The following is a 288358-nucleotide window of genomic DNA, read 5'->3' on the forward strand; positions in this document are numbered from 1 at the left end:
GCAGGAGGGCTCCCTTTTCTCCACATCCTCACCAACATTTGCTGTTTGTTGATTTATTGATGGTAGGATTTTTCTTAACAGACCACTTATTGCTCAGTAAAACATTGTGCTAAGTGTTTTACATATGTTTTCATTTAATCCTCATGACAACCCTATGTTATAGGCTTATCCCCATACTACAGTCGAGGAAAATAAGGCATGAGAGGTTAATTGAAGTCTTCAATATCCCATTTAGAATGTGGGAAATGTGATTCAAACCCAAGTTTACCTGGCTTCAGAGTCCATTTATTTAATGACAATACTACGTGGAGTCATATCATATTCAAAGGTTAACTTCTAGTCAGTATATAACACAAAAATTGCATATAATTGAAATTTTCACTAAAAATCCCTTTAATTACAGATCAGCCACCATACATGGGCTATTCCATACCACACTGGAGACCAGTAAGTTCAAGACCAGAAATTTTTCCTGCAGAATTGGAACAGATTGCTGTTTATTTAATTTAGCACAGATGAACTAGTTTATGGTTAGAGGCCATGTGTTGGAAAACTAAGTGTCTTTAACTTAAGAATCATGCCCAGCTCAGTAAAGTGTTCATATTATAAGACGTAAATGGAAACTGAAGCTGACTGGCGGAATAGCAAGGGAATGTGTCCCATTTCATGCTCTCTCCAGGGCATGGAGCTGATGAATGAAATGGCTCACCTCTACTACTAAATTTTCGCTTTTTAAAATTTCCTTTTGAGCACATTTCATGTGTTTCTACTACATGCTGTGAGGCCACATCCACGGTCAGGGAGAAATAGGGTAATTATTATTGATTTATGAAGGTTGTAAGAGTGGCAGTTGGGGCTAGTACTGCAGTAAGCACTTAAGTACTAACTGAATCTGAAACTCACTCTTCTTCACATATCCACACAGTTTATATTTCCTTTTTATAAAACATAATACACTTTCCTTATTTTCCCATATGCCCCCAAGCACAGGAACAATGATGGTGCCACTGTTCACTTGACCACTGAGTCCATCAGAATAGCTGTAACACAATAGCCCAACCAAAAAAAAAAAAAAATGTTGTTAAATAATGAATGAATAAGCAGATAAATGATTATGTTCTCTTTAAGGGTATGGCCTTGCTGCAATGTCAAAAGAACCCATATTATTTTATGGAGTTAATCTTCACTCAGTTAGACTCTCTTATCCAGAAGACATGAAGAGCACAATCTACTCGATTTCCTCGATCTCTACCTATCAAATATACTTAGTACTTAATTACAGGAAAAATGTTCAGTAAAGGTCAGAGAATGGATTCAGTAGTCAGATTGTCCAAATTTATATGTTGTAGCATTTACCAAACCTCTCTAAGCCTCAGTTTCCTCTTTGTAAAGTGGTAAAAACAATAATTATAACTAACACTTCTTAAGCATAAATTATATGACAATCGCTATTCTAAATGCTTTCTACAATCAAGTTCATTTAACATTCCCAGGTGCCCTGAGAGATTGCATCTGTGAGTTTAAGAATTCTGTTCTGGGCTGCACAGCCAAACTGGCATTTTACTCAAGCATTTTGACTCCAAAGCCTGTGTTTCTAACCAATGCTTTATATTTTGCCTCACAGTGTGGTCACACCTAAAGTGACCAGCCTCATAAAGCCTCAGGTACTGTGTCCAATGCATAGAGAGGTCTCCATAACTGTTAGCTCTAATCATTAGTAATAATAGCACTTTGTATAATACAGGAGAACAATTTTTAACATAATTCCTGTTGAGTTTGATTTTTCAGCTGTTTTAAATTTAAATAGGCATGCTTATTTCAAAACTGAAGTTAGTTTTCTTCTATCACATCAATTTTTTTCTGTACAGCTTATCTTAATGCAACCACTATAGGCTGGATTGAGCCTGCGTTGAGGGAAGCACTAGTGCTCTCCTATTGGCTGAGAGCACACCTCCCTCTAGTGAGAACTGGGGGATGACCTTGGAGATGAGTGACAAGTTCATACTTGTCTAGGCTGTTCAGTTACACATGAGACAGTGTGGTGAGACGTTGTGTGCCGCTCTATATAGTGAATCTTATTCCAAAGTGTAGTCTGAGTTCTTGTCTGTATACAAGGAGTTAGCAGAACTTATTTTTTTATTTACATATGTACTTATTTCCTTTCCTTCAGATCATGTCTGCCTCTGCTATTTCTCATTGTAAGTGCCTAAACAACCCTGATTTGTTTTGTTTTATCTATGGCAGTTTCACCATTCCCAAAGGACAAACATCAGCACACTTGTCAGGCAAGCCTATTTTGCATATTTTAAAGTAAAACTTGGTAATCAAGATAAGTCTTGGGCCCTTCACAAGATGTGCAAGCAGTATGTCATGACTTTATGAATGTGGATGAAGGGAACACGTGATAAATTGCCATTTGGTATACCTATGGTTTGGCGAGAGCCCAGAGATCATTCAAGTGACTGTTACTTTTGTATAGTGAATATGTCAGGATATAACAAGAAAAATAAATGTAAAATAGAGTATCCTAGTCTACCATCAGCTATACACCCAGTGCCTCAGTCAGCTGAAATCCCAGTGCCAGTTTTCATTGAACTACCCTCTTTTGACAAACAGGAGTATGGTGAAGAACTAAGTGACAGCAACGATGAAGATTTTGAAATTGAAGATGACTCAGTTCATAAAGGATTTGATTAGCATGAGCTGAATAATTTGGCACAAGATTTGGGACTATCCAAAAAGACTTCAGAACTCCTAGCATCAAGACTGCATGAGAAAAACTTGCTTGAAAAAGGAGCAAAGTTATCCTACTTTCAATCAAGAGAAAGTGCATTTCTGCAGTACTTTAGAAGTGACGATGGCTTTGTATATTGCCATAACATACATGGTTTAGTGGAGGAATTGGCAATTCCAGTCTATAATGCAACTGAATGGTGACTGTTCATCAATAGCTCAAAGCAGAGCTTGAAGTGTGTCTTCCTCCACAATGGCAATTTATTTGGTGCAGTCCCAATTAGCCATTTGGTTTGTTTTCCTGAAGAATATGAAAACATAAAGAGAGTCATTGATCTGTTGCAATATCATAAGCACAATTGGATTATCTGTGTTGACCTTCAAATGGTCTGCTTCCTTCTTGGTCAGCAACACGCATACACCAAATATCCCTGTTTTCTGTGTATGTGGGACAGCAGAGCTTGTGAGAAGCATTGGGTGGAGTCAAATTGGTCTCCAAGATTGATCTTAACCTGGTGATCCAAACATTCTACATGAACCACTTGTTGACAGAAAGAACATTATATCCCCACCTCTGCACATAAAACTGGGTTTCATGAAGCAATTTGTTAAAGTTTTGCCAACTGAAGGAGACTGTTTCAAGTATCTCATTTTGGCATTTCCTAGCCTGTCATTTGAAAAGAGAAAATAACTTAATATCTATGTTTGGTAGCAGAACTTTACTACTTGTACACAATTTGACTTACAGTAACAATATATAGCCTTTATATGAATAAAATAACTCTAAATAAACAATATATTCAGGTAAGTTTTTCTTTATTTTCCTTTGTATGTACATTTTGAATGATTTTTGGGACAAAGGGAGGTTATCCTGCACCTTAAAAAGTTAATGTGATAGAGAAAAACTGGGGTCTATTTTGGATTCAGATGCCAAACGTTAGTCAAAAACAAGTGTCAGATCTAACTCAACAAAAACTGTGTTCTCCAGTGTAATAATTGCATGCCCTGCATCCAACAAGGCATGGTAACCACGGGGAATGCTGCAGTCAAGCCCCACTAATCCCCCTTCAGAACAGAGACCACATTATCCCAACTACCAGGAGTGCTAATGGTAGATAACTCACAACAAAACTACTTCTTGCAAAGTGCCCTCTGATGAAGGGAGCAGCCTTTGCCAAGATTCACAGCCTCTGGAGGCAGCCCTCTTCCAATGTCTGGTTGATGAGGAAAGGTTAGGGGAGATAGAGCAAAAGCTCTGTCCCCTTGCTGCCATGTGGGACAGCTCTGAAAGGCCAGCCCTACCCAGAGTTCCCTATGGGATCTGTCAAGGACTCTGTTACAGTTGCAGCACCTTCTCCCTCTGCTCAATCCCTCATACCATCCCACAGGTACTGTTCACCCTGTAAATTTCCTACATTAAAATCTTCATGTCAGAGTCTAGTTTTGGAGAACCTGGCCTAAGACACTAAGACACCAAGAGAAGACTCTACGGTGCTTCACGGCTTCCTAAAGCCACAAGGTGCTCCACCAGTGCTTGGTTTCTCACAGAGAATTGTCACCCAGCCCTCCTACAGACCATGAAGTGTAGGTAGGACTATCCCCTGGTGGGCCTATGCTGTTTCTGGTATTATCTTTCCTTGACTGCTACATTCTTACCCACACACCTTACACACTATATAAAATTACTTAACAAATATGGAGCCAGTTCATCTACTATAATGAAAATAAATTAAAACATGCCAAAATTTTAGAGTTTCCAAGGAAATCTAATATTGCATCCAATTTAAAATGTCTTACATTTGTTTCTTAATTTTGCTGCCTAAATTGGAACGTCATCCTCAAAGTAATCTTAAATTGACTTATGCACAAGCATCAGCTCTCATGTTTTTAAATTAAAAACTCAAGTTACTAACAGAAAGTTGGTAGTAATCTTGATGGAGCCCAAGTGAGGCTGCAATTTTACAGACTCCGGGTTGGCTGAGTTGAGCTTCTCTGACCAGAGCTTCTCTATGCAAAGACTTATAGTATGTAGGTTAATGGGATTAACCAGAAAAAAAAATGTTCATAATTCTTCAATGACTGAATATAAAAACATAATAATCCACTCTTAATTCTAGCAGAAGAATTAGGTGAGTCACTTGCCATGCCCTTAGCTATGGATATAGCCTCACTTGGCAAATGATTGAGTCCAGTTGGAATATTAATATTTGAGTAAACTTGTATTGACATTATTTTGAAAATAAAAGGACTGTATTTTTATCTATATTCAACACTTACACATATGACAATAATGTAATTTCTCACTAATTGGCTAATTGAACATGTGGTGTTCTAAACTGATACACAACAAAGCACAAACACAAGAGAAAGAAAACAGCAAACATAAGCTGTCATCCCAAGATTGCAATCCTTGGAGGGAATGCACCAGACATTTGCCCAGGAAGTCATGCCCATGGTCTTCATTTAGATGGTAGCCCTCAGCCTATTTCTGCTACTGGTATAAATTTAAATTGGGGGATGCAAGGAACATTTTGCAGAGAGTTTTCTGTGGTCTGAATGTTTGTGTCCCTTGCCCCCAGATTCATATGTTGACATTTTAACCCCTAAAGTTGATGGTATTAGTAGAAGGGGTTTTGGGGAGGTGATTGAGCCAAGAGGGTGGGGTCCTCATTAGTGGGATTAACACCCTTATTTAAAGAGAGCCCACAGAGTACCCTCACCTCTTTTATCAAACGAAGATACAAGGAGAAGTCTACAACCCAGAATAGAGCCCTCACCAGACCTTGCTTGAACTTCCAGCCTCCAGAACTCTGAGCAATAAACTTCTGCTGTTTGCAACCAGCAGTCTGTGGTATTTCTTATAGTAGCTCAGGTGGACTAAGACATGGTTCTGCCATTGAAAGATGTCTTCTCTAAGCATCCACAGAAGCTCTCCATCACAGATGGAGTACTTTAAGTCTACTCAAAATAAACAAGCGAAGATTTTTCTCCCTTTCTTTCTCAGGGAAAGGAACTGTCATGACCATGTACACCTGAATCAACATGTCTTAGAAGGACGTGTTTCCACAGACAATGCCTCCGAAGAGGCTCATGGAGTCAGGAAAGTGGATGATTCAAAGGGCAGGATTTTACCACAGCCACTACGAGGAGCCTCTTCCCTCAATACAGTCCAGCAACCGCAGCTGTGATGACTGCCCGTTCTTACACAGAACCAACTGTAACTAGCAGTTTTATTTTCACTGGCAGCTACTTTTACGATTCAGATGTCCCTAGTTCCTCAGTGAGGCTTTCCAAAGCTGCCAAACGATTTTTCCGTATTGTCTGCAACTTGACAGGGTGCTGGGTGGGGGGAGTGGGGGGCGACAGAGGTCACTGACAAACTGGGGTGTGCATGCTTGCTGTGCTTGAGATGAACTGTTTACCAAGTTTCTAAGCTTTTTGAAATTTAATACTTACTAAGTTTTGAGCCTAGGCACAACTTAAATAATGATAAACGTAAATTGTTTTACCATTTTTTTTCAGATCTTAGAAAAATTTACAAAGGCACAAATTAGATGTTATTTTTAGATAGCAGATAATGCTTACCTACCAACATTCAGATGAACATAAGTAACTCAAAATTAAGTGGTTTGAATGAGCCTTAAGATATGAATGTATAAGTAAAATACATTTATACAAGTAAAACAAAAAGGATCAAAATGCTTTCCCTTTTAGCTAAAGTTATTTGATATGCTGTAGTATGTTATCATTATTGAGCATTCCTACCTTCATTTAAATGAATGTTTTTTAAATGCTTATTTATTACTAGATTTAAAAATAGAAGAATTATACACCAAGCTTGACAAAAATCTTCAGAAAATATATCAACAAAAATGCAAAAGCTAAGAGGTTGAGGGTGTAACTAGGTGACCTCTGAAGTTCTTTCAATTCTAAGGATCTAACATCTAGAACTTCTTTGTTTATATTTAGTTGAACATTTCCCTTATCAAATTTAATAAATTTAGATAAATGCATAATGTGTCATTTTTAAATGCGTATTATGTCATCTGCACACTTTTCTCTTCATTCAAACAGAATACACAGAACTTGGTGGACTTGATTGGTTGATTGAATGCATGACTGAATTTTGATCTCTTATTCTCTACAAAGAACTTGAAGGCAACTGGCAAAAGAAAAATAAAAGCATGAAATAAATAGTGGAATATAAATGGTGCAAAACACAAAATAAAGAAATTAATATTGGGGTAGTAAACATACAATACAATATACAAATGATGTATTGTAGAATTTTATATCTAAAACCTATATAATTTTATTAACCAATGTTACCCTAATAAGTTTAATAAAAAGGGAAATTAATATTAACCAGGCCCCCAAAAGTCAGTATACTTGCTGTACCTAAACTTCTAAGTTGATACTGAGCTTCCTGGTAAAGACAGCAAAAGTGGATAACTAGAACCAATTATATTTCTCATTTCTGAAAAGGAGGGAGTATAATACTTCCTAAAGAGAAACCAACATTTTCTGTAAATTATTTCTAAAAGAATTACAGAGAATTTTATATAAGCACAACTAAGTTAAGTAGTAGAGAAATCATCAACTTTATTTCCAGCTAATGCTTTAGCAAATTTTGTTGTAGCAATTAAAATAAACAACAAGTACACAATATTAAATATAATTTATGACTTGCAATTCTTCAAAGAAATTAACTGATATAACCCAACTATACAGGTTTGTGGTGATTCAATTTAAGTTAAAGAGAGAATAAGCTGATCTTTGTCTTCTATTGTGCTCTATTGAAATGCAGAGATGATCTCAAAGACTGAGTTAAGTAATACCACTTGCCTATATACTGCAGCCCTGTACTTTTCAATTCTTTTTTGTTTGTTTGTTTTTTAATGTTCTATGGAGTTTGTTTTTAGTCAGTCCAGTAGCTTAGTTGGTTGGAGCATCTTTCCATACAACGAAGATTGCGGGTTCAATTCCCAGTCAGAGCACATCCCTAGGTTGTGGGTTTGATCCTCGGCTGGGGTGCATAATACAGTAGGCAATCAGTCGATGTTTCTCTTTCACATCAATGTTTCTCTCTCTCCATTCCTCTCTCTTTTGGGTCAGTGAATATATCTTCACGTGAGGATTAAAAAAAAAAAAAAAAGACGTGAGTGGTGTTTTGGAGAAATTTTCCACATCTGTAAGTCCTGATCTCCGCAGCTTCTACCAGGTGCTTCTTTGTCTTGCTTGTTTATTTGTGGATGAGGACTTTTTCTATTTTCTTCTGTGGTTTTCTTTTACAAAATTGTTTATGAAGCACATATTTTTATATTCTTACAAACCAAGGTAGGTGGGAAGGAGAGCCAGAGTTGAAACCTCTAGTAGCTCTGCCACTTATTCATTCATCATCCAAGTATGTGACACAACTATTCTCCTGATTGCTGGAAGGCAAGTAGAATATGGTTAATCCAGCTAGTACCTAGCTACTGGTAGTAGGAAAGTCTGAATTTGCGAGTAGTTACTACACATCTAATTGGTATCATAAACAAGTCTGGGGAGGTATCAAAGAGTTAAGTTTATATATATCATCATCCAAGGAAGAGTAGATCTTATTATCTCTCTCTTTTTTAAGATTTTATTTATTTATTTTTAGAGAGAGGACAAAGGAGGGAGAGAAACATCAATGTGCGAGAAAAACATCAATCAGTTGCCTCTCCCATGCCCTCAGCTGGCCCACAACCCAAGCATGTGCCGTGACCAGGAATCGAACCAGCAACCTGTCAGCTTACAGGCTAGTACTCACTCAATCCACTGAGCCACACCAACCAGGGGTTATTATCTCTTTATATATACAATCAGTCCTGTTTTCCTGGGTTCAAAGTTTCACTTGTTAAAACAAAGACATGACAGAAATGTAATTCAAGACAGTAAATGTCAAGGGTGTGTGATGTGTTTGTGTATGTGCCTCTGTGTTCTTGAAAAAAAATTACCAGCAGTCCTTTTTATGGGTCCAAGATAATCTAGAAAATACCAATTAATCCAGCCAGAAAAAACTTTAGAAAATATTAAATACTCCATGAAGTCAAAAGGCCACATGGGAAAGAATAACATGGTGCTTCAAGCTCATTTCCAAGAAGCACTAATTGACAGATTTTTGTACATCACCGAAGTCTGCTCCTGATGGGAGCTTTTGATGTCCATTTCTTCAGGGCCTTGCCTCCTTTCTAAAATCGATGCTATGAAGCAACATCAAATAAAATTGTACATATTTCCATTCATTAAGATGTTCTAGAGTGAAAACTGGCCCCTGTATTTGAAAAAGCCCAGTGTTTCTAACTTTTTTATTCTGCAATTAGAATGAAATCCATCGAGGCTAGAACTGTGAAGATTCAGAGTGCCAAGGACATTAAAAAAGAGAGAGAAACCAACATCTACACATATGCGGTCATTTAAGCTATTTTGCCTTAAACTAATGGCAAATTCCAAAGCGCATAGAGCAGTAATTTGTTCAGTTTATTCCATGTCCTGTTTTAGCTTTCAGTACAAGTGTACTGTACTTAAAGTTTTCCATATTGCCATCTAGACACTATGCCAAGTGCTTTACCTGCATTTCCTCATTCAATTATCCAACAGCCCTATGAATGTTTTCCTCATTTTCTAAATAAAGAAATTGAACTGTCATATAGCAGGTAAGCCAGGAATGAAGAACAAGTCTGACTGGTCTGGAAACCTGCTATGCTGACATTCCAAGTTGGCAGACACTCAGATGTCACTTTGCACAATTGCAAGACTGCAGATGCAGTGAAGGTAAAGAGATTAAGGAATTTGGACTTAAGTTGTACAATCTTTAGCAAAGACACTTAACTACTTCAGTCTCAATTTTCTCTTCTGTAAAATGGGCACAATGAAGAAATAATATCTCACAGTTTTTGTATGAGTCAAATGAAATAACACATGTGAATGCACTTTACAAATAGAGAGAGATTGTATGGCTCTTGTTATTATTATTAATTTTCTGAGGTTCGATACTTGTCTTCTGATTATCTCCTTAAATCTGCTGTGGTATAGGAATCAGCCTCCTTAAAATGCTCTGAGTAAAATTTTGAAAGTGTTCTTCTATAAATAAAATGTGTGAACTTCAGAGCATTGACCCACCAGTTAATTTCTTTTTCTTTTTTGCTCCTTGAATACGTATTTGCTTATTTTCTGGTTCTTAAGATGTCTTTAAAATAAAAGGTAACTGGGCAATTACTTGCTAGATTAGTTATAACTTTAATTTACACAATAGTTTTTCACATTAAAATGTATAAATGAAATGCTACTTATTTAAAAGCAATAACCATTATTTTATATTGTTTCTTTGCTCTTCAGCTGCCATCCATGTGTAAACAAATATTTTATTTAGTTTTTAAAGATTTTATTTACTTGTTTTCATAGAGAAGGGAAGGGGGGAGAAAGAGAGGGAGAGAAACCTTGATGTGTGGGAGGTACATCAGTCGGTCGCCTCTCGCACACCCCCAACTGCAGACCTGGCCCACAACCCAGGCAACGCATGAGCCCTGACTGGGAATTGAATTGGCAATCTTTTGGTTCACAGGCCAGCACTCAATCCACTGAGCCACACCAGCCAGAGCTAAACAAAGATCTTACATACAGAATTGTAATCAAAGTGTATGCAATCCATACTTAATGTTTTTTTCATATTTATAGGTGATTTACAAAAGCTAAAATTATCAAGTTCATCACTTTTACTGAATAAATGAAATAACTGACTATGCCACAAATAATCATTTCCTTATTACTAAATATTTATGTTGCTTTTGGGATTTCTACAATGTTTCAATTGTGCTGAGAAATACCTTTCTATTTACACTTTTTTGTTTTTCTTCCTTCCTTTTCCTTTTTTTTTTTTTTAAGTATACCTTTTTCTTTTTCTTTGTATTTGGTATTAATTTCCATGAAGCAGATTATTTTATCAAAAAAGATCAACAGTTATATGGGCCTCTATATGTGTTGATAGCTTGATTTTTATAATAAGCATAGTCATATTCCTTTTTTTTTTTCAAAACATCAACAATGGCACCTTAAGTACTTTGATGTATACATTTTAATTTTCCTATGTGATTATACTTAGCTCTTTAACCGAAGTATATTAGAAAAAAGTGATTTTTCTCAATGTTAATATGCAAGCTTCCAAGAAGCAATCATTTCATAGTAATAATAGCATTCCCCACTGATTTTTGCCTATGGACAAGAATTGTATTTTCGAATATCACCTAATATACTTTTTCTCCTTGATAATTAATTTGTTGTTAATTTTGCTTCCATCTCACCATTAAAACTTGACAGAGGGGATAAAGTTTATTACATAAGTTAAGGAAGAACAGAGCACAGAATCATCTTTGGGCTTTTTAGCTCCTGAGTAGATTGATTGATTGATTGATTGATTGATTTACGTTTTACATTTAAAAAATTTTTTTCAATCGCAGTTAACATTCAATATAATTTTGTATTAGTTTCAGGTATACAGCATAGTGGTTAGACAATCACATACTTTCCTGAGTAGGTTTCTGAGAGGTGATTATTCTTTTTTATAAAAATTTTTATTGTATTTTTTTCATTACTATTACCATTTAACCCCCTTATTTCTCCTGCCACCCGACAATCACCACACTATTGTCCATGCACATGAGTCCTCTTTCTTTTCGCTAAATCCCACCACACACTAACCTCTACCTCCCCCCACAGTTGCCCTCCTGGTCTCTATCTATGACTCTGTCTCTATTTCACTTGTTAGTTCAGTTTGTTCATTAGAGTTCACATATGAGTGAGATCATGTGGTATCTGTCTTTCTCTATGTGGCTTCTTTCACCTAGTATGCTGTCCTTCAAGTCCATTCATGCTGTCGCAAAGGATAAAATTCTCTTCTTTTTTACAGCCGAGTAGTATCCCATTGTGTAAATGCCCCATAGTTGTTTTATCCATTCATCTTCTGATGGACACTTGGGCTGCTTCCATATCTTGCTGACTGTAAATATCACTGCAATGAACGTAGGTGTGCTTATGTTCTTTTCAATTAGTGTTTTGGGTTCCTTTGAATATATTCCCAGAAGTGGGATCACTGGGTCAAAAGGCTGATCCATTTTTAAATTTTTGAGGTAACTCCATACTGCTTTCCGCAGTGGTTGCACCAGTCTGCATTCCCATCAACCATGCAGAAAGGATCTGTTTCTCCACATCCTCGCCAGCACTTGTTTGTTGATTTATTGATGATTGCCATTCTGACAGGTGTGAGGTGATATCTCATTGTGGTTTTAATTTGTATTTCTCTGAGGATTAGTGATGTTGAGCATCTTTTCATATGTCTATTTGCCATCTGTATTTTCTCTTTGGGGAGATGTCTATTCAAGTCCTTTGCCCGTTTTTAAATTGGATTTTTGGGGGAGTTTTGGTGTTGAGTTTCATAAGTCCTTCTTTAATTTTGGATATTAACCCCTTATCAGATGTATCGACAAATATGTTCTCCCATTCTGTGGGTCCTCTTTTTATTTTGTTTATGGTTTCCTTTGCTGTGTAAATACTTTATAGTTTGATGTAGTCCTATTTGTTTATTTTTTCTTTTGTTTCCCTTGCTGCAGGAGAAATATCAGATAAAGTATTGCTACAAGCAATAGCTGAGATTTTACTGCCTGTGTTTTCTTCTAGGAATGTTATGGTTTTGGGTCTAACATTTAAGTCTTTAATCAATTTTGAATTTATTCTTGTGTGTGGCATAAGAAAGTGGCCTAGTTTCGTTTTTCTGCATGTATTTGTTTAATTTCCCCAACATCATTCATTGAATAAACTGTCTTTAACCCATTGACTATAAAGGTGTGGGTTTATTTCTGGGCTCTCTGTGCTGTTCCATTGATCTATGTGTCTGTTTTTATGCCAGCGCCATGCTGTTTTGATTAGCATGACCTTAAGGTTTGATGCTAGGTAGCGTGGTCCCTCCAACTTTGTTCTTCTTTCTCATGATCCCTGTTGCTATGCAGGGCCTTTTGTGGTTCTGTGTAAACTTTTGAAATACTTCTAGTTCTGGGAAATACGTCATTGGAATCTTGATAGGAATTGTGTTGATTCTATAGGTTCCTTGGGTAGCATGCGCATTTCAATGATGTTATTTCTTCCTATACATAAGCATGGTATGTACTTCCACTTATTTGTATTTTCTTCCATTTCTTTCTTCAACGTCTTACAGTTTTCCAAGTACTGGTATTTTACATCCTTGGTTAACTACATTCCTAGGTATTTTATTTTTATTTTTCTCTATTCAATCGTAAATGGGATGGTTTTCTCAGTTTCCCTTTCTGATAGTTTGTTCTTGGTGTGTAAACATGCAATCAATGTTTAGACATTACTGTTGTATCCTGTTACTTTGCTGAATTCTTCTATCAGTTCCGCCTGTTGGTGGGCAAAATCTTTCGGGTCTCTCCTTACAGCATCATGTCCTCTGCAATGAATGACAGCTTTACTCCTTCCTTTCCAGTTCGGATGCCTTTGATTTCCTCTTCTTGTGTGAGTGCGGCGCTGGGGCTTCCGCTGCTGTGTTGGATAGGAGCGGGAGAGCAGGCATCCCTGCCTGTCCCCTGGCCTGAAGGGAAAAGTGTGTTGGTTTTGTCCATTGAGTGTGATGTTGGCTGTAGGCGTGTCATGTATGGCGTTTACTGTGTGCAGATATGTTCCCTCTGTTCCCACTTTGCTGAGAGTTTTTTCACAAATGGGTGGTAGATTTCATCAAATGCTCTTTCTGCATCTGTTGGTAAGCTCCTATAATTTCTATCTTTCTTTTGTTTATGGGGATTGTCACATTAATAGATCTGCAGATATCCTAGCACCCTTGCCTCCCAGGAATAAACTCCACTTGATCACGGTGTATGATCTTTTTAATGTGTTGTCGGATTCGGGTTGTTAACGTTTCGCTGAGGATTTTTGCGTCTATGTTCATCAGGGATATAGGCTTATAATTTTCTTTCCTTGTAGTGCCTTTACCTGGTTTTAGTATTAGGATAATGCTGACCTGGTGAAAGGAGCTTGGGGGCCTTCCCTCACATGGAATTTTTTGGAATAGTCCTGACCAGCTGCTGGCCCTGGGGTCACATTAGCACGGTGGTCTCTGTCCCAAGATTGTCAGCTTTTCTTTTCTTTTTTTAAACAAAACCTATGATCATTAATCCATCTGGAATTTACCTTTGAGATAATCAAAATGCTGTTTCAGATAGAAACAAGGAAAATATGTGGGTGGACACAAAGTGGTACCTCTTGCAAGATTCCCTTGATAGGCAACTTCCAGACTAGGTCAAGGAACCGGGACAGAGAGCAGGTCAAGGGTTGGCAGGGGCAGGAGTGGGGAGTGAGCAGTTCAGTGCAGGGTTTCCCTTTGGGGTGATGGAGCGTCCCGCAACGAGATAGTGGTGGCGGCGCTGGCGCAGCATCGTGAATGGACGTCATGCTCAGGAACGACACAGGTTTAAAACACAAACAGTAACTTTTTTTTATTAAGTCAATCTCATATGGAATGGGAGAAGGAAGTCTAAGACAAGGGGAAAAGAAAAGAATTTGAGAGAACGACCTAAAATAAACCAAGTAATAAACATAAAAGTGTAGTAAACGGATTACTCCACATACAAGTGGAAAAGAGAAAAATGAACGCCAAACATAGAAGCAGCTCTGAATCTGGCCCCAATGCATCTCCCAGGTCCCATGCTAACACTGCGGCAGGAACCGGGGCAGGTTCGAGAGAGGGCTCTCCTTGGATGGGCGCTGGGGCCTCAGCCAGGCCAAGAGGTTCGCCCCCGGCCAGCCCTGGCTCGAGATCTTCAGCTTGAGTGGCCGCTGGAGCAAGCACGACCACTGGACAGGGAACCCCCTCCTCCAGGTCTGCAGCGGCCCCTGCCTGGAGCTCCTCGGGACGGACGACAGGTGCCACAGGCGCCGGCTCTGCCTCCTGGGCTGGTGCTGGAGTGGCCTCCTCCTCTGCCCCTGCCTGGAGCTCCTCGGGACGGACGGCAGGTGACACATGCGCCGGCTCTGCCTCCTGGGCTGGTGCTGGAGTGGCCTCCTCCTCTGCCCCTGCCTGGAGCTCCTCGGGACGGATGGCAGGTGACACAGGCGCCGGCTCTGCCTCCTGGGCTGGTGCTGGAGTGGCCTCCTCCTCTGCCCCTGCCTGGAGCTCCTCGGGACGGATGGCAGGTGACACAGGCGCCGGCTCTGCCTCCTGGGCTGGTGCTGGAGTGGCCTCCTCCTCTGCCCCTGCCTGGAGCTCCTCGGGACGGATGGCAGGTGACACAGGCGCCGGCTCTGCCTCCTGGGCTGGTGCTGGAGTGGCCTCCTCCTCTGCCCCTGCCTGGAGCTCCTCGGGACGGATGGCAGGTGACTCAGGCGCCGGCTCTGCCTCCTGGGCTGGTGCTGGAGTGGCCTCCTCCTCTGCCCCTGCCTGGAGCTCCTCGGGACGGACGGCAGGTGACACAGGCGCCGGCTCTGCCTCCTGGGCTGGTGCTGGAGTGGCCTCCTCCTCTGCCCCTGCCTGGAGCTCCTCGGGACGGATGGCAGGTGACACAGGAGTCGGCTCTGCCTCCTGGGCTGGTGCTGGAGTGGCGAGAGGAGCAAAGGTCACCCTCGTGTCTGCATTTCCACGTGCCCCCCAGAGACAGCACACAGCCAGAGCCCAGGGCCCAGCCCACGACGTCCTCCTGGTGGGCAGTCCAGCACACGGGTGATCTGAGGCCAGTCTTTGCTCCTGGCCAGCCTCTGCGGGTGCTCCCTGTGTGTCTGGCGCCGACCCCTCCCCATGGGGTCACATGCGCCTCCACCCCTATGCCACCCCCACCTCCCCACACTTCTCACCCTTGGGCTCTGCCTGCTTGGGCCCCAGTGCACCCGGCCCCGTGTGTTACCGTGGGCACCGTGCTCCGCGCTGCGGTCGGACACGGTGAGCGGTCTGTGCAGCCTGGGCGTCTTCGGGGGTGGTGTCCTTCGCCGGCCACCCGCCGACTCTGGTTCCCCGGACGCCCAGGTGTCCACAGTCACCCTGGGCCTGATCTGGCCCTCACTGGTGGGCACGGGGCTGGGGTCTTCATCGACCAGCTCTCCTTCCTCGATGACCTGGGTGGAGCTCTGCAATGACAGTGACCAGCAGCTGGTCCAGTGGCCCCAAGCCGTGCCCGGCCCTAGTCACTCAGTTGCTGCTGCTTCTGCCCACTGGACCCTCTGCTCCCGGATGTGGCCCAGCCCTGTGTCTGCACAGACCTCTGCCCGGGGAAAGGAGATTCACCTCCAGGGCTCGGGACCAACCTCGGAAAGAGGGCGTCACCCACACTCCGCGTCCTCCTGGCCATCCTTGGCCTGAGGCGTGAACATGACCGGCCCGCCACGTTTCTGACCCACCCACCCCCAGCCTTTTCCGGCTGACGTGGACCCTCCCATGGACCTCCCCTCGCCCCGCCCCCACACACACACCAAAGGGGAGGGGACGTAGGGCTGCTCAGGTGGGATCAGAGGGGTGTTCTGGCTCGACCCAAAGGACCCTGGGCCACCCTGTGTTACCTCCGGGTCGCGCCGTGAGAAGGGACAGAGGCGCCCGGGGTTAGTGCGGATCCAGCGGCGGCCACGGCGGGACACGTGATCCCCGCTGCCTCTCTTGGGGGCACGGAGTCGGGACACGGGAAGACAACATGAAAACATGTTGTCGGGTGTCCAAATCTCCAGCAAATGAGCCAGGTAGGGGCGGTTTTAGAGTGCGGCTGCGCTGCCTGGTTAGCAGGGTTGCAAGTTCCGCTGGGGTCTGCCCTCAGGAGCTGAGGTCACTGTCCAGTGTAGCTCAGCATTGTGACATCACTACCTGCGTCCCCTACCCTGAGCATCTCCTCAGACAAGACCAGTGACTTCTGGTTTTGTTTATTTGTTTGTTTGTTTGTTTGTTGCACAGTATTTTTTACAATTACTCACTCCTCTAAACTGACCCCGCCCCCACACAGCCACCACACTGATGCCCATGTCCATGAGTCCTTGTTCCTTTTTGATCGATCACTCTATCCCCGAACGCCCACCCCCACGGCTGTGCACCTGCTCTCTGTCTGTGTGTCTGTCTCTGTTTTGCTTCTTTGTTCGTTTTGTTCATTAGATTCCACATGGGAATCAAATCATATGACAGTTGTCTTACTCGGACTGGCTTATCTCACTTAGCATAGTGTTCTCCAGGTCCATCCGTGCTGTTGCAAAGGGTAAACTTTTCTTCTCTTTCATAGTCAAGTTCTCTTCCCTTGTGTAAATGTCCCATCACTGTTTTACAGCTCATCTACTGATGGACACTTGGGCTGCTTCCACATCTTGGCAATTATAAAAACTGCTGCAATCAACATAGGGGTGCTTGATTTCTTTCAAATTAGCGTGTTGGGTTACTTCAGATATATTCCCAGGAATGCGATCACTGAGTCAAAAGGCAGATCCATTTTTAATTTTTTTGAGGTAACTCCATACTGCTTTCTGCAGTGGTTGTGCCAGTCTGCATTCCCACCAACCATCCCTTTTATCCACATCCTCGCTATCAGCAGAAATGGAAATTTGAAGTCTTAATATGTTTTATTTATATAGAAGTAAAGTGACATTTTTACAACCCAAAATGCCACCTCCTTGGAGACAAAATTTCAGAACCCTTATATTTACTGACAAATACAAAATATATACTTATGTTTGTATATCTATGTTAATACTGTATTTGGGCTTTATTTTAACTTATTAGCCCACTTTCAAATTTTTGGTATATATTACATATTTTGCGATCTAGTTTTTTCTGTTTATTCTTTTATGCTTGATATTCTATAAGGAACCCTATTAACAATTCAGGAAGTATTTTCTACTTCAGACTTTGTTCCTCATATCTTTGTTGGAATGACAAAATTCTCTAACACTATTGAGATATCAAATCAAGGAACCTTTCATATGGGTCTGCGTGCTACACCAAACATCCATCATGTCCCTAACACAGGGCTAATTTCATTTCCACAGTGATGTGTCAACAGTTATTAAATTATGAGTCTTCCTCGCTTTTATCCTAACTCTGGCCACCAAAGACAATTCTGGTTTGAAGTCTTCAGTCTCCTGACAACTGAGGTTTGTTTGCAGAACCAAGAAAAAAGCAGGAGGCAGAGAAAAATGGGGAGAAAGGCTATGGCTCAGGAAGTCCTCAAATGGGGAGGTTGGAAGATTTTAGGGACAATTTAGGATGGAGGAAATGTGGAAGCAGTTGCAATGAGTAAAAGAAATGAATGGGAAAGGTGAAGAAAATTTTAAATTATTGTTGCAGTGTATGGCTCTCTATTCTATTTTGCAAAGTGCAAATATTTTATTGTAAAATTATTTTGTGACTGGATGTGTTCATTTTCACCTTGGTATCTCTTATTCTACGTACTGTGTGAATGTATGGAATTGCCTTTTGTCATAAGTACATGCTAAGTGTGTTCAGTTTCCTGAGAGTTCAAGATCTTTATTGTGGTGGGTCATGCAACATGAGAAACTTCACCATGTGTGGTAATAGAAGTGCTTGGACCGAATGTGGACTCTCCCCAGGATATACTATGGAGACATTTGAGGGATTTTTTCTTAACTGATTCATCTCTGGTTTATTTTTCCTCTAAAGGTGAACAAGATGCATCTTGTTACATATTTTCCCAGAGATTTATACATGTGTATCAGTCACTCTGTTGCATAACAGATAAAATCTCAGCAGCATAAAACACAGCATTTTTTTCTCACTCACCAGCCTGTTGTTTACTGGGGTTCAGCTGATCTAGGCTCAGGACAGTTGGACTTGGCTCCATGCTGCAGTTGGGTCCAGATATGTTTACATATGTCTCATGGCCTTTGGGCCAGCTGCTATCCACAGAATGTCCTTTGGGTAAAGGTATCAGCTCAGGAAAACAAGCCCAACTGTGCAAGCACATTTCAAGCCTTTGTTAGGATCATGTCCACAAAATCCTCTTTGGTCAAAACAATGGGTTAGCCAAGCCTCATACCAGGATTAGAGCTAGACACTCTACCAAACATGAGGCCATATCATAGAGGAATGGAGAATTGAGACTAATAATTTAACTTGCACATATTGCTAAACTACATTTTTGATACATATATGTTACAGTACATTATATGTGAAAATATTGCTATAGCCTTTCCTAATACACTCATAGGACTCAGTGTGATCTCATTATATATTTTCTAAGCTTGTAAAAAATACAGTCAAAGATTGTATTGACTGGTTTCATCTCCTTAAACCAGATCCACTGCCTTTACTGTATAGACAAGACTTGCTGGCATTAGCAGAATCAGAATGAAATGATGTGTGGGCAACCCATAGACACCACAGTCACTTGAAAACTGAGGATGTAAAAGCAAAAAAGCTATAGGCAATCCCCCCTACCCATCCCACACATGTGCAGATGACTGCACCGCTACTGTGGATGCTGTCAGGAATAAGTTCCTGACCACTGTCTTCTGGAGTGAAGATGATGTATTTGAGCACTAGAGAACATATCTTGGGGGGGGGGGGGATCTGTAATAGCAAATTTAAACCCCGTGATGGAGAAGCTGATAAGCCAGGAAAATCACAGCTTGATTTAGAAAGCAGCAGGGAGCCAGTAAGGAGACTTAAAGAGGAAAATTGAATAGCTGCTACACTGGAAAAGGAAGATTGCTTTCGCTGAAGACCATTTTTGAAACTTCAGAAACATGACTGTGCTGCCAGCCAGATGAAGGACTTAAGGAAGAAGCTATACTAAAATGGGAGGAAACTGCAACTCTCCCAGCTAAAAAAAAACGAATGAAGATTAAGGCAGATATGGCCATATAAACAAATGAGCTATGAGTGTTTTCATTACCAGAAAAGCTCAGCTCACACCTTGATGGCATCTAACATCAAAATCAAACAGGGGACATTCTGCATGGGACCCGATCAGAGGAGAAACACCAGCCTGCACAGCACTAGCTCTCCCATCTGTGGTCCCGGTAGTGAATGCTGCTTTCCCATTCTCACTGCTGTAAAGGAACAGTATTGTAGTTCTGCATCTGCCGTACGTGTGGAAACTTCGGCTATCAGTTTGTTGACTGTCTGCCTCAGGCATCAGCTATTCACAAATTGATTTAAAACTATATAAGTACATTAATATGTGTGCCCTCTTCTTACTTTAGGAAGAATTTTTCTAAATTTGCAAAAATATGTATGTAAAAAGGAGGTGTCATCTTATTTCAGGATACAGTAGATGTAATTTTCATCCTACCTCATCCCAATCACTCTCATTATACCAGCATTTTTAATGTATGGAATGTTTTCCCATTGAGTTCTTGGTAGAGTTCCAGGTGATCATAAGCTAATCACCGTGGCTATTGTCTAATCAAAACAGTATTGCTCAGTCTGCTCTCCATAATGTCATAGTACTGTTGGAGGAGAGGAGCAACTCATTTTTTAACCCAGTGGTGGCACTCCAAAAGAAAGAGGTACAGTGTAGAGAGGATTTCAAATTCAGGAAGAAGAATTCATTTCTCTTTCAGTAACAATTTCTAGATGACTAGCAATCATTTCAGAGAGGTGCAGTCTCCAGATTTTCCTTCAGCATGACTGTGAACTTTTTTTCTGCCCGCATCAAATGGAAATGGCACAGAGTACAACTCTGTTTAGCAATAGCTCCCACATCACAGTATGGACTATATCCAAAATCATTTTTGAGTGAGTAGTTTATACCAAGCAAACTCTCTAGTCCTTTGATCAAGATAAAATTCTTGTCAATTAAAGTATGTGAAGAAGCAGCTCCGATATGCCTTATAGAAAATAAAAGTTCCCCTTGATTGAAATTTTCCCCGTGAGAACATTCTAGAAGCACCATTCAAATCACCCATGTTTTTACATATTAAAGTATTCCTTCATATCTTGAGTATGTGGTTGCTGAACAGAGACCTGAAGGAGTATAATGAGTTATAATATGTCCAATGACATTTGAAACTACAACCGAGGTAGATGTCATTTCACATATGAAACAGACAAAAGACACCTGCTGGATATTTTGTGGCCCAATAGGAGACTAGAAAACCATAATAATTCATTACATGTGGTATGACACAGTAAGGAAACCATTTCCTAAGATCTTCTTATATATTGAAATGTTTAGAGTTTTCATTTATATACTCTGATAAAATGCTAAACAATCAAATAACTTTGTGATTATGTTGATCCCTGTACATTGGTTGGGTTCTAGAGTCAACCAAGCCTGATCATGATGCTCCCATTCACCTGGAGATGGAAATGAAAAGTGAATGATCTTTGGAGACAGAGAATCAGATTTGGGTTTGCTTCCCAGTTCTTAGCAAATGGCTCAACCTCACCAAGCGTCAGTTGCATCATCTGTAAAATAAGGTTAAACACTATTTGTTCATGAAATTAGGAGGTCATGCATACAAAGTGCCTGGCATGTAGAAGTCACTTAAGATAATAAGCTCCAGAATAATGAAGATTTCATAATTCTTGTACATGTCCCGAAAATCTTTCTGAAAGTCTCTCTCTAAAGAAACAAAACCTTTTTTTTTTTCTTAAACAAAATACTTTACAGATGTAAGGCATGAGATCTGTGAAGGCAAATAGCACTTAGAAAATCCCCAAATTCTTTTGGCTACAGTTACAAAATTTGTGCTACAAACTGGGCACAAAAAAAAAAAAAAAAAAAAAAAAAGTCGTTTATAAATGCCGCAGTCCATGATGGGCCAAGTTTTATTTCATAACTCATTTGGATAAACACTAAGTTGGAATGATTGCCACCAAAGGAGGGGGTGGGGGGGACAAAGGACAGGAGAAAGGGGTGGGGAGAGAGAGAAGAGAGGTGGGAAGCACTGCTATATTGGCCCCTCTATTTGATTTCCTATTTGATTTCCTTATAGTGGGTGGTTTAGGAAAGGAATCAGGAAATCCAAACACTCAGCTAATAATCCTGGTGGATGTTGAAAAGGCCACACACTTGTCACAACTGATAACTTATTCCCCTGACAACAACTAAATTGTGGATACCACAGTGTCCTTCTTCATTTTTGAAAGGTAAGCAACTATTGGCAAATCCTAATTTATCGGTAGGTAATGGTGCTGGCCTGAATTTGTTTTCCTGGGTATAGCTGATGACATGGTGCAAAAAAGAAGACATTTCCCTTTATAGGTTCTAGTGCAAGGGCAAAGTCTAAGCGCTATTTGAAATAGACAAAGTGAATTAATTTTTTTGCTTCTTACTGTCTAATGCTCCTTTTATCCTGTTTCCAGTCCTTCAGGTTGTCCAAAACTCCTTTTGTGAGATCACACCTGGTCTTTTTCGACCAAATTTCTGTATAATACAAAATGAATTTGTCCTTCCCTCAAAATTCCCAACAGAATATTAATTTTATAACAATCAGGGTAAGGTAATTTATACTAATGTTTGATGGATAGTCCCATAATCATGAGTTATTTGCATTTTTTAAAAGGATGATGCTTGCCAAAATTAATGTCTAATTAGTAGAACACAGGACAGTGTTATTAGGTATCAAGTCAATATAAGCTTTTTTTTTTTTTAATTGGGGGAATGAAAAAAGAACAATTAGGGTATAGATAGGGTCTTCTCCACTAAACTGACCTAATTTCTTTTGTAGAATTATTCCTTCCTCAGATTCTGCTACCATCGTTTTTCTACCAACTCCACTTTAAAAAAAAAAAAAAAAAAACCTGGAAAGATTTCTCAAAATAATAGGGTCTCTGGCAACAGACACAAAGAAGTTGATGTGGGAAAGGGCACAATTTAGGCTTATGTGTATTATAAATGAGAAGTATGCACATTTTTCATCTAAATATTTATTTAAAAAAACAAACCTACCCTGCTACTACTGCATAAAAGCCTGGCTAACTGAGAGTTAGAAGCATGCCACTTAATATTATTTCTGTTGGCAAAAACAAAGCTAGATGTGGGTAGAACTTGAAATATGTCAGGGTATAGGCAAAAAAAAAAAGAGAGAGAGAGAGAGAGAGAGAGAGAAGATAGTTCTCCAAACTTTTATAAATATATGGCTAAACCAATAGCCCTGGAGAAACCTCCTATTTCCACAGAACTTGAAAGGAGGCACAGGAGCCCATGCACTGCCCTGTAGACAACGAGAAAGAGCTGTCATGAGGACCCCAGTAGAAAGGAGGAAGCTTGAGCTTCGGGAGGCTAAATGTCACAGCCATAGGGAAGCAGTGCTGAGAATAGAATCAGTGTTCTGACTCCCACAGCGTCCTTCACTGCAGTCTTTCCTGGGCCACCTCCAAAATATCTGAGTTTTCAGTCAGCCCTTTGCTGGTACTAGGAAGCACAGATGTGCACAAAACCACATTTTTAATTGCGAGCATTTAGATTTGTTTTTGCTTATTTGACTCTCCAACATGAGTTCTTAGATTAGTAGTTCTCATTTCCAACCTGGTGATAAAAAGAGCTTCGTCTTCTCAGGGTGAGCCAATTTTGAAATTTGCCTGATTCTTGCTACCAACAACGCAGCTGGGATGAACTTAGAATTTCAGATCCACACTGCCACTGACTATGGGATGACTTCGTGCAAATAACCCAACTTTTGTTAAATACAATTTCCTCTCTACAGAATAAGGATAATAACACTATCCTGATTAAATTGTTTTTGTGATTTTACAGTAATGTTATCTCTCATATCTGGTCTCTGACTTCCACCGTTGACTGCCTTTCATCTATTGTCAACAGAGCAGCTAGAGTGGCCCTGTGAAAGCATAAGTTCTGTAATTCTTCTGCTTAATGCCCCCTTCCCAATGCCTTCTCATTTCTTGCAGAGTAGAAGTCAAAGTTGTTCATTGGCTTACATGATCTGCCACATCCTCGCTGCCTTCCTGCCCTCACCTGCCACCACTCTCATTCTGTTCCAGAAACTCTGGACACCTCACAATCCTTCAAACATACCAGAAACACTCCTGCCTCAGGCCCTTTGCACTTGCTGTTTCCTCTGCTTGGAAATTCTTGTCTTAAGTGTCCAAATGAATTACTCTCTCACCTCCCTTTAGGTCTTTATTCAAAAGGTATCTTTAGTCAGGTTTTCCCTCACTGCTTTATCTAAAATTGTGACCCACTCCCCTCCTAATATTTCCTCTTGGTGCTTTATTTTTCTCTTTACCATCAACTAATATATCCTGTTTACTTATCTGTGTTTTATTGTCTGTCTCTTTCACTAGAATAGCTCAATATTAGCATTTTGCTTACTCGTTAACTATGTAATTTTGTGGGGGAAAACTCAAATTCTCTAAACTAGACTTTATTCATTTATCCCAGGACAGTCCTACAACAATGCTTGGCACATAATAGGAGCTTAATAAATGGTTGTTGAGCTGATGATTGAATCTTAAAAATTATGACAATTGAAGCATGGAAAAGGAAAGGGGAAATAAAAAAAAGGAAGATGTGGGGAAAGGAGAGAAAAGAAGCATGTCAGAGATGCTGAGATAACAGTGATATGGAAAAAGAGAACCAAGCAGCAAATGAAACAGAGGCAAAATCGGTGTATCATAACTGAAAAGCCCAGAAAAGAAACAAAAGAAAGCACAAGAAGGAAGGGCTGTTCTTCACTGTTCACTCAGTATTCTCATGATTCAGCTGCAGTTTTATCATGACTTGGGGCAGCACTAACCTCAAAACAATGGGAATTATCCTTTCTTCTATGAACTACAAGTTGAGCCATTCCCTCAAGGTAGCCATGGACTTGGGAGAGACCTAAAGAGCATACAGTGACTGTAGGATGCCATTAACCATTAGACCTGTTAATGACAAATGGCACCAGATGTTAAACCTAAGTCCTTGAGTCTGGTTAAGAAAGAATCTAGAGCCAAAAACTCAAATACAAGTGAAAATGTATTTAGAAAGTCACAGAGGTGGAAGAAATGAACCATAGGCAAAGGGAGCCACCTGGACTGTGTGGTCTCAGGAAATAAGTTATAGAGGCAAAAACAAGGCCCTGGGAGCTTAAGAGAAAGAAAGGCAAAGAAAAAGCACTGGGGGCAGGCGAGGGGGAAAGGCACAGCATGCTCCAGAGAGAATGTGCCTAAGGAAAGAAGGGGGTAGGGAAAGAGACGGGCATGAGAGAGAGAGAGGGAGAGACAAACAGAAGAACGAACTGGATCCTTTGTCTTAAGGGATTTCATTTGTTTTCCAAAGGCAGGGATTTTAGGGAAGGTCTCAGGGGAGGATCTCAATTGAATATTTAAAAGCTTTCCAGGTGTGTTTGTCCTTACAGGGTCCTGGTCTCTAATGATTGGTTGACACTAGCACAGGGAATCATTAGTAATTGCAGCTGGGCCTGATGTTAACCATGGTGTCATGGCTGACATCAGGTTTTGCCACTTTTCTGATCCTGGAGCTGAAACATGACTGAGGCCTAGATGCTGTATCTAGTTTGACCAAAACTCTATCTCTGTTTTATCTGGTTTCCAAAGGCAGAGATTTTCAACAGACTGCAGGCATCATTCTTAAGATTATTTGATGCTGCGGGCCAAAACCTCATTATCCTGAGGGCTTAATGCTTAAGAGAGTGGTTATTCAGGGGCTTCTATTCACCTGCCCCCTTGCCCCTCCTCTAAGGGGGTCTACCACATCACTAGTGACATGCCAGGGAGAGGAAAGGTCAGAGAAGTGTCCAAACTGCATGACCAGCGATATGAAAGGTGAGGGGGTCTAAACCACATAACCAGAGATTTGCTAGGGGAGGAAAGGTCAACCTGGGGGCGAGGTCCCTCCCTACAATAGTTGTCTTCCCAGTTTTGTCTTGGGTAGGCACCCCGAGCTTTCTGCAATGGTGACCTTCTGTCCCCAGCCTATTGTTCCTATTCTGCTCATGTCTAACTACCTTCTGTATCAGACCTATCTGTTCTTCACCACCACCTACTTTCTTGGGAACCTCATTTGAATGTATACGTAATGCCAAAAACTTAAGAGAACCACTCTTGGACTTGGTCACAAGCTGGAATGTGATACTCTTCAATGCACACCAACTCCTACACAGACAAATATACCTCTTTACTACACAATTCATGGAGTCCCACTTTCTGCAATATAAGGACAAGGGAATTCTACATTCTTCCTACTCAGATCCCAATCAGCGGAATCCTCTGGAGCATCTTTGCATAGGATGCTCTCTAGGAAATCAGAAGGAAACTTTTCCCTTTTGGCTTAGCCTCTATTATGATTTTCACTTTTACCCCTTGGAAGCCTTTCTTTCTCCAGCACCCCAACCTTGCTATTTTGAATGTCAGGCAAGTTTTGCTCTGAGATGCCTTCAAACACGTCTGAGGAAAACGCATTCTCTTTGCAAACTTCTAGAGAATTTTATTTAGCTAAAGCCTCTTCCTCCCAAGGATTTAAAGTCTGATGGACTCTTTAGCTCACGAATCAAAAAGCTAACTGTATTTGCATGACAATTTAACAGATCCAAACCACAGGGGAAGGTCAGGTGAAATAAATTGCCAAGGTCATGGTTCTCTTGAAGTGGTGTTGAAATTCAGAATTGCTGATTCCCAGTGCTTGCTCTGTTCCTACTCTCCTGGTTATGTGGCATAAAATGTACTGTGTGTGTGAAAACCACAGACCTGTCCTCAAACTTCTCCTTTCCTTCTAATTCCAGATCATGTAAATCATGGAGGAAAAGATCACATCATAACCCACTGACCTCACTGTATTAGCATACAAATGAAAGAACTTACTAAAAACGATGATCTGGAGGACTCCTGGTCTAAACTAGGAAACGCTGTTGATTGTGCTTGAAACTCAAAGTATTTTGTGTCTCTTTAATTTCATGATCAAATGATTGCTTTGATTCACTGTTTTAATTCCGAGCGTCTAAAATCATAGGGATCCTTAAAAACCGCAGAGGCCCACGTGCTGGAGAGGAACTGGGGAGATTAAATGTGTGAACGATTCTTGCTTTAATACTCTTAACTCGAAACGCCTTTAAAACGACACAGGGGAAACGAAAGAAAGAAGTTCGTTAATATCACAGCCTCTTTGAGTTTATCCCGATGAACAACCGGATTGCAGATTCCTCGGGAGCAACTCCGAATTCAGAATTCTCCGCCGCTCGTAGTCCTCGCTCTCTGAGGTCGCAGGGCATGTCGCAAACTACTAGCCTTTGAAGGAAGAGGACTTTGCAGGCGCGCAGGAAGCGCGGCCGTGGAATCCCACCACCAGCGGGCGTTTAGCGCAGCCAAGCGACCGGCTGGTGCCAAGGCTCAGCAGCAGGGAGGCGCCGGCTGAGGCGGGGAGAACTTTGCGCTGCGAGCAGAACCACCCTTTGCTGTCCAGTCGCGTCGCTCCTGCGAGGAAGCAAGCGGCGGCGGCGACTGGGAGGAAAAGAGGACGAAAGGAAGAGAGGAGGAAGCGAGGGAAGAAGGAAAATGAAGCCAGCGCTGGGGGAGCCCGCGGAGAGGTGGCCCGCCGTGGAGCAAGGCGGATTTGGCTTCTTTTCCGTACCCCGGGCGTGAACGCCTTCTCCTGCGCGACCCCAGGGAAATAAGTGGGTCTCGCCCGGGTGGAAAAGGAAGAGAAAAGAATCCAAGTGAGCGCGTTGCCTCCCCGGTCATCGCTCTCCCCTAGGACTCCGGAGACTTGTCAGCCCAGACTCCCCACGGGGCCAGACGCAGTGCCCTCCCAGCCCTGCAGATGGGGCAGGTAGGGAGCCGGCGCCCGAGCCTCGGGTGAGCGGCACCGGCCCGCCAGTCTGCCCGGCTCCGCTCAGGGACCGGGCGGGAAAAGGATGCGAGGCGCACGGACCCGGGAACGGGGTCTGAGACTGCCCAGGGCGCGCTAGGCTGCCACTTGGATGGCCCCGAGACCCCTCCAGCTCCTGGGTCCTCTTTCCCGCGCCCAGTGAGCTGTGCGCTGGACCTGGGGGCGGAGACCTCAGGCGGCGGCTGCAGGGTGGGGCGAGCCGGGCGCAGGAGGGGGCGCGCTTTCTCCCTGCGGGTCTCAGTAATGAGGAGACTGAGTTTGTGGTGGCTGCTGAGCAGGGTCTGTCTGCTGCTACCGCCGCCCTGCGCGCTGGTGCTGGCCGGGGTGCCCGGCTCTTCGTCGCACCCGCAGCCCTGCCAGATCCTCAAGCGCATCGGGCACGCGGTTAGGGTCGGTGCCGTGCACTTGCAGCCCTGGACCACGGCCCCCCGCACGGCCAGCCGCGCTCCGGACAGCAGTCGGGCAGGCGCCCAACGGGATGAGCCCGAGTCAGAGACTTGGCGGCCCCCGGCTTCCTGGCCCGGCGCACGCTGGTTGGGGAGCGCCTTGCATGGCCGGGGGCTGCCGGGTGCCCGGAAGCCTGGGGAGGTCGCCAGGACCGAGACCCTGTGGCCGCGGGACGCCCTCCTCTTCGCAGTGGACAACCTGAACCGCGTGGAAGGGCTGCTGCCCTACAACCTGTCCTTAGAAGTAGTGATGGCCATCGAGGCGGGCCTGGGCGATCTGCCTCTCTTGCCCTTCTCTTCCCCTAGCTCACCGTGGAGCAGTGACCCTTTCTCCTTTCTGCAGAGCGTTTGCCACACCGTGGTGGTACAAGGGGTATCAGCGCTGCTCGCCTTCCCCCAGAGCCGGGGAGAAATGATGGAGCTCGACTTGGTCAGCTCCGTCCTGCACATCCCTGTGATCAGCATCGTGCGCCGCGAGTTTCCGCGGGAGAGTCAGGTGAGAGGACGCCGGTGTGCGGAGCGGAGACTGGCGCCGCTGGGGCTGACACCGCGGCGGAGGTTGGGCGGTCGGGGATGAGGGGAGGCACGGGCGAAGTCTGGAGGGACTTTGGGATTTACAACTTGGATCCTGTTTAAGGTTTGGACCATATCCGTAGGTGGTAGGTAGAAGTAAAAACAGTTTAAGCGCTAATGGGAATAACATGAGATACAGGGGTAGCAGGTGGAAGGAAGGAAGGAAGGAAGGAAGGAAGGAAGGAAGGAAGGACAAAATTTCATGTTTTGACCAACTTGGAGAAACCTAGTGGATGCCGATCAGAAGCAGACGTCTTTGAGTTCAAGATTTTGGAGAGCGATGGGGTTCTAATGACTGACGCGGGGGGTGGGAATGGAGGCTCCCTGACCGCGAGAGTTTCACTCCCTAGAGGAACTCTGAGAGCAGGTGGCCAGAGAAGAGCATCTGCTCTCTGACTTCTTTCGAAGATGTGCCTGAGCCGTAGGCGGTGGTGTAAGGAAGGAAGCACATCCCTCTGAATTCCTTTGAGTAAATAAGAAATCTGTAACTAGTACAGAAGCAATAGGTGAAGAACAGTGGCTAATTAGTCTTCATTTTAAAAAATACGTGATCGCGTGAAAGTGGGTGGGATGAGTCATTTGGGATTATTTATTTGTGACTACCTTCTTTTTTATATGACGTGGGCTCAAACTGGCTGAATGCAGTGGCTCTGTTCAGCCCATTTCTGCTCCAATTATTTAGAAATAAAGCAAGAAAAATCTAATGATTCAGTTTCCTATGGGTAGAAAATCAATTTTATTTTCAATAAAATAAGCTATTTGTGAACTTAATTGTTGACAGTAATGATGAAATAAATATTTAAGGAGAGGGCGGGGCCCTTTAAACAATAGATGTTTTCTGCATTTTGTGCATTATTTTTATCAAAATATCAAGGTTCATTAAGCCTTTCACAAAGTACAATGAAACAAGTAGGTAATTGGTATTGGTCCCATTTTACAGACTGAAAAACTAAGGAAAGTCCTGGGGTTTGATCAGCATTGGTCAGTGTACTAGTAAGAGTCCAGAGACAGAAGACTTTCTAACTCTACCCCTTTCACTAGGAAAAAAAATTTCTTATCTCTCTTCTTTCAAAAAAAAATATATATATGAAAATTAGTAAGGGCAAATACCAAAACTTTGCTAGAATCCATGCATAAAATGTCAAGAGGGTACTAAAGACTTATTTCTCTAGAAAAATGAATCTTCCATTTTTAATCTTAGGAAGGGCAGACACAAGCTACTTTCAGCAGTCGCCCAGAAGATCCCTATTTAATGCTGAACTATAGAGATTTGATCTGCAGACTGCAGGCTAATTAACTTTTGTCTAAAATATTTCCGTCACCTGAATCTGAATGACTGTAGACAGCAGATGGGAAGGCACGGAAAACACAGGTGCACAATGCTGCCAATGGCCAAAGTGTTATCAACATGAAACTGCATCCGTAGGGCGCATCATTATTAATATATATGCAGAATCAGACCTAATGAAATGCACGCGTCAGCACCACTTGCTTCTCTTCATCGCTTCTTTGTTATCTAATATTTCATAAGTTGGCAATAGTGTTCACAGTCTCCAGACTCCTCTTCATTTGTAGATTGTTTGGCATGAGTCCTAAATAGCAAGAATTTTCCCCCAAATTAGCATTCCTTCATTAGAAGGAAAATTGTCTGTTCCCTGATGGATTTGTGTAGTATATGACACATTACAAGGGGACCGGAGCAAATGGTGAGACAGCATCTAGCATCAGACTTCAAAGCTTTAGGACCCCTAGACAAACAAAGTCCTCTAGGGACAATTTTTATAAGCAGACAATAAAACAGGTACTCTGCCAAGCACATTTACTTCTCTATTTCAATTCAGAAAGTTACTTTAAATCACTGTTGTCACTGTTATTTTCGTGGCACACATCTTGAAATGGAGAGATTATATTAACTCAGATCTAGTTTGCCCAACTGAGGACATTTTCTTTCATTTGTCTTCATATTTTAAATTCAGAGATATCTAACTTGCCTTATTTAATATATCATTTAAATGTCATTCTATAGTGTCATATATTAAGAATGCCCATCTCAATGCCAAGTCACTGTAATATATAACTTTAGGGTTATGACTATAATCTGCTTTCAGCAAAAATAACTGATCTTGCTTCTCAAAAATGGACCTTTCTCTAATACATTGATGTGATTTTAAAAAATACTTATCTGTATATAAAAGAATGTTGAAGTCATTTTATACATTCAGTAAAGTTGACTTTATTTAGCCACTGTCCTCTTTAGAGTCTACCTCCCAGTGACCCAGGTTGTTGGTTGTGCCAGGGCCCGAGGAAAGGATTCTTGAAGAAAGTGGACTTGTCCATGCAGCCAAGGAAAATAAAATTGTGTCTCTTATTCAGATAAATCAAAATTGCTTTTAGAGAAGGAGCAGCAACAGTGTTTTCTCTCCCATTTGAGCTGCTGATTTCTCTCATATGAAGCCTTTAATTAATAAATAATGGTGTCTGTGGATGGAAAGAAAAACCACTGATAGATAAACCCCCAAGAAAAGCATAGTAATTTTATTTTAATATACTGTTTATTCAGAACATAAACACAGATAGACCATCAGCTTGGAAGGAATCAGCTTCCTTCAAGCAGGGAAATCCATTAAAAGTAAAATAGTTAACTACCCACTTTTGGAAACTATATGTGTATTTTCACAACATAATGAAAGCTTAAAACACCATTACACATAGGTTAGGGTCAAAGCGTGTTTCCATCCAAAAAAATTCTCACTTTACTACCACACTCAAAACTCTACTTGAGGCTAACTTAGGTTATTAGTTCTATATTATCTTCGCATGACCTTCAAATAATGATGTTGACTATGGATTCAGTTATATTTACATATAAGTTACATTAAGTTTCTGTACTTGTTCTTTCTTTCTCTTCCCTCCCCATAGTATTTTTTTCTTGTAGGGATTTTGTATAGTCTCTCCAAAGATAACTCCTTAAAATTTACCTACTGAGGTAGTGACAGATACACATTTCTTTCTAAAATGTATGTCTCCTCTTAATTCCATATTGGTTTCATTAGGTAAAGTTAATGGAGTAATATAATTGGCTTAGATCCAAACTCATGCAATTAAAAAGTGACTACACTACTATTTTCAACTCTTGTTGGATGTACCTTCCACAATTTGTCTGTCTCATGAGCCATATATTCTAACTAATTAATACGTGTTTATTCCCACAGAAATACAAGTGCTTTAGATGGTCCATATACAAACCACCATGATATGTGTCCATATATATGTAAAACATATACATCCACATGCCCAGGATGAAAAGACCCTACACAAATCTACTAATCATTTTGTTAGCCTAGTAAAAGGAGAGGTGACTTTTTTCTACATTTTCATATTCCAATTTTATTAATAAATGGTTACTTTTATACTAAAAACATTTAATGTAGCACATTCTACTGGTTTACAAAGAAAAAAAAGCACTGCATTTGACCTAGAAAATGAGGCTGATGATTATTACAAGCAGCAGTTACCCAAGTCACAGTGTTGCAGTTTTAAAACATCATCTTACTGAAGTCAGCATTAGGAAAACATACACTGATGTCACACACACACACAAAAAAAACCAGGAGTAGGACTTGTCTGCCCAGCTATCGCTTGTTTACCAACAAGCATCTATTGGACTCTTAGTATGTCCAAAGCATTACTGAAGGCTTTGGGAATGAATCCAGCCATAAAGGAAACACAGAAGTCTTCCCATTGTTTTTCTTTTTTAAAAAAAGGCAAGCCAAGTAACCATTTTCAGGGACTTAAAAGAGTGCTTTCCTTGAAAAGGAAAGGAAAACAAAAAACAATAAACAGCAAGCCAAATTGTTAAGCCCCAATCAGGAAACCAGAACTCAATAACTAACCTAATTACAGTTTCAGCCTCTCCCAGCAATGGAATTTTAATCCAATTAGTCTGGAATTTCCTGATCAATGCTAGTGAGGTGATCTGCCTGATAAGACCCTGGGTGTCCCCCTAAGAGGTGTCCTTGCCTGAAATCCAGTCCTTTAACTTCGCAGTCCCACCCTTTTTCTGCCTATAAAACCTTTCACTCTGTACACGTCATCTGAGCCCCCTTCCAGCTGTTAGATGGGGAGAGCAGTTTAATAAAGCCAATTAGGTGTTCAGATTTACTTGGCTGAGTTCTGTCTTTTAACACCATGCCTCTTACCATTCTGGTCGGGGAAGACAGTGAACCGTTGGTCGGTTACAAGGAAATAGCAGTGCTCAGGATAGAGGTGTAAGGTCAGCCTTCGTTTGTTCATTCATTCATCTAAACTGTTTTGGAGCATCTCTGATGTGCCTATTTGCTGGATACAGGGGACATAACCGAACAAAGTCCAGTCCCGACACCCACAGCTTCCAGGCTGGTGGGGAAGAGAATGGAGTAGGTGCTGTGATGGGCAGCACATGCGGAGGTCTCTAACAGCTTCAGGAGGGCCTAAAAAGGATATTCTCGAGCAAATTAATTTCTGCGAACCTCTCTGGTAAACATAATAAAATTATTGTGAGGATTAAACATGGCAGTACACAGGATACTGCAGACTGCATAGTAGTAGTACATTGAGCACACAGTAGTTTTTAAAAAATCTGAATCTACTTGAATATTCTGCAATGCAGTATAGCAAGTGTCAGTTAAATCAACAAGCAGAAGAGCAAAGAACTGGTAATATCTGTATAGCTCATCCAAGTTTACAAAGGCCTGTCAAGTATATTCATTCATCTGATTCATGCAAATCCCCAGGTGGGTGGGTATACCGGAAAACACTGCCGCTTTAACTGGGCCTTATCCTAGCCATGATAACCCTGGCTGGTTTGGCTCAGTGGATTGAGCGTCGGCCTGCGAGCTAAGTGTCGCTGGTTCGATCTTCCAGTCAGGGCACATCAGAGAAGGAAAACTCTGACTCCAAAAAAACCTCCGCTGCCTTGCAGCATACCTCTTCAGGGGAAAGGCTAAGGGAGTAAACCCCGACAGAAAATCCGGAGCCGGAGTCCCTAAGGCGGTTTGACGTTGTAGTCAACACCGGCAACTCCTGCGGCGCACCTGAAGCCAAGCTGTATTGACTCCGTCTTTCCCTTGGACCCTTCAGCTGCGAAGAGAGGGGGGGTCTGCTGCATGGGCAACAGCAGACCCTCCATATCACCCTGCCCAGGCTCTGTAGCTTCAGCTTCACTGGAGAGGACACTCCAGCGTCATTGCAAGATGTCGATTCAACACGGGAGGAGACAGATACCGTGTCACTCCTGAGTTGGACTGCACAGCCATTCTCGGCGGTGCAGATAGGCTCTTAAGAAGCTACACCATCGTCTCTCGAGACGGACGGCTGCCGCCGCCGTAGATGGTCCATTTTCTTTGATGATACATGGCTAAGTACTGAAGCCTCTTTATTAGAATTTGGCTAGCACAGCACCACTTTTGTATGGTGCAGAGGTGGGGGGCAGAACAATGATACCACTACATAACTTCAGTGCCTCATGAGGGAATAAGTAAAGGACATTTATTTTTTAAACATCTGTTCTCAATTGTGTTGGCTTTCCTTCACTTGCTCCATGCTAAGCCCTGTTCTCTAGCTGGAGGAAATGTAACTCTGCAATTCATGATGAATGGCTGATAGTAGAACCTAATTATTGCTGACTTGAAGATAAACGATTTCAAATTAAGTGTCAAGTGATGCAAAACTTTTCTTAGCCATGATCTTTTTACAGGTTCCTCTTAAAGAACTGAGACCTGGGATTAATTTGGAAGCTTTTATTGTTTGGGAATTTTTCTTTACAATATTAATTTATTTTTTTCTAGATAAAAAAGAGGAGACTAGCAGATACTATTCATTAGGCAATTAATCTGTCTCATCCACTTTTCTTTGTGTCTCCCACAGTGTAGTCACCTTATTCTCTACCTACTCCATTTTTTTCTCTTTAAAAAAAAAGTAAGTGGATTCACACACAAACACACGCACACACACACACACACAAAATAAGGAGAGAAAAAAAGAACTGAGTTCTTAAGTAGCTTGCGTACTTGCTTAGGAAAGGAAGGCATGCCATAAAAGCTTCAATACAGTAATACGATGCCCAGGGTTTTTGAGAAACGTTGGTCTCTCACATTGATCGTAAGTTTCTACCATACACACACTCATAGGAGAGCATTCATGAGATTATGGCCACACCGTCTAACCTCTCTCTCCACCCCCAGGCCACCTGATGCACCACTAAGCACAACTGTTTGGCTCATCTGACATTATTTTCACAGCATGTCTTTCTTCATGAAGAAAGCAGTCTGTTGGTTCACACTGGCACAAGGTCCTTATCTCAACACAGAGAGAACAGTTTGCAAAGCAGCTCCTTAGGTTATCATTGCCCTAGACAATTACATGGGGCTTCTCATAGCAAGGTACTGTTTATTTTAGTGGCACAACTAAATGTAGAGATGGGAATCTCATTGCCTTTTCTCCTGTCCACTCTAGCTGTGCCCACTGACACACACAGAAGAGTAGAGGAACTGTATGGCATCAGAAATGGGATGCCACCTCTGTTAAACTAGGCAAGAAGGAAGAACATCTCAGCATCTGCCACGTTACTTTTTGAGAGGATACACAAATAACAAACTAATGGAAATTATTTAAGCCACTCATTTGTGTTTCTCAGAACTTTTCCTTTATGGGGTGGTGGGCGAAGAGAGCAATGGGGAAAAGTGAGCTTGGAGCAAGCCAGCCATCTGCCACTTCCCACCTCTTCCCCCAAGCAAACACCCCAGCCAACTGCTCAGATTGCCTTCTGAATGTGTAAGATTCGTACACTTTCAGGAGAGACTGTGTTTGATCTTCTGCTTTGAGGGAGCAGGTGCCATCTTGGGCTGGTATTAACCCTGACACTGCAAGCCTAGTATCTGGTTGGCCAGGATGGTCTACATATGGAGATGAGCCTTCAAGGGTTTTCAAGTGGTAAAGAATGAAGCAGGGTGATGTCTTTTTGAGTCAGGCTGTAATATGCCTCAATTATTCATGTGAGACATAGTTATAGAAAACATTTCAATCATATATATATATATATATATATATATGTATATATATATATATATATATATGTAGCATTTATGCTTGTTAAGACTTCTTCACAAATGTGCTCCTATAACCCTCCTAGCAGTCCCCTGAGGCAAATAACAATGTATAGATGACACACAGCATACTGGAAAGAGCTATGCATTGTAGAAAGTGAGAAGTCAAGAAAAGACCAGTAGCTCCTTCTGAATTTAGTGTATTTGTCAGCCTACAATCCAAAACCAGACTGGGTCCATCACTGCCTTTGAATTATCCCAGGAAAAAGGATAAGTAAGAGAGATCTACGTCCAGATTTGATTATTAAAAGAATGTTTCACATTAAATACCCAATAATGAGAATTTACTTAAATGAATTGTGATATATCTTTACAATGGAATACTATTGATTCAAAATAAAAATATATTTATTAACACAGAAATAGAAAAAATTTTATGTAAAATATGACCTGCAAAATACAGGTTTTGGCAAAAGTAGGTTTACAGTTGTAAGTATGTGAACCAAAGAGGTTATTCTTATATTATTGTTTATTAATTATTATGTTATTTTCCATTTTAACAACTGTAAACCTACTTTTGCCCAACCCTGTATAAAGCTTAAGATTTTACTCATAAAAATGTTAACTGTTATTATAGCTAGATGGTAGAAGTCCACACTTTTCCCATCCATGCTTCTATTTTTCTAAAAATAAGTATATATTACCTACATAATTAAAAATAAGAGAAAAAAAAGATAAAGTTACCTTCACATTTCCTCACCAATGCTTTCAATATTAATTCTTCAGTATGAAAATATAGATTTCAGGAAAAAATATATTGTAGAATATGTCTAAATTTATCAAAGTTCTTTCATACACATTTCTATTTTTTTCATTTATCCTTACAATTACTTTGTGAGGTAAGCAGGACAAATAGTATTACTACCTTTATTTTGCAAATGAGACAATAATAGCATATTAATGAAAGAAATAGAAGGAAGAAGACAGGTTTTTGAGAAGCACAGACCTATGTTTGAATCTTAGCTCTACAACTTCCTAGACATACTTACCTTGGTAACATGCCTGCTATCCTTGCCTCAATTTCCTGATGCATAAAATGTATTGAATACGTATCTCATAAAGTTATAATGAGATATCATGTATGCAGAGTTCTAAGCAAAGTACCTTAGAGCATCATGTGTTCTTCTTATGATAATGATCATTCTTTTAGCACAAAGTGTAGATGTGTTGATATGGCATTAATAAAAAATAATTAGGATAAGAACTCAAGTATTCCAGATTGCTTGTCAAAGTACTTTTATATGCGTTTTCTGTATGTATATGATATTTAGGCTTAGCAGATCCAGTTTCAGTGGACCAGCCCAAAGAAAACAAATGAAATCTGCTGTTTTGAAACCCCACTTAAGTTAGAGTTCCAATCCACTGACGGTTAGGTGTGTGAAGAGTTAGCCAACAATGAAGTGACTTATGAGGTCATGTTTCAACTAGTTGCTTCTTCGTTTGGGTTCTGAATAATTAGATCTCTGGAGCAGTCACATCAAGAATAATGTTCTATTTCTATTAGCTGAAATGTACATGTCTTGCCTTTTCTACTACCCTAATTTCTCATTGGATCTTCCGAGGATCTAAACTTAAGAACAGTAGACTGGAAATGACAGTCTCACTTCATTAATAGATGTATTAATGTCTAGTCCTTAATAGCTCTTTAGAAAAATATTGGGTTGGAAAATATGGCTTGGGCTTCAGGTTTCTGTAGCATTTTCTAATTTTTTTAAAAAGCTTTATTTATTTATTTATTTTTAGAGAGAAGGGAAATAGAGGAGAAGAACAGGGAGAGAAACATCAATGTGTGGCTGCCTCTTGTGCACCCCTAACCGGAACCTGGCCTGCAACCCAGGCATGTGCCCTCACTGGGAATCGAACCAGCAACCCTTTGGCTCCCAAGCTGACACTCAATCCTCTAATTCTAATTGTTGATACCTACCACCTTATATCTGGGCAAATAAAAAAAAAGAAAGTGGCGGCAAAAAAAAAAAAAAGAAAGAAAGAAAGAAAAAGTAAGGATCATGGACCAGAGGTATGGGTGCTGGAAGAATAGGAGTTAGCTTACTTTCCTGTGGTAGGCTGGACAGTGGTCTCCCAGAGATCTTTATGTCCAAATCCCCAGAATCTGTGAATACGTTATCTTCTACAGTAAAAGGGACTTTGCAGCTATAATCACATTAAACATCATGAGAGAGGGAGGTTATCTTGGCACATCCAGGTGGGCCCAATGAAATCACAGGCTCCTTATAAAAATGATACAGGAAGTGTCTGAGGAGAAGTCATTGTGATGACACAATGATGAAATGAGAGAATCGGGGTGCTGCTTGTTGAAGATGCAAGAAGGGGCCATAGCCAAGGAATACGGGCAGCTACTAGAAACTAAAAGACAAGGAAATGTTTTATTTCCTCAGAGGCTCCATAAAGAAGGGAGCCCTGCCAGCACCTTGACTTCAGCCCAGCGAAACTGATTTCAGACTTACGAATTCCAGTCATAAGTAATAAGAAGATAAATTTGTGTTGTTTTAGATCACTAAGTTTGTGGTCATTTGTTACAACCACAGAAAGCTAATAACTTTGTGACACAGTCTTATGTGTGGAGGAGGTGAAAGAGAGAGGGTGACCTGTCCTAGCTGACCCCAGAGAGGCTGATTCTGGTTCAGCTTATATGTTTTGCATCTGGACAGAAGAAAAAAAATATCAATAATAAGAGAGGTAGAGCTTGGATCTTTTAAGAAAGAGTGACCCCACCCACTTGTAACCATGGTTGATGGGGCTTCTTAGGAAAGAAGGGGTTGTTAGAAAGGGCAGAGTCTAACCTGACATGGACTAAAGATTCAGAAGTATCCCCTCTTGCATACAGGCTTTATCTGTCCTAATGTAACTGACTTGTGGCATATGTTAGTTCACACTTTAAAGGACAATAGCCCTATAAAATACTAAGGCTTATAGGAAAATGATACCCATAAAGCAAACTCTGTGTTTTAATGAATGCTGACTGTATCAAAATTGTTTGATTCATACAACTTTGAGGGACTTGTTAAATGTGTATTGCTTTTATGATCATAAAAGTAATGCGTATGTATTACTACCCCACGGCATCACAGATTACCCTGAGCAACATTTTGATGCCTTTGTTCTCTCAAGGCTATTAATGGTTTAAAATTTTTAGAAACAGTTGGAGACAATTAAAGAAAGCCTTATCGTCATTCCAGCTGAGCATTGGCATCAAAGAATAGAGAGGAAAGCAAAATCTTTTCTAAAAATTTTTAAAGAAAACTCAGATTTGATATGGCTTTTTGAAGCCTGGGCACTCTGAGTTGATGGTATTTCTACATTAAAAGGTAGGGCTTTCCTTTGTATTTGCAATCTAGCTTTATACTGTCATCCCTCTGCAAAGGGACTGAGTCTGTACAGTTCCAAACATAGCTCTGTCTGGATCTTTCAGTGGCGTTCTTAGAAATGACTTAAAAACTGGTTGCCACTCCTGGTCCTTTCAGTCAAGGGGGGTCATGAGCTGAACTTTTAGTGTCAAGCACTTTGATGGCTGCACAACCTGTGTATAATCTATTTATGTTTTTATATTGAAAGCCTCAACTCGAAGTTAAACAAAAATTGAGTTTATATCCTCTAGGTCAAATGTATAAAATTTTTATTTCCATAAGGTTAGATGCTTGTCTTTAACTTATAGAATCACAGTCTGGCTCAGTTACGGAATTTATTTGTTCAGTCCAACCAGAGGTATTTAAATAAGAATTTCATTAAACAAAGAATTTGCCTCTGTAGATGAATTTAATAGGTACAGACAGAGAGCTGTTATTACGTTGGTGCTATAGATGGAATTAATTTGAATCACATCATACATTGTGTTATACACATAAGAAAATGCTTCATTGTATACCTAAAATGAATGATAAATCCGTATCTGAATTAATCCCGCGTGCCTTCTCCCGGTCTCAGGCACAAGAGAGCCATCTAGTGGTCCCTAAAGTACGGCTTTAAGTTGAAGCATCATAGGAATCTAACCACAGAAGACAGGCAAAGGAGTCCAGGCAACTTTTAGTCCTTTTCTTGGTCTTTTGACAGTGGATAAATCTTGGTTAATCCATCGAAGAAAAGACCATCTGCCTTCTAAAAAGATCCAACAATATCTTTGTTCTGCCACCATAGCTTAGAATTGAAGTTATAAACAAGTAAGATATCTTAAAGTGTGTATCTAGAGGGGTTGGGAGAAAATTGTGAATGACTCTTGCTGACTTTAGAAATGTAGTGTGGTTAATATTTTAGTAGCTGTATTTACAATTATCGGTTTCATAGAGCAATATGAAAAGATGCAGCCCTTTATTGTGTTCAGTATAACATTTTTTCTCTTATTTCTGATTATAAAAATTTTATGTTCTATGTAGACAATTCTGAAGATTAATAAAATGACAAAGAATAAAATAAAAGTCATCCATAAACACAAAACCTAGAGACCTAGACATATATATGTGTTATAAAATTGGGACTGTGCTATGTTATGAATTTTTTAACTTATCCATATATTATAAACATCTACATTACTAATACTTTTCCATTGTTTTTAATAGTTAGGTAATTTGCCTTTGAATGGGTTGTTTTATAATTAGTTTAACTCCTATTGTTTGAATTAAGGATTTTCCCATAACAAAATCAATAACACTGATACTAATGGGACTTGGCCTGTAGTTTTGGGGAACTGTATAACACTCGCTGCTTGAGTTCTATGACACCATCATGGCTTTTTCTTTATTTTTGGCTCTTCATTGTGTTTTACTGATTGTACTTTTTGTCTCTGATCCCTCGTACTAAGAATAATCATAGTACTATGCTGTCCAACATGATAGCTACTAGCTTTCTATAAATACTTAAGTTTAAATTATTTTAAATAATATAGAATTTAAAAGTCAGTTTCTCAAGCACTCTAACCCCATTTCAGATGCTCATAGGCCGCACGTGGGTAGTGGCTACTGTGTCTGAGTGCAGATATACAAGATTTTCCATCTTCACAGAAAGTTCTCTTGGGCAGTTTTATTGCAGACTAAGGGCATGCAGTTTTAAGGAACAGAAACTCCACTGAGCTCAAAAACAAGGGGTTGTACTGAAAAACTACAATAAAATGAAAAGGAGTGGAATTGCATGAAGTACAGATGGGCTGTAGGACTGGAGAGTGTTAGAGCAGCTACTCTTTGTTTCTGACTTTGTTGCTAATCAAAGCATCTGACTAGGATCCTTATTTTTCTTGGTGTACATTCTCCGGACATCTGCTTGGCTCAGCTCACATAAACTGTTTCTGTCTCCACCTCATGTTACAAGTCCTTCCTTAATCCAATCAGCAGTGGCCAGATTCCTGAGTTAAGTGCTCAATATAAACTTTAGAATAGAGCAGTAAATAAAATATCAAAACCTGTATCTCCAAGAACTTACATGGGGGAGGCAGATAATAAGGCATACAAACAAATAAATGTATAATATGGTATTATTAAATAGATAGGAGTGGAACAGAGAAAAACAAAGCAGGGTAAAGGCTTGGAGAATGACTGTGGATAGTCAATAAGCTTTGTCTGAAGAGGTGATTTTTGAGCAGAGAATGAAGTAAGGAGTGAACCATGCAAGTTTCTGAGGAAGAGCATTTTACAAGCAAAGATAATAAAAGTGCAAAGTCCCAGAGATAGGAATGAGCATAGCAATAAGTATTTACTGAATAAATGAATAAATGAACTATCCCTAGCACTATTCATTTCAAGATTTGTTAGTGGGCACAATTTCAAAGAAGGAAATGTCAATAGCAAGGCAGTAGCGAGACCTGTTACTCACATCCGGGTATTTCTCAAGGTTTAGATTCCTGGATTTGTTTCTTTATGTGTGGCAACACCAGAAATTTCAAACTGGAATTTCCAGTTATATCTCTCATTCTCACCTTAAGCTCAAAATATTTAAAGATATCCTAAGATGGTGCTCCTTCTCACCTATAACAAGATTTCTCATAACATCCTTGACTTCTCTCTTCTCTTCTTACCAGGCTCTGTTGCCTTCCTGAGTGTATTTCTCTTAACCCCATCCTCTTTCTTATTGTCAAAAGACGCTAGTTCTTCTCACCAATACTCTTGAATAGCCTTTAAATATCTAGGTATTTTTCACCCAAACCATTCTGCACACTGATGCTAGATAAATCTTCCTAAAGCAGAGCAGCTTTCACTTATTTATTCAGTTTTTTAATTCATTCAATGAACACAGATCAAGTATAATGTATCAGATTCTCCGGGTTTTGTGAGGATAGTTCAAAAAAGCATTCCATCGCAATTCAAGATTTGGTCATGCCTCCCCAGAAGCCAGAGAAACACAGGCTAATAATCATCAGCAAACTTACAGAACCTGGTCCTCAAGGCCTTCCACAAATACGTGCAAATAACTCGTTCCAATTTGTGGCATTCTGTTAAGATAGAGGTGCCCTAAAAGTATAAGATGTCTGGGAGTAGAAATAATGTGTGTGGTATTTTTATTAATAAATGCAAACCATATTAGAAAGCATTTTTCTATTATATATCTATATAGAAAGACAGATACATGCCAAGTTGTAACGACCTACAGATGAATTAAGCTCCAATTCGGAATTGATGTTTCCACTGAAACAATGTTATCTGTGGCTAGTAATACCTCAGGCCAGGCCAAAAAGCCTGTCTGACCCATAATATAGCAGAAGTATGGTATTAATAGTTCTGTAGACTCTAAACACTCTCTGTAACTGGTTCTTTCTGCTTGAGACCAAGGGGATGTGGAGTGAGGAGGAAAACCAGAAGACCTTAATGACTTCAAGTTATAGCTCCAGGCTCATCTGTATAGCCTTGGAAAACTTCTTTGACCCCTAATTTCCTCTATGATACATTATAGTCATTAAAGAGGTATTCATTGAGTGCCTACTATGCTATTTTAAACAATTGATACAGGCCTCAATGACTTAATATATATAAAAACACGTTGTAAATTCAAATTAGAACATAAAACAGATGAGAAGAATTTTTATTGAAACCTCTTTTTCTTCAGGAATAAATTCCCAGCTCCAATTTTGGAAGCCAGGGCATATCTTCCTTGGAGCTAAGTTGGCAGGAAGAACCCTTGTTCTAGCCTCCTGCTTTGAACCAGAGTGGTCACACTGTAACTCCTGAAGGGTCAGTAGTAGCTGGAAAGTGAAGCCTAGAGAGCAGGGTTTCCCACTTCCCCCACAGATGCTAAATCCCCCCTACTCAGGTGCCTATCACAGAGGAAAGAAGGGAGTCTGAGGAGCTGCCAGGGTAGGGGAACCACAGCCAGGACACAGATTAGAATCAGAGAGACACTTTGGGAAACCAAATCTTAAAACTGAGATTGCCTGCTTCTATCCATAAAAGAGATTAGTTAAGATTTTTGAGACTGTATCTGTTTCTAAATAATACCTCATACCGGGTTGGGTTCCTGGAAAATAACTAAATTCCATTGTAACCTCCTTTCCACGTCTGCCTTTTAACACTTGCTCAGCATCTCTATAAGGATTTAGCTGCAGCCCAGGCCAGGAGAAGTTTAGGATTTCCTTCCTGCAAAGGGGCACTAAGGAAGATCAGGAATAAACCAACAGGATTAGCCATGGCCACACCTCCTCCGCCACCCACTTCTTCAGTACTTCAGTGACCTGCTATCTGACTTCTCTGCCTCCATTCTTGGCTTTACGTGATGTCCTCCAAGCTGCTGTGAGAAGGAAAACCAGCTCAGTCCCCTGCTTGCACCCTTTCACTGCTCCCTCAGCACCACGCATTGTCTCCCAGACTTCAGGCATCACATACCGCCTTCACAGTGTCTGCTATATCTCTGCATCATCTATTGCTATTAATTTTTAAAATTAACGTACTGTTTTACTTCAATAAATTTATTTATTTTTAATCCTTCCATTGTGACATTAATGGAAAACCCTTGCCAGAAATAGAAGTTAACTGTAAAAAATAAGTACACAATGAAATCAAAACAATTTTAGCTAGGTAACCTTCCTTTCCTGAGCCCTTTTTTAATGAGAAAATTTCTAGGTGTTAAAGAAGTATTAAAGACAAACCGAGGTTTTGTCCTAGATTTAGCAGAAGGATTAAGTGCTAATTGGAAAGGGATTAACATTCTCACTTTGTGATTCAATGTGATTTAATGGCAGGTCCCTGAACAACCTAAATTCTCCCATGAACCACCTATACTGTGGCAAACTCTAACCCACAGGATGAATTCTAAGCAGCATTCAAGACCTTTCATTACCTGAACCTTGCCTGACTCTCATTTCTTCTAGATCCTCATCCTCACCCTTAGTACTCTGCTCAGCAATGCCTGAGTGTACAATGCTTCTCCAAGCCTCGGCGCATGCTATTCTCACTGCTTAGAACGTCCTTTGCCCTGTGTCTGCCTGAAACTCCTATGAACCCCTGCCTTTGCTCATATATCACCTGGGCACAGTTCACTGCCCACCGTCTTCCTACTTCTCCCTTTCCTTTCCATTTCACTTCTGTGTGACTTTTCTACCTGTACTTTTTTCTTTTCTAGATCTATGGCACAGTGGTATAATTATTTGTTAATATGTGACTCTCTTCTCCACTAAACAGAACCCTAAGTGTGAGGCTCATAAGTGATGCTCAGTGACTATTGATTAAATGCAATTAATGGCCCATTTCCATCCCTTCCAATGTAACAGAACCGAGTAACATCTGTGGAAACCCAACATCTGTCAAGGTGGGGTGATGTGAACCTAAGAAAATGTACTGCCTTATGAAAAACAGTCCTCATTCACCATGGTGGATAGAGTTCATGACCACCCGGAATTTACTATGTGATGTAGAACAGAGCTGGAAGAGAAAGGCCTTCAGGAAATTGATTTTGTAAGAAATGGAAACCTGTTTCTACTACCCTATTGAACTTTTCATGCGTCTTTCCTTGTCCCTCGATTGGTTTTCAATTTCCTGGAGACTACAAGTGGCAGAAAAGGAACATTGTTCTCATGTCTTTGAGTCATGGCTTTCCCTAATTCTCACCCCCTCCCCTCTTCAGCCAATTTTACTATATTTTGAAGCCAAAAATTCTTGACATGTGAAATTAAAAAGGGTCAGAGTTAATGAAATGGAAAGTTACTGGAAATAATCATCAATGAAAAAGAGAAAAAGCCTGGAATTGTATTTTATCATGTCATCACTTGTCAAACAAACTATCAAGAAATCAGACAAGAGTTCAGATCTGCTAAGAACACCCAGTTCTATTACTAGCTTCCCATTGTATTCACTGCCATTCTTTTGTCAAGTACAATTCCTTAGGCTTTCAGCTTCCTGGAGCAGTGATCTACTCTGTGCTAGTCACACCCAGATAACTTTTCAAAATATAGACTCCCAGACTTACCAAGTTAGAGTCCATAGAGCTGGAGCATAGAAATATACTTAAAAAACAACTCCACAGGTGATTGTGTCCACAGATGATTCAGAGTGTATTTGGGGACCACATCATCGTAAGAGTCTCCCCTAATGTGATTTTTAAATTACGATCAGGAACCACCAGAAACAAAATCGAATTAGGTAATTTTTTAAAGTGTTGATTTTTGGCCTCACTGAATTCCGCTAAACTATGCACTATTGCCTAATATATACATTAAGAAAAAACTCCTCAGGGGATTCGTATGTGTACAATATAGTTTGAGAAACAATGACCTGGGGCAGAGGTCTCAAATTCAGATGCCTTAAAGGAGAACAGAAAGGTAATGAAAATGTGAAAAACAGTCCCAAGTAATGCAGTAAGGAGTAATAAAAATTGCAGGTAACTGGGAAGTGCCTGACCTTTCTAAAGGAGGCAGGCAGTCAGCCACCCCTCATCTGCAACCAGCTCATGGGAACGTTGCCAGATATTCTAACTTTTCAAAAGAAGCCAGACTGTAGATGTTTTCGGTGTAAAAATTTTCTTAAATGTTGACAACAAACTCATTTTTTATTGAATTATGATAGATAAAACTAATACATTTAAAGTATACACATGGTGATTTGATACATGTATACAGTTGACCTTTAAATAACATGGGGGGGGGTTATGGGTGCCAACACCCCTTGCAATCAGAAATTCACATATAAGTTTTGACTCCCCCAAAACGTAACTACTAACAGCCTACTGTTAACCCGAAGCCTTAATGATACCATAAATAGTCGACAACACATATTTTGTATGCTATATATATTATATACTGTATTCTTACAATAAAGTAAGCTAAGAAAAGAAAATATTACTAAGAAAATCATAAAGAAGAGATAATACATTTACAGTATCTATTTAAAAATTTGCATGTAAGTGGACCCCCCCAGTTCAAACTATGTTGTTTAAGGGTCAACTATACATAGTGAAAGGGTTCCCCCATCAACTTAATTCTGTGACTCACATTTAAAAAAATAATCTGCAAGCCCAGCAGAGCTGGATAGTTACCAGTTTGACATTTTGGGAATAGGAAATGTCAGTGCCTTTATTGTAGAGAAGTACTAACCAGAAGTGCCTCAATACCTCGCTAAATAATAGGAAGTGACATAGGCCTGTAGCCATAACAAGTACAGTGGCTTTAAGGTGCAGCTAGAAAGAGATAGAATACATACATATTGTAAAGGAGAGGTAACCAGGTTCATTGAAAGAGAGAAAACAAAAGGAAAAAAAAGGACACTAAAAGAAAATGAATGTAATCCATCTCAGGTATACTCATAAGTGAATCTTAGAAACCTTAGTAAAATAGAAATAATGAGATAATGATAGCTACTTACAGTCTTTTGAGGTATTAAGTAGAATGGTTTATATCAAATGGATTAGCAGCATCATGTGAAATATAGCAACTACTCAATTAAAAAACAATATGCTGGCTCCCTTATCTTCTGTTTTCTTAAGCCTCTGTTCCTTTACACTAAAATTCAACAGGCACTAAAAAAAAATGTCATGGCAAAAAAACTGACAAACTCCCTTGATATTTGTATGTGTGTGTGTGTTTTTTAAAGAAAATTGATGGCATTTCTATGATGAGATAATTAACAGGGTAGTGATGACAAAATGATTGAAGTGCCTCATAAGAAATGTTATTTCAAAACACAAAAATTGTCCTTGAATTTCATCACTGGATTTCTTTCCACTGTTGTGGGTTCAGTGATTCTAAATCCCATGCAAAGGAAGATGCTAAGCAAATGGTCTGGAGGATTGTTGTGGATAATTCTGAAAAAGCTAATAATATTCTGGTTAGGAAGTTTACCTACCTATGGCCCTCTATTATTTATTGACCTTTATAAAAAAATAATTTTATATTTTAAGAACAATATAATGATTATGTGAAAAAATTCATTTACATTTTTAAAGACTAATAATTTCACCACCTTAACATACATTCCAGTCCAGTCTTTGTCCCCTTGTGTACATGTTTTCTATCTGTGAGGTCAGTGTTTTCTGTTTTACTTGCCATACTAATCCAAAGGCCTATAACAGTCCTCCACACATAGTAGTCGCCATATATCTGTGTAGGGAATAAATGAAGGGACGTCTGAAATGATAAATGTACAATCAATTCTGTATTCTGCTTTGCTCACTTCTATTATGTCATGAATCTTACGTCACCACAAATTTCGAACAACTTGTGTTTCTCTGTTTTGTTGATTTATTTTTCTAATTGTAAAATCAGAAAAATCTGAAAACCTAGAAAAAAAATTTCTTAATCTCACTCCAGAAACGATCACTCTTAACTTGCTGAGATATTTCTCCTAGTATTTGTTACATAAAACTTATTCTTTAAATGTGGGGAGTTTTTATTCAGATTCTTTCATTTGATGTGACATTGCTAGTATTTTCCCATGTTATGGGAAACCCATTGTCACCATTATTCTATTTTATTATTTTTAAAAACAGTACTTTACTGCTTTTTCTTCCAAAGTTTTGTGTATTTACCAAAAAAGAAAAAAAATTAATATTTACAAAGTTTACAGACTGCTTAGTTCAGCCTAAGAATGCGAGATGTGAGAAGCTGGGCCCCTGTGGTCCCTGGGTGTTTGTTCCCAGATATGCACTGCCATCTGAAACCACTCCCCCAGACTTATTTTAAAGCCTTCAGGGATGCTGCATTCCAGACACACCATCTCACATGACATACTGGGTCATTAGTCAAAGTCACTGGAATGGTACAGAGGATTTTGGGAGGGGGGTATTTTTATTTACTTTGCCCTCCTGCTAGAAAATGAAATTTTCAGTTTATTTCTGAAAAATAAATTGCTCAATAAATTCATTTTGTTCTGCTTCTACTTTACACAGAGCTTCATATTCAGCCCAGTACTTTTCAAGCTGCATTTTCTTTTCTGTTATTAGTGTTGGGAATAGCTGCTCTTGTGCTTCTCTCTGCTTTGCTGTAGATCTGAGCAAGTTCCAAGCACCACTGACCTTCATCTTCTCATTTTTCTGCTTCTTTTGCAAGTTGGCCAACAAGCTCAATTTAACCACCAACTCGTTTCTGAAATTGGCCAGTTTTGTCCACAAAGTCCTCGCACTCTTCCCTGAGCTCTATGGTCTTCTGGGTGACCTCCGGGTCACACACCCAAAGCTTGTGCATCTCATCCAAGCGCAGCCCGGCTTCGCCCAGCGTGTCCCTGACCATAGCTGTTTCCCTTCTGATTCCCTGCTGACCCATGGCAGCCACACACTGCCTGTCACCATTATTTTGTTAGCTGTATATTATCTCAAGCTTTGGGATATACCTAGAATGTTGACATTTAAGTTCTTTTCACAGTTTCTTGTCATAAAATGTTTCACAATAAATGTTGATGTTTATAGACTCATTATCCACTTTGTAGATTATTTCTGGAAGGGGAAAATAAATGCTAGTTAATTGGAGTATTTCCAGGGGTCTATGTCATATAGGGTATATTTTCTACACCTTTATATATGTCAGCATGTCTTTGTTATTTTTCTTACAAATAAAAGACAAATTGGCAAGGCATAAAATTTTTTCCCAAACAAATTCAGTTTAATATCACTTTCTTGTCTTTGAGCATTTAATGTAGCAGAAATGAGAAACCCACGATACTTATATTTATCCCTTTGAAGTTTACTTTTTTCTTTTCTTTCTTCCTAAATGCTTGACATTTTTTATTAAAACATTTAACAGATGTGCCTAAGTACAGTTCATTTTTATTGAGTTTGCCAAGAATGAGGTGAGTCCATCAAGCTGAGTTTTTTTAAACAAAATTTTCTTTAGCCATGTCTTTGATTAGTTCTTCTTTACTATGCACACCATAATTCTTAAATTTATCTCCCATATTTAGGTGATCAAACAGTTTATATCAAAACCAGGACAATTTTGAAAGTGAAAAGGGGAGTGGTTAATAATTACACAGGACAGAAGACAGAAAACAGGAATTGTATAAGTACATACAGAGACACAACCACCCTAGCCATCTTTCCTCATTATTTTGTTCTCTAACCTGAAAGATTTTCTAAATTTGTCTTCCAGATCCCTAATTCAATACTTTGCAATATTTATGCCTTTTATGCTTCCAAAGCATATTTGATATCTATTATTGAATTTTCAGTTCTCCTGTTTCTTTCCATGTAACGCTCTTCTTTTCCACTCCATCCTATTCTTGTTCATCTCATCATGTTCTCCTCGTGTGAATTATTCATATTTCATAAAAGTCATGTTATTTTGTTTATTGTTTGAATGCCATGGTCTTTGTGTGTTTTTTCTAATTTTCTTTTGGCTTCTAAAATAAATCATTTTCTGAATGCCTTTTCTTTTCTTTGCTTGTCCTACAGCACTTGTATAGGGCCCATGTTGTTTTGGTTTTATTATGGGTGGGTGGAGGAGTTCTTATTCTAGAACAATAAGAAATCTATCTAAACCCTCTGTTTACCAACAAAGGGGCTGTTTAGATTGCTAATTGCCTTACTTTGAATTCACTTATGTTCTCGCTGCATCCCCTTCTAATAAATACAGCTGGACAGGAAGTGGCTGTGCACAGCGCCTCAGCCAAGTCCCCGTCTTTAGCTATTGCCGCGTGTGTGGTGTTACTCTGCTGTACCGAGCTGGGATCTGCTTCTCCCCTGCAGTGTTGCTTCCTGATAATATGGACCAGTAGCTCTTAATCAGTTCCTCAACCTAGGTAGCCTTTTCAAAATATACACCTAGGCCCATCCTAGACATCCTGGCTCAAAATCTTAGGAGATGCAGGCTTGTGTATTTAAAAGATTTCCCAGGGATTTCTGATGTGCCCACTTGGCTGAGAATCACTGATCTGAACCAAAACTTGAATACACTGATCTCTACTGAATGAAGTACATGAAAAAAAAAAAAAACAAAACTGCTATTGGTTTTCATGTCTACTGGGGTGATTTCTGATTCTGCTACCTTCTATGATGTTTTTCGTGTGAGAATTAAACCTCTCCCATATACACACCCCTTGGAGATGCAGTTTTTATCTACATTTAGGAATAAAAATACTAATCAGAGGAGTGAAGTGATTGAATGTTATTCTGACTACTTCAAAAAGCAGAACTCATGCAATAGAGGTGCCATGATGAGTCTTCTAATTGAACTAAGGGGCAGAAGGAGAGAGAGGATAGCCCTAGGAGTGAAGAGCCAGAGGGCCCAGATTGACGGAGTTCAAATCCCATCTCTGCCACTTACTAGCTAAATGCTACTAGGTAAATCACTTACCTTCTCATGCCTTAGTTTCTTTATCTGTAAGACACAAATAATAGGATCTATTTCATTGAGCTTTAAGGACAATTAAATGAAATAACTTATAGAAAGTGTTTTTTTTTAATGCCTGATATATATTACATAGTCAAAAAATATTAGCTACTTTTAGTTTCAGACACAATGATCAACTTCATATATTTTTTCTGATTCCACCAGCTTGCAGTTTGTGCAATATCCTTCCATTCCAGTAGTAAGTTGATTGTAAATATAAGTTTTTTTAGAGTTGTGAGCTTTCATATTTTTATGTCTCGTTTGATACTTTAGTGGAAAGTTGTAGAATGGTGCATCAGATCAGTTCCTGAGTTTTATTGGAATGTGATGGGTAAGCCCTGGAATGGTGATGCATCACTGTAATTTCAGCCTGAACAGGCAATCAGTCATTTCATTTCTCTCCTTGCCTTCATGCTGTTTCCTACTGGTTGCCTTGTCTGCCTCATCTCTTGTTCCACCTTGTACCTTGACTTCAAAGTGGTAACTGGTTTGCAACATGCAAGTACTGGATGAGCTGGTGAAGTCCAGGAAGGGAGTAGTTCTGTGTTGCTCAAAAATCCCTCAAGGGTGATAATCACTACGAGGAAAGTTTAGCTCAAAACCAAGATTTTTCTAAGCTGTCCATTGGATTCAATAAACTGTCAGATATTGAATGTATCAGTGAATGCCACTCAGGAAATAGAAACCACACCAGTTATTTCAGGAGAGAAAATGTAATATAATGAATAATTAAGTACAAAGTTGTTAGACAACTGGAAGGGTTATAAGAAAAATGTATGGTGTGAAGATGGCAAATCCTGGAAGCAGTTACCACCCCTGGAACTGAGGGTCAATGGGAAGAGGCTCGAATATTAACACTTAGGAGCTTAGAGAAAAAGCTCAGATATTTGAGAAAAGAGAGCACTGTTCAGCTGGCGATGGTGTCTCTGAGCTCCAAGGAGGACCTAAGGGGCTCAGATCCAAACCTCTATCTATCAGGAGAAAGTGGTTCTGCAATTGCAGGATTTAGCTGTTTTCCTGGAAAGGAACCACTGAAGGGATGAAGAAGCATCGCTGGGGCGATGCTTAAAGGAACCTCAAATAAAAAATCCACAGGGCACAAACAGAAAGCAGGAGGGAGGAAGCAGGTCCCATCGCTTCCTTCCGCTTTGCAGTCTCCCCCCTAGTGGCCTCCACTGACGAAGCCCACCAGGATCCCCCTTGTGGTTTGTAGACTACTAGCTCCAGCATCCCAAAGCAGAAGAGCAAGGCGGGTTTCGAGTTGAGAGACAATAGCCATATCTGATACTCAGAGTATAAGAAAAACAGTAGTAATGATTGCTGGCATTCACTGAACAGTTACTGTGCACTAGGCATCATGCATTATCACATTTAATTCTTATTCAAGCTCCTCTCATAGCTAATATTTTTATCCTCATATTATTATGAAAAGGTTAGAGGTTACTTGCTTAAGGACACTCAACTACTAGGAGGCACAACCAGGAATCAAGTTTAGTCTTTGTATTTCCAAAGCCTCTACACAGCCCCACCTCCTATAGCAGATGGCATTGGTGCTATGGTTTCTTCTAATTCTTAGATGCATTTATGAGTACTTAATGTTTGATTTTGTTTTATTACCAATGAGATTATTATTTCACAACACTTGATTTAGTATGTTAGGCATGTATGCCTAACTGCTAAGAGCTGTGGAGACTGGGCAATTTTCCAGTTCATCTGAGCTAAACAGATAGTTGATTCAGACACTACGAAACTTAGAAAAAAATATATTAATGTGAATTATTTGCTTTGGCCATCTACTTTGTTTTTCAGATTGCCTGGAACAATGCCTGGTTGCCAATTGACTTTATGCCACATAACATCACTGTAATTGTTTGGCAAAATTCCTCCCTTGGGTATCTCATCACCAGAGGTTGACTGTCCTCAGTAGCCTCTTTATTAGGAAAGACTTGGACTTGTAAAATTTTGCCATAAATAGAACAGGGTTGAAATTGGAAAGTATCATCCTACTGCAGATCTCTAGACTAGAAATCTCTGTTTAGATCATAAATTATTGCTCTTAAGAATAGATTCGGGGCATTAATCATTGCCAAACCTTAATGTACCCACTGATTTCTGCAAAAGATTACCAAAATTTGCACGTATTTTGACATGCTCCATGTAACAGTAAATGCATTTTGTCTTAATTTGTATTTATGCTTGAGACTCAAAAAAAAAAAAAAAAAAAAAAAAAACAAAATTCTCTGACAGAAAATTTTGTTGGAATACACAATCACTTTCATCATTCACGATTTTTATGATAGTTGAGACCGAGATCATTAATAATCTTAACTCCTTAGTTTCCATTCACCCTCCCAACTCTGCCCAGCCTCACAATTATCACTTACTTATATATACTAAACCAGTTTTTTTAAAAGACTGGACTGATATTGCCCATCCATAAAATCTAATCTCTTTGTAGTTCCTTCTTCCAGCCTCCCAAGTTATTGGGATTTACTCAGAGTTCTCTGAAACAGAATATTGACATGAAAAGCAATTTAAAAGAATAATGGTAAAAGAGACACCCTGTATATAGAGTAAGTTTAAATTTGGGATATTTATACAACACTTTTTAAAGGCCCTTTACATCTTCATATTATAGATATGATAGATTATTAAAGTACCATTCCTACATTGTCTAACAGACTCTTTCATAACTAAAAGAGGAATAAGTACAATAAGAAGTTGCAATAGTGTTTCATTTCCTTTATGTCTTGGGTATAGGGCACGAGCCTTTTTTTAATAAAAGCAATAACTCATTTGATGAGGATGTTACAATTGACAAAGTAATTTTAGTTCACATAGCCTCAGACACACATAACAATCTACAACAACTCTAGGAGGAAAGTATTACTCCCCAAAATTACAAATGAAGTTATAAAGAAACTGAGCCTCAGGTAGACTGTTTTACTGAGCAACTATTGAAATGAAATTTTCTGATTTTTAGTCAAGTCCTCTGTTACCTAAATCATTGCAGGTTCATAAATTCTTCTGAGAGCTTAGTGAATGTGTGAGCTGCTGTGGCACCAACATCAGAACCTAAAGGTTCTGACTCCTCTCTTAAGACTTTAATCACCAGGTTCTGCTGCCTCAACAAAACCAGGGTTAGTCTACCAGAGACCCCAGCAGCAGAAAGTTGTACTCTGTATCAATAAATGATATATTCTTTAAAGATCCCTTTAGATTACCCTTTGGCATCTGAAAATGTTATCATCATCTAAAGCTGTTGAGGTGAATAAATAATGAATCTTGTTTTTTTTCTGGAAAAGATTGTTAGAATTTTCTGAAATGTATTTGACCTTGAATACAATTAACATATTTACCATTAGCTTCACTTACTCTCATCTAGCCTCTAGAAGTCTTAAGCAACTCATCTTCCTAAGAAAAAATTGGTTTCAAATAAGAAAAAAAATACTAATTGCAGCCCAGAATATGGCGGAGGAAATATGAACATGTGCTGAAAAAGTGAATACATTGCCAAGGGTCATGGGAGTATTTTGAAATGGCCTGAGTGTTATGATCATTTTGAATCCTTTTCAGAGGTTTTTTAAAACATTTACAGCAGTGAAAAATTTAATGTTGAGCTTTCTACTATTATGTGAGATTCATAAAATATATTCTATATTCATGTTGTGAATTTACAGCAAAATTTTTTTTATGTGAGCCCACAAAGTTACTTTGAGGACTTTTAATAAACATCTGGGAGACTTTAGTGGAGACCATATAATTTTGGAACTAGAGGCTCACTCATCTGGTATAAAAATGCCAGGCTAGCCTTAGAAATACATAAGAGAAATCATTATTCCATTATTCCTGAAGATTTATGCCTTGAACAGATAATAAATTTAATTCTGTATCTCTAAAACAATATGACTTATTCATTATTAATTATAATTATATAAATAGAACCTTATCATTCCAGGTATCATATAGACAATTCCTAGGTCACATTAATACCTATCTATGACCTTGAGCTCACTGTGATGGCTAGGGGGGCTAAGCCACAGTACCCCATCTCTCCTTTCATGTAGAACATTGTACGCCCACTGTGGCTTAGTAATATTGTCACATAGTTCCCTAGTGCCAATAGAACAAAATATGCTTCAATTGGCCTATATATAAAGCGATCACAAAAATCACATCCTGTTTGAAACAATATTAAAAAGGCATATGATGCTAGTCTCTCTACCATTGGACAACCCATTTCCCATAATAATATTAAATCCCTGAAGTCATAAAATTCAATTAGCTATTCAAGTCCTAAAATGAGATTGCCTTCACCACTTAACAATCTATTTATTGACTGCTATTAGCATGCAATCACTGACGACATGGCCTCAGGACCCTTTATAATAAAAAATATTTTATTCTCATCAGCTAACTCATTTTAGACTCTTCATCCAAGTAGTAGAATGTCCCATTCTCTTTTTATTTAAATCTGTTACATATTCAGCACCTCTAATGACTGCCCCCGCCCATTTTTTGCATTGAGGAACTCCCTCTTGTCCTTCCTGATAATCAGCAAGGTACAACTGGTTACCATTAAGGGGAAAGTCTTGCCAAAGAACTATCAAAAGAAAAGTGCGAGCAACTTATGGCTTTGTTCTCCTTTCCACTGTCCTCCTCATCAGAAACAGTAAACATGAAGAAGGGTAGGACATTATCCTTCCCCAGAAGCTTCACGCATTCCAAGGGGGAAGGAAAAGTTCACTATCTCCTAATTTCAAATCATTAGGGTAGGCAGTTAGTCACAGTTAGGGATGAAAACTATTGCCTTGGTATTACCTTAAAACTATATGCATGTTATGTAGTGCTAGAAACGTTTCCTTAAACTAGAGAGATAAGTATAGTAGTGATTAGTTTACTTCTTAATTAGATGACTCTCATCTATATCTATTACATATTTCTGGTGGCTGCCAATATGGGATATTTTCAAAGCATGTAGAGAAGGTATCACCAGGGCAACCAAAAGGGAGGTCTTCTTGATTGTGTCAAAGATATGCAGGACCAGATAATAAACAAGCCATAACGTGGAGCAGTCAAATGGATGTATATAGGATTTGGGTTTGAATTTTATCATTCTATCTTATCAGACATAAACAGTTATTCATGATAATAATTAAGCTAGCCAGTGTGTGCCCAGTTCAGGTCATTAATGATTACCATGGACAAAGAACTGAAGACATTTCTGCTGATATAGCTACAACCCTGGGGCTATTTGTGGACCATTGTGCATAATGCTACACTCCATAAGACAAAACATACTGCTGGGAAATTCTGCACTGCATTTTTAATATACTATTTCCACAGCTGACATTTCAACATCATGATTGTTTACTCTCCTGGGAAATGCTGGCATCTTTGGCAAGTTTCAGTGGCTGTTGAATAATTGCCTTTGGTATGTCTCTTGTTTCTCATTTGCTGATTTGGTCTCCCACCTCATCACAAGTCTGTGATTTCTTTTCTGAAATCTGTGAGTTTCATCTGCAAGTTAAAAAAAAATAAACAAAGGAGATCAATCCTTTTGGACTTGGTCATTTGGCAATACATTCATTCTCCTTCTTTCTCTTGGTTTCCCTTGTGTGCAGTGTTTTATATTTCTAGATAAGGACTTGGGTGAAGAATGAAATCTGTGACCAAGGAACAAACTGGAGCTTCCAAGTCTCTCTGGGAACTAGATGAATGGTTGCTTCAAAGGACCCCATGATGACCTTTATCAGCATGTTCTCATGCTTTGGTGCTTTGCCCCATGGGCAAGGAGAAATGTTTTCCTAATAATGTCGTAAACTAAATGTTATAACATCATTTATTCCAGTGCCCTGATTATATAATCTGATATTCTTAAATACTTCCTCTGCAAACTATAGCTTTATCTCCAAGGGCTAGAATGGGTCACAAAAGAATGGAAGTTAATAGCGTTCACTTCTTAGGGCTATTATTGAAGGTGTCATATTCATCCTGATTTCATATTTATCCTGAGACATACCATGGCCACCCAGAGAGTTTTTTATGTGCATTGACCCATATATATTTGTTCTGACTCTGCATTATGTTAAACAATAGCAGAGATTGATTATACTCACATTGTAGGAAGTGGAAAGGTCAGAAAAAGGAATTAACTACCAAATGGTCAGTGAGGAGCATCTGTATTCCTTTGAAAAGAAGTATTAGGTGGGGCATGACGGGGTTGGAGGGAACAAAATATGAATTAATTAAATCCTTCCCATCTCAGTTTTAATACCTCTTTTCTAAGAAAATCTTCCCTAATTCCCCACACTACGTCACTCTGGAATGTACTTACTCTCTTTATACTTTTTACCTTAGGTTCATAGGACTATTATTACATGTATGAACTCACTTGAAATGATACTTACCTCTCACTTTTTTTAAACAAGTCTAATGAGGAGGTAGAATGTAGTAATTAAAAATATGTCTCTTAAGTCTGATTTTGAATCCCATTTTGGTTTCTTACCAGTTACGTGACCTTCCTCTGTAAAATGGGATGTTCGTAATTCCTACAACATAGAGGGTTGCTGTAAGGATTAAATGAGTTAATAGTTATAAAACACTTAAGACACTGCCTAGCACACTTATTATTTTATTTTATTTTATTAGTATATACCTCTCCCTTGAGACTCTTAAGTTCTATGAAGACAGGTGACATGTTTGTTTTGTTCCCTCCCATCACATTCTCAATATATGTTAGTGTCCAGCACCTCATAGCATTTCAAAAAATATTTTCTGAATGAAATATATTGCCTAGGAACATAAATTAGTTACTCTGAAAGTGAATGTGACCTCAAGCACCAAAGGATTAAATTGGGCCTCTCTGTAACATTGCAGTAAGTCATTGAGTGAACTAACTAGCCCTATTCTGTAAAAATATACTATATGAGAATAGTCTAGGAAGCATAATTTGAAATACTGTTATCCAATTTTGCAGTAAAAATGTGTGTCACAATGAGTAATTTTATAATAACCAAACTATCTCATTGTTTTTAGACAATAGCCAAAGCTGTAAATTGTTTAATATAATGATAATGGTTTCTAATGCTCAGTAAATACAGTCACTTGCCATTATTGTGCTCCTTTTAAAGGAAGCCCTTTGCTTTTCATCTAAATTGTTTAAACAGGAGAGAGAGCTAGAGATAGGGCCACAAAGGAGGTAAATGTTTAGATAAAGAAATTTTAGGACCCAGGTAGGTCAAGATCAAGGCAGAGATGAAGGTGCAAGTGGCCAAAGAAGTACCCAACAGGCTTGGATGGAGCCAGAGATGGCAAAGAAAGACAGGTTTCTATAGGTTGACCACCACAAAATAATTGTTGGATAGGTCTTATCAGTCAAAAAATGAGCTTTTGAAGTTTTGAGTAGAAAGATAAATTTTAATATGTGGTCGAGGGGCATCCCGAGTCTGTGAGTCAGTCAAAAAACAAACACTGTCAAACATTCATCTAGACCCTGAGGATATACTTAGAATCAACTCTCTGGGCCCTCTAGAAACTTGTTAAGTATTGAGAAAATATTCAGCGAACAAGTAAGATACTTTTCCTATGGATCAATGCTCTGAAGAAGATAAAATTGTTCTATGAAGAAAATGATGGATTTCATGGTGGGTGATGCAGTGGAGGAGGCCGCTAATGTTCAGTGGAAAGCCCAGAAATCTGAGCTGAGACCTGAACGGTGAGAGAGAACCAGTCACCTGGGAAGAGCATTCCCATTTTGCATGAGGGAGAAGGGGCAGCAAGCACAAGGCTGGAGCATAATGGCTCTGAGACCACACAGCTGGAGTAAGTGAGCAGGGCCAGGTCACTGAGGGCGTAGGATCCAGAGCTTACATTTTACTTTCATTGCAGTGGGAAGCTATTCCAGTGTTTTATGCAAAGGGATGGTGTGGATTTAGATTTCTTAAAAGATTACTCTGATTGCTTTGTGTGGAGGCAGGGAGACTCATGAGGGGCTGTCACATTAAGTCCAGGTGACAGATGGAGGCTCACTCTAGAGGCAGTGAGATGATGAAAGTGATTGAGTTCGGACACATTTCAGAATGAATGGGACTTATGAAAGGATTAATGAGTGATGTGAAGGGGAAAAAAAGGGTTAAAAGCTGATGTCTTCATCTTTGGTCTGAGCAGTTGATGTGCATGATGGTCCAATCATAGTGACTCGGGGAGGGCTTTAAGGGAAGTGGATTTGGCAGGCGTATCTGCAGCTGGGGGGCGGGGGGGAGGTAGGAGGAAAGAACACAGTGAATCTCTTGGGACTTGTTACGTTTCAGATGCCTAACAGAAATCCAAAAGGAAATCAAGAAGACAGTTGAATTTCTAAGGTCTAGGTTAGAAAATAAAGGGTACAGGCAGTATTTAAATTTAGTATGCTGGAATGTAGATAAGAAAAGGAGAGGCGAGGACAGAGGCCTGGGGCACCTCAAATTTAGAAAATGATACTTTGAGAAGAAGCCACTGGTGAGATAGGAAGAATACAAGATGTATGGGGTTCGGGAGCGTAGAGGGTGAAGTGTTTCAAGAGGAAGGAAACAACTGTGTCAAGCGGTATTTAGAGGTTGAGTCACGGGTAGAATGAAAATCAACCTTTGGTTTCAGTAGTATTTGGTCACCGATTGCTTTCATGAAAGTTGGTATGGTAAGTTTGAAATCCTCATTGGGTAAGAAAAATGGCAAATGAGGAAGTGAAAGCTTTAAGCATCGATAAATCTTCAGACTTATGCTGAAGAAAAGGAGTAACATTTGAAATAAGAGCTGGAGGTGGAAAGTGGCTGATATTAAGGAAATTTGTAAGCTGATCGGAAATCCCAGGGGAGAGGAACTGCTGAAGCAAATTCCAGAACAAGGCCGCTAAGGAGATGCGAGAGAGGAATGAAAAAACGCCCCATCATTTCTATACCTAAAAGTTGCCAGAGACTTCAGGAACCAATTCAGGCCCCGCCTCACATCAGCGTGTAGCAGCCTGCACTTTATTTCCTTGAGAAAGTTAAGCACCTTTACTCTTCCACCGTATACACTGCGGCAAACTAGACAAATTGAGGGCAAGGAGAGGTTTACTCTGAGCTTAGTTATCCAAATTTCCCTTTCCGCATCCTCCATGCCTCTGAATTCAAGTAAACAGAAGCCTGATCACTTTTTTATGTGCAACATGCAAGATACTTCCTTAGTAATAATACATAGTAACAATAGGTGTATTACATTAAGTTTTAAAATCTTGATAAAACTTCTGTTATCTTTCTTTATTTCTCCTCTTCATAGTCCATATACCCTTACCATAGTCTTTAGTTCCTGTTATTTGCATTTCCTTTGTTAGAGTACTATTCCAGGTTGGTTGCTGAGATTTCGGTTATTTCTCCAGTTGTATAATGGTACCTCCCATTAGGTAACAGATAAGTAACTGAAAGGCTGCCTCAGTGTTGATACCTCTGAATATTGAATCATATTCTTATACACATCAGTGTTGAGCATTCAAGTAAATTCAATTATGAATAATTTATAAAGTTCAACAAATGTTTCCCCACAACCATCTTGGGTGTAAAGAAAATGACTGACATGCCCTGAGTTTGTGCAGATCCTGATTCACTTGTATTTCTCAACGGCGCCTCAGGTGCCAATGCACTTGAACAGCTCTGTCAATCCTCTCCGCAGCCAGGTGCCACTGTTTTGACTGACATCAGAGATCTGTGTCTTCTTAGAAGGATAAAATTTTATGGGAATGCAGATGCTAATTACTCTTGCCTCTGGAGAGGAACAGCATTAGTCAAATATGAAGGAAAATGACTCCCACAAAACAGATACACATGTCAGCTAAAGGTCAGGCTTCTCTGTCTAAATCTAAATTACATTATCACCATCTATTCATTCAACCCCCAAATCTCTGCTGTGAGTCTTCTATTTTCAGGGCACTGTTACCTGGGAGTTTACTATAAAAGACAAACATCTCCAGCCCCCAAAGAGCCCAGGAAGGAGAGAGAGGAGTAAGCTTATGCTGACTACGCCGTGTATAAATGATAGGGGAACATACGGACCATGATGGAGCAGCAGTTCAAAGCGAGGCAAGTGATACACGTTGAGGGTGAGGCAAGTCAGGAATGTTTACCTGGAGGAGAGAAGCCCGAGCACAGCCCTGAAAGATGACTGGGGGTTAGTGGTGTGAAAAGGCGAGGCAAAGAGAAAATGACCTTCCCATGGATGCGGAGACAAGAGAGCTGGAGCGCTTGTGTCATTCCAAATGTTTTGGAACAGCTTCCAAGATAAAAGGAAACTAAGATGTACTTAGACAATTGAATACAGGACAAGATGACACCACGGGTGTGTGTGTATCAAAGGCGATAAGCATGAGGGCTGGGATACATGTAACAGTCTGCCCGACGGATCCTGCACCTGCATAACCTGGAAAGGGAGGCAAGAGACAGGGTATGGGGCTCAGCAGGATCACCCAGTGCACAGACAGAAAGGAGAGAGAAAGTGATCAACATAATGAATTTAGTATTTTGAGATGCTGGACTATATTTTAAAGGCTGGGTTATCAATTCTCTCTCTCTCTCTCTCTCTCTCTCTCTCTTTCCTGGAAATAATAAGGACTTCTTGAGGTCCCTGCTCTCTCTGTGGGTATATGCTCCCTGGACTGACTTAGAAAACATAATGATGATCATTGGAGGTTCTTCCCATCTTAAAGCCTAAATGCTTTTGGTGTGATACACAAGAGTTTCAAAGAAAATAATGCCAATAGAGGCTAACTAACTCTAACAGAATAAATTTATATGAACAGCAAATAATTCCAGAAAGAGATCATTCCAGGATTCATACATTAAATCAGATAAGAACCCAGAAATTCGTTTGATTTTATTTGATTCTTTTCAGCTAAAATATTTGTAATTAATGTTATAGTGTTCTCAAGACATGATGTGATGGTATACGCTTGTCACAGTAGAGAAGAAAAATTAATGAATTCATAAATTAGTGTGCTCTTTATACCTCTCTCATAAGGGCATTTACATGTGGCTGAAAGACAACAGAGAGATAGTAGAGCATACAAGTTGGGGTAGAGCCTTTAAAATTCAGGAGATAAAATTAAGCTCAAGTAGATATTCCTAAATATTAAAATTTAGTCATATTCACTAAAAACCATATGAAGACAGACCACCTCAATTAAGCAAATTATTAACCTGTCTAGTAGAAGGAGAAATGCCTTTAACTCACCCCCTAATTCATGGCATTCTGTTAACTGTATAGGAGTTTGAATTAGGTGAGCTTTAAAATCCCTTTCAAACCAAATACTAAAATTGTAAGGGCACCAGTTGGCTTTTGGTAAGTCATTCAAACTTAATATTTCTGCCCTATTTGATTATAATTTGATTACTGAATGAATATGGGCAATAATTTGACAAGTGAGTTCACAACAGGGCCAGATTTAATCCAAATTGTACATTTGAAAACTAGCCAGCTAGGTCTTTTTTATTTCCTAGTCAGTGACAATGCTCACATAGACCATCCTGAAAGAACATAGGCCTGTTCATTCAGAATTCATTGCCCTGTACATGAGATCACCAGATCTGCTTAACAGAGTCTTTGAGTTTTATCACTAATTCATGAGAAAGTGCTGCCTCTGTAACCAGAGACTTTAAGAACTAAAATTAACATTTCCAGTGCTTTCTGGCTTTGAACCAGGATTTGAAAGGTACAAAGAATTAATTATGTTAATGTGCACCTAATAATGCAAGTGAAATAAATGTCATGGGAGCAAAGCTTAATCATAATTAGTAGATCACAAGTTTTGAAATAAGGTGCTAATATGGAAATTTATTGAGATACTTCTTAATGGCATGATGATACTATTTCTAGTATATATGCTGCTGAAGTGACCACATAATACTATTTCTAGTGTTAAACTGGTCAATGGCAAGTATCAAACAATGAAACAATAGATTTATTAAAATGAGTCAATAAAATTTTTAAAAATTTCCAAATGAAATAACAAGTCATTATGCAATTAAACTGATTTTACAATTATGAAATTAATATGAAAACCATATTACATCACAATTAGTTGAACCATATTCAAATATATGAAACATGTAATTTTATCAATAAAAAATGGCTTATGGAATTGAGGGAAAAAGTTCATGTCAACTGTAGTGTTACTTCTAAAGGGTATTTAAAAAAGAAATAATCAGCATATAGCTGAGTTTTCATTTTTAATGTAGTAAAGCAAATTAGCATGTGACATAAGCCATCTCTTAATAATGGTTTTAAGCTGCATTGACATAATCAAATTTCTAGAGGAAATTTAACTTGCATACTAGACAGTTTAATTATCTGGTATACATTTCAATAGTTCCTGGCCCTGCTGTGAACTCACTTGTCAAAAATATAAAATTATTTTGATAGAAAATATGCCAGAGTTTGTCATGAAGAGAGTCTATAGCAGTAATTTGAATATTTTGATAAGCTTTAATTATCTGGTGAACCATCTGCCTGCTGATACATATAAATGTGTAAGTTCATTCAAATATTACTTAATTAGACCAAAACCTGGATGATGATATAAGAACTAAAATTATTCTTATGCCAACATTTTTATTCCAAAAGTTCTGAAAATGAAAATAATCTTGTCCTCCTTAATATGAAGATGATAAAGTTGGCATAGAATTTGAAAATTATATCTAACTTTAATATTCTACTTCAAAAATCCCTCCTTTCCCCCCTTTATCTAGGTTACTGATCCTGCCACTTGCTACTTTCCAGGAAATAGATATTCAGATGCATTGTGCATTTTGATTTTACAGTGCTCTCTATTTGATAAAGCACTGTCACATGTATAACTTCACGCGGTCCCCACACTGCCCTGAAGTATGTGGTTGATTATTAATTATTATTCTCTTGTCACAGAGAAATGGAAGTCAAGTTTTCCAGAACAGTTCTGATTTCAAATCCAGCCCAGAGCCTTCTCAATATTGCTAAAGCTGGCCCGTTTTGCTTATAAGAGGGTCTCGATGTGTTTTACTCTTATATTAGATAAAGTTGTGACATGAAAGTTATACTCTTTCTAGTTTAAAGTATATTAAAAGGGGCTGCAAGGAGTTGATAAAAATAGGCACACTGGTACAATAAAAAAAGGATAGCAGAGAACCTGATACCATGGCAGGAAAGAGAGAAAATACACTTTTCAAAGAGGCTCAGGAGCTCCAATGTCATCAGAAACTCAGCTCCCCTTGGTTCAACCTGGAACCAGCTGGCTCCATGTCCCTGAGCACATCATGGTCCTGCATCCAGGCACTGTGGCTGGTGTTGACATCAGAATGCTGCGGGCCATCGGGGAAGGATCATTATGCCAGCTCACAGAAATGCAATAATATTATTAACACCAATAATGATAATAATAGTAATAATAATAATAATAATAATAATATTTACCAAGTACTTGAACGTGTCAAGCATGTGATGAGGCCTCCTTTCCCAATCAATCATCCAGGGTCCCTTGACCTTCACCTGCAGACTTGGTCTTCCCCCAGTACCCAGCACTTGTCCAAAATGTAGGCAAGAATGCTATGAAGATATTTGCCTCATAATCTAAAATTCAAAAAACCAAATCACCATTTCTTTTAGTGAGGCTCAAGTTTCAGGCCCTATTTCTCATCATAGCCCACTTCCCGATTCCTAAACTATTTCCCCAATATTTGTTCTGGTGCTTACAATAATACCCTCTAGATTTTAAACTCCATGAAAGAAAAGACCATATTGGTCTTATTCGCTACTGTGGGCTCAGTAGTCAGTATCCAGTGCCTGGCACAAAATAGGTGCTCAAAATAAGAATTAAGTTGAATGTACCAGTCTAACCCTTATACTTCAATTCTCTTAGTGTAATATTCCTAATATCACCATTATTATCATTAGTGGCTACCACTTACTACTTACTACGCTCTGATGCTTTATATACATTATGTTATTTAATCTTCACAAACCTTGCAAGGCAGCTAGTATCATTTCTGTTGCTCAGAAGAGGAAAATTAAGCTCCATGAGGCTAAATTGTTTTCACAGAGCCTGTCACACACAACTGGTAAATAGCAGAACCACAATTCAAACAGAGATCTGAGTCCACATAGAGCCACCACATTCCTTCCTCTGGGCTCTCCTGGGAATTACCATGACCTTCTGAACACCGGACCAATGTTTTGGACCTTATTGCTCCCTGACAGTCTTTCCTGATGTCAGATGCCCACATTTCCAATGACTTTCTGACCCTGCTTCACTCTTTCTGGTGCTGGGACATTTTGCCTTAGCTGTCTCCCTTGGGCACCATATGACTGCATATCTTCAGTAGCCACACCCCTTGATCAGAGCCCTCCCTTTACCAAGTATACCAGCAATAGTTTTTATCCCCATAGTGGCATCTTCTATGAGTGGGCTGGGAGAACAGGCTTCAAAGAGTGAGTGTCAGCAAAAGGCTTTCAGCGTTGCCAAGGGTCACCAAGAGTAAGTATAACGATTCACAACAAAAGGCAGAAGTGGGATGGAGTACAGATGAACCAGTTGAGTATTAATTATTAGATGGGTTTAGAATGGGAAAGAGGCAGATAAAAAGCACAGTGCTGGAAGCTTGAGTGATTGCTACAAACTGACCTGCTATGCCCTTTTACTTGTTTTTGGAAATCAGCCTGGGGAGAAGAAGGGCTGAGTTGGTTCAAAGGGAACCACATGCATGCTTCTGCTATTTCTTCTGCCTGAGACATGCATCTCTGTATCCATGGCTTGGCTGATAATAAGCTTCCGACACATGTTTCATTGGATGAGTAAATCACCCATTTTTTTTTTAAAGACAGTGTTAAACATGCCAATACTTCCTCCATACCACTGTCTGCTATACTCTAGGAGGGGAGACCAGGCTTCCTGTTATTGCTGCAGTGAAATAGACCACACCCAGCATGACTGGCATTATTACGCCAACTGCACCATGCATCCACAAGGCTGCCTTCTAGAGCATTAATCACATTTTACTACTCTATTATGTATTGTTTTATACACGTATCACTGAAAATCATAAGGGATGTGTCCTAAGATCTCTGTTGACAACCCCAAGCATGTTGATTGAATACCATTATGGATAGTTTTGATCATGAAATTCAGTAGCAACTAAATGAAATATTGAAGTGCGTTTTTCCAAACTTTCTTATTCTATCAAACACAAAATGGGTGCCATTAATTGTAAAACTAAATGTCTTTGTTAAGTTAAATTGATGTTAATGAAGAAACACAAGTCTCATATTTCACAAAAGTTGCTCTAAATAGAAGGATGACTGAAGAAAAAGGCTTGGAAGCCAGGTGCACACTGGGCAGTGGGCTGGGCCCCCTCACTGGCTCCCGTGTGCCAGCCACACAGGGCATGTCATTCTAACCCAGGCCAGGACACATCCTAAAGGTGCCGTGATTCCATGGGCCCTTGGGATCACTTGCAAATAATTGGAACTGTGACTATTGAATGGACAAATGTCAAGGCTCTCCTTCACATGTTGCTCACATCAAGTGGAGGGAGCAGTACAGACTACTGACCAAAAGCACAGGCTTTCAAGTCCTACAAGTTTGGGTTTGGGGCCCAGGCCGCCTTTCTTAGTAACTGTGCAGCCTTGGGAAAATGACTCACTTTCTGACCCTCATCTCGGTCATCTGGTAAAGGAAGCTGAGCACTGTAGTCACCTCATGAGGCCACAGTGAGGATAAAATAAAGCAATACGCATAAAGCACTAGGGACTTCGCTAGGTATTATTAGCTTTTAATTTGATTATTAGATTACAATATCTGGGCAAGGGCTATGCATTATGTTTGTCTGAATCCTTAATGCAGCTGAAAAAAATGCTTAATTTATTTAAAAGCCTAGGCTTCTAAAGGAATAAGCCGTAAGTTTTAGAAAAAAATACTTCTATATAATACAGGTCAAGTGGGGTGAGATCATAAGAAACGGAAAACCTGCAGCCTCTTCAGCTGAGCATAATCAATAGCAGCATAGAAAGCGGGTTCTGAGTCCCTTAAACATGTTTAGTGATCAGCAAATTTATAAAAGGACGGGGACTTCGTTTCTGTTAAAAGGAGTGTAAATATTATGCTTGTTTGAGCTTTCTGAGCTTTGGCCTGGAAGGCAAAACTGAATGGGTTTGCTTGCCAGGAAGAATCTAAGAGAATTTCATCTTTCCTCCGCTCTTAACGCAAACCTAGTTTCATTTTCTCTTTTCTTCTGCCAAGGGAATATCTTAAAGCACTCTGGCAAGCTCAGCACTGCAGCCAATCCTGTTTCTGAAACTTTTACTGATCCAGAAAATAGCTTAATCTGTGCTCTCAGGGAGAACAAAGATGGATGGGGGATCTCCAGCAGTTGGCACCAAAAATTCCTTAACTTATAAAGTGATACTAGAACTAGTCACCAAAGAAAGAGGCTTTTTGTGGGGGCTGGGGTGGGGAATACTTTGCTGTAACATAATATCTCCCATTACCCTGGCTGGTTTGGCTCACTGGATTGAGCGTCGGCCTGCGAGCTAAGTATCGCTGGTTCGATCTTCCAGTCAGGGCACATCAGAGAAGGAAAACTCTGATTCCAAAAAACCTCCGCTGCCTTGCGGCATACCTCTTCAGGGGAAAGGCTAAGGGAGTAAACCCCGACAGAAAATCCGGAGCCGGAGTCCCTAAGGCGGTTTGACGTTGTAGTCAACACCGGCAACTCCTGCGGCGCACCTGAAGCCAAGCTGTATTGACTCCGTCTTTCCCTTGGATCCTTCAGCTGCGAAGAGAGGGGGGGTCTGCTGCATGGGCAACAGCAGACCCTCCATATCACCCTGCCCAGGCTCTGTAGCTTCGGCTCCACTGGAGAGGACACTCCAGCGTCATCGCAAGATGTCAATTCAACACGGGAGGAGACAGATACTGTGTCACTCCCGAGTCGGACTGCACAACCATTCTCGGCGGTGCAGGTAGACTCTTAAGAAGCTACACCATCGTCTCTCGAGACGGACGGCTGCCGACGACGAATATCTCCCAAATAAATGGCCTCTCCCAGCCTGAGGCAGAGTGGCTGTTTTGAATAATTGCTATTTGTAAATGACACCCATTTCAGGAACCATTGTTTGAAAAGAGACAAGAAAAAGAAAAAGAACAATAGCAAAGAAAAAATTTGTCCTGCATTCAGTCACTTCAGCAAGCACTTCCAGTGCCGCAAGCAGATTGTAACAGCCACCACTTACTGACCCTCACTCTGTGCCAGACACTTTCCATGTGTTTTCTCCTTCTCACATTTAATTCTTGAAATAAATCTGTAAGGTAGGAGGTAGTATTATCCTCATTTTGGTGATGAAGAATTTATGACTCCAAAATACTAAATGACTTGTAGAAAACCAAATAGCTCCTAAGTAATGGAGCCAGAATTTAAGCATATGTTGTCTTAACTACTAAGCCCTAACCATTCTGCTTTACTGCCTCCCAAAGATGAGAGAAAAACTCACCTTGATTACCTTACTACTGGCAAGGACAGCTTAGGACTTAAGAACATTGTGGACATTATGAAAGAGGACAATACAGAATCAGACAGAAAAAATGCAGAAGTAAGTGGTGGCTCCAACCATTTATCTGGGACTAGAAAGATAGTTCCTAGTCAAAGAAGAATGGATGGTCAAAATGAGACCACGTTTTTATTTAAATATGTATATTTTTATAAACCACTATGTGTTTACCTATATATAGTGATTAACCATTTTTATATACATTCCTTTTTTTAAGTCCCAATTAGAGAATGCCTGTATAGAGCAAACACTTGTATCCACCTACTCCTACTAATTATAATTATTGAACTTTTTCTGGAACATTCTTCCCCCTTTCCCAGTTTTGCCACAACCTATTACATTTACACTAATTTCCATAATTTATAATTATATTAAGTGTCTATTTGTCTACTTACTACAATCATGTCTTCTGCTTTTAAATATCTGGAATGAGGTTCAGAAATGCATTCTTCATTGTTCACAGCAGGTCCAGCTAACAACAGAAAGACCAGGGATGGGATCAAAGGGTCATTGGTATTTTCTGATTTTTATAAAGTCCCACATGGAGGATAAAAATCAGGGAATCTCAGCTACAGAGGTCCCCCCTGAGGAGCAAGGGGTCCCAGCCCCACACCAGGCCCCCAAGCCCAGGGTTCCAGTGCCAGGAAGAGGAGTCTGCATAACTTCTGGCCATAAAATCCATCAGGGAATGTGACTGAGAAAGACAGAGGGCTTCTGGAGTCCCAGGCTGTTTCATTTAATGGACCCAGGCATGAACTTACTTGGACTCACTCCCTCTGAGCTCCAGAGTTGGAGAAGCAGCTCAAAAGGCACAAGGGACATACAGGGAAGAACTGAATTGTCTGACATCAGGATGAGAGCTGAAGGGGCAGCTTTCTCCCAGACAGAAGTGTTTGCAGAGGCCATTGTTCCTTTGATGAGCCCTTGCCCCACAGAGCTGAGAAACCGGTGCCACATCTGGGTTTCTATCAACCTAGTTCACACGGTTTGGTTCCCTGGGACCCTGCTCCACCAAATTGTGGGCCTGCAAGCAGTTCCTAGTGGCTTTTTCATACAAATGGCCTGTCTTGGTTTGTGCTTCAGACTTCCCTAAAACTTCTCAAACAAACAGCATCTGGCCTCGGCATGCCCCATACTCTTACTAAGTTGCCCCAGGCCCAGCACTAGTGGCAGCTTGGTTCTCAGCTTGGTTTTTTCTGAGCATCTCCAAGCCCAGCAGAAGCAGCAGCCATCTGCAGATCTATTTGTAGCTCATGCTGAGTGGCCTGGGAAGAACACAGGGAGTAACAGCCCTTGGCCTGCACTTCCTGGGGGTCCCAGAGCCAGCACACCTGGTAGACAGCTTCAGACCACATCAAAGCACCACCCAACCACCTTCACAAGCAATACATTCAAGGGGTAGACTCAGTAGGCACCAGAGAGCCCTTGAAATAAGTCCTGCTCTATAGGGTGGGCCCCTGCACAGCAGCTCCTCCACAGTCATTGCAGCCAGGCCTTGCAGCTGACTGGCCTGGGGGGTAAATTTCTCTCATTGGTGTGCTAACAGCCATTAAGGCTAAAATACAACAGGAGGGTGTGCACAGCACACTAAAAGATGACATCTGGAATGCCCAGGTGGGTGAACAAGGAGATCTGCCACTGGCTTCTACAGAACATCTACTACATTTGGCCACTCTACCAAGCCCAGGAGATGTAGCATCTCTACCTAATACATAGAAACAAGCCAGGGAGATTGCCAAAATTAAGAGATAAAGAAATATGTCCCAAATGAAAGAACAGAACAAAATTCCAGAAAAAGAACTAAATAAAACAAAGATAAGCAATCTACAAGATGCAGAGTTCAAAACACTGGTTGTAACGATGCTCAGTGAACCCTGTGAGAAGAGCAGATGAACTTAAAGAGAACTTCAACAGCATAAAAAAAGACATGGAAACCATAAAAAGAGAACCAGCCATAAATCAAGGGTTAACTAACTGAAATGAAGAATAATTTACAAGGAATCAACAGTGGAGTAGATAAAGCCAAGAACGAAAACAGCCATTTGAAAAATAAGGAAGCAAAAACACCTAATCAGAACAGTAAAAAGAAAAAAAAATATATATATATATATAAATAAAATGAGGCTAGTGTAAGGATCCTCTGGGATAATTTCTAGCATACCAATATTCGCATAATGTGAGTACCAGAAGGAGAGTTCAAGAAATTAAAAACGTATGTGAATAAAATAATAATGGAAAACTTCCCTAACCTGGTGAAAATAGACATACAAGTCCAGGAGGCAAAGAGAGTCCCAAACAAGTTGGACCCAAAGAGGACCACACCAAGACACATCATAATTAAAATGCCAAAGGTTAAAAATAAAGAGAAAATCTTAAAAGCAGTAAGAGGAAAACAGAGAGTTATCTACAAAGGAGTTCCCCATAAGACTATCATCTGATTTCTCAAAAGAAACTTTGCAGGTAAGAAGGGACTGGCAAGAAGTATTCAAACTGATAAAAAACAAGGAACTACAGCCAGGATTACTCTAACCAGCAAAGCTATCATTTAGAATGGAAGGGCAGATGAAGTGCTTCCCAGACAAGGTAAAGCTAAAGGAGTTCATCATTACCAAGCCATTATTACATGAAATGTTGAAGGGACTTGTTTAAGAAAAAGCAGAACAATAAAAATGACAACAAACTCACAACTATCAAAAACTGAATCTAAAAGACAAAAACAAAAAAAAAACTAAGCAATCAACCAGAACAGGAACAGAATGATAGGTATGGAGATCATTTGGAGGCTTATCAGCTGGGAAAGGGAAGGGGAGAATGGGGGGAAAATGGTGCAGGGATTAAGCATAGTTGGTTGGTACAAAATAGACAGGGGGATGTTAAGAATAGTATAGGAGAGGGTGAAGCCAAGAACTTACATGCCTGACCCACGGACATGAACCAAGGTGGGGAGTATTGCTAGAGGGAAGGAGTTACTGGGTGGAGGGCAGCAAAGAGGGCAGATTGGAACAACTGTAACAGCATTATCAATAAAATATACTTAAAAATAAATTCAAAGTGTAGGAAAATTACATTTAATAAATTTTGATAATATTTACTTAGTTTGGCATATATGGTTTTATGTATGCAACTTTAATATTTATGCATTATAATACATAAATATATCATATACCATATATAATAAAGAGTACACTTTTTGGAGGAGATGAGAATTATTGGTATATTTAGCTTTATATTTTTTCTCCCCCTACCTCCTTCCACTGAGCCCTGTTTAATTTATATTAATTGGATGCACTTAGGAGGCAGTATTACCCTATTGCATGGTAGAGAGAAGATTCCTGATTCTTGGGTTGTTCTGTTATTGGTTCTCTGATTTAGGAGGAAAACAGTGTGAAAATTATTATTTTTAAAATATACCTTCTGTCAAACCATGGGTTTTCCCTTTGCAAATAGCAAACTATATGTAAAACTTAGATTTTGTTTCTTAATTTGATTTGATAGATCTTATTTAATGTGTATCTCAGAATCTGAAAAACTTTTAGGGCTGAATTTTAATGTTATAACTTTTCATATCTTTGTGGGTGTGTGCCTTTATCATTAAATGGAGAGAAATTGGGAGATGCTAGATCTGAGGCTGCTATATCACTAGGTATTTCTAAAATATTATTGAATAAATATTTGTTTGAAGAATTGTGTTCCTTGATTCTGTGAAAGGATTAACTTCAACATCTGGATTTTCTTAATAGAATATTTATAGGGATGACTGTGATTATGTGCATTAATTATTATCTGTGGGAGTGGGGAGGAAGCTTCATTTTTACTTTCACATCACTGTCTCATGCCAAATGTATTGGTTTCTCTGTCTGATGCTAAATGCCTAATATGACTAGCTAATTTCACTCCCCTAATTAGCAAAAAGAGAACATTTTCATCCCTGTCTCTGTTAGAGCTTGCTCCTCACATACAATTTAATGAATCCCTCTGTAGGAAGTGTATGATGGGCCCGTGTTCCAAATGGGGACAAAATAAGGTCTTGAAGTTCTGCTAGGAATGGACTTTTTCTCAGTCTTTCATTGAAGAGATTATGATCATAGCCCAGGACTTAAAGCAAAGAAAAAAAGAATCCTGTTTGACAAATATTCTCTGGTCAACTAAGAACTGTGCTAGAAGAAATGGTTGAGATATTGTCTTTGTCCTAAAGAGCTTCAAGTCTAGTCTGGTAGATAAACACATAGCCAAATATAATAGCTACACTGTGGTGTGAAGAGTCGTGTAATAAAGGGATGAACGTGACCCGATGACACAGACATGAGATGATTAAGTCTGCTTGGTCAGCAGTCAGACAGAAAATAATCAAACAAACAAAAACCAAGTTCACCACTGCAGGAAGTCAGCAGGGCAAAAATATTACGAGCAAATATTGTGAGTCGCAAGTCCTATAGAAACTCGTTTCTGGAAATCTGCATCGAAAAGCTGAGTTTTTGAAGGATGACACTGAATACAGCCAAATGCATTCCCAGGTGGCAAGATCAGCCTATCAAATTTGTGTCAGCATAAAAATGTTTGCTCTGACACAGGAGAAATAAACTGTACACTATGCCTTGTCTAGGTGTGCATATTTGGAGCATTGGAGGTTAAAGACTAGGAATGGCCTCCTAAGCCATACTATTGGTTTTGAAATGTATCTTATGGGTGATTCAGAGGGTCTGGTGCAGAAGAATGATATGGTCATATTTATGTTTTAGAAAGAAAACTATCCACAGAATAGGGAGCTGATGCCAAGAAAACAGTTGGAAATAGTTTGTTCCTGCCAGCTAGATATGGAGCTTGTCTTCCATTGCTCTTTGCTTCTGGAAGAGGGTTAAGGCAAAGGAGGAAATAAAAAGGGAAAAGGGAAGGAAGATAAGTCTGAGGAAAATTTAAGACCAAATGTATGTATCGTTGTCACCCTGAGCGACATTTACACCAAGAACCAGCTGCTGTCTGATACTCTTAGCAAAAATTGTAAGGAAATCAGTTGTAAAGAATCAATAATTCCATTAGACAGAAAGAATAGCTTTCCAAATTATGGGAATTTTATCCCGGATATGCATTTGAATATTACAGGGAAAAATAAAGGATTAAGCCTCATAGGAAAGGAAAAGTGTACCCTATGTTATCATCTTTGGCCAATGCTTTCTAATTGTTCTTTTTCATATCTTTAAATACAGAATCCCCTTCACCTACAGCTGAGTTTAGAAAATTCATTAAGTTCTGATGCTGATGTCACTGTCTCAATCCTGACCATGAACAACTGGTACAATTTTAGCTTGTTGCTGTGCCAGGAAGACTGGAACATCACCGACTTCCTCCTCCTTACCCAGAATAATTCCAAGTTTCACCTCGGGTCTGTCATCAACATCACCGCCAACCTCTGCTCCACCGAGGACCTCTTAAGCTTCCTGCAGGTCCAGCTTGAGAGCATTAGGAACAGCACGCCCACCATGGTGATGTTTGGCTGTGACATGGAGAGCATCCGCCGGATTTTTGAAATTACCACCCAGTTTGGGGTAATGCCCCCTGAGCTTCGTTGGGTCCTGGGGGATTCCCAGAATGTCAAGGAACTGAGGACAGAAGGTCTTCCCTTGGGACTCATTGCTCATGGAAAAACCACACAGTCAGTCTTTGAGTACTACGTGCAAGATGCCATGGAACTGGTCGCAAGAGCTGTCGCCACAGCCACCATGATCCAGCCAGAACTTGCCCTCATTCCCAGCACAATGAACTGTATGGATGTGGAAACTACAAATCTCACTTCGGGACAGTATCTGTCAAGGTAGGATGCAAGACCCGGGTTACATTCCCACTCACAGGGCTGGGACACAGAGTAAAATTTCCCTATCTCCTTTGCAAAAATCTTGACTCTGAGTAACTTTAAACTCTAATATTTCTGAGGGGTTTTTGGATTACATAAGGCTAGAATGTCATGGACTATCACCTGGAATTTGATCTATAGACTTGTAGCACATGGTGTATAGTAGGGAACACCCAGTCCTGTTTTTAAACCCTAGCTAAGTCCCTTACTAGCTGTATGTTCTTGTCAAGTTATTTAACCACACTGAGCCTCAGTTTTCTAATTAGTAAACTGGGATAATATTGAATAGCTTGATATTATAATGAAGATACCATGAAATTATATATGAAAAGTACTTAACACTGTGCTTGGCTCATAGTAGATCCACAACAAATGTTTCTATCCTGCCCTCACTTTCCCATATCAACAGACTTGGACAAGTCTCTCTGAATCACAGAGGAAAAAAAGTGAATCAAGCAGAAAATAGACTTTCTCTCTCCTCCTAGGCATTGATGCTTAAGACAGTATAAAGCAGCAGTTAAAGGTACAGACCCTGGAGCCAGACCCTGGACTTGAATTTTGGCTCTGTCATTTAATACTTGTGTGACTTGGTTAAGTTACCTAACTTCTCTAAGCCCTAGTTTGCTATGTTACATACCATTCATTTATATAATCGGTAGATTCTATTATCCGTGAAGACATTGTGATAGATACATAGATAGATGGGTAGATACACATATACATGCATACATATATACATACATAGAAATTTAGAACAAACTAAGAGTTTCTACAGGAGTGTTATGTGTGTGTGTGTGTGTGTGTGTGTGTGTTTTATTTAGGTATTTTTCCTCTCCGCTTCCTCAGTCCAGCTCAAAAGTTAAAATGAAAAAGCCCATTTAAATTAAAAAATAATGCATTTTATAGAAATGTTTTTCATGATCCACCAAAAGGAGAATATCCTTAAAGGATATTTTATAGTGGCCTAATTTTTTCTAAAAAGGTTCATCTATGGTCAGAGAGGTCAAATCAGAAAATTTCTGCTCTTTCAGAGGTGAAGGCTTAGCTCTAGGCTAAGCCCCATTTTAGGCAATTATTATCTTGAAACAGGGACATCTGATAATATTGAGGAACACAAGGCAAAATCATAGTATTTTACCTTTTAGAAAGATGTGATTATTTGATGAAAGATCAGAAGATCCCAAGTGTTTTACATGTAATTTTACATATGTGGATTGAGCACCTACTATATGCAAGGCAACATACTAAATGCCATAGATATGGCAGAGTTTAAGTACCTATATATATACTCCCTAAAGATTGTTAAAAAATAAATAATTCAAAATTTATTTATTAGAAAACTTTTAATAATAAAATTAGATGTTCTACCATAATCTGATCTTTCTATTTTTTCCATGTTGCATTTGAATTTCCACAAGATGGAATTCTATGAATACTTTTATTTAATAGTTGTTGTCCAGATTTAACCTACTGTTTTTGAACTAGCACATAATTGAGGCTCAGGATTTTTACCTAGGATAAGAAACATTTCCCTTCATAACAAAAATATAAGCAAAGTTTTTATTTATAATTCAGAATAATCATTATTTTGAAAGGACAACTGTAAACAGCTGGCAGGAAAAACTACTTGTGAAAACCATGTTAAATATTTAGCATCTTTCTGTCTCATGTAAAATGGAAAGCCCAGGAAAAATGATTCTGTTTGGATCCTAGAAATGTTTAAAAACTACAGGGAGAAATATTTCTTGACATGAGTTATATATACTTTTGGGGTTCATTTTATCAAGATCAAACTGATCTTTCTGGCTCCTCAAGATTTAATTTATATTAAAGTTGTGTGCCTCCTTCCACAATAATCCCATGGCACTTTGTACATAAAATCATGTATAAATCATCATTATTTGCCTTTGTCTGACTTGTGAGCACAGATATAAATTGTATCAAGTGGAAATATTATTATTCAGCCTAGTTTAATACTTAGTAGACACTTAACTAAACTTGATATAGAAGGAAGGAAAGGGAATTTTCTGTTATATTGGGTTCGCCAAGAAATTCATTGATTTATTTACTTTTCATTAGATGGCTCTGGTAGCACTTAGTTGTCTTTAACTTCATTTGAAACAATTTTGCTAGATTGTATTGTGACAGCTGTCATCTCAGCATCACTAAAAAAATTATCAAAATTGGTGAATTTTTGTGTAGCCACTTTAATATTGGAAATGGAAGAAAACACTCAACATTTTCAGCATATTATGTTTTATTATTTCAAAAAAGGTAAAAATGCAACAAAAATGCAAAATAAATAGAAAGATTTATGCAGCGTATGGAAAAGATGCTATGACTGATCGAATGTGTCAAAAGTGGTTTGCAAAAGTTAGTGCTGGATATCTCTTGCCGCATGATGCTCCAAGTTTGGGCAGACCAGTTGAAGTTGATAGTGTTCCAACTGAATGAGTAGCAGAGGGAGACAAGCCTCACCCCTAACTCAGTCTCACCCCTAACCCAGCAGTCCTGGGCCTGGTCCGTAATATTGCCAGGTGTTGTAGTATCACAAAAAACACTGTGTTAGCCTGGGAAGAGGGAAGTCCTTGGAATTCTATGTGTCCTTTCCACTGTCTGGGAGGGAAAGCCTTTAAAACTGTTTATATTCCAAGGCTCAAAAGATAGGAAAGGGCCCATAGTGCTTAAAAGAGGAAACCCATAAGCACCTTTAGGTATCCATGCCCCAGTCCTGGGAAGCTAGACCACGTTTACCTGTCAATCAATATGTAACTCCTTCACCCCCATCCCACCAACTTTTTAGGCCTCAGAACAAAGGACTCACTCTCTTGGCTCTCTTGGCTCTCATGGCGCTCTTAGTGCTCTTGCCCTTCTGTCTGCAGGGCCTCTGGCCACCCTAGGGTGAGCTTGCCACCCTGGCCTTTGGCCACTCTTGCTTTTGCCCTCCCAATCACTAATAAACTTTGCGTGCACGTTAATAGGCTCACTGATCTGTAATTCTTTACTGCATCGGGGAGAAGAATCAGGGTTTCTTCAATAACAATAGTGGTCAACATTAATTGAGAAAAATCAATGTTATACCACATGGGAGGTAGCCAACATACTTAAAATATCCAAGTCAATAGTTATTAGTGAAAATTAAAAACATGTCTTTGATTTTACAGAAAAAACTAAACGAACTTTTGGGCAACTCAGTATTTACATCCTACATCAAATGTAGCTGTAGAAGAAAAACAAGTGGTTGCTAGGTAAATAAAAATTTATCTAAATCAAAAACATAGTTGTTTTTCAACTTACCTCGATACCATCTAGTTTTCTTCTTCTGCTTCCTTTTCTTTTTTAATGACAGGTTAGTGAATAACCTTTGTTCTTGTGGCTATTTCCACATGTTTATTCCACAAACTCTAAAAGCTACAAAAGAAGATTGTGAGGTTTGGAGCCCGGCAGCAATGCGCCATGTATAAGGGTCAGTGACATTTTCATCTCCGTGGATGTGTTTGAGAATGAACTCAAAAGAACTTCAGGAAATAGGCCCAGACCTTCTTAAACTCGCTGATAATGCAGTCAAGAAGAAAGTTGCAAAGTGTTCAGGCAAGGGTCAAGGAAAGTGGACAAAACCCTGGGCGAAGTTTTTATAATGAATAACTGAAAAGCTGATTTAAGGTATAAAACATCTGTGACTTTTTTCATCACTCTTATTTATTTTGTCGAAGACAGTCTTTTATAGTGTTCGTTATTCTCAGTCTGTAAGTCACATCTGCATATGCTAATTTTCTTACTTGTTCTGGAATTTTGTGAAGCTGACCCCACTTCCTCAATGCATAGTGCAAGTCATGAGGATAATGAGCCATGAATAGCAAGGGTCAAAGTTATGCAAGCTTTCATTTCTCACACAGTCATTTTCAGTTTGGGCTGACAGGGTTGTTAACATTTTTAAATGTTAATGAAATCACCAAAAGCATGGCTTTTTTTTCCAGCCTAGTCTTTTAGACTAGAAAAATCATTTCTCGTGGCAGACTTCACAGGCATGATTACAGGTATCAGAGATTTTATTCCTCCCGGGTCTCCACCTGCCAGAGCAAACGTTATCACAACTAAATGTAGGCGAAACCACTTGGCAGGGTGGGGGTGGGGTCAAGTTCATAGCATGATCTTTAACAATTTATTTGCAAGTTGTTTGATTCAATGTTAATTATTTGAAGCAATGAAATCTGATAGATTACTTGATAATGACTCCTTAAATATATATGGTCGGATGTTTTTGCATAGCCAGTGACTATTTGTTGAACTAAGTGAGGTAGACTGAATGAAGACTTGCATGCTGCCATTTTGGAGTTGACAGCCTAGCACATGAAGTTGAAAAGTAAGTAAGTAGTTATAAAGCAAAGGGATACATGATTCTTAAAATAGAGATATGTTCAGATACACAGAGAAGGAAATAATTATCTATCCTTTGAGATTTGGTAATGAGAAACAAACATTGGAATTGGATCTTGATAAATGAATAGTTTTCTGGTTTGGAGCTAATTCACAGGCAATGCAAATTTACCAAGACCTGAAGGAGAATTTGAGTACAGTTGGAGCATACGTTACATGTGAAGTGATTCTGGAAAAGTAGTTAATTTGATAGCATGCCACATGGGACTTTTACACCAAGTTAAGAAGTTTGCATTTTATATGCATACTGGATATCACTTGAATGGCAGAACATTAGCCATGACATATTATAAAATCACAATCCCGTAACAAAGTAATCGAATATGGTAATACAGCCTAAAAGCCTTGCAAGTAATTTTTTTTAACTATTAGGATTTATATATTTTTTATTTCTGAAAATTGGTTTTATCCTTGCCCACATTTGCTTCTTCACTGCATTCTAAACACCAGACTCTGGTGAAAATAAATAAGAGTTTGGGGGCTTACCTGCTGATCCTAGGGTTAGGATTTGCCCATGTTTATCTGAAGGCCTTGGGTGCTAATGAATCCATTATTCCTGGAGGAAGAGCTCCCTGGGTTGCTCCCAGCCTGTGCAAAGGCAAATTATACTTTAAGAATCCCAAGAGTCTCCACACTGATAAGCACCTTGTTTCCCTTGGCCTAAGAAGTCCCCCACCCTTTGGCTAATTAATCATAGTACTGATAGTTCTTCTAGCTTCTAGGTCGGATATGGAATCTTGCCTTTCTTCTTTGAAGAGCTTCTGCAGTTCAGTTCTGTGTCAGGTAGGCAGTAATTAATTCATGTATTCACTTACAAACATTTGTTGTAGGTATTAGGCTAGGCCCTTGGCTCATGCTGGAGACACGAAGAATAGAAGACAGAGGCTCTGCGCTCAGGAAGCTTACAACATTCTTTTCCAGGAGAGGATGTGCTCCTCTTATTACCTATGTTTTTATCTACTTTCTTTGACCTAGCTGTTAGGTTATTATTCTCATTGGGACAACACCCGTTCTACTACTGATTATCCCTCTGCATTAGCTGGCATTGTTAGGCCCCTCCTCAGTTGTCCTTGCAAAATGATCAGACATACTAGAGCCTCCTTTTGCTCTGAGCCAAGTTCATTTTTATGTTTATATGGTCAGGCAATTCACTGGCCTTTCATTAATAGTAAAGGTTGCTTTGTTTCTTGATTCTGCACATAATACTCAGAACCTATGATGTGTCAGGTATTCTGAGGTACTAGGAAGCATCAGAGAAAAAGACTAAAACAAATATCTATTCAGTAATCCCAAGGTATAAATTAATGATGGTCCCCATTTCATTCCTGGATATTAGAAGAGTTCCAGAAGAACCTGAGGCTGCATGATATAATTCTAATTTTGGGTGTTTCCATTCACCTTTACAATAATTTGCTGGTATTGTGATCCTGACAGAATTCTCTAGTCTCTGTGAAACTTTAATTTCCTGGAATATAAGAATTTCTACTTTGAAAGTTAAATGATATGCCTAAGGTCATTCCGTGAGTACGTTATAAGGGGAAATTTAAATCAGTTCATCTAAATCTAAGTTCCAGGCTCTTTCAGAAGTAATATAAACTTTCCTTAATTGGGATCTCATTACTTTGTAATATTATTTCAGCCAAAAGTTATATAAATCAGGAGGCATGATTACCCATGTATAGGCATTCTTCTCCTAAGGACCTCTTTTGAGCCAAACTAGTTAGCCTATATGTTCAAGAGGTACTGACAAGAACTGCAGTTGCATTGAACATGGAAGCCAAGGGTTGAGTGCTGGGAACACTGGTTCCTTGGATCTCTAAGGAGAAGCCATTGCTGTGTGATGATCTGCTTTGTCCAGCTGTTACTCCTACATCAGTTTCTCTGCCAAGGCTACCAAGGAGTCAGTACCTCTAGAAAACCCATGTGTTGGTGTTATGAATCTTAGAGACCAACACAAGATCTATGTTTTCAGATATTTTCAAGAGAAACCCCTGTCACTGGACTAAGTTGGTTGAAATCCTTTGAATTTTCTCTTCCTTCTGTATCACTTAAGGCATGTCAAGAGCTGAGTCTGAAATTTTCTCTAATTCATAGGAACCTCAAATAAAGAACAATGGAAAATATGTATTTCCTCAGGACCCTACTTTGTGAATGCAGCTTAAGTTCGCTTAGTCTAGCATCCTGCACATATTAAACTGTGGAGTTTTTCCAAATTAGCAGAGCTTCAAAACTTTAATTTGTCTGAGTGGTAACTGTGTTTTCTGTTGACTTTCTCACTTTGTATGCACCTAATATGAAATTTGGAACCATGTCAAAAGAGGTATGAAGATATAGAGGGCAATACTGCAGCTCTACTCTGAATTCCAGATCTATCTCTTGGGGCCACTTCAACCCATAGACCCTGTAAACCCTTCAGATGGTTACTTGACCAGTAAATAATGCATAATGTCCCATTGCCAGGACTATGCTAAGAGAAGGGATATCAACACCTGGACTAGTGCTGGGGCCAAATAGAGAGAGCTGGAATGAATTAAGTTGTATTACACAAAGCAACCAGGAGCAGTTCAAGGAGTGGGCACAAACCATAATTGTGTGGAAGAGTCAAGGCTCATGCCAAAAAGCAAAGGGAAAGGAAAACAACCTAAGGGCATGTAGCATATCTAACTACCATGTGGGGAAAAAAACAGAAGGAAGTGTCAGGTTGCCAGCTGTGCCACATGAAAGCAGGAAAATGAGAATGCTGTATCCATGTGTCAGATTTCTTGACACAGTGACCCCCTCATACACACCAATAGTAACACAACCCAAAATTTATATTCAACTGTGACCCAATCAGATAGATTAGTATTTTCCTCCTTCTGGGAAAAAAGTCACGAGAAATAGAAGCTCTCCTATCCTTCCCTTCATTTCACTTCTAAGTAACTGAATTTTGCAGATATTGGCAAAATATAGATCCAGATGATTCATATGTGCACTTAATATGTCATTAAATTGCTGTTGTCCATTAACTGATAAAAATCTATTTTTAAAGATGAGCTTGTAAGTTGCTTTAAAAAATGATGCAATCAATGATTACAATGTGGGGGACCCTTTGCTCTGAAGATTGAAACTGAGCAATTTCTAATTCCTATTAAATTCCTTGTCATCAGAGAGGTTTCCCAGTGAACTAATTTTTATTATTGATACTACCCATTCATTATTTAAGGGGAAATGAATTGGCATTTTAATGTTTGGAACCATCTATGAATTGCAAATGCAAATACTTCCTGGCTGGTGGAGCCCTGTTCTTTTGGCAAATGATGTTTGATCTGTGCAAGACATGCAGTTCATTGCATCTACCCCACACGCACTGCTGAGTGGTTGCTCTGACCAGGCACTCTGTGCTACCTGAGATCCAAAGATGACGCAGTGAGGTCAGTGCTTACGTCAACGTCTCTTTCAGCTTTGCAGCTCACAGTGTTAGGAAGCAGGCAGCTGGAAAGGGAGGATTTGCTCATTCCTAACAGCAACTCTGTGGAAGAGACTACTCACCAAATGTAGAGAATGTCAAAATCCATTCTAACAGTCTAAAGAGTCAAAGATGGATTTAATCAGCTGCCAAATACTTATATGCTGGGGTCTTAAGGAGGACTCAGGAAGACGATTGAGTCGTTTTACACTTAGCTCAAGAAATTATCTACAGTTAATGTTTAATTTGGAGAGCTGTCCCATGTACAGAGAACAAAATCAAAGCAATGTCCTCTGATAGAATTGGACCATTGATAAGCTCTGTGGCTAAAAAGGCAGATTCTTGTCATCGTAAAAGGGAGACAGATACCACAGGGCCTGCTTCAGTGAAAGATGCCAAGTAAGAACTGAACTAGTAACAATTTGCCATACAAACAGACAAAAGTCCTCCAGGGCCATGAAAACAGGGAAGATGACAAAAAAAGATACTGAAAAAAATGAAGGGAAGTAAATAGATGGATTTCAGAGGGTAACAGGAAGGGGCCTAGCATGGCAACAACAAAAAATGCTTAACTAGAAATAGTCAATAGCTGATTTAAGACAAGATCTCTTCCTAACAACATGGAATATTGGCATTTCCTTTGTACAAAGTCCACGAAATGGAAGGGGAAGAGGAAGTGGAAGAGAGAAGATAAAATTCAGAAAAATAACATATGGGAAAGAACATTAAAGGAATAATGAGATAACCGTAGATTAAGCCACATGCCAGAAACTATGAGAACACTGGAGGAAAGGGAGATAAACTACAGACTGAGGAAGAGACACAACATGAAAATGACTCAGGAAATTGGAAGGATTAGGGAAAAGTCTTGAAGAATTAAGAAAAATCACAGGTTAAAATACAAATGAAATATATATGGCTAGTAATTCAGACAACTGGAGGTCTATGGAGGTTGTCAAAGGTCAGAATTGGGTGTAAGTTTTCTGATAGATGCGAGACTATCGGAAAAGAACAGTTCAGGGCTCCTCAATGATAAGGGACAGAAAGCAATGACAAAAGTGTGAGGACAGGACCAAAGCAGTAGTAGAACTGTGGAGGATGTGAGGTTTAATTGGAAGATTTGGTACACGACTGATGATTGTAGATAACGAATCACATGATGAAAAGGTGAGATTTTTGAATATCTACTGATCTCTTCCCAACTCCCTTTCTGTCTTCCCAGAAAAAAAAAGAATGGGACACTTAGGGAATATGCCTTTGTTTTATAGTAAAGGGGCTTTATTGAGCATTTTCACTACAGTCAATAGATCTGGAGTTAAATTAAGTGTGACCAAGAAATACATATTTAGATTCAGTGTCTAGAAGCAAGTAAAGCTGACAAGAATTATGTGGTGCTGGGGGAGAAGGGGAAGAGTTAGGGAAAATGTCACTACCAACAACATAGCCAAAGATTTCTAATCAGGCAAGAGCAAAAAAAACCACAATTAAGTTCTCACAGGCTAAAAAAATTTTATAGAGCTTTATGAAAGATGAACAAATCTCTTATTCCTCAGGGGGGAAACATTAAAAATGATGAGAAGATCACGGGGAAAGAAAATCAGCTCATTTTTCAAGATATAAGAGAATGAGAACACAAATTTTTTAATGATACAAAGGAACTTCCCAAAGGGAAAAATAAATTTTAAAGCTTTACAAAGCAAAATAGATAGTCCCATGTACAGATATGATTAATGGAAGATAACAATGTGGGAAAAAGCAGAGATAAGAGGGCGATTTAATAAGAAATAAAAAAACAAATGAGAGAAGCAGCTCTACAAGAGACAAGTTGGTGAATGCAAAAGATTAAAATAGAAATAAATATACGACCTAAGAACAACTGGGTATGAAAGACACGTGAAGATGATGATGATACATTTAAAAACAGAAAGATGGATTGACATGTTTTCAAAATGAACACTGGAAACAATGGAATTATTATAGAACTGGTTCAGAAGCAAGAAAAGATGCAAATTTATAATAAATATAAAAACATAATATTTGTAAAGCTTAATATACTGAATAAACTAGGAGAAAGATCAGGACGCAACAGGCCTTAAAATCTTTAAGAACATGATATTTGCAGTCACAGATTTTTTTTTTTTTTAATTTTTTTTTTTTGGTTTTTCAATTACAGTTGTCCCCTTTTCCCCCAATTTCTCTCCCCCACCCAACCCACCCCCTCTCCCACAATCATATCCCTCCCCGTTGTCCATGTCCATGAGTCTTTCATACAGGCTCTTTAATTAAACCCTTCCCTTACTTATCCCCCTTCTCTGCAGTCACAGATTTTTATTTAACTTTAACAAATTTCAGTTTAGAGTTGCGAAGAGACCCATAGATGTTCAGATTTTAGTAAACTTTAGTAAAATTTATCCTGAGTAAATTTAATAACTTCAGTAAATTTTAGCAAGTAAAAGTAGGCCCTGACTGGGTAGCTTAGTTGGTTAGAGTGTCATCCTGATGCACCAAGGTTGTGGGTTTGATCCTTAATCAGGGCACATACAAGAATCAACGGATGAATGCATGAATATGTGGAAAAACAAATCCATGTTTATCTCTCTCTCTCAAATCAATAAATGTTTTAAAAATTTAAATAACAATAGTGCATGAATAATGTAATCAATCAGATAAATGAAGATAAACACTGCAGTTAACATTCTATTATTAAAGAAGAATATCTAAACACAAACACATCCTCATCCAAAAATCTAGAAGAGAGAGAGAGAAGTGGGAGGAGACCTAGAAAGAAGGGATTAACACAAAAAACAGAATTAATTGAGGAGAAATCCTTAAATCAGTACACATGATATATCCAGTTGTAATTCATAGAAAAATATTTCCCAAAATTGACTCAAAGAAATGGAAAGCTTAATAGCAAAGACTGAAAAAAGTGATTAAAGAATTACAATTTTTTTAAAGTGCCAAGTCCAGATAGCCTTACAACTGACTCCTGCAAACTCAGTGGGAAAACAGAGCTCATTTCAGTTGAGATTGACCTAAAACATTTCCTTTTAAAAAAAAATAATAATTTATTTGTTTGTTTATTTTATTTTTAGAGAGAGGGGAAAGGAGAAAGAGAGAGAGAGAAACATCACTGTGTGGTTGCTTCTCACTCGCGCCCCCAACTGGGGACCTGACATGCAACCTAGTCATGTGCCCTGACTGGGAATCAAACCAGCGACACTTGGCTTGCAGGCCGATGCTCAATCCCCTGAGCCACAGCAGCCAGGGCCCTAAAACATTTCTTATGAAAGTTCTTTGCTTTCTGTACTTTTAAGAGTACCTTTGATTCCACTTTGAAAATGATACAATAACACTTCTCTCAAATGAATTATATGGGGAGTGTATAATAAGATCTATAATTTACTTTCTAATTGACCAAAAACTAAGTTAAAGCAATCAGAACAGAACTTTCACAAACCCTCTTGTTCATATCCACCCATCTGATTACCTCCAGACCCAGAGTCTCTCTGTCGTCTCTACCCAAGTTCCTCTCTTGTCACAATAGAGTGTCACCCCACTTGCACCTTAGAGTACAGTTCTTTTTGCTCCTCAAGGACATTGTCTTAGGAATTCTTTTTCCTCTCTCCTAGTTCAATAATTTTCCTATTTTTACGGGATCATTTCCATCAGCATAAAAGCCTGTCCTTTTATATACATTATATACATATGGGGGGGCCAAAAATGAAATTTATTTATTAAAAATTGTATATTTATCCTTACATGTTTAAGCTTTAATCACCTTCAAAATACTCTCCACTTAATGACATACACCTATCAAGACATTTTTTCCACTGCTCAAAACAGTTTTTGACTTGTCAATTTTGATGCCTTTAGTGCTTCTGCTATTTTTTGTTTCACCTCTTCCGCCTCAGTAAAATGTTTCCCTTTGAGGACTCTTTTTATCCCGGGGCGGGGGTGGGGGGGGGGGGGGAGTTGCTCAGGGAGAGGTGAATAGGGAGGGTGGGGCTCAGAGGTCATGCCAGTTTGGATCAAAAACTGAACACTCCCCATCATGAAATGTGCAAAGATAAAAAGAGTTGGGGAGTGTGCGGAAGGCAGTCGATGGGTGTTTCTCTCTCATCTCTCTCTCTCCCTCTCTCTCTTTCCCTCCCTCTCTCCCTCCCTCCCTGAAATCAATGGATGAACCCTCCGGTGAGGATTATTTTTTTTAAGTGATTAAAGATGAAAAATAAATTCTCTTTCTTCAGCTTTTACTCAAATACCACCTTCTCAGGACGGTCTTTTATAGCCTCCCTAATCTAAAATTTCACCTGACTACCACGAACCCTGCCATATCTTATCTGCTAATTCAGCTTTATTTCCCCTCCTTTGCGCTTAATGTCCAACATCACATACAAGTTGCCTATTTATAATGTTTATTTTTTCTCCATCAATAGAATATAAGTTGCATAGATTCCTGTCTGTTTTGTTCACTACTGTACCCCCAGCACTGAGAACATGCCTGGCACATAGTATTAGTAAATGAATAAATGATTGAATGGGACATGTATTGTTTTGTTAGCATCTTTGTTATACTTAGGACATCAAGTTTTGTGTGCAAATGTGGCTTTTAAAATATATCTTAAATACATTAAACACTGATCTTGTTTACACTGTGAACTGTCTCAAAAACATTTTTTAGGTAATAGGCAAAGTGCAAATTTTATCTGAGCTCCTATTACAAATCAACATGTATTCTTAATTTGTGCCATAACTGAGAATTTTTACTAATAAGTGACCCCACTGTAAATTAACTAATGGGCTTCATTGTTTTGAACAGCATGGTATCTTGGGAAGTTTACTGATTAAAAAAAAAAAAATGTATACCTGAACTTCTTTGTTCCTTACTCACCATGTTTGAGGCACAGTGCTAAACTAGGGTCTCACTCACAGAGTGAGATTTAAGCCCTTATCATAACGTGACAAAGCTGTTGTAATATTCTTCTAAGTGGTCACCTGGTCTCTCCCTAAACATAGTTTTACCCTCAGATCAGTATTAACTAATGCAGATTTCTGGTTATATCATTATTGTGCTCAAAAATCTTTCCAGCTCCAGTCAGCTTGTTGTGCTTACCACCTCCTTCCTTTTCCTTTATAACATTCCTGAATCTGGAAGATTTATTTAGAATTCATATCTAAATATGCTGGAGCAAGCAGTGTGCTCAAACAGGGTGCAGTGTTATTATTGGTCCCTGTGATCCTAGCTCTAAATTTCTATTTTTAAAAATGAAGATTACCTTTTCCTTTTTATATACCCACATAGCTTTATGGGCTTACACAAAGTTCATATTCACCTAAATACTCCAGATCTTATTTATGTGACCTTCCATCAAGCTGAGTTTCATATGTTCTTGGTATGGTGGGTGAACTAAATACAGCCCTGTGCATTTGGCCCTCTTAAAATTATTACTTTTCTTCTTGAAACGGTGTGGCTCTTGATTATGCCATCTTCTCTCCATTTCTGCTGCTATTATAGTAGCCCTTGTCACCTTAAGCCCCTGTGAAACAGGCAGCAAGGGGGAAAGAGAGGATGCAAGAGGAAGGGAGGAACATTATACCGCACATCTGAAGCTATGCTCAGCCTCCTTCCTAAACCGCTTCCTCCATAGCTAGGGGGAGAAAGTCTTTCTAAAATCAAATCTGATGATCGTGTCCTTCCCCAGATGAAATTTCCTTAGTGACACTCTATTACCTGCATGGTGGCCTCGACCCTTTTGTAATTCATTTCCCACCCTCATCTCCAGCCTCCTTCCTCCCTGCTCATCATTACGAGGCTTGCCCTCTCTGTCTCTGCCTTTTGCACGCACATCTCCCTGGGTTGACAGCATCCATCCCCAGCTTTTCTTTCTGGCCAACCAGAGTTCCTTCTTCAAGACTCAGCTCTGGCACGTCTACCTCTAAGAAGCCTTCCTTGTCACCCCTAGAGTAAAACGTGCAAGTTCCCTGCTTTCTGTTCCAGTGTTATGACTCGCATGCACTGGTTTAGAATTGCCTTTTCGCTCTGCTTTCTCCCCATTCCTACACTTTGATCCGTTTGTGAACGAGTGTGTCTTTCATCTCTAGTACTCTAGTATTAAGAACAGTGCCTGGGATTGGTATCAGTTTATCTTGCCAATAAAATTATTGTTGATTTTTTCTCTTGTTTATCTAAGAAGAGACTCGAGCAGGATCAAAATGAATGTGGTAGAATTTGATTTAAACAAAACTAGAACTTCGGTCTTTTAATTAGCATAGTGAACACTGAAACTTTGCCTCAAATTTTCATTACAATACAAAGTGTGTGAAGTGTGACTATAAAAGCTATCGATGAGATCACTTTAATTTACCCTCACCATAAAACCGAAAACAAAATAGAAATTTGTCATAAAAGGGAATTCCCTCAGACTCAGTTTCTTGGTGCCAATTCATAGTGAAACAAGCACTATGGTCTGGGGAAATTGAAGACATTTAGATCCTTATTGATTTGCCTTTCGTGACAAATGAATGCCTCAAAGACAAATGAGCATTGTCCTAGTCATGCCATCTTGAATGTTAACAATTAGAAGAGGAATTGTTTTACTGGGATGAGGGAGTTAAGTAATTTCTGAAAGATTTCTGATGATTTCTAGTGCCTTCTTTTCTGAGATAATTTAAGTATATATGTTTATTCATTGATAGTCTTTCAAGGATCCATCCGGTTAAAAAATCTGTAATCATTAAGTCCCAATATTTTTCTTTTTTTACATTTTATTTATTTATTTTTAGAGAGAAAGGAAGGGAGGGAGAAAGAGAAGGACAGAAACGTCAATGTGTGGTTGCCTCTTGCACACCCCCAACTGGAGACCTGGCCCACAACCCACGCATGTGCCCTGACTGAGAATTGAACCAGCAACCTTTTGGTTTGAAGGTCAGTGCTCAATCCATTGAGCCACACCAGCCAGGGCACCAATATTCTTAAAATAATGAAGGGCTCCTATTTCTACAACTTTAACTTTACTTTCCCAATCACTAAATTAACCATATGAAATTAACCTATTTACTACCAACCTCTTTATTCCCTAGGCTATGTCAGCAAGTGCATGTGTGTGTTTTGTGTGTTTCTGAACAAATCTAAAGATAGATTGCTCCCTGGCTGGTATGGCTCAGTGAATACCTGCCAACCTAAGGATCGCCTGTTCAATTCCCTGTCAGGACACATGCCTGGACTGTGGGCCAGGTCCCTGGTTGGGAGTGTGGGAGAGGCAAACCATTGATGTACCTCTACACATCAGTGTTTCTCTCCCTCTCTATTGCCTGCCCTTTCCAGCTCTCTAAAAATATATAAATAAAATCTTTAAAAAATAAAAGTAGGTTGCTCATCAGAAACACAATCGTAGTCACCCTTATAGTACCTAGGTAATTATCAATTGATTAATCTGTATATTTTAATGATTCGGATCCCAACTTCTCTAAAGATGCAGAAAACTGTTTCAAAGTCTAAGATAACTGAAACTTCATTACTTGTTTCAAACTAGAACTCATTTTAAGTGGTTGAACCCCACTGGGTAGGGCTAACATGAATAATTACCATTACACACAATCTAACAAAAGGAGTACTTTCATTGCATTTAGTGATGGTAGCATCTTCAAATGTGAATTACATTTATATCTCTAATGAAAACTAATACATTCTTTAAACTTTCTGATTTTTCTATCTCCCTTCTGTGGCAGCATAACTTTTTACTACTTGTATTTGCATTTGTGAATTATTAGGTAATGTTCGTGGCAGGTGATAGAAGAATGAGTTTTGCTGAGAACCTAAGCTTTTATTACCCAATTCCTAAAAAATAACCTTGTATGATATATTCCATATTACAGTGTAATTTCTTTTCATTTTAAATGTGCTTTGAGTACCTTCTATGAGTGTACCATAATGTAGTACTTTTTATCTCCAACTTAAAAAATTATACTAAAAGACAGGAAAGTGACCTGGGGAAAGCCTTGATTTAAAACACTTGAATAACACTAAAAATTGCTCCCTTATTTTGGATTATTTGTTTTATGTCAGAAGGCAAGTTATGTGCTTTATGTGCATATTTTCCAGCCCTTGTAATGGAGGAAGTATTATCTTCCCCATTTTGCTGATTATGAAACTAAAGGTTAGAGTTCAGCCAGCTGTCTAGGGACAATGCTAGCAAGTTGATTCATTGCTGATTGCCATTCTGATGCATGTGAGGTAATATCTCACTGCAGTTTTAATTTGCATTTCTCTGATGATTAGTGACTTTGAGCATCTTTTCATATGTCTGTTGGCCATTTGCATGTTCTCTTTGGAGAAGTGTCTATTCTTGTCCTTTGCACTGAATTTTTAAGTTGGATGTTTTGAGAGGTTTTTACTTTTTGATGTTGAGTTTCATAGATTTTTTATAAATTTTGGATATAAACCCCTTAGTAGATATATCAACAAATGTGTTCTCCCATTCTATGGGTTGTCTTTTTATTTTGTCAATGGCTTCTTCTGCTGTGCAAAAACCTTTTAGTTTGGTGCAGTCCCATTTGTTTATTTTTTCTTTTGTTTCTCTTGCCTGAGGCAATATATCAGATAAAATATTACTATGAGCAATGTCCGAATTTTACCACCCATGATTTCCTCTATGATTTTTATAGTTTCAGGGCTAACATTTAAGCCTTTAATCCATTTGAATTTATCCTTGTGTGTGATATAAGGAAGCAGTCTAGTTTCATTTTTCTGCACTTATTTCTCCAATTTTCCCAACACCGTTTATTGAATGAACTTTCTATAGCACATTGTATGCACTTGCTTCCTCTGTCAAATATTAGTTTTAATTGTGTTGGTTTATTTCTGGGCTCTCTGTGCTGTTCCAATGATCTCCATGTCTGTTTTTATGCCAGCGCCATGCTGTTTTGATTAACATGGCCTTGGAGTTTGATACTAGGTAGCGTGGTGCCTCCAACTTTGTTCTTCTTTCTCAGGATTGCTGTTGCCGTGAGGGGCCTTCTTTGGTTCCATGTAAACTTTTGAAGTATTTCTTCTAGTTCCGGGAAGTATGTCATTGGAATCTTGATGGGAATTGTGTTGAATCTATAGATTGTTTTGGGTAGCATGCACATTTCAATGATGTTATTTCTTCCTATTCGTAAACATGGTATATACTTCTACTTATTTGTATTTTCTTCTATTTCTTTCTTCAGTGTCTAACAGTTTTCCAAGTACTGGTATTTTACATCCTTGGTTAACTATATGCCTAGGTATGTTATTTTTACTTTCTCTATTTAATCGTAAGTGGGATGGTTTTCTCAGTTTCTCTTTCCAATAGTTCGTTATTGTTATGTGAACATGCAACTAATGTTTGGACATTAATTCTGTATCCTGCTATTTTGCTGAATTATTTTATCAGTTCTGCTTGTTTGTGGGCAGAATCTTTCGGGTCTCTCCCTACAGTATCATGTCCTCTGCAATTACCGACAGCTTTACTCCTTCCTCTCCAGTTCGGATGCCTTTGATTTCCTCTTCTTTTTTGAGTGCAGCGCTGGGGCTTCCGCTGCTGTGTTGGATAGGAGCGGTGAGAGCGGGCATCCCTGCCTGTTCCTCGACCTGAAGGGAAAAGCGTGTAGGTTTTGCCCATTGAGTGTAATGTTGGCTGTAGGTGTGTCATGTGTGGCATTTACTGTGTGCAGGGGTGTTCCCTCTGTTCCCACTTTGCTGAGAGTGTTTATCATAAATGGGTGCTTGATTTCATCAGATTCTCTTTCTGCCTCTATTAATATGATCATATAATTTTTATCCTTTGTTTTGTTTATGTGGTGTGTCACACTAATTGAGTCACAGATATCATACCAACCTCACCTCCCAGGAATAAATCCCACTTGATCATGGTGTATGATCTTTTTGATGTATTGTCGGTTTCAGTTTGCTAATATTTTGTTGAGGATTTTTGCATATATGTTCACTAGAAATATTGGCTTATAATTTTCTTTCCTTGTAGTGTCTTTACCTGGTTTTAATATTAGGATAATGCTGACCTGGTGAAGAGATTTGGGAGTCTTCCCCCATGTGCAATATTTTGGGATAGTCCTGACTGGCTTCTGGCCCTGGGGTCATACTTAGCACAGTGGCCTCTACCCCAAGATTATCAACACACTTACTAAGGGGCCTTTTTTTAAAAAAAATATAATCACTAATCCATCTGGAATTTCCCTTTGAGATAATCAAAATGCTATTTCAGATAAAAACAAACAAAATATGTGAGCAGACACAAAAGGTACCTAGTGTAAAATTCCATTGATAGGCAACTTCCAGGCTAGGTCAAGGAACCGGGACAGAGAGCAGATCAAGGGTTGGCAGGGGCAGGAGGAGTGGGGAGTGAGTAGTTCTGGTGCAGGGTTTCCATTTGGGGTGATGGAGCATCTGCAACGAGATAGTGGTGGCGGCGCTGGCGCAGCATCGTGAATGGGCATCATGCTCAGGAACGGCACAGGTTTAAAATACAAACAATAACTTTTCTATTTATTATTTAAAACTTATACCAGGGGAAAAGGAAGACTAAGACAAGAAAAGAGAAATGAATACGGGAAAAGCCCCGAAAGAACCCCAGAAAATAAACATAAAGAAATAGAAAATGGAATTGCTCCATGAAGAAGAGAAAATCAGGAAAATGAAAGCCAATAAGAGAAACAGGTCCAAGAAGAAAGGTAAAACAGGCAGCTATGGAACTGGCACTGGTGGGTCACCCAGAGCCCACACGACTCCGTGGCAGGAACCGGGGCAGGTCTGATGGAGGGCTCCTCAGCCAGGGGTGGTGGGGCCTCAGCCAGGCCAGTACGTGCTGCCCAGGCCCGCTCCGGCTCAAGAGCTGGAGCTGGAGCGGCCTCCTCCTCTGCCCCTGCCTGGAGCTCCTCGGGACGAATGACAGGTACTGACACAGGCGCCGGCTCTGCCTCCTGGGCTGGTGCTGGAGTGGAGAGAGGAGCAAAGATCACCCACGTGTCTGCATTTCCACGTGCCCCCCAGAGACGGCACACAGCCAGGGCCCAGGACCCAGCCCAGGACGTCCTCCCGGTGGTCTGAGGCCAGTCTTTGCTCCTGGCCAGCCTCTGCGGGTGCTCCCTGTGTGTCTGGCGCCGACCCCTCCCCATGGGGTCACATGCGCCTCCACCCCTATGCCACCCCCACCTCCCCACACTTCTCACCCTTGGGCTCTGCCTCCTTGGGCCCCAGTGCACCCGGCCCCGTGTGTTACCGTGGGCACCGTGCTCCGCGCTGCGGTCGGACACGGTGAGCGGTCTGTGCAGCCTGGGCGGCTTCGGGCGTGGTGTCCTTCGCCGGCCACCCGCCGACTCTGGTTCCCCGGACGCCCAGGTGTCCACAGTCACCCTGGGCCTGATCTGGCCCTCACTGGTGGGCACGGGGCTGGGGTCTTCATCGACCAGCTCTCCTTCCTCGATGACCTGGGTGGAGCTCTGCAATGACAGTGACCAGCAGCTGGTCCAGTGGCCCCAAGCCCTGCCCGGCCCTAGTCACTCAGTTGCTGCTGCTCCTGCCCACTGGACCCTCTGCTCCCGGATGTGGCCCAGCCCTGTGTCTGCACAGACCTCTGCCCGGGGAAAGGAGATTCACCTCCAGGGCTCGGGACCAACCTCGGAAAGAGGGCGTCACCCACACTCCACGTCCTCCTGGACATCCTTGGCCTGAGGCGTGAACATGACCGGCCCGCCACGTTTCTGACCCACCCACCCCCAGCCTTTTCTGGCTGACGTAGACCCTCCCATGGACCTCCCCACGCCCCGCCCCCACACACACACCAAAGGGGAGGGGACGTAGGGCTGCTCAGGTGGGATCAGAGGGGTGTTCTGGCTCGACCCAAAGGACCCTAGGCCACCCTGTGTTACCTCCGGGTCTCGCCGTGAGAAGGGACAGAGGCTCCCGGGGTTAGTGCGGATCCAGCGGTGGCCACGGCGGGACACGTGATCCCCGCTGCCTCTCTTGGGGGCACGGCGTCGGGACACGGGAAGACAACACGAAAACATGTTGTCGGGTGTCCAAATCTCCAGCAAATGAGCCAGGTAGGGGCGGTTTTAGAGTGCGGCTGCGCTGTCTGGTTAGCAGGGTTGCAAGTTCCGCTGGGGTCTGCCCTCAGGAGCTGAGGTCACTGTCCAGTGTAGCTCAGCATTGTGACATCACTGCCTGCGTCCCCTACCCTGAGCATCTCCTCAGACAAGACCAGTGACTTCTGGTTTTGTTTATTTGTTTGTTTGTTTGTTTTTTGCACAGTATTTTTTACAATTACTCACTCCTCTAAACTGACCCCGCCCCCACACAGCCACCACACTGATGCCCATGTCCATGAGTCCTTGTTCCTTTTTGATCGATCACTCTATCCCCGAACGCCCACCCCCACGGCTGTCCACCTGCTCTCTATCTGTGTGTCTGTCTCTGTTTTGCTTCTTTGTTCGTTTTGTTCATTAGATTCCACATGGGAATGAAATCATATGGTAGTTCTCTTGCTCTTGACTGGCTTATCTCACTTAGCGTAGTGTTCTCCAGGTCCATCCGTGCTGTCACAAAGGGTAAACTTTTCTTCTCTTTCATAGTCAAGTTCTCTTCCCTTGTGTAAATGTCCCATCATTGTTTTACAGCTCATCTACTGATGAACACTTGGGCTGCTTTCACGTCTTGGCAATTTTTTTAAATGCTGCAATGAACATAAGGGTACTTGTGTTCTTTCAAATTAGTGCTTTCGTTTCCTCTGGATATATTCCCAGAAGTGGTATCATTGGGTCAAAAGGCAGATCTATTTTTAATTTTTTGAAGTATTTTCATACTGCTTTCCACTATGGTTGCACCAATCTGCATTCCTACCAACCATGCAGAAGGGATCCCTCTCTCCACATCCTCACCAGTACTTGTTGTTTGTTGATTTGTTAATGATGGCCATTCTGACTGGTGTGAGGTGGTATCTCATTGTGGTTTTAATTTACATTTCTCTGATGAATAGTGATGTTGAACATCTTTTCATATGTCTATTTGCCATCTGTATGTTCTCCTTGGAGATGTGTCTATTCATGTCCTTTTCCCTGAATTTTTAAATTGGATGTTTTGGGATATATATGTATATAAACATATATATATATATATATATATTTTTGTTTGTTTGTTTGTTTGTTTGCTTTGGTGTTGAGTTTTATAAGTTCTTTATAAACTTGGGACATAAACGCATATCAGATGTATCGGGGAATGTGTTCTTCCTTTTTGTGGGTTTTTTTTTGATTTTGTTGATAGCTTCCTTGCTGTGCAAAATCCTTTTAGTTTGATGTAGTTCCGTTTGTTTGTTTTTTCTTTTGTTTCCTTTGCCTGAGGCAATATATCAGATAAAATATTGCTCAGAGCAATGTCAGAAATTCTACTGGCTATGTTTTCTTCTAGAATGTTTATAGTTTCGGAACTAACATTTAAGTCTTTAATACATGTTAATTTATTCTTGTGTGCGGCATCAGAAGGTGGTCTAGTTTCATTTTTCTGCACTCATATCTTGAATTTTCCCAACACCATTTATTGAATGAACTATCTATTTCTCATTGTATGCACTTGCTTCTTCTTTCAAATATTGACTTTAATTACGTGGGTTTATTTCTGGGCTCCCTATGCTGTTCCATTGATCTATGTGTTTGTTTTTATGCCAGTGACATGCTATTCTGATTACTATAGCCTTAGAGTAGAGTTTGATACTAGGTAGTGTGATTCCTCCAACTTTGTTCTCCTTTCTCAGGATCGCTGTTGCCATGTTGGGCCTTTTGTAGTTCCATGCAAATTTTTGAAGTATTTTTTCTAGTTCTGTGAAGTATATCATTAGAATCTTTTGTTTAAACTACTGTTAAGTATTTTTTTATTGATTATGCTGTTACAGTTGTCACAAGTTTTCCCCCTTTGCCTCCCCAACCCAGTACCCCATTCCCTCCAGCAATCCCATCCCTTAGTTCATGTCTATGGGTACTTCATCTTAAGTTCTTTGGCTTTTTCTTTTCCTACACTATTCTTAATATCCCTCTGCCTGTTCTGTACCTACCAATTAAGCTTCTTCTTTTTTTTTTTAGACATATTTTATTGATTATGCTATTACTGTAGTTTCATTATTTTCCCTTTGCTCCCCTCTGCCCAGTACCCTCCTTCCCTCCAGCAATTCCCCCCACCTTAGTTCATGTCAATGGGTCATGCATATAAGTTTTTTGACTTCACCATTTCCTATATTATTCTTAACTTCTCCCTGTCTATTTTGTATCAGCCAATTATGCTTCTTAATCCCTGCACCATTTCCCCATTTCTCCCCCTTCTCCCTCGAAGCTGATAACCCTCCAAATGATCCCCATACCTCTGATTCTGTTTCTATTCTGATTTGCTTAGTTGCATTTTGTTTTTACTTTTTAGATTCAGTTGTTAATAGTTGTGAGTTTGTTGTCATTTTAATGTTTATAGTTTTGATCTTTTTCTTAAATAAGTTCCTGTAACATTTCATATAATAATGGCTTGGTGATGATGAACTCCTTTAGCTTTACCTTGTCTGGGAAGCACTTCATCTGCCCTTCCATTCCAAATGATAGCTTTGCTGGATAGAGTAATCTTGGTTGTAGGTCCTTGCTTTTCATCACATTGAATACTTCTTGTCAGTCCCTTCTTGCCTGCAAAGTTCCTGTTGAGAAATCAGCTAATAGTCTTATAGGCACCCCTTTGTAGGTAACTCTCTGCTTTTCTCTTGCTGCTTTTAAGATTCTCTCTTTATCCTGAACCTTTGGAATTTTAATTATGATGTGTATTGGTATGGTCCTCTTTGAGTCTAACTTGTTTGGGACTCTCTGTGCTTCCTGGACTGGTATGTCTATTTCCTTTGCCAAATTTGGAGTTTTTCTTCATTATTTTTTCACATAAGCTTTTAATTTCTTGCTCCTCCTCTTCTCCTTCTGGCACCCCTATGATTCAGATGTTGGCATATTTAAAGTTTTCCCAGAGGTTCCTAAGCCTCTGCTCATTTTTTTCAATTCTTGTTTCCTCATTCTGTACTGGTTGACTGTTTTTTTTCATCCCTATGTACCAAATCACTGATTTGAACCCCAGTTTCCTTTCCTTCAGCATTGGTTTTGTGTAGATTTTCCTTTGTTTCATTTAGCATAGCCTTCACTTCCTCCCTTATGTGTTTGTCATACTTAAACATATCTGTCAAGCCTGTGAGCATCTTTATCACCAGTGTTTTGAACTCTGTCTATTAGGTTGGCTACCTCCTCATCTGTTAGGTTCGCTATCTCCTTGTCGCTTAGTTCTCGCACTGGAACCTTGATCCGTTCCTCTTTTTTGGGCCCTACTTCTCTGTCTCCTCATCTTGACAGGCTCCTGTGTTTGTTTGCCTCTGTGTCTTAGGTAGACCTGTCACACCTGTTACGTTGTAAGGAGCGGAGCCTTAGGTATTCATCAGTACAGGGCAAACTGTTTCACCATTTTGTAGTGCTGTATGTGGGGGAGGGGTCTGAGAGGGGATAATGCCACTTGCTCAGCACTCACCCATTTTCCAGGCACTTCTCTTGCTTTCTATATGAGAACAGCACCTCTCTAGCTGTTGCCCTGGCCATCGTTCCCAGAGTGGGTGGGTCTGTGGACATTCTAGGACCGTGGGAGCCCTTTAAACAAGCAGACTCTGCTGAGAGACAGCAGTTTCTTCCTCTGCCCCAACCCCGACTTGTTTGCATAGTCAGAAGCAATGAGGCTTTATTTTCCTTGGCACTGGAACTGTGAGCTTCGCAGTCTGGTCTGGTCTGGTGCTAGGAGTGTTCCCCAGGTGTCCCTCCCTACGTTTTAAAATGTGTGACTGTGCTTTCCACTGGCCTGCCACTGCTGCCACCACACCGCATCCTCTCCGCCCCTCCTACCTGTCTGGATGAGTATTTCTTCTTTATATCTTTGTTTGTTGGACTTCCATGCAGCTCAATTTTCTGGAACTTCTGGTTGTCTCTAGTTTTGAGGTAGTTTTATTCCTTCTTAGTTGTGGAGGGAGATGCAGTATGTCTGTCTAGTCCTCCATCTTGGCCAGAAGTCTCCCAATTATTTCATTGGAATCTTGGTGGGAATTGTGTTGAATCTATAGATTGCTTTGGGTAGCGTGGACATTTCAATAATGTTAATTCTTCTTATCCATAAGCATAGTATATACTTCTACTTATTTGTATTTTCTTCCATTGTTTTCTTCAATGTCTTACAATTTTACAAGTGTTGGTATTTTGCATCCTTGGTGAACTATATTACTAGGTATTTTATTTTTATTTTCTTGATTTAATTGTAAATGGGATGGTTTTCTCAGTTTCCCTTACTGATAGTTCATTATTGGTATATAAAAATGCAACTGATATTTGGATGTTAATTTAGTATTTTCTACTTTGCTGAATCCATTTATCAGTTTCAGTAATCTCTAGGTAGAATCTTTAAAGTTCTCTATGTACAGGATCACGTCGTCTGCAAATAATGACAGTTTTACCTCTTTCTTTCCAATTTGGATGCCTTTGATTTCCTCTTTTGCCTGAGTGCGGTGCTGAGGCTTCCACTGCTGTGTTCGATAAGAGCAGCGAGAGGGGGCATGCCTGCCTTCTCCCCGACCTGAAGGGAAAAGCATGTAGGTTTTGCCCATTGAGTATAATGTTGCCCGTAAGTTTGTCATATATGGCCTCTATTGTGTGCAGGTGTGTTCCCTCTGTTACCACTTTGCAGAGAGTGTTTATCATAAATGGGTGCTTGGTTTCATCAGATGCTCTTTCTGCCTCTATTGATGTGATCATGTAATTTTTGTCCTTCATTTTATGTGGTGTATAATGTTAATTTGCAGATATTATACCAACCTTGCCACCCAGGAATAAATCCCACTTGATTATGGTATATGATCTTTTTAATGTATCGCTGGATTCAGTTTGCTAATATTTTGTTGAGGATTTTTGCTTCTATGTTCATCAGGGATACTGGCTTAAAATTCTCTTTCTTTATAATGTCTTTATCTGGTTTTAGTATTAGGATAATGCTGACCTGGTAAAATGAGCTTGGGAGTCTTCCCTCCTGTTGAATTTTTTGGAATAGTCCTGACTGGCTTCTGGCTCTGGGGTCACACTTAGTACAGTGGTCCCTACCCCAAGATTATCAACACACTAAAAGGGCTTTATTTTTTAATTTATGATCACTACTCATCTGGAATTTTCCCTTTTTAAATAATCAAAGTATTACTTCAGAAGAATACAAAAATATGTGAATAGACACAAAAAGGTACCTATTGTAGGATTTCATTTATAAGAAACCTCCAGAATAGGTAAAGGAATAGAAACAGTATTCAAACACAGGTGTGTCTAATGTCGAAGTCTGGGCTTTTACTCTGACACTAGGTTAAATTAAGAGTACAGAGGTGCCACAAACTTGCATGTTACCTCTTATTATCTTATCTTCCCAGACTCAAGAAAGAGAGGGGCTCTGACCAAGCATTTTCCTGTCCCACCCATATCAAAATATATATGTTCTGACAATGCCCTGGTTCACAGGGTTAGGAATCAGTATGTCATTCAGTTGGTAATTTTCCTTCCTTTGACTTCTGACAGAAGCTCATTCTCAAGGCAGAGCCAATTGTTTTTCTCTAATGACTTAAAGGGAGGGTAGCCTGAGGCTCTAGGGAGAAACACAAATCTATTTATCATCTTTTTCTTTGTTCCATGGATGATAGCCTACACACAGCTTTAACTGGCCTCATGGGGACAGAAATGTTGATTGTTTCCACTCTACCAAGAAAAAACACTGGTAACAAGATTTGGCTATTTTCTAGAATTATGAATGTAATTTTTAAGCAATCATAAAAGTATATGCATACTTACCAAAAACTTATTTCTCACACCAAAAAATAAATATTTATTGAGCTGATTTAGTTACAGTCAAATGTAGTGATGAGTAGACATGAGACATGAAAGATTCTGAGAAACTCCACAGCTTGGCAAATATATAATTAACAGTTTCCAACAGAACACAATTAACACACCTTCCCCCCCTTAACTAGGAATAAGGAAATTTGGAATAAAAACAAAAGCCAAGCATCTAACCTGGGTGTTTAGAGCCTGAGGGTGAGATCTCTGGCTCAATGAGATCAGGCTCTTCTCCTACAAAGAATCCAGCTTACGAATTCCTAAAAAATTATAGGCAGTGCCTTTTTAAAAAGAGCAGGATATCTTTTTTCTGTGACAGAAAAGCAAAATGAACACAGCTTTCTGTCTTTGGCTTCACCTCTCTTTCTTACTCTTTGCCCTTGCTCCTCTTTGCCAGGTTTCTAGCCAACACCACTTTCAGAGGCCTCAGTGGTTCCATCAGAGTAAAAGGTTTCTCTATCATCAGCTCAGAAAACAACTTTTTCATCTGGAATCTGCAACATGACCCCATTGGAAAGCCAATGTGGACCCGCTTGGGCAGCTGGCAAGAGGGAAAGGTTGTCATGGACTATGGAATATGGCCAGAGCAGGTCCAGAGGCACAAAACCCACTTCCAACATCCAAGTAAGCTACACCTGATTGAGCATCCATTTGTCTTCACACGGGAGGTAGATGATGAAGGCTTGTGCCCTGCTGGCCAGCTCTGCCTCGACCCCATGACTAATGATTCTTCCATATTGGACAACCTTTTTAGTAGCCTCCATAGCAGTAATGACACAGTGCCCATCAAACTCAAGAAGTGCTGCTATGGATATTGCATTGATCTGCTGGAAAAACTAGCAGAAGACATGAACTTTGACTTCGACCTCTATATTGTTGGGGATGGAAAATATGGAGCCTGGAAAAATGGGCACTGGACTGGACTGGTGGGTGATCTCCTGAGTGGGTCGGCCCACATGGCAGTCACTTCCTTCAGCATCAATACTGCACGAAGCCAGGTGATAGATTTCACCAGTCCTTTTTTCTCCACCAGCTTGGGCATCTTAGTGAAGACCCGAGACACAGCAGCTCCCATTGGAGCCTTCATGTGGCCACTCCACTGGACATTGTGGCTAGGGATTTTTGTGGCTTTGCACATCACTGCCATCTTCCTTACTCTGTATGAATGGAAGAGCCCCTTTGGTCTGACTCCCAAGGGGAGGAATAGGAGTAAAGTCTTCTCCTTCTCTTCAGCCTTGAATGTCTGTTATGCTCTCTTGTTTGGCAGAACAGCAGCAATCAAACCCCCAAAATGCTGGACTGGAAGGTTTCTAATGAACCTTTGGGCCATCTTCTGTATGTTTTGCCTTTCTACGTACACGGCAAACTTGGCTGCTGTCATGGTGGGTGAGAAGATCTATGAAGAGCTTTCTGGAATACATGACCCTAAGGTAATGCTTGTTTTTTACTCTAGCTCTCTTTATTGTTCATTATAACTCCATATGTTGTGTCTTATGCTGTAGTATGTCTATGTTCTTTCATCTAACACGAAGTATTCTCTCAGCCATCTATACAAACTAGTCCAAAAATCTGTTGCCTTGTTGAATTGAATATTTTATTGCTGTATTAAATGAAACAAAAAGAATGAGGGGTTTCAGGGGGTGTTTGTTCTAGAGAAAGCCTTTCTGGTAGAAACATCTATTAGCACAATTTTTCCTTGTGTTATTGGACTGACAGAATGGCTGTCAGGGAATAGTCTAAAATGTATACTCACCCAAAGCAAAATTCATTACAAATTAATTACTTCTCTTGGGAATTATGATAATGAATAGTGAGATCCATGCTTTAAATAGTAAAGAATCTTTTTCTGCTATTAAAAAATAATAAAATGGGAAGAACTAACATTTTATCATAAGCTCCCAAAGTCAGATGCTAGAGAACTCAATCAATGGGTATAGAAAGCGTGCGGAACTAACTGAGGTGGCAAGATTAACTAAGAACAGGGTTTCCTTATAGAATAAGGAAAGCTGTATAGCTGGCCACCTTGGGTTAGGGGAAGGTCACCAACAGTTACATTACAATTTTTCAAGAACATTTAAGAAAGTTATGTCTAATCTAAGCTGCCTTTCATATTCTAGATATTTGACCCTACAAGTAAAGGGAAGGAAGAGGGTGGAGTTCAGATAAACAGGTAAAGCAGTGGTGAGTTTCACAAATCAAAACCAAAGATTGCCAAAATTAAGTCACAATGCCATGCATGAGAAACATGAAGCAGTGTTTTTAGGGGATTAAAAAGAAAATCATAAAAATAAACCATACACAGCCATAAAACAATTTTTTAAGCAAACAAAGTAATCATTCCATTCCCCACTCTTCCAGAATAGAAAAGTGAAATTATAAATCTAACCCAGCCCACAAAACAAAGTGAATAGAACTGGACAAAGTCAACTTTCTATCATAACTAACAAGTTCTTAATAAAATGAGACAAGCCTAAATCTAAACCATTTTTAATTTGAGATAATAAATGGATTTCCACTAAGGTTTCCCCAAATATATATCTTCCCTAGTGTTGTTTCTATGTTAAAGTCTCTCGTTTATAGGTTTTTTCATATAAAGATACCCATATTATTTGACTAAACAGTACTTGACTTAAAAAGTAAGATTGTGATCTGGATTTATACACAGTTTATAAGTGAATTGAGTCCTTGCTACATAAATATCTGTAACCACAATATCAGATAACTTGCAATGAATGTAATAGCTCCATTTTTCTTCTTAATCATAATTGTTTAGCATGCTGGCTATACATTCAACACAGTCAATAAAACTATTAAAAGTTAAGAATGTAAACATTTTATCACCATTTCAGAAATGAGATTCACTTGCTTCAACCAAATACTTTGAATCAGAAATAAAATTTATAGCAAAAGGCTGTGCAGGACAGACCAATTTATGATTCACTACATGTTGCAGTAGCCAAGACAGACTAGAATGCTTTTTTTTTCTTTCCTGACGGGGTCAGAGGGCACATATAACCTTGTTGCTGGCTGCTCTTACAGATAACCCCAAGGGAGAAGCACTGGCCTGTTGTGCAAATGAAATTCAAGACGGTGGTTTTATCTTCACTCAACTATTTTTGCCAGAATAATACATGTAGCTTCTCATGGCCTCCCACCGACTCTTCTGGGAAGCAAGTTCAATGCTTCAAAGCAGGCGGGCTCTTGAAGCATGAGACATGAGGAAAAGAACTTATGAGTGATATATTTAATAGAGATTATATGGGTATTTCTCTGACATAAAACTAGCACTATTCATTATAGGCAATGCAGAAAATAGAGTGAAGTAGACAGATGGAAGCAAGCACCCATTGGCTCATCATCCAAAGTCATTTCCCTTTAACATTATGAAATGATTGACAGATGATAGAAACTTCAGTATTATTTTTATCCAACAAGGTCTTCACCTGGGTCTCTGATTTAAGGTATAGACCTGGGCATTCTTAGAACCTTCCAGCCAAGGACATCCATTCTGCTGAGATATAAGACAAGATTTTTTTTAATCACTTCATAAATAATAAAGTACATTGAAAAAGAAAATCATACCTCCCCTTTGGAATTGAATTGGCCCAGTTGAAAGGATACATGAGCATCTGAAATGAGCTATTTGCTAATTTTAATGGACTTTCTAGTTCTTTTCCAGTTTCTCATATAAAATGCCCCCTTTAGCCATGTTCTCTAATATAATTTTTTAAATGTCAACAGACAAATTATGGTCCTGCTCTAGAAAAACAACCCTCGTGAGCATTCAAGTAAATATTAAAAAATAAATAGACCTGCCATGAAGGCAAGAACAAACTTCAACCAGAAATATTAAGGTAAAGGACATTTGCATCGCCTGAGCAGGTTGTAAGCATATCCCCAAATAATAAAGACCACCTTTATTGATCTTCATATAAGTATGTGGCTGCCTCATATAACATGTGAATATGTATAATAAACACCGGCTGAGAAGGAGGGAGGAAAGCCGGAACTTCTAGACAAACAGACCCTGAAAACAGAGTGTGAGGTGAGGGAAAGAAAACTGACCTACACCAAACTATTAACTCATTCTTCTGTTCCAGGCACCACACTTGGTGGCTGGGTATTAAGCAGTGAACACAACAGACACTGTCCTTACAACATGGAGTTTGGTGGAAAAGAAAGACATTTATCAAGGGAACACATAAATCAGCTAATGATTAAATCATGCTAACCATACTGTAAAGAGAAATTACCACAGAATCAGAGAGCCTCACAGGAAACCTGATCTGCCTGGGGAATCAAAGACCCAGACCCCTTCCTGGGAGGAAAGTAAGTCTCGCTGAGATCTGAAGGATGTAAATGAGCTAAGGGGAGTTGGGGGTGTTGGGAGAGCATCTCAGGGTGACCTGGGCAGCATGTGCAGAAGCCCTGAGACTGGAGGAAGAGGGGTGCAGCTGTGACCACCTCATCATGAGCTAATTGATTGGATAGCCAGGGAAAAAGAACAAGAATAAGACAAGTAAAAAAAGTAGTGGATTTTGGTCAGCAGATGTTCTAGGGAGAAAATTTCTCAAAAGGACAAAAATCCAAGAAATGATACAGTCTAAGGACAGCCGCACTTCCCATGGGCCCCATGGACTTCCAAATTGAAAACATAATGAGAGAAACATTTCGTTCACTCTTGCAGCAAAAATCCATAATGGACCAGGAAAGCGTGCGCCATAGGAATTGCATTAAAAAAACATTTTCAATGGACAAACATAAGGTTTGTATAAAAATTCAAATGTGCTGATGGTTGCACACATCTTTTCAACATACTAAACACCATTGAGTTATACGCTTTAAATGGGTGAATTGTATGGTCTATGAGTTATATCTCAATAAAGCTGTTTTAATAATAAGCAAACAAACTGCCATGTTGCCAAATTGGAAGACCGAATATTTAAACATGTCAAATTTTTCCTTCATTTATAGGTCTAAATCAAGTCCAATCAAAATCCCAAGGGATGTTTTTGTTTGTTGATTAAGCTTCTAAAAATAATATATTAAAGTTAATATTAAAAATAGAAGCTTCAAGAGATTTGATATTGAAAACTTAATACTAGTAAAAATAACAGAAAAACTAATACACATTGACCACTCCCAAATGACAGACACTGTGGTAAACAACATTAATATAGTGTGTCCCCTCATTAACTAGTCATGGAAATTAAAATAATCCAAGTGAAACAACGTATACAAAAAACACAAAATAACAAAAATACTTAAAAGTCTTGTCAGATGTTAATACCAGTATTAATTATATTTCTCTTGAACAATTAGTTCTCTCTCTTTCATTCTCTTTCTCATTGTCAATGGGAACTTGATAAATAGCAAGATTCTCTTTCTGAGCTAACACTTGGAGATCTTAGAGGCAAATTTCTAGCATACCAATAGCAGAGTTATTGTCATTGCAGTGTGCACTTTAAGCATCATTCCTGGCTTCACGTTGTTTCTTTTTCTGCTTCATCCTATTTTAATTTATGCTATCTTCCGTTTTGTGAGCTGTAAACTGCCTTAAATCCTTTCAGGGAGAGAGCAAGATATATATTATTATTAAAATAAAATAATAAATAAAAATATCAACAGCAATTCAGAAAAAGAAATAAAATTGACCAAGAAATTTAAAAATGTTAAGTCCTACTTGTAATCAAAGAAGTTCTAACTGGAACAGTAATGAAATGATATTTTTACCTATCAAATTAGGGAAATATAACTGATCGTCCTCAGTCTTGGTAGAGGCACATGTAGATTGGCACCGGCATAAACTGCTATTAGGAGGGTGAGTAGGTATAATATCTTCATAAATCAATTTGGCCATTGTATCAAAAGCCTTAAGAGGGTTCATGCCCTGTCACCCTTGACTTCCACTTCTAGAAATCTGTCCAAAGGAAATACTATACGTAAAAACACTTTATTGCAAAGCTTCACTATTATCTTACTCAAAATAACAAAAACTTGAAAACCAGGTAAATGTCCAACAGTAGCACAATTAATGCATTGTAATATTCCTATGTGCTGTAAAAATGTAGCCAGTAGAGATGATTTTGAAGAGTTTTAAAATATCAGAAAATCAAAACATCATGTTAAGGAAAAAGTTAAGATACAAAAACATATACTACATTTCCAGTTTCATAATACCCATATGTACATGCTACAAAGAGAAGTGACTGGAGGGAAATACAGCACAAGGTTAACAGCATTGATATCCAAGCACTGTAAGTACAGGAAATATGTATTTTATTATTTTTACTCCATATGTTCTGCAATGTCCATGTATTATTTATGTAATGACAAAGTATCTAACAAGCTAAGTAAGAATGAGAATAATTGAGACACGAGACAATAGTCACAACAGCAGTGTTTGCTCCACATGCTCTGCCGCTGCCTGCAGCCTTTCAAGTCCAGGAAGGATGAGTTCCCCTTGATACAATGTTTGTATCTTTCAGAAGCTGTGCTTTCCACAGAGGCCTTATGAAGCCAGTTTTTATTCCCAACCAGTTCACTCCTTTCATAGGACTTAACATAATCTGATATCTATTTGTTTACTTGGTAATTGTCCTCCTGTGTTTTACTCATCACTGGATCTACACAGTGTTGGGTGAATAGTAAATATTCTTAAATGTTGTTCGGTTAATAAATGGATGAAAAATGGCAGTAACATTGGAATAGGGGTATAAGTTTCTGTGGAGATTACTTTGAAATGAGTGCTTTTGATAAGACCTTTTATAACCATTTTCATACTAGCTGCTATGGAATGAATAGAAGGAAAGCCCCAGTAAGGGTGCTATACTATGCTACAAAGGGAAAAGTCCCGGTGTTGGACAAATCTACAGTTAATGTATGCCTCAGTCCTAGGTTAGTCGTGCGAAGTTTAGCAAGCTATTTGCCATGGCTTCTGTGTCCTTATGTGAGAGGATTCCAGGAGATAATGGGTGTAAGAAGTTTTCTGATTCCATTCACTGCTCAATTATAAACTTCACAACGGTGGAGACCAGATCTATCTTACGCACCTGTATCCCTAGAATCTGATCATATGGCAACCACTCACTTAGGTGAGTGCTGAGTAAATAATGGACTTGGCCATGAGACCAAGCCGAGATGTCCTCTAGGACAAAGGCAGAGGGCAGGAGCTCCTCTCACTGGAAATTGGAGAGTGTACCCAAGTGAGTTCCAAATTATATCCAAGAGTAACCAGGAGTGTTTGAGCCTTGAGAATGATAAAATCAGATTATCAAAGCAAAGAAAACCTCAAGACCACGATGCCCATCTCAGAACCAAGAGTCAGAGGTGCAGGCTCCTTGAGACAGATGATACTGTCCTAGCTCGAGTGGTTCTCAGTCCCCAGTGGGCAGATTGTGGAGTCAGGTCAGAAACAGTCAGTGGGTCAGTAAGGATGAGACACACTATTCATGACACTTTATTAAAAGTTGAAAGCGTGTATTCTCCTTCCCTTCCTGAATGTTCTTCAAGGAATTTTAGGAAAACCATCAAGACTTAGCTAATTCAGGTTGATAAATGGAAAACTGAACAAATTTGCATGTGATCTGTTTATTTCCTCATCTACATCCAAAACAATTTTGAGATGGTTCTTAATAGAATTTTTTAAATAACTGCAGCTTTATTACTTTCAAATAGATACACTAATTCATAGTAACTGCAGCAAAGTGTTTTCAATTAGACACCCTGCTGGGTTTGCTTTAATGAATGTCTAAGTTCACTTCTTCATTTGAATACAAACAGAGAATGTGCCAAAGTTTTTCAAACCTGTCCCTTAAAGTAGGGGGAAATAGGCTTATAACTTTGTTTACATTATTAACCTGCTCAGCAAGCGCTATCTTTATACATAGATACTTTCTATACCAATTGATATGTCATAAGCATCTTTAAATACTTGCATATATTTTATGTAATTATAAACAATTATCTATAGACATGTCTATGGACTGTATGTTCACATCCATTTATATGATTTTAGAAGTTAATGCAGGTTAATGGGCACTCACTTGTAATTGGGGAGAACTAAGTTCCTCCAGGCCACTCTTGGACATAATGTAACCATCTGTCTACACCCTCCACCTGCGAGTGAGAGGTGCCCCGACCCTCTCCCTCTATCTTTCTGGACTCATCTTGGCCACCTCTGCATGACCACACGACCATTCAGACCGTTCAAAACCATTCTCGCACTAGATACTATGGAACAAATACAAAGAGCGCCCCAGTAGGGGGCAATGTACTGTAATTTAAAGAGCAACGTACTGGTGTTGGACAGATGGAAATTTGATGCAATTTAGGTTTGATGGTTCGCCCATGAAGAATCTCATTTGCATGTTCAGTAAGTGTCTCTGTGTGTGTGAAGATGCTGCAGACAGCACCCAAAGAGGTTCTTTTTATGTCTACAATACGTATTTTAGCTCCACACACAATGAGATTTAAGGTGAATGTTGGATTTTTATGATTGAGCCTCAGCTTGACATTTTGATCCTTAATCAGATCAGGAGCTAGCATGATATAACCACCGCGGTATCCATTGGCAAGTCAGGAAGCTGAAGTGTGAGTGCAGCTGCATTATTAACTCAGTCTGGGAAATTTGATGAGTTAGGGCGCAGTTTTCCCAATTGGTACTGCATACAAGCCTACTCTAGCCAATTATTTATATATATATATATACATATATATATATATGTATATATATACAATGTTATTCATAATTTAAGTTCAGAAAGACATTTTGTCAGAATCCATTAATATTTTTCAAACTCAAGAAATGCACTTACCGTGGCATTTTATCAGGAAGCTGCTGCCTAAAAAATGCCAAATGACAGGAAAAACAATGCCAACCCAAACATGACCTATTAATATTTCCTTAAATTCTTTTGAGCTACAGTTTTTTTTTCCACACATGGTTTGAAGACATGGGGTTAATGGAGGTAAATCTACTGGCAAGTAAGAATGTAAATGAATGTAGATATATAAATATGTGTATCCCCTGTGGTTTATATGTTTAAAATGATGATCAATCAACATCCTGAGGGTTCTACGTGAACTACATAACTTCATAATAAAACCATAGATATAATTTCTATAACAGGAACTGAAAATATCAATGTTAATAAATTTATTGGACACCTTCTATGTTTGAGGGACTATGCTAACTGCTTTGTATGGACTTTTCTCATTTAAACTTTATTGCATCCATACACATGAAAACACAGGGCTAAAAGAAATTATGTAAGTTGTCCAAGGTCATATAGCTAGTCAATGATAGAGGAAGGTTTCATACCCAACAATAGCTGACTGTAAATTATTTTCTATTCAGTGTTTTATTTATACATGCAGTGAGAATGTCCTCCGTGGCCTGATTTATTTCTCCCAGTCCTTGCCCCGCCCTTGGACTTTGCCTGAGAAAGCTGCTCACACACAAAGATGACTCAAGGGCAGAGACTGCTGCTGAGGCTGCGACATCCACATCTGTGCACACACAATAAATGGCTGAGTATGGGGTGAAAAACCAAGAGAGGCACAGATGAACTCCCCTGTACCCTCACTGTCACCATCACTGCTACCCTTTCTGGGGAAGCGTTGCAGCAACAAAATGTGCCCTTCTGGGTAATGCAAAAATTAAGAAAAAAGGAGTAACTTATCTTCATATTGTCTTCCATCTACCACCACTGTGGCATACTGTCACAGTCTCAGGTGACGCCCTGCTCCCTGGCCTCCACTCCCTCCAAGTGAAACCTCCAAGTGAAGCTATAGCATCTGAATCTGAACTGGTGCCAATCAATCTCCCCAAAGTTACATCCCTCAAGCTGTTACCCCAGTCCACCTTCAGCAGCACCCAACTCATGTAAGTTTTGTTCAAAAAAGAACAGAGACAAAATCAGTCTCTGCTCATCAAGATATTGTTTATACTACGGAAAGCTAGACATAATCTCTAGCCATTAAGAGAAGATTAGTTAAAGGAGGGAACATTCCTTCATGAGAGCATAATGTTGCTATTAAGAATAATATGAACTAGATATGTATTGTCTATTGAAAAGGTGGCGTATACAAAATATGTATATTAAATAAAATAGTCTGTACAAACATTCTACTAACATTTTTGGTTTTCCTGAAGTGGCAGTTCTGTAACAGGGGTTGCTTACCAATAGCATACAGTGATGTCAGGGGCACCCCAAATCTTTCTTCTTGCCACAGGTCCTGAAATTCCCCCAACAGCCATTTCTTCATGTTTAAACATTTTCCTCCAGAAGGCCCCTAAATGTACTGCATGTATTTCAAATTAAGACAAACATTCCCTGAAAGAGATTCAACTTCTATTAGTTTCCTCTATGCGTTATTAATTTAAGCTAGATGTTCTGCTTACAGAGAAAACAAAGTCTGTAACACTGAACAGTTGCACGAATTTTAGGGGACAGTTACCAACTATCAAATTTGAGAAAGAAGAGACCAAAGGAGGAGGCACTTGGCAGAGCTTCCTGCCAAGCTTCAGCTTCCTCTCACTCTCTACTCCTCGTAGCTGAGGCCACTTCCCACTCACATTCAGGCACAGTCCTCGTCCTTACCTTCCCCTCAGCCAGGCTCAGGGACTAATCCTACTCTTATTCAGGGAGAATTTAAGATGCCCTGTCCAGATCCTTACAGAAGTGTGGTCCAAGAACCAGCAGTTTTAGCATCTCCAGACACTTGTTAGAAATGCAGAACCTCAGACCAGACTCCAGTCCTACTGCACCAGTATCAGTGCTCTACGTCAGTTTCCATGTGACCCAGCATTAAGACTAAACTTGACCTCCATCATATACTTGTTGACTTGTATACTGTGATTCGGCTTAGCTCTGGTCCTCTCCCAACATCTTGGAGATGCTTTGACTCAGATCCCTAGCCTGCCAACTACAATTTTGACCAACTGGTAGACAACTTGGATAATGGACCTATACAGTTTGGTTCATTGTCCCCCCCAAAACTCTCCCCACCTTACTGTCAATCTGATCTATATTACTTCTTTGCTTTCTAGTCAAACCAGCAACACACCAGTCCATTTCCCAGAGAATTTCAGAAAATAATTCCTGGTGCTTGTCACTGGTCTACCTTCAGTGCAAGGAAGTTCTCCCTTATTTCGCTTTGTAAGCCTTTGTACTCTTGTTTTTCTTCTCTGTGGAAATAGTAACCCGTTTATCAGCTTCTCCTTTGAATCATTATTAACCCATTTCTTACCCTGCTCTTCACATCTTGTAAATGACATAACAAATCATTGTGTTCAGCTCCTCTGGAGGAATGAAAGGTGCTGACCTCGTACTCACATAATGTTACCATCACATGCACTTGCCCAGGTTCTTATCTACAGCTGAGCGCGGAAAGAAAGAAAAGTATTACAGAGAAGAAATATAAACTTTGATCCTGACCAAGTGATTTTTCTTTCATTTCTTACATGCTTTTAGAAAATGACCGTTTTGCTTCACTAATATGACAAATAACGACACAAACCATTTTGTAAAGAACCCCGTTACTTCCCAAATGCTTTCAGTCCAGCCTCTCCATTTATCCTCTACATCTGGTGGCAGAAAAAGCATTTGATAGGAGAGAAGACTGAGGCTCAGAGAACTTAAGTGACTTTTCCAAAGTTCAGGCAGATACTTAAACCCAAGCTTCCTAATTTCAGATCCATCACAATTTCAGTACAATGTGTTCCCTCACATTAAACTATACTAATAACTTACTAAGCATACAAGGGTAAGAAGGCACATGGCTTCCAAAGTTCTGCTCAGCATTTCAGGAAGGTAACTTGAGAAAAAACTTATCAGAACAAATAAGAAATTCATAATATGTTCATTTAATTACTGCTCAGGGTACCCTTAGTCCTTGTGAATTGCCTTAGGTGTTTAGAGGGTTTAACCTTTCAGGGAGCTGAATAGTTTGCAGGTCAAATATAAAATCAAGCAGCCAATATACTGAGAACCAAAGTCAAGTCCAAAAGTGTAGCATGTATTTTGCTTTGTGTCATATACCGAATGACTAATAGGCAGCAAGGGCTTTCAGGGTTATAATTCTAGCCTGAGGTTCTGGTAACTACATGAAACCCTTGAGTGGTTTATGAAATCATAAGGTGAAATTATAGCTCCCCATAGGCAAAAGTTGTTGAAATGCTTTCAACTGTTGAGTACCATAAGTAGTCAGTCCTTTATACCAATTATAGGAAAAACTATATTAAATGCATAGTTATTTTGACAAATGACTTTAAATATACAATTTTTTTTTTTAATGAAAATGGCAGGCAGGCAATTCATTAGCCATCTGCTCTATAAATAACTCTAAGTCACTATATATCTACCACTGAGACAAGAGCTCAGGTAACAACAACAGACAAGTCAGATCCCTAACCCTGCCCTCAAAAAACTTCCATTTTAGTGGGAGAATCGGACATTAAATGGCCATAACTCTGTGATGAGTGTTACAATGATGAACAGAATGCTTTACCAATGTGTTAACAGGAAACTGGCCAACTTGGGGGTGGGGATCACAATCAGAGAAGGACTCCTTGAAGAAGCAGTCATAGAACTGAGCTCTGAATAATGAATCAGAATTATGAAGGATAAGAAGAAGAGAAAGCTTATTCTTAACAAATATAATGACGGTGAGAGAGAAAAAAGAGACCTTGAATGGAGAACAAAGAGATCTAACCTCCATCCAAATGGCAGGAACAGCTGTATGGAACTGCTAGAGGAAAATCAGAAAAGAATAAAAAAATATTGTAACCTAAGCATTAACAAGAAATACACACACACACACACACACACATGCATTTATACACAGATATGTGCACATGTGTGTATGTATATTTTGTGTGTGTATGATATATATATCATGTAAATAATGTGTGTGTAGTATATATAGCACATCGTGTATCTATATACCATAATATATTCTGTATAATATATGCATATAATGTCCATGTGTATATAATATAGTATAAAATATGCATGTTTTGTGTGTGGATGGATGGATGTACATGTGTGTGTACCAGACCAGAATTTGAAGTGAGAAAACACCAAGCCTTTTTCTATAAAATGCCCCTCTCCAGTCACAAAAGAAAAGAATAATTTAAGATTCAAAGACTCTAGAAATGATATTTAAAGAATACCTAATTAGGATGATGAAATCAGATAAGATCATAAAATATCATGCTGAATAAAACTATAGGTACAAGATTCTAAAAGAGACAAAGAAGTGATTTAATTACATTAAATAAAGCATTTACCTAATGAAGACATCATTCATTTTGGAAGCGAATATAAATCTTCCCATCAGATGGAAAAACCCAGAAAAAGTTACTGATCACACAAGTCCTCTTTCAACAATATTTCAGTGTCATTTCAAACAATTAAATTACATTATTATTTTCAGTGATAATGCAATTTTTGTTCTATCAACTTTGTAGTATACATAATATTTTCTTAGTGACTAGGTACATTGACAGTAGAGTTTCAGCATAGTTAAAAATAAATAAGTGACCTAAAGTCATACACATAAAGTAAAAAATAGACACCGGATTATGTTTCAGAATGTCAACTACATCAATAGTAAGTAGAAAGAAAAGAAACAATTGGACACACAGACCAATAGAACAAAGCACTTACTTAAATATGTGCCCCACACTCGAAATAAAGACCATTTGCTATAGGTAGACTTGCTCTTGGTTTTATGATATTTATCAGTAATTCTGTTCTCCAAAAGTAGGTTTCACTAAGAAAATGACACTTTTGGAAAGAAACCTCAGTAATGTGCCATTTATAAAGGACACAATTAAAACAGACCTAAGCTAAAAAATTAAAAGCTTGAATAATATAGTTCGTAAAATATAGAAATTATTTTTAAATGTATTTTGTCACTTAAGAGTTCATCATAAATTCAAAAATTGTAAAAGTTACCTAAATATTTATTTCCTCTCTGAAAATCTGTGTACTAAATGAACCTCTGAAAATAATGAAATATTTTAACCATTTTTGCATTAAATACTATAATATAGTCACATAAAGAAAGAATCTGGCTTTTGGGAGTTATAATTCTTTTATAATCTTGCTCAGATGTCATTTCTGAGAGAAGTGGCATGTAATGACTGAAGTTTTAATAGCCATTCATACTTGGAATTTTTTATGCACTAATAATACTTGCAGTAAAAATGAACAACATTTTCCAAATACAATAACTCAAAAATAAATGGAGACATTTGTGCAAATATTTCATTTTTGAAAATCACCTCAGGCTGAGTCAAACCATGGAAAATTTTAGCTCAAAGAAAATTCTTCCTCCCCCATCCCCCCTAAAATTTCACAAGGATGTGGAAACGGGATTATAATGGAAGCTGTCTTGCAACATTAACTGCAGTGTTCATTCCCCTAAAAGCCATAATTCATGGCTGTTCTACAGCCTTTTTCTTTCAGCAATTATGCATATTAGAGGAAACTTCGAATACATAAAAAGCTAAATGCTAATAGAAAACCAAGCCTCACAAAAGACACGTTTACTTGACAAGTTTGTGCTGAGGGAAAATATGAAAGCTAACTAGCCCACCCAAGTCCTAGGTATCCCTGGTTCAAGGGGCTGGGAAAAGCATGAAAACTCCAATCACAGGGCACCTCCCATGGCTTACAGCCTGGGATCCCTCATCAACCCATTGGCTGTCACTTCCATCACTAGGGGACGGTGCCTTCTGTGGGAGGAGGATATAAGAACTACCAGCTCTCAGGCTGTCTGGGAAATTCAATGCAAAAGTTGCTCTCTCAAATAAGACAATCTGCTACATAGAGTATTCAAAATCACCTCTTGTCTTCTTTTTCTCTTCTCCCTGTCTTCTTCAAAGGTCCATGGAATAACATGAAAAGCACTTGCCTCATGGTATTTTGATCATCCTTATATTTTCAGTACCCAGGACAGAGTCTGGCACTTAATAAACATTAACTGGGGAAAAAATAGAAAGATCTCTAAGTCCTGTTTCACATTAGAAAACATGGTTTGTCTTGTCTCTTCTACATGACTGGGCTTTGTGATCCTGGACAAGGTACTTAAGCTCTGCACATCAGATTCCTCACCTAAGAAACAGAAATGAAAATAATTCCTACTCACATCCCTGTCTTTAGGCAATCATGAGATACATAATGTGTATAAATTACCTGAGCACAATGATTGGCCTTTGTCAATGTTCTGTAATTGTTTGTTCAATCTACTATAGAATTGTAGATGACCATAATCCCAGATTTATAGATGACCAGATGAATGAAAAAGGACAGATAATACTTAATATGAGGGCTGGGGATTACTCTAGTTATTCTTCTCATACTTCTAACAATAGGCCAAGACCAAATGCATCCTTGACTTCTCCAGGGAGAATTACTGCCAAATTCATGGCATTCAAGATTTATGTATTGACAAACATCTTTAAAATGAAGCCTGTGACCACTTTTAAATGGAAATGCTCAGAAGAAGCCCAGAAGTATTACCAAGGAATGTGAAATTTATTTGTATAATTTACAGACTTAGACTAACCCTCCAAGCAAGTGGCATAAATTTAAATCTGAGAAGACAATATGCACACAGACACACACACACACACACACAGTGAATTTATTGTGCCCCTCATTATCAGAATAATAAATCAACCAGCAACTGATGCTCTGTACCTAGAGTCTGCAGAAGACATGCAGAACAATGGACACAATTTGTCCTCAGAAAATGGATAATTAAGATTAAAACACTGCACTAAAACTAAGTAAGGAAGTGTATTCTCCATTAAGTACCCAATGAGCATGTTGGTATTCTGATTGCCTATCGAAAGTGGCCTCCTCCCCTAACTTTCTCTCTTCATACCATTTTTTTCTTTTCTTTCTTTTTTTCTCATTTTTTTCTCTTCTTTAATTTATCACTATCTGTTACTATCTGATCTGCCTTCTGTTCATTGTTTTTCTCCACAGGGTTAGAGACCTTTTCTATGTTAGTTACAGCGATTATTAGCTGGTATACAGTATGTATGATATATATGTGTTAAATTTATGGGTTCTTTGTTCTTAAACCTATTACCTGACCCAGAGATCCTAACTCAGGTGGCAGACAAGACCAAATCAGAAATATACTTGAAATCTTTCAGCAAGAAATCATTCTATTCTTCTATGATCTTCTTCCTACCAGTTAATATAATTCCAAAAATATTAATGAGGCATTTTGATGGTTTCTAAAAGTTCAGAGAAACTCATGTTCCCTTCAAAAATACATGCAAGTAAACAACTACCTGCACTACACTGTGATTAGTGAAATAACGAAAATATGTAAAAAGGAGCTGTGGCACCCAAGAGGATAGTCACCTCCTGGGAAAATAAGAGGAGGCTTCTAAAAAGAGATAGTAACAATCTAGGTTTCAAAGAAAGACAAGGAGGGACCAACAGAAATGGGAATCCCAGGCAGAGGTAATAGCCTGGGCAAAGCAAGATGGCATCAGTTGGCCTGAGTACTAAGGCTTAGAGACAAAAGATCTCAATTAACTTTCTGGATTCTCATTTTTAGTTGTTACCACTGGGTCAGTTAGCAGTTAGTACAGTAATACTACACAACCAACAACCACACGTCAGTGGCACTCAACAAAAAAACAATTATGGAGCTCACATGCTGATCAGGTTTAGCTGACCTATTCTGGGCTCGCTTACATATTTGGGGGTCCACTGGCTGCTGGCTGATCTGGTGTGGCTTCAGTACTTGCTGGGGCACTTGGCTCTGCTCCACATGGCTCATCTGGCAGCCAGCTAACCTAGGCATGCCCTTCCATGGTGACAGCAGAGCGCCATAGCACAAGTAGAAACATGTAAGCACTTTCCCAAAACTGCTTACCTCTTGCCTGCTAACATTCGAATAACTAAAGTAAGTCACCTGGCCAGGACCAGAGTGAGAGAGGGATGGCCGTCATGGTCACTTGGCAAAAGGTGTGAATCAAAGAAGGAAGAAGAATTGAATCCATTAATACAGTCAATCAATTGCACCCACTTAATCTCTGGAGTTTGGTTTCCTATTCAGTAAGTGGAGAACACAACTCCATCTTTTTATTTTTTTTATTTTTCAATGACATTGAACATTCAAAATTATTTTATATTACTTTCAGGCATACAACATTGCTGTTAGACATTTATATAATATGAGAAGTGGTACCTTCAATAATTCTAGTACCCACCTGGCATTATATGTAGTTATTACAATATTATTGACTGTATTCCCTATGCTATGCTTTACATCCATGTGACTGTTTTGTAACTACCAATTTGTACTTAATCCCTTCAGTTTTTCACCCAGCTCCCCAAATCCCCCTGCCATCTGGCAACCCTCAGTTTGTTCTCTGTCTATGAGTCTAACAATTTCTTCATCTTGACATACCAGGGTTATTAGAAGGAAATGTATAGAAGCTGTTTTTAAAGCTCTTTAGCTAAAAAACTTAGACAAAGTTATTATGAAAATCTAAAGAGATTGGTGTCACTCTGCGGTTTGCATACCAGCTAGCCATACATTTAGACAAAACATTAGTTCCGTAGACAAAACATTAGTCTTGAACAAGGCTAGTACATTTTTCAGGCTATAATCTAAAGAGGGCATCTAAATACCAAATTTGACCCCTTAGCAAGTGAGGTGAGCTCAACGATACTCATGATAACCACTGGAAGTATCACTAATGGCTACTTCCAGAACCAGGGAGGAAAAGAGGTTCTATACTGTTTCATGCCATAAACTTTCTGCTTGTGTTCACAGTGAGGTTCATGTATTACTTGTGACATTAAATAAATAAATATTTATTTTAAATGTAAAATTTTTGAAAAAACTTCATACAGTGAAACTAGTTATGTATTTTCTTTATAATTTCCTTTTCAACAGCTCAGACCTTGATCTGGACCTTCAGAGTTGCGTCTGTTCAGTTTTCATCCCTAAATATCTGTAAAGTCATAGATTTTTACATTTTATTTTTATTTTAATTACTCATGTCATCTTGTGGGTCCAGGAAATTAGGTTCTGGTCCCAACTTTGCCATAATAAAATGTTTGACCTTGGACAAGTCACTTAACCTTGGTCAACTCATGTTTCTTCATCAGCAAATTAAGGGTTATGAATTAAATAGTTCAATCATAATCAGGACTAACATCCTATAATTCCAGGAAGAAATAGTCTGTTTGCAAATGAGCCAACTTGAAATAAGTCAGTCAAGAAAGACCAATACTGTATGGTTTTACTAAGATGTGGAATCTAAAAAACAAATGAAACAAAAACAGACTCATAGGAAGAGACCAAAGGGGTGGTTACCAGAAAAGAAGGGTTGGGAGTATTGTTGAAAAGAGGAAGGAGAATATAATCAATAATACTATGGACGTTTGCACAGTGGCAAATGATTACTAGAATTCGTGGGGTGATCACATGGTAAGGTATAAAAATGTCAAATCATTATTGTATACCTGAAACTAATTAACCGATATAAGGATGTATACCAATTATGCTTAACTTAAAAAACAAAGAACATGAGAAAAAAAAAAGGTTAAATCAGGATTTAGTAAGTATACAAGTTCTTAAAATCAATTTTTAGTTTAAATTTTTGTATTTTTTAAATACACAAGCCTGCATCTCCTAAGATTTTGAGCCAGGATGTCTAGGATGGGCCTAGGTGTATATTTTGAAAAGGCTACCTAGGTTGAGGAACTGATTAAGAGCTACTGGTCCATATTATCAGGAAGCAACACTGCAGGGGAGAAGCAGATCCCAGCTCGGTACAGCAGAGTAACACCACACACGGGGCAATAGCTAAAGACGGGGACTTGGCTGAGGCGCTGTGCACAGCCACTTCCTGTCCAGCTGTATTTACTAGAAGGGGATGCAGCGAGAACATAAGTGAATTCAAAGTAAGGCAATTAGCAATCTAAACAGCCCCTTTGTTGGTAAACAGAGGGTTTAGATAGATTTCTTATTGTTTGTGTCTGAAACTAAAAGTAGTTAATATTTTTTGACTATGTAATATATATCAGGCATTAAAAAAAAACACTTTCTATAAGTTATTTCATTTAATTGTCCTTAAAGCTCAATGAAATAGATCCTATTATTTGTGTCTTACAGATAAAGAAACTAAGGCATGAGAAGGTAAGTGATTTACCTAGTAGCATTTAGCTAGTAAGTGGCAGAGATGGGATTTGAACTCCGTCAATCTGGGCCCTCTGGCTCTTCGACTCAACTGAGAACAAGTGCCCCCTTCTAAGCTCTGGTACCCCAAAAAGAATCTTGTCATTTGAATGCAAGCATGAACAGCTCTCTTGGTTGTCCGGAGGACTGCCCTGTATTGAAACGAGGCAGCAGACAGGAGAGAAAGGAAGGCAGCCTTCTGGTCTTTACTCACGGAGTTACAGGGCTGAGTCACGAGATTCTGAGCAAATGCTTGGTTTTCGTATGAATTTTAGTCTTCATTCAGATGGTAACTTAACAGCTTGCATCTCTTTTATTAATTGTTCTTACTTATGGACTTGCCTTTATACCAAATGCTTATTTCACTTGTTCCCCAAACATCCTTTGGGTTGGGTGGTAGTTTCTAATTTCATTGCTGTTCCGGGTGAAAAAACCGAGGTGCTCAGAGGTTAAGTAACTTGCTAAATTAAGGCCCAGTTAGGAAGTGATTGAGTTGGGATTTGAACCAAGTAAATGAGTAATGAATCTTTCTTTGAGCCTAGAAGTAGCTAAAAGCATTTTCAGCATTTTTAATGGTAGTGAAAAGATAATAGGGAAATTAATGATACTCAGCTCACCAACCAAGTTGTATTTGTTCATGTCTTTTTCCTAGAGATCCTGGGTGTTTTCATTCGGTCCTGTCAATATCCTTTCCTTTTAGGATGCTCCATTTTAAACACTGTAGAGGCGTAATCAAACCCTGAGTTAAAATAATGAACACTCATATTTTGTATGATCACATAATAATATTTCGCAAAAGCCTGACCTTATTTGTTAACTTAGAACAACCCTAACCTGTTGTTTTAAATATTTTAATAATACAGGTTTTTCTCCTTCCCCAATGAGGCCCACTTTTTTCCCCACTTTAATTATGTGAGCTAGAATCCTCTTTCTCACACATCTTCAGTTCTCAACCTTGTTAAAATTAATCATATAATCCCCCTTTAAAACATAGTATTAAATCACCATAGTAACACAGTATCCAAGCTTTATAGATAAAACATAACAGCCATAAGAGGGTAGCATTTGGTGTCCCCTTGACAGCTCTATAACTTTTATAGAAATGTGTTCCTTCTCCTGGCTTGTGGAAGGTGGAGGGATAGCATTACTTACACCTGTTTTATTACACGCTGCTTTTAAATTGCCACCTTGTTTTCGTTCACCTTCCTAGTTAAAAAAGGAGAGTGGAACACTATTTTCTTTCTGAATTATTTTCTTGTACTCTTTAACCACTTTCCAGGGGATGGAATTGTTTGTATGACCAGGGAGGGTCTGTTGATCTTTAGTGCTAGGATACCTTGAAAACCTCTTTAATTTTCTTATGCAGCTTATGTGAGAGAGTTTTAGAAAGGAAGGCTATTTATATTTGAAAACTTATTTCCTATAATATCCAAAGATTCAGAAAGTCTACCTTTGGAAAAGGCCTGGTGAACCTTGATTTTTTAATTTCCACTGACAATTTATTATGTAAATTATAGGTGAGAGCATCTATTTGAATATATTATCAATTCGACTATATTTTGCAAAATGCAGTGTATAAACTACAATATGACTTAATGAGTTCCTTTGAAAAAGTCAATGTCAAATTCTAAAACATCATGTTAGCATAAATATATGTACTATAATTTGGAATATTTGCATTTTTAAAGAGGAGTCCAAGCTAACTGGTGAACTGAATTTTAGAAGTGGATTTTAAAACATTTTATAACTCTTAAAAAAGAGGTTAGGGATTAATCTGATTAGTAATATGATTTTTAATTTATTGAAACATATTTTCTATTTTATGTTGCTTTTATGTGTGGTTTGCTGATATTTTGTGTTATGCAAGATTTTTTAGCTTTTTTTTTTTTAAAGATTTTATTTATTTATTTTTAGAGAGTAGAGAAAGGAGAGAGAAAAAAAGGGAGAGACACATCAATGCATGAGAGAAACATCAATCAGTTGCCTTTCACACGCCCCATTCGGGGACCTGGCCTGCAACCCAGGCATGTGCCCTGACTGGGAATCGAACTGGTGACCTTTTGGTTTGCAGGTCAACGCCCAACCCACTAAGCACACCAGCCAGGGCTTAGCTTTTTTTCTCTAATGTCTTTCTTTAAAACCTTGTTTCCATTTCTTAGAAAGCATCTTGCATTGTTAAGACACTTAGTATTTCTGTTCTATAAAATGTAAAATATGTTCTTCATAAATTAAGGAATTTTGAAAGATACAGGAATTTAGGAAAGTAATAGTTAACCTTGCCCTTTTTTGAATTCCAGCTCCTCCCCTTAGTGGCTCTGTGAACTTGATTCAGTCTTTCAGGTTTTTAAAAATTATATTTAAAAAAAATATTTATTGATTGGTTTGAGGGGGGAGAAACATTGATTTTGTTGTTCCACTTATTTATGCATTCATTGGTTGATTCTTGTATGTGCTCTGAAGAGGGACCAAACCTGCAGCCTTGGCATGTTGGGATGAGGCTCTAACCAACTGAGCTACCTCGCCAGGGCTCCTTTGGTTTTCTTTTCTGTACAGAGGGAACATTTAAGTTGCCGAGACAACTCTGTGACCAACACACAGCAGAAACTCAAATTCTGCTGTTGCAATCACTGTTATTTTCTGCACTAAGAGGAGTGATCAGATGAGCAAATTAATGACCAGTTAACAGCAAGCTGGCAGAAAAGGCTTTGGTGTGTGTTAGGCCTAGGTTTAAAACCCAGTGTTTTGCAGTTTACCAGTTGGCACCGTAGGCATTGCCTCTCTAGGCTATTTCCTCATCTGTACAATGAGGTTAATAGAATGCACCTTTCAGGATTTGATGGACCTACAAACAGTGCTACCTGCCTAAACTCGGGAAGTAGAAGAAGGTGTGGTAGCTGTGATGAGGCGGTCACTAGAGCATGCTGCTTGCTGCCTTTTTCTCTTTTTTTACTAGCTCCCAATCTGTTTCTGTGAAGTGTGTAAATTTTCAGTTCATTTATAAAGAGTTCCACTGAGAAAGGAAGTGTTACAGGTTCAACGACTTGTCATGATTAGACACTTTATCAGGAAACTTACTGCACATTCATTTTCCCCTTTGTTCTGTCTTTGCCGCAGCCTCGCAGTTAGCCAAGTTGGCCAGAACTTCACGTTCGTGCTCACTGACATTGACAGCAAACAGAGATTCGGGTTCTGCCGCTTATCTTCAGGAGCTAAGAGCTGCTTCTGTATCTTAAGGTAAGGGAGAAGGGCTTGGCAGTTGGCTAGTTCTGTGAAACAATGTCAACTTCTGCGTTGTTCTTCTGTAATTAAATTTTCCAGCTGTTCTTTTTATTTTCCTATCTGTTTCCCACAAGTCACTGCACTTGGGGAGAAAGACTTCACAGTGTTGTCCTTGCACTTTAAGCTCTGCAGATAATTGTATTTATTTATTTGTATCCCATTGCCGGGGTGGGAAAGCGACCGTTGCTTCTGTGGAGTATGGGGAAGCCAGAGAGCCAGTGTGGCTTCAGTTGCTCCTGCTGTTATCTGGAGCTGTCAGAAGTTAGCCTGTTAGGCTTTCCTTTGGACATTTTGTGTATGTAAGATTATTAATAAAGTATGTGTCTGTGGCTCAGGACGTCTCGCAGACACTGATTGTGTCCTCCTCAAAAGTAACACCCTTGCCCCCTTTGGGTCAATGAGTGAGGACTGTTTCCCAACTTGGCTACCTCCGGGGAGGTTTGAAAAAAGGGCTGAAACCTGTAAGACGACTTCTCTAGGTCTTCTAAAATCCTTTTCCTCCACCAGAGCCATACTTGCTTAATGCTCTGCTTCCTCCTGCCAGAGGGGTGAGGAGTGTTCTGGGGTGGGAGGGTGTGTGGAAATCGGACTTTGGAGCCTCTGGCTCTGTGGGCTCCTGCTGGGCGCCTCCTGGGGGGGAAGTAAAGGCATCCACACACTCTCCTCTCCATCTGCCTCGGTTAAGTAGGTGTCAGAGGGGCCTGCCTCCTGTCTCTCTCTGCTCATGTGGAGCAGCCCACAGGGCAGGACAGCGGGGAGGCGCCCTTGACAAAACCCTGGTCCCCAGTCTTGGGCTTCAGCCTGGGGATAAAAGGCCAGACCTTCTATGAATTCCAGAAAGAGTAGTTCTCTGGTGTATTAGTCTCTGCACTTTCTTCCTCTCCTCACCAAGAAAAAACGGCCTCCCCCGCACCCCACCCCTGTGCCCCTCAAGCACAGATACCCTCACACCAGGGGGAAGAGGGCTGACTTTTGGAGTGCCTTTGCTCAGTAACTGTCAGTCCAGACTGCTCCTTTTGTGTTTCGCTACACAAATATTATTATTGTTTTTAATCAGCAAAAATAACTCTCCTCTTCAGGGAGCATAGCGTCTGTAATAGGGGCCCTAGAGGGCAAGTGTTGGAAATGACCTTAGGAAGGAAGTACGCCCGGGATGCTTGGTGAGACGAAATGTGTGCCGCTGTTCCCAAGCGGGCCTGGGTAGCCCGGGCCCAGGGACTGCCTGCCCGGGTGTTGGACTCTGTTGGAAACGACTGTTTCCTTTCTGATTGAGTAATGTTGGTCTTTTCTTTTCTTTTTAAAGAAAATTTTCTCTTCCACTTTTACCTAATTGGCCAGGACACTGCATATTTATGTGGTCCTTTAGAGGAGATGAGGGTTTAAACCAAGGTCTTGAAGTTTTGCAGAAAGGTGTTTTTCCCTGAAAAATTTGAGTTATGGTGTTTTCCTTTCAAAGCTGGTGTGTGTGTGTTGGGGGCGGGGGGTGACTTGGAACTGACACTTTCACAATCACACAATTTCTGGGAGTGGAAAACTATTTATTTAAAAATTTAAATAAAAAAATTGCTCTCCTCTGATTCTAGTATTTGACTTCGTGTATCTGTATGGAGCATAATGGACTTCATGTCTGCAAGAGGGTTGTTGGATAGGCTTCACACTGTCATCACTTAGAATGAAAAATAGCAGCAATTGGTGTGTTTTCTATCTGTTATGCTGGCTTGGAACTATGGAAAAAAATTTGGTGGGTTAATTCATTCATTTGTTTGTCAGCTCTTAATTGGGTGCCTACTGTTAGCTAGTCCCTGCCCTTAAGGAGTTCCTAAGACTAGCTGGGGACATGGATGATCACATTGCAGTATGCTATATGTCTGTAATACATGGTGTGGTGCGTTCTCACTATTGGCATTCCAGTGCCGGAGAATACTGAAGGTGATGAAGAGTACCGTGTGAATACTGGGATATGCATTTCAAGGGTATTTTACATGGGTCGAGGTGGCAGTCTCACTTTATCTCCTCCAGCCTGTGCATGCAGAACAGGCATACACTTTCCCTGTGCTCGGCTTGGGAATGTTGCTGGGGTGAGACATGAACGGAAGGGTCTGCTGTTACCCCTGGCTGACTGCTTGGTGACACGTTCAGTGGAGAGTGGAGAGATCTGCCGAGAGAACATGAGCACAGTTTGGGTCTGGTTTACATTATTGGCATTGTCTCTCTTGCTGCTGGGTCTCCTTGCTTTTTTTTCAGATGCTTTCCCTTTAGTTAGCCTGTGCCTTGAGGTCCAGTCACCATTCTGGTGCCCAGTGCTCTAGGTCAGGTCTGCTCATACGCCACCTCTACTCTTGCTTTCCATTTACTCTCATGAGGAGTGTAGCTCCCAGAGGTGGCGGTCTTTGCCCATGGAACTCCCACTGATCCTAGCTTCTTAGGCCCCCTCTTCTCTGATCTCTCTCTCTCCCAAGCCCACGTGCTTCCTTGGTACATATAAGCCACATGGGCTCCCTGAGCAGCCTTCTCCAGGCAGAGGTAATCATCTCCTCTGGGGGCACCCAGATGCTTTGCATACTTCAGTTATGCACTCATAAGCCTTGATCACCCTTTGTCTTTCTCCTCTTGGATAGTTAACTCTTTAGGGGTAAAGATGGCATGTTAAGCAAGTTTGTATCTCCAGCCCTTAGTGTAATGTTTGACCAAGGTAATGTGCGCATGGCTTTCAGAGATGGGGAGGTGCATTCCATTCAAATGGAAGACCAGGGCACTGAAGACTCTGAGTTAGAGTACGGGCTTTACAGGACACTAGCTGAGAGAGAAAATATGAAATATAGTTACTTGCAGAAGCATGGTTCATATTACCAAACTTATTTTATATTAACACATTGTATACAGGCATTTTGTGCCTATGTATCATGGTGGGAGCGGGAGATTTTTTGAAATATGCGCACTAATTTTGTCATTGCATAAAATCACTATAAATTGAAAGCTACTTTGAATTTTCTTTATGAAACTTTGGTTTTCTTACCTTAAAATATATTCTTTGTCATTATTATGAAAGATAAAGGCACTCATGTACAGTTTGCAAAAAATGTAGTTTTCCGTATCCTGCATACAATGTGCTAACTATGAGAAGTGAACCTTTGACTCTCACCGTGATGACCCCGGTGTTATGTGCCAGGCCTTGTGTCAGTAAAGGACTAGGCCATCAGTATTACAAAATTTAAACTTAATTTCACAATGAAAGGTTTTTACATATTCTTTATATATTCACTTGTTAGGTTCATTGTTAGCGAGCATTGTCTGTTCCTCCCACTAGACTGTAAGCTCCATGAAGGCTGGAAATTTTTATCTGTTTTGTTCACAGATTCACCCAAAGTGTATTAAAAAACTTACTTTGTAACAAATCTCATTAACATAAATACCATGGTACATAAAGTCAAATATATATTTCCTCCCATGGTTAACTAGTTTTTTCCATTAAGGTGTTTTAATTTTCCTTGAGAGTTATAATACTATTTAACTAGTTGCTGGATGGTACTTAATACTAGATTAAAAAGCACCAGCTATAAGAGCAATAGCTATGGGTAAAGTTAGTTGTTCTTCATTATAAACCAGGGAACACAAGTGTTTTAGAATTTCCAGATAGCATGGTCTACATGTAGAATGGTATAAACATTCACCTCTGAACTCTTTTAACCATAAAACAAAGTGACCTAGGATCAAATTTTTTTTTTTGTGGTTTCTGACTTGCCTAAATGACATATATCTGTCAAGAGCATAAGAGTTCAGAGAAAGAACCATGTCGTTTGGTGGGGATGGGGCGGGGCCGTGTATTATAGGAGAGATGCTATATAATAATAATGATGATAATGATGATGTCTTTCTGTACTCTTTATAAGGGAATTTAAAAAATATTTATGTTCATAATTTTTCCTTTTGTATACAGATCTTATTGAAGCTCTTGAGAAAGTTTGAGTAGCTGTCTTTTCTTTATACTCAAATAGAATTATTCAGAAATTAGAAGACACTTTGGGAAATAACTTGTTTCTTCAAGATGGTATCTAAAATTTTTGTTTAATATTTAAAGTTTTTATTCAATTAGTAAGTATCTTAGTACTTATATATATCAGGAATGAGCAAAGCGTAACACTTGGTCTTTGGCCTTTATTTACCTCAAGGTCCCTTAAAATAGAAATAAAGGTCTAACCCTGGCTCCCTATAGGATGAGACCCTTTCAGACGTTATGTTCATCTAAGATTTTGATGAGCTGAACTTTCTGAACTTGATACGACAAACGGAAAACAATATGTACTTTTTGTCCTTTACCAAATTAAAAATTGAACATGCTTCTGGGTACACTGTTCTCAGGCCATCTCTGATTTTGATATCCATCTCTCATTTCACTTCTACCCTTATGATCTTAGGAGCCACTCAATCTTTGGGAAGGGACTCTGTAAACAATTAATTAAAATATAATGTGATAAGTGCTATTTGAAAAAAGAAAAGCTATGCAAGGATCTGCAGGGTCACAGATTAGGCGGTGCCCGTCTTTGGCTGGAGAGTCAGGGACGTGCTGCTGATGATCTCCAGGTAAACTGGGTCTTTCGGAATCAGCGGGGACTTGCTCGGAGGAGAGCAGCAGGAAAACTCTTGCGGTGGTAAGCACTGGTGTGCCCAGGCCCAGAGAAGTGACAGGTAGCGCAGAATGGAAGAACGATGAGAATTTGGTGAGAGGGCAGTAGCAAGGGGCAATGCTGTAAAAGCCTCGGGGCCAGACAGTGCAAGACATGCTCAAGGTTGTGGATAGCCGGTGGAGTGCCATCGGATGGTATGGAGCAGACATTAGAAATATTGATGTTTGTATACCAAGGGTAAAGTGGTTTCTTGTGCATGAAATTGCTATTTACACAGGCTTGGGAGCTTCTGGTTGTTGTAAAAAGGGATGCTGCCCATGGCTCTGGAAGTAGCACCTTGATTTCGATTGGAAATTTTAAGCCTCAACTTTGTTTGTTTGTTTATTTTTGTTTGTTTTCAAACAATAACTAATGAATTATGTTCCCGGGTCCTTGTTGGGGAGTTACTGTCCTTTCTATGCAAGCTGGCACAGGGGTTTGTGTTTAAGCATTAACTGGGTTAAGTAAGAACTGTTTTCCTTCTGGAACACTTCCTAACTTAATGGCATGAAGAACAGTCACATCTTTTTTCATCAGCATTGTACTCATTTCTACTATGAACACAGAAAAGTTCAGTTTTCATCGAGAAAAGGAAGCTAGAAGTAATAAAAGAGTCTGGTTTTTAAAATTTTGGCTTATCTCTTAATTGTTGCAGTATTTTTAAAACACATACAGTTCAGGAGAAAAATTGAAGGACTCTTTCCTTCGGCAGGTGTGGTGGCAGAAGCCCTTTTGGATTGTGTCTTACCTGCGTTAGTTTAAAATAAATGTATGGGGGGTGGGTAAGGCAGTTGGGAAGGAAAGCTACAGGGACAGCTCCCAGATTTGTACCTTGAAAGCAGGTGCTGGTGAAATATTCCAGAAACAGATGGATCTCCCGTCCTTGTTTTAAGCTATTTATAGTTGTCTCGCCTGAGGGTGCCCTGCTATACAAAAATGCACAGCCTAATGTTTGAGGGCAGTTTGGGCATCAAAGCCGGGGCTCCTTTGGGAGAAATCAGCCTTTCTTCCCAACACCTTTAAGTGCCATTTGGGAAACCTGGATCTTTCATGCTATTTAACAGAAGACTTTCTCCTGCTTTTTGAGTGTTTTCATCTCTCTGAAGCTGTTTGATTTCTTTTTAATTCCTCCCCTTAAAAGTACAATGGGTACAATGTTGTTTTCTGGATAGTCGGCTGGAAGAAGGCCTGATTGCTGTGGCAGATTATAATTCCTCCCATTGTGGGTCCTGGCACATGGCTTCAGTTGGATGCCAAACCCATGGGATAGGGCCTGTGGAGGCTCTGGTTTACTAGGCCCAGGGCCCTTTCTGAGATTCTCAGTATTTTGAAAAGCTTGCATGGTGGTGGTGGTGGGGGTTGTGCTCATCAGAAACATCACTTTGTGGGAGGTTATAACTTTTTTTCCCCTTAATTAAAAAAAAATGAAGTGGTTGGGGTATGTTGCATGTTTTATTGTCACACAGATGCCTTCATGCTTAGAAACATATAATCCTCTGGGGAGCCACAACTCAACAATAGTAACAAGCTGTACTGTTTAAAGAAAATCACCTTTGAAGAGAAGCAAAGGAAATGGAACTGTCTTTGCTGTCCTGGCGGCCTGCTAGTTGAGGGTTGGGAAGCTGGACGTTGGGAAGACAGGCGTGTGTGTCTTCTGCACCAGCAGCCCACCACAGGGCTGCCCACAGTAGGAAGGAGTTTCTTGTGTCTTCCTGGTCCTTCCCTTAAGCAACCTGAGCACAAGGTCATGGATATTTGAAACTTCAAGACTTTGGCTAAGAGAAAATTTTTGTTTTGAGACAGAATGAGTTGGACGTTACAAGAAGACATGGCATTTTCTCACTTTGTTTTGAAAGCAGAGCACTCCCTCATCTTAATGCTCATGAAGCTTCCTTAGTGCAGGGCAATGGAGGGAAAGCGCCCTGGGACTCCGGGAGTACACTTCTGGTTGGTTTTTTTGTTTTCCCCATACATCACTCACTCGTGTTCTTACCTCTAGTAACTCCTATTGATGGCTAATGTTATACCATTTTGTAGATGGATAGACTAAGCCAGGACAAGTCACTACAGAGGACGTGGAAGGGAAGGAGGAATTAGCATTTATTTAATATGCCAAGGTATTTACATAATTCTCATTTATTTTTATTATAACCTTATGACGTTATCTCCATTGTAGAGATAAAGGGGTTGAGACTAAGAGATGCAGTGACTTTCCCAAGATCTCGCCAGGAGGAACTAAAGGAATTTGGTCTGGAACCCAAAAATACCCAACCCAAAGCTCATACTCTCAACTGCTTTAGGCTTATTTCCAGTAACTTTCTTTTGGCTCTGATTCACAACTTCAAATTTTATTTTCTTGGCTCCAAAACAACATTTACAAGTCTCAAAAGTTTGTCCATCTCTCCATATATATATTTAGTTAAAAGAGCCATGATGGGTAGTTTGCCATTGCACAGTGATCTCTGATGTGTGCTTACAGGACTCTCAGAAATAATGTACTACAGCCTGCCTTCATTTTATTCACGATGAAAATGAGACCCGAAGAAGGAAGATTTTTATCCTAAGTTCTTTAGCTGGTTAATAGCAGTCTTCTGACCCCCAATCCAGAGTTTTGTCCAGGATATGGCAATGATTCTTCGAACTCTGTAGAATAAGCCCCAGACCATCTGGGACTAAGGTTTTTCAACACTCAGTAACCTCCATTTAACATCATGGACTCACATCCCATTTTGGCCAGCATCACTACAGTTTATATGATTATGGAGTAAAGAACATGATCGATTTTGTTTAAACATGATGCAGGGTGTGTCTGAATGGAAAACCAGTAAAACTGGGCCTGCCTTTTGAAAGAAAGAGTCCTAAGAATTACAAACGAGGGAGACTTTTTGGGAGATGGAAAAACATTCATTCTATAGGAGAGGCCAGTTGGTGCTACTTGGTTAAGTTTGAGTTTCAGCAATACTTCTTGGCCCTTCCTGCAAGCAAACCACTTTCCTACAACAGCAACAACCAGCGGAAGGATTAATTTGGGTCTTATCTTTGCTTTTCACTGGGCAGGAGGTAGAAAGGAAAATAACTCAATATGTTTCACACCTAAAATTGCCCTTTGGATCTGAGATACACTCTTATTTTATGAGCAAGATAGATTTGTGACTATAAAAAGGAGTCTGAATTTAGGATGTCTGGCCCTTCCAGTGATCAGTTTCAGAAGCAGTTGGAAGCTTAACATTTCTCCCTCATCAAGAGAGGCTCCAGAAGACCGAGGTAATAGTGTACTTCTTTACATCACACAGAAAAATCATTATGCCATCTGAAGTTTGAAGAACCCACAATTCTAACAGTCAGTTATGAGCCACTTATTTTTCAGATGCTAATTTTTGAGATTATGAAAATACACTTCCTCATTAGACAAATTTAGAACACTTCAGAAGACTAAGAAAAGCAATCTATCATCCCACGTCTCCTATGTTGACTAGGAGTGTTTCTTTCCTTGAAGTGCGATCCTGATGTAGGCATAGTTTTGTATCTAGCTCTTTCTCCTGTTATATTGTAAGCATCTTTACATATCATTAAATAGTCTTTCCTGTGGATGTTTTTGACTGTGTAATTTATTTGTATGAGATTGATTTATGAGGGAAGAAGCTCTTAGTAATTAGAAAAATTATTTCTTTCTAAGACTTATTATTTTCTTAATGCATTTGTTGTAGTGAATTTGTCATTCAGTTAATTACTTTGTTTTTTTTTTTTCAGTAAAAAAAACACCCAACTGCTTTTTATCTTAACTTATGTGTGATTGCCTAATTCTTAACTTCTGAAAGCATTGAACATAAAAGTCATAGTTAAATCAAGTGGTAAATAATGTACTTAGTTTACTTTTCCTTTCCAGATTTCACTTTGTATATTTATATCTTCAAAGTAAGCAATCCTTTTTATTAGCATGAGTTATATTGGAAATTGTAAAAAATAATGTAGCATAAAGGGAATGCTTTTAAAATTAGATAGCAATGTAAATTTTGATTTTTGAATATATTACATTGTGAATGAAAACTAATCATATCTTATAACTTTATGTAGACATTTAGGAAGTTTTTAAACATTGCAGAAAAAGTAAATTCTGTATTATAGTATGCAATAGAAACTGAATAGGTTTTTATTTCCCATTCATAGGGCATGGAAGTACCAGAAATCTTGAGCAAAACCAAGGGCAACTGTTGTCATTTAATTCAATTCATAAGTGTTAGACTGCCCCTATGGAGATTTTTAATCCCTTATCTGTAATACAAAGCAATATTTATTACAAAATTAATTCTGAGAGGCATCGTTTATGGTTTCTAATCCATTCTGTTTCAGATGTCTTTGAAGTAAAGTGGGTGGAGCTTTGTATGTGGGGTTAATTGTCCCATTGTTCATTTATTCAGTCTTGGTATTTTAACTAGCTCTTTATGTGTATTAATGAGCCCAAAATGCAGCAAAAAATGCTTGGCTCTAAAATACTTGACATCTTAAAAAACTTACTTAAAAGTGTGGTGGAAAAAGAAGTTGGGTGAAATTCAGTGTCCTGTAGTTTTTTGCCTGAGCTCTTAATGACTGGTTTCCTTTAAAAAAAAAAAGAAAATCTAGTCCCATAGAAAAACAAGATGTTTTGGGGTGGGGGGACTAAGAAACAAAAATGCACTGCAAACAAAAACAACTCCAACTTAAAGAGGCTCTAAAGAAAGTATACCTGCTCATGTCCAGATTTCTGCTGAGCTAGGATTTTTTACTGTCAACTCTGTGAAAAATAGCAATTTTGGATGCCAATTTTAGAGAAATTTATGTTTGTACCTTTTTATTAGTATGTGAAAATATACTGAATATTGATAATCTTCATTAAGTAAAAACAATTCTACATTGTTTCCTGACCACTGGAAACAATACTTGTTTTTACTCTTTATTAAAACTCCCCAGGGATTACAGTTCTATAGATCTTTTTACTTGAAGAGGTAGTTTAACTTTCATGTAGTGGGATTCACTGAACTTGTCCTTTCCTCAGAATCAGTACTTGTGTTTTAATGGAAAGAACATTGGTGCTGTATTTTATTTTTTTAATCTTCTGAAAATTAGGTTTATAATAAGGTTTCATTTGTCCATCATTCTTCTTTGTCTCAGTACTTCAGTGGTGAACTGAGGATAATACTAATTCAGAATATTGTTGTAAAATTGAAGCAAAAACAGTAAGCACTTGGTAGTTCTTTGTATATTATATCTACTGTATAAATGTTTAATTATAATCCTGTGCCTTCCTTTTGTGAACTGTGAAATATAACCTGCAAACATAAAAGTACATTAAGTTTAATTATATAAACACATATACAAGTGTATATGTATTTATTATATATGCTCATACATATACACAGAAGTATACATAAATAATTATGTAGCAAATATCCACGTAATCACCATGTAAGTTAAGAAATCTCTGCCCCAGTGTAATTTTTTCACCTATGTATGTATCCTTAAATAATACAGGATAGTTTTTCTGGTTTTGAATTCTGCATGAATTGAATTATTGAATTTGGAATTGTTATTTTGTCTTCTTTTGCTTAACTGCTGAACTGCATCCGTACTATTGCTTATAATTATACTTTGTTTTCTTTGCAGTGTAGCGGTCCATATTGTGTGACCATGTTTCTGTTCATTCACATGTTCAACTGTAGGTGGCCATTTGAGCTGTTTCCAGTTTATGGCTATTATGAACTTTCCTGAATGGGTATCTTGGTGCACATAGGCACTAGGTTCTTCAGGGTATAAACTTGGGAACTTGGATAGCTGTGTATGGGGAACATATATTTTCAACTTTATTAGATAATGCCAGATTGCTTTCTAAAGTGACAACTATGCCATCTTTCCCCTGCCAGCTGTGAGTGAGCACTCCTGTCATCTCGCACTGCTGCTGGTACTCCTTGCTTTTTGAAGAAGGCATGCAGCATGCTCTTCTCCCTCCTCACAGTCTGGAGAGCTACGTCCTGTCCTCCTTTACTTCCCCAAAGATTAATCTGGCTTCATCGTGTGAAGAGGCATTGCTAGAGAAAGAGGCAGTCCCTGGGCTTGGGAGAAGGCAGCTGACCAACGCTGGACAGTGACGTGAGCTCCAGGGTGACATGGCGTAAAGAGCCTGGCCTGGAATCAGAAGTGTGCTTCTGGGTGCTCCATCTATCCTCTTTGAGCCTTGATTTTCTCTTGTCTACCTTTTTGGGAGGACTAGAGATAACACAGGCAAAGGATCATGGTAGGATAGTCACTGGCACTTTGCAGCATTACACAGTGGAGGAGTTGTTAATGGAAGGATAGTCCAATTGTAACATATACATGTCATTGTCATAGATGTGATTTAGATGGGCATGTGCATAACCAAGTCTATATAAGGCTGGTCACGTCAACTTGAAGATGACATTTGGTGGCCATGAGGTAGGCACACTTACACTTTGTTGGTCACTGTGTAAAATGGTCCAACATTCCTGAAAAACAATTGGCAATATATCTTCAAAACCCTTGAAATTATTTCCATTTTTGGGAGTCTGTTTTAAGGAAAACTTATATGTACAGATACATAGATGAAGATGTTTAGTATATTGAATCAAAAATTAGAAATAATTTATGAAAAGGGATACTAAATTTAATTAGATACCATGTAACCATTAAAATTATTCTTTCTGTGATTATTTAATGACACGAAGAACATCTCAGACAATGTTATACAAAAAAGCAAAAACCAAATTTTTATGCGCAAAATCTCTTTTTTTGTAAGGAGTTCATTAAAAAAAAAACAAAAAAACAAAAAAATACCTTAGATGGTTGGATACTGAAGTATTAACAATTAGAAAAGTTAGGTAAGGGAATCATGAGTGTGTTTCATTTTCTTCTTTAGTTTTACATATTTTTTAATTTGGAAAATTGTAACTACCTTCATGTAGTATATGATTCCAAATATAGAATGCCTCAAATGGTAGTGCTTTAACTACCAAAATGATGACTGACCCTGTCTAGTCGTCTCCCCCTTAATTTAGGGAATGGACTTGAGCTCTAGAATCAGACTTACGTTAAAATTTTGATTCTACCACTCACTAGCTATAGGACTGTGAGCAACATAAGTCACCTTTCTGAGCCCCAGTGTCCTCTTTTGTAAAATAGGAAATAGTTCCCATGATTAACTAAGACTTTTGGCGCTCAATTCAAAGTAATTATTCCTATGTTGCCTTGCAAGATTTAAAAATAATACCACTTAATAAATGTACCCTTGGTGTAAAAACAGCTTTCAGGGGGAAAAGGCTTTATTAAAATTTCAGATTGATTTCAAGAAGCATTTTAATTTCAGAAACTTTAAAAATAAGAATTCATCTTAATTGAGAAATGATTGCATTAGTATTAATTTTACAGTGGGATATTTAGCATCTTTATAGATTATCACTCTTCCCTACTAGCTGACCTTATAATTTTCTGAGAAATCTCTATCTTATTTGTGAAAGTACTAGGAACCCATTCCCAATGCTGCCTCAAACCTGCTTTTTATGGCTTCAGGATCTCTGTCATAACCCGTTTTATGTTTTCACAAACTGAGCCCCTGGGGAGCTGTCTGCACTTCTCAGTGTGATCCAGCTGAATTCCTTCCCTTCCCCACTCGAGCCCTTTGATTTGCCAGGTTTTTGTTCATCTACCCTAAGGATGGACTGAGATTACTGAGCACTGCCTCTCTGGTGGTGCAAAGTGAGAATTGTTTTTAATTGAGCAGAAACATGTGGAAAGATCAGGAATATCTCAAGGGATTACAGAAAAATTCCAAATTTGTACTACTTACAGCTTGTGTTTAGAACAGGGTCTGCTGGGAATAAATGTTAGTTAGTGTGGCCTGTGACCTTAAAAACTGTTGACATGGACTTCAGCCAGAAACTAGCCACAGACCTCCTTTGTTAAACTCATTCATAGCTCCTTGAAAACTCTAGTCAGTGAAAGTTGCCAGCTCCAATCCAAGCACAGCCTTCTTCCCCCCGCCTGCTTTGGAAACAGAGGACGCCCCTTAACCAGCAAGGCTTCTTTAATAAGACTACATGGCCTTAAACGCAATTGGAATTGACAACTTCCTGGCTTGGGTTTGCCAACTGGCAGGACTGTGAGGCCGAGGGGACAAACAGCATTGGGGCGCTGCGCACTTGTGTTTGTGCAGAGGAGACTGAACTCCAGAGCACTGCGATACCCCAACAACTGCAGGAGCAACACTCTGGCCTGAATCGGACATGTCTTCCTGGGGTCCCTGGCTGGGAGAGACAGTTCAGGGTTATCTCTCAATATAAGTAGAAGAGAAAATAACTGCTGTTTCTTTTTGTTTGTGATGATCCTGGCCTTTCCCTTCTTCCCTCAAAACCCGTGATTTAATCTTTTCATTGGTGTTGCATTGCTCAAATTTAAAATTAGAACTAGCAACTCAGATGGAGAATTATTTATTTTATTTTTTACTTTTTGCATGGCACTCAGCACCCACCCACTCTGGAGCTTCACTCAGAAGGTATTGAGGAACCCTAGGCATGAGCAGATTGAGCAGTCTCTTGTCCCTGCTCACTATCAGAATGAATCATAAGAAAAGGCCTTAAATGATTTGTTGCCTTTGCAAAACAGCATAGTAATTGAGACTAGAAACTAATATTCTCCTTGGTTCTTGACTTTTAATCCAAGACTGGATTATCTGAATTTAAAGGCAGGGAAGCAAATAGAATGTTTTCGGAAATGAAGTAGTTAATCTGACTACAAACAGGAAGCGGGTATTCTGTTTACAGACTTCGTTTTAATACTGTCACGTGTTGATGGTGTGTAGGGAAGCCGTCTTAGTTATAGATCGTCATCCCGAGAGGTACAATCTTATCAGTTCATATTTCTTTCTACTTAACCATTAGTTAAATTTTTGTCGTTTGTTAAATTTTTGTCGTTGGAATATAATATTTATTTCCAGTTATGTTGTTGAAATTGTTATTTTTAACATAAACACTTTAGCAAACTTATCGCTTCTAAAGCTGCTGAGGTTTGGCATGATTTTAACCAGTCATGTGTGAGGAGAAAAAAGGAATGTTACATTGGCCTAGGAAGCAGTGGCACATAGGCTTAGGAATATGCAAACTCTGAAAAGAGAAATTATATAATTTCCTGGAGACTTTACAAGAACTGAGCTGTAATTAAAGGAGAGTAACATAAGAGTACCTCATCTGTGGTAGGCACTCCATAAGTATTTGTTGAATGAATATAATTGGTGAAATAACTTATTTCCCAATGCCAATATTTGCCTGCTTATACACACTCAATTAATTTCCCTTTCTCAACACCCTTAGAACATTTATTCCTCCCACAGAAGGTACACGATGCCCTCATGTTTAATTACCTAAAGTTCTAAAGCAAATCTTTTAGATATAGTCAGAACTAGATTCAAGTTCTGACTTATTAACCATGTAGTAAATCACGTCACTTGACTTTTCTGATCTTCATTCCCCACATCTGTAAAATAAAGATACTGAGACACACTTTGTAAGTTGTTAACATACAGGTAAAAATGTTATATAAAACACCTAATTTAGGAGTCAGCAACAAGAATTTTTCTTTAGAAAGGACTTATTATTTTCACCATGTGCTCTTACTCTCTATCATGAGAGAAGGTCTCGTAAATTGGCTGCCTCTACGACTCTCCCAGCTCATTCAGGAAATGTAGTTATTCTGCAGACCAGCTATGAGGGATTGGAAGTCCCAGACTCTTAAATAGAAAGTATTGAATAGCCTGTGGAGATTGTTTAATGATTGTTTACTATACCTATGCACTGTACTAGGAGTAGATTAGATTGTTAGAAAATATATTTAGATACATAAATAGGTGATTAAGAAAGCCGGATTCTATTTTTGCTTGCTTTTGGACAACTAGGACGATGATAGTAAGCTCAGAACATTTAGTAGTACAGAAAGTTATGGGGAATTCTTTGAACTTGTGTTAAGAGTTCCCTTTCACACAGGACTTCACTACAAGTGTTTCCATCCTTAAACACACTTGAAAGTTTGTTTTACAAGAATTAATTCTACACGTCGAGCTGATGAATCGTTGGGTTTCATAACCTCTATATTTATTATACGAGTTTCACCCTTGGTGTTTTATGTGAATAGCAAATCATAGAAGCCCCTTTCCTGTCTCCTGCATAACCAGGAGATTATAAGAATGTGCTCTGGACCAGGCGGAGGAGGGTGAAGAACTCTGGTCTGTAGAAGAGGGAAGATTATTTGTCAGATTTTATTTTCCTGAAATATATTTTCCTAAGAGTTCACAAGATGAGAGTATGTCATCTCTTCTCTAAAGATTCCCCACCCCCCAATGCTGCCTCATTTTCTAAACTTTCATTAATAGCTCTTTGCAGCTGAAGCAAATATTTTAGATCTTTCTTGTACTCTCCTCCGGCTGGGAGTGTCTTTCACACATCAAAGGCAGATATGAGCCTCTCATTAAAAGATAGTATGAGCTCATCATCTCAGAAGAGTGGGACCTGAAAACCTGAGATAACTTTCAGCTACAAGTCATATCTAAGTCAGACTGAGATTTTTCTGTGGGTTACCACATTTCTCAATTTGTTACTCCAAGATGCTTTAAAGCCTACTTTTCCCCTTGGTTTTTTTATACCTGAAGATTATCTTTATTCAGAACAGGAAATTAGTTGTAGAGCTTGGTGGAGATAAATGCTTTAAAATGTATTTTTAATAAGAAAATAAGGATTCCTAAAGCTTAGGAACAAAGCCCAGGTTTTCTTGTTATTTTTCTCTCCCTCCTCTCCTTACTCTCTTACTGCACTTCCTGCTCCAGTGTCTACTAGGTAATTATTTGAAACTTCTAAGTCAGCTCCGAAAACAACACAAATCCTTCTTTTCCTACCTTTTGCTAATAAAAAGCAATACAGAAATCAAAGCAGTTGAACAGATTTCTTGAGTTTGTGGAGGACATCTGATTATATTCTTCAGATTTTTATTTTTAAACACTTCTAGATTGGTTGAAAGCTGGAATGTTAATAGTATAGCTAAAAGCCACACTAAATGTTTTTTAGCTTCTCTTATATGTATCTGTGCACAGGCATACACGTGAATGTGTTATAACAAAGTAGTGCAGGTTCCATCATTTGAATAGTAGCCACAGCAAATCCAGATTAAGTCTTTTCTGTGGTATTTACTTTCCTTACTTTGGTCAGTTTCAAATTCTGTAGTATTTGCTAACCAAAGGTGAAGGTTGTCCCCCCATAAATATTAGGATCGCCTGCCAGCCAAATCCCAGGCAACCCAGTGAATTACTCTCTTTGATAGTAGGAAAGTCTGGTTCAAGTTGCTCTGAATGGCATTTAACTATATAACAATAGCCTTAACAAAGTTGCTGGTGTCCTTCAAATAGTTTCTGTACCAGTAGCCAATTCTTTTGGCACTTTAGGATACGAGGCTTGTTCCATTGATAATTTGGATTGCAAGTTTTCAGGGCATTGCATAGCCAATAAATAATGAGGGGGGAGAGAAAAGTACATAGATGCGTTGAAAATGCATGAAGTGAGAAATGGAAAGCAAGCAAGCAAACAAAAACATCACTCTCTTCCACACACACATGCATGCATACACACACACACACGCACAAACCCAGAAGCTGTTGACTCGGCAGTTTTTCATTCTTTATGGCTCTAGGGACAGGTTTAAATTGGGAATTTTTTTTTAATTCTCTTGTGCTGTGTTGAACAGGAAGGCAGTGTTTGATGTAATCTGGCCCAGATGTCAGCAATGTGCAGTGTTGTGATGATTATTTATCTTCAGGTTTTTGCTTTGTTAAAGGAGAATCAGCAAACAGTCATTTCAGGTTGTAAGTTATGACTGTGTGTCTTATAATTTTCTGAGTACAGCTCTTTTACGTCCTTGATTAAGTTTATTCCTAGGTATTTTATTCTTTTGGAAGCAGTGGTAAATGGGATTGTTTTCTTTATTTCCCTTTCTCTTAGTTTGTTATTGGCTTATAAAAATGTAACTGATATCTGGATATTAATTTTGTATCCTGATACTTTGCTGAATTCATTTATCAGTCCTAATAGTTTGTTGGTGGAATTTTTAGGTTTCTTTGAGATCCTGTGAGTGTAACAAACAAACATATAAATTAGTTCAAATATGTTTTAGATTTAATTTCATTTTAGCTATTAACTTTAAAATCCTCTTTAACAAATACTAGTTACGAGCCTCTTGATAAATGTTAATATGCTCAGTGCTTTACATTCTGTATATCATTCCTCATATTTCAATTTCTTGTTCTTTCTCAGTTAAGAGTGTGAAACTGGTGGACTCTTCTAATGTTACCTTTGAAAGAATTTTCTCATATGTTTTGTTTTGTTTTGTTTGTTTATGGTTACATAAGCGCTTAATTGTAAATGGTAAAACTTCAGTGACTGCAAAAGCAAAGCAGTCTGTTTCTGCACTTTGAATTCAGGTGTATTTGTTTTATGAGTATTTGTGTGTGTGTATTTATTATTTTTTTTCCTTTTTATTTGATTTATTGCGGTGACACTGGTCAACAAAATTCTTCAGGTTTCAGGTATACAATTCTATAACACATAATCTGTACATTGTATTGTGTGGTCCCCACCCCATGTCCAGTCTCTGTCCATAAGAGTATTGTTTTCAAAATATTTTCAAAGGATAGAAGTTGCTCATAGTGAGTAGAAGGAGGGAAATAATGAAGATCAGAGCAGAAATAAGTGAAATAGTCTAAGAAAATGATAAAAAAGATCAATGAACCCAAAATCTGGATCTTTGAAATGATAAACAAGATTGACAAACCTTTAACAAGACTCATCAAGAAAAAATGAGAACCCAAATAAATAAAATCAGACATGAAACAGGAGAAATAGCAACTGACACCAAAGCTAAAAGGATTGTAAAAAAACATTGTGAATAACTGTATGCCAACAAACTGGACAACCTGGATGAAATGGATAAATTCCTAGAAAACATACAATCTTCCCAAACTAAATCAGGAAGAATAAGAGAATCTGAATAGAAAGATTACACTTAGTGAAATTGAAGGAGTAACCAAAAACTCCCAACAAACAAAAGCCCTGGACCAGATGGCTTCGCAGGTGAATTTTCCCAGACATTCCAAGAAGAACTAACCCCTCTCCTTCTCAAACTATTTCATGAAATTCAAGAGGAGGGAAGGCTCCCAAGCTCATTTTACAAGGCCAGCATTATCCTAACTCCAAAACCAGATAAAAACACTATGAAGAAAATGGAAGGCCAATATCCCTGATTAATATAGTTGCTAAAATCCTCAACAAAATATTAGCAAACCAAATACAATAATGCATTAAAAAGATCATACACCATGATCAAGTGGGATTTATTCCAGGAATGCAAGGTTGGTACAACATTCGCAAATTAGTAAGTGTGATTCACCACAAAAACCAAATAAAGGATAAAAACCACATGATCATATCAATAGATGCAGAAATAGCATTTGATAAGATCCAGCACCCATTAATGAAGAACACTCTCAGCAAAGTGGGAATAGAGGGAACATACCTAAACATAATAAGGCCATATATGACAAACCCACTGCCAGCATCATACTCAATGGGCAAAAACTACAAGTGTTCCTCTTAAGATCAGGAAAAAGATAGGGATGGATGTCTGCTTTCACCTCTCTCATTCAGCATAGTACTGGAAGTCCTAGCCACAGCAATCAGACAAGAAGGAATAAAAGGCATCAAATTGGAAAGGAAGTAGTACTGTCATTATTTTCAGATGACATGACACTGTACATAGAGAAACCTGAAGATTCCACCAAGAAACTGTGAGAACCGATAAATGAATTCAGGAAAGTATCAGGATACAAAATTAATATCCAGATATCAGTTACATTTTTATAAGCCAATAACAAACTAAGAGAAAGGGAAATAAAGAAAACAATCCCATTCACCACTGCTTCAAAAAGAATAAAATACCTAGGAATAAACTTAATCAAGGATGTAAACAGCTGTACTCAGGAAATTATAAGACACTGAAGAAGGAAATTGAGAAAGATACAAGTAAGTGGAAGCGCATATCATATTTATGGATAGGAAGAATTAACGTCATTAAAATGTCCATTCTATCCAAAGCAATCTATAGATTCAGTACAATTCCTATCAAGATTCTAATGACATATTTCACAGAACTAGATCAAATATTCCGAAAATTTATATGGAACCACAGAAGGCCCTGCATAGCAACAGCGATCCTGAGAAAGAAGAACAAAGTTGGAGGAATCAAACTGTATTATAAGGCCATAGTAATCAAAACACCATGGTACTGGCATAAAAACAGACACAATCAATGGAACAGAATAGAGGACCCAGAAATAAACCCATACCTTTATAGTCAATTAATATTTGACAGAGAAGCAAGCACATACAATGGGCTAAAGAGCGTTTATTCAATAAATTGTGTTGGGAAAATTAGATAGCTATGTGCAGAAAAATAAAACTAAACCACTTTCTTACACCACACCCAAGAATAAATTCAAAATGGGTCAAAGACTTAAATGTTAGACCCAAAACCATAAAAATCCTAGAAGAAAACATAGGCAGCAAAATCTCAGGCATTGCTTGTAGCAGTTTTTTTATTGAATATTATCTCCTCAGGCAAGGGAAACAAAAGAAAAAATAGACAAATGGGATTACATCAAACTAAAAAGCTTTTGCACAGCAAAGGAAATCCTCAACAAAAAGACAACCCACAGAATGGGAGGACGGATTCACCGACACATCTGATAAGGGGTTAATAAAGTACTTACAAAACTCAACACCAAAAAACAAACAACCCAATTAAAAAATGGGCAAAGTACCTGAATAGACACTTCTCCAAGGAGGACATACAGATGGCTAATAGATATATGAAAAGATGCTCAACATCACTGATCATCAGAGAAATACAAATTAAAACCACAGTGAGATACCATCTCGCACCTGTCAGAATAGCTACCATCAATAAGTCAACAAACAACAAGTGCTGGCGAGGATGTGGAGAAAGGGGAATCCTTTTGCACTGTTGGGGGGGTGGGAATGCAGACTGGGGCAGCCACTATGGAAGGCAGTATGGAGATACCTCAAAAAATTAAAAATGGATCTACCTTTTGACCCGGCAATCCCTCTTCTGGGAATATATCCAAAGGAACCCAAAACACTAATTCAAAAGAACATAAGCACCCCTGTGTTCACTGCAGTGTTATTTACAATCACCAAGATATGGAAGCAGCCCAAGTGTCCATCAATGGGTAGATAAAACAACTAAGGGACATTTACACAATGGAATACTGTTCAGCCATAAGTAAGAAGAAAAATTTACACTTTGTGACAGCATGGATGGACCCGGAAAACGTTATGCTCAGTGAAATAAGCCAGTCAGAGAAACACAAATACCATATGATCTCACTCATACGTAGAACCTATTTGAACAAACTGAACTAACAAGGAAAATGGGGACAGACGCATAGATGAAGAGCAGATGACAGGTAGTGGTGGAGGGAGGTTAGAGGGTGGAGGGACTGAGCAAAAAGGAAAAAGGACTCATGGGCATGAACAACAGTGTGGGGATTGCAGGGGGGGAGGGGGGTATTGGGGACTAAGGGGTACTGGGAAAAAATACAATAAAGGTTAGGAAATAAGAATAATATAGGAAAGGGTAAAGCCAAAGAACTCATATGCCTGACCCATGGACATGAACTAAGGGGGGTGGGATTGCTGGAGGGAAGGTGGGTATTGGGCAGAGGGGAGCAAAGGAAAGAAAAAATCAGGACTACTGTAACAACAGAATCAATAAAATATACTTGAAAAAAAAAAGAATAGAAAAGAAAAACAAATGCTAGAGGTTGCTCATGATTTATACCGATTCATTTTCTGCCCCCTTTGAAGTGCTGCTGATGGCTAAGTCCCCAGAAGAACATGGAGTTTGAACTTTCTTTTTCTTTTTGAATAAGATTTTATCTATTTATTTTCAGAGAGAGGGGAAGGGATGGAGAAAGAGAGGGAGAGAAACATCAAGGTGAGAGAGATACATTGATTGGTTGCCTCTCATATGCACTCTAACCAGGGACTGAACCCACAACCTGGGCATGTGCCCTGACTGGGAATAGAACCAGTGACCTTTTGCTTTGCAGGTCGATGCCCAACCAACTGAGCCACGCTGGTCAGGGTTGAACTTTCTTCCTGGAGGTGGGACAGGGAGAGACCTGTTGTCATGTAATACTATTTTTAAAGATCAAGGGATACATACAAAAAGCTTTGCTTCTGTTGTTTTTTCCAAATACAACTGGATTTCCTTAACTAAATTTAAGTTGAACTACTGAATTATATAGTGAGTGCCTTTTCAGGACTGAGTTCAATTTAAGGTTCAATTAAAAGATTTTAAAATGTTTTCCATATTAGATGCCAACAGTAATTCCAACCTAGTATAATAATGATTCTAACCAAGTCAGGGTTAACTGTTGTACTCCCTTAGGTCACCTCAGTGGCTTTAATGCAATTTTTGTTTATCTTAAAAATGTTGAATAAATTACATTGGCATTCTGTAATTTTAAGATCAGTAGCCTCACAGCATTAGTAGCTAATCAGTTAAGGCAGTCTTCATTGATAGCAGTGTAGTATATAGGAAAGATTAGTTCCAGGACCTGGGTTCAAGTTCTCCATATATCACGAATAGTCTAGGAGACATTGGATGAGCTGCCTGACCTGTATCAACCTTATCTCTAAAATGAGGGAGTTGAGCCAGATAGATAGTTGTCACTGTTCCTTAAGATTCAAATAATCTGTGAATTTTAAATTTTTATTCAAATCATCTCATTAAATTCCAGTGAGCTCATTAAGGCTTTATTGCTTCAATTCATGTTTTTCAGACAATTCTTTCCTTGTTCACATGAATGGGTTTGAGGTACATAATCAGAGGGAATATGGAAATTCTTTCTTCCTTCCTTCCTTCCTTCCTTCCTTCCTTCCTTCCTTCCTTCCTTCCTTCCTTTCTTCCTTTTGGACCCCTGCTCTGTAATAATTCCCCCCTCTCGGACTTAAGGCCCTTTATAATCTTTTAAAGGACAATGGGCGAAGGTCTCGTGCTCCTCTAGCTGCTTCAAGCTGGACATGGTCACCATCCAACCTACCCTTGGGTCCAGAAATCCCTAAAATTTTTTTTAACTTGTAGTTGATTTTTAGCATTTTTGTCACTTATCTATATTTTATTTTTTAATGTAGTTTTTTCATTACCACTTATCCCCCTTATCCCTCTCTCCCCATCACAATCACCAGATTGCTGTCCATGCCCATGAGTCCTTTTTCCTTTTTGCTCAATCCCTCCACTCCCTAACTCCCCACTCCCCAGAGCTGTCAGCCTGCTTTCTATCTATGAGTCTGTCTGTTTTGCTTGTTAATTCCGTTTGTTCATTAGATTCCACATATGAGTGAGATCATATGGTATTTGTCTTTCTCTGACTGGCTTATTTCACTTAGAACATTAATTATGAAACCTCGTTTATTTTTTAAATTAGGTAGGGGCAGTGGCTCTGTGCTGTTATCTTCTTTTTCCTAACAGCTCTCCCTGGGGAAACTAAGACAGAGGGCAAAGGACTTTTTCTTTGCAACATCATAGGATGACCTAGCCTGGAATTCTGATGTAGTAAGAGAAGAACCACTAGATTAGGAGAGGAAAGGCCTTCAATCTAGACCCCTCTCAGAGACTCACGGACTGTATGACTTTGGGTAAGATGCTGAGTTGTTCTCCTGTAAAATGGAAATGATAATGTTATCCCTCCCAAGCTTACAAGAAAGCTCTTATAGGTCATCTCTTCTCAAATACAATACTAACTGAAGATCTTCTTTTCATTTATTAGTAGTACCTTTAGCCTCACTAAGGATAAAATTGTGTATAGTTATTATAAGGACTTTTACTTCTCATCAGGACTTCATGTCCAGCTATGGGTGTATTTGTAGAGAAGCTGCAGTCTGTCTTCAGTAATATTTCTAAAAGGTAGATTTGTTTTGGGAATTTAGAATTCTTGGTCGATAATAATGTCTTAAAAGGAAGTATATCTCAACACATACTATTTTAATAGGATAATTTCTAGAAGTTTAAACAAATACTGAGTGCTATGTATGCAGTGAGGGTGCTATGAGGAAATCATGAAGCTGGCTTTTTTGACTGGGAATTTAAAAATCATCAGAGCATCATAAGATTGCTGAAAGTGAGCCCTGTGGTACGGCGAGAAGAACAGGAACTTTCGAGTCAAGGGAAGTTTAGGTTTGCTTCATAGCTCCCCACTTGCTAGCTTATGATCTTTGTTAAGTTACCTAACCTCTTGAAACTAAGGTTTTGTTTTGTTCTTTTTTTAATCTCTGAAATTCAGATATAAGGACCTACCTCAAAGTGTTGTGTGAGGATAGTGTTTCCAAATCAGCAAATAGAGGGGCTGTGAGTGGTAATTACTCATTCCTCTTTGGTTGAACCAGATTTAGAGCATCTATAAATGGTCACAGTAGAAATTGGAATATTTTCATTTTCACTAACTGGTTAATGTTGAGAAGGTAACAGTCCTTGAAATAGATGTATTCTTTGATTTGTTCCTGATTCTGTTAGGGAAAAGAGCCCAGAATATAAGCTCAGAAGATTCAAGTCCCAGTTCTTTTTTTTTCCAGCTACATCACCATGAGCATGTCCTAACTTTTCAGGACTTCTTTCCCCAATGTTTATAATGACAATAATAAGTATTTCAAAGAATTGTTATGAGGATCAATTAATAACATATGACATTACTTTGTAGTAATCTAATATGGCTTAAAATATTTTTTTTCCCAAGCTTTGTTCCCAAGCTTTCTCTTGGGATGTGCTAATATAAGAGAATAAGACAGAAATTTGCCATAGTAGAAGCCCATCATGTTTAGGGAGCTGAGGGCTTGGTCCATTCCCATATATTATTTCATTTGGTCTTCATAAGAGCCCTGCAAGGGAAAAATTATCTTCATTTTATGGAAGAGGAAAGAGAGCCTTGAAGAATAGCTATTAAGTAATAAAATATGAGTTATTAACAATATTAATATATTTGAACCTATCTCTCTCTGACTCTGAAATCCATATTCTTCCCACTTTTTTGTGCTGTCCCCATCCCATAGTTTCTTCCTTACCTGACTTAAGTTAGGGAGACATTTATTAGATGTCAATAGGCACCGGCGATGCAGTGATACATAAGGTGCACACATTCCTATTTCACATGGACCTGCATCTGAAGGTAGACGTAATTAAACAATCAGTTGGAATACTGAACCCTGCTAAGGAAAGCACAGGATATTAGATGACCGTACATGATTAGTCATTTGTGTATTTTGAACTTCTGAATAGTTGACTTCTATTGGTTACAGGGTTACATTATAATCTTATAGTTGTTCTGGATGAATGTAACATCCTGTATTTTCATAACCTAAAAAATACTTGTTAAATTACACATAAAAATTTAATAACAACTCAGAGTTATTAAATGCTTACAATTTGCCGAGTGCTTCCCATGCCTTCTCTCATTTAATCCTCATAATAATATTATGAGGGGCCACTATGGTTTCCATTGTACAGATGAAGAAACAGGCCTAGAGATATTAAGTAGCTTGCCTAAAGTGATACAACTAAAAGGTGTCATGATTCTTCTGATTCCAGATTGTGCATTCCTAAACAAATTAAATCAAATAATTGTATTTAAAAGTTTAAATCTATTGACTTTATAATTCTCTTCTAAATTTACATAAAGTAGAGTTCACTCACTCTTGGCAGTGTACAGTTGTATGAGTTTTGACAAATGGAGAGAGTCGTTAATTTACTGCTACAATCAAGTTACAAACAGTTCTATTATTCCCCCAAATTCCCTTGTACTGCTTCTTTGTACTCAATCCTTTCTATTCCCAACACCTAACAATGACTGATCTTTTCTCCATCCCTAGAGTTTTGCCTTTTTGAAAATCTCATAAAATGTGATTTATATGATATGTCTCTTTTGAGGATTGGCTTCTTATAGCAAAATGCATTTGAGATTCGTCCATGTGTGTGTATCAGTGACTCATTTCTTTTTATTGTTGAACAGGTGTTCCATTGTATGGATGTAACCACAGTCTATCCATTTATCATTGAAGGACTATTGGTTCGTTTCCAGTTTTCATGTTTATGAATAAAGCTGTTGTAAACATTTGTATACAGATTTTTGTATGAACACAAGTTTTTTTTCTCTTTGGCATATAGTAGGAGTGGTGTCGCTGAGTCATATGTTGAGTATATGTTTAATTTTACACAAAAGTGCCCAGCTATTTCCCAAAGTGCCTGTATCATTTTTGCATTTCTACCAGTAATGTATTGTCACCGAACCCAACCAGTACTGGGGAGTCCTACTGCTCACTGCCTACCAGGCAAATCTCCAAAGATGGAGTTTGGTGGAAAAGAAAGGAATCTTTTATTTAATGGCAAGTTTCTGCCTAAAATATCTGGGTAACAAAAGTAAGGGGAAAGGAAATGTCAGAGTATGACATCAAAAATAGCTATTTAAATATTTTTCATTATAACTACTACATAGGTTCAAGAATTGAAAATAACACAAGAACAAAAATCTGTTCACAGTGCTGACTGTTATCACCAAGGTCTTTGGAAACAGCGGCAAGTTTCTGCTTCAAAGTCTGTTACCTCTAAGACACCCAAAGAAAAATCACCCTGTCATCCTCTGCCAACTCAGTTCAAGGTTGCACCCGGAACCTCTTTTCCCACTCCAAAGTGTCATAAATGTAGACGGCTTAGCTGGTCTCCAGTCGCTGTCCAACTTCAGGCATCTTTCGTAGTCTGTCCCCACAGGCCTCCGCTCACAGGCCTGCTCTGGCCACCGTTGGCAGGCCCCGCCCCCACCTGGGGAGGAGAAAGAACCAGTTGACTTTCTGCTCCCCGGCACCCTCCGTTTCCAAAGTCCTCTCCCAGAATCTTACACGCACTGAGAGCCAGTGGGAGTGTCAGGCTTTCCAACCAATGAGGGCCAGTGCCGGCCATGTTTGCCTTTGCTCTTCTTCCAGCTGCCACGTTTAGCAAGTGGGCAAAGTCTCCAGTCAGGCATGGAGAGCTCAAACCCGTCCCGCATTTCTGGGGGTGGGATGGGGTTGGGGGTGTCCTCCTGTTACAGTATGAGAGTTCCTGTTGCTCCACATCTTCGTCAGCATTTAGTATTGTCATTATTTTCTTATTTTAGCTCTTCTGTTAGGTGCTTTTGGGATCTATTATAGTTTTAATTTGTATTTCCCTAATGACTAGTGATTTTGACAATCTATTCATTTGCTTATCTGCCATCTGCATATTATTGTTGCTAAACTGTCTGTTCAGATCTTTTGCCCATTTAAATAATTGGTTTGTTAGTGTCCTTATTGTTGAGTTTTAAGAGTTCTTTATTCTTGATACAAATGTTTTATCAGATATGTGATTTACAGATAGTTTCTCCCAGCCTGTGGCTTGTTCTATTCATCCTCTTATTTGATTAAGTCTGGCACATCTTGGTTTTGTCTTTTATGGATCATGCTTTTGGGATCTTATATAGGAACCCTCTGCCTGCCTAGCTCAAGGCCACAAATATTTTCTCCTGTGTTTTCTTTTGGAAGTTCTATAGTTTTATGTTTTACATTTAGATCTGTGGTCCATTTTGAATTAATATTTTTTAAGGTATAGCTTGAGATTTTTTTTTCTTTGCACATGGACATCTAGTTCTAGCACAATTTGTTGAAAAGTCCATCTTTTCTCTGTTGAGTTACCTTTGTACCTTTGTCAAAAATTGACCGTATTTTCGTGGGTCTGTTTCTGAACTCTGTCCTGCCATCAGTCTGTATGTCTGTCGATATCATACTATCCTGATCACTGTAGTGCTTTAGGAAGTTTATATAAGATAGTATGCGTCTTCCAGCTTTGTTCTTCTTTTTCAACATTGTGTATGTTATTCTAGTTATTTTGCCTTAGTACATAAATTTTGCTCTTCTATGTCCTTGGCTTTTGATATCTACAGAAAATTCTGGGATTTGGATTAATATTTGATTGAATATATAAATCATCTTGAGGACAGTTGGCATTTTAACAATATTTAAGTCTTTCAGTCTATGAACACGGTACATCTCTCTATCAGTTTAGGACTTCTTTAATTTCTTTCTTTGGTGTTTGTGGTTTTTGGCATATAGCTACCACATATATTTTATTAGATTTATATCTAAATGAGTTTTTCCTGGTTTTGGGGGGTGCTGATTTAAAATAGTACATTAAAAAAATTTAAAACTTTTTTATTACTTTCACTCTGACTTATAATCTTTGTTTTCTGAAGGTATTTTCCTATCATTTAATGTCTTTAGCAAGAAAAGATTGTTTTTGATGTTTGCCCGTCTTTGAGTGTTCATCTGTTTGTGATCTCATGGCCCTTGCACCATTTTGTAATTATGATGTCAAAGCAGACACCTTCAAAGGGTACATCTGGGAACATCTGAAAAGGGCTCTTCTCTGTATAGGTGGATTAGTTTTGAAACAGAATCCATGTTTTCTTCTTTCAACAGGTGTCATAGGCATTTTAGAATTTCTTTTGTTTTGCTCTGCATATGAGAATACAATTCCATTCCGTTTACTTCAAAAAAATCTAGTTTAAAGTATAGATATTAACTTTTTACTTGATAAAAATGAGTCTACTGTGGTAGACACTGCAAAAAAAAAAAGGATGGTTTCTGGGTTTTTTACTCTTAGATGATAAAACAAGAAAACAGTTTCAGGGAAAATAACAGCAGCGGTTACCCTCATTGTAAATTTTCAGTGATTCTGTACCATCTCCTGCTCATGTTTCATTGTATACTATACACATGGCGTGTGGTCAGGTAGCGGGAAGGTACCGTGTCTCATACTTCCTAATACATTTATCATCCCATTTAGTTCTTGTGAAACTGTGTGAATTACAGATGACACTGAGCTTCAGACTGGGAGTGACCGACTAAGGTTCAGGGCTGCTCAGAGCGCATGACTTCAACACAAGCCCTTGACCACCAGGGTCCCTGGTCTTTCGCACTCTGCTCTCCAAAAGAATCTTCTAACTTTTTGGGGTGATGAGAATCTTTTGAAAATCTGCTGTAAACTCCAGGAACCACCTCCAGAATTTCTTTTGGATGTCCTTATGTTTTACGGACATTGAAGGTTTTCACAGAACCCCTTCTGTGGTCTCTGGATTCTAGGTTAAAAATTCATATTCAAGATCGTTTTTGTGCACTAATTTTTTTGCCAGTTATCATGAACCACCCAAGTCCTCTATTCTCTTGTATGACACTGGGACACTAATTCAACACTGCTTCTCATGGATGCTTGTGTAACCTGAGGCTCTTCCTTCTACTGTCTTCATTCACAGTTTTCGCTCTTTCATGCTCTGTGCTGGGAGCTGGGGTTCAGCTGTGGATAAATTACTGTTCCTGTCCTCAAGGGCTTCATGGTCTAGTGCATTTCAGAAATAGTCACTCTTGGAATGGATAAAGCTTGTTCAAGTGCTGTACAGAAGCAACATGGACTGGTGGAAGAATCCGAATGTAGTTGGACTTGGATTACATCTTCAGCAAGTTATCATGGAATTATCCTAGGCCTTTGGGTAAAGGGAACAATGATAGAATCTACCTTACATCACTTCGAATTGAGTTTTCTTGGTAAAAATGACTTTTTCTGGAATGTAATACACATAAAGTCTTTAGAAGAATACGTGTTGCCGACTAAGCCTTCAGTAATACTTAGTCATTATTAGCAATGGAAACTTTTTATTCAACAAATATTTGAGGGTGGGTCAATCTGAGAATCGGGCCCTGGTAATGGAGATGGACACATAAAGAAATGCCATTGCGTGACACAAACTTTGCTACCCAGCTAGACCTTACTGAAAATGGGTTTAAACAGTGCATGGAAATTGTATTTGGCTGTGCAGTTTTTCTTACTTGCTAAACGCTGCATCTGTTTTTCTTTTGTCAGTTGCTGTTTACCTGTTAGAATCTAGTTTATAAGTGACCACATGGGTAGAATACTGCCTCACAATTTCCATGACATAATGTGTGACAGGATTAAGTTATGCCGCCTTTGAAGTCAGTCACAGCCTGAAAGTACAAGAAGTTGTTTACAAAGGAGTCCATCGATTCTCCCTTTTTCTCTGGAAGCATCCTAGCAGCGAGGCTCACACAGTCTGTTTGGCACAGTGGCTGCTCTCAGCTGGCGGGGGCCCCTGCTGCCGGGCAGAGAGAGGACGCACCAGAGCTCTGTGTGTCGCGGAGCAGAGCCCGCCTGCAGGTCTGCTGATGGTTAGCTGGGGCCGCGACTGTATGCCACGGCCTGCTGCTTCGGTTGGGATATCTTTTCCTTAATATTTTCCATCTGGCCAACAATGACCTATAAAGACAGACACAAACCAGGGTTTGAGTTATGAGGAGCGTGATGCTAAAATGCTTCCAAATCACACTCTAGAACCTGTAGTCATGAGCAGCTGCCTTCGCCTTCTTGCCCGGAGAGAAGGAAACTTGTCTCCAGTTGGTTTCCAAAGCACTCAGTTACATCAAAGACCTGAGCCATTCAGCTTTTAAGTGTCTTAAAGTCTTTATAAGTTCTGTCTCTGAATATCGCTGAACTTTAGCATTTAACTCACAGTTATGCTACTAATGCCAAAACTTTTTGAGCAAAAATATATTGAGGGTCATGAGAGAGCTTCATATTCAACTTCTTAATTTTTAGCTATATCCAAATTAATGAGGCTTGGGACATAATTGGTGCATTGCCTCTGAAGGCATCACAGTTCCAGGGGTGTTACTATAAACTTAGAACTTATCGAAATGGAGATTTTTAAGAGTGGTTAAGAGTTGCCTTTGAATTTCTCTTGACTAAAAAATTTCCCAAAAGATTCTTTTGAGCCAGATTGGAATGGTATACAGTAAAGCTAATTTAGAGTATTAGTTGAAATTTAAAAAATAAGTTCAAATTTGACAGCTTTATGTCAGCTGTCAAGGCACTTGGTGGTGATTTGTATTTTTTACAGCTTTTTGCTTTTTCCCCCCTGTAGGAATTATGTTCTTTAATTGTGTCCTAATAATCTTATGTCCTTTTATTTTTAGAGGAAGAATAAACTTCTGAGAAAGGTGATTTGCTCCTCTGTTTTTTAGAGGACAGACCTGTGTGCTCACAGAAGCCATGGTCCAGCTTCTGGGGCACAGCCTTGAAGAAAAGGCTGGGGAGGCCTGGCCAGGCATCTGATGCTCAGACCTCAAGTCCATGCTGCCACCTCCCGTCTGCATCCTAGCTTTCAGCTTAAATCAGCCAGGCTTTTCTTCTGAAGTTTGCTCAGTGAATATTTTTGCAATTTTATGCTCTTCTGTCTTCTCTTCCCTTTCTCTTTTCTCTTCCATTCTCCTCCTCCCACCTCCCCCTCACTCCAGGTGGTTAACTCTCAGTGCCAAGGTTGAAGACAGATTTGGCTTGGAGCCAGCGTTGAGAATTCAGTGTGTGTTTTTCAGTACCACTAAAGGATGAAATTCATACTCAAGTCTCATTAGGAAAGTTTAGGTGTATGTGGTTTTAGAAGTTGATTAGGTGTTTGACATGTGTGATCTCCTGGATCCTCCCTCTCTTCAGTCTCCTCTGATGAGTGGTGCTTGTTTTATTTTGTGGCTCTTAATTTCCAACTCTAGGGTTTAGGATGAGAAATGCTGGTTAATTGGAGCTACTCAATTGGCTTTAAAAGTGGGAGTGAACACCAACTACTAAGACTACAAAGGTTAGACTAATTCAATGCTTTTGAGAAATAATGAAGGAAGGAAGGAAAACTTGGAATTTTCTTTTTTAAAAACCTGGGAAGTAAGCAAAGATCATACTAGAATAATATGTTATAGATAGTTAATAGTACGTTATAGTTATCTATACTGTAGTTAACTATAGTCCATTCATTTGTTCAATAAATATTTACTACATTCTGCTGTGAACCTGGCAATGCAGACATGGGGTGTTCCTGTAGAAGATGGCCAAGCTAACAATTTCAGTGTCATGGGGTAACAGAAGAGCAAAGCCCTGGGGAGGTTGGAAGTGAGATGAGACTTAAAGGGTGGGTGAGAATATTACCCAGGTAGGTGGGGAGCTGGGGTAGGCGTAGGGATCAGAAGGAGCATTGGATATAGGCGGATCAAATAGCACAGGCAGAGGCACCAGACCAAGGGAGCATAGTGCTGGTGCAGAGTGGCACGTTATTCGGTGTGCCCAGAGGAGAGCCACTCTGTGCGGGAGGACCGGACAGCAAGATCCTCACGTGCCATGTGTGGTTTTTGGACTTGAACCTGAAGTCAATGAAGAGCGACCTGGAGAATCTTATGGGAGTGGCATCAGATTTGTGTATTAGAAAATCGTTTTGGCATCAGGGTGGAGGAACTTGTGATAGGTCAGGAGAGAAGCTGTGGGATGTGCATTAGGGTACTGAGGGAGGGGAAGGGTTGAGATGGAGAGTCATTGAGCAAGTGAGTGAGCTGGCAGTTTAAGTCAGAAGACAGTTCTCACAAGTGAGTTATATACTTGGAAGGAGTGTCATTTGTCATCTAAGTCTTGAAGACTTTTAATCTAAGTCCTCTTCTTATACTTAAATCACTAGCATTTTGCCTTTTAAATGCTCATGGGATGTTTGATGAGTGAATGAATGAATGAATGCCATTTTTATGGGGCAAAGGTGGCTGATTGTCTTCTAGTTCTCTTTTGCTTAAACTAATATTGTTTGTCTTCCCCAAGTGTACACGCACAAACAGCAGGACTGAGGAAGCCCACACATATACTGGCAATGGGAAACCAATCTTGGATTTTAAAACTTGTCCTAGATAAGCAAGAGTCAGTTGTAAATAATTGTGGACCAAATCATTTTAAAAAATGATAAAGTTAACTCTGCCAAGATAAGTCTGAAAATTAAATAGCCCTGGTAGTAAGAAAAGCAAACGTTTGTCTGTACTAGTTGCTGGGCCTAGTAAAAAGACTGTATTTTGGTGAAAGAAAGGCGGGAGAGGCAATTCTTCTGATCTTTTGCTAGACTGAGCTGGGTCCTCTACTTTGATTACTTTTGAAGTTGGGGGCCCATTAATGAGAACACTTTAACTGGTCTCAGACCAATCTTTCTTCCTCCTCTTTTTATCTTTGTTCATTTGGGGGCCCCTTTGGCCCCTTGGCATGCGCAGACCTTCCTCCCTTAAAAAGAATAACAGCATTTTCCCTTGGAGATCAGGCCATCTGAGACAGCTGCCTCTTCTGCACTCCCCCTAACCCCCGCCTACTTCCCAACCCAACCCCTCTTGTTTTCGCCAAGACTTAGCTGAGGGTTGGGGTGAAGGAAACATTTTTTCCTCTCTTGCCAATTCATTACACCTGCTCTCAGGGACCTTTTCCTGTTTGAATACTTCGTAATTTTGAGCTACATTCTGGTGCAGAGGGTACATTCTTTAAAGAGAAGTTCACATGTTAAACGATGCTCATGGCATGGAGGGAACAAGTATTTGTCCATTTTCAGGATGGAAATTAAATTATAGCCAGCCTTTAAAGAGCTACAGTAGTGAAAGGGGAGCAGGCTTTGAACCCACAGACTTGAGATCACGTGTTGGTTTCTTCATTTACGACATTTGTGACTTTGGACAAATACTTAATTGAGCTTTGTTTTCTTTAAAATAGGAATTAATAACATCAGCAGAATCCCAGTTGTTATACAGATGAAGATAAAATAAAATAATAGATATTAAGTATCAGCTTTGTGTTGACACCTCACTAAGTACTCTGAAGTACTCTCATGACTGTCACCCACAACAGTGGCAGTGCTGTGTAGTGTGGAGAGTGTGTCCAGGGGTCAAGACAGGGTTTGAATTTTGGCTCAGCCGCATTCCAGCAGTGAGTGTGATGCTGAGCAAGGCCCTTAGTTTCTCTGAGCCTTAACGTATAAAATGAGGTGGTGATTTCTGCCTCAGAGGGCTGTGAAGATCAGAGATAATGAAGGCAAAGCACTAGGACAGGTCTTGGCGAGTAGTGGGCACTCCAGTGGTAGTTCTTTGTTACTGTCATCTAGGCTTTTCTTTAAAAAGGACATTTCCCCCACAAAGCTTCTAATTCCAATGGCAATTCAGGTTGGGCCCCAGATTTCAATACTCTTAAGTTATTGCAGCAAGAGTGCCCAGTAAATAATCATTCCAGTGTTCTTCTGGGTCTGGATTGTATGAGGAACCGAATGCAGACACACAGTCCTCGAGATGAATCTCTGCAGACGACTATTGTTTGAACTACCTTGAGAAATTGCACTGAGTATGGAAAGGATGTCAGAACTTTAGCCAGAGCTGCAACTATAATCACATTATTCTGCTGCTGCTCAGTGGAGCTAAGAAAGCTTAAGAGTATTACCATCTGGGCAAAGCCAACCAATGGTGAACTGTGAACTGCTTACCAACTTAACAGAAACTCTTGCTACCTCATTCATTAATTAGGCCTTTATGGCACACCTTCTCTTGGTTGCCTGGCAACTGTAATAGCAGTCATTAAATTCTGTCATTTTGTATTAACCCTTTGGCCCTGGGTGGCTTGGGAGCCCCCACCTTAACACTAATGCATTTTACATTAGTACATCTACCTGGGAAATCCCATTCCTTTGACATATAAGCTGTAAAGAGCAAATAGCCAGAGTCCAAAACCAGAAAAATTTCCTTTTTTTTCTTCACATTAGTGTATGTGCTCGTAAGGCTTTACAAAATGTATCTGTCAGGATGGAGGCCATTTCCCAATTTGCTGACAGACAGACATAACATACACCCAGGAAGATGAAAAGACAGCTACTTTCCCAGAAAACAGGAGCCGACTGTGACTTCTGTGGGCTTATGGAGGAAAGAGCTGGTGTGAAACCAGATGGGAGAGTTGCTAAGAGTTGGATGTTTCCAAAATTGCCTTTGTAGCTGCTTTGCAAAAATTTGGACTGTGCATGCTGGAGGAATAGGGGCTATTTCAACAACATGGTTTGACATCGCGGCAATGGATTAGAATGGTAGGGAATGAACTACGCATGGTGGCAAAAGTGGGAGGACATGGAGAGGACAAAGGGGCAACTTCTGGGAGACTCGCAAGGGCTCCTGCAATGCTCTCCTCTAGGTTATTCAGAATTCCATAAATATAAAAGGTGTCAAAGTCCTAAATTAAAAATAGACTTTAGGAATTAAAAATGGTGTACATCATCCCTTCTTGAATGGGTTAAAGTGATTTGACTCATGTGCGGTATAAGTAAGATAATTCAGTTTCACAGAAATAGTTGTTTTTCTCTTAGTGGAAGAAAATATGAACAAGAATAGGTTTTGGTATTAGACAAACTTGGTTCATATCCCCGTTCCACCCGGTAGCTGTGTGACCTCGCACAGTTGGCTTTCTTCTTGAACTCCATTTTCTTATCAATGAATTGGGAATAATCATTTCCCTTCAAGGTATTGTTATACGGATTAAATGAGTTATGTCCCATAGTTAGGACTTGGTCTGTGGTAGGGGCTGTATTCAGTTTTCAGCAAACAAGTACTGGGACCTGAGAAGGTGTCACTTGCCCCAGGTCACATGCCACTGAGCACTATGGGCTGCATTGTAACTGTGTATTTACCCTTTCTCAGTAAACTCTGCACAGTAACTTTAGCAGAAGAAAAGTAGAGTAACATAAAAGGTAGCCACATTTCACTCATCAGGTCAGTTATTTTTATCAGAATTATAAACTAGATTATGTATTTGTGTTTATGGTTCATGTGATTCTAGTAAGGTGGCCCCTGCCTTAAAATGTTGGCACAGTTTATTCAGAAGTTTACATAAAAATTTATTCCTCATGCCTCTGTCCCACCAAGAATGTATGTGATACTAAGAGCATCTGGGATTTTAAGTGGCTACTGTTTGTTAACAGAGCAGTAACTTCCCTGAAGGAGTTTTGCGAGTTGGGAGAGCTCACAAAGGCAATTAATTTTGTTCTTCGGAGCAGTGCCTCTAATGCATTAGTTTGCACTTCATGGAAGCTTAAATTATAACCCAGGAGCCAGCCGTACCATGATCCAATTTGATATTTAGTTTTGATTTTATTAGTAGTTGTCTTTAATAGAAGTCTTGTCATGTAGGCTTCTTGATTATTAGTAATTTAAATTGACTCTGAGAATGAAAGGAAACCACAGGCATGAAACTGATGAACTGTGACTACAGCCGTCTTCCAGCTTTCAAGGCAGCTGGGATGCCTCTGTAGGCCCCTCTGTTGCCCCCACCCCCTACCCTTTTAAGGCTTTGAACACTCTTTCAGCTAATGCCGAAAATGAGAACTTAATACTGTTCCTGTATGGGAACCCTTAAAAGCAAATGGGCATCGTAAGTGTTCTTTCCTCTTTGAAGGTGAGTGTTGTCGGTGGGCCTACCCCTCCACCTGAGCAGATCCAATCTGACCCAGGAGTAGAGATCTGTGGAGATGCTAACTGAAAAACAATGATTGCAGAAGTCATTTCCCTTGTTCTCCTGCTGTGCCTTTCCTCCACTCTGGGATTGCTTACGCTGTCTCTGTGAAGGGAGTAGATGGAAATGTACTTCTCTCTGCTAGGCTTTTGGGAGTGCCCGTGGTCACACATATCCTAAGTGACGCTGCTCCCGAGAGTGCTCCAGGGCAGCACCAGTCATGCTCTTAAGACACATTTGTTGTGGCTTTAAGATCCACCAATTATTCTGAGCACCAGTCTTAACAGTTATCGCCCTGGAATCTGGCTACCTTAGGTTAGACTGAACTTAGCTTAAATTGAGAAATTTGCTACTTAACCTCTGAAAATCAACTCTAGGTTGTTTGCTAAATAATTCTGCTCATTAACCAAGCATGTGTTAAGTGTCCCCTTTGTTTAGGCATTTATGTAGCTGAGTGAGTGGAAAAAGGAGTTATTATGTGGGTGAATGAAGAGCTGTGCTTTCTGCCTGCAGTCTCTGGTAGGACGGTCTGACCAAGGCAGGTTTTATGAGTGAGTTTTAGAATCTGATGCCGGTGCCGTATGCTGCCAACCCAGGTCTCTTAAGCCACGGCATTTCTTTTTGCGACGATTTTGTAATCTCATCTCTTCCTAATTTAGAAAAGTGAACTTGAGAACAAGATGTATTTTAAAAGTGAGTGAAAAAATAATTTTTTAGAAAGTTCGTGAAATCTGTTACTGAGAAATGTTTGTTCCTGGCAAACAACCTGTAGACTCCTATTATGGAGAGAGGGCCTTTAATGGAATCCAGTTTCAGTTGGTCTGTCCCCCGGTTTCCCCCATTGTTTTAGTTTCGGTAGTGGACAGGCATGTGCGGGGAATGACGCCGTGCTGGTCTCCTCGTGCCAGAGCACGTCTGGCTCTCTTATGGCAGTGCTGGCTCTCAGAGTTTGTGTCCCCTCATCCTGGCAGCCGACAAGATGGCCTGCAGGGAGCCACCTGCACACGTTCCCAGTCCCCTCCTCCCCTCAGACACACTGGGGCTGGTGTCTGTGACTGGAGCAGGGCCAGCTACAATGTGAGAGGATACCGGTCCCAGCCCACCGCAGTGACTTCTGGGAACATTCTAAAAAACTGCTGAGGGTGCGTGCTGGTCACCACCACCCAGGCCCACCCAGCTGGCTGTACTCCCCAGTATAAAATGCACTTCTTTGTCTTTCCGTTACTTAATCAGTTCTAACATGCCTGCTAGGTGAGAGTGCTTCTGATTATACACACTACTTTTAGAAATAAATTCCAGTTTTTAGATGGCTTTTATTTGGAAGCCTGATCTAGCTTTATAAAGAGACATGATTTTGTGATTTTTTTATTTTTATTTTTTTACTGCCTCTCCCTTATATGGACAGGTATTGTGGCAAAGTCAGATTGATTTAGAGTCAAATCTCAGCTCATCTTTGGTGAACTATATGTCCCTGAGCAAGATAATTTCACTTCCAAATTTCAGTTTGGAAATAATAACATTATTAATGAATTCATTAATAAATAAATATCTTTGTTGTGAGAGTGAAATACAGTGCATATAAGAATTATTGTGATGTTTAAAATCTCTAGTTCTTTCATGTTCTCTTTTCATTTTAAAATGTATTCATTGTATTTACTTTAATTTGTGGGAAAACTGTATGGTTTTAAGTGACATAATAAGGAGTTTGTATAAAGCTGCAATAAAAAGCCCAAAGTTTTATGAACAGTTGCTTTGGAGAAATGGAAACGCTATTCTGAATTGACCTAAACCAGTGGTCCTGCGCTCTAATCTCCGATTCCCAGATGATAACAGATGTCTCTTAAGTGATTCCAGGTGTTCTGAACATAGCGGAATCTCTTATCTGCACCTCCACAGTTACTCCTTAAAGTTCTTTTATATTGCCTCTTTAGTAGTATTTGAAGTCTTGGGATTCCTTGACAGCTGTTGGAGCTCTAACTCCCTACTTGAAGGGATGCTGCTTTTAGTCCTCAGGTGATCTCCAGACTTTCATGCTGTACTGTTTGATTCAGGCCCACATGCCAAATAGTTTTAATATATTCCTCTTTTTTATTAAACAGATTTTGTCATGTCCAGGAGATTTCCTGCCGGTAGCGGCTCGAACTTTTACTCACCATCAAGGCATTCCCTGCCCCTTGTTAACTCTCGGCCAGGAATTTTCTGTGTACTTCTGTTCACAGTATTCCCATTGGCATCCTATAGGCTATGAAGCCTTCCCGGATCACCTTTAGAATTCAGTACTCCCTCCTCCATAATTTAGTGTTTCACGCATTCTTGAAGTTTCAGGCCTTTAAAGGCCCATATTTACTTTGGGGGAAATTCTCACTTGTCAAAAAGAGCATCAATTCTGTTGCAGGAACTGAGGTATTTAGGTAGAACTTTCTGTCAAATTAAATACAGTGGATATGTGGAAGTTATAGAGTTGGATTTGATTTCTAAACCCAACTGTATATTTTAATAGCCTTTTGACCTTGGACTAGGTACTTCACCTTCCTAGTCTTCTCATATTAGGCTGTATTTATTTTGTTTTTTATCCTCTCATTTAAAAGAAGGGGAGTGGAAGTATTGGCCTTAGATGGAGGAGACACAGACATTTCTTTTGGTAATAGCAGGGGAAGCGGGGAAAGGATGGGTATAGATTTGTGTACGTCTGGTGCGTGACCCATGGAGTTGTCGTCATGGTGGTAGCGATGACTAACATTTATGGCATGCTTATTCTGTGCCAGGTACCGTTCTAAATGGTGTACTCTTCTTGTTGCACCTTCCTAACAACCCCATGGTATTGGTACTCCTCTTACTTGCAATTTAGAAGTGAATACACCAGAAGCACAAAGAGGTTAAGTAACTCACCCAAAGGACAAAACTAGAATAAGAACACAGGTGACTGGTTCCAGAGCCCAAGAGTCTACTGGTGTTTAATAACTAGTGAGTGAATGAATGAATGAATGTATTGTTGGAAAGTTGAGTCAGTTCCTGTCTGATAGCTTCTATTTTCTTGATGAAGTAGGTGGTGAAATCTGATACTGAGAGTGAGGAAAAGAGTGTGTGGAGATTAGATGTTTGAGTGGAGAATAGAGAACATTTTAAAAAGTCATTTAGGCTGACCAGTGAAAGAAGAATTGCTGGATGATGTGAGGGTTTAGTTGCTGCTGTAGAATTCTAAGAGACACAATATGATTGTACGGAATTTTTTTCCCTGGACAGCATACCACCTAAATGTAGACCCAGAGAAGGTAAGTAGTTGGATTCATTCAGGGATAAGGCATTTCCATGCATATGTGACGAAAGGAAAAAGACATGGACCTTTTACAGGAGATTCCTGATATGATGAATCATAGAACTAAGCTGGATAAGTCAGGAGTGAAGGAGAGTCTGATAAATGGAGAGAAGGAAGAGACTGCTAGTGATGGGGGTTAAGAACAAGTTTGCTATTTGTTCAAATACCAACGATAAGAAACTAGATTCAGAATTGGGGAGTTGTAATTAGTGATTTCAGAGGCAGCACAGGTTTGGCAATGGGAAGGTCAAGGGGAGACTAGAGTAGGTAGCTGAGGCAGTAAGGAAGATTGTTAGAATAATGACAAGTCATTGAAACACCCGAAAAGCCCAGGTGTTGAATGAATGCCCCGTCAGATGTTCACCAAGAAGGTGGCAAGATTTGATGCTAGAGGAAAACAGGCATTTGCAGGAAGCTTAGTAGGGATATGAGGAAGTGCCTGGGAACAGGGGTGTGGGGGGAGTAAGAGACCTCTGATGCTGGCTCTCAGAGGTTAAGTTCAGAAGTTAGCGAAGCAGAATCAGTGCTTGGACAAACATAAAACTCAAGAGAAATCCAGTCTGGGGAGCACGAGGCAGAGAAGGCTTCAGAGCAGATGATCCCAGTGTGAGCCAGGGCTTGATCATTGCAAGAATGCCATCCCAAAGGCATGAGCACAAGAACATACCTTCTCACCTGGAATCTGGAGCACTGGCATTCAGAAAGGAGTCGTGGTGTGGGGGGGGGGGTAAAATTAGGAAAGAGGTGACCTCGTATACAGGGGCCACTGAAGTACAGGACACTGTCTATTCCATTAGGCCTTTCCTATGTTAGGGTTGCATAAATGCTTGGCATCTCCACTTTCAGACGTGGAACAGACCTGACCATTTTCAGTCCTGCTGGGTTGTGGAGTGACAGCTCTTGATACGCTGACCAGCTGGCTGAAGGCTAATTCCAGCGGAGCAGCAGGCAGCCTACTGATAGCTAAAAGGCGTAGTTATCCCAATGCTGTAAATGAAATTCAAGTCATGTATTTAACCCAGGGTCACCTATTTAGTATGTAACACCTGGAAGTGAAGTGTCAAAGCCAGTGACATCATGAAGAAATCAAGTGATCATTTATTAAGAGATTAGAATCCAATTAAAACTAAAATTCAATTCTGGATACTGAGAAAAAGAGATGGAAAAACAGAAGGTACTACTAGGGGTTTTTCTTAAAAAAAAAAACAAAACAAAACTCAATAAAAACCCAAAACAAAACTATTTGATCCTCAGTCAGGGCACATGTAAGAATCAACCAATGAATGCATAAATAAGTGGAACAACAAATTGATGTTTCTCTCTTATTTTCTCTCTCCTCTTTCTCTTTTAAAATTTAAAAAAAAATTTATTGTATTTTTCCATTACCAGTTATCCCGTTTATTACCCCCCCACCAATAGTTGCAACCTTGATGTATCGACTGAGCTACCTGGCCAGGGCTAATCATTGTTTCTTGATTTAGTTGTCAAATCATCCTTGTTCCTTAGCACTCTAGTTTTTACTTAGCTGTATTAACTTTCCTTTTATACAGTTTTATTTTACCTACAAAATCATTTATTTCCAATTATGCAATCAATACATGCTTATTGTTCATTCTGTTCCCCTGACAAATTGAAGGTGCTGTAAGAAAAGTGAAAGGGAAAAAATAGCCCATATAATCCTACCACCTGCATGCAACACTTGTGACTTATAATATTTTATATATGATTATATAGAATTTATTTTTCCAGTCATGAATATATTTAGGTTCTGATGTAAATGTACAATATACCAAAAAAATGAAGAAAATGACCTATAATCCCATCTACCTAGAGAATTTAGGTGTCCAGAAATATTACTCAAGCAAAATAGCAGCATTTTATTTGTAAGTAATTAAAATAATACATAAATAATTAATATCGGTGTAATGCAAGTCTCCTTTGACTACCCTTCAATGTATTTTTTGATGCACATGAAAAATGGAACATACATATAAAATATGATGAAATGAACACCTGAGATTCTACTGCCCTACTTAAACATCAGCAAGGACATTGGTTGTTTTCAGTTTTGTTTGTTTTGTTTTGTTTCGTTTTCCTGAACCATTAGAACAGAATTCTGAAGCTGCTACCACATCTTCTGACCCACCCGGAAGTTTGTCTGTTCTTCTTTATCTCCTCTTAACACAGATGTACTTCTCAGATTCCTGGCAAGAGCAAAACCCTGCATCTGTACACTAGATCCTATCCCCTCTTCCCTACTCAAGTTGTGATCCCATCAACAGCTCCCTCTATTTATTCTGGGTTACACCCCGCCCCCTACCCTCCGCCCAACTGTATCTCATCATTGTACAAGCATGTGACTATATCTCCCATGTAAGAGGGGAGAGGAAAACCTCTCTGTTGAATAAATATTTGATACATTTGGTCATGTGACCCCCAGGGAACCTTGCTTTCCTGTTTTCTTGCTACCTTCCTGGCTTTTCTTTCTGTCTTCCTTGCCAATTCTTCTAAAGCTTCCCAAATGTTTTAACAGTGGGGTGCTCTGGATTCAGTCCTTGGACTTCTTTTCTTCTTTAAATGTATTTATTTTCTTGATTACATCCAGTGCCATGCCATGGCTATAAATAGCATCTGACAACTCCCCATGTCAAATATCTATCTCAAACCTGGATTTTCCTTTGAATTCCAGTGGTTCACATACAGCTCCTCTTGGCTGTCTGATAGGTAGTTTTATATAATGTATGCAAAATTCAGCTTCTGATTTTCTCAGACTTTCCCATCTCAGTTAATGGCAATGTCATTTTCCAAGTGATCACACTGAAAACCTTGGAGCTGCCTTTGACTTCTCTCTTTTTCACACACTGTATCCAGTCCATTGGCAAACTCAGCTTTAGCTTATGTTCAGGTATATCTAGAGGTGGTCATGTCACTCTGCCTTCGCTGCTACGCCCCTGGTCCAGGCCATCACCTCTTCTTGCTGAATTGCTATAAATGGTTCCCTTGTTTCCAGGCTTAACCTCCTAGATGGAAATTCATTCCTCATCTGATACTAGAACACAGAAAATAATTTAAATGACTATTTTCTCAATCCTCCCAAGGATAGTACATTACTAGTATTATTCTTGATATTATAGCAGAATAGTTAATTCATTACATACAAAGTAATACTTAAGGAATTAAGCTCCCCTCCCCCTGTTTTATTGAGATATAAGTGACATGTATTATAACATTGTATTAGTTTAAGATTGTACAACGTCATGATTTTATATGTATCTCAAAATGTTTATCTCAGTGCATCAAGGCTTAATTTTTTTCCTTAGAACCCTGGCTGAGAAAGAATGATAGTATATTTAGCACAGCCTCTAGAGGATCTTTTAAAAAGTTTGCCAGTTCCTTGCGGGTAGCTTAGTTGGTGAGAGCGTTGTCCCGACACACTAAGGCTGCAGGTTTGACCCCTATTCACGCACCTACACGAAGCAACCAATGAATGCACAAATAAGCGGAACAACAAATGGACGTTTCTCTTTCTCTCCCCCTTCCCCTCACTCTCTAAAATCAATAAAAGGTTGTCAAATCTGACCATTCCTTGGCCCAGTAATCTTCAGTGGTTTCCTTTTGGAAAAGTGCACAGTGCAAGGCTCTAGGTGATCTGCCCTGCTATTTACCTCTCCTTATTTCATTTCTGTTACTCTTCATCTCACTGCTCCACAGTGGACTCTCTCTGTTACTCCATCTGCCTGGATGTTCTTCCAGGTAATTACATGATTTCTTCTCTCTTCGTGTCTTTTCCCAAATGTCGCCTTCTTAGCGAGGCCTTCTCTGACCTTGCTATTTAAAATCACCCCGTTACATACCCCTAGCCCCTTCCCCAATTTATTTGTTTCACTATTCTGTGTTCTCTTTTTCTCAATCCTTCATTTATCCTAGATAGTTGATTTCCTGTTACCACTTGCTGCCTTGCTTTCTAACACTTATATACCCTTTGCTAAGATTTTACAATGAACTTGCTGTGTCACATATCTGTCAATACATCTTTTGTTTATACATTTTAAAATACCTTGCAGACATCAGTGCACTTTACCTCTAAGCACTTCTGCGTATCATACTATGTTGTTAACTAGAATTCAATACTTGTTAATCATTCTTTTCTCTCCCTTCCTAGGGAAAAGTTATGTACAATGAAATTTGTCTTCTATTTGGTGAGTTTTGGCAAATACATACACCTGTGTGATCCAAACTATAAATACTATCAAGATATAGAACATTGCTATCAGCCCAGAAAGTTCTCTGTGGTCTTTCACAGTAAATTCCTGTGCCTGGCACCCAGCGGAAGCTACACTATGATTTTCTTGTATGTGAGTTTTTCCTGTTCTAAAACTTCATATACATAAAATCACATGGATTCCTTTGTGTAAGGCTTTTTTTTTCACTCAGTATAATGTTTTGAGGTTCATATGTGTGGTTGGTGTATCAGTTCTCTGCTTTTATTGCTGTTTGTCCGTTGTATGATAACACTGCAGCTTGTTTACCCTTCCTCCTGTTGGTGGACAACTAGGCCCCTTCAGTTCTCAGTAATTAGGAACAAAGCTGCTGTGAACGTTCTTGTACAAGCCTTTATATGACCACATATTTTCATTTCTCTTAGGTAAATATAGGAATAAAAGTGCTGACTCCTAAGGTAGTTATAATTTCAGTTTTATAAAGAATTGCCAGACCTCTTCCCAAAGTGGTTGTACCCTTTTGCACACCCACCAACAATTATGAGAGTTACAGTTGTTCTATATCCTCACCAATATTTTGTGTTCTCAGTCTTTTTACAACATTTTTAGCCATTCTGGTGGGTATATTTCATTACGGTTTCAATGAGCATTTCCCTGATGGTTAATGAACATTTTTTAATGTGTTTATTGGCACATGAAGAAAATAGTTAAATCTTTTTATTTTTTTTATTGAGTTGTAGTGGTTTAAAAAAAATGATTTTATTTATTCATTTTTAGAGAGAGGGGAAGGCAGGGAGAAAGAGAGGGAGAGAAACATTGATGTGTGAGAAAGATACCGATTGGTTGCCTCTCACATGCTCCCCCAACTGGGGACCTAGTGCAACCCAGGCTTGTGCCCTGATCAGGAATCAAACCTGCCACCTTTTGCTTTGCCCGACCCACTGAGCCATGCTGGTCAAGGCAGTAGTCGTTCTTTATATATTTCAATACTGATTCTTTGTCAGATATATATCTTGCAGATATTTTCTCCCAGTCTAGAGCTTGCTTATTCATTTTCTTAGTGTCTTTTGAGCAGAAATTTTTATGTTGACAAAGTTTATCAGTTTTTTCCTGATCAGTTAAAGCTTTTCTGCTCTAAGATACTTCTCCTTGACCTTTAGTCATGCTCTTATGTTTTCTCTATGTTCTCATGTTGAGCATGTGTTCTCATGTTTTTATCTAGGAAAGTATAATTTCAACTTCTGATTTAAATCTTATCTCAAATTATTTTTGTACATGGTATAAGGTAGGTGGTCAGTGTTTTTTTTTTATTTTTTATTTTTATTTTTTATGGCTATGTAGTCATTTCAACTCCATTTGTTGTAAAGATTTTAACTCCCTGTGCCCTGACTGGTGTGGCTCAGTGAATTGAGCACCAGCCCGAGGACTGAGAAGTCGCTGGTTCGGTTCCTGGTCAGGGCACATGCCTGGGTTGCAGGCTAGGTCCCCTAGTTAGTAGTGTGTGAGAGGCAACCAATTGAAGTTTCTCTCTCACATCAATGTTTCTCTCCCTTTCTTTCTTTCTCCTTCCCCCCTCTTTCAAAATAAATAAATAAAATCTTTAAAAAAAGATTTTAACACTCTATTAGGTTGTTTTGGTGCCTTTATCATGATTGTATAAGTGTGTATATCTTTGCCATTGATATATTTATTTATTCATATGCTACCCTGACTTGAGTACTGTGGTTTTAGAGTATATTTTGAAAATCGGTAGTATATGTGTTCCAACTGTGGTCTCTTTCTAGTTTGTTTTAGACTGTGTAGTTCCTTTGCATTTCCATGTGTATTTCCAGGAGAATCCGCTTGTCAGCTTCTAAAAAAAACATCTGGTAGGATTTTGATTAGAATTGTGTTGAATCTGTAGTTCAATTTAGAGGAAAAAAAATCATAAGAACATTGAATTTTGATAATCCTTGAACATAGCATATGTCTTCGTTTATTTATGTCTTCTTTAATTTTTCTTTGCAGTATTTTTTACTTTTTAGTTTAAAGGTCTTACATGTTTTTTGTTATGTTTTTCTACTGTGCTATAACTAGAACTGTTTGATTATTTGATTGTATATTTCAATTGTTTGCTGTATATACCTAGTTGATTTTTTTGTATATTGAGTCTATATCCTGTGACCTTGCTAATTTTAGTTATTAGTTCTTAAACTTCTTTATAGATTCTATAGAGAATGTAAACAGTCATGTCATCTGCATATACAGTTTTCTTCCTTTTGGATTTTTATGCCTTTCATTTCCATTCTTAGATTATTTCACTATCTAAGACCTCCATTTCCATGTTGAATGTTGAACAGAAGCGGTGAGAGTGACTATCTTTGTTGTGTTCTCAGTCTTAGGGGGAACAGTGGTTACCATAAGGTATAATAAGCGCTGTAGATTTTTAAAGAGATGCCCTTCAAGTGAGGAAGTTTCCTTCTAGTCCTGGTTTACTGAGTGTTTTAAATCATGGTTGGGTATTGAATTTTGTTGTTTATTCTGCATCTATTGCTATGAACATCTGGTTTTCTCCTTTCTTTTAAAATGGTAAGTTGTAATTGATTTTTAGTGTTCTGCCAACCCACTTGATAGTGGTATTTTATTCTTTTTATATATTCTTGGACTTACTGGCTAATATTTGGTTTAGACTTTTTGTGTCTATGTTCATGAAAGATATTAGATAATATGTATTTTTATGTCTTTTTCCAGTATTGTTATCAGGGTTATTTTTTCTTCTAGAAGTTTGAAATTTCTGCCTTTCACATTTAAATCCTTAATCCACCTGGAATTGCTTTTCATGGATGCTATACAGTTGGGATCCAATTTCATTTATTTTTTTCCCATATGGATATCAAATTGCCCCCTGTAACATGTCTTGAATATTCATTCTTTCTCCTAGGGATTTGCAATGCCACCCTGTCATATATCAAGTTTTCCTGTATGCATGGGTCTTATTTCTGGCTTTTTATTCTGTTCTGTTAATTAATTTGTCTATTCCTGTGCCAATATCTTGTTGTGTTGACTACTACAGTCTTAAAATCTGTTGAGAAAGTTTCCTCACCTTCTTCTTTTCTCCAAAAATGTCTTGCTTTTCTTGGTCTTGTATCCTTCCATGTAAATTTTAGACTCATTAATCAAGCTTCATAAAAAACATGTTGAGATTTTGATTTGACTTTCATTGAATATATAGGTACTTTTGTGGTGAATTGACATCTTTATGTTAATGAGCCTTTGTACCCAATTCCTAAACATGATTTCATTTGATTTAGGTCTTATTTAAATATTTTTTAAAAATTTAAATTTCTTCCGTAATGCTCCTATACATTGTTGAATCATTTTTACCCTAAGAACTTACCTGGGTCGGGGATTTTAAATATCTTTAATTTGTAATACCTTTAATTACAATTTTCTGTTCTGCTTAGAAATTCAGTTAATTTTGAATATTGATCATTTTTATGCTCAACTACCTAACTAGTAAAAATTATACTTTCTTTTGGATTTCAGATAGAAAATCATGTAAGTTATAAATGACTTTTGTCTCTACCGCCACCCCCCCCCGCCTTTTATTTCTTGCCCAGTTGTGCTGCCCAGAAATAAAGATAGTGAATGTTCTTTTATTGTCCTGATTTTAAAGGGAGTATTTTAACATTTCTCCAGTAAGACAGGTCTTAATTAGGTATCTTTTTATTTGATCAAGGAAGTTCTTTTGTGTTTCTAACTTGCTTTGACTTGTTCTGTTTGTCACAAATGAGTGTGTCTAATTGTTGCTCTCAATTAATTCACTTATTCTCTCTTGCTGTTTCTTATTGGGAGTTCTGCAGTTTCACTATGCTTTTGTCTCTGGTGTGGATTTTTAAAAAATTTATCTTTTTGCGATTGCTGGGCTGGCAATTCTGGAATGTTCTCAGTCATTATTTCTTTGATTATTGCTTCTCCCCATTCTCTTTATTACAGCCTTCTGGAAATCTGATTGCAAATTGTTAAACTTTTTTATTCTTTCATGTTACTTATCTTCTTTTAAAATATTTTTTTCTATTCATTGTCTATTTAGACCACCTTATAAATAATGTATCTGGGTTTATTTTCAGTTCACTGATTCTACCTTTAATTGTGTCTAATCTTTTCATTTCATAATATTCCACTTGGTTCTTTTATAAATCTTCTTGGTTGTTCATAGTCCCTTGCTTTGTACTCATTTTCTATCTTTTCTTTAGTTTTAAATACTTAAACACTTTTTTTATATTCCATATCTGTTTATTTTATTTGTCTAGAAAGCTGTATTTGTAGGAATTTTGGAGGTTCAGTTTGAGCCCCTTTACAGTGGATCTATATTTCAGTTATATCTTAGCTATCACCTAGAAATACTAATAATTATGTGGCTCTATTAATGATATGTTTGACATTTTATCAGTCTATGGGAGGCGAGTTTGGATTGCAGATTCATGTGAAGCATAATTCTAGTCAGACATTGTCAGTGGAGATATTTGCTTCCAGCCTGCAAGAGCATTAAGAATGAAAAATTTTGTTCTGGCAGAATGTATTTAATTTTTTTTTATCCTTACACTAAAGATGTACCCCTATATCTTGTGTGTGTGTGTGTAAATATGTAATCTAGCACTTAATTGTATCAATTGGAAAGGTTTTTCAAAATATCTTCTATATGCCAAAATGGAAGATCTAAAGAAATGCAAACACACACTAAAATTCACCTATTTTAAGTGTAAAATTTAGTGAGTTTGACAAATGTATACAGATGAACAACCACTACCATAGTCATAGCTCTGTTTTTTTTAAGATTTCATACAAGTGAAGTCATACACATGTACTCTCTGATGTCTAGCATATTTTGTTCAGCATAATGTTTTGGGATTTATTCATGGTGTTATGTATATGAGTAGTTTGTTCCTTTTTAATTCTGAATAGTATTTTGTTGTATGGATGTATCCCAGTTTATTCACTTACTGGTGGACATTTGGGTTGTTTCCAGGTTTGGGTTACTGTAAATAAAAGTGATATGAACATTCATGTTTAAGTTTTTATATTGACATGTGATTTCTGGGTCTTATGGTGTGATAACTTTTTAGGAAATTGCAAAATTGTTTTCAACAGTATTTGAGAGTTCCAATTGTACCTCTTCCTCACCAACTGTTGTTATTGTCAGTCTTTTTCATTTTTGTCATTCTATTGACTTATGGTAGCTTCTCATTGTGATTTTAATTTGCATTTCCCTGCTAACTGATAGCATTGAAAGTCTTTTTATGTACTTATTAACTAGAAATACTGTATGTCTTCTTTGGTGAAGTGTCTTCAGATCTATCGACCATTTTCTCCCAGACTGTGGCTTGTTGTTTTTTTAGCTTTGTAATTTTATCATGTAAGTATATTTTATTTTTAAATATATTTAATTAAATATGCTATTACAATTGTCCCATTTTTTTTTCCCCTTTGCCCCCATCCACTCGATAACCCCTTCCCTCCAGCTGTCCCCTGCCCCCTTAGTTCATGTCCATGGGTCATGCATGTAAGTTCTTTGGCTTACTCATTTCCTAGATTTTTCTTAACACGTTGCGTACTGGGGTATTTAAATGCCTTTTAATCCTCTGTTCCGGCAGGTTTTAAGATTTAAATATGGTTATATGGCTAATATTAATGAAATGACTTCACAAAATTAACAATTAAGCTACTACTATCCTTAATTTTTAAAAAAGCAAATGAAAAATTACTACTGAATGTCTAAATAACCTTATTTAATTGTTTAAAATTACGCTATCAAATGACGAGAATTCTCGCCATCTGACCGCAATGTGTTATCATCCCCCTGTCTATTTTGTTCCTACCAATTATGTTTCTTACTCCCTGCATCATTTCCCCCCTTCTCCCCCACCCACCTTCCAGCTGATAACCCTTCAAATGATCTCCATACCTGTGATTCTTTTCCTGTTCTGGTTGTTTGCTTACTTTGTTTTTTATTGTTCTTGTTTTTGTTTTTTGTTTTTAGATTCAGTTGTTGATAGTTGTGAATTTGTTATTATTTTAATGTTCATGATTTTGATCTTCTTCTTCTTAAATAAGTCCCTTTAACATTTCCTGTAATAATGGCTTGGTGATGATGATCTCCTTTAGCTTTACCTTGTCTGGGAAGCACTTTATCTGCCTTTCCATTCTAAATGATAGCTTTGCTAGATAGAGTAATCTTAGTTGTAGGCCCTTGCTTTTTATCACTTTGAATACTTCTTGCCAGTCCCTTCTTGCCTGCGAACCTTCTTTTGAGAAATCAGCTGACAAATTTATGGGAATTCCCTTCTCTCTGCTTTTCTCTAGCTGCTTTTAAGATTCTCTCTTTATCTTTAAACTTTGGCATTTTAATTATTATGTGTCTTGGTGTGGTTGTCTTTGGGTCCAACTTGTTTGGAGCTCTCTGTGCTTCCTGGACTTGTATGCCTATTTCCTTTGCCAAATCAGGGAAGTTTTCTTTCATAATTTTTTCAAATAAGTTTTCAATTTCTTCCTCTTCATCTTTTCCTTCTGGCACCCCTGTGATCAGATGTTGGTACATTTAAAGTTGTCTCAGACATTCCTAGGCTTATTCTCACTTTTTTGCATTCTTGTTTCTTGTTTCTGTTCTGATTGAATGCTTATTTCTTCTTTATGTTCCAAATTGTTGACTTGAACCCCGGCTTCCTTCCCTTCATTGTTGGTTCCCCGTGGAGTTTTCTTTATTTCACTTAGTGTAGCCTTCATTTCTTCCTTTATGTTGTTGCCATATTCAATGAGTTATTGGAGCATCCTGATCACCAGTGTGTTGAACTCTGCATCTGATAGGTTGGCTGTCTCCATTTCGTTTAGTTCTTTTTCTGGGGTTTTGTTCTGTTCTTTCATTTGGGCCATATTTCTTTGCCTCCTCAATTTGGCAGCCTTCCTTTGTTGGTTTCTGCGTTTTAGGTAGAGCTGCTTTTACTCCCTGTCTTAGCGCACCTGTTAAGTTGCATGGGGTTGAGCCTTAGGTATTCACCAAGGTGGGGTGATCCGCTTCACTACTTTGTGGCTCTGTGTGTGTGTGTGTGGGGGGGTGGGCTTGGAGAGGAGACAGTGCTTCTGCCTGGCTTCTGGAGGTTTTCAGGGTACTCACCTCATTTCCGGTCACTTCACATACTCCGGTGTGCAACTGGTGCCCTTCCAGCTTCTGCTCTGGTGGTGAAACCCATATCGGATGGGTTTGTGTGCATTGTAAGTTGTGCAGGCCCTTTAAATGGCAAAAATATAGCAGTATCTGCCAGTGCCCCAAGCCCCTCTGGTTTTCACAACCAGCACTAGTGGGGATTTATCTTCCCGGAACTGGAACCCTGGGCTGTGCGGTCTGGCCTGGGGCAGTGATCCCTCACTCCCATGGGTTCCCGCCCTATCTTTATCCACCATATACGTGAACGTGGGACCGTCAATTCTGACAACGCCGCGGCTGCTTCTGCGCCACAGTTGGCATCTCCGTCCGCCGGTCTCGGTACTCCGCCCCTCCTGCCTGTCCGTTTGAATGTGGCTTCTTTAAATCCTTGGTTGTCAGACTTCCACACAGCTCGGTTTTCTGACGGTTCTGGGTGTATTTGTTTTGAGATCCGGTTGTAATTCTCTCTGTGGTTGCGTGAGGAGGCAAAAAGCATGTCTGCCTACACCTCCATCTTGCCGAAGTTATGTAAGTGTATTTTGACCTGTATTGGAAGCCCATGGCTTGTGTTTTCACTTTCTTAGCAGCATCTTTCACATATGATGAAGTTTTTATTTCAAAGTCTAGTTTATCAATTTATTCTTTTATGGTTCATGTTTTTTGTGTCAAAAACATAAAGATGAATTTTTTGCCTATATTTTCCTCTAGACATCTTATAGATTTATCTCTTATAGTTAGGTCTTTGATCCATTTCTATTAATTTTGTATATGAATATTTTGGTTAGGAAATTGGTATTAAAATTAATAATACAATGCTTTTGTAATAGCTTCAAAGTATTGAATAAAAATTTGTATTACCCAAACACTAAAAAGTGAAAAATTTTCTGAGATATGTTAAAAGAAGATCTAAATAAATGATAAACCATTCTCATGGACTTAAACATTCAATGTTGTCAGGATATCGTCGTGGTTAATCTTATGTGTCAATTTGGCTAGGCTGTTATGCCATTTGGTCAAACACTAGTCTAAATGGTGGTGTGATTAACATTTATGATCAATTGACATTAAATAAAAGAGATAACTCTCCACGATGGTAGGCCTCTTTCAATCAGTTAAAGGTTTGAAGAGCAGAAATTGAGCTTTCCCAGAGAAGGAATTCTTTATAAAAGCTATAGAAATTCTGCCTGAGTTTTTAGCCTGCTGTCTGCAATATCATCTCTTACCTGAATTTCCACCCTGCTCCCCGCCCTATAGATTTCTAACTTGCGTGAAACAATTCCTTAAAATAAATCTCTGTGTGTGTGTGTGTGTGTGTATATATCCCCTATTGATTCTGTTTCTTTGAAGGACCATTACTGATACAGATGTTAATTTTCCCCAAATCGATCTAGAGAGTCAATGCACCACAACTAGGCTTCTTTCTAGAATTTGATAAGCTGATTCTAAAATTTGTATGGACATTTATTTGGCAAAGACTTAGCCAAAATAAGTTTGAAAAAGAATAAAGTTGGAGAATCAGCATTACCTGATTTCAAGACTTATGGTAAAGGTACAGTAATGAAAACTCTGTGGTATTGGAACAAGGATAGACATATAGATTGGTGAAACAGAATAGAGAATCAATTGAGTTTTTGACAAAGGTGCCAGGGTCATTCAGAAGCGGGTGGATGGGGAGAATGTTCAGTTTTTAAAAATGTTGATGGAACAAGAACAATGGGATATCCACAGGGGGAAAAAAAAGTGCCTTTTGAATGAATGTATTTTTTTTTTCAATACAGAAGAAGAAAATTTCTTTATTTCCACCATCCAAAAGCAGAAATTTCAGTGTATTTCCTTTTAGTCCATTTCTAATAATATATGTAATATACATATGCACTATTTTATAATTTACATATTTGCGATCGGATACTTTTTTACTTAATTGATATTCCTCTTACATGTTTATGTAACATATTCTCTCTGAAGGACATGTTAATGGTTACATAATGCTAAATTGTGAAGGTATTCTGAACTTTATCTAATGATTCTTTACTGTTAGAATGTCTAATACCATGTTTCCCCGAAAATAAGACAGTGTCTTATATTACTTTTTGCTCCTAAAGACACGCTAGGTCTTATTTTCAGGGGATGTCTTATTTTTCCATGAACAAGAATTCACATTTATTGTTGAACAAAAAAAATCAACATTTATTAATATACTGTAGTCATGTCATCACAAACATCAGCATAACCAGCCAAGCTCTGAATTCCATCAAGAATTTGGGGGGAGCTGTAGCAATGACTGCCACTAGGTCTTATTTTCAGGGGAGGCCTTATATTTCTAAGCTTGAAAAAAAAACTGCACTAGGTCTTATTTTCAGGAGATGTCTGATTTTTGGGGAAACAGGGTAGCAGTAGCAACAACTGCCATTTGGCAGTTGTTTTCCACCTAGAAACTGCTAAGCATGTTACATGAATTATACTGTTGAATCCTTATGACACTCTGAGATATTTAGCTCAGTTTTAAAGAAAAGGATGCCAAGGGTTAAGTAACTTACCTACCTCTAATGTATGAAACTTGGGTTTGTAATCAAATGTCTTTTATTCTAGTCCCTGAGAAAAATGTACTGCTAGTTTTTATGCTCTTTACAATTTTTTTATCATAAGAATCCTTGAGGTGGATATATTTGTGTATAAATTATTGTCTAAGTTTCAGACATCTGAACCTCTTTTCCTGTGCCAGTCCTTCATATATTTTATTCATCTTCATCTAATGAAATATTTTCAAAGCCAGTATAGGTGTCCAACATAGCAAACAGGGCAAAGCAATGCATAAGCTGCAGAGCTTTCCTTTTGGTGGATGAAGCCTTGAATCAAATAAGCACTGGGCCAGGGCAGCGGTTTCTACAGGAATGCAAATCTGCAGGGGAGTAAGTCCCAGGGAATTCGGTGGAGCTAACTATTCAGTGGTTACTCATTTTGGAAAACAGTGGAGAACAATTTTAGCAGTCTGTCCTGTGGGACATTGAATCTCACTTTTAAAATAGGATTATATAATGTTGGTCAAATCACTTCACTCTTCTCCGCCTTGTTTTCTTCACTGGAGAGAACGGGACTATGTTATCGCTTTATGGACAAGGGAGATGTTCTAAAGAGATAATATTGCCCAGTGAGCAAAATCTTACCTATTCATGACTTCTAAGTCATGAGGGAGGCAACGTGGTGTAGTGGCTCTGGAGCCAGAGAAACTTAGGTTCAACTGTACCTCTAACATTATCAAGTGGTCTCAGACACATTTCCTGATCCTTTTGAGCCTCACTTTCCTAATTACTCAGAATGTAGAACAAAATATACTGATCTTTAAGCAAACAGATCTCTTTTCACGTTCTCTGGTCTGTCTCTTTACCCCTCAAATCCCTAATTAGGGCTCCAGTTTTGTACAAGAAGCAGGGTCATCCTCCCAGTCATTCATGATCCAAGTCTTATTTCCTTTAAAGAGTTACCCCATTCTTCCTCTTCTGTATGATATGGTAATGATTCTGTTAAATCTTAGTCCTTGACTTCTGTCGTCTGCAGGTGTACCTATCCTTTGTGTTCTCTTCACCTATTGTTGAGAGCACAAGTAACCTAAATGAGAGAGGAGGTCATATCTACATTTGTGAAAAGGGTTGTTTTTAAGCAGTCTAAATGTTGTGTTTATATGTAGACTATCCTTTTATTTTCATTTCCAAGTTCAAGGCTCAGGCACCATCAGTGTTAGGGGAAGAAAGACGAGGCAGCTCTAACAGTCTTCCTGTCATACCTTGCGTCACTCCGTAACTCCTTCTGGGGTTCCTGATTTTTGCACCGAGGCCCCAAGAATCCTGGAAACCCACCATAGCAGAGGAGGAAGGGGAGGTGGGGGGACTGATAGATTCAGAGTTGGAGAGAGATAGCTAGTGGACAGAATAATGTCCACTCAGTTGTGCTCACCTCTGTGGATGGGAAGATGTGCTTGTACATTTCCTGTCTGCATGGGCAGGGGCATAGTGATTTGTGCTTAGCGAAGCCTCTGTTAAAAATTATTGCTTTTAAATGCAAGAAAAAAAGAGGACTGTGGAACCTTCGTGGAGGTGAAATAAATATGCATGTGTGCATAATTATTAATATGCACACTTTTTTCCATCTTCTCTTTTTAAAATGGCACGAAGGATATCTGGAGAACAGGATATACTCTGTAAGCGATCCTTCACCATGTTAGAATCTGGGGATTCCTCTTAATGCAAAAGACATGCTTCTTTCATTGTTTGTATAGCTCTGCTTTCCATTTTAAACTGAACGGGCACTCGTTACATTAGTGCAGTGGCAGGTATTTGGTGAGATGTGGCTGTTGTTGCAGAACCTCTTACAAAGTTTGTCTGGAGTGTGCCACAGAGGGTCCCGATCAGAAGAAGCCTTTTTAGCTTTGAGTTTTTTTAAATTTCTTGTTTTCCTATGGCCCACCTAAGTAACCTTGATTGAATATGATGTGGATAAGATAGCCATCATAATTTAGAAAGGAACATGCTTGATCCCTGCCTCTTCTCTGTCTAATGAGTTCATGTAAAAAATATATCAAAAGAAATCCTCATAGCAGAATCCTCACATTTCAAAGGGGAGTATATTTATTATAAGAACTGCTGATTCATTAGGAATGCTTCCTAATTTGAACAGCAACAGCTGCTTCTGGTTAGAATAAACTTCATCTCTTTTGTGCCCCGTCTCTCGCAGGGGATGCTAAATTTTGGTTTAGGATTTTCCTCCTCCTTTAGCTTTTTTCCCCCTCCCTTTCTCACTCTTTCCTCAATTATGACACTTTATCCTTCTCAGTGTTTACATGATTTGAACAAACCCCTGTTCCAAACCCCCACTTTTGAAAATGACTTGCATTGAGATTACAAATGCTAATAAAACTCTCTTGATAATGTGTTTTGTTTGTATTCACAGTGGCAGTGGAGTATATTGTACAGCAGTAATGAAAAAAAGTTGAGACACGTTCTAGTCATGAATTCTAAGTGCACTAATTTAAAGTACAGGGAGTATTTCAGAAACTGCCATTGTCCATTAAATGAAACCACTGTATTAATGTATCATAGCATGCTGTTCTAATCACTTTTCTGCAAATACCAGCTTTTGAAAGAAACATGGCTGTATTTTTTTGATACAAAATCTGAAATCCTGTAATTGAATGGCTTTGCAGAATAGGTAAATGAATGTAGCAACATGCATTCAAATATGTCTCCTTGGTTTGTAATGAGCTGATTGAAGTTCACAGTTGTAAGACTTGCCATTTTATTTTCTGATTTTACATTCTGGGCGCAGACAAAGGTGCCAGTTTTTGTGTTCACAGAAAAAGGAAGAATAAAATTGTTCATAAAAATCAAGTAGCTCTTTTTGGGGATCACTATTGGATTCAGTATTCCTGTAGCCTTTATTCAACTGTCTTTCTAGAAAACTGTTTCTATTTAATTTTAAAATTTTAAAACAACCCTTGTTAGGGCTTAGAGAAATTCTGTCACATCTGGTGAAGTTGGGTGTCTGCCACGTGTATGTGCACACAATCATGTGAGAGGGGTACTTGGTGCCCATGCATACTTTCCTCACAGCACTTCTCTCAGTGATTCCACTTGTTGATTTATGTGTCTTTCCCCCTTTGGACACTGAGCTCATTGATGACCCAATGAACCACAGAATACTAAGCCAAATGGGTGTCAGAGTAGGTATCAAAATATATAGTAGGCAGAAAGATCATCAGGTTGGAGCTAAACTGGCAGCATTTCAAGTCCTGGTCAGTAAGGAATTATGGGAATTTCCTATGGAATGCAATTGAAATTTTGATGTTTTGGGACAATTCTAGATATTGAAGATAGCAACTACTCTACTAGACTTTTCTCTCAGACAAGAGAAACCATGATCTTTTGCACACAGCTTGGTAGGAGGTGCAGGAGAAGGAGAACAGGGAGAGCAATACTGGGGGTTGCTAAGCCATTCAGTAGAGACAGAGATATCTAACCCTCGGTTTGCTGGGATGTCCTTTTGGCTCTGCAAATGTGTGACTCTAGATTAAAGTCAACCTAACTACATATTTCATGTGACACAGCCACCAGGGGACACAACTGACAGACCCTACAGACAGTGTTCTAACTGTACCGCTTCAAGGTGTTCTTTACGGACAATAAGATCAAAATAATCATAAATTTAATTTGAGAATTACTGGAAGTAATGAAATTGATTTTTTAAAATTTAAACTATTATGTATGTATATATTGTATGATAAAACCAATAATTATATTGTATCAAGATTTTTAGGAACCCATATTTTCAAGATAGGTAGCAAAGCCCACCTTTACTGTTCAGAAGATGGTCCTTAAACACCATTCTCCACTGAAAGGAGCCAAGGCTTATTGAAGAAAGGGTTGATCCCAGATCTGGGACAGGAAATGTACAAGATGGACCCAAGGCATCCTGCCATACTGGAACGCAGTCATGAGTTAACCATCTGGACATTCTATGACTGGTCTGGATTCTTCAAAAATGTCGATGTCATGAAAGACCAAAACAAAACAAAAAGTGAGAGGATTTGTTCTAGATTAAAAGGCACTAAAGAAACATAATAACCAAATATAATGTGTCATGTTTGATTTGAGCTCAGATATGTTATAATATTATTGTATCAATGTCAAGTTTCATGAAAGTAGTAAGGCTCTGTGGTTATGATAAACAACGTTCTGACTCTTAGGAGAGACAGGCTAACATATTTTGGAGTGAAGTGTTATGAAATCTGCAGCTGACTTTCAAATGGTTTAGCAAAAAAAAGAAAACAAAACAAGTGTAGTGTATATGTATGAGGTCTGCCCAGAAAAAGTCCAACCATTGTTAATACAGCAAGAACAGTTTACGCAACATGAATGTAACCTGGCAGAGGCAAGGAAGGTGGACTGGAATGCACATGTGGGAACAATGACAACTTCACTGTACTAGCCAGTGGGGGCAGTAGACTCCATTGAGTGAGCATGTGTACTATGTGGCCCTTGCATTCAAAATGATTGAGCCAGTAGAGCAACGAATCAACATCAAATTTTGCATTAAGCTGGAACATTCCTCCACGGAAACTATTTGGATGATTCAGAGGCCGCAGCTATGGGCAGCTGGTGACTGGCAGCTTCATCATCACAAAGCGCCCACTCATGCATCATGTTTTATGCAGTTTTTTTGCAAAGCATCAAATCACCCAGGTGACTCAGATTTGGCCACAGCCCACAGCCCAGATTTGGCGCCCTGCGACTTCTGGCTTTTCCCAGAACTAAAATCACCTTTGAAAGGGATGAGATTTCAGACCTTCTATGAGATTCAGGAAAATACAATGAGGCAGCTGATGGCAATTGGGAGAACTCTGTGAGGTCCCAGGGGGCATTCTTTGAAGGGGACGGAGGTGTCATTGTCTTATATACAATGTTCCTTGTATCTTCTTCAATAAATGTCTCTATTTCTCATATTACATGGCTGGATACTTTCTGGATAAAGCTCATATATTTTGAAAAAGAATGCAAATGTATGAAACATTAATTATCAGTGAATTTAGGTGAAGGGTAAATGGGTATTTGTTGTACTATTCTTTCAACTTTTCAATAGGGTTAAAAATTTTTTAATAAAAAACGTTGAAGAAAAATAAAACATAAAAGTATCAAATTTTTATTGTTTAAAACATCTTACTAAGGGTGGAATAGATTTGCTTTAAAATACTTCAGCAAAAAAAAAAGTGGGGAAAGTGGAATAGAAAATAAAAAAATATGACAAAGATGTTGATGGTTGTTGAAGCTGTGTGATAGATACGTAGGGAGATCTTTACTTTTGTGTATATTTGGAAGTTTTCATAATAAAAAGTAAAATAAAGTCTCAGTTTAGAAAAAGTTATTTCCTATATATTTATAAGAGGGTAAATAAGCAAAATACATAAAGAGCTCATGTAGATGAAAATTAAAAAAACACTAGGAGCCCAGCAGATAACGGGCAAAAGGCAAGGTTCAGAATGGGAAATAAATACCAGGCTCATAAACATGAAAAGAAGTTCAAGGTCACTAGTAATCAAGAAATGAAAATTAAAACAGAATTTGAGTTTTTTTCACTTACTAAATATACAAAGATAAAAAAACTGAAGGCTTCTAGTTATAGTCCAGGTGGCTGTAAAAGGAATGTTGATAAGAATAAACAACAGTAAAACATTTATGAAAAGTAATTTGCCAAGTGTATCAAGCACCTTAAAGATACGCATATCTTTTAATCTAGTGTTAGACTTGCTGGAAATTTAGTTTAAGGAAAAACTCAAATGCCAATGAATCTCTATGTATAAAATCGTTCACATCAAAACAACAACAAAAATTTAAATTTCCCTTGAGGGGCACAGTTCAGCAAATCATGACACATCTAAGCAGAGGAATTGTATAACCATTTGCAAAGACATTATCTCATGGTGTGAGGGAAATCTGAATGCTGAAGATCACATTAAAAGGAAAGAAAAAATTTATATTGGCTGTATGAGTCCAATTATGTAAAAAGGCATAAAAACATTTGGAAAGAGATGCACCAAAGTTTAATGCTGGTTGCCTCAGAGCGTTCGGTATGAGTGACCTGTATTCCTTATGTTTTTCTGTCTTTCCCAAGTTTTCTGCAATGAAAATGTTACTTCCATAATCAGAAAAAAAAATAATACACATTTTTTATTTAGACATTGTCTCAACCTGGTCCTTAACCCTGGTGTACCTTTATGTGCTTGTTCTTGTTATTACAAGAAGAGAAACTTCACACGTGACTGGTAGTCCTGGGTGGCATTAGGGATTCACCTATGTGGGATGGATTTTAACTAGCAAAAAGGACCCTATAAGTAGGAACATTTAGAGGCAATTAGTTGGTAGCAACATTATAAATAGAAAAGGAGCCAAATAAATGTTTCCTGGATATCATTAATTTAGTTGTAAAATAAATTGAGTTACTTTGGTAACCCATATACAGAAGGCACTCATTATAAAGACAGCCATGTGTTAAATAAGAAAACGAAGATGCAGAGATGGCTCTGCCGTACACAACTAAGATATTCCCACGGAGACAGCAGTTCTCAAAATATCACCCTGAAAAACAAAAGCTTCGTGTAGGAAAACAAGCCCAGTGCAATGCTAATGGAGTTGGTCCTGCCCACCCTCCCAGAATCCAGATTTCCTCCTCCTCTTCGTTCTGGCTGGGTCTGAAAGCTATGACCCAGTGCCGACCATTTCTAGGAAGTTTCTTATTTGTAAAGTGGGCATAATGATTTACTGAACAAAAAAAAAATTACCGTAAAGAAGTACAGATGAGAGTCGACAGAAGAGGGCATGGAGTGCCCTTGGCACAGTGCCTGGCCAGTCCTATTGGTCCCATCTCCAAAGAGCTCAGTCCACGCCCTTTCCACTCTCACCTTGCAAGTCCAAATCCCTCACTCCTGTCTGAGTGATCAGAGTGACCTTCTAATTGCTGTGTGTGCTTCCACTAAGGCTACCCTCCCAGCAGCCACCATGTTTTTTAAAAAACAGAAAATTGTGTGATACAATCAAAGGGTTTTTAAAACCCTCCACTAGCTTTCCACTGCCTTAGAATAAAATCCAAATCCATGCCTGCAAGACCTTGCACAATCCAGCCCTGCCTAAATCTCTACCTTCGACCCACGCCACTGGCCTCCTCACTTGCTACATCCTGGGCTCCACAGATCCCTTTGGTTCCTCCAAGGTGCCATGTTACCTCATTCCCTTGGCCTGGAACATTTCTCCCTTCAACTCAACCTTCTTGGGTAATTCTCCTCCTTCACTTCTCCAGTGAAATGGCAGCTCCAAGGCTTCCTTGACCACGTCATCTGAAGGAGAGACACTGAAGGGCAGCTCAGATGAAACATTTTAACCGATACATCCCTGTCTCCTTGCCCAGTCTCTATCACCAGAATGCAAGCTCCTTGAGGGCAGGGGTCATCGTGCTCTAGAAGTCACTACTACCGGCTGCCAACCCAATGCTCATTCCCTCCTCTCTCTTTTCTAACAGACCCCCACTTTGCTCATGTCCCCACTGTCCTCTGTCAGAACGAGGGTCTCAGGTCCTGTCCCAGAGGCAGAGGGTGGGTCCCCACGTCTAAGCTAATCCTAGTGGTCTCATTTCCTTGCCCGTAATTGGTTAGGGCATGAACACGTGACTAAATTCTGGTCAATGACACTTGAGATGAGGTCATCAGGAGAGCTTCTGGGAAAGGTTTTCTGAATCTTAAGAGACCAAGAAGAGAAGGTTCTTCTGCTGCCTTTGGAGACTGCTGTAAGGATGTCATGACTGAAGTGACAAGGTCATCTTGAGACCCCAAGGTAAGCCTGCTGGTGGCATGGCCAGTCGCTGAGGTGGGCAGGCTTGAGAATGAAAGAATGGCATTCTTGATATCATCAGCGAGTTGCTCAATCAGCCAATCACTGAACTGTGCACCTCTGACCCCGCCATGATCAATAATAGAGTCTATATTATTCCAGCCAGATTTCTGTCACTTACAGCTGAGAGCTTCCAGTACTATTCTGTTCCTCCCTCTAGTGTAGTGTCTGCCACATAACAGGCACTCAATAAAATTTGTTTGAATAAACAAACCAAAGTATTCCATGTAAAGTATGGAATTAAGAAAAATCTTGCTGCTAGAGCAGGATTCATACCATTTCCAGAGAAAAGTGTTCAGTTTTTGTTTCTTTCTTCCTCCCTGCTTTTTTATCACATGAACTACATTAGAAGAAAAAATTTATAACACAATTCTACCATTCCAATGTAGTGCAGTACTGAGCTATTAAAGGTTCTTAGTATAAATACAGACTTCTTGCACTAAGGCAGTTTCAGGTAATGCAGTTCCCCGGGCGGAAGTACACCAAGTCCCTCGACACCCTGATGCTATGTGGCACCTTTAGGTACCAGGGCATCATAAGGTTTAATTAATTTTATAAGTACCTCAGGAAGAGGAAGGAAAGCTTTTCATTGGCTCTTATGCTTCCTGGCTTATTCACCAGAAAATTTTAAATGTATACAAAGCATCCATTTCCAAATAAACTCCATGGGAGGCAGCCTAGTGGTTAAGGGGCTTTGGAACTGGGCCTGGATATGAATCCTGGCTTTGCCACTCCTAATTGTTGTGACTTTGGGAAAGTCACTTACCTTCTCTGAGCCTCAATTTCCTCATCTACAAAATGGGAATAATACCTAAATCATAGTTTTTTGTTTTTTGGGTTTTTTTTTTTGTAAGACTATGTATGGTACTCATATGGCACTTAACTTCCAGCCTGGTATATTGTTAATAAATGAAATTGTTATTCTGTGATAATTCTTAAATTTCACAATTCCTTAAAGAAGAGACTTGCATATTAAAGGACATGGTTGCTGGCTAAATGCCACGTGCCACAAATCAGTGCCGCCAAAGCGCTGACCTCCTTCCTGGGAGATAACGTGCCTCAGTGACAAGAGCACAGGCCTTAGAATCGGTCAGAACTGGGGTCTAATCCCAGCTGTTACTCACCAGCTGGGACCTGTGCTCTTCGGTTTCCTCATCTGTAACAGGGATCATGTTGCCCCCCACCCCTACCCTGCCCAATATATCTATGGCCTGTGTGACAGAGCACATGGAAACTGTCCAGTACAGTGCCTGGCACACAGGAGGGACACAATGCAAATGGACTCTGTTTCATTTCTTTCAATATCAGTTCTTCCCAATCACATTCAAGTTAAAACCAGAAGTTCTCTCTGTACAATGGACTGGGCCCCCCTGGCAGGAGGGCGCAGGAATGGTACAGCTGGCTTTTAAAAGATGACTAAATTGCCCAACAGTGGAAATACATATAAATCATCCATCCCCACAAATGTTTTATTTGGTTTTAAGGCCCTGCTGTGCCTGCATCCTGCTACCCCCTTGAACATGGGGGTCTGCACCGCTCACTAACACAGGGAAAATTGGTGGCCCCTCTTCCCTACCCAGAGCTGATTCTTGTGCCCTCTGCCCGAGGATGGCAATGTCACAAGAGCAAGGGAGCTGCACAATGCCCAGAGATTTATGAAAATACACATCTGAAAAAGGGAACGCTGTGCAGAGTGCGGTCGTGTGGGCAGGCCTGGTGCACAGGAGCAATTAGAGCTGGTCTGCAACAACCCAGTGCTGTTCTATTCAATTGCTTAAAGAATTGCCATAGCAACAGCAGCCACCCATAGTAAAGTGGCAGCAAGATGGAGCAAACACTTGAAAAAGACTCTCTCTTGTTAACCCTTCTCCCCTCCCCAAAATGAATAAAGGGCCATTTTCTTGTTCTAAAATAGTCTCCCAATCACTGTCCATAGTTCAGGCCAAAGTTGGGGACTAGATGTCCATCTTTGTTGTCCCTCCTCCTCCTCCTCCTCCTCCTCCTTCTTCTCCTCCTTCGATGCCAATAATGGTGACAGAAGCTACCTTTTAATGAGCTCCTACTATGTTCTGGGTTGATGAAAACTTCACTTAATAATTCTGTTAGGTGGTATTTACTGACTGCAAACTATATCTGCACCTGGGCTAGGGGTCATCCTGGACACCCCCTGCCTGCAAGGAGCCTGAAGTCTAGTGAGGCAGAGCCATAAACAACTCTGCTTATAAGAAGAACAGGACCTGAGCCATCTCAGTGCGCAGCCACTATGTGCCAGGGATATAGAGATGAATAAGAAACTCCCTTTCCTTCAAATAGCTCACAGTTGGGGGTGGGGGGGTGGCGAGAAACATGGATGCAAAGCACTAATGGGAGGCCACATCTAATTGCTAACATATGGGATTTGGGAGACCACATTCAGTCACTTACTTGACAAGAAGAACCAGATTTCAGGAGGGGTATGTGGGAGGGCTGAACACGTACAGAGTGCTGCATCCTAGCAGTTGGTGGGCGAGGTCTGTAAGCTATGTTACGCACGGACAATATTATAACCTCCTTACGTGTGATAGCAACAGTGGGCTAATCCCCAGCTGCAGGCCACATGCTCGGCTCGGACCTTCAGTTCCACACCCTGCGGAGGCCTCCCTCCAAGGAACCCTGGGAAGCGGTAATTCTTATTCCATGTGCGCAGCAAGATGTGCAGCCAACGCTTGAACTGTGACTTGCTTTTAGGCTCATACAGCCAGTCAGTGACAGAGTTAGAGATCTGAACCCAAATCATCCTGATTAAACATCCCGTAGCGTTAATTTGGCACGTTGAATAAGGTTCAATTGATAGGTCACTAGTCCAAAAGTACACAGCTTGTTCTTGTAAAATTAGAGTTAAAATGGAAAGATACCTCATACTGTAAATTAACGTACTCCTAATGAACTAGTTAAAAACAAAACAAAACATAAAGCAGCAGCAACTAATGACCCTGTCGAAGAGCTCTCTCTGCCAGAGGTGTGCATACTTTCACTGCGAAAGAACTTGATCCCACGGTCCAAGCTGAGAATGAATTTACCTGGAAGTATTTCAGTGTATGGAATATATGCAGAAACTGTCTGGGTCTGCTCTTCGGAATCAACATCACGGTTAATAACCACGAGGGCATTATTATGCCAGAAGCTGAAGTTCCAAAGAGGTGGTAACAGCAGGGGACCCAAAACTCCCTAAAAATTAAGGGAACAATAGAACAGGACCTTTGTGCTGGTACAAACAGCATGATGATAGAAAGGGTGATCTGTTCATATATCTGCTCAACTTCACTAGCTATTAGGGAAATGCAAATCAAAACCTCAACAGAATACTGTCTCCCATCTGTTAGAATGGCTGTTATCAACAAGACAAGTAACAAGTGTTGGGGTTGTGGAGAAAAAGAAACCCTCATTCACTGCTGGTTGGAATGTAAAGTGGTGCAGCCACTAAAGAAAACAGTATGAAGGTGCCTCAAAGAATTAAGAATAAAGTTACCATATGACCCAGCAATCCTTCTTTGGGTATCTACCCGAAAAATGTGAAAACATTTATTCACAAAGAAACATGCACCCCTGTGTCCACTGCAGCAGTATTCACGGAGGCCAAGACATGGAAGCCACCAAAGAGTCCTCCCACCGATGACTGGATAGAGAAGACGTGGTGTGTATACACAGCGGAACACTACTCAGCCATGAGAGAAGGCGAAAGACTGCCGTCTGCGACAACATGGACAGCCCTTGAGAATACGCAAAGTAGGAAGCAGCTAAGAACTGTAGGATTTCACTCATATGTGGGCTCTGAAACTGAAATTTACGGTGGTTACCGGGGGTGGTGGGGTGGTGGTGGGGGTGTAGTAAAGGGTAAAGGGGCCCAATATCTGCTGACGGAAGATGATTTAACTTTGGGTGATGAACATGCACTACAGCATGCTGTACAATATACAGACCATGTATCACAGAAATGTATATTTGAAACCTATATAATCTTTAAAATTTTTTATTGATTGATTTTAGAGCAAGAAAAGGGGGAAAGTGGGGAGGGGGAGATGGAAAGAGAGAGAAACAGACAGACAGACATCAGTTTGTTGTTACACTTATTTATGCATTCAATGGTTGATTCTTGTATATGCCCTGATGGGGGTATCAAACCTGCAACCTTGGCGTATCTGGATGATGCTCTAACCAACTGAGCTACCTGGCCAGGGCTAAAACCTATATGATCTTATTAACCGTCACCCCAATAAATTTAATTTAAAACTTTAACAAAAAGAAAGGGTGATCTGAGCACCTAGTTTGAGAGGAAAAAGAATGGAAGATCTGGTGGCATCTTGGGAACACAAAATACATATATAAATTGGGGAGTTGCCTTGGCAATGAATGATGTCTTTTATATAGTTACCCAAGGGGAAACATTGCTCCTTTCTGAGATCTATCTAAAAGAGGCCACTTATGTGGGGCTTCTTTCAAAAGCTTCAGAGGTATTGAGAATAGAGTATATATAATACTTGGCACATAGTAGGCACTCAATAAATAATCTCTGACTAAACAATTAGCTTCCGCAACAATATGCTTCAGCAAAAACAGTAAGAGGATTCAGAAAACTCTTTTCAATGGTATCTGCTGGCTCGATGGTCAGGCTTATTTCAGGACTAAAACCTGGAGTGGATCTAGAAATAAAGGTTGCAAACTCAAGTGCTTTCACAGCCCCACAGAGAACAGAGACGAGTGACTGGAGCAGCTGTAAGAGTGGCGGCAGAGAGAGTAACCATGCCCTGTCTCTGAATATTTGGAGGCACCAAAAAAAAAAAAAAAAGGTTAAACACGCTCAACACACCACTACATTAAGAGCTGTTTGCCGCATTTGGCCCACAGGCTGCATTTTGACCTCTGACAGAGAAATGGATGGGCTACCTCTGTCTTCCCATCAAAAATCCCTCTGCAAATAATGCTTCAGACCGGCCATGGTTTGGAGCTGGGCAGTAAGGGTTGAGGGCTGTCCTCAGAGAGGAGTCTGGAGGACTATCCTGTCCCAGTGACGAAACACTTGTACCTTTGTGCTCAGGGTAGCTTAAGGGAGTGTGCCCTCTCATTACGGACACCCAGGAGCATAACCAATGTTTATCTCCAACTTAGCTACTTGGAGAAGACAGATGGACTTCAACCCAATCTGGTCTACACCTGGAAAGCCAGGGAATCTTTATTTTAACAAGTGAAAAATGGGAAAATGACCAGAAATAGACTGCATCTTTCTTGCTAGGCATTTCACACTCACTGTCGCTAACATCTCTGAATCACTCTAGGAAATAGGTATAATCCCTCGGCTTTACAGATGATTTAAAATTGAGGCTCGGGAAAGGAGGAGACGTGTTTAAAGTCACACTGTGAGCGAGCAGCAGAGCTAGGACATGAAACCAGGTAAGACTCCTTCCGAGCACACCTGTTTCTGCGAGAGGCTGCAGAGGTTGGCACAGAAACCACAGCATGGAATAGCCCTCTTTGGAGAGAGTTCTCTGTAGAAAAGGGCTCTTTCTCCTCACTCCCAGGGCCTGCTATTAGGTACAACCTGGCCTGCTGAGTTAAATCCACCCTTGTGGGAGTGGGAAGGTCACTAAAGGAAGGAGCAGAGTAAGAATCTCAGCCTCCTTTTTTTTGGGCGTCCTTGAAATATGTACTAACCATCTAAACTCCAAGAGAAAAGACACTATTTGAGAGTTTGCCTCAATCACCTGTATGTGATTTTAGGTGGCAGACAAATGTCACAAGCCAGAGGGCAGAGAGAAGACTGTTTTAACCAGATCCTTCTCTCTTGATCGATAACTCACTGAACAATAATCAGCCAGCAGTATGATCCTTCTCTACAGGAGCCACAGGGAAAAATAATTTAAGAACATGCTCCAAACACAGGACAAAACAAAGCAGTCCCTGGGAAGTCCGCTTCTTTCCGACAAATGGGTAAATCCCCCAGCATTAGGTCAAAGAAAACCATAAACTTTCCAGGTTCTCCCAACTAGTGCTCTCTCCCATTCTATAGTCAAGCCTCCTCCTCCACTCTCCCCAACTGCTGACCCGTCTCTACCTCTAACTACTGTCCAACACACACACACACACACACACACACACACACACACACACACACACACACTCCTGCCTGGATGTCCCAGAGAAAACTAAAGTCATCAGATGACCCCCACCCCCACCCATTCCTTTACCTGGATCCCTACCCCTTCAGGTTTCCTTCCCCACCGGCACTCAGGCAGAGGGGCAGAGGGCCTATTCTCTGCTCCAAGGCCACTTCCCCTGCTTAGCCAAACCGCTTCTTTCTCAGGGCCAGGTTCTGTCAATACACTATCTCTCCTGGTTCTTTCTCATCGGCTTTTCAATGTGCTCAAGTTTCTTCCCACCTTAAAACAGCAAACCCTAACCCCCCCCTCTCCCCAATTTCCCTTCATCCCTATAAAACCCTCGGGCTATCATCATTCTCTCTCCACCTGCTACCAGCCAAAGTGACCGGCTGTCTAACCTCAGCTGAGATTCCCAAGGCCTTCTCATGGCTAAAACTCACAGGGGATGCTGTCCCTGTCCAGTTCACCTCTCTTCAGTGGCCAGGAGCAGTCTGTCAGGCACTCTCATCCCTTGGTGGCAGTGTATCACCTGGTTTTGTTCCCTCTGGATGGACCTCTTCCAGCTCCTTCATAGCTCCCCTTTCTTCGGTAGTCTTTGAAATAGAGATGTTCTCTGCCATAGGCTCTCTTTACTTTTGTCTTCGTATTCTTCTCCTGGTTAATTGTTTACCATTCAAATGCCGACATCTCTCAGATCTGTGTCTCCTGATCTCATGGGTTCATATTCAAAGATGCCTAACAGGACATTCCTTGGATGGGTGTCCACTGATGTGCCACGTGCAACATGAATAAAACTGAGCTCCCCTTTCTCCCTAACCCGGTTCCTCCTTCACCCCAGTGAATGAGAACAGCCCCAACAAGCCCCTGGGTCAGTCTTGCTTTATACTTCTGATTACTGAGACCTGTGGTTTCTAGCCCCTCATGTTCCTCTGCATCCCTGCTGTCACGTCGGCAGTGCAGGTCACCGCTGTCGTTCTCCTGGATTGTGGTAACAGCCTCCTCCCGAGTGGCCCCTGCCTCCATGCCTGTCTTCCCCTTACGTTTCTCTTCTCACTCTACTATCATGGCCACCTTTCAAGAATGCCTGCGCTTTCATCATGTAACTTCCCTGCTTTAAAAACTCTTCCACGGCTGCCCTACTGATATCAGGGTTCATCTCAAGCTTCCTGACATGACTCAAATCCACCTTTAAGTTTCTACTCTTGCCACACTCCTCCCCATGACGGTGATGATCACTCTCTCTTTTCTGTGGCTCTCACTCTTCAACTCTCACCCTGGATTGCACTTCCTCTGGGGCACCTTCACTGAGCCCCAAATTCTGCTTGGGTGCCCCTCCCAGGGTCTCCCACGTCATCTTCTATGTCACCTCTGGAGCCCTCAAGAAACTGAATTACAACTGCCTATTTGCTTGTCATTCCCTCCTCTGTCTATCCCATTCCTTGCTGACAAGCCAATGCTCAACCTGATTACTGAGACACAAAAGGCACTATTTGTGGTGAGAACAATGAATGGATGAGTTAATAGAAATCTAAAAGAAAAATGCTTTTGTTTTTTAAAAAAAAGTTCATGCTATAAGAGTAGACAGTCATAGGACCGTAGGAAAAAACAGATGTGTGGTAGGAACTGGCTTCCAACCTACATTCTGAAACTGCCTTGCTTTGTGACCTGGGATCGATGGTTTAATGTCCTGGAATCTCAGCTCCCCATTCCTAAAACTGATGTTCCACCTGTCTCCCAGGTTGCTGTGAGTGTTAAATGAGATGACATGTGAAAGCAGCTGCCATCATGCAGGGTGCATAATAGGCATCAGAAATGTTTTCTAAAATTAAGTGGAAAAGTCTAATTATTCAAAAAGGACATTTGAGGTGCACGAGGACAGAGCTGGCTGGTAAGACACACGACCAGCACTCCGTGTGCAATGATGAAAGAAAGCTGAAGGCAGGAGTCATGAACTCAGTATCAAAGCCGTTCTGTGTGAAGGAGAGGATTCCTCGAAAGACGTTAAATTAGAAGAACTAAGTTTCCACATGTTATTCTCATTCCTTTCCTAGCGAGCCACGGAGAAAGCGAGGCCATTTTATTTTTCTCAGGCAGCTTCTCTAGGACACTGTTCTTGCGGAAAACTAATATTGTTGGTTTCCTCCAGGACTGGGGCTGCTTGACAGAAACCGGGATAAAGAGGAATATTTGCCATATTTATTGCTGGAGCCTGATGGTGTGAAAAAAATCTCCACACAGACTCCCAAGCCAGAATCCGAGAACACAGCCAAGACCCCTGCCTTTTCCTCCAGCCTCACATTTTTGACTGATTCATGTCACCTCTTAAATCGCTCAGATTTGTTCTCTTTGCTCTATTTCTGTTGCTTTAGAGTTCTGAGTTCAGTTTTTCTTCCCAGAACTATTTATTATAACAGCCTCCTCTCTGGTCGCTGTCCTGGTCTCATCTCCTTCCAATCTATTTCCTTGATGCCTTCAGAAAAGCAAATGTTCCCTGTTTAAATCCTCAAGTGGCTCCCCCGACTACAGAAGGACACCCAGACTTCCTGGGACGCGGACTAAGAATTCCACAAACTGGCCCCTGCCTCTCAGTGTCAGCTTTCAAAGACACACCCTCTGTTCCCGCCAGGCAGAACTGCTTGAGGGTGTTTGCTGTTGTTGTTGTTTTAAATAAAGGTGTGCTCTTGCTTTCTAGAAAACTCCTTCAGGCTCTTCCTCTGGGGAGCTACCCCTATCCTGGCCGGGTCAGTCACACCTCATCTGTGCCGCTCTCTTGTCTAGTGCTTCCCTTCATTACCCTGCACTGCAACTGTTTTTCATGGTTGTTTTCTTCATGAGCCTGTGAGTTCCCCCATCAAATATCAGATGATCAATATAATATATTTTTTAAATGAATGAATGACAAGTAATATACATGTCACCAATCTTTGGCTGTAATACCCAGCTGAGTGTTATGAGCTCCTACAAAATATTACTGCACTACTTGAGGTAAAACAACAAAGAAATTATAAGGAATATGATTTGCACAGAAAAAAAAAATCTGTGTAAACTCGAGCCCTTCCTCCCCCACTATAGTGATACTTAACACCCAGCACTCTGTGGACGCCTAACAAATGTTGAATAACAACAACAATAGACTTTTTTATATTTATAGAATAACACTGTAAACATTTCATCACTTCCCTGTAGCTTAAAAACTCTAAGTTTAACAACATCTGCCCAATAAAACAAAATCAAAATTTTGCTACTGAGAAGAGATAAGTCATATACAAACAAACCTTGGTCAACAGTCTTATTTAGATAGCCAAAAGATATTTTCAGATACACAAGGACAAAAGGGTTTGCAGATCCTCACTGAAACAATTAGAGAAGATGTTAATTCAGGAAGAAGAAAAGTGAACTCACAGGAAAACAAAGGTAAACACAGATCTTGATAAATTGTAAAACTCCAGTCTACATTTTATTGTTAGTGTTTTTGAAAAAGTGAAATTAATACTCTAATAAGAATAAGATTTGTATATGGGGATGTCCAATAGCTAAAGTATATTAAATCCTTGCTGTTCAGAAAGAGAACAAAGATACTAAATAATTTAAAATTGTTTATTTATGTGATTTCCACATTTGTACGTAGGTTTATTCTGTTTTCCAGTATTCTGGGCTAGACTCCCCAAACAAATCCTCTTGGAAAAGCAAAATGTCTCTCTTTTCCATTTTGTAGATAGAGTCTTCCTATAACATTTTACAAATGGCTTGCCTCAAACTAAGCTCATGTTTTAATCTGCTCGGTAGAAGGTTTGTTTGGGATCTTCTCTCCCCCACTCTTTGGTCTTTTTCCCAGCTGAGTCATTTTCCCTTCCCTTTTCTTCCTTCATTTTTCACATCTGAATTTCAATTATTTTTATCTTCCAACACTCCAGTCCTTTTCCCCCCTTTTATGTTTTTGACATAATTTCAGATTTACAGAAAAGTTGAAAGAATAGTGCAAAGAATTCCCACTTACCATTCACCTAGATACTCCAAATGTTAACATTTTCCACCGTCGCTTTACCCTTTTCTCTCTCCCCTTGCATGTGTGCACACATGCACCCATGCACACACACGTTATTATATAATTCTATATTATATATGCTTTTGTATAAGGTGTTTTTCTGAACCATTTGAGATCAATTTAAGACATGATATTCCTTCACCCCTACATACTGAAGTATAGACAGCCCTGCTACAATGTGACATATAATTCCCTAAAAATCATCATGCTTAGGGGCACAAGGCTCAAAACTTCATCTGTGACATGTCTGAAATAAGACAGAAACCTAACAAAAACAATAGCACCATTTTATACATGTTCAGTGGGTAAGAATATATAAATACTACAATAAATGTCATTTTACCTTGCTCTGGAAGTGGGCATCAGAGGGTTGCGGGCTATGAGAAGACTGTGAAGTGGTAAAAGGAAGATGGGCAAGTGCATCACTGCTGTGGACAGGAGGTGTATGGCTCACAACACACGCGATAAACTGAGTAGCTGGCAGATGTTGGAGGTGTGTGCATGTGTGCGGCCTGTGTATTCCTATACATCTCGGTTCATCTGGGTGCAGTTTTCTGCATTCACCTGGTAGATTGTTCCCTAATATATCAACTGCATTAGAACAATCTTGTGTTGTTAGAACAGGCATTATAGCAAACTGGCTGCATATAACCATAGTATAATGGTGACAATCAGAAAATTAACACTGATACAATAAAAATATAATCTATGGCCTTCATTTAGAATTCAGAATAGTTCCAATGTCTTTTTACAGCAAAAGAAAATCCTGGATCATACATTATAGGCAGTTAGTTGTCCTGTCTCTCAGTTTCCTTTAGTCTAGAAGAGTTTTGGGTCTTCTTTGTTGTAAGACATTAACATTTTTAAAGAGTACAGGCCAGCTATTTTGTAAAATGTTCCTCAATTCAGATCAAACCCTCTACCTTTACCTCAGTCTATGACTGTTGGCTAAAGCACTATTAATGCCTGACATCTTCCTGAATGTGATTCAAGTGCGGAGGTAGGGTCTGTGTCTTTTATCATAGCTCCCTTTGAAGAATCAAGTGAAATCTGCATTGGGAAACCTACAAAATGGCAGTTACCTCATTGCCCTTAAAATAGAAGTCCCTTCTTTTAAGAGAATTAAAAACTAAAAGACCCACAGAAAACCCATCCATCTCAGAAAAGTAACTGGCTTCCCACAACTCCGAAGTACAGGAAGTACGTCACTCCCTGGACAGTCATTTTTAGAAGTCTGACATTCAGATAAACATTTCAGGAGGGCTATTATGACAGGAGGAGGAAGACTGGGAACTAACATTCATTGAGCACCTCCAATGTGGTAATTATACACATTATGGTACTACACATTTAATCCTCATACTAGCTCTCTGAAGTTGGTGTTGGTATTCCAATTTTATAGAAAAGGAAACCAAGCTAGGAGATGAACTCCTGTCTGTCCTGCTCTACATTTCACATTCTTTCTCCCATATTTTATTGTATCTCCTAATAACTGCAAGGATTCTCATGTTTATTAATCAACAAAAAAGGAACCAGTACCACTGCAGTTCAGGGCAGAGTATGAATCAAAAATGGCACATCTCACACAGACAATAATGCAGACAGTGGCTGTTACTGCTTCACCCAGAGTTGGCACTCAGCAACAACATTCTTACACACAAGTACTTCTAGGACATTTTATATAGAAATTGCAAGGTTACAAGTTCATATTTGGATGAACTGTCTCATTTTGGCTTTCTCAGTTTCTGCTGTTGACACTTTTCTCCTAAAAAAACAAAAACAAAAACAAAAAGCCCACCGCACATTTTCTGCAGAGCCAAATCCTGTCCCAAAGTGCAGTTCTACCACTTACTTGCCACATGGTTGTGTTGAGCTCTGTGCAAGTGCTCAATACATGTTCTGGAAAACATTCTGAAAATGCTTTTACTCATTTTAGTGGTGTGCTTTTTTCCCTCAAGTGATTTCTTATCTTGACTAAAAAGAAAGTAACATAAATAAATCCACCCACTTATTCATTCACGCACTCTCCGTAGCCCACCAAAGACATGGCTAAAGAATCTACAGAAACATTCCATTATTCTGAGGGTTAGAACAGGAAGGCTCTAATTAATCAATAATAAGAAATAATATAATAATACCATTATTCTCTGAACAATAGAGAATTCCTCAGAATTCCTCTAAATGACAGAGAAAGAAATGGTCCCACACTGGAGCCTGACTTTCTCAAACTTCAGAGCTGACTTGCCGCCCCTGTGCTATGTGTAAATGGAAGCCAGAAAGACAAACCTCTTGGAGTCTGGGGTTGGTGACTGAGAGTTCTTTGTTTGGGGTGTCTGAAGTGCCGGGAAATGGAGGGAAGGAGTCTTCCAATCGGCCAGGTAGGTTTCAGAATAGGGTGCCCAATGCTGCCACCACAGAGGAGGCCATCAGCTCATTCTGAGATTCTGCTCAGAGCTGCAGGGAGCAATTTACTTGTCCAACAGAGTTTCTGAAGTCTTCCTTCTTAGAAGGGCCAACAAAGGGTAAAGGCCAACCAGGAATTGAATTTTCTGTGTTTAGTTACAAAAACCTGGGGAAAATACGTATTTACATTCACGTTGAGCCACATCCCCCACTTCCACAGCCAATGAGAAAATCCAGAACCTCAACATACTGGGTGAAGCCACATTTCAAGATCCTTCGGAAGTGTGAAATGTGTTACACTGCAGGGGCCTCGACCTTGCAGTCTCTGAGCTGGATTTTAAACATAATATGAAATTAAAGAACTAGGAAAATTATTAACACTTTATCTACTTAATAATTCCATTGAGTTTCATGTACTTTATATTTACACATGAAAGACTACAGGTGATCTACATTTTTTGAGCATAATAATAAAATAAACATCTGTGAACCTACCACCTAACTTAAAAACAGATATTATCATTGCGTTGTCTTGGTAACCTTCCATTGTTCTTCAACCCCAACCCCGCAAACTCTTATCTTCGTAACCTTCCATTGTTCTTCAATCCCAACCCCGCAAACTCCTATCTTCAATTCTAGGTTTCTCATTCCCTAAAGTTAAAAAAAAACAAACAGTTTTACCACATGTACATGTGGCCTAAATATTTAGTTTTGCTTCCTATTGAGCCTTAAAAATTGTTATGTTTTTTACTAATTTTCATGTCTGTTTAATATATCATCACATAAACATAATTATAACTTACCTATTTTCCTTTAATACATATTTGAATTGTTTCTAGTGTTTTTGCTGCTATGAAAATTTTTATGTCTCCTAGCCTATATGGGCAAGTTTCAGCTTTACAGAATAATGCCAAACTGTTTTTCTAAAATTGAAGCTCCAATTTGTACTTTACCTGGCAAAATAAGATCTCCTATTTCTCCACATAGTCACCAATGTATCTGACTTCCTAATTTTTGACAATTTAATAGGCGCAAGATGTAATGATGCCTTGATCTTAATTTCAATTTCTTTATGACTGAAGTTGAATATATTCTCCATAAGTTTATGAACCATTCATGTTACCTTTCCTGTAAAATGTCTGTTCAATTTTTCCCGTTTTAGTTTTTATTGATTTATAGAAATTCTTTATGTAATGTAGAAACTAAGCCTGTGTTCATTAAAGCTGCAAATATCTTCCTTCAGTCTGGCTTTCTTCCCCACTTGCTTTATACCATTTACTTATTTGTTTAAGAGTCAAGTTTTACCCAACCTTTTGTCAGAAATCTGATTCAAAAAGACAGAAAACTAAAGGCAGACCAAGAACCTAGAAGACATCCTTGATCCTTCTCTTCCTCTCCTCCAACACACCAGCAAGGCCTGCCACCAAATTATACCCCAAGCCTGACCACCTCTCTCCGTCTCCACTTGGCCACAGTGGTCTCTCCCCAGTCCCCCAGCTCCCCGACTTCTACTCTGGAGTTCTTATTGCATGCTCCCCACACAGCAGCCAAAACCAGCTTCTTAAAACTTGAACTGGACCATGCTACTCCTCGCTTGAAGTCCCTCCAGTGGTTTCCACTGTACCTGGATTACTATCCAAAGTCTTCCCGAGTCCATAGGTGCTTCCTGACCTGCTTCGTCTCTTGCGGCTCCCCCAGGTTCATACCTGCTTCAGCCACGCTGCCTTGCTCTCTGTGTCCCAAATGGGCCAAGCTCACTCCTCCCTCGGTCTCTGAACTTGCTGTCTGTTCTGCCTGGAATGTTGGTACCCAAGATACCTGTATACCTGCTACTTCTCATCATTCAGGTTTCAACTCAGATGCCACCTCCTTGGACGGAGTACGAAAAAAGTCGACAGCCCCCTCCCACTGCCCTCAGCCCTCCCCCTTACAGCGTTCTCTTTCCCCTCAGCGCTCGTCACTGTCTGAGACCATCTCCCCACAGGTTGCGCTCAGGTTTCCCACCTGCCTTCCTCCAGTGGAGCGTAAGTGCCACGAGATCACTTGCTACACTTGCGGAAGACATTTTCACCCCTTCCTGGATTCCTCAGGAAGAAATGAAAAAACAAGAAAGGGAGATAGATTCTGGGGATTCAGTGGTGGCAGGAGCAGGAGTAGTCTAGTTTTTTCAGTATCTTTAAGTCCCCACATAAAAAAAAGCAGAGCAACGAGACTGCAAAACCTTAAACACATGTGCAACATTTACAGCCAAACTAGGCGAACAATGGTCCCCAAAATGCAATCAGGTTGAGTACAAACGATCAGCAAGCCACCAACAGACCTGCTTGGTGTCGACATCTGCGTGCCGATCAGCCTGTGAGTGAGAGAACTCCAAACAGCCAGCGGGGCCTTGCGGAAAGCTCAGCGGGCCAACATAAGATCAGCAGGCAAGGGTTCAGGCCTCTGCGGCAGCACGCCACAGTGAGAAGGACGGGAGGGGCTGCAGTGGTCTGAGCCATTCGAGTCCGAGAGCTCCTAGGAACTCCTCAGAGAATGGGTCAAGACCCCCTTCCAGGACAGGTGTCAGCACTGGAGAGAAGCTGCTGGAAGGGGATCAAGATTGGGCAGGCCAGAGACAAGGGAGAGGCAGGAGAACAAAGGCCTAGATCAAAGAGGGAGAAGGGAACGCCGACAGGTAGGTTGAGAAAGCAGCTGCCCAAACTATTGAACATGACCAAAAAGGACAGAAGGGAGCTCTGTGAAAGTTAGAAAAGCTTTCTTGAACCCCATCTTATTCTAAAGTCAGTAAAACTAATTTCAGATACGAATGAATAACATAAAAGCATTGAGGTCAAACCCTAAGCAATGAAAGCATGCCTGAAAGATGTCCATAAAATAGATTAAAAATGTGATCTCCTGTGCCAAAATAAGTTAAAGGCATTAAGAAAATTATACAAGGCATAAAAGAAAACTTATATCTGACTTATAAATGATGCACCAGAACTCAGGAAAGACTTAGAAATAAAAGACCCTTTAGAACTGAAGACCAAACTAGAAAGAATATAAGAGGCAATCAGTCCAACAGGTAATGTTTTAAGAAAGCTGAGCCGCTGTGGCTCAGCTGGCTGCAGCGTCGTCCGGTAGAATGAAAGGTACATGGGTTTGATTCCTGGTCCAGGCACACACCCAGGCTGCGGGTTCTGTCCCTGGTTAGGGTGTGTATGAAAAGACAACCAATCAATGTTTCTTTCTTTCTCTCCCTTCTTTTCCCTCTAAAAGCAATGAAAAAATGTCCTTGAGCAAAGATTAAAAAAAAAAAAAAAAAAAGAAAATGAGAAAAACTTTAATATAAAAATAAAGAGGAATTCTATCTCGATAATAATATAAACAGTTAAAAAAGAAAACAATAAAAGAAAAAGATTTTTAAAGCAAGTAAAAAGTATTGAAGATAGGAAAAGCAGATTGATACAGAAACAGGATGACAGCTGTGGGGGAGGAGGCTGGGGGGAGGGACGGAGCAAAAAGGAAAAAGGACTCATGGACATGGACCGCAGCGTAGCAACAGCTGGGGGGAGGGAGGTAGAAGGGGACTAAATGGTAACAGAAAAACATACAGTAAAGATAAAAAAAGAAATAACTGGACTGCCAAAGAAGAAAAATAAAGCAAAAGAACAGAACTGATACTAAAACCTGTCACTCGGGGGTGGGGGCAGCGGTGGGGGGGAAGACCTGAAACTGCACATTTCAAATATGTTGATAGACCATATTATATATGTGAGACTACAGATCCAGAATGACCATCAAAAACAGTCCAGCAAAATTACTAGATTTTAAAGAAAGAAAAGAAAATCCCTGGGCATCTACTTTTGTTTGTTTATTTGTTTAATTTTAAAAGGTGACTTAAGAAAATTAAGATTAGCATTAGACTTTGACAGCAACACTTCTTGGCAGAAGAGTGTCACATTGAAGATACTCAAGAAAAGAAAGTATAAGCCAAGGATTTTTATATCTAGCAAAACTGACTTTTAGGTAGAAAGAGCATAGAAAAACTATTACCAACATTTAACAATGGAGGGAAGAATTTTCCCATGAACCCGAGGAATCTACTAGGAAGCAAGCTTCAGACAACCAAAAATGATGGGAAGATGTCACTGTTAGAGATGGTGATAGATAGAGTTATCTGGAGACTAAGACTAATGGAGGGCTCAGAGAGAATCGAGTGTGTAATGGCTGTATGTTCTAGCAATGTAATTACAGTTCAACTGGCCATAATCTGGAAGGGGGTGGTGGTGGAGGAGAATAGGAAGAGTATGCAAAAAAAAAGTTAAATGATTTTCTATAATCATGCTGGTGGTAGTATTTGTATTGTTTACCAAGGTTGGTGTGTATGAAAATCAACTAGTAATTATGGGATATTTTAATTCCATTATTGTTTGTGCCCTTGAGAACCAGAATCCTAAGGATGGAAGAAAGTAAATACAAATGTAATAGAGAAGAGGTTAGGCAAAAGGTCTATAGTTTTGAATTTGAAGTATTACTCTGTATACATGTGTATACATCTGTGCATGTGCATATATGTGTGTGTATTTCCTAGCTCTGTCCTCTATAAAGGCCTAGAAACAATGACTAACCCAGAGGTAGTGGGTATTCTCAGCACCCAGGTTTTGGTCTTGAGACATTATTTTTTACTCAAAGAAACTAGTGCTTCCCGAAGAAATGTCTGATTCCAGGTTTGGGGACAGGAAACGCATAAGATGAGCCTGGAACATCTTCTACTAGGGTGATGTAAAACAAAAGTACTCAGATGCTAACCTGAAGAAGTTCTCACTGGCCAAAAATGGGACAGTTTGAATTTCAATAACAATAACTCAAATCTGTCAAATATGTTTAAGTAATAATACTTATATATAAAAGAATTGTCACATCAGAAGGGTGACAGGGAACTAATTCATTATAAAGGGCAAGAATGAAGCACTTATCTTGCCTTTGCTACATGAACTATTAACACTGGGTAAGAAAATAGGAAATGAGGAAAAGTGTCCCCTTATAAAAATATTCCAACCAACAAAAATAAATAAATTATAAACTTAAAACATCACCATTTTTGTGACTAAACAAATGAATAAACAAATATAGGCATTAAGCATCATTGGCTATTAAAAATCACTAAAAGAGACAACCAGACTTGATATATCTCCTGTGGTCTTGCAAAAGTACCACCTGCAATCTTGCCAGAGGGAGAGACCCTGAGTCTATCCAGTCTCAGGATCCAGTTGCCAATTAGCAGGAGGTACAAAGGACAGAAAAACATGGTGAAGGGCACCGTGATGATGCAAACAGCAAAACCCACACTGTGGAAAACTAGAGGCCTGGTTTCTTCAGCAAGTAAATTGTAATGAAATGAAAGGGGTGCAGGAGGAATGCCTAAGTTGAGAGAAAATTAAAAACCATTATCATTTTTTTTTTTAATGGCCAAGACTAAACTATCGCATCTAAGGATAAACATTTGGGTAATAAAACTTTTTTTTTTTAATATGAAATTCAGGATGGTGGTTACTTTGGGTGAGAAGGAAGAAGTTTTGATGGGAGGGTTTCTGGGGTAAGTAGTAAAGCTCTGTTTCTTGTCCTGGGCAGTGCTGGTGTTATAAGAATTCATTAAGCCATTCACTTGATTAAGGCAGTTTTCTTTATCTGTTTTACAATTCATTTTACAATAAAAATATTTTTGTTTAATTTATAATGGTAGCTATCTAGTGGGAAATACTGTAAAGACTGAATGTCAACATTTCATTGTAAACATCATGATGTGAATTTACTATCTTTTTCATTAAAAATATATATATTGTCTTTACTTTGAAAAAGAAATTCATACCTACTTCACTGTTTCATTATAGGATAGAATGTAGAGAAAGCTCAGCTTTACATTAAAGAGTTATTTTTATATATTTGAAAACTAACACCACTGATAAAGGGAACAGGAGGTATGCGGGCAATCTCTGTTAACTGCCACTTAATTTTGCTGCAATCCTAAAAGTGCTCTAAAATATAAAGTTTATTAAAACAACCCCACCTAATATTAAGTCTTTCCCATGTGTCAGGCACCTTGCTGTATTATCTCATTTAATCCTCATAACAAGTCTATGAGGCAGATTACGTTTGTTCTTACCCTTTAACAGATGAGAAGCGGAAATGCTGAGGGGTTAATCAACTTGCTCTAAATTATAGAAATGGGAAAGTAGAACCCAGGTCTATCTGACTCCTGTGGGCAGGTTCCACATTTGATCCATCTCTTGGTGCCCAGTATCTACTTATGGAATTAAATCTATTTACTGAATTAAATCGATTTACTGAATAGTAATCAGGAAATGGATATTAAGATTACATAAGCCACTGCCTATAATATCACTTCTTCTTACTATAGATAAAAGAGGCAACGAGTTTCTTTGAGCCCAGCAGTCACAGAGACCCTTCTTGGGGACAGAATGGTCTCCCCAGCAATAGGGCTTGCGTCCAAGCTGGCAAAATGCTTTCTGCATCAAGATTAAATGTGTTTGGGAAACCGGAGAGATGAAAGCAACAGCTACATGCTGCTGACAGCAGGGAGTGCAGCGAAGTGTTTTCTGTGCCCTAGGAATGCAAAGTTACCACCCTGACACACTGAACTGTCAACTCCAGACTAAGAAGAGAGGTGCTCGAGTTCATGTTTCCCCACTAGATGCTGGAAGCCATCACCAACGAGAATCAGAAGCAGCCTGAGATCACTGGGGAAAAAACACGAGTTCTGGACGCAGACCGACCTGGCCCCCAAGGCCGGCTCCATCGCTGACCAGCACCCACCTCATCCGGGGGGCTTTCTTTATCCCATTCCCTGGCTGCCTTTTTCTGCACAACACTTATCATCACTTGGCACGTTATACCTCGACTTTCATCTCTGTTTCCTCTTTGTGCCTGCCTACAATGGAAGAGATTCGGAGGCTAAAACTTGATTTTGTTCACTGCCACATCTCCGAGCACCTAGAACTGTACGTCGCATAGGAGGGGCTCGGCAAATGCTCATGCAAAGTTGTTGACTTGAACTATTTCAGCCCTCTCTGCTTTAAGTTCCTTATCTGCCAAACTGGGGACAACACCATGCACACTTAACCAAGGAAATACAAAGAGGGGTTTTTCCCTTCCATATTTCTTCTGCATAAGACTCTTCAACCAAGGATAAAACTACTTACCTTGGGATAAAACTTCCCCTTCAAAGAATAGATAAGGACCATTTAAGCTGGCCAGTGACTTGCTCAGGACACCCTCACAACTTCCATACCATTCTTAATGTTGTAAAGATGAGAATAAAAATGTTTCATGGTAGGAATGTGGGCAAAAAAGTCTTAAGCCAATGGCTTATGAATAATGCCAGTAAGCTGGGACTTATAAAAACAGGGTGAGTGGAGATCTGCCAGGTCACATCACTAACAGGGACCAACAAACCAAACATAAATAACCTCAAGTTTAAAGGCTTCCCCCAAATCCTGCCACACCTCCCTGGAATGTGACTGCTGGTGAACTGGGCATTCACTGGTGAAAAGGGAAGCTGCCTCCCAGAGAACACATGCTTTATGCCTGCCATCTCATTGAATTTTAAAAATAATTTTATGAGGGTGGCATTTTTATCCCCACGTAACAAATGAAAAGCCTGTGGTTCAGAGAGGAAGTGATTCCCAAGGTTTCGCGTCCCCTAAGAATCAGCTCTCCTGGAACCTCAATTTCCACCAGCCTGCGCGGAATGGATAACTAGCATGCCTGTGGAGTACCCCTCTACCACCCGAACACTCCATGGCACATTTTATAAGCTCACCCCCACTCCAAGGCCTCCCGGGAAGTGAATATATTAAGAAAAGAAATTAGATACATACTAGATAGTCACTGCTACCTAATAAAATTTCTGTAGCAGTCAGTCGACATCTGTGGATTTCTCACACTCCTGTTAGTCTGGGCTAAGCCCCCAAAGTTTTAAATACCTTGTTCTTATTTCATTACGAAACAGGAACCAGCCAGGCATATGTCAAGGGAGCCCTGTGAAGGTATCACTTAAGTATAGATTTTCTTTCCTATTTTACAATTGAGGAGCTAAAGTTCAGAAAGGTATAGTAATTTGCCCAGAGTCACACAGTTGAGAAGAGGCAGAGTCTACGTTAGCACCAGGTTTAGCAATAAGTCAGGGGACTTTTAACTTCACCCTGTTGTTTATGATTTACCTGGGGATGTGTGTGTCATGGGATCTGGTTCTGAGCCTGTGTGACCTTCACTCTTCTGCCTCCCTCCTGTTCTGTGTTCCCTGGGCTCCCAGGCCAGCTAGCTGTCTGCTTGGTCTGGCACATGAGAAGAGGCCCTGGAGAGAGATTTGGAGGAAGGCGGAAGGAAGAAGCTGAGTACGGCTCTCCTCTCTCTGCTTGGGTGGGTGGCCCAGCACGGTTCGCCTCCTCTTTGACTCGTTCACCCACTGCACAGGCCCACAGGTAGGTGACCTGGCCCAGGAAACCGCTCTGCTCTTGCGCATCTCTAGATTACCTCTGTGCCCTCTTTTGAGACTCAGCTCTTCTATCAGTTGAATAACCATTTCCTTGAATTATTTTCTCTCTTGTAAACAAGTGAAGGGGTTTCTGTTGTCCTCGTTAGATCCTGATTGAGACTGATCAAGTTGTTGGACCTAGGGGACCATGTGGCCGGCAGCCTGTGGTCCTGAGCTGAGAAAGCTAAGTGATGGCTGGGCTTATGTTTCAAGACCACCTGTTGGCTACAAACCTGTCTGGCCAGACAAGAAATGCTTTGGGAAAGAAACATGCTTTTCTTTTTCCGAGGTTCAGAGCTATGAGACTGGGGTAAAACGAACACAGTTGGTATCCTAATTCCGTGGCCTTAGGGCAAGAAAAATTCATCATACTCATTAGCTACAGCAGCGTTTCCCAAACTGTGGTGAGGAGCAGGAGCTGCGTGGAATGTTAATAGGTATTCTACGAGGAGAAAAGGCTTTTGAAAAATGCTGGGTTAAACGAAATTAACCAGATTTCTTTACAGCAGGGCTTCAGCAATGTGCATTTAAATATCTTTAAAAAAGGTACAGCATGCAGTATGCAACAGTCCCAAATTTTATGTGACCAGAAAACATATCAACATCTTGTGGCTCTAATATTTCAAGGAACACTGTTCTAGAAGTGCCGGCTTATGGGGTTAGTGCTAAGCCCCTTTGCGGCTTTCTAGGTCTTTTCTGGACGAGACATAGCCGGCCCCTTCCCCACGTCACCCTTGGACATGCTCCTTTTGCCTGTCTGTGTCCCACCCACTTAACTGCTCAAAGTACCCCACCGACAGCGCCAATGTCGTTTCAACGCCCCTTGCCTTTGCACGAGCTACTTTCTGCCCCTGCTGCTGGGGAAAGGCTACTTTTCCCCTAAGGTGCCATCCCGGGCGCACTCTTCCCCTCAGCCCCCAGGTGGAAGCGACCCCTCCTGCTTTTGGAGCAGTGACCGCACTCAGTGGATGCAGCTCTGCCTGCTTTCTGTCTCCGCCTCGCACTGTCCTTAAGAACAGCGACTGAGTCTTATTGGTCAGAGTCTGCAAGCCTGGGCTCAAGGCATGGTGGTCACCAGGTCAGGCTTGTGGGAATACAAATACTCCAAGATTTTAAGTATTTGTTTCATTTTCTGCTGTCAAAGCTTGATTATAATTGACTTAAAATTAATGTGAAATCAAATAAAAGTTCCATTGCTAAGATGATCTCTAATAAATTAACCTTTTGTCAATGTAGCTATTTTATTATGATGACAACCACTGAATTTTAAAAAATTCCAAAAATCAACTGAAAAACAATTGCCATCAAGAAAGTTCACCAGCAGGATTAACACTGCGACGGGAAAGTTCGCCACTAGGTGTCAGCCCAGGAAAAGAGGAGGGAGGGCTGCCCTGACAAGTGGTTTACTTTTTCATCCAATTATCAACACAAATATCAAAAAGTTAAACAAAATACTAAGCAATTAAAATTATCTACTCAAGGAATATTTTTAAAAAGCTATCTAAAATGTTGACATTTCCCCTTTGCAAAATAGTTTATAAATGGTGTTAGTTTAACCTGCATTTTTCAAGACAAGAAACATTTGTACAGATTAGGGACACTGACTCCTAAAAAGAAACCAGCTCAGTTTTCTTCTGAAATGCCCTGAAATTGTATGTAATACGGACCATATGGTAATCACCACTGTGGCAAGCGGTCAGAGGAAAGGGTGAGGTTGCTAGAATCAGGCAGATGGAGGGTTCGAGTCCTGGCTCTGCCACTTCTTAAAAAGTGACACAACCATTCCTCACCTCAGTTCCTCATCAGTTAACGGGCTGAGCCACTCTCTGCATATGGGCGCCATAAAGACCAAATAAGGGTACATATGTAAAGAGTCTCGCTTATAATCAACGCTTCGTATTGTTTTCTTTTCTTTAAGACTTCAAGTTTTAATGATTTATTTAACAAAACCGTGTTTCAGCTCCCAAACTAAAGACATTATAGCTAAGGATTATTATACTTCAGCTAGACAGGTCACTACTGAGCACCTTCCATGTACCAGGCTCTGTGCCTGGGATACATGAGTAATCACAACACTCCACCCCCTTCCGGAGCGGGTGTCCATGTCTTTGTGAGGACAGTGTAAGACTGAATGGGACGTATATTTCTGAGAATGTATCCATACTCCGTAAAAAAATCGGTGTGGATGCATGTCCAGTGGGGGGTAGGGAGAAGGAAATGTACAATTTTATCTTCTAATCATCATAAATTCCACCACGTCCTCCACAGAACACACCCACCATCACTCCCTCTTATGTTCCTGAGCCTCTTCCATGTGCTGGGGGATAAGAAAGAATGAGGCAAACACTGTTCTTAAGAAGCTCACAGTCTGGCCACGTACATGAAGTCATAGATCACTATTTTAGGCTCTAAATGGTTAAATGTTATCAGTGCTTGAAAACAGATCAGAAAGGTTTTCTTTTGAGAGTCTCACTGAAAAAGTAAATGGCCCTAAAGTGACATCATCTGACTGAAAACACCGTAACAGCAACCATTTCTCTTTGCCACAGCTTCCTCAAAGATACAGCATTTAAAACCACCACCACCACACCAGCTTACTCTATTAATAGACTTGCCTGTTGTACCTTCCTAACTAGAACGGAGTAGTTCCTGCGCATGGGGATTTCACAGCTAGACCCTAATGCCTCCGGCTGGCCGCCACGCCGCTGCCATCGTGCCTTTGTCTGGCGTTTACACATTTGCGGTTGGCGTCTGCGTCAGGCCATTCTTCTCATGCTCCGAGATGAAGCTGTGGGGCCTTTCCAAAAATTAATCACCTATGCGGCACAACACTGAAACGTGACCACCCGTCTTCCCGATGCGCGGCACGGGAAAACAGGTGTCATTCACTTGTTCACGCATTCATTCAGCACACATTTAATGAGCACCTACCACTACTTGACTATGTGAGGGACACCAGGGAGTACAAGACATGGCTCCGTCCTATGGGAACAAGTAAGAAAGCAGCCAGATTATCAAACGAGGTCAAGAATTCCTAGAATTTAAAGCCCAGAATTCCTTCTGGATGGTCTAAGATACAATAATTGTGTTTTATTTTTCAAGCATCTTAGAACACACGTGAATTTAATTTTCATCATATTTAGTGATGTTCTTTGAAATCGTCCAGTGAAGCTTGATCATGGGGGTTAAGCAGATTTCCTGCCAGTTCTCATCTCTCACTTAAGGACCGACCTCCTTTTTACTTGGGCAGTCTACTTTTAAAACAATGGTGCTCAGTTCAGCCAGCACGCACTGCGTGGCTCCAAGGGCCCAGGACTCCCAAACTGTGTTCCTGAGCAACACCAGTATCTCTGGTAGGTGGACAGTGGAGACCTGGGGCCAATATCGAACAGTGGCCATCTAATCCCAACAGGCAAAAAAGGTGCTGATGGAAATAGAAAAAAAGATTCTCAATGTTACTTTCTCGTGCATTTTTAAACCTGACTCTAATGCATTTCTTAATTTTAAACCCTTGGTACCTACCACCCCCTATAGCCTGTAAATGCTGGTGAGCAATAACATGAATGAATAAATATCAAGTAAATATTGAAGAGAATAATTAAATATGTAATTTCTTACAAATTCTTTATGCATCATTTGAGAGAGAAGCCAAACTTTCACATTTACCTCAAAAGATAGGGGTAAACAGGCCAGAACCTCATTGTTTTCTGAACAATTTCAGGGAGTCTGACACTTGCTAAAGAAGTAGGGATACCGCTATGCTGGAAGGTGGCAGTCACATTCTCCTCCTCTTCCTCCTGTACCTTCTTGTCATCCAGGAACGGTTACTATCATCTAGTTGATACATACTATCAACAAAAACATTGTGCTGAGTTTTACATACATTATTGTTAACTTTTCTCAATAGTCCTATAAGATTAACACTGTTTCCATTTTAGAGATGAAGAAATTGAGGCTCAGAGAAGTTAAATGCCTTCCAAGGTCATCTTCTGGCAGATGACAGAGCCAAGATTAAAACCCAGGTGAATCCAAAGACCAAACACTTGGTGGCCTCCTTAGTTATTTAGAGACACAGAGCTATGCGTCCCCCAAGTCCTGGCAGTGGAAGTACCTCCCTTTATCCCCGTTTCATCCCCAGGGCATGATCTTGACTTGGGCTGAACACTAAAATGAAAAAAATGGTATCCAGTAAGTTAGTTACCAGCTCTTTCTCTAGGCCACTGTAGACTCCCGCTGTCAATGCAACTGTTTAGCTCAGGCCTGTAGGATGGGCTATAATTCTGCTTGTTTGCCTAAAATAAACTGGAAAATAAGAAAATCTTTCACAAACTTTTCCTACAGAACATTAATGGATACATATCCAAACTTCATAAGCACATCGCTGTCCACTTAAAAACAGCCTGGGCTCTGTGTGGAAAACAATTTGGTGATTCTTCAAAATGTTAAACAGAAAATGACCACATGACCTAGCAATTCCACTCCTAGGTATATACCTAGAAGAACTGAGAACAGGAACTCAACAGATACTTGTACAGGAATGTTCATAGCAGCATGATTCACAATGGTCAAAAGGTGGAAATAGCCTGTGTCCAACAACAGATGAACGGAGAAGCAAAACATGGTGTGTGCGTACAGAATATTATTCAGCCTTAAAAAGGGATGAAGTTCTGACACATGCTACAATGTGGATAAACCTTGAAAACATGTGAAGAGAAATGAGCCAGACACAAAAGGACGAATATGGTATAATTCCACTGGTATGAAACATCTAAAATAGGCAAATTCGTAGAGATGGAAGGTAGATCAGAGGTTACCAAGGGTTACCAAGGAAAGGGGGGATGGGGAGTTATTGCTTAATGGATATAGAGTTTCTATGATACAACATTGTGAAGGTAATGAATGCCACTGAATTACATACTTAACAATGGTGAAAATGGCAATTTTTATGTTATATATATCTTTCACCACAATAATTTTTAAAAAGCGTGGGCTCTAAGAAGCAGGTAGGTTCGAGTCCCCGCTCTGCCCTTGCCAGCCTGTGTGGAGAACTGCAGTGCAGCGCAGAGGCACGCACACCAGCACCTTCTGGGCTTCCCCTGAGCGCCCTCTCACCTGGCTTCCCCGCGTCCTTATCTCTTGTCTTGCTGTGCTGCGCCTATTGTTTTAAGATTTCTCAAACCTTTTTTTTTTTTTTTTTTAGGATCAGAGGGAGGCACAGTAATATCGCTTATATATACTCTGGGTAGCCTTTGCTTGCCTGAGTGGAGGGCAGACAGCGCACCCCGTGAAGGGTTCTTAATTCTTCTGAGGCTGAGTGAAGGGAATCTGCTTCCTTTCCACGTCGTGACGAGTGGGCGCCCACAGTCAGGCTCCTGCATACAGACTTGTATTTCTCCACTCAGAAGACTTCGAAATACAGCATTTCAAAGCTTTATTCATAAAGATGACTGGTGGATTACCAATTATAATACCAAATAATTAGGAACAATCTAAATGTCTAACACAAGAAAGTAGTTACAGAAATTATGGTAACTGTACTTGATAAAATATCTGCAGCTACATAAAAATGTATATAATGTTAAATGAAGGAGAAACCAACTTTTAACTTAGATTTGATAGCAACTATATAAATATATTGCATAATGAAAAATAATTAAAGAGAATATACAAAAGGTAATTGAGGTACTTCTGTTAGTTCAGTGGGAATATGGTAATATTTTAATTTTTTAGTTTCTAAATATTTTTCTATTGCCTGTCACACCAAAAACACATATAAATACCACTGCTGTTTTTTTAAAAATCATGAGCTCAATGGTGTTACTCAACCAGGAGACAGATATACATGGTGTTTTTCTGACCTGCTCCCACATAGCCTTGTCCATTCATGCTTGAAAGCCAGGCTATCCATCTGCTTTTATCTTAACTTCTCTGCCTTCAGGGGGTTTTAGGTGGATAAATATGACTCAGCAGAATCATGTGCAAAATCAGGGGCTGTAAGGTAGATGATGCCAGCGTACCCTAGCTGCATGTGGACGCTGGGCCTCCTGGGAGGAACTGAGCAAGCAGGACTGGAGGAGCTGGCTGCTGCCTGCTCAGCCTCCTTTGCAGGCACTGTGACCATGTGGTGACTGCCCACAGCCCAGCACTCGCTCCCAGCGGGCAAGGGCTGTGCTCCATTCATCATGGGGATGCCCAGCCAGCAGGTGGGCCCAGAGCTTGCTGACGAAACAACTCTCAGAGTTCCATCTAGCCTGGCGTTCCCACAGACACTGGCACGGACAGGATGCATCTTAAAGCACCAGTATCACCAGTTTCCTCTCTGCTCTAACCATTACAGAGAGCCTGCAGGGGACAGACATAGGAACAGACACCTTCACATGCACTGTCTTAGGGCGACTCCATGATACATGAGCTATGAAATAAGAAACTCCAAACAGGGAAAGGGATGAAATTAGAAGACATAAGTCTATTTTGAAAAGTTCTTTAAAACTAAGGCTACTGTATCATGAAATGTCTCTCAAAGAGAGGGCAGTGGGCCAGTCATAGTCAGATTTCATGATGATACAGTTTTAAAAAAAGGAGAAGTAAAGTAAGATTCTTTTTAAAATTCACTTGTTCTCCACAGGCAGGAGAAAGGAAACTTTCAAGTCAAATTCAAGAACCACAGTGTTATACACATCCTCCAAAAGTTGCCATCTTCTACCAAGCTGAGAAAGGATCCTTGGCCTAGCAATTAAAATCATTTGTATTTTATCCCCTGCTTGCCAAAAAGGACCCCATCCCTAACTAGTTAATCCTTAACACACACTGCTACTCCCAGAGTTGCCTGGCAACTGCTAGGAGGCGTGTCAGAGAGCAAGAAAGGCCTAAATAAATGAGCTGCAGCCTGGGCTGCCGCTTGACATGAATAAAGGGGTTTTTTCCGAACGGAGCTGCCTGGCTGCTTGTGGTTCTGTCATTTAAGTGGAGATGAACAAGTTGGCTTGGCCGATATTGTTAAATATCTTGGGCTTTGCACCTTATATTCTTCAGGTGACTGAAAAATGGGTCACATGCCCTGTGATTTGCAGACACTCTCGTCTCTGCCAGGCAGCAGCAACCTCAAGCCTAAAGAGAGTCAGGATGCAATGCATTCACACTGAACAGAGGCCGCGGGCCAGCCCCCGGCCTCACACACTTCCCTGTTCCTTTATTTCTTTCACCCACCCTTCCATCCATTGTTCCCAAACATACTCATTGATGCCCAGCCTACGTACGCCATGGCCCCTGCCCAGGGCAGGAACACGGAGAGAAAGAGTTTTCAAAGAGGAACATGTGAAAACCAGAACAAAGACAGGTGAGAGGGTGTGGCGGAAGGAAACTGAGTTTTGGAGTCAGGCCGACCGGGGTCTGCCTCCTGGCTCTCCTCCTTACCAGGAAGTCACCTGCAACCTGAGCCTCCATCTCCCATCTGTAAAATGGGAATTAAGGGGCAGTGGTGGGGAATCACTGCGATCACAGGTGAAGCCACCGAGAGGTGAACTGAGCTCCAGCACTGGGGGAGGCCGCTGAGCAGGCAGGAGACGTGGCTGTCACTGGACACCCTTCCCGTCTCACGTCCTGCCCCTCAGGAGAGCCCTTTGAAACCATTCCCCTAACCCTGAACAGCACCCGGGGCCAAGCACAGGGTCCCCAGTGGAAGGCGTTGATGGAGGTAGCAGGTCAGCTCCTGGCCCACGGCTGGGCCTCAGCAGAGGGGCTGTCTTCCTCTTCTCGGCAGGGGAAAGAAAACGAAGCTTGAGACTCCTGATCGGTTGCATTTTGAATTTTTCTTTCCAGTAGGAAAGAAAGAAAAAAAAGGCCAAGGAGCTAAAACTCTCACGTGAGCTCTGGGCTGTGGAGCAGGATCTGCCCACCAATCTCTGCCCTCCAGCCTGGGCTCGCCCCTCTCACGGAGCCGGCGGGCACGCACGGGCTCGGCAGAAGTGGCTCCCACACTGCTCCAGGAGCAGAGTGGGAAGAAGCACTGTCAAGTCTGTCATGTTTCAGAAAGCCAAACCTCTGTGACGCTGCAGTGCCCCGAGTCTCATAACTGTGCCCATGGGCCCAGGGTAGGAAGCCATGCACCTCATCGTTGTGGCTCCAAACAAAGCCCTCGACCTCGGACTGTTCTCCCACTGCCGGCTGCTGCTCAGACCCTGCCTGGCAACCTGCTTCGGAGGCCCTCCGTGCGGCCACACCTGCCTCTGCCACCATCTTTCCCCCTCACTGTATCTACCAAAGGCTTTCAATGTACTTGATCCTTTGACCCAGTCAACCCATGTCAGGGATTCTGCCTAAGGAAATAATGCAGAGCGTGCATGAAGATTCATCTAAAGATGTTCATCACAGTGTGGTTTAAAATGGTGAAAGGTGACTGACAAATAAAAGGAACCCGCTGGGACCACGTGGGGGGCCTCGGCGCTGGTTTCAGAGCGCAGGAACTCAGCAAAAGTCTCTGCGAGTGGAACCCAAGCTGCCCTTTGAAGAGCCCCACAGGTGATTCGGATCCACAGCCAAGTTTTCGAGCCATTGGAGTCACCTGATGGGATATGTGTGGCCATTATAAATGACATTTAAGGACAATTTTTATATGATATAAATAAATGCTTATAACATACTAAAGGCAAAACCAAGTAACTGGGACTGGATTGCTTTGCCAGTATTTCTCAACCACCTAAAAGTAAAAACCCAAAAAACAAAAATCAATTGAAACAAAAAGAACCCCCAAATCCTAGACCCTGGGTAGAAACATGCTAACATGCTATCTTAACTCCAAATCATAGGATTATGGGTGTTTTCTCATTTCAAGCCCTCTTCTTAGCAAGAACAGATGCTTCTGTAATCTGAGAAGCAACGAAAAGACAAGCAGCTGGGGAGGCTGCCCTGTCCCCTCAGCACCGGGCTGCCTGCTACCCCGAAGGCTTATCCAAGTCACCATTCCCCACCGTACCCTCATGTGGCCAGTCCCCCATGCTTCACCCCTTCTAGGGCTCTCATGTGCTTTACAGTCATTATTTTAATGAACCCCCCAAACAATCTTATAGGGCAAGTTTTGTTATCCCATTTCCTGGATGGAGAGAATTGGCTAGCATTAAATCTACAGTGTGAAAACCATTTAGGCCATGTGGTGATGACGCTTGCTCTGAAAATTTCAGGCCCTCTGGCTTTCTTCTTGGCCTTATAGAAAAAAAGCCATATTTACAGATGAGTGGGACTGAAAGCATGACAAATCTGCCTTATTTCAGTGATTCTAAGATGCACACGTCTTCACATTGTATCACCTCTGAAATCTGGGTGCGTCTCGCAGTCCATGGCGCTTTCAATCACAAATGGCAGCATGCTTTTTTCTTAATGGTACATAAAATAGTGGTACATCTTATGACTGAATAGCAGCTTACACTCAATAAAATGTACCATGTTTACAACTAAACCCATCATCCTATCCTCAAAGTGAGACTTTTAATGGCGATATAATATTCTATTGTATGAATGTATCATAAGTATTTACTTAACCAGTTGCCTATTACGGACACCTAGTCTGTTCCATGTGACCATTATAAATACCGCTACTGGGAACACTTTTGCATTAAGCTTTCCTTTTTTCTACTTTGGGCATCATCATCCTCTTCCAGGTCCAAATCTTGAAAAACATTTTGACATTTCCTGACCATTGATTGTTTCCATATTTTCACGATTACTATACTCATCTAGTCATTTCTTCCTGCTACCATTTCCTGGTGTCACCACCAGAGGGCTCTCTTCTGAGCTGGGCCAAGAGGCCCAGGTCTCTGCTTACAGCTTCCCTTTCCATCTATCACTGTATTACTTTCCAAACGTGACTTTTGTCATGTAACATCTGTGCTAAAAACCCTACATTCCCTACAGGGTGAGTGCACACTTCTCGCCTAGCATCCAAGGCTCTATCAAGCTTGGCCCCAAGCTCTTGTCCCATCTCCCCACCTGAACCCGACCCCAGACAAAGTGGCCAAGAGGGGTCCTGCCTCCACGCCTTTGCTCACTCAGTTCATGCCACACCCCCTACAGGAAGGGGTTCTTTCTCTCCCCCAGCCTTACCATCGGACCCAGGTCAAGTTTCATGTTTCCTATGTTTTATGATGCATTGATCCTTACAACCACCTGGAGATATAGAATAACAGGAATTCTTATTTCTTATTCTTAAATTTTTTTTTTCATTCCTTACCTGAAGATATTTTTTCTTTTTTCACTTGCTTTTAGAGAGAGTTAGGGGGAGAGAGAAAAACATCGATGTGAGAAACATCGACTGGTTGCCTCCAATACATGCCCCAAATGGGAATCAAAGCAGCAACCTCAGTAAGGGCCCTGACCAGGAACCAAACCCGCATCCTTTTGCTGTACGGGGCAATGCTCCAACCAACTGAGCCACCTGGCCGGGGCTTATTTCTTATTCTTGTACAACTTAGAAGTACAGAGACAGGCTTTAAGCTTCAGGGCTTCCATCTTTAAATCCAATGCCTTTCAGAGCCGAGTGCAAGTACAACCATAAACTTTGCTAGAGGAGCAACTTGTATCCCGATCACAGATCCAGCAATAAATACCCAGACTCAACAGCCTCTGGATTCTAGACACACACATGACAACCATGAGATCACTGTAAGAGCGGAAATGTTTCATGTCTTTCAGTTCTCAGCAACCCGAGGGAAGGACTGAGCCAATTGCCTCATTCTCATTTCAGAGATGGGAAAACGGCAGTATTTTCCCTGATTTACACCAGCTCTCAAAACTACACCAAACTTGAACGGTTTGGCCGGGTCCAAGTCAGGACAAAGGATCAGAGCCACCTCACCTGAAGACAAGCAGGACATGGGGAACTTGCTTTAAACTGAAGGGAAGTTATTTCTTAGGAAGCAGAAAGAGAGTGCATCCCTTCTCCTATGTGACCATGACATCGCCTGAAGCTGAGGCAGCCTAGAAAGTCATGTCGAAGCACTGGGTGGAAGACGAGGGGCAGGGAGGACAGTGGCATTCGGCTGCTGCTCCCTGAGCAGCTACTTCACAGAGAGGACGTCCTGGCTGGAGAAACAACATGCTGTCTGTTATTACTCTGTTTCGCTTAGACACACAACGGAGTCACAGCAATAACCAGCATCCTTACCCTGGAGGCAGTGCGACCCCTTCCATCTAGGCTGGCTAGGCTGCCGTCACCCTCACCTGCTCAGGATGGAGGGAGCTCTGTGCTCCTGAGAGGAAAGGGCTGTCGGCAAGGTGCCCTCCCACGTTTTCTCCTACACAGAGTGAACCGATTTCTCCATTCTCCTTGGCCAAGAGTAGGCTGAAGAGAGGGGTATCAGATGCAAACTTCTTACGGAAGCTGGGAGAGTTGGTACTTCCATTGGTTTTAGGGCTGACCTGGTGTCTTCACCTCCAAATGATAACTAAGGACCTCACAGGGCAGGGAGGGGGTAAGGCTGAGGCAGGCGGGGCTCAGAAAGGTGGAAGGGCCATGGAGAGAGATAACGTTAGTTCCCAGTCCTCAGCACGCTTAATAGTCATTCACACCAAGGCCGCTTTGGGAGACTCTAAGACATGAATCCCCAGGAGGCTTTACTTTCTCCAGTGTGGGGAAGAAGTCCCATACAGGAAAAGGGCAGTGAGGCTTCAAGACCAACTGGCTCCTCCCCTGTGTAGCAAGTCACGTCTCTCCTGTGAGTCTCAGTTCCTGCATTTGTGCAGTGGAGATGATTATCGCTACCTCGGTCTTCCTGTAACTCCTCAGGGAGTGTAGGTAGGTGTACAGGACCAGGCACTGTATTAATATACAGTCATGCAACTGTCTGGGGAGGGGAGGGGTCTTAACATTCACAGGAGCAGTTTGTGGCTGCTCGGCTTCCCTGTGCTAAGAGTTAGGGCACAGGGAGGACACGCCCCCAGGCCCCCACTGGTAATACACATGACCTCTTCTAGGTGAATTCAACAAGCCGGCCAATTGCAGGTTTCTTGTGGTCCCTGAGGTATGTTTCTTAGCCCTGACCAAACACAGGTTAATAGCATGCCAAGAAGTGACTCACCGGCTCAATCTTCAGAGCGTTTCGGTAGCTGCCGAAGAAAGCGGCCTGGGCCTTGAGGAAGGCTCTGGCCACTCCATCGCCAGTAGTTGTGGAGACCTTCTTCAGCCGGTTCTTCAGGGAAGAGATCTGGTGACCGGGAGAAAGGAGACAGAGGGTGAGGGCAGGGTTGAAGGAAGATGGCTGGCTAAGAACTGTGGAAAATCCCTTGGCTGCTGGGACAGCAAAAATGCGTTTAGTAATGGGGCAGATTTTTGATATTTAAATGAATGTTGCTCCTATTACAGCATTTCTAATAAAACACAAACAAAATCAATTTCTAAGCAGTTATGATGTGCCAGGTAAGCTTCACATAAAATTTCTAATTTAATTCTTTCAACAGTCCTGGAAAGAAGAAATTAGTGTTCCCATCTTACCAGGGTGAAACAGTCTCCGAGAGGTTAGATCATGTGCCTAGGGACAAACCTAAGAAGCGGCCAAGTTGGAACATGAATGAAAGCCTTGTCATTTGACCTAAAACTATACAAAGATTTTTAGGTCAATTTTATTCCCTCTTCAAATTACTTACAAATATTAGAAATAAATGACTTATTTATAATACTTAATATATTATTATATAATAAATTAATAAATAGATGTTATTATATCACTTGCACCTTGTACTCTAAGGGAATAGCAGCTTATAGATAAGCACGCACAGGCTAAAAGAAAACAGGTAAGAAAGCCATAGCAATGGGACAAGTAACCAGGAATAGATTTAGTACATAAAGATAAGCCAGAGGTCTTACATACTGGCTAGAAATGAACTTTTGACTGAACAATCTCCTAGCAAAGTGAAAAGGGATACATAAGAAGTTGTGTGATTCCTTGGGTCCGTGTAGTATTACAAGCAAAGCAGTTACCCAACTGAACAGATTTTCCTGACAGTGAGAACTAAATGAGACTCTTCCTATGTGTCCTCAGTGTAGGAATGTCTGTGATGTGATGGCTGTTGCCCTCAACATGGGAGACGGCATCCAGCGTCTGGGTCTGTGTCCAGTATGCCCTTCGTTCACCTCAGGGCGCCATACTGCACAGCGTCTGGGTGCACCACGCATCCTTGTTCCGTGTGTAAGGTGCCCCTGGAATAGTGCAGTGTGGTGGCCTCGAGTCATTCATTTACTCAGCAAATATTATTTCCTGTGTAGGTGCTGAGGATACGATGGTGACCAAACCAGACATAAGCTCTGCCCTCATTACGCTTACAGTTCTGTGAGGGGAACACCAATACTGGGATGAGCCTGTGACAGAGCTCACCAAGGAGGGCAGCAGGCTTGATAAGGCCTGAAGGAGGAGCTGAAGGGGTCACCTCGGCCAAGCGGGGAGGACCAGTGCACCAAGCATGGGGAGCAGCGTTTGCAAAGATCCTGTGTTGAGGAAGAGTTCAGAGAACGGAAAGGGCTGTGGCTTCAGTGGAGAGAATGAGGGGGAATAGGGCTTAGAACAAGGTAAGAATCGGGGTCCGAAGAGGCTGTGAGTACGTTAGAGAGAAATGTAAAGCTAATGACTGTTTTTAAGCACACAGGTGACATATCAGGGGCATAATTCAGGAATCAGAGGCTTGGATAAAGGACTACCTAATGGCTTGCCATTATTTAAAGATAAAATTTAGGATAAAATCTTTAAATAAAATAAAAACTTAGATTCAGGTGGTTCATGATTTATCTACAAATTTTTAATATGAATGAGGGATGATCATTTCAGGGGGCACAGGTTTCATAGCTTTCCTTGGAACCCTAAAGGTGTCTGAGACCCAAACCAAAAAAACATTAAGAATCACTGATCTGGGATGGACTACACACACCTTTAGAAATGTTCCATGAACATTATTTCTTATTACTAAGCTTCTGATAAGGGATTTTAATAGCTTATTAAAAAATACATATCTTATGTGCCATAAAATTCGTTCATTTAAGTATATATATAGTTCAGTGGTTTTTAGTGACAAGGCTGTACAACTACTACTATTATCCAATTCCAGAACATATTCATCACCGCCTCCCCCCAAAAAGAAGACTCATCTTGTTGGTAGTCACTTCTTATTCCCAACCAATCCTCCTCTTCTCCTCCTCCCTCAACCCAGTCCTAGGTAACCATTAATCCACTTTCTGTCTCTCTGGATTTGCCTACTCTGGAGTCATGTAACACGTATGTAATCTTTGTGACTGACTTCTTTGACTAAGCATAATGGTCATTATGAACAAGGTTCATCCATACTGTAGCACTTACTAATACTTCATTCTTTTTCATAGCTAAATATTGCACTGTATGAATATGCCCCTTTTATTTGTTTATCAGTTGATAGATTTATTCATCAACCCATCTCGGTTGTTTTTATTCTTTGTCAATTATAAATAATGCTGCTATACATATTCATGCGTAAGCCAAAGGACACATGGAACACAGTGCTTAGTGCATAGCAGGTCATCAGTAAGTGTCTACTGAGTATAGGGGGGGAATCCTGAGTTGCTGCCAACAGGGTACGCCATATGCCTGGACAGTCAACAGAGTGTAGAGAGTACTGACATCCTCCTCTGATGAGTCAGAAGTGACAGGGACATGCATTGAGAGGGTGGCCGCCCCATCTCTGGAGGCAAGCTAAGGAAAGCACTTTTCCTCTGGAAGCAGTTTGGATTCTGTCTCAATACCTGAGCGTAAATACCCAGTTTACTGTGACCTCCTCTATTCTGGGACACACGAGCTCCCACACCACAGTGGTGGGAACCCATGAGGAGCAATGCAGGCCACCTGGCACCCAGGCAGACTCTGCCATGGACTTCCAACTTGAAATAGCGATGCAAAAAAGGTGCATGCTTTATTAAGGTGTTAAAACTATTGTCCACTCCCCACCCTCCAAATAATAAAAACCCTGCCTCTCCGGGAACTTGGGTGACATTTCCATCCTTTGAAATGGTGCAAACCACTGTCATTCTTCTTCTGGCTCTTCAAAGGCCTTGGGCCACCTGCGCCTCAGATTATTCCTCACTTAACCTTCCCTGGCCTTTCCTGTTCATTCGGGAGGTGTTTAATTACCTTGGATTCACCAGCCGCACTTCAGGTGAGCCTCTCCTAATGGCCTCATTACCATTTTACACAAAGAGGGAGTTGCTGATGGTAACTGAGCAAATATGAGTGTGTGCCTTCCCGCCCGCCCAGCTGGTCTGAAACCAGCCAAGGGGTCCTGGGCTCCTGGCGCCCCTGTGACTACTTAGGCCAAGACTTCTGAAGCCCTCCCCTCACTCTGCAACTCGGAGAAGCTTTTGTCAGCACTTCCAACTTGGAAACTTCAGGTAGATGTTAGTGTTTTGTCCTTTAAATAAAACCGAGGGAAGAAAATCTAAGGCTTAAATAACCCAAAGTTATACATCTAAAGCTGAACTTGCTCTGAGTGCTCCTGGGAGTCCTGATCAACATTAACATCAGGGTTCACCAGGCTTAAGGTGGGGGGGATGGAAATGCTCATGAGGATGGCTTCCTTCTTCAACCAGGTATCACTGGAGGCAGGCAGAAAACAAAGGGGAGGGGGTACAGAATTGAATACATTAGCCTCTTCCACTGGGTTAAGCACCATCCCCTGGCCTGTCTCCTAGGCCAGATCTGGATGCTGGATTACACATGTCTCTTTCCCTTTCCATAATCATTCTCACTTCCTATCAACACCGCCCTAAGTATGTCCTGAACCAACCCTCTCCTCTCAGAGCCCATGACCTTGGCCATCCACTGTTCAGCTCCATCTATGCTTTCGGGCCCAGACTGGTGGGGTGGTTTCCTAGCTGGGCTCTGTGTCCAGTTTCCCCTGAACGCCCTCCACCCAGAGATGTCCTAGTCGTCTTGGGAAAATGTGAATCTGATCACTTCAATCCCTCCCTCAAAATCCTTCAGTGCCCTCACCCCGGGCCACCAGAGCCTTCAGAAAAACATCCCAGCTCCTCAGAGTGGTCTGGGGGGCTTTCCTCAGTAGGCCTTGCTTCCCCCAGCCCCACTTAAAGTTTTACTAGACTGATACTGAATTCTGTCTAAAGCATATATGACTCTTCAGCCCATACTCATGCCAACAACTCAGATGGAGCTGTCCCTTGTCCCTTTCTCTTCTGCTCGTGAACATCTCTTCCCACTGAAAGACTATCCAAGCGTCTGTCAATGACATCCTCACAATGAACTACTGCATAGCTAAAAAGAATGTGACAGTACTCTGTAAACTGACATGAAAAGATGTCCATAAAATATTGCCAAATGGGGGGAAAATACACAAACTGCAGAGCAATATGTACAACATAAAGCATTTTAAAAATTATAATATGTACATATATGTAGTATAAATCTAAAATGCCGGGTATCGAATTTTAACCATGTAGAGATGCTTTCTATTTTATGGACTTTTGATTGTTTTGATTATTCTTTATAAAAAAAGCATATGTTACTTTTATAATAAAGAATTTAAATGAGGTATTTTTCTTTAACAGTCAAATTAAACATTGCCTTGGGTTAAGGGAAAGAGGGAAGCCAGATGTCCCCTCATCTGTGAAGCCTTCCCTAACCCCTAAGACAGGGTTAATGACACCCTGCCTGCCCCACTGGGACTGCCTAGGTGATTCTTTGGTGAGCTGCAGTGTCTACCATCTTTCCTGCCAGACTCCTGATTTCCCAGAAGGTCCAACAGTGCTCGGCCCAGTGTAGTCATCCAGCAGTTTCTGCTGAATGAAAGAACAGATGAGCAAGTGTTTTTGACATTCTTGCAAGGCATTTCCAGTGGCTGAGCCTCAGCTTGGAAGCAAGTCTAGGATCTCATTTGATCATCAGAAGAAAGTGGTCTCAGGTGGGAAGGGCTGGGGGAGAAGCCAACACTCATCCCTTCCCCTACTGTAGGAGGCCATCATTAGGATGCAACCAGAACTGCAGGGATAATGAACCTGCGGGTGCTGAGTGAGTTCAAGTGGACAACCAGACCAGTCTTACACAGCACTGCAAACGCAACACGTCCAGTGACACACGCAGAGCCCCTCAGCCCCACCCCACCCGCGCTGGCTCCTGTTCCACCTGGTCACTGGAGGCTCCCCTCTCAGGGCTCTTGGCTTCACCTGCTCCTCCCCTGCTGCGTTCCACATGCAGGAGGGTGGAGAGCCTGAACCACATAAGCCTAAATCTAAGATTAGAAACCTTGCTTCCGTACTTTCTTAACCTCCCTAAGCTTCAGTTTCCTCTGTTGTAAGACGAGGTATCGGCAACAAATATGCACTGTGAGGACCAAAATATCATGGATGTAAAATGGATAACTCATGTAGAGGACTGCCTACCTTTTTATTATTGGTTCGGGTTCCATCTTTTACCTACACTACTGCAACTGTCTTTCAACTAGTGGCCCTTCCTCTATTTCTTCCTGGTCCAATCGATTCTTTGCACTGAACTATCTTCTTAAAACAACACACTCAATCTTATTAACCCCTTCCTCTAAAATCCTCACTGGTTCTGTACTGTCAGCGTGAAGTGCACACTCCTTAACACAATGCCCAAGGCCTTCTATGGGCTTGGCTCAAGCTCTGTTTCCAACGTTGTCTTTTCTTCGATTTGAGAGGTTGCAAAACCATTCCTAAACCTGGGATATCCTTATCCCATTATCTAACAAAAACCCTTCTATTTACAAAAAGAAAAAAAAAAAAAAAGAAAGGCCTCCGACTTCCTGTACTGCTCTCTGTCACAACCAAGAGCTCTTTCTCAGGGCACGTGAGCCTGTGCCCTTGGTGGATGACTAATCTCTACAGGCCCCACACTGAAGATGTACTGGGGACAGAGCTGCGCAGGACCAGAGCCCAGCTCCAGGCAGCTTGCAGTCAAGCTCCCCAACATGAGCCCCAAGTTAACTTATTGCTACAGTACTTCAAAAAGGGCTCTCATGTTGTTTACATCACCATCCTTCTATTTAACCTTTTATATAACCAGAAGTTTACATAGCTTCTTCTCTGCTAGAATTAAAATTACTCTTGCAATTCATATTGGCCCTCAACAAACGCAAATTTATTTATCACGTCGTTGCACATTGTGGGAGAGGAGGGGAGAGGTGAGAATAAGGATGGCATACTGTTCACTTCCCCACCTCTAAGACTCTCCCATCCAGCCTTCTGCATCAGTGCTGGCACCCCAAGATCATTTAGCAGCTTCCCTATTGATCTGATCATAAAGACTAGAGTCCCAGCCTCGCCCACTAGGCTCTGTGTGATCTGGCCACAGCCTTTTGCTGACGCCTCCATCCCGCTCCGTGGCGTCAGCCACGCCCTCTCGGCTCCAGCTGCATGGCCTCCCTCCCACCCCAAGGCATCTGGATGGGCCGGCTCCTCTGTTCCCAGAGCTCTTTCCACCAGCGCCGCCTGGCATTCAGCACTGTCCGCGAATAATCTATCAATTGTATTGTCCTGTGATGAATTGAAATGTTTATTTTATTTCATTTTAATAAACTTAAATAGTCACATGTGGATAGTGGCTTCCATGTTGGACAACGCAGGGTCCTAGATCAAGGACTACAACCCTTCAGATCTCAGCTCAAAGATCACTTCGTCAGTCTGACCACCTCAGTCTAGACCAAGGTGTCCCGTTTTATACCCTCACCGTACCTCTCCTTCAGGGACACACAGCAATTTGTAACGCTACATTTTTCAACAACCTAATATATGAGGGGGGATCCCCAAAACGGAATTATCTTCTGGAAGGCGGGCCCCTTGTAGTACAGGCCTCCTCACTCGGTGAGTGTCCTAGGAGCCCATCTGTATTAGTCTATTGGCTGCCATCGCTGTGAGAGGCTGCATTCGGCTTCAGCGAACTTTTTTGAGGACTCTCTCACTGCATTTGCCCATTTCATGATGGGTGATATATGAATGCATCTGCTCATGCTGCACAGAGTATTCAGAGTTTCTGGCCAAAAATGGCATGACCCCTGTGCCCCCTCCCTTCCTATTCACTTGATCTCACCCAGAGTGACTTTTTGTTTTATTTTGTTTCCCTGGATGAAAAAAGTCCTCAAAGGGAAATGTTCGCTGATGTGTAAGAGGTGAAACAAAAAATGGCAGAAGCACTAAAAGGCATCAACATCAACGTGTTCAAAAACTGTTTTGAGCATTGGAAAAAAAGCCTTGATAGGCATATTTCATCAAATGGAGCGTACTCTGAAGGTTACTGAGAGTTAAACAGGTAAGAATAGATACACAATTTTTAATACATAAATTCCGGTTTTTTTGCCACCCCCCCTTGTACACCTGTCCCTTCTATTAGACTGAGCAGCCCACCTCACGTAAGGGGTCAGTTACTCTAAATGTCTGATGCAAGTCAGCTAGTGCAGGGGCCCCACTTCTCTCCCCTGGGAGCTGCATTAATTGCTCAGTGTAAAAATTGGAGTTAAAAAAAATTTTTTTTTGGACAATTCAGACACCCAGCAGTAGCTGGGAGGAGACAATAGACTCGCACTTTCTTTCCCTCTTTAAAAAAAAAGGCCCTTATGGAGTCAGGCATATTGATTCTTCCTTTTCTGAATAAAGCAAGCATCAGGGCGCCTGGAGGATGTCTGGGTCTGGAGAGTAGAAAAGGGACTACTTACTGCCTTGTTTTCCTGTTCTCAGGGGCACATTTACACTGGCTCCCTCTGCTATCTTCACACAGGCATGGCGTTATCTTACCTACCTGGGCCTTAGTTAGTGCTTGCCTCAAATTTGAAGCAAAAAATCTTGATATGTAAAGGCAATCCTACCCCACTCTCTTTCCCAGTAATAGTTTCTAGGAAAATCAGAAATTTACCAGGAGAATGGAGCAGGAACTAACAAAGCATCCCACTAGGGGCATAGGTCTCTGCTCCCTCTGTCCTAACATCTCATGGGCTGAGCATTAAGTCAAAAAGTTAGAGGCAAGCGTGACAATTCTAAGCAGCCTCTTTTTTTGTCAGACAAAAGGATTAATTTTCATTAAGTGAAGGCTACTTCACTATATGCTATAACAGCTTTGTTGAGTATCCTATGAACAAACAAATCAAGTTCTTAGGATACTATTCTTGGAGTAAAAAAGTACAATTTTAAAACAAAACCAAAAAGGCCCATTTCTACTACCTGCCAAATAAAACTCGGGAGGAGTCTCACACAAACCAGGGCATTCCAGCCCCCTCCCCATGTGTGTAATCCATACTTTGGCATTTTAAACTGAAACACACAACAGTGAAGACTTTTCCTTTTTTTTTATTTGTAAAACTGATCTTCCTCCAAACCCCCTTTTTTGCCCAGATGAAGTGAAATTGTCTTTGTTTTCCCTATAAAACAATTTAGCTTCAACACCACACACACACACACACACACACACACACACACAGACACTTTCTTAATGCAGCTGAAAATCTGCCCAAGCTAAAGGAAGCTACAAGATCTGAGTTCAAAGTAAATGTGTATTTAAATCATTAGGTGGTCATTCAATAAAAAGAGTATTTTTAACCAAATATGTGCATGCATATATGCCTATATATATGTATGTACCGGGGAGTATTTTCAAAGAAGGTTTTTTCCCCCCATACTACTGGCAGTTTAAGTTTAAAGGTCAGACTTAAACTATCACCATGTTTCACGATGCAATCTGTGCAGTGCCGCGTAATGAAATGGTTCAGTAAAGGTGCTCGTGGAAATTCTTTTAATTAGGTCTAAGGCTTTTCAGTTGTCAACATGAATAAACCAAGAACCATTCTCTTGCAAACACAATGCACAAAATAAAAATGTAAGTTACCTTTGAAAAAAAAGGACATGCATTTGCAAAAGGAAAGTTATACATGTATATTTTTACAACATATCCTCTACCAATTAAAAAAAAATACCCAAATCTTTCAACAACAAAATGGACTGCAAATAAAAAATAAAGGGGTTGCTCTATTTCTAATGAACCAGGACACCATGCCTGGTTCTAATGAAAAGTATTTGGAAGAAGACACAAGTTAATCATAATTAAAAATGTTTATCAAGAGACTAATGACTTTCTTTGTGAGCAAAAGCCACCTTTCCATTTAACTGTAATTAATTCCACAGATTAGCGGTATTTCAGTCAGACATGTGAGTGTTCCATAATGACTCTTTCAAATTTAATATCTATTAAAATGCACTTTTTTCCCTCAGCACCACTATCTAAGGCCCAAAAGATGAGCATATCACAGCAGGAGCATCAAGATTTGCTTTCAAAGCTGTGTTGACAAAATGAACTACTTAGATTTGGCTGTTTTAGCTGTCAGTTCTAAGTTGAATCTAGGTATCAAAATATGCAAAATGAAAACTGCAAGAAAATGGTGGCTTGCTTAGGGAAGTTGGACTGTATTTGCATTGAGTTCTGATGGAAAAAGCAAAACTGAAAGAAGGACTACAAATCACTACCAGTTCAGGTTCACATAGATACAAGTTGGTCATAAAAGCCAAATGGCCTGCGACTTGCCATGGAATGGGAGAACTCAAATGGAGCAATGGCAGCATGTAATAAATCAACACATCGATTGATTAACCAATGAATAAATGTGTAGCAGCCCCTGGGGATGCAGGGACAATACCCAACAAACAGTATGTTGATTTACTCTGGGTTCAGACAGACCTGAGTTCAAATCCTGCTACTACCTGGATTCCTTTAGGTAAGTTACTTAACCTCTTCATCTATAAAAAAGGGGTAAACACCTCTCCCACTTTTTGCAGGACTCTTAGTAGATTAAATGTCAGAGACTTTCCACACATCAAGCACAGTGGCTGGCACTCAGTAGGAGCCTAACAGATAGTGACTATTCTGCATTAGCTCGGCTCCAAAGCCAAAACTATCCAAGCCATTATTTTAGCATAAAAAAGAATACTGGGCTCACAAATAACATTTTCTAGGGCATCAATTACTGAAATGTCACTCATTATGCTAAGCCTAGTGGGTTTATTTAGTGACCCAAACTCTAGTGTGTATTTGGGAGTTAATGAAGTGCCTGGTGTTTACATAGATAAAAGCGGGATTTGTCTCAGCATCAATCTGGGCTGAATGAATATAGATTTCCATGCTCAGGGAGGTGGCCAGGCTGGCTCCATGGTGGATCACATGGATACATCCACACGGAGTGAGATCTCTCTCCCAAGGGGATCTGGGCATCTCCACCTCCTCAGGGGAGAAAATACACAGGAAGGGGGGTGGGAAGTGTGTAAATAGACGTGTTCCACAGTGTCCCTGCTGCGATGAACAACTTGATCCACTTACAGTTCCAAACACATGATGCATAAAAGAGCTGACAGAAATTCAATTCTTCAAAGAAAAGCATCTGCTCTCTAGTGAGAACAGCCAAATATTAAGCAGTTTTAAGGCAGGGCAAAGACCTAGAGGAGCGCACTTCATTATCTAGATAGCCAGAGTAAAGAAATGCAGAGGATTACAAATGCACGAAAAAGTAGCCCGAGATTCCAAGCATTAATTACCTGGAATAAAATGATTCAAGTTAAATCTTTGTTATAACAAATATTAAACCCAGCTGTGTTTATGTAGCAGTTGTGAAAAAGAAGAAAAAAAGAAACCCGCGTCCGATATCTGTGAGCTCTGCCGGTTAATTGAATTTGCTGGCAGCACTTCCTCTACCACCAGCCAAACACCCTCAAAGACAAAATGTAGCTTTTAAACAGACCTGGGGAAAACGGAATCAAGAAATTTCAACCATTAAAACAAAACTCTTTACTGGTATAAAAGTAAAGTAAAATTCAGTAATGAAAGGAAGGAAGTCTCTTAAACATTTACTGCATTCCAAAGCTTGGAGCTGCGGTTTATTGCTGAGGTCTCTTCTGATGTCCCACAGTGCTCCTGCCCCAGCGTCTTTAATGAAGTCCCGTAAACTCCCATAAACTACTCGATTGTTGACAAATCATACGCACACACTCCGGGCAAGGCCCACTGGACCACGATGCTCCTTCCCTTCCTGCCTGAAATGAGTAAGTCGTGGAGTGGACACTGTCATGGAGAGCAGCCCAACACGGAACAGAGGCCTACAGACAGTCCTTCAAAGGGCTGAGGGATGAGAGACCGGATACTGGTCAGAATTCTCTCCCGTAAACTGTCCCCTGACTCCCAAGTCCAATATCAGTAGTTTTGGGTGAGGGAAAGCTTTGGCCAGATTCTCAGAACCAGAGAAGCAATAAGACATTGTATCCGACACTCAACCCTCTCGGTCTGAGACGAGTATAGAGCAGATCTCATCATGTTATTCCCTGGCTTAATAATCTTAGCTGATGCCAAAGCTTGTTTCTATGACAGAAAGCCATTCCCAAATTGGTCTCCCCCATCTACTTTGGTCTCATCTTCTGTCCCCCTCCGCCACCCACCCTACGTCCCAGCTGGACTCAATGGTTAATCCCTGCCCAAGCACATCCTCTTTCGTTCATACTCCAGCCTCCATTCATTCCACGCCTGCCTCCCAGTATGTCTATCTCTTCTTTTCCGGGAATAGTGACTGTTACCTACACATCTCTGTGTCGCACTGAGCCTACATCCAAAAACACGTTGTCTGGAAAGTGCTCTCCATTCCCGAACCGGCTATAGAACTGCCAGCTTGGGACACCGAACCAGAAGCGTCAGGGGCTCTCGTCGATGGAGGCTAAGCTGCTGGTGTGAAGGGTAAGTGGGTAGGAGAGCAGCAACAGATGTGCCAGGAGAGGGAGGCAGAGACTGGATCATAGGGCCATATTACGGGGCTTGAATTTTACCCAGAGGAAAATAAGGAGCCAGTCAAGGCTCACTTAGAATAAGGTCTATGTCTTAATCATCCCTGCATGCATTCTACCCAACGTAAAGCACAGCACATAGTAGGTGCTCAGGAAATGCCTGAGGTCTTTTACTGTATTTTCCCCAGCTTTATTGAAGTATAATTGACAAAACTGTACATATTTAAAGCATGTAATGGGATGATGACATGGACATTATGAAATAATCACCACAATTCATCTAATTAACATGTCTACCATTCGCACAGCTATCTTTTTGTATTATTAACTATAGTCACCATGCTGTATATTAGATGCTCAGAATATAACATCTTGCCATAGGAAATCCCTGCTGAACAAATAACCATTCTGCCAGCAAATACAATATATGCTTTCACATGGCAGAGGGAGTACTGAGACTATAAGGCCTGTACGCACAAAGGTTTATACTATAAAAGATACTCAATATAATCAGGCCTGCCCATCTCCCCAGTCAGCATTTTTTCTTCCTATTGGGATTTCAAGAATAGCTGCTTTTTTTTTCTTTCTTCTCCTCTAAGTTTACTATTAGTTACACATTTTTCAGAAGGGCAGACAGCCTATGAAGTCTGCTCTGGAAGATCGAGTCCTTTGCTTCTGGGATCAAATGCACTGTTGACTAGCAAGGCCAGCACACCAGTTCGTAGGAGGCCCTGGAGCAGCCGCTCCAGATTCTAGGGGTACTCAGAAGAGAGGCAGCAAGCAGGCCCTGGGCCTTATTTGAACCTGGGCCCTTCTGAACCAGTTTTGCGTTTGGACTCCAAAGATAGTCATCTACATGGTATAGCCCAATTTTAATGTAATTTGAACCAGTCCAAAGGTCACAATTAAATAGGACACTGTCATTCATTCAGTAAACATTTGTTGAGTACATGCTATATTCGGAACTCGGAGGCAGATACAAACAGGAAGAAGGTGCAGTGTTCAGTGCCTAGCCTAGAGGGGTCTGAAGAGCGGGCACAAGAAGACAATAATTCCACTATGACATGGCGAGTGCTGTCACAGAAGGACGTGCCATGTACTTTGAGAACACAAAGGACAGCACATTTTACTACTGGGGGTGGGGGTGTCAAGGAAGACTTGATTTTACAGAGACTGGACAACTGATTGGAGTTCGATGAGACTGAAGACACAGCCTGCAATTCGGAAGCCTCTGCCAGGCCCCCGGTTTCACAGCAAAGGAGAAAGCACAGGGTCGAATAACTTGCTGGCCCTAACACAAGAGATCAAAATAGCTACACATGCATTTCAATGAAAGAAATTAATATTATATGAATTTTAAAATTTTCAAAAGTAGGTGCTAGCTTTCATATTATTGATAAAAGTGAAAACAGGCATGATCTTCTGAGGGAAGTCGTGGTATTTAAAATGATGATCAGAAGCCTTAAATTTTTATATACCCATGATTCAGAAATTCTGCTTGCAGGAATTCATGAAATTGCATTAAATGATGTAGAGACTTAGCTACAAATACGTCCAATACAAAATTTGAAATTATAAGGAGAGGATTGATCAAGTATATTATGGTATATATTTATACAGTGGAATGGTACTTCATACATTAAGGGGTATGAATTTTAATGATTAAAGTGGCCACAATATATAAATGGTTTTCCATTTTCCTTTTTGTGATGCAGAGTAATGAATGTATTATACTTTGTAAACATATATCTATAAATTATGTGGTTTCACAAATTGAATCTTACCCACATTATGTGTGATGCACTCTCATATTTTTTATTTAACTCCATTTTTAAAGAATGCTTGTTGTGACCTACTAGATTGATTTTATGGTTTCACTAATGGGTGACTACTTGCAATTTGAAGAAAGTCATTTCTAAGTTGTAAAGTAAAATCCCAGTGGTATTTAATAATCATGACCAAAGAGTCAAAATGCTTGACATTCAATATTCCAGTAAATTGTAGCTGTAATGTACACTGAATTTCTCCTGTCTCTCATCAAAAAGGGGAACTCCGATCTGGGTCAAATGTTGAATAAATAAATGATTGGATAAATACATGAATTTTCCAAGTCCTAGTGTTTAAACTAGATTGCACACTTAGCTTAGTTCATTCATTCACCCACTTCATAGATATTCACCGAATGTGCCTATGAGCCATGCACTGTGCCAGGGCTGCGTTCACAAAATGCTTTGGAGGGGAAAGAGTTAGGTAAGTAAGCATCGTGTTAGAGTAAACAGCATAAAAGCAGTATCGGGAAAATGTTACGGAAACCTAGAGGCGGGTGTGTCGGACTGTGGGAGCATCACAGCAGTGACATTGGAGGAGTGCCCTACAGAACAAATAGGTTTTCCCAGGCAGAGAAGAAGGAAGGGTCACTCTCCACGGGGCTGGGAAATGGGGTGTGCACAGTACAGTGAGGAAGCTGAGGCTGCCCGTGGTCAGCACCCAGCTTGTGACAGAGCCTGGATGGCACACAGGGCAGCTGGGAACGCCCCCGGCCTGGTGCACTGTGGGTGCTCAGTGTGGTTCCTCTCTCTCCACATGCTTTGAGACCTCTTGGATCTCTCAAAAATTGCACCAAGGAAGAACAAGAAGTTTAAGTGGGATTAAAATGCTTCATTAAATTATTTGTGATCTTTTAAACCAAAGAATATGGAGGAAGAGAAACTACAGTCCTGAAAATAAAGAAACCATAAAGCCAAAAGTCAAGGCATTCAAGTGTTTCAGAGGAGGGGAAGAAAGATGATTTTTTTCTATCAAAAAACTAGTAATAAATGATATCAGAAAATTTGGGAAATAAAAGAAAAAAATGTTAACTCATAACTTTATCATCCTAATACACCACTGTTGGTAACTTGAAAGGTCTTTAAAAAATCTCTTATATCTGTGTATCTGGTTGTTTTTCTTCATTATGGCCACAGGAGATACATCATTTAATATTCTTCTTTTCCTACTAAATTGTATCTCTTAGTCCTTAGCATTTCCTGTGCTGCCCACGTTCTTCATAACCATCATTTTGAATGGCTGTAGAGTACCCTCCATTGAATAGCAGTCAGAGGGATTATCTTAATCACTCCCCCTAATTTTGGGTATTAAGGTTACTTCCAATTTTGGTTAACAGAAAAGAATGCTATTTGGTTAGGTGGCTTTCTTCATTTAAAAGTATTTGCCAGAAAAAACCTTGTAAGAGAATTATTGGGTCAAAATGGAATACATTTTATGTCCTATTACATATATCGTATAAGAAACACATTTTAAAAGAACACCAGTCAGGTTATGGAAAGCATGAAGTAAAAGAAAGGAGAGAGAGTAAGCAGATGGAAAGCTTCCATATGTGGGTGCATACACAAAACCTGCAAATTTCAGGCCAAAGAATATTAGGTGTGGCTCCACTGAGCCCTGGGAAATCCTGTTCCTCAGTGATGAAGTGTGGTATGTCCACATCACTGAAAGCCTGGGAGACTTCAAACTCCCTTTTCCAAAGCTTCTTAAAAGCCCTTCTAACTATCCATTGGTTTACACTTAACACAAAGGAACAAGAGATGTTCTTTAAATATTAGGAGGGAAATACAAGAGAAGACTGCTTGGTTAAATGGCTGCGGAGGGAGTGGACATTGTATTTTTGTTCTCAGCATCCACGCGGGCTTGAGATACACATGAAGTCTGTAAATAGGCCTTTAGATCAATAAAAGATAAACTATTATTGCCACATTCCTCCTCCAAAATGCACAGCAAGGAACAACACGATATTGTCAGTGAAAACAATACATCAGCAAGTTTCATGGAACCCATCAAGGTACCGCAGCATTAACCTTGCAACCCTCACTTTTTTGTTAAGGTAGAGAAAGCTAAATGAGATAAGATTACAAAATTTAAGACTAAATTGTCCAGGTATCTGCTTAGAAAGCCGGAGCCACCCTACCTGCAGTTACCCTTTCCCCCATGTTCATAAATCATGTGAAAATCAGCAGAGTTCTGAAAACTACTCAGTAGTGGTACCTCCTTTGAAAATTCATTTCTAAGGCCTCTTCTTTTAACTTAACTTTATTCAGTCACACCTTACATCAAAATGAACACATATATTTAAAAAGTACAGTTCAGTGAGTTGACTAATGTATACATTTGTCTAACTACCACCACAATCAAGAAAGAGGACATTTCTTGTACCCCAAATGCTCCTTGCTGCCCTTTACAGTTAGTTCCTGTCTTTGCCTCGCCAGCCCAAGGCAACCACTCATCTTTCTTCTTCCACTATTGTACTAGCTTTCTCTACTCGAGGATTTTATGTAAATAAAATTAAATAGCATATTCTCACATTTGGCTTCTTTTGCTCAGCATAATACAATAAGCTGCTATAAACTGATGTACAAACCTGTTTGGAAGTATTTTTCTCATTTCTCTAGGGTGAATACCTAGGAGTGGCATTATTGGCTTATATGGTAGGTAGGTGTATGTTTAAATTCACAGAAACTGCCAAACTGTATTCCAAAGTGATTTTACCACTTCATGCTCCCATAACCAGTGAAGAGAGTTCCAGGTAACTTGTGCCACATCCTTGCCAATTTGGTATTGTCAGGCTTTCAAAAACTTTTAAAGTCAGGTTTATTGACATGCTATATGTATGATTTACATACAACGAAATTGATCACTTTTAGTGACAAGTGCTATGAGTTTTGAAGGGTGCATATAGCATCCCACAAGCTCCTGACAACCACTCATTTGATTTCTATCTCTATAGCTTTCCCTATTCCAGAATGACATATAAATAGGTTCTTTCACTTAGCATAATGTGACATTCATCCATTTTGTGGGATAGATCAACAGTTAAATTTTGTTTATTGACAAGCAGGGTTCCATTTTATGGGCATACCAGTGTTGCGTTATACATTCAGTGGTTGAATGACATCAGGATTGTTTCCAGTTTTTGGTGATTATGTAAAAAGCTGCCAAAAACATTCATATAGATGGGTTTGTGTATATATATTTTCCTTTTCTTGAGTGAATTCATAGGAATAGGATTGTTTGGTCTTATAAGAAACATATTTTTAACATACACATTTATAAGAAATGCATAATCTTGTTATTTTAGCCATACCGGTGGGTATACAGCAGCACCCTCATGGAGCATCTTTTCGTGTGCTCATTGGCCATCTGAGCATCTTTTATCGCTGAGTTTCTCTTCAGGCCTTTTGCACACGCTTTCAGTGGGCTCTCACTGAGTTTATGGGTTCTTTATATACTCTCAACAAAATCCTTTTGCAGATATAAGTGATGAAATATTTTCTCTTTTTCTGTGGCTTGTCTCTTCATTTCTGTAATGGTGTCTTTTGAAGAGGATACGTTTTCACGTTTTACGAGGTTTGGAGTTCTCACTTTTTCTTTTATGGTGTGTACTTTTTGTGTCTTATTTAAGAATTCTTTCTTACTCCATGAAGATTTTCTTCTATATTTTCTTCTATTCATTTTCTACTTTTTGCTTCTATGTTTAGGTCTATAATCCATTTTGAAGCAATATTTGAATGAAGTCAAAGTCAAGATTTATTTTGTACCATATGGATATCCAAGTATCTGTTGGAAAAAAAACTATCTTTCTCTATTGAATTACTTTGTCTATTTGTTGAATTTCAACTGACCATTTATATGTGGATTTAATTCGGAACCGTTTATTCTGTTCTATTGAACTATATGTCTATGAATACTATCTGTCTACATTTACTGTAACTTTATAGTAAGTCTTGAAAGTAAGTAACGTAAGTCCTGCACATTTGTTCTGTTTCAACATTGTTTTTGGCTATTCTTGATCTTTCACATATTCATAGATACTTTAAAATCAGCTCATCAGTTAAAAAATACAATAAGAATTAAATATATATAATCAGCTTATCAAGCCCCCCCCCCCTTTAAAGCCATCTGTTATTTGGGTTGGGATTACAGTGAATTTATAGATTAGTTTAGGAAAATCAACATTTTAAAAATATTGAGCCTTCTAATCCAAAACATGGAGTATCTATTTGTTTAGGTTTTTAAAATTTTTTCTAACAAATGTTTACAGTTTTTAGTATACAAATCTTGCACATATTTTGGTAAATTTATTCCTAATTATTTTGTTTTCTTTGCTATTTTAAATGGTACTTTAAAAATGTCATTTCAGTTGCTCATTACTAGTATGTAAAAATACATTTGATTTTTGTATACTAACTTTATCCTGCACATTTGCTAAATTCATTTATGAAACTCCTTAGGACTTTCCATATACCTGATTATGTTGTCTGAATAAAGACAATTTTTCTTCCTTTTTTCTAATTGTTAGGGCTTTTATTTCTTTTTCTTGTCTTAGTGAACTGGCTAGAATCTCCAGTAAAATGCTGAACAGAAATAGGGAGAACTGGCATCCCTTTTTGTTCTCATTCACGTGGGAAAAGCATTCAGTATTTCACCATTTAAGTGTGATGTTGGCTATAGGTTCCTCCTAGATGATCTTTATCACGATGAGGATACCTGTTTTGCTAAGAGCTTTTATTACAAAAAGGCATTGAATTTTCTCTAAAAAAATTTTTTTGAGGTCTATGTTTGATATAGTTTACCTTTTTTAGTCTGTTGATATGGCAAATCACATTGATTGATCTTCAAATATTCAGCCAGTCTATAGTCATTTAATCATGATGTATTATCCTTTTTATAAATTGTTGGATTCAATTTGCTAATATTTTGTGAAAGACTTTTACTTGTGCATTTATAAGGTATATTGGTCAGTAGTTTTCTTGTAAAATCTTTTTTTGGTTTTTATGTCAGGTTAATTCTGACCTCATAAAATAAAGTGAGTGATGTTCCTTTTCCCTCTATTTTCTGAAAAGTCATTGTAAGACTGCATTGGTTCTTCCTTGAATAAATGATAGAATTAGTTGGTGAAGCTGTCTGGACCTGGAGTTTTCATTGTGGAGAAGTTTTAATTACAAATTCAAATTTCTTTAATAGAAACAGTGCTGTTTTTCTATTTCCTATTTCTTCTTGAGTCACTTTTTCTAATTTGTGTATTTCAAGGAATTTGTTCATCAAATTTATAAAAACTATAGGCATAAAGTTGTTTATAATACTTCTTTTCCTTTTCTTTCCTTTTTAAAAATATACTTTTAAAAAATTTTATTTTTTCAATTACAGTTTACATTCAGTATTATTTTTTATTAGTTTCAGGTGTATAATGTTTTTTTCTTCTTGAAATTTTTATTTTTAAATTGAATTCATTGGGGTGACATTGGTTAATAAAATTATATAGGTTTCAGGTGTAGAATTCTATAATATACTCCTCTGTTATTGTATTGTGTGTTCACCACCCAAGTCAAGTCTCCTTCCATCACCATTTATTCCCTCTTTACCCTCTTCTGCCTTCCCCCATAAAAATATATTTTTTATTTTGGAATATTTTTAGGTTTACAGAAAAGTTGCAAAGATAACAGAGTATCAATATACTCCCTCACCAATAAACTCCCTCAGTTTCCCCTTATACGAGGTATATCTTATATAGTACATTCGTCAAAACTAAGAGACCAACATTGGTACGTTATTATTAACTGAGCTCCAAAATTTATTGTGACTTCACTAGTTTTTCTATTAATGTCCTTTTTCTATTTCAGGATCCCATCCAGGATTCCACATAGCATTTAGTTGTCATATTTTCTTAAGTCTTCTCTGGTCTGCAACAGTTCCTAAGTTTGCAGTGTTTTTTATGATCTTGACAGTTTTGAGAAGTACTAGTCAGGTATTTTACAGAATGCCCCTAAATTTGGGTTCACGTGAAGTTTCTGCCATTATTTAACTGGGTTCTGGAAGGAAGACCAGAGGGGTGATGGATCCTTCTCATTATCTCATATCACGGTTATGTAATATACACGTGACATCATTGGTGATGTTAAATATGATCACTCGATTAAGGCAGTGCCTGCCATTTGTCCACTGAAGTTACTCTTTTTCCCTTTACAAACTTTATTTGTTGGAAGGGAGCCACTAAGTCTAGCCCACACGCAAGTGTGTGTATATTGGGGTGGGGGTGCTAAGCTCCTTCTCTTAGAGAATATCTACAGCTATTATTTGGAATTCTTCTATAAGGAAGATTTGCCTCTTATCCTCTATCCACTATCTTTTAATTGGTATCAGCATGGTATCTCTTCCATTCGTTTACTTTTCATTTATCTGATTCTTTACATTTAAGGTGAAATTTATGTAGATAGCATGTAGTTAGGTCTTATTTTTAAATATAATTTGTTAATCTCCTTTAATTGGAGTATTTAGATGATTCATGTTTGATGTAATAATTAATATAGTTGGGTAAATCTATCATCTTGCTAAATTCTCTATTTGTTTCATCTATGTTTGGTTCCTATATCCTTTTCCCCAAAAATCTTTTGGATCTCCAATATTGGCTTATTAGGTAGGTATCTCAACCTTATGTTTGTTCCCTTAGTGGCTCCTCTGAAGTTTACAATATATAACCTTAACTTAACAGTCTGCTTTCAAATAATATTGTATAATTTAGGGACCTTAACACAGCAAATCTCCATTCTCTACCTGGTCTGTCCCTTGTGCTGCTCTAGTCATATGTTCTACTTCTATTATAGCTATGTTATTACACACATCGGTAATTTCTATTTTCAATACTCAATTACCTTCTGTAGAAATTAAAAATGAAAAGTCTCTTATATTCATCCACAACTTTATTATTTCTGGCACTCTTCACCCCTTTTTATCCAAGTTTCTCTCTGTATCAGTTTTCTTCCGTCTGAAGAACTTCCTTTAAAATGTGTTACAATGCAGGTCTGCTGACAATAACTTCTCTCGCTTCTCGTATTTCTGAAAACATCCTAATTTTGCCTTCGTTTGTGAAGGATAGTTTCATTGGATATACAATTCTAGTTTGACAAAATTTTCCTATTATTTTAAAAATATCAGTTCATTATCTTCTGGCTGTATAGTTTCTTACAGTGAGTTTTCTGCCATTACTTCTTCCATTTATATGTCTTTTTTTTTTCCTCCAGCTAATTTTAAGCCTTCGTTTCTATCACTGGCATTGAGTAATTTCATGATCTACTGTTTGTGTGGTTTTGTTTGGGTCCATTATGCTTGAGGTTCACTGTGCTTCTTGGAGCTCTGCATTAATTGTTTTCATCACAATTAAAAAAAAAATTGTCTATAATCTCTTTAAGTATTTTTTCTGTCTCTCCCCATCTTCCTCTCCTTCTAGGACTCAATTTACATGTATGTTAGTCCTCTTGATATTGCGTGATGGGGTCCTGAAGGGTCTGCTAACCTTTTCTAGTCCTTTTCCTTTCTCTGCTTCATACTGTATAATTTTTATTGGTATGTCTTCAAGTTCATTGATCTTTTGAGATGTGGTGCCTAAATCCTTTTAATCCTATCAGTGAAAATTTCAATCCAGGTATTATATTTTTTACCCCTAGATGTTCCCTCTCATTCTTTCAGTATCTTCTGTTTCTCTCCTCATTAAGTTCAGGCCTTCCTTTAAATTCATGACTATATTTATAATCTTTATAATACCTATCTTAAGGTTCATGTCTGATAATTCCATTATGTCTATTATTTCTGAGTTTGTGTCTATTGACTAATTTTCCTCTTGGATATGGGTTACATTTTCCTGATTCACAACACCTAGTACTTTTTTTTTAACAGGATGCTAGTTACTGTGAATGTTATGTTGTTGAGTGTTAGATTTGGTCTTCTTTTAAAGAGGGCTGAAGTTTATTTTGACAGGATGTTGAATTTTTTGCATATCAGGTTGACAGTTTTAAAGCTTTTTTTTTTTTAAAGGAATAGTTTTGTTTAAAACTTTTTTATTTACGTTTAACATACATACATAAAAGTACAAACATCATTGGTGTTCAGCTTCAGGAATTCTTGCCCATTTACCTGGAACTAAGATAAAGATTCAGCACATTACAGGCCTTCCTGAAGCCTTCTCCTATGCTCCTCAAGGCTTGAGTTGAAGCTCTGGTAGGGCAGGGCTAACGCAATCTTCACCTGAGAGCTAATTTTGAGTACTACCAAGGCTTGGCTTCCAGGGTGGTCTCTGACAATTGTCCTGAATGATCAACAAGACCTTCCTATTCCTGCCAGTCAGAGTTTGAAGGATTCCTAGTCTGTGTGAGCTCAACCCCACAACTGGGCAGATCAGTCTTCAGCAGATTAGTCATGAGGACCCAGTTCGATTTCTGGAGCTCTTTTGTTGAGTAGCTCCCTCCTGTTTGACAATCTGACCCACAAATTAAAACCACCTCTTCCTCAGACTCATATCTCTAACCCCTCATCACAGCAAGACTGTGTGCTTGGCTGGGGAGTCCCCTTCTGGGCCAAAGTCCAGAAAATGCCTCAAGGCAGAAAGCCAGGGTAGGGATCCTAGGCCGTACCTTACTTGCTTCCTCTCTCTCAGGGATCACACTCCTGTACTGCTTGGTGTACAATATGTGAAAACAGTTGTTTTCATATTTGTCCTGAGTTTTAGTTGTTAATGGCAGGGGCAGAAATCTAGTTCCAATTATTCCATCATGGCTATAAGCAGAACAAAGGCCTCTTTTAATAAAATTTCCAGCACGAATGCCATGCTTTGCAAGATTTCATCTACCAAAATAACCCAATCCATATGTTCCCTTCATCCTTCCATCTATCTAGTCAGTGGCTGCTAGATCCCTGGGAAACAAAGATGAATAAAACTTGATTCCTAACCTCGAAGAATTCACAATTAAAAGGGAAAGCCAGAAATGAGTAATAAATTATCCTGCTGGTTGATAAATATAATTATACAAGGAGTATAAGGAGCTGTGGGGACACAGAGAAAGATATGGTCAATCTACTTGGAGAGGTCAGGGAACGTTTTTGCAGCCTAATATTTATAGTTAAAGCTTGAAGAATGAGTACAAAATTGATAAATGGGGAGGGACATTTGGAACAAAAGAAACTCCGTATGCAAAGTGTGAAATTATAAAACAACGTGTAAGCTTGGGAGAAATACTAATAGTTCCAAACTCCTATAATACAGGGTCTGAAGCAGTGAGGAGAGAGAGCTAAAGCTATGGGGGAAAAAACCAAACAAAAAACAGGCAGATCGTATCAGGAAGGAGGGCCTGGAACACCACCCTGGTCATTATTTGCATCCATAATTCATTACCATTAAATACAATCTACAGCGCTCACAGGACATGTTTTACATATGCAATATACATTACATTTAACCCTCACCACAACGTTTTAAGGAAACAAAGGTTCAGGGAGCTTAAGCAATCGCCCGAGATCATATGCCTAGTAAGTGAGGAAGCCTGGATATACAAGGCCTGTCCAGAAAAAAGTCCAGCCTTTGTTAATAAAATAAGAACGGTCTGCACAGCATTGATGTAACCTGACAGCCAGGGAGAGTAGACTGGAAGGCACATGTGTGAACAATGATGACTTCACTGTACTCGTCAGTGGGGGCGGCAGATGCCACCAAGTGAGTATGTGTGCTGTGTGGCCATCGCATTCAAAATGACTGAGCGAGTAGAGCAATAATGTGCATCAAATTCTGCGTTAAGCTTGAACATTCCTCTGCAGGAACTATCCGGATGACTCAGAAGGCCACAGCAATGGGCAGCTGGTGATTGGCAGCTTCATCATGACAACCTACCTGCTTCTGCATCATGTATCATGTAGAGTTTTTTGGTGAAACATCCAATGACCCAGGTGACTCAGTGCCCCTACAGCCCAGATTTGGCGCCCTGTGACTTCTGGTTTTTCCCAAAACTAAAATCACCTTTGAAAGGGAAGAGATTTCAGACTATCAATGAGATTCAGGAAAATACTACAAGGCAGCTGATGGCAATTGGGAGAACTGTGTGAGGTCCCCAGGTGCCTACTTTTAAGGCGACTGAGGTATCATTGTCTTACATACGATGTTTCTTGTATCTTGTATCTTCTTCAGTAAGTGTCTCTATTTTTCATACTACATGGCTGGATACCTTCTGGACAGACCTTGTAAACACAGGTCTCTCAGATTCCAAAGCCAAGAAAAGAAACTTGTCTTTAATCTCTAGGTAATGGGAAGTTACAGAAGGTTTTTTGTCTTTAGAAAATTTAAAAAAAATTATGTTCATTGATGAAATGGCTTCAAGTATAGTTAAATATAACTATAACTAAATATAACTAAATTAGGGAAACAGTTAAATTTATGTTTTAGAAAAGTAACTGGTGCATGAGAAAGAAGGGCTAGAGTCCCAAGCACCAGTTCAGAGGCTGCTGGTAACAGTGCAGGCAAAAAATAAGGGCCTGGACGGGTTGCACTTAGGAGAGATGAAGAAGAAGCTTTGAGAAAGGTCTAAGGTGCAGGATCTGTCAGGTGCAGACACTAAGTAGCTTTGGCAAAAGAAAAGATTATGAGGTCAACTGTGGATATGCTGATACACTAAAAGTGCCTGGTCCTGCCGTAGATGCAGGGGATACAACGGTGGCAGGATATGGTTTCTCCTCTCAGGGACTCATAGCTCCCAGAGCCTCAGAGACTGAAACCTGTGGATACCACTGAAACACAGTAAGTGCCTCACTGACCACACGCCCTCGCCATTACTCTCCTTGGAGCCTTCGGTGAGTCTAGAGCCCCGTGCTGGAAACCACTGCTGTATAGAACATCCTCGGCCTCACCATGAAGCAGCCTGCAAACGGGGAGGTGCTTTACGCCCAGGCTGAGGACTGCGAGGGAACTAAGTGTTCTCTAACCCGGGCTGTAATTATCAGCAGCAGTTTTATGAAAAACAAACGCAGGCACCATTTACTGAACACCGACAACGTGTGAGCACTGTGCCGAGCGCCTGATGAACGCTGCTGTCCATTTATGTGTCACAGCAACCCTACTAATTAGTAATAGGCCTGGGACTCGTCTTTTCAAGGTGGGAAACTGAGGCTCAGGGACAGAAAATGGTGTGCCCAAGTGACTTTGTTCTTTGAGGCCACTTAGATAATCATTTTAAAGGCAACTGGGAATGTACCATCTTCAGGAAACCCCTATTACCTTCCCTCAAATTTTGTCACCCTGGTCGCTTCTGTGCCTGATGCCTACGTAGTTCGGCCCCTCCCTGGCATACTGGGATATATATGTAAGTTACATGTCTGCTTCCCCTACTGGGATACGCTCCTTGAGGGAGATGACTAGGTCTGCTTCATTTTCGCCGCCCAATGCCCAGCACCAGGTCAGAGCACTGCAGAGGGGACCAGTCAGTCTGCGCCATCGTTTCTGGGCCCCCACACTCATCCTGAGCTGCCCCAGGTCCCTGGCCACTCCTTACAGCTCAGGTGCCTTTACCGCAGTTGCAAGGTCCACACCTAAGATGCCTATGGCTTAAAGGGAGAGCATTTCCACAAGAGGGTATTGGAGTAGCACTCCTTGGACCAAAAGAACTCAAATTATGGTCAGGAAGCCCTATGAGACAAACCACGCGCCCTGTTCTGACATGAGGAACCAACCTCCCATTGTCTGGTACTTTCCTTTTCCTACTTCTGAGGGAGGCAGCACAGACTTCGGTGTTGTCCACCGGGGTCCTGGGGGCCCAACCTCAGCTCGGCCCCAGCCAGCCGTATGGGCGTGGTTAGGCACGTGCTGGCTGAGGTCCTTTGCTCCCTGTGGAAATTGGGGGACACCTACTCTGTGGGGCTGTGATGCTAACTGAATGCGGTCCTGAAAGCAGAAGGCACCCAGAGAGGCAAGGGGGCCGGTGACTCTGTGGAGCGACACAGTAGGGTTCACTCCTTGGCTCCCCTTCTTTCTAGCTCTGTGGGTGAAATGGGAATAAGAAAAACTCCTTCATGAGAGTGGTGTGAAGGGCACATGAGACGCCAATGACGAGCGCTTAGGACAGTCTTTGCGCGCAGGACATCGGTAACGGCAGCCACTGTTAGTTATGCTACACGCGGAACGTCTGTACAGAGCACCGACGACCCCCTCAGCACCTCGCAGTGAGTTAAGAGCAGAAGAGCACGAAACCTCGGGGCAAGCCATTCACCAGCAAACACCAATCTCCCCCAGAGAGCTGACCCCACGGGGCCAGTGGGGCTCCTGGCAGTAATGGAGCAGCCGTGCCCACAGCCAGGACACAAACCCAGGGACACACACCCAGCCCTGGGCTGGCACCACGCTCCTCTCAATCCAGAACTCAGAATAACTCTAGATCTTTTCACGGGCAGAGCCAGGGAGGTCAGACCACAAACATCAAAACTGTGCTTCCTCCGGAACCCCAATCAATCCTCCTCATTTCGTAAGGACAATGGGGGCATTGGGTCTACTCCAAACAGTCACCCACAAGGCAGCTCTGAGTGGCAACATGAGACAGGCGTGAGGACAGATGTTACCATGGCAAATGTGGTAGGCAGTACTTTTGGCTAACTGGAGCCCACATCCTCTGTAGACCTGAGGTCATGAAGAAAGAATCAGGGCACATGCAGCCACATTCAGAGCGCTGTCAGCAGAAACCTGCTACGTGGGAAATGGCTGTTTGATGATGTCCCAGGAAAAAAAAAGGAGGACTGAAGTGCCCCAAACTGCTCACACTGAAAGTCCTCCCGCCACCTCAGGGGACACGGCAATGTGCTGGAGAGGGATGGCGAGACCCCCAGGCCCCCACAGGAAGGGGGGCCGTCTAGGCCCTGGGACCGCTTCGTGGCCTTCCAGATGAAAGTTATGAGAGAAAAACATGACTGCGGAAATGGGCCACCTCCCAACTTCCTTCGCTGAGACGAAGGTCCCAGAGAGAACAGAGAAACCAAGTGCAATCCTTAGGCCACAGGAAAGCCACAGCTGTCCCCCTACTTCCCTTTCCCCACAGGAGTATGTCACCTTCACGGCCACTCATTACCCACCACGTCATTTGGGAGGCTCTGGAGGTCATCAAAGGGGGTTTCCAGGGTGTTGGTGTCCACGTTAAGGATCACGACGTCATCCAGGGCCATGTTTCTGACTTTCTGCAAATAAGCAAATTCCAAAACAAAATCATTGAATCACCATGAGGACATGGATCTTCTCCCTGGCCTTCTCTGGGGAAGGGGTATAAGGAAAAAAAAAAAAAGACATTTGACAAAAGCTTACTCTGGGGCAGGCCCAATGCTAGGTGGTTCACATTTGTGAGGACGCTAACTGCCCCCCAAACTCTGTGAGCTTGTATGGTCATGCTCAAGTTCCAGGAATGGAAAGGGTTTCACAAAAACTAGTACGTTAACGTGCCCCAGGTCACACAGTTAGGAAGAGAGATCTTTATATTCAATGTTATTTTTCCCTGTATTTTCCGTTTTATAAAATAGAAGCTGAGATCTCAGTCTCGGGCCCCAGGGACTCTGATACACAGCTATGCCCCCCTGACACCCACAGTCAATCCAACCCCTGTCATTTACCGAAGGCTGCATGCCCATCCCACTTTTGGCTCCTGTCATCCTTGGGCATGGAATACAGTGAATGGCCTATGTTAATATTTCCCGTAAACATTAAGTAGAAGGTCACTTTCAATGTGGCTCCATTTTCCATAGGAACCCAGATAGTGAATCACAGCTCAGACTGTGGCTACAGCCATGACTCCATGGGCACAGGGAAAGGGAGACGTGTGTCTACCAGGTGTTCCTGTTGGGGGAGAGGAGGAAGGGATGAAGGCGCAATATGGGAAAAAGAAAAGCCCACCATCCGGGAACAACTCTCCATGGGCTGTAAGAATACTAGACTGTGTGTAGCCTGAGTTTTCCATGTTTAATCACGCTATTTACCCACTGCTGGAATCCATCTCCATTTTTCTCCTGCCTACTCACCACTCCCAATTTTATCCAATCCTCTTACTCCATCACATATCCAAGTTCATTTCTATAGCCTAGAACTCCCAAACTGTTGTATTTCCTCCTGCGCTGGTTAAATAGAAAGACCCTATACTTTGTTATCTAAACTGGGACACTTTGGGATGTAAAAGAACATATGCCAGGGCAAATGCATAAAATGGGACGTACGGTACGTGTAAGAGCAAGAAGTCACTTTCATTATTAGCCATTCTCTGAGCTACTCCATGTGACTACGGAAGCGTGCGCTGCCCAAGGGTGCCTGGCCAGCCGAGCTGGGGCTGAAACCCGCCACCCCATGTGTCTGCCAAGAGGCATCGGTCAGGAATGACGGTGGTAGGAGGGAGGACACACCTTTTCCTAATCCACCCAAGAGCATTGTGTAGGCTAGTGACGGAGCCGGACGTCCTGGTGGCTGTTCAAGCCTAACTCTGTGCACACCCTGGAAGTGCAGAGCAGGTACGACGGACCAGAAGCTTACAGGGGCTTGCTTTATGCTTTACTTACCTAAGTGCGCTGAATTCTTAACAAACCCTGCGAAGTGCGTGTTATTGCCCTCATTTTATGTAACACGAGGGAAATGAGACTCAGAGAGGTGAGGTGAGGGGCAGAGGTAGCACAGCAGCCTCCTCCTGCTGAGACACCCTCTGTGAGACGGAGGTCTGCACAGCCCTCATCAGTGAGGCCGTGCCTGCTGGGGCGTGGGCCCCTCAGGCGCTCACCCGTTTGGCTCACCGCTGAGTAACAACCAGCACCCGACAAAGTGGTCTGGTAAGTGCTCATTAATATGGGCCTACGTTTGTTGGCTCGAACCCTAGACCCTAGTGCAGGACTTGGTGCCTGAGTGAACACTTCCAGACTCCTCCCAGCAGGAGGGCGAGGCCATGCTAGTCAGAAGCTTCCTAGGCTGGACTAACACTCCCAGAGGGCAGAACCCTGGAACCCTTCCACTTAACAAGACCAGGAGCCTCAAGCTTCTGCTACTGACTCCTCCGGGCCATGAGGCCCAGGCCCAGGCCCAAAACCTACCAATAAACTCATAAAGTCTTACCGAGTGCTTGCTATGGGCTGAGACCCACAGAGGAGGGACAAGACTGCCCATTTAGAAGTGCATTCTCCCTCCAGACTCCAGCACTTCTATTATCTGACTGCCTCACTTACAGGGTTAAACACTATGAGCAAACAGTGTTGATGACATTACACACCACCAGCGTCTCACAAAGCACAATCCCTGTTACAGATGAGAATGCTAAGGCTCCTGATGAACTGCCCGGGGCTCCTTAGCTGCCTTCCTTTGCAATCTGGCAGGTTAAACCCCTAGCAGCGTGCTAGTGGGAAGCCACAGAAACAGCCGCAGCGACCACCTTTCCCACGAATACCGCACTTCAGCGCTCCCGCAGCACTTCCACAGAGGTTCTCCCGTTTTCAGCACTGTGGCTCCAGGCGGGGTATCACCACTCCCATTGCAGAGGTGAGATACTGAGGCTCAGAGAGGTGAAGTGGCTTCCTCAGGGTTGGTTATATGTGTACTCTGGCTTCTTCCTCTGTAGAACCGGGAGGATTCCTGTGACCACTTCCCCCGGGCTGCGGGGCACATAGTAGGACTTCTAAATAGTAGCTATTACTATTACTTTTGTTCTACATGCATCAGCCTCCACTAGTCTGACAGCTGTGGAGGCAACGGCCTAAGGGCAAAGGTCCTCTGGCCCCTTTGTAGCAATTGGGGGGCTCTCGCTTCAAAGATACCAGCACCAGAAACTATCAGAGAAGGCGCGAAGGGGAGCTGAGCCACAGCCCAGCTGGGGAGGCCTCAAGGACTGAGCTGAGGGCTGCGGCACCCCAGAATCATCCATATATATTTTTTGTCCCTTCTGACCTTGCAAAGAGCTCCTAATCTTTCAACGCAAGGGGGCAGGGATCCGGCCACTGGAGAGAGGCCGCAGGGGCTGCGAGGCCCAGCGAGTGGCATGTTGGCAGTGGACCAGAGCTGGCCTTGTTTCTGTGCTCCCGGCGGGCCCCAGCAGCGCAGAACGGCCCTGTTGGCGCTCCATGACGGGGCTGGAACGGGCTTTTGATCTCTTCCCACTGCTGCCTGGAGGACTTGCCGGTTAAGCTGTATGGAGTGTTTACTTTTTCAACAATGGTGGCAGGCTGAAGAAGAGGCGAAAACCTGGCCCTTTTTTCTGACTGAGCAGGCCAGGGTCCCCTTAGTAACCAAAATGCCCAAGGACCAGGCTCCAGGCAGGAGCTAGGGCGGCATCGCTCCCTCTTACAGGACAATGCTGCCCTCTCAGTGGCAAGGCCTCCTCTAACGGGGCTGCTGGCGTGGCCTGCAGGGCCTTCCTGAAGCTCAGTGTTCCCTTGGCAAGCATCGGAGGCCAGCTTGGCCTGATGGTGCCTGATCCCTGAAAGGCTCATGGAAGCAAGGGGAACGAAAAAGGCAAAAACAAAATAACACAATCAACTTCAAACTGGGGGTGAGCGAGGGGGCTGCTGGCAGAGAAGGAAGCTGGACCCCTGCTGGGTGCCAGGTCATGTAAGCCCGTCCATGTCAGGAGGGAGACGCTCTCGTCTCCACGGCCACAACAAGGGAACGGGGCTCAGAGGCCCATATCATGCCGCTCGTGAGGGGCAGAGATGGGTTTTGACCCCAGCCTGACTTGAAAGCCTAACTGAAGATGTCCCCAGACCAAGCAGGGCACGCAATTATCCTAACACATTCAGGACTGCTTTCTCTTGCCTTTTGTATAATAAAAATGACATACGCCTAACTGTAAAAAAAAAAAAAAAAAAGGGAAAGACACAAAAGTTCCAAGAGGAAAATCATGGTTACCCTCATTGGTTCGTTTGGAGATGACATTTTGGTGTGTTTCCTTCCCCACTGCTCTGCCCCAATCCCAACTTAAAAAAAAACACAGTTGAAACAATCCTTAATGTTTCTTCCTGCTTCTCTCATTTATTACAGACAAGCAATGCTCCACTTCCTCAGAACCTTTGTAGAGATCATTACTAATTGTTACAAAATGTTTCACTTCATGGAAACAAACCCATCCAAATCCCTTTTGTTGGCTATTATATCCGGTTGTTAAGAAATTATTATATGCAATATTGTCATGGATTCTGTAGGCACAAAGCCTTGTGCTTTCAGATGGATTCCTAGAAGTGAAATTTACTTTCTCCTTCTTAAAAAGTGTCCCTCTCAAACTCAACTTTGAAAAAGATAGCTTTACTTCCAATTATTTTAAAGTCATTTTATCCACAGCTTGTGTTTCCTACTCTAAGTGAAGAAAAATCAGCAAAGACATGAGCAGATGTCAAAATAGTCCTCCAAAAACCCTACCCAATTAAAACACTGACTAGTACCGCGGCACACCGAGACGGCTCTATGGTAGCTTGTCCCACGAACGCATTCCCTCTCTTTTTAGTTACAACATATGCCAAAGCTCCTGCCAGCTGCAAACCCTCCCCTCACCAGACTCTATAGGGTTTTTCTCAGAAAGAAAGAAAAAAAAAAAAATACTGAAACACACACTGGCTTTCCAAATGGCATTTCTTGCACAGAGAAATACATAAAAATGGCATCTTCCTATAAATACTGTTAATCAAAAATGTCTTTCCCTTTATGCTTTGTCACAGACAGACTTAGCATGACCCCTGCCTTTCAGGACAGGGAAGGAGAAAACCACAGTATGGGAGGTGGCAAGGCAACAGAGAGGAATAAGGGATTGCCCCTCCCCTCGTGGGGTGCCTGAGGCGATGCATGCAACATCTTAAATCCCCTGGGTTTTCATCCGTAACATGGGGATCATGACAGGACCCACCTCATGGAGTTGTATGGAAAGGAGTCTGCGTGATTCCCAGGACATCCATAATGGGCATTCAGCCAGCCGTGGCTCCCTGGCCTGCCCACCCCCTTTCCTGAGTGCCCAAGAACTCAGCTAAGCCTGGCTGGCTTCATTCCAGAGGGCCAGGGGTAGCAGTACATTTGCCCTTCCCTGTGCCCCTGTGATTATTCCCACATCCAGACCAAGAAGTCAACATAGAGTTCTTTATAGGTATTCAGTTTCTCCCCTAGACTGTGGGCTTCTCGGGGTCACGAGACAGATCTCTATAATCTCAGCTCCCACCCAAGTTGGGCAATTCGTGAATGAATGAGTGAGTGAATAAATGGGAGGCAGTACAGCCATCGGTGAAGAGCACAGGATCCAGAAGCCAGTATCTCTGAGTTCTAATCCAGCTCCACACTCACTAGCTGTGGAAACTTGGGCATCCCACTTAATCTCTCTATACCTCAGTTTCCTCCTCTAAAAACTGGGGGTGATAACAGTGTGTCCCTCATTGGCTTGTTATAAAGATTAAATGGGTTAACCTTTTTAAGGTACTTGAGTGGTATCTGGCACATGTGCAGCTTAAGATAAGCATTTGTTAAATAAAAAGGAACACTCCTTTGAAAGTAATAGTAATATTCCACACCTTTACTGTAGTGGTGGCAGTTTCACGAACATTTAAAACGGTCAAAATTCATTGAATCATGCACTTTAAATGGATTGTTTGTTGTACATAAATTATGCCCCAATGAAGCTGATGAAAACATTAGTACTATGTCCAGAAGACAGAATAAAATCACAAGAGACTAAAAGTAACAATGCATCGATGACGGTGAAGGGATGCTACATGACAGGATCATTCTTCCCTAGGCCACCACCCAATGTACATTCTGATCTGCAGCTGTGTTTGGCTCCCTGCCTGCCTCCTTCCTTTTTTGTCTAGCCCAGGATTTTTAAAAACTTTGTTTTCCACTCATGCCCTCTGAGAATAAACATAAAAACCAAATGCCCCTAGCAATTCTGATAGTCTTGCCTATACAAAAGTGGGGTCCACTGGAAAACCACTCTACTGTAGCTAAGGAGGCTTTACTGAGCTTTACTTTCTCAAGTTGGTGGATGGAAACAATGGGTTTTCAATCTAATATATAGAATATCGGTGACACTTATTCAAAACACACCAGCCCCCCACCAAGATCAGGGGTGACCTTGTCTGTCCAGGGTGAGGACTGGGCAGTGACTGACAACAAGTAGGACTCGGAACCATGTCTTAAAATGCAGAGCAAGGGTTTGCACTGGCAATGTAATCGGGGGATCCGAAGAGTGGTCAGGGGCATGTGTGCTGCTCCCCGGCTGAGGAAGTTGAGGGCTGGGGTGGAGGAAAGCAGCTAGGCCTGGGCCCGGGCCTGGAGGAGCAGGGGCCCAGCCTCCCCTCTCCTCTGCCCCCTCAGCTGAGCCCTGGGCGCCCTGCCTAGGTTAGTGAGGGGCACACCTGGGGTAAGTGAGCCAACAGGCAGGGAGTCTCCTCTGTTGCCCTTCCATCGGCGCCGCGGTCAGGGCGGGGCGTGTCGCATTTGTCCCTGCAGCTCCAGGGCCCTGCACCGCGCCTGCACAGGGCAAGTGTGCACTAATTGGAGAATGAACGAAATACTGTGCCTGGATCCACTCTACTGGGAGGCGGGCCCGGCAGCAGATGTCATATAAGCACAAACGGACAACATAAGCCCAGCGTCAGCAAATTGAAGTTTGCTCAAGGAAGTGCGATGGGAATAACAGTAATGATGGCAATGATAAGAATCATGTAAAATTACCATGATTAATTAGAGCGGAATTAATTCACAGTTGACACAGAAGACGAGATAGGAGTTAACATGGAGGTTAAGATGACGGTGGGGTCTGGAATCAGACAGCCAGATCCAAGCCTTGCCTCTGCTACTGTGTTACCTCCCCACAAATTCCTTACTTCTGACCCTCAGTTTTCTTATCTATAAAATGGGAATAATATTACCTCCTGCACAGCTGCGTTGTGAGATTTTAGATAGTCTGTGTGACGTCTTTAACAGCGCCTGATTGCAGTGAGTGAGCAATAAATGGAGAGACTATGAAAAATGAGCCTCCATCCTTGCTATTTGGAAGTTATACCAATAAACGAAGTAGTTCCAAGACTGTAAGAATTTAAACACCTGATTTTCAGACCAAAGGTTACTTTAAACTGCTAGCAGTCTATTGCCCTTTTCCTGGCTGCCTCTGAAGTATGAGCACATTCCTGAAGCCAGACTGCCACCCTCTGAAGTCCAACGCTGCCAGTCACAACTGTGCTCCCTTGGGCAAAGCTTTTACCCTCCCCGTGACTCAGTTTCCTCACTCATATAAGATGAAAACAGTACAGACACCCAGGACAACGGTTACCCTTGGGCTAGAGGAAGAATGACCACAACAGGGCAAGGGGGCTACTGAGGCTGCTAATATTTTGTATCTTGATTTGGTGGTGGTGACATGGATGTGCCTCCCTTGTGAAAATATCCTGCTGTACTCTTAGGATGAATGCACTTTTTCCTATAAATCTCATACTTCAGTAAAATGTTTAAAAAAGTAAGTAATACGAACATCACCAGATTGTTACAGTGATTAGATGAGTTAACATACATATAGTACTCAGGATAGTCTCTAGTATATAACAAGCACTGGGTATTAACTATTGTTATTATGAAAAAACAATATAGCAATAATCTCCGTTGATAAAGGAATTCAATCTATAATATCTTCACTGTCAGAAAATTTGATTGCAAAGGTAGACACCTTCGAAACACACATGGCTTCTTTAATCTGTCCTGCGCTGTCTCCAGTGAGAAGCAAATCAGCAACGGTCTTGGGTCCCTTCTGGGCGATGCCCACAAGCTGGAGTCAGTTTGTTTGGGAGTGCAGCAGGAACATAATCAGACGGACTGGGCTTTGGATTTTATCTTGTTTAATTGCTTCCCAGGACCCAGGGCAGGTTATTTAAACCTAGTAAGACCCTCCATTTTTCCATCTATAAAATGGGGCTATAACCATGTACTACATACACTTGTGAGAGAAATAAGTAACAGAAATATTTATGTTGCACTTACACGGCCATGTTCCCATGTACCCAGGGTGCTGGCCTTGACCACAGGCAGGCCTTCTCCCTGCAGGGGTGACCCCTGAGGCTGTCAGCACAGTGTCCTCTCCCATGGCCAAGCGAACACCTGAGGCAGCGCCTCCAAGACCAGCATCCAGACCACCAATCAAAGGGGACGAGTCCAGACAGATTCTTTGCAAGGACACTTTGCTTCAAGAGGACGCAACGTCCTCTCGAGTCCACAACATGCTTATTTGGCTCAAAGAAAGTCCAGATCTCACCCGTCTATGAGAGAGGCACAACTGATGAGGCTCCTGATATTTTATTTTGTCTCCCTGAAGGCTGACTTCTCGGCAGTTTTTTCAATGTTCAAAGGCAGATATGGTTAAAACTAAACCAAAAATTACATCTTAATAGTTTGTTAATCCAGACTCGATCCTCACAGATTGACTGTTGCCAGGCTTCATGCAGTCACCTCTCAGGTTAACTATACTCCTGGTATGTGGTGCAGAGTTACAGCTGACTTTAAGGGAACTGTGCAGGCTAGGATAGCATTCCATGTTCTGCGTCCATCCTCTTACTGACTTTCACAACAAAAGGGGAGCTACGGGCTCATGTGTTCCTCCTATGGCCCAAACCTTCACATGTACCACTGAATGTCAAGTTCCCGACACCGCTGTGGAGAGACTAGGAAACTGGGGGCCAGACAGGTAAAATAACTTGTCCTGTGCTAAGTCTTCTAGTGTAGAAGCAGTGCAGCTAATCACTGAACCCAACTGAACAACCAATACCTTTGTACTACTGATTCATCTTATTAATTACTATGACACATTGTTTCAATCAACAAAGATATTGAGCAACTATAACTTATTAGATGTTTGTTGGGCAAGTACCAGAGGAATAGAGTCCTTAAGTAGCTTGGTGATTGGCCCAGCCTCCATTAAAGTGCCCAGGGGAGATGGTTTCCTACAGAATATCACACCCATTTGATGGATGAGGCTAAAGAGACTAAACAGTTGGCCCGTGTGCATACAATCGGCATTTGAAAGAAGGAGGATCTGGATCTGGCTCCCGCGTGCTCCTGTTCCTTCCACTACACAGCACATGGAAAGTGTGCTCAGATGCACACGCATATACATGAGCACAGAACAAAGAACAGCATGGGGAGCTGGTGGCCTCCTAGGAGGAAAGGAAGGAGAAGTCAGAGGGAAAGTGGAAAGGACAGGAAGAGGAAAGGCAAGCAGTCAGGTATCCTAAACCCTATATTCCCTCCTGAAATCTCGGATACGCACAGAGGGAAGAGTGACATTTTCCTTCCCTTCCTCAGGCCCCAAAGGTCACTGAGCTGCCAAGCAGTTGATAAACGTAGTGGTTTTTCTTTGGAGCCAGGAGTCACTGATTTGCTCCTTCCTGCTCCGCAAAATTAAAAATCCAAGCCCGACAGTTCAGAGGACCCCTGAAAACACCGCTGGAATTTCCCAGTGTGCTTTAAACAGAAACAGAAGCTTGGCAGGGGAGGGAAGTGCTGTAAGCACCCCTCGGGTCAGGCCACATCCACTCCTCACAAGGTAATAAGCACTGACTCTCATTAACGAATCCAGAGATTGCCAACCCAGGTCAGCAAAGGGGCCATTTCTCCATGCCTGACCAACCGTCCACTGGACATTCATTCATTCATTCATTCACCCCTTCCTTCACTCACTTGGTCAGTCATGCATCAGTCAGCCATTCAAGTCAACTTTCTGTATGCTAGCTCTTAAGGACAGAGAGACACTAAAAGACGATTCCTAAACCCAAAGGGCTCCCAGCCTACTTGGAGGAGGGCGTGTGTGGTGGGATGAACTATAACCAAAACCCTAAGGAAAGGCACAGTGGTATGTAGAAGAGACCTCACTGGTGGAACATCTCCATTCACACACAGCTTGTGTGATTCCCTCCCCTGGCTGGTGCTTGAGCCACGGTCAGGAAGTCCCCAAGGCAGGTGTCCCGGCTCACTCACTCACTAGGCTAGGCAGCTTTAAGCAAGGCCCTTCACCTCCTTTAGCATCAATTTCCTTCTCTGTGAGATGGGAGTCATGATCCTATCCTTCGGGATGGCTGAGAAGATGAAAGGAGAAGCTGGAGGGCCTGCGTTTCACATAGTGCCAGCCGTAATGCAGAGGCTTGGCGAGTGCCGGCCAGTTTCCTTCTAAGAGCTTGGTTTTGCCAGCTCTGCTGTGCGCTCACTCTGCAAGCCCAGCCTGGCTTCCTCTCTGCCATCAGAATGGAGGGGTGAGCCTACGGACACCTCTGGTTCTGCGGGTGTTTTGCATGAAACTGAAACACGCTCCCACTGCTGGAGAGTCTGTACTCTCACGAATGAAAAGAGGACGAGAAGGTGTCAACATCTTTCACCACTACTGCAAAATAAAAACGAGAGGGGAGGTGGCAGAGCAGGTGGTAGCTGTGAAGATGGTCCAGGCATAGAGCACGGTGATTCTCTCTACTCCGCAGACCCTGCTCTTCTATAAGGCCCTCCTGACTACCTCGTCTCTCTGGTCCCAAGCCAAGTACAGCCGGCAACACCCACTTGAGCCCTCAAATAAAACTTGTTCAGTGGTGTTTCTAATTGTTTCATGCGTACTTGTCATTTTTCCCTTAAAATAACTTTTAACCTTAAGACATCCACATATACTGCAATAATGCTTACCACTGTCACCTATAAAGTACTGCAGAGTTTTAAATACCGTATTTTTAAGTATATTATTTTATGTGACCCTCAAAGCGACCTCATAGATAGGTATTATTATTCCCATTTTACAGAAGAGAAAACTGAATCTCCTTCCTCAAGTCCTGGAGTAATAACAGAGCTAGGATTTGAGCTTGGGACATTGGGCCCCAAAGCCTGGTCCCTTTGTCCCTTCTGTGTAGCTCCCTCTACTTTCCTGGCTTAGCAAATACTGAGGATACTGACCAGGTCACATACTTCTCTTGTAACCTCCGCGGACAGACTTTTCATAGGACAGATATGCAACAGCAAACAGTCCCTAACAGCAGGTCAGTATCACATTTTTATTTTGTACACACAAAAACACCTCACACAACAAAATAATTGGGTTTGAGTTCCAGTCCTGCTAATTGTTAGCTGTGTGACTCTGGACAAGTCACTTAACCTCTCCGTGTCCAGATTTCATTATCTGTACAATAAGGCCACAACCATTAGAGCACAGACTTGGGAAAATTAAATAATGAGCCCAATGCATCTGGCAGTATTTCAAAAACGGTATCCACTGATTTGAAACGATGAAACCTGAATTTAAGAGTTTCACTGGGAGTATAAGGAGATGTTGGTTCCCTAGTCCCAAAATGGTTTGGGGTCACCTTCTCATAAAATAGGGCCTCATTCTTCCCACATAACTGCCACTTGCCATCATTCATTCATCACTAAGCACGGAAAACCCGAACTCCCATCTCCACCTGCCTTTTATTTGAAATGTCAATTTTTAAAGAGTGGAGAGGTTGGAAACCCAATTTAACAAGCACACTGAAGCATTGTTTATTGCCCCCATAAACATGGCTTAGTGAGAATTACGGACTTAATCAGAGGGAACTTATCTCCCGGTGAAAAGGAACACTTTAAATTTCAGAAATGGCACCTTCACTGTGAAAATCTCTTAACTTTTCAAACAAACTACAGGGGGTCTTAACCATATGGGCAGTAAAGCGGTAGCCATTACTGTGATTTGTCTTGCCCAAGAGCCAAGGAGCCCTATAGATCCGTAACAACTTTAAGATCTAGAAAAACTATTTGGAAAACCATATTCAGGAGACATGTCTCTAAAAACACCCGAAAGGTCTGCCTAGTGGGAAGTAATGTCTGTCTAGTTGCCAGGGCTGCCAGAAAGAAAGGCCCCCAGAGTCATTAGAACAGAGGCTATTTCCTAAGCAGCAGCATTGGGAAAGCATGCCTCTCCTCCTGTGCATAAGATGAAGCATTTAGCAATAGGTCATATTTGTAACCTGCTTTACAGAAAAGAGGTGCCATCTAAATCCCAAAGGCTGCTAAATGGTTTGAATAATTTTTTTCTCTTTAAACAAATTATTCCAGAGGATGAGGTCCTGTGCACCCCAACTTCCCAGTCTGCAGCTTCATTAGGGCAGCTCTGACCATTCCAGGAAAGGTTTTCATAAAAACATCCCATTTTGCAGAGAATGTATCAGCCTGGATGCCAGAGGCAGGAAAGGCAACAGATATAAAATTTTATTATTTCAGTGCCCCAGTAGCAGCCAGGAGGACTTAATGAAATCACCAAGATTTACAATCTGAAATAGCTATTGCACAGACAGATATGATTAAGGGAGCTGCGCCCTCTGACCTTTCAACCCTTTGATCCTCACACAGCAGGTGGCCTGGAGCCCCCTCCTGGGCATCTTCCCTCTCTTCCAACACTGCTGAACCTTGATGTGCAATAAGCCTGACCCTACACAGGTGACTCTCATGCTGCTTATCACCAGCAGCTGCTGCTAATGGAACAGCCAAGATCACTTGGCCTCGCAATTCTGCCCCAGAGATGGGGGGAGAGGGATCTGCTTTGCAGTGCCCAAATGGTGCTGAAATGATATCTAATAATCCAGACCAAAGTCCGCTTGTTTGGCAATGCTTAATGTGTCATTACCAAAAACTGTTCTAGAAATGGAGCTCTGTTTCCTCCGATTTATGCTTTTGAGTTAGGGAAGAAAATCACCTTTTAAAAGAGAAATTACAAATCTTAAAAAAAAAAATCAACCCCGAAGTCCCAACTGCATCTCTCAGAACTTCCCTAAAACCATGTGCAGCAAATTTATACCAATGAAAATCAAAACAATTTTTGGAAACCTAAAATTGACTGTTTTCAGTTCCATGAAATTTCATTTAAAAAAGCCCATATGCCAAAATGTCCAAATTCTCTTATTTTTAAAAATTGGGATGACTTCCAAAATCAGAGCTATCTTTTTCTTCCTTTTTTTTCCCCCTTCTAAAGCTAAGGATGGGTAGTGTGCATATGTACTTATCAAGCTTCATAATTTAACCCATTCGACCAGTATAAAATAGTTGCAATAAAATGCTAAAGAGGCAGGATATATTTATTATCACTGGATCTTTCAAATCAATTGATGCCAAGGTTTAACATATTCTATTTGGTTAAAGATATGTCCAGGAGTCTAGGCAGCCCCAGTCTGAAAGCTTTTAGTTTTTTGTTATGTTTTTTTTTTTTTTAAAGATATTTCGGTTTATAGAGGAAAAAATTTTAAGCAGGACACATAAACCTGTGGAATGTTGATAACTTCCAACTACAAAAGAAAACTTTAGTGTCTCTGTTCATCATACTTAGGAAAAACCCTGAGCCAATGCCTTTGATTCTAAACAAACATAATATGGTGGCCCCCCTCTCTTTGCCTGGTCATTAATGTCTGAACTCAATGGGCAAAGGAAAAACCCACTTCTCTGGTAGCCTAAGTGGCATATATCTTAAATATTTACCTTTAAATTCATTTTGAAATCAGCAGAGAAACAAACAATATATAAGGAGAGGCTTATAGACTTCCATTTTAGTCACATGTTTCTCTATGGATATTTAAGGTTGGTACAGAGAGCAGTTTATGGAGAAATCAGTTTATTGGGAAAAAAAAAGGTATGGTTACTACATGGAGTTTGGCCACCTTGTACAAAATTATCATTAAGCTAGCTTCTTCAAAGATACCTATCGGAAATAACTTTATTAATAATAATAACTACTGCTGAGTGATGGCCTACTAATGTGCATGAGACTTTAGCCTTATTGTTTTGATTTTCACCACTTTAAGACATTTGCCCCATTTTGCAGATGGCAATTTTAAGGCACACAGGCACAAAAGCTCAGTGACTTGGCCAAAGTTGCACACAGACAAATGGTGGAACTGGGATTCAAGCTCAGGCTCACCGCCTGCCCCTAAAGCCCATGGCCCATCCTCATTTTTCCCAACAAAAGCAAACAAACAAAAACAAAACAAAACAAACAAAAAGATCCAAAATAATAACATGCAATAATCTGTGCAGAAAATGCTAGGTTTCAGCTTGCTTACACATTGCTGTGGCTCATTTAAAGGCCTTCTGAATCAATTATTTTAGGTCATTAAGAGGAAGTTTAATTTGGTTGACAAACACCCCTACTGTGGTGACCTCACATATCAACAACAAATGCCTGATGGTCACAAACCCGTACCATGAGTCTACTGAGCATGGTGTTAAACAAAACCACATGTGCCCAGATTCCAAGTGGGATTTGACTAGGCCAAGGGTACCGCTCTTCAATCATCACGCTGCTGGTCTCTGAGCTCCCACAATGGCCCCACCCCTAATCACTTGCAAGGAGTTTATGAAAAGAAGTCACCAGTCTTATGTGGCTACGCTCAGTTAAAAGTACTTTTAAGCTAATGTCAATTTATAAAACGTTACTCATTAAAAAAATACAAAAAGAGGCTGAAAAAGAGGACAGAGCCAATCCTAAGCAGATGTCTTTTAGCTTGTTTTAAAAGACAAGTGATCGGTTCTGCATCCATATAATATTGATACACATATCAAGTAGTCTTCCCTGCTTTCCATGGTTTCAGTTACCTGTAGTCAACCATGGTCCAAGAATATTAAGGGAAAAATTCCAGGTATTTTGAAAGAAACCATATTCAAATAATTTTTATTACAGTATAGTTATAATTATTCTATTTTGTATTTGTTATTATTAATCTCTGTGCTTAATTTATAAATTAAACTTATAGGTATGTTTGTATAGGAAAAAATATAGTACATATGTGTGGGGCAAAAGGTTTATAGTTGTGAATTTGCTAAACAGAGTTTATTCTTGTATCATTCTTTATTAATTATTATATTATTTTTCCATACAAAAAGCTGTAAACCTATGTATAGGGTTCAGGACTATCTGTGGTTTCGGGCAACCACTGAGGGTCTTGGAATGTATCCCCTGCAGATAAGGGGGCAACTACTATAATAACTTCCATTTTTTGGTACCCAACACATGGTAGGCACAAATTTTCTCATTTAGTCATCATTAAAAATTCTTATGAAGTGAAGAATCTACCCATTTTATGAACAAGGAGTCTGAGACTGAAAAAGGCACCTTAACATCCCATATGCAAAGCCTGCATTTCCCTCAAAGGGGTGGCAATTAGAAATCATATGGCTCAAATGCAATGTATATTGATAGACCCTCGCTCAATGGTTGATATTATTAGATATTTCCAATAGGCATCTCTTAAGAGGATAATATAATAGTAACTTTGTACAAAGTGATCAAACTGTACAGTAACGATACCTTTATACCCCTGTGAAACCAATCTCTGCTTTAAACAACGGTGTGTGTTTATAGAGTCACCTTGTAGTGCTAGGGACAGAATTTGAATCCGGGTCCACATAACAGAGCCCAAGAGTTCTTTCCATTCTGCTATGCAGCTTCCGGTACGCTACCCTTATCTTAATATGACAGGAATTTGATTAGTAACAATTCTCTTAAAAACAATCTGTAAACTTTAAGTTTTCGTTGAAGTGAGTTTTAACATTGCTAAATGGAACCTACATAAAATGACTAGCTTAGTGATGATGGGAAAATTGGGAAATAAAAACATCAATGATGGTTTCACATTTTTCTACTGGGATTCTCCCTCATAAATTACTCAGTTTTTCTAAAATGTAACAGGCTTATCTCATCTCACAAGAGATCATTTCAGTCACAACAAATTAGACTGAAAATGTACTGATTGCAAGAGATACTTACACCAGCCAGAAATATTGTTCCCTTTGATTACATAAATTACTACTACAGCTTTAAATTGTTTTATATTAGCTAATTCCAACATTAGGGTAAGTGATATTTAAGAATCACACTCGTTTTAAACGCAGATGCAAAGAGGAAGCTCCCAGGGGAAATCCATCAGGTGAACTCCAGGACCATCTGAATGTTCTGGATGAGACAGAGGCTCACATAGGATGATTTCGCATGATAATATAATCTTAATTTTACTGAGGAGAGAATGGAGCTGTGGGAAGGCTAAGGAACCCAGCCCCAGTCACAGTGTTAGAGTTTTTCTCTGGAGAAACAGGAGGCTGCCAGACTGGATATCTCCCTTCCCCTAACCTCAACCATCCTCCCCCACCAGAGGCCACCCTGAGAGGGAAAGGCTCATAGAAAGGCCAACGGTGGGGCCTCTCCACCTAGGACTGGGGCAGGGACAGCAAATCTGCACAGATGGGAGGGTACAGAGAGCAGGAAAACTGGGGGCTGAGGAACTGGGTGCAAATTCAATGACCTCTCCGAGCCTCAGCTTCCCCCATTTGCAAATATGGCTACCTCACACTTGGCAGAGAGATTTTGAGAAATGCTCAAAAGTGAAAAGAGGTAAAGCGCCTGGCACAATGTTTGGTACTGAGCAAGGACTCAGAAGATGTCAGTTTCCTCCCGGCCCGCTCCCTTTCTTGCTAAAGCTCTCTCATGAACCTATGACTGAAACTACCAGGTGGACTTTTTCATGCAAATGTCACTTTTGTAAATCAGCAATATGAATACCTAGCACTAGAAAATAACTCTCACATGGAATTTCTCAATTCTTATGAAGACACACAAGCAAGTCACCACTGATAAAGGAATATAAATAGGGCTCAGAGTTTTGCATCAATCAAAGCATGTGTGCGCTACATCTAACTACTATCTACCTGGGGAGTCCTGCAAAGAAGCAAAACGGTATAATGGCAAACAAGAAACACTCCTCTTCACTCACTATGGAACCATTTAAACATAAATATTCCCCCAAATGAACAAAGGATTAAAGACTTTCTATGCTGGGGGGAAAATAAGGATTGCAGAGACCAAGAGGAACTTTGACTCAGCACCTGGTTGCTGTCCCCAGGGTGGTGGCTCTGCACTGTTCCAAGCACGCGGTGCATCTGCAAACTTAGCTTCTAGGAGCCCCAGCTAAGCCTTCCCAGGTACGGGATGGTGAGAAAGGGAGCAGGAGAGGACTGCTGTGAGCTGGGCCCTGCCCAGGCCTCCTGAAATTGCATGGGAGGGAGAGGCAGTGAGCTCCAGCGGATGTGGTACCTGGGTCTCACTCCCCCCATTCCTGCTGCCTGGAACTATCACTTAGTAAGTAACCTAAATTTACGTCCACAAACTGGGCTGTGGGAAGAATATCTAATTCATAAAAAGTAGTTGGAAACAGAGAGGAAAAGTCAGAACCTAGTAAAAGTGGTGCTTAAAACCTCGAAGAAAGCCATCACTACAAACACTTCTGCCACGGCTTGGTAGCAAGGGAACCATTCGGAAGCTTGGGTTTGGGACGCTAACACATCTGAATTTTATACACACGGTTGTGGTGCGTAATTTACTTAAGAATTACCTTGATCTTTACAAATATCAATTTACTTTATTAACATGGTTAAGCAGTTTCCACGCATTTTATATGGAAGGACTGTGTTTCTAATGGCCCAGAAGGAGAAGGCCTGACCATGTCCCTCCCCTATTTACACTCTCCAATGGCTCTCTGTTGCCCTATAAAGTTCAGAGTCTTTAACACGGCTTACAAGGCCCTGGATGGCTGGCCCTCGCCTGCCTGCCTCAGCTCTCCTCTCTCCCTTCAGCCTTATGTTCCTATCAGACACTGAACTCGTCATACTTCCTGGAAACTCCACGGGCAACACCTTAGGTCTCTGTGGGTGCCGTTACCTGTTCCCCTGGATGAATTCGTATTTATCTGTTAGGTCTCAGTTTAGGCATTTCCTTCCTCTGAGAAGCATAGCCCTCAAAGCTAGGGTCCGTGTCTCCCCTACCAGAGCCTATGGTAACCCAAATTCACTGCAATTACTTTCTACCTGTCTACATGTGCTCAAGACAAAACTCTGTGAAGGCGGGATCACACCACACCCACTATTATACACAGGCTCCTGGTATGGGGCCATGGCTGCTGCATAGAAGGGTCTCCAAACTATTGTCGAAGGGGATGTTCACTGCACATCTACCGCAGGCCAGACACGCTGGACGGATACAGGACTCATCCATGTAATCCTTGGCACAATCCTAACAGACGGGTACTAACTGCTAATACAGATGAAGAAACTAAAACACAGGGACAAAGTATCATGCCTTAAGTTACTCCAGCAGGGGCGTGGTCAAGCAGGGGACTGCTAGTGCATTTCTCACATTCTACAGAAGTGCCACTCCCATCCCCGGTACAGTGCCTCCAGCACTGCGAACCAGGAGAAAACAGGGCAGGCACCAACCAATTTTGTTCAAACTCTCTTTCCCTAGGAAATGAGAATGATGAAATTGACCCCTGGAACCTAAAAGTCCTAGAAACGCAATTTTAAAGCCATCAACTTAACAATGTAAATGGCTTTAAGGACGTTGATGAAATAAAAACAACAATGCTTGTTGGTCTTTGTTGAATTCTTTCAGTGCCAGGCATTCTGCTAGGCACCCAACAATCATTTCTCACTGGACCCTCCAACAATCCCATAGGGGAGGTATAGCCATTGCCCTCATTTTACAGGTGAGAGAAGAGCTCAGAGGTGGATTACCTTGCCTAAGGTCACACAAGCAGCAAGTAATCCCAAGCCCATCTGCTGCCCTTTCCCCTTCACTGCCTCTTGTGTCTAGATGGAGCTTCATTTACAGGCTAACCGGAGCCTCTGTCTGGAACTGTCATTGCTACCACCTTTACTTCTGCTTTCCTGACGATTCCCGCACCAGAAGTGACATAAAATACCCTGATGTCACTGAGCCCTGTACACCCAGCACTGTTTGTGAGCCTTGGAAAGGAAGTTCTTCGTTGATCAAAAAGGAGAAATGCAAGCTACAAGACGTGATCTGGTACCAGACCTGGCATAGAAGAGGGGCTACAGAAACATCTCCTGAACTAAACCGAGGTTGAGAAAGTAAAAGGAAACAGTCATTGTGTGATCTGGCCACGTTTTGGTATTTCCTAGCTGCCAGCTAACATGATCATTTTCTCCAAGAAGAAACTAGGTCAATACCAAAACCATGGCTGTCCTGCTAACTTGCCACTAGACTCAAAGTAATGTTTGCTTAAACAAGAGAACAATATAAAGGGGCAGAAGAGGGGATAAGGATGGCGATGACCTATATATGTGTCACTTTAGAACAGCGATTTTCAACAGGTGTGCCTCGGCCCACTGAAGTGCTGCAAGAATTTAAAAAACATGCAATACCTGACTATTCCATCAGGAGTAGCGACGTTCTTTTCCCTTAGACTGTCAAATTAAAAAATGACAACAGCCAACACAACAATAGCCGACTGGTGTGAATGGATAAAAATTATACTTTTATTTTTTATCAGACTGGCAAAATTTTTTGGTGTGCCACAGAATTTGAGTAGTTAGCTTATGTATGCCATGAGATGGGAAAAAATCACTGCTTTAAAAGGAAGGCAGACTCTTTAAGGTGACTAGGTTACCATTTAACAAATAGCCCTGTAAGAGAATGAAGACTAGATTTAGCTCTTCCCCCAAAATAATCTTTTCTCAAGTGAGAATGCTAGGTTATAATTTATATCTCTTTTTGTGCAACAAATTTGAGTGTCATAAAAATGGTTAAAAAGTCTTCCTATGGTAGCTTTTTCTAAACTTTTATGAACATCTGCCACATTCATTTGAAGTTTAAAAAATTCTGGCACATATGCAAAGGCATAATAAGGTGCCTATAGCTTTCAAGAAAAAATAACAAGGCAGTCAAAAATAAGCCTTTTGCTGAATTGCCAGTAAGAACACTAGTATGCGGGAGGAGATGGGCCTTCCCGAGCTCCTTCTCCAAAGAGCTCCTGTGGCCCCCAGGTACGAGCTACTCCTTCAGTATTACAGCCCGTAGTTCCTGGAAGAAATCTCACGGGAAGCCTCACTCTCATCTGAAGGGTATAATAGAATCACATAAACCCAATAAAAAAGCACTACTAGAGCACTCCAGTCTGAGCTGAAATCCATGGGAGGAGATTAGAAGACTAAATTCCAAGACTGGTAGTTCATGGCTGCCTAACATGCCCAGGCAATGCTACTTTGTCCAGAACGCTTCTTAGCTGACTGCAAGTGTGGGGTAACTATTTTTCTTCTTTTTTTTAGTGCTGACCACATAGGAGTTCAGCATGGCATACTTTCTCCTACTTTAGCTAATTAATAGGGCTAAGAATTACCTTGGCCAGTGCTTCCAGAATCTTCTGACTTAAAGCCTTTCAAAGGCTGAGCAGAGTGGACTTGCACGCATTCACCTAAGTGCAAAACTGTCTCAAGTTTTGGCTTAAAGATTTATGCATATTTCACACTGCATGTTTTACTAACGAAAGGCCTTGTTTTAAATTACTTACAAGCATATAAAGGTAAAAAATGTGCTGCGTCCATCTTTAAGTAAAATCACGGTGCTGGGCTCTCGGACAACTGTGGCGCCCGTCGGAGGGCCCTAAATGTGCTCTGAACTCCAGTTTCCCACGCACTCCGTCCTTCTTTTCAGAAAGCGCCTGCCTGTGCCCTACTAGGTGCTGAGGACAGACACCATGGTAAGTGAAGCACAGTCCTTGTTCCCAAAGAACTCATGCTCCAAGGGTTGGTGGAGAGGGACAGGGAAGCACACAGCTATCCCCCACAACAAGAGGTACAGTAAGTGAAAGCTGACGACAAAAGGAGAAGAGCTGGAGGCCGGCAGGGCTTAGCCATGCAGAGGTGTGGGGACGTGGGTGTGGTCAGGGATCAGTGAACACACTGGCTAACAAGGCACAGTGAGAGGACAGAAGGCTTGACAGCAGTGAAGAGACCCAGCAGAGCTCAGGCGCAGCGCAGAAGGAAACCGGAAGGCGGGCTACCAAAGGCAGAGTGACCCAGTAGAAGTCAACCCACTAAATGCCAGGACCATGAACTGAATTTTATATTCACCTTCATCTCCCCAGGACCTAGCAAACTGTGTGGAAAATAAGAGGCCTTCATTTGGCTTAGCAAATGAATGAATAAACCTTTATGAGAGTCTGAGAAAAGGGAAGAAAGATGTTAATGAAGGCTGTAAGGAACAGGCCAAGAGACATATCGGAGACTTGGTGACTATTCAGGAAGAAAGCATAAGGAAGAGGAGCACTCAGCCATGCTCAGTGTGTCCCACTTCGGTGACTTCGCAGGCAGTGGCGCCATTCACAGGGACCGGGAACACTGCAAGGGGAATGAAGCAGCTTGATGTGTCTGTGTGTGTGTGTTTGGGGAACGCTGAGTTTGAGACATCTGCAGGACATCCAGGTGAAGTTCAACTGGCACCTGAAACATGTGGACCTGTGTTCACAGAGAGGCACGCCATGGTTAGAATCACAGCTGAGAGTGACGGGCATTACCTTAGTAACTGAGACAAAAAGCCGTCAACAAGATAACTAGAGGGCATGTGGAGAAGAAAAATAGGGCAAGACTAGAAACTTGGACAATGCTGAAGGTAAAGGGACGTGAAACGGGATCTGGAAGAGCCTTGCTAGAGCAGGCCGGCGGGCAGGAGGAGAGACAGAAAGGGGCTGTGCACCCCAACAGACCAAATGATCTTTGGATTAGGGTTTCCAACTTCACAACAATTGGCACCAAAGGCCGATTAGAAAGTGTTCAATTTAAATTTTTCCAACAGGAGCTTTGACTACACCCCCAAACTTGACAAACAAAGGTAAAACACAGAAGAAATCTCTTCAATTTGATCTAAATACACCAGCCGAGATAGTCCATAAACTGTGTGCTGTATGTGCTCAGGGCTGGGTGATGACAAGGAGGAACTGTTAACAGAATGCAGGAGCCACATGGCCGTCCTGTCAAATTAGAAATTTGAGCAGATTTCTGTGGTCTATTTTGATCAAGATTCTCAATGTCAAACAAACAGGTTTTTCGATAACCAACTTGTTTCATTTTCATAAGCACAATAGCACAGTGTGCAACAGTTAGTGAAGAAGCAGGTGGTCCTCGTCGACGTGAAATGAAGGGAACAGAAGAAGAGAAGTAGCACTTCCTTTAAGACATGCAAAGCATCATCACAGACGGATATGGCTTTAGATTTTCCCTCTGAGAGCTTAGCTCCTGTGCAAAACAGGCAAGCCCCCCAGCTCCCACCCCATTTTGCTCTGGTACAAATTTAAGCTCTCTCCTGAGGAGGGAAAAGCTTAGAGTTCAGATCTACAAACCAATGGCACAAATGAATCCTTTAAAAGAATTGCTATCTAATTGGTACAGCCACACAGAAAGCAATCTGTAATCAGATTCATAGCTTTGACCAAGCATTTCTACATTAGGGGTTCTAGCTAAGGAACCAAGTTAAAATGCAGATAAAACCTTATGCATAAAAATGTTCACTGAAATGCTCTTTATAGTAGTGAAAAATTATAAACAACCGAAGTGTCCTACAATAATAGGAAAATGGTTAAGTTATGATATTTCCAAACAGTGGAATGGGAGGTAGCGAACTAAAGATTTTTCTTACTAAGAGTAAATAAAAATGTGTAGAAACCCCCATGCCATAATATTAAGTGATATATAAAAACACAAAATTATATACAGAACACATATCAGTGACATACATTTATACAAAATATATATTCATAAAATAAAGACTAAGAGAAAGAATAACAAAATGCTAAATGGTTGAGTTTAGAATGGTATTGTGGATAATTTTAATTTTCCTCTTTATACTTTTATATACTTTTTTCACACCACATTTTCTATAATAAAAAATGTAATATTGTCCTAGTGGTTTAGAATAAAAATCATTTTGAAAAGCAAATCATTTTCCTTTCTCATTCAGACCTTTGAAGACCTATTTCCTCCTGCCTCTTCGAACTTCACTCCCTCACCCACGAAAACTGACAATCTCCAAGCAAAGAGGAAAAACACCAAAATCGAGGGCCCAGTGGAAAGGGTTAAGCTGAGTGTGCAGCTCTGTGCACCCGGGAGGAGGGCACTGAGCACGCGGCGTTGCTTCCACATGCTCCCATGCGGAGAGATGTGATTCCACAGACCGTGTCTTTTCCATTGCCACGGAGCAAAACAAAACGGCAAGCAGAGAGATCTAGGGAGGAAAGGAGCCAACTTACCTCCATTAAACTTAAATGGATTCCTATGAGGTAGGGCATGGGAGCACTGTGAAGAGAAACAGAGACACACAGCCACTTTAATGTCTGTTGCTTCTGACAGAAAATTACAGATGGTTCACTATTTGGAGAAAAACTGTTTTAATAAACGTATGCACAGTTACATTTCCTTTCACAACAAAAACCCTAATATGACATTTTGTTCCCAAGCCTCGAAACTTCAGAAGAATTTCAAACGGCAGGCAGCACTGGAAGCCGCACGGCGGTGGGAAGACGGCCGGCGCTGGTGTGAGTCCCCAACTAGCAACCAGGCGGCTGCACGGCCTCAGCTGCCTTATCTTTAAAATGGGGGCTTAAAAAGGGGGGGGTCTTGGAAGCAAACTGGTAGGCTGCTATCAGTGAAAGAAAATATACATCGCGTGATTAGTCCAGATCCTGGTACAAATGGGAGCTTTTATTGCCACAATTACAACAGAAAAAGCAGTTAGTTAACAAGGTGGAAGGGGGAATGACTTTTTATTTGCTGTTTCCTTCTGTTGTTGAGGTAGGGGATCTCACTGTCCACTCCGATTTGACAAAGGCAGGGAGAGCAGCCGGCACACGTGCCATCCAATGCCACTACCATGCAGAAAGCCCCCTCCCACTGCTTCACTCACAGGGTAATGGGTTCCTATGCTGGAGACTGAGCAGGAATGAGAACCCAGCTCCAAAGGTTTGAAGCCTTGAGCATTATGGATTGACTTCTGGTGTCAGGACTCCGTACCTCTGTGTACACACACACATTATCACTTATGATGTTACTTACCAATGATAAATGTATGAGGAAGTTCAAATTCATCTTTGCTAATCCCCATTTTACAGAGGAGGAGACAGGCCCAGAGAGCCTAAATCCTGTATCCAATGCCACAGAACAAAGTAAACAACAAACCTAGAATGTGACTTCCAAGTTTCTTCCTCTGTGCCATAGAGACTTTGTATTACCGACCCTGAAATCCCAGGCCCACCTCATACACAACCTTTTTCTTGGGGTGGGAGATGAAGGTCAGGAGTAGCAGGGAGGAAGGGAGCGACTGGCAACTTTTCTATGTATTTTTCCAGTATGTAATACATTCTATGATAAGGCGCAAAAGGGTACTTTTGAGCTTAGGGGAAAGCTACCTGGCTCAGACTGAGGTGACCAGGTACCTTTTCTCTGGGGCAGCTGCGGGGCTGGGAGTAAACTTACAGAACAGCTTTCCTGGAGACAAGGCTGGGGAAACGAGGAGTGGGAAGCAAGGAGAAAGGAGAGGTTTGCTTCCAATTTAATACGAAGGGGTTTAGGCTTTTATCCTGAAAGCAATGGATAGGCAATGAAGGTTTTTAAACATCAGATGTGCATTTTAAAATTGCTCAAACATTTAAAAATAAGAAAGGGCACAATTCCCTCATTATCATTCGACAAATAAAATTCTTCAAGCAAAAATCATTCCCCAGAATATCAAATGTCCTCCTTACTACAGATCTCAGCAGTAATATATCTTGGGAGCCTGTAAAACAGACTTGAATATTAGCAGCACAGTTTGGGAACTATTCTTCTAGAAGACTTTTGTATTTGACAATAGCCAAAGAAAGAGTTATACACACAACTGCAGTGAAAGTGGAGTTGTCTTTTTTCTTTCTTCTTCTTCTCCCTTTTAAGAAAAGGTGTCTGCTGTGCGCATTCAACTGCTCTTCGCTTTTAGGGCCAAGGCAATGCCCTACGATATTTTTTTCCCTTAAACTGTAAACCATTAGTTTAGCTGCCAGCTACACAAATGCTCACACTTCCCAGTGTGCCTGGCTCTGCTATCCAAGTTCTTTCCAGTGTACACTGAAATGAATGTGTTTCTAATTAAGTAGCTTCAGGAAAACGACAGCTTCAATGTCAAAAATAAAAAGTCTGAACCCTGGCAGGAAGTCTTAAGACTACAAATGTCTCATCTAGTGGAACCTTGCCTAATATAATGAAAGGAAGCAGGAAGAGTGCAGAATTCCAAAAAATGGACACTTATTAATGTGTCCAGAAGCACAGCATAACACATAGGAGGGAGAAAAACTCAAATCCATAATATTTAACCAAATCTTATCAACTTTTCCAGTTCCTACAATTCAATCTTGCAACTGACCAATGACCCCAAGTTTTAATTAGCATTTCAGAACTGAAATTCCAAAAAATGAATTCACACACAGAAAAAGACATTCCAACAATTGTGAGAAAAGGATGAAAATAAACACCTACAGCAAAAGTCTCTGTAAATTCAACATAAGCACAGGTTCTTATCTGAAAAAATATTTTCTAGAATTTTAAATACATAGGTTTTAATGCCATGCCCTTTTGTCCTGCAATAAAAATCAATGCTATCCTAAAAGAGAAGGAAGAGGAGTCTTACAGAAATGACCGCAAGATGGGACAAAATGGAACTCCCTCTTCAGTATCGTTAGGTAGGTCTTTTAAAAGTCCAATAATTTCCCAAAGAGTAATTATGGCCTATCATAGAAATGTAGTTTCTTAGCCAAGTATTGTTAGGGCTGCTACAGCTCTGTATTTAGAAAATATTTAAAACACATTTATTCTGAAATCACAGCAGCTCCATGTTTTATATGAATGCAAATTTAGACAAATACCTTTTATACTGTTGTGATTTGCTTACAAAGCCTCAAATACTTCCCTGAATCTAATGCATTTTTGCTCTACATATATACTAATTACAAATTCCAAGAGGGAAGAAGGGGGAAAAAAGAAACCCAGAATTTCCTTAACATCTCAATGTAGCCAATATGTAACTGGGTAATTCTAAAAGTGTTCTGAGAACAATTTCTATTCTCATTATACAATACCTCAATAATCATTACTGCTGCTGACTTGTTTTCTTTTGAAACCTGTTTTCTATGGCTTCTAGTGTAAAGGGAAAATTTTCTGGGGAAAAAGTCACTCGCTCATGATCATGTCATCTTAATACAACTACTTTTATTTTTGTATTATTCTTCTCCAATACTGGCCTACACTAACCAACACTTTTATAGCTTTGAAATTTATAGAGTGTATATATTTTATTGTTTTCTTCTTGGCTTCAGTAACATTTCTCATATTTTACTACAATCTTTGTGATTACCTTAAAACTATGTAATATTCCAAAATATATGGATGTACCATAATTTACTGAACTCTATTCCTAGAATTAGACATTAAGTTGCTTCCATCTTTTCACTATAAATTACACTTAGTGAAAACAAACAACTTCATGTGCATGAATTCCCAAGCATGGAATTAGTAAATCAAAGGGGAAGACTTTTTGTTACATCTTTTGTTATATCTTGGCAAAGTGTTTTCTAGAAAGGCAGTACTTGCCCCAGTGAAAATCTTTCAGGACTGTTGCAGGGATAGAGATAACCTATCAAGCACCTAGCACAGGAGTAGCACATGGTAGACTCAGTGAGTGACTGTCGCCGTGTCCAAATGGGTTCTCTTTGAGCCCCTGGCATGGCTGGCACCTCTGGACCCATTCTCTTAGCCCCCAAAGACTGCTTTCCTGTTCCTGCCCTGGTTCTGATGGATACCTGGCAAACCTTGGTAAGGATGGTTGAGACTCCATTAATCAATGTGGGGAGCTAGACCTGCATCCTTTCTGCATGTGGGTTTACCACTCCAAGCGCACTCTCCTGTCCCCTATCTATTTACTGAGTTCAGTAGGGTTGCTGATCACTTACTTCAGAGGGCAACCTTTACTCTTGATTTAACGTACCACCAAGAAGGCAAAATCTACAAGTAAACAAAATATAAAAAATGAATTGGTTAAGCTAGTCCTAAAAGTGCTCTTCACTTCAGAGTCTGACTCACTTGAATCATTTTCTGATTCAGAGTCATCAATGTCCATGTTTTTCCCAGGTTATTTCAGCAACAAAACATAATAAAACTTCATCTACTAGAACTATCTTCCCTAGTTAGGTCCCAGAAAGAACTTGTTGCTTTTCAAGAAAACATGAATACAAATATCCGTTTCACTAACAGCAAAAATATACCATGGTTCTCTGCTCTGGTACCTTTCAGCACTCACAGCGACTTTACATTTCAATGCAGAATCTGGGTGCAATTTTGCAGACATTTTCAACAGCAATTAAACACAACATGTGGAGAACCAACAATGCAAATCATTGAATTAAAGTGGTGATAATATTAACAGCTATGACTAAGGCCATGCATAGGCAGGCCATGACAGCTGTGTCACAACTGCCCTATGGCTAACAGTGATTGTGGGATACCACTGAACACCTCTGAAGAGCAGAATAGAGTGTATCTGTGCTAGGTCTTTGTTCCCTGAGAATTATTACACTATCTGACTTCATCAGTTACATACTAGAAGAGAAAAAGCTATTCTTTCTCTCTTCCTGCCTGCAAAGGAAAAGGATTCTGTTGCTGGTGTCAAGGCAGTTACAATATAATGACCTTTACCTGAAAGGTATGTTCAGTTTGAGTTATCTTAAGCAGAAAAGGAACTAATTTTTTTTGAGCTATTATAACCCAACTGCCTCAAGGCAACTCTGCAAGGTAGCATTATTTTCCACATTTTCAGAATGGGAAACAGGCTCAGAAAGGCAAAGTAACTTGCCCAAGGTCACACAGCTAGTAAATAGTACAGCCACATCCAAACTCAGGGCTGCTGGACTGAAAGCACATGCTGTGTCTATGGTGCCCCATGGTGCATACTCAGTATTTCAGCCAAAGGAAAGGAGAGCATGCTGGTATACCATGGGGCCATTCACCCAACGCTCTGATCAAACTCTACACCACTTCTCTTTCAGGTAAGTCCGACAGCATGAGCTCATTCCTCACAATGACCAGGCATGAATATGGATGCTGCAGACTTATTAATGGCCCAGTAGTCCCCATTCACTATTATTGCACTTTCACAATTTTACTTCTTTCCCCCAGGTCACTCAAGCCCTCTTAATGATTTCCATTTGAGGTGAGCAGCAACTAACTGGAAGACAGTCAGGTGAAATAAAAAAACTCTAGTTGCTCAAATACGTAAGATACAGCTTCCTGAGTCCTGTCCAGTGTGGCTTAGTTGGTTGGAGCCTCGTCCTAGAACCAAAGGTTGCAGGTTCAATTGCCGATCAGGGCACATACCTAGGTTGTGGGCTCAATCTCCAGCCCGGGAGAGTACGATCCCCAGTCTGAGCGCATACAGGAGACAACTGATCAATGTTTTTCTCTCTCCCTTCCTCTTTCTCCAAAAAGCAATGAAAAAAAAACAAAACAAAACATCCTTGGGTAAAGATTAAAAAAGGTAATACAGCTTCCTAAGACAAAGAAGGGAGGGGAACACTGGGCAGAGGTAGGCGGGCACTGTGCTGTGTAAACTGTAACGCTAACTATGCATTTATATGGGAAGAAAGAAGAGAAAAGCAGTGGATCTTCCAAACCCCTGGGCAGCTCTAAACAGGTTCCTTTCTGCGGTAGAAGAAGTGTTGCTCACCTCGGGACAACTATGAAATTAAAGAAACCACGTCCATCCAGACTAGTAGGAGGGGCAGAGACATGGAATGGGCTGGTCCCACAGTCATGTGTGGGGATAAAAATTCAGGGGATACCTGGGGAGTGAGGAGTCCCAGGCCCAAAGAGGCCCCCCCATCCCAGGGTTCCAGTGCCAGGAAGACAAATCCCCTTAACCCCTGGCTGCAAAAAACCAGTGGGGATTGAGTTGGTAGAAGAAACTTCTGGAGTCCCAAGCAGTTCCTCTTACAGAACCCTCACATGGACTAATTCAGATTCATTCCCTCTGAGCTCCAGCACCAGGGTAGCAGCGTGAAAGGCACACAGGGAAGAACTGAAGTGTCTGGCATCAAGCAAGAGCTGGGTGACAGCATTCTCTCAGACAGAAAGGCAGGTAGAGGCCATTGTTCCTTTGCTGAGTCCTCCCCCAACAGAACTACAGAGCCGGTAGGCAGGTGCCGTACCTGAGACTTCATCAACCTGGCTCACACTGCTTGCCCTGCCCCTGGAGATCCCCTGAGACTCTGTCTGTCCCACCCAATTCTATTAACCAAAACTATTAACAGTGACTTTTCCATATGACTGGCTGGTCTTGGCTAAACTTCCTAAATCCTCTCAAAAAAGCAACAGCCAGCCTCAGTGAGCCCCATCTCTTGCTAAGTGGCCCCAGGTCAGGCACTAGCAGCAACCAGCCTTGATTCAAAGCTTGGTTTCACCTGGGAATCTCTAAGCCCAGCACAAGTAGCAACCATCTCAGACTGCCTTACAGCTCATGCAGGGTGGACCTGGGCAAAACACAGGCTGGGGCTGACCTTGGCCTGCACCACCCAGCAAACCCCAGATCCTGCACACCCAGTGGACAGCTACAGATCATGTCGGAGCACCACCACTATGCCCCTGCACAGCTGATCCTCCACGGAGGGTGAAGGTTGGACGCCAGTGGTCACAGCCAGTCCTTGCAGCTGACTGGCCTGAGTAAATCCCTCCCAGTGATCTGCCAACAGCAAGCAAGGCTCCACTACAACAGCAGGGTGTACTCAGCCCACATGAAGGGTGCACCTCAAGAACCCAGCTTCGGTGATAGGGGAAGCTGTGTCTCTGGACCCTAAAGGACACCTACTGCATTAGGTCACACTACCAAGACAGGGAGTCATTTCAGCTCTACCTAATATATAGAAACAAACACAGGGAGGCTGCCAAAATGAGGAGACAAAGAAACATGGCCCAAATGAAAGAACAGATCAAAACTCCAGAAAAAGAACTAAGTAAAAGAGAGATAAGCAATTTATCATATGTAGAGTTCAAAACACTGGTTATAAGGATGCTCAAGGAACTTAGTGAGGACCTCAACAGCATAAAAAAGATCCAGTCAGAAACAAAGGACAGACTAATTGAAATAAAGAACAATTTATAGGAGACCAAAAGAATAGTGGATGAAGCTGAGAATCAAATCAACGATTTGGAATGTAAGGAAGCAAAAAACAACTTATCAGAACAACAAAAAGAAAAAAGAATACAAAAATATGAAGATAGTATGAGCAGCCTCTGGGACAACTTCAAGTGTTCCAACATTTGTAGCATAGGGGTGCAAGAAGAGGAAGAAAAACAAGAAATTGAAAACTTATTTGAGAAAAACAATAAAAGAAAACTTCCCTAATTTGGTGAAGGAAATAGACATGCAAGTCCAGGAAGCACAGAGAATCCCAAAGAAGATGGATGCAAAGAGGCCCACTCCAACACACATCATAATTAAAATGCCAAAGGTTAAAGATAAAGAAAGAATCTTAAAAGCAGCTAGAGAAAAGCAGTTAGTTACCTACAGGGGAGTTCCCATAAGACTGTCAGATGATTTCTCCAAAGAAACTTTGCAGGCTAGAAGGGATTGGCAAGAAATGCTCAAAGTCATGAAAAGCAGGGACCTATAGCCAAGATTGCTCTACCCAGGAAAGATACCATTTAGAATCAAAAAACAGATAAAAAGATTTCCAGGAAAAACTAAAGAAGTTCATCGTCCCAAACTATTATTATATGATATATTATAGGGACTTATTTAAGAAAAGGATTTTTAAAATGAATAATAAAATGGCAATATATACATATCTATCAACAATTAAATCTAAAAAACAAACTAAGCAAACAAGAAGAACAGAGACAGAATCACGAATACGAAGAGCATTTTGACGGTCTCCAGATGGGAAGGGGGTGTGGGGAGAATGGGTGAAGAGGTGAGGGGATTAAGAAGTACAAATAGGTAGTCACAGAATAGCCATGGGGATGTACAGTACAGCATAGGAAATGGAGTAAACAAAGAACTTACATGCATGACCCATGGACATGAACAATGGTGTGGGGATTGCCTGAGGGAGTAGTGGGAACTGGGTGGAGGGGGGCAAAGGGGGAAAAATTCGGACAATTGTAACAGCATAATAAATAAAATATAATTTTAAAAAGATTCTAATTAAGTGGAAAAGGCTTTTACTCTTTACAGTTCTCCAGTTATTAATAATGATACTGGCTCACAAATAAAAATTGCTTTTCTATTAAAGAACAGAAAAATATGGTTATTTGATATGTATAGCTGAAAAATAAAATACCAAGTGGACACTTCATTGTCAGAAGAAAACTATATTTGCCTTACTAACGTCATTGAATTAATCAATACTCTTTTTTGTTCTAAACAGGATTTAAGGCAATTTATATGACTATGTTCAATATAGCAGTGAAAGTAGGAAAAGAAATAGGGGCAAGGTGCCCTGGCTGGGTGGCTCAATTGGTTGGAGCAGTGTCCCATACACCAAAAGGTTGCGGATTTTATCCCCAGTCATATGGGAGGCAACTGATCGATGTTTCTCTCTCTCCCTCTCTACCCACCTTCCTCTCTCTCTAAAATCAACAAACAACAAAGAAAAAAAATGCAGGTTGGGGTGAGGTTAGTTCTGCATGTGTGTGCTGTGAGGTCTGCACACCTGCTAGGACGCCTACAAATTTGTCTCCAAGGACTCCAGCTGCCAAGCCAAAGAGGGAAACAGAATCATAATGTGATTCACGGTGTCCATAGAGCAAAGACACTCAGGTGCTTGAATTTTTAAAAAGCAATGGGGAGGGGGAAGAGAAAATTAACATCTTATGATGTATTTATTATGTGCTGGTCAGTCAGTCAACAAACATTACTATGTATCAGGCACCACGTTGGGCTGAGGCTAGAGAAGAGAAAAGGAATTCTGTTCCCTGCCTATTTGGAGCTTATGGTTAACAGCAGACATTAAACTAGCATATTGCTGTGTGTGTGTAAGCTGGTGCTGAGACACCTACAGGGTCCTGTGATCCCCTCATTTCATCCTTACAGCAATCTTGAAAGCCTGATCTCCATAATTTACAGAGGAACCTATCACTCACAGAGGTGAAGTGACCTGACAAAGGTCACAGCTAGTGAGAGGCAGAAAAGACGGCTTGAGAAGCAGAAGGGGTGCAAATGCCACGAGTTAATTAAAGTTTCCTTTGGGGAAAAGGTATTTATTTAACTTTTTGCCTAGTTTCCAACCAGCCCTCCCGGATTTTTGATCAATAGCCGAGGATGAGGATCAACGAGAGGACAGGAGCGATTCTAGATTGGGAGAGGAGGCAGTGAACTGCCTAGTTTCCACCTGCAATTTTGGCAGCCAAACCACAGGGCTCACCACAGTGGAGGAGCTCAGTGTGTGCAGCTGGGCACTGGAGATGGTTTGCTAATTCGAGACAGGTGTATATCACTGGAGCTGATGGGTGAAGAGGGGAGAGGGAGGACAATGCCCTCTGAGTGTGGCCTTGTGGCTTCGTGAAGTAGTAACTCTGGGGGTTGGGTGAGATGCCTTCTAGAGCTCCCAGGCACTGAACGCAACCAAATGAGCACGTGAGTTACAAAAATAATGCCTTGGAAGAAAACCTGTAAGGTCAACATCAAAGCCTGGAGCAGTCCGCCCTTCTGTGCCTCCTCAGTCTACCGGAAGGAGACGGGCTTGGAAAACATCAGGAAGGGCTCAGCGGCTAAGACCACTGCAGCAGGACAAGTTAATCACAGAGCAAAGGTCAGGGGACGGGCTCCAATGGCCCCAGAGAGCTCAATGAGAACCAGAAGAGCTAGAGCCAGCTGCAAAGGGAAGTCTCAGGTTGTCAGCCCCCAGCGGCCTACGAGACTCTCAGACAAAGGCAGGAATGAATGACGTACAAAAGAAATGAGGAGAGAAAAAGAGAGAGAGAGAGATCTATGGAAAAATATATCAAGAGAAAGTAACAAAACAAGAAATGTAAAAAATCAAAAATGCAACTGGTAAAAAGAGGAAGATTGTCTCTTATTTTTGTGTGTTCAAGGGGACGACAAATCCACGGTTGAAAGATGACTCTGAGCCTAGCACTGTGCTCATGCTTCATATATTCTCCCTTGTGCCCAAACTCAGAGGCAGGGACACCTCACAAAAGCCCTGGCATGAGGTATCTTCCTCCACTGTCGCAGCTCCTGTGACGATGGTATTACACGGTCTGTGGATCCTACTCTATTGGTGACCAGAAACATCCTAGAATGTCTCTGCTGCAGAGACCACCACACTGTGCCTTAAAAGTTTCAGAACTTTTCTAAGTGTCCCCAGAAAAGGAAAACCAGGCCCAAGCTTTGTCACATAAGCAGATATCACAGCCAGCTCTGTCCCATGAAGGCAGGCTGTTGTCCAGTGCCACATCAGGCAGCAGGATGGGGCCTGGGAGGGGGCGACCCAGGACAGGTCCAGACACTCAGATGCAAATGCAGCTGCAGAGGAGGTGGAGGGCCACGGGGTGTGGTGGGTGGGCTGCAGTCAGGGTGGGTGAGCAGCAACCACCTTCCCCAGGGAGGCTGGAGGAGAGCTGTCCGCTGTACTCCTGGCATCTGCAGTGGGCGGGGCACCTCGGAGGGACCAGGCTAAGGGGTCTGATGCCAACCATCTACACAGACTCCTTGTTTTTCTAGAACACTTGCTTTTTGCTTTATATACTTTTGGAAGGTTAAAAAATGTGCGTGTGTTGTTTTTTAATAAGGATGAATTACCTTACAAACAACAAGAATGTATTAAAAATCTAATGCATCTGAAATCGGTGATGGCTGTACAACCTTGTGAATATACTAAAACCCATTGCATTGTACACTCTTAAAAGGGTGTATTTTATGATATATGCATTACATTTCCATCTAAAAATCAGATGGAGAACTTGAAAAGACTTTTCCTATAGAACCTATACTATAGCTAGATATAGATTCCTATAGATTCTATAGCACAGAAAATACAAGGAGCCTGGTCTCTTCTCATTCCCATTTTTCCACCAGGAAGACAGTTTACTAGAAGTTGTCCAAAGCTTCCTGCAGAGGCTCTTGGCATTTTGCTTTGGCCTCCGCTGATGGAAGCGAAGGTGCATCTCCATGGAGGGTTCAGTGACCATCACCATCTAACAGCGTCTTTTTAGCTGCCTCTTTGATGGAGAACTGTGCTTTTGGCTGGACGTAGTCTTGTGGATGGGGAAACCTAGGCTCAGAGAGATTATGTGACTCACTCGAAGACACAGATTCAGTAGGACCAGAGCCGGTACTTGGACCCAGAACTCTTTTCTACTACTCAGCCTTTCTGTTCCAACCACAGGGTCAAATTCAGTTAAATCTTACTAAGGAATTCACCTAGAAATCGATCATTTCCTTTTCTACAACCAACACACAATATTTGTGCACTCCCTAATGTAAGGCCCACCACACACCCCACTTTCCTTCTTCTGTCTGACACTGAAATCCAGGTCCTTCTCCTCTCCTGCTTCTCTTGAATGAACTCCTTGTTGCAATGGTTCCATCCCTGAGCAGTGGACCTGTCTTGATCTATTGCTGTTTCTTAGCTTAAAAAAAAAAATCTCTGTTCTCCTATTCTTGCCTGGACACCTGGATTATTCATGAAGTAACATTTTCTCAAATCCAGAACCACCTATAAGCTCTATCTTCCTATGCCCAATACCAAGAGACAGAGTAGGCACTCATAAGTACTTGCTGCAAACTGGAAACAATACACGGTTTTTTCCTACTTGTTGGAATTCAATTTTTTAACAGAACATACATAGCTTGGAGTTCCATATAGATAAGACAATGTCAACCTCACCTGCCTACCTAATCTCCTTCCTTCCAACCTCCCCCCTGCCTCGGTGTTGTGAATTTCAACAGAATTTGGGGGGTCAAATATAGTCATTAATAACAAAAATAGTGCCCACTATTTATGGAGCCCCTATTTTGCGTCGATAGTAATTACTATTCAAGTTTGACAGAAGAGAAAGTAGGTTCAGAGAGTTTCGGTGACCTCAAAGCTAGTGTATAGGGAAGCCAGGACCATAGCCAGCTTTTCTTGTTTTCCACCACACTTCATCGATTGCTATTTCTGCTACCAAAAGTACCAACTATACCGCTTACTTTAGCATCAACTTATTCCTTATGCAAAATTTCATAGCATCAATGAAGATAACGATTAGAATGAAGCCAGCTCTGATCATCTAGATGTCACTTCACAATTGTGTCTAGTGATGCCCCATCACCCATACAGACTGTTCACCCTGAGGTCAGGCATGTTTTAGACGATTTCCTAAAAACCCCAGATGAAATACATGATGCAGCATGAAGGGGTTGGTTCAGAAATCCACGTGCATTACAGATAGAGAACCTCGAACCAGCATCTATCACAGAGAATCAAAGCATGCCCATTCTGAGTGAAAAAATGGCTCCCAGAGTCACCTGGAAAGAAATGTCAGGAAATCAGATGCAAAACCCAGAGCTTAGTTGTGCGCATCTGACTTAACTTCTCCGTGGAACCATACCCTCAGCAAGAATCAGGAGTTAGCTACTAACATGGCTCTTGACCCGGCTGTTCTTTGGGAGAGCACGTGAACTTACTTGTCTTGATCTGATATGGAAATACTTTATCACAAAGGTGTGTTAATGAGTGTCCAAAAAAACACAAACAAAACTCAGTTTGGGAACTGACTTGTGGTCCTTATGTAGGATGGCTTCTGAGTAAATAAGGGAGGAAAAGGAATTTACATGGGAAATACCACACGGCTTTTACTGGGACCTTTTATTAGCAACATTGAATTAGCACAGGACCTCGTACATAGTAAGTGCTCTATAAACACCTGCTGAATGAATGAATAACTAACCAACAATAATGTACATTTACAATCAGCAAGTCATCAATAAGACTACAAGAATTTTTTCTCACGAAACTTTGGTGACAGGCACAGCTTCTTCTCTAACACTCTGGAGTGTCAGTAAGAAAAGCTTTAATATCAGATAGCCCTGGACTGCGAGTGCAGGCTCTACTACTTCCTAGCTGTGTGACAGCAGGGAAATCACTACTCCCCTCTGAGCATCCATTTCCTAATCTATATGATAGAGCTAATAAATTTGCCTTAAAGTGTGATTTTGGTGATTTGTGATAATGTTTAGAAAGAGCCTGACACACACACACTGGACTCAAGAGATGGCGGTTATTATAATAAGAGGGAATGCTGATTCTCATCACTAAGTTAATCCTTTTGTCCCAGAAATGAGGAGGCTCTGCCAACACTGGCCAAGGGCAGGACTGCCACCAGCCAAGGTAGGGAACATTCTCATTTTCACTTTCAAAGTTAAGGGAAAAGCACAGATCTAAAGTAGAAAGGAACCAGCAGCACATGTTTTTAAATATTCATAAGGGCTGGAAATGTCTTACTCCTTTCGTTTTCTCTGCCATCTGCTTTTGTTTCTTTTCTTTTCATTCTTATGCCACAGCTGCAAATGAAAACAACCATACAATAACTCAAGTTAAATAAAAAAAAAAAAAGTCAAAATAAAAACAATCTGAGGGGTAAAAAGAGAAGATGAATTATGAAGTTTTTCCCTGAGTTCACAGTCTACAGAAGCAAGAATTTTTGATGTGAGCTGAAACCTTCTGGAAGCCAAAATCTATGTTCCATGTTTATAATAACCATGATAAGAGCAACCACCATTACTGAATGCCACTAATTCCTAAAGCCACCCTTCAAAGTAGGCAAATTAAACCCATTTTACAGAAAAGGAAATTACAGATCAGAGGGGTAAAATAGATTTTTAATGGTTACACAGCTAATAAGAGATGAAGCTGAGGCGTGAACCCAGGTCGGTCTGAATCCAAAGCCCGGGCACTTTCTCTCCCACTCTTCAAAAATGGGAAGGAACTTGAAAAAATTAAGGTGGGAAATATTTAGGGCAGGCCATTTGTGCTAAACCGATTTACTCCGATAATTAAAATCCGTGATTATAGCTCTAATTAAAGTTAACTCAGATAATTGGCTGTTGTATTTGTGAAAGTGCAATTAGAGTCTTCCACATAATTGCGGGGTTTTCAGCATCATAGTTTCCACTGATTCGCTGCGTCCCAGAGCTTTGCTCTATTGGCCTCTGTTCTACTAAAGGCTGCATTACAGCTCTCGGGGTCTCTGAGCTCAAGGACCATGACCTATATGATAGCAGGGTCTGAGCTCAGCCTCATTTAACACGTCTTTGTCCCGAAGTCAATGAACACCTCATCTTCAAGTGCAATGTAAAAAGCTCTTACCGCCTGCACTACAGTGTTGTCCTGAAAACTCCTAGCAGCATGCACCTGAAGAAAAACTGGCAGCAGTGGTCCTCATGTGTTAATTACACTTGTGAAGTCTATTATGCATAGAAAGGGCACCTGCTGGCAGTGAAAATGACTAAAATCTGCCCTTCCTGTGCAGTGAGTAAATTGAGAGTTCATTTCTACAGGAGATAATAGTTTTCAGATTCCATTTCGTGTATCCCCTGCATGGGGACGTACTTAACATTTAAATCATCTGCAGAGGAACAAACCTCCTTCAAATTTACATGTTTCAGGCTCCTCGCACTTTACTTAAAATGCTAGTTATCCCTGCTGGCTCTTACCACCAAGCATTAAACTCAACGTGGTGAAAGTCACTGAGCACAATAGAATCAAGTTATTAGCACTGACTCCAATTTCATGACATTTGTAGTTTCTGACCAAAGCAGTGGTAGCAGGCTGAAGGTGATCAAATCAAGCCTTAATGGAGGATCTGTCTTTTTCTCTTGGGGTCTTTTATTTCATCATTCTTGCATCTTGCAGTTAATAAACAGATACCAATCCCCACTGGCCAGTAATCACCCTTTGGTCAAAGGTCAGGAAGTTCTTTCATGAAAACAGGAGACCAGGAGAGAAAAGCTATCACACGAACAGAAACTTCCAGGATGGAACATAACCACAAAACTCACTGAGGCTCAGAAAAATCCACGCCTTAACTTCGATTTTTTGTAGTAGTTTGGGCTGACAAGGGCTTAGTAGCTTCCTTGACAAGACCTCCCTTCTAAGGTGGACCTGCCAGGGTCACTGCTAGCAGCCAGGCTGGTGACATAGTTCTGGACAGCGCTAGAGTCAGAGAGGGAACTGAAACGAGGATCTTGGATCAGCTGCCACAGAAAAGAGTTCAATGGCTAACTCCTCTAAGCAAACAAGAAAGGAGGTCTGGGACCTGGGATGGCAGTTGAAAAAAACACTGAAGTTTTTTTAAAGTAAGACTTCTCAATGATAAAAACCACACTTTCTTCATTGAAATATCTGAAAATATGAAAAATAAAATAAAAATCACACAGCATTCGCCTCCCTCATCCCCATCACAAATCACTGTTAACATTTTGGTGTGTATTTCTTCCTAGATTTCTGCCTGTGAGTGTGTACACACATTTAATTTTTGTAGTATATATACATAGTTTTCTGTTTGTTTTTATAAGAATGGAATCATACAGAACATAATATCTATATTGGGGGAAGTTACTAAAACCTTGTGGGGCCTTGGTCTCCCAGCCTGTGAAGTGGAGCCAACGATACCTGCCTTACAGGGTTTCTGGAAGAACTAACAGAGATCACAGATGCAAAGGACACGATCCAGTGGCTGGGGCACAGGAGACATTCACCACTGGCAGCTACTGTGATCACTGATGGCACTGACAGAGCACTTTCCTCTCCACAGTTCTGGGAATGTAAGTTGCTGGTTTTAAACTAGCTAACAATTTAGCAACCAAAACTTTCCAAGTAACAGAAAGCTAAAGTTGTACTATTACCATCACCTGCACACAGGAACCCCTGGGCGTTCCTATGCAAAGCGCAACATCAAGTCACCCAGGTGAGTCTCTTCCAGCGAGAACCTTAAGGTTTCCCTTAAAGCACGTGTCTGGGTGAGGTCCGTAGTGAGTCATGAGTCTCCCTCTGGGTGGGGACCCCTGAGATGGGTGCGTGTGGTGAAGGGACCTGTATCTGTGTGAGAGAATGTGCCTCTGAGGGTGTTGTACGTCAGGGGGTGGGTGGCAAGAAGATTGGGTGCCACTGTGTGAGTCTGTCTTAGGAGACATGTCCCCACTCTACCTTTTCTATTTTTCCCACTATCGCCCCTCTACCTTCCTTGGGTGTGTGTCCTGCCCTTCCTTCTCGCACTCACCCCTGGCCTCTTCCTCCTTCTCTGTCTGCCTGTGCCCAGCCCATGAACCTTGCATTCAAACAAACCAACACTACTGGAGAGCCAACATGGGCTTTCCTTTGAGATACATGACAGGGGAAATGACTGAAAGCCGGTTCAGAAGCTCAACAGGAGCAGCAAGTCTAAGCAGAGAAACAGCCCCTTAATCTCTTAAGCGGTGGGAGAAAAGCACAGATAAAAAGTAGGTACAAAATAGACAGGGGGATGGTAAAAATAGCATAGGAAATGGAGAAGCCAGAGAACTTACATGCATGACCCATGCATGTAAGAGGGGGGATTACTGGAGGAAAGGGGGATACCAGGTGGAGGGGGGCAAAGTGAGAAAATTGGGACAACTGCAATAGCATAATCAATAAAATATATTTCAATAAAAAAGAGCCATCTTGATAAGAAAAATATATAGTAGAGAAATGAGCAGATTCACTTAGTGTTAGGCACTGGAGAGGATTGTTGATTTTTACCTGATGGCCTTGGGCTACATCTTTCTTGTACCCATAGCTTCTTGGGGTGAAGGTGAGCCCAACATTCAAATTAGGGGTACTGAGGCATACCTTTAGGCCCCCAGGACAGCTTGGCTACCTTGGTGAGCCTTTTCAGCGGCAGGTTTGCACACTGGGTTGGAGAGCCCAGCAAACAGTACGAGCGACCCGGACTCAGTCACTTCAGACCCACAGTACGTATCCTGAATCACCTGTTCCTAAGCGACAGAACAGCGACCCTTCAAATGGGTCCCTTTCTCCTGAAGCTGTCAATTTCTGGCCTTTTCCTATATATGTATAGTGCTGAGCTGTCTGGAGACCATGTCTTTAACCACGTTACATTGGAGAAAGAAATTGTTCAGATGGAAGATGGATCCAAATCAGTCTTTTTGATAATTTATTGAAGACAGAGAGTGACGATGACAATGATTCTGCGGAAATGCAGCTGAGTACCTACCATTAGCCCACTTTTCTGCATGGTGTCCTTTCATCTGTTATATTATTCCCTTTGTATATAATTATGTGTAGAACAACTTCATTTTGCAGATGAGGAGACAGTCTCAAGCCAAAAGACTTGTCCAAGGTGGTACAGCTGACTCTAAAGTCTGACTGCCTGCCTGCCTTCCACGAAAATACAGTTCACTGAACAGTGAAATTCCTATCAAAACACTTGAGGGTTTTGAAGTTTGGCTTGTGCTCCCAAACCACAGTTGAGAGCAAGTCTTACAGAACATGCCAGTACATGGCTGAAACTTGAAGTCCTTGGGAGTCTCAATTGCTTTTGTCATCAGTTTCCAATGTGTCTTAGGGGAAAAAAAAAAATCACACAACTACTTGGTGCTTTGGTTTCCCCAAACTGAGAAATGGGAAAAGTGTTGTCTACTCACCTTAACTCTTAAGAATGCCATGACATATATGAAAGATATAGGGAAACAAAAGGGCCAGGCCGTCACGTGGTCTAAAACGCACGTCATTTTTTAAGTTAGTATTTTTCATTCAGAGTCACCAGCGGCATCACAAGCTCCAGACCTCACGTTCCTCGCTCGTGCCTGGCGAAGGGAAGCGGGGGCGGGGGCGCAGCGGCCTTACCAGCAGTAGTCCAGCAGGTGCGGCGGCAGGACGGGGATGTACACGTGCTGCCAGAACATGGGGTACAGCATGGCGGCGGACCCGTGGATGCAGGCGGTCAGCTGCAGGGGAAGCGAACGGGAGGTCAGAGCTGACAAGCAAACAGGAGATCCTGTCCTCCTGGAGTTCAGCAATAAAATGAAATGCATGCTTCTCAACATATTTAAAATAAGTGAACTCAATCACCCTATTTCAAATTTAGTAAGAGCCTGTCTTTCAGAAAAAAATCTGTTTTCTTCCTGATTGTGAAGCTAATGCACAATGATAGTAGAAAATATAGAAAATGGAAAAAGTGATAAAAGAAAAGTCTTCATCATCTGAAAGTAATTTAACATTTTGGGGTATTACATACATATGCACTTGTATTTGCTTTTCTAATAAAATTCGGATTATTACAACTACAGTGTTCATTTGCGTTCTCTCTCTCTCTCTCTTTTTTTTTTTTTTTTTGCAAGTATGCTCTTTTTTCTTTAAGTTAACATTATTTGCTGGCATTTTCCCACATCTTTCAATATTCTTAGAAAACATATCATTTAATGCTACTCAATAAATTTCCCATACTATATTTAACCATTCTTTTACCATTAAGTTATATAATCAGATCAGGTTAATAATTTTTATATCTGGTTCCTAGATGTAGAATTCAGAGACAAAGGTTATAAATATTTTAAGTCACTTAATAAATATAATAATATAAACATAACAAATGCATTCACCGAATAAATAGACGAAGGATGGAGGGTCTTTACACTAACCCAGCCATGTACTACTATGTCCCCTTACACATCACCAGCACTAAGAATTATAGTCAAGTTAGTAGCTTTAAAATTGTACCTATTTGGATTTTTTTTTTAATTCCTCTGATCGTGACTGAGGCTGAACATCTTGTCATATGTTTCTAGACTATATTTCTTAGATGAATGGTCTATTCCTAGTCTTAGGCCACTTTTTCTAATGAGTAATAGTATTTTAAAAAACTGGTTTACAAGGAAACAGTAGATAGGCAAAGGACACTAATCCTGTACAATGTTTTGAAAAAAATACTTTATCCTTAATTTTTTTTTGAATTTTTTAAGTGAATAGAATGTTTAAATAATTACATAGACAAATATTTTCCTTCATGATGGTGTCCACTGCTTTTATATGAAAGCCCCCCATATTTTTCCCCAGTATTTAACTTTAATCCATCTGGAATGAGTTTACATTTAAGGACTAAGGTGAGAATTTATTTTTTCCACATAGTTAATCAATTGCCCTAGCACTGCTAACTGACTAATCCTTCCTCTCCCTATTCTTTTGACATGCCCTATTTCATATTCCTTTTTTTTCCTTAAGAGCTAGACACATCATACAATCAATATTTAATATAATTAAAATTTTAGGAAACAAAGATATAATGGAATAAAATTGCTACAAAATTCAATATAGTGAGAAAAGGAAAACACCAGCACCTTGGGAGATATGGCTATGAAGTGACAAAAGCCAACAACACATGTTCCTTTCTGTCTTATTTCTTTGGTTTCTGGGAAGCCTGTTCCCATGAGGACTTTGCTTCTTTTGGAAGCTGTTAACTGGCCTTTGCTGACAGAAGGACATTTACGTGGCGAAAGAGTGACGTGCCAAGGCCCAGTTAAAAAATCCCAGAGGTTAGTGTAACATGAACAGCTTTAAATTGGACACTCCGCTGATGTTTCACAGTTGTGAGAGCTGTGTATTAAATCCAGGGCCGCTACTCCCTCCACCCCTTTCCCCCCAGACCCTGTTCTTTAAATCAGGTACATGTCATGAACAGGAGCTGATCCAACAAGCTCTCTAGAGCTGTTCCCAGGGACAACACCAAGGCTTGTAGGTTTAATCCATCACTCTCAACCCGTTTAAATATGTTTCCATATGAAGGAGGCTGTCTGCCATATTACAGGACTCATTTCTTCAGACAGAGAAGAGATGAGAAATCTTTGCTGGTGCTGAATGAATGGAAAAGGAACCAACTTTACTCAACTCTACGCTGAAGTTAGGCTGCGGGATGAAACTGGCCCTGGGTCCCAGCTCTTCCTGCCCACCCTTCCGCTGCCAAAGTACTCTCACTGAAGTGCAGACCCAGTCACGGAACATCCTGCTCCGAAGTCCAGGCATGCCCCTACCCCTTCCCAGTCTACCTGGAGATCAGCATCTCCAGCCATGGTCTCCACTGCCTTCTCCAGGTTTATTCTTAGAATAAAGCACTTGCGGACTTAGGAGGAGTTAAGTGCTCCTTCTCTCCCTTTCTCTCTTTCCACCTGGTCCCTAAACTGGCCCTGATTTGTGCCCATAGCAAACTCCTCCTGCCTCAGGTCTCCTCCTGCCTCAGGTCTCGGGGCAAGTGCCACTTCTTCGCATGTCTCCCCTGGGCACATACCCAGTTATTAGTTAGGGGCTATAACTGTCTGCACGTCTGTCCTCTCACTGTCAAGTCCAGAAAGACTTGTCTCTCTTTTCCTCTTCGTGTTCTCTGTGTACAGCACATATATATGCTAATGAAATGTTTCTTGAATAAATAAAAAATTCTACTTAGAATATACACACGATATAAAGATAGTTAGTGAGCTGGCTTTTAACATTATTGGACCAATATTTTCATGAGTCTCACAGAGTGGGTTATATGACTCAAATTCCAAAACAATAACAGCAAGCTAAGACACAAACTATGTCACTTCCTGGAAAATTAAGTTAATGGATTCATTCATCCATTCATTCAATAATATGCCTACTCTAAACTCTGCAGCACATCAAATAAATAAAAGCACTTACAAATCTGTAAGGTGCCATACAAATGTAAGGGATCATCGCAGGAATTCATTTGTAATTCTCTTTGAAGAAGCCATCCAATAGAACGTTCTGGGCTGAGACAGAACTTGATTACTTGCCTCTTTTAAGCTTAAACTGGTTTGAGTCTAAATCCTATTTCAAGTGATAAAGTGGCAAAGATCTTATCTTCAGACAATGTTCTTCTTGAGTCTCCTTAACTTCAAAAAAACCCTACCAAACTGAATGCCAAGATTTTAAAATTTCTTATCCCTCATAAAAAGTAAAATTTTAAGGTATATGATAAACATTTTCATTGGGGGTTTTCTAAAGGCCAAGTCCTTGCAGTTGGAGTGAAATACATTTACCCATTTGATTAAGAAAACAGACAAAAAGCGAATTGCTGGGCTCTTTTACCAAATACTAAATGGCACAAACAATGTGCATCATCACTTAGGAATAGTGGCTAAATTTACCACAAGAAAAGTGTTATGATATATCTATGCTTAATCAGGAATAACATATTATGTGCTGTAAATTATTGGCCACTTATTTGGAAAATAACTCTAAAACCAGCCCCACTTAAAAAAATAAGGATCCTAAAGTCCTATCCTCATTTCTTAGAGAATACAAAATTTAAAAGTAATGAAAATAAACATTTGGATTGTAGTAAACAAAAAGGTATTGTGAATATTTAATTGAAGTGTAAGTTGAGGAAAATGATCCTATCAAAATCTCACTCAGTGGGAGAATAGAAAGATAGTATGTGTAAAATTTGCCCAAAGTCATTAGCCACAATGAATATTCATCAGAAGCCAATTATCAATCCCATTTAATGACACCCCAAAAGATTTTGCCCTGAAGCAGCTGAATAGTCTAAGACTCCAGACAAAAGTAGACAAATTATACAGCCAACAGCCAGTCTAGCCAGGACACAGATTGTAAAGTAAACCACTGGTGGGTTTTTGGACGCTCCTTTAGCAAATTCTGTCCTCAATTAAAGATGCACAAGGTCACTTCTATCTTGGAGCTTTCTATATGGCTTCATTAGTTTTCTTTGAGGTAAAGGGAGACAAAGGGAGAAGGGAGTGGAGATGGGACGTGAATGAATGATCAATGACAGCGTTGAAAAAATCACAAAGACTTTTTTTTTTTTACATTTTAAGGTATTTCCCAGAGATAATACCCAGATTGTCACTGTCTTAGATCCTAAAGGTAGCTCTGAAATTTAACATGGAATAAAAGTAAGAATCCCACCCCCCCCAAAAAAAAGAAAAAAAAAATTCCCAACAGTATTAGGTGCCAGGCTCCATGTTGGGGTTTAGAATCTGAATCTGGCAAAGTACTATTCTAAGGGTGTGTGTGTGTGTGTGTGTGTGTGTTTACACATAAGTGATCACATTTCACAGATAAGGAAACAGTCTCAGAGGTGAAATAACTTGCCCAAGGCCACATAGCTAGTGACAGAACTGGGAATCACATCCAGGTCTGTCAGATTGTGGCCACTGTATTTCCACAATGCATAAATTAACTTAAAAAATGTTTTGAATGCCTACCCTGTGCCCATACACTGTGCTGAGGATTCTGAACTAGATGAGATACTGTCCCTGTTAGCACGGCCCAATTATGTAGAAATGCATTTGCCTTGGTGTTAGATGAACAAATATCTAGAGCAAAATACCAATTAAACAGAAAATAATTATTTTAAAACAAACACAGATCTGACAATTTCCTGGGGATTAGTTACATTTAACTAAGGTGTTGTAGTGTCTTTAATCCACAGGAAATTCTAGACTATGAAGTAATAATTGTCAAAGTGAAAGGTTTACATCCCAATTTGGCACACCAATTTGAAAGCCTGCGTTTCTGTCATGTTCCCTTTTACATACTTGCATGGAGTTTCCACTAATTCTCTTTTTTGATCTGAGCAAGCCACTTCCTTTCCTGAATCTCAATTTCCCCTCTATGGAAAACAAGAGGCTGGACTACATGATCCCTCGGCCCCCCTTCTAGCTTTGACAACTTAGGACCTAGAGGAATTGCTCTCCTTTGATGTGAAATATGCGCCTTCCCTGCCCTAGCTCCCCATCAGTTACACTGACTAAGTGTAAGAAAAACAGGGTATGTGTCAAAGCTGGTCTTGCTTTCTCATCTCTGCAGCTACAAGGCCCACCTGGAATCCATGCGCTATTGAGGCACCATCACCTCTCAGCCCCCTGTCTCCATCACCTGACTGTGGAGGACACAGCCTTGCTCTGAGGTTGGCCCCTGACTCTCTGAGACCTCAGAGGCAGATGATCATAGGAGACCAGGGGCATGAGCCTAAAGATATGAGCTCCTCAAGGACAGCACACATTCGATTCCTCTCCTTATCTCTTACCGTGCTTGACGCGGAGCAGGTGCTGAGTAAATGTCTGGGGGATGTTCGAGTGCCTCCAGCATGAGGAATGGTAGGCAAGATTACCTGACACTTAACAAATTGCAATTGCTCAACAGATTACAACTAGAAGCTGTAAATTTCTAAAAGGTATT

At 40.5% G+C, this 288358-nt stretch overlaps 2 protein-coding genes and 1 pseudogene across 2 annotated transcripts in view; 1 reads left to right on the forward strand and 2 right to left on the reverse strand.

Moving 5' to 3' along the window:
* The first annotated feature begins 27776 nt into the window (after positions 1-27776).
* On the forward strand, positions 27777-132994 carry LOC149990028 (glutamate receptor ionotropic, NMDA 3A-like). The gene is made up of 6 exons (XM_090265696.1): positions 27777-28475; positions 73225-73829; positions 100100-101132; positions 101820-101872; positions 122044-122163; positions 132862-132994. Exons 1-6 carry the CDS (start codon positions 27777-27779, stop codon positions 132992-132994), a joined length of 2643 nt encoding a protein of 880 aa, XP_090121822.1.
* On the reverse strand, positions 47944-48343 carry LOC149990029 (intraflagellar transport protein 20 homolog pseudogene; annotated as a pseudogene).
* An 81656-nt stretch (positions 132995-214650) lies between the features above and the next one.
* LOC149990030 (DENN domain-containing protein 1A-like) overlaps positions 214651-288358 on the reverse strand; it is a gene marked incomplete at its 5' end in the record, with an annotated part of 86860 nt that continues 13152 nt past the window's right edge. Inside the window, 5 exons of the mRNA XM_090265697.1 lie at positions 214651-214755; positions 215751-215876; positions 242387-242488; positions 265373-265418; positions 283007-283107. Of these exons, the coding sequence (XP_090121823.1) occupies positions 214651-214755; positions 215751-215876; positions 242387-242488; positions 265373-265418; positions 283007-283107 (480 nt within the window). The remainder of the gene's footprint in view (positions 214756-215750; positions 215877-242386; positions 242489-265372; positions 265419-283006; positions 283108-288358) is intronic.

This window comes from Furipterus horrens, unplaced genomic scaffold, assembly GCF_987537825.1.
Source record: "Furipterus horrens unplaced genomic scaffold, mFurHor1.1.pri manual_scaffold_39, whole genome shotgun sequence".
Taxonomy (NCBI): domain Eukaryota; kingdom Metazoa; phylum Chordata; class Mammalia; order Chiroptera; family Furipteridae; genus Furipterus; species Furipterus horrens.

What these genes read in the sequence shown, in the direction of transcription:
- LOC149990028 (XM_090265696.1), top strand. Translation starts at nt 27,777, where the DNA reads ATGAGGAGACTGAGTTTGTGGTGGCTGCTGAGCAGGGTCTGTCTGCTG. An exon ending in TCGGGACAGTATCTGTCAAG is followed by an intron (nt 73,830 to 100,099) that starts GTAGGATGCAAG and finishes CCTCTTTGCCAG; the next exon opens with GTTTCTAGCCAACACCACTT. An exon ending in CTGGAATACATGACCCTAAG is followed by an intron (nt 101,133 to 101,819) that starts GTAATGCTTGTT and finishes TTCATATTCTAG; the next exon opens with ATATTTGACCCTACAAGTAA.